Source organism: Heteronotia binoei, chromosome 9 (genome assembly GCF_032191835.1).
Source record: "Heteronotia binoei isolate CCM8104 ecotype False Entrance Well chromosome 9, APGP_CSIRO_Hbin_v1, whole genome shotgun sequence".
NCBI classification, from domain to species: Eukaryota; Metazoa; Chordata; class Lepidosauria; order Squamata; family Gekkonidae; genus Heteronotia; species Heteronotia binoei.
This window is the reverse complement of record NC_083231.1, coordinates 79093147-79349872: the sequence shown is the minus strand read 5'-3', so window position 1 is coordinate 79349872 and position 256726 is coordinate 79093147. Positions and strand designations below refer to the sequence as shown.

Genomic DNA, 256726 nt, shown 5'->3' with positions numbered 1-256726 from the left:
ATGGGTGATCCTGTCATTCCTTTTAGTACATCCCTTTTTTCCTGTAGGAAATTATGTGATGAACTGGTGTTTGCATCTTTGTTACCACATTGCTACAAGACAAAACAAAATATGCAGTTATCCCTAGAGGCAGAATTTGTGTCATTTTGTGCATTTCTTTTTTTTGTAAGATGTGTGTGTTGCGTGAAAGGACTTTAATGATAGATGAGGAAATGAGAGATAAGCATTTTCCCACCCAAGTTTGAAGATAGGCACTTCCTGGTTTGAAATCTATATTGGTCAGAAATTCAGAATGCTTCCAAGTACCATTCCACAATGTGGCTCTTGCCCCATGTTTCTGGTCAGTGGGCAAGGCCCATGGCAACTGCAAATGCAAATGCAAGTTATAAGATTATAAAAATTCATAGAGGATAGGTCCATCGATAGAGAGCAGCTATGATAGCAAAATAGAGTTTTCCATATTCAGAATCAGTGTGCTTCAGTGTTAGTTGCTAAGAAGGTAAACAGCAAGAAAGTGCTCATGCTAAGCTAGTGGGCTCCCAGAAACATTTAGCTAGCCAATGATGGGAACAGAGTGTAGGACTAAATTTATCTTTGTTATGATCCAGCAGGACTTCGCAGAAATGGAAGCAAGATCCTAGAAAAAGACCCTGTTCTCCCTGGGGCTCATTGGTCCACAATTGGTGACTGTGCCCAGAGACCATCTTGTGAGCAGCCAATCCCCTTTGTTTTAATGCTTTCCAATGGTCCTGCGGAAAGTCAACAATTTGTGATCTGCTTCTAAATGAAAACTGTTCTTTGTGTAATTCTAGTTGCTGCTGTGAAGGCAGAGGCATTCACAGTAACTGGACAGCCCATGTGATGTATAAGTTAAGGGGGGTCAGGATCATGTTCCCTCTAAGCTGAGTTAGTGTGAACTAATTCTCAGTTTTTTAGTTCACACATTTTTGTCCTCCAGCTCACACATTTTTGTCTTAGCTCAGGAAGGATGACCCCAGAGCCCAGTAATTTATGCCGTAGCTCACGAGTCACAACTTTAATGCCAGTAGCTCACAAAGTAGAATCTCTGCTCACAAGACTCTGCAGCTTAGAGGGAACATTAATATCTAGAAGACCCAGATTCGAATCCCCACTTGTGTCATGGTAGCTCACTGGGCCACGTTGGGCCAATCACACGCTCTCAGCCTAATCTACTTCACATAGTTGTTGTGAGTATAAAATGGAGGAGAAGAACATGCTGTAAGCCACTCTAGGTCCCCCACTGGGGAGAAAGGCAGGGTACAAGTGAATTAAATAAAGACAAAACAGCCACACAGAACTTTTCAATGTACTTTTCTTGTATTAGCCCCTGTGGCCCCAATTTCTTCCCACTTCACTGGATGGCATTTTTTTAAAAAAATGTGGATTGCTAGATCACTATCATGTATTCTAATAGTGAAGTCAGGAGGACTCAAGATATTTTTGAATACTTAAATCTAATGACCAGAGCTGCAAACGGGCAAGACAGATCTTTCAACAAACCTGAAAAGGGCCTCAGGTTTGCAGAAAGATGTGAAAATACATTGGGGGCTTCAAAAAAGGTGAAAATGACAAAAGTAGCAGCCGTAGTTTTAAGCAACGTATTCCCTCAGTGGCTGTTGCTAGGCAACGACAGGTTCCAAAGCTTAGTTCTGTCCATAAAAGGCAGGGGGAGGGGGCAGGGCCCTTTCCAGCCCTTATTGCATATTATTTGATGTAATCCACCCTGAGCCCATTTGCAGGAAGGGCAGAATAAAAACTGAGACAAATAAATAAAATATTTTGGCTTTTGAGGGAGTGCACCTTGAGGCCAGGTTGGAGATCACCCAGAATTACAACTGCATTCCAGATGGCACAGATCAGTTCCTCTGGAGAAATGGCTGTGTGATGGACTGAAAGCAGTCTGCCTGAGTGAGAGTTGAGACGCTCACTCTGATTGGCTGAACCTCCTCCATGGTAACCAATGTATAAAGTGGAAGGAGGCAGCCAGGGGTAAGAAATCTCCTCATTCTTTCAGTTCAGTTTTGAGCTGAGAGCAGACAGAGTGGGAGTTCAGTTCAGTTCCTGAGACAGAGCTGGTTGCGATTTAGAGCTCTTGTCTGTGTGAGAGTTGATTTGTGTGAAAGGGCTAACCATAGCTTTTTCTGTGGAAAACTCTCAATGCTGTGGCACAGAGTGTCACAAGGCAGAGAGAGACAGTAAATCTCTGGTGTGGAGTTCTGTCAGACCAAAGGGCAGACTCCTGATTCTAAGATAGAACACCAACACACACTGTGAGAGGTACAAAAGGTTCTTGTGGCTGTGGGGAAATCCCAGAAGTCAGACAGAGATCCTAGCTGTGAGAGGACTTAACACAGGTGAATGAGGTGCTATTGTGAAGAGCCCTCAAGGGTGTTAGTGTCCAGGGGATAGCACCACATCTAAAGGATACCTATTTTGCTAGGGGAAAGGGTCTGTGAAGGTAAGATCTGTCACAAGTTCAGTCCAACCTCTGTGTGAATGAGAGGAAACTATTTTGAAAAGCCAAAAACCAATTTTAAAAGTCTTTCTAGAGTGAATGAGTGTTATCCAGTGTGAGGGAAACACTGTTTGTTTTTATATTACAATATCAGCCTGCCAAAATAAGTGTTCTTGAGTTTATTATTACTTGATTTTCTGTCTGCCAACTGATTTTATAAACAATCATATGATATTATTTCCTCCCTTCCTAGCCTTTCTGTACATAATAAATCTATTATTTGGTTTAAACTTTACAATGCTATCAGTGCCTTCATTATTTCTGAAAAGGTTAATTTGGGGTTCTTCTGGGGTACTGGGTAAAGGTGACAAAATTCAAGTGGTCCCCTTTTCCCCCTCTGACTGTTCCTCACAGGCTGCTTTGGAGGGTGGACTGTACCATGCTGAGGTTGCTTCCTTCATAACGTTCTAACCCAACCTGGAGCTGGCAATTCTAAGAGGAAACTGATCTCTAGCTGGGAGATCTGTTGTAATTCCAGGAGATTTCCAGGTCTACCTGGAAGTTGCAGCATTATGAGAAACACAACTCTATATAATGAAATGCACTATACCAACATCAATTATAAATCATAAGCAATTTAATTAAATACATCAATCCAATATATATCAATACTTTAGAAAAGTCTCACAGAAATACAAATAAGTCCATTTCCTTAAAACCAGAATGCTGAAAAAGGTGAGGAAAAATCCTCTTATGTTGAGACTATAGTTGAAAAAGTCCTTCAATTTGGCTGTTCCCTTCTCCAAGAATTCCTTAAGTCAAGAACTCATACAAATTTAGCATCCTATCTAGGGAAGGCTTGAGAGACTTAAAGCCCCATCTTTGCTTGTTTCACTTGAAACTTTATCAAAGTCAGGACCTAATATGAAAAAACATATCCAGTTTACTAGATTTATGGACTTTTCAAATAAAAGGGAATGGGAAGGCAAAGTAGAGGGAAAGGGGAATGGTAGGGTACATGAATCAAAAGCTTACAGTTTTCTACTTATACATTGTTCCTTTCATATCATAATCATTATCAATCATCATTTAATATTCTCTGCAAGTGCATCATAATTATATGGAAATTATCTCATAATTATATGGAAAAACATATCCATAGAACAATACTTCACACAGGGCTGGCTTGCCCACTAGGCAAACTAGGCAGTTGCCTAGGGCACCAGCAGGGTGGGAGTGCCGAATTCGGCCTTCCCCACTACCTCCTAGGCAAACGCCTAGTTTGCCCGCTTTCCAGCCTCCTCCTCCCTCACTTCCCCACCCCAGGTCTATTTCAATGCCCGGAACAGCGGTTGCACTGCCGGGCTATCTAAAGGCGCCCCCCACTGTCGATCAGCTGATCGTTGGGTAAAACCATGTGCTGCACTCAATTGTCAGTGCTGGGACAGGCCAGCGCAGGAGGAAGGACTAGCGTCCTGAAAGGGTGCCACCACTGCTGCCTTCTCCCCACCTCCTCCCAGAAAGTGGGGAGGAGGCAGCGGTGCCCCTCAGGACGCTGGTCCTTCCTCCTGCTGCCGGCCTGCCTGAGCACTGACAGTCAGTGAGGGCATTGCGTGGTTTTACCCCGCAGATCGCCTTTAGATAGCCCAGGGAGGGAGGGAGGAGGAGGCGGGGAGGGGGGAGGCGCAGGGGGCACTGTGGAGGGGGGCAGTGGGCCGCAAGTCTGCCTAGGGCACCATGCGCCCTCAGGCTGGTGCTGATTTCACAGCAATTTATTCAGGACAGACGTCATTTATTATGGTTAGCATGATTTGATTGCTCTGTCCTTGAAATATTTTGCCAACAACAATGCATCCAAACCCACAGGCAACACAAAATTAAGCACATTTAAGCCTAATTAGTTCAAAAGACTAGGGTATGCTTAACTCTGTTTTTGATTGTGGTCCATCAGTACTACACCCTCTCCCCTTACAGTTCTGATTTGGAAACATTTAGAATTGCTAATTCAGCTATGCACCTATCTGGATGGCCCAGCTAGCCTGATCTCAGAAGCTAAGCATGGCCAGCTCTGGAGAGACCACCAAGGAACTCCAGGGTCTCTATGCAGAGGCAGACAATGGCAAACCACCTCTGAATGTCTCTTGCTTTGAAACCCTACAGAGTCTATAAGTTGGCTGCAACTTGACAGCACTTTACATATACACACACACAATTCAGCTGTATGTCATAAGGATTTGATGTGAAAAGGAAACTTATACACCAATTTACTGTTTTTATTATTGTATCTTAATCACATACATTTTCATGGCAAAGCAGGAAATGCATTTTAAATAAACCAAACTAAATTATGCATTGTCAGAATTAGTCTGATTCTGTAAACTAACTTAATATAGATCATATTACAGCAATAGAGGTTTGTAATGTGTTAAGAATTCTGAACTATTTCCAAAAACATTCCAGAGAGTTCAAAGCTGACCTTTCAAAAGCCAGAATCAGCTTAGATATATCCCTAGATAACGCCATCAAATAACACCAAAGAAAAATGTTATTTGTAATGCTTTCCAAGATCACAGAACTTTATAACCAGGCTATGAGCCCCCTGATAAAAGAAAGTGGGGAAATTTACACTCAACAGAATCCAACCCTGCCAAGTTCAATATGTTCTAAATCTCCAAGGCAAAACTGAGTGTAAAACATCTGCAAAGCTGCATGTACAAAGGAACAGACACCAAACCTGCTGGGGTGGAGAAAAATAAAACTGAGTCAGACGGTATTCATTATTCACATCCATGCAGTGGAGTCCCCAGAGTCCCCAGAAATGGAGAAAAAAAGTTTAAAGCTATAAAACCCTTAAAAAATAGAAATACAATGTAAATATTCAGGAAATTTTCAGCACAGTTATGTTTGCATCCCTCCTTCCCTTCAAGGCACTCAGGATGGTGCACATGGATGGGGTGATCTATTGTGAGAAAGGTTTGGCGGACCTAAATCATTCATCAAGCTTCACAGCCAAGGCTTAGTCTGTCCAATCCAGTCCAAATAAAATAGTTTAACCACTCCATCACCCTGGCTCTCTGAGCATCATAACTGCAGTACCAAAGAGGAAACAAGTACTGACATTGCCAGCAAAACAAATTGCAAGGAAAATTTATAGGCATATTTGGGTGAGGCTTATGTACATATTCAGTTTCAGAGATTTCTGAAATGTGGCATGGTAAAATACATTGATATGTTTAGAAGGATGTTTGCAAAACATAGCTTTGTCTCACCTGTCAGCAAAAGAATATAGGAGTGTGTAGTAAATCTGTCGCTATCAAAGGCTCCATACTGGAGACATGAGTACCAGCACCAATGAAACATTGTCTCATAGTAACTATTGTATATGTTGATTTAACTGGATGGAATCAGAAGTAAAACCTCAAGAACCAAATACCTATTTCTCATTGAGAGTTCAGCAGCATCCTTAGCTGTATCATACTAGAATGACAGGCAGAGCGATTATATGCTTATTCTGGTACTGCATATACCAAAATGTAACTGATTATATTGTTAGGGGAAAAAATTGTTTCTACATCTTTTGTGCTTAATTAGAGATGACATTTTGAGTCCCAGTAAAAAAGCACTTCTTAGAAAAGCAGTATACTTTAAACTACAGTCCATTAGAAATGGGTTTTATGGGAAGATTGTTGGATTCTCCAGAGACTGTCAGCGCTGAAACAGAATGCTAATGGCACAGAGAGAAAGAGAGACTACCCTTGCATCACTTCAACTTGTATTCTCTTACTAGGAAAATGTTCATTTTCTCCAGTGGCTCTGTTATTTGATCCAACCTTCAGTGGGGGGAAATCACATTACAAGAAAAACAGTAGTAGAGTTCTGAAAATAGAAGGAGGCTTAGGGTTGCCAAGTCCAATTCAAGAAATATCTGGGGATTTTGGGGGTGGAGCCAGGAGACTTTGGGGGTGGAGCCAGGAGACATTGGGGGCGGAGCCAGGAACAAGGGTGTGACAAGCATAATTGAACTCCAAGGGAGTTCTGGTCATCACATTTAAAGGGACAGCACACCTTTTTAAATGTCTTTCTTCCATAGGAAATAATGAAGGATAGGGGCACCTTCTTTTGGGGCTCATAGAACTGGATCCCCTGGTCCAATCATTTTGAAACTTGGAGGGCATTTTGGGGAGAGGCACTAGATACTATACTGAAATTTGGTGCCTCTACCTCAAAAAATAACTCCCCCAGAGCCCCCGAAACCTCCAGATCAATTCCCCTATGAGAAATATTCCACATAGAGAATAATAAAGACGTTTCCCTCTCCTCCACACACACCCCTTCTCGCAAATCTGATGTAGGGGATTGGCGCTCTACTCACCAGCCAGCTTCTTCACAGTAACAAAGACACAGACACAGACACAGAAAGTTGAAGCCTTTTATCACCTCTGGAGGTGCAAAGGTACATGGTCCTTTGGGGCGGGGCAGGAAGCAGCCTGGGAAAGCTCCGGCTGCTGTGATGGAGCTGGGTGGGAAGGGGAGGGGCAAGGAGAAGCTGCTGCGATCTGAGGTGAGAAGGGAAAGGAAGGGAGGAGGAGAAGCATCAGGGATTGGTGGGAAGGGGAAAGGAGAAGCTGCTGGGATCTAGGCTGCGTGGGAAGGGCTGCCATTCCCCTCGCTTTCTGGATTTTTGCCGAGTGGGGGGAGGAGGCTCCAAATCGGGGGTCCCTTGCCCAGGCGGGGGATTTGGGAAGCCTAATGGAGGCTCAGGTTACAAAGGACCAATGTTCCCTCTAAGCCGTGGAGTCTTGTGAGCAAAAATTCCACTTTGTAAGCTATTGGCATTAAAGTCATGAGCTACTGCATAAGTTAGTTTGCTCTGGGGTCATTTGTCCTGAGCTAAGACAAAAATGTGTAAGCTGGAGACTAAAAAACTGTGAGCTAACTTACACTAACTCAGTTTAGAGGGAACACTGCAAGGGACCTCCAGAAGGAAAATGCTAACAAAAAATACTTTAGCAAGTGAAAGTCTAGCCCATAATGCAGTTTCCCACCGTCTTTTATTTCTGTATAGGGTTGCCAAATCCAACCCCAGAAATATCTGGGGACTTTGGGAGTGGAGCCAGGAGACTTTGGGGGTGGAGCCAGGAGACACTGGGGTGGAGCTAGGGGGAGGGGGGAAACGGCGCCGGGGAGCGTGGCGAGCCGCCCCGCAGCTGCCGCCTCTGCTCCGCTCGCTGTGGTTGCTCCTCTGAGATGGGCTCAGCCTGAGCAGAGTAGAGGCGAGCAGAGTAGAGGCGGCAGCGGCGCGGCAGCCTCGCCCGCTCCGCCTCTGGGATGGAAGCGGAGGGGGGGGTGGAGGCGGGCCGGGAGCGTGGCGAGCCGCAAGTCCGAGTCCTAGAAGGGCTCAGATTCGCGGCTCGCCATGCTCCTGGCCTGCCTCGCCCTCCCCTGCACTGCTGCCACCTCTTGGCTGCTCCTCCGAAATGGGCTCAGCCTGGGCCCATCTCGGAGGAGAAACTGCGGTGGGCGGGGAGGGGGCGGCAGCGGCGCGGCGGCCTCGCCGGCTCCAGGATCCGGCGGCGTGGCGCCGTTTCCCCCCTCTCCCCCCGCTTCCATTTTTTGGGGGAGCGGGGGAAGAGGGTGGAAATCCTGGGGTCCCCCGCCAGGGCGGGAGGGTTGGGAAGCCTATTTCTGTAATAGCAAACATTTTAAAATGAAAGTTTAACAATGCACTTAAGTTCCAAAATGATGTCACTTGGTCTTCCATGGCAATGTTTCACTTTAGAATGCTGCAATTGTTTTTTGTTTGGGCAGTGTGCAGCCATTTCCTTAAAATTCATTGTCAATTTCATTGCTTTCTGGAAAGAGCTTTTTCATTTTTACTTCCCCACTTTTGATAGCAGAACTAGAATTATCAGTGCCAAAAAACTATTTAGGGCAGGAAATGAAAGCTCTGGAACAAAATCAAGCCCTCTCTTGCTCTTTCTGTCTCTCTCTGTCTTCCCCACCCTCTCATTTTAATCCAAACCTTTGTCCAAATAACAGGGCTGCGTACATTGTCCTTCCCTCCCTCTCTATTTTTGCCCTTTATTCTGCAAAGGAACATTACATACTATTGATTTGATTTTGAAGCAGGTAGTGGGCCCTTAAGTAACACAGTTGCTCTAAACAATATGGAGAAAGGCTCTGGCTGTCAAACTGTTAAGAATCAACAATATTTGAATAACATTTGGATTACTTCACTGGCAACCTCTGCAGCCCAGTGAGTCATACTAACACATATTTCTAGTGGAAGTGACAATGAAACTAGTGAAGGAGCATGGTGTCCATGCTTTGACAGTGTTTATTATTCTTATCTAGGTATTCGGGTAAGTATTTAAGCAAGTCACAGCCAAATTGTTACCATGTTTACTTACTAGTGTTTCATTTATTTCAGTCCTTTATTTGAAATATGTTTATGACTGTGTAGCCGTAATCCAGGGATGGAATTCTAGTAGGAGCTGCTTTGCATTTTCGACCACACACCCCTGATGTAGCCAATCCTCCAAGAACTTACAAGGCTCTTTTTTGTAAACTCTTGAAGGACTGGCTACATCAGGGGTGTGTGGCCTAATATGCAAAAGAGCTCCTGCTAGAATTCTACCCCTGCCGTAATCTATGTCTAGGTCTGCAAATCTAAACAAAAATGGTTATGTGCCTTATTTCCAGGTAAACATTGAGCACTGGGATGTAAAATATGTAGAGAACTAACAAATGTAAATATTACTAATGTCCCCCAAATTACTATGATTTCTTCATAAGAGGAAAATAGAAAATTCATCACTGAGTTCCATAGACTTAGTTTTTATGTACAGATTTTGCATTTTAGAAGGCTACTGGTATGAGCTTTACTGAGTTAATCTGGAAATACTGAAACGGATCAGATGGTTACATATGAAACATGCTTGACACAGATAAGAAACATACCCTTGGGGTTTTGTTGCTGTTTTGTTTTGAGGTGTTTTTTTTAAATGCAGCCAATAAAATATATCTAGTAAGCATCACACTCAAGTAGACCCCTTGTAATCCTGAGGAATGCTCCTGCAGCACAAGAAACTGTATTTATTTAGGAAATGTGTATGCCCCCTCTCCATACTTTCTCAGTAGAGCTCACAAGTAAAACCACAAAACAAAAACAGCAAACAGCAATTAAAAACAATAAAAACGAACCACACCAGTAAGAATAAATCAATCCATCAATAAATAACTTAAGCAAAGCCTGTAGAATATGCTGATAAAAACAACCAGTAAAAGCCATAAAATGCACTGGAATTGCAATAGTTAAACCAGGATCAGACCATAAAACAGTTTTAAAAGATGGATCTCCATAGTTAAAATAAAATACTGATCCTCAGTTTCAGACTGATATTAGTGCTTACTTTGCATGTCAGTTGTTTTCTGCCTAAGTTCTCTACAATGTTAGAGTGACAAAGTGCTGCCATTTGATGTTTTAGATAAATTAAGAAGAAAGAAAGTTCATTAACCTCTCTTTAAGAACTGAAATCAATAAGTATTTTTTCCTATTGCTGTATGCAGCTAAAGTTTGGATGTTCCATCAGTGCCAGGCACATTATACTCACAGCAGAGGCTCCTCTGCATTTGGGATATACTTTGCACCAGTGCAATGAACCTTCCTCCATAAGGAAAAAACAATTATCCATGTGATCCAACATTCTTTCTCACACATAGACCAAGCAGCTAACCTGGAGGGCTGCCAACCAGGACATGCAAGACAAGGTCTGCTGCTTCCCAGCACTGTTATTCAGAAGTGTACTGCCTGTGGACATGGAGGTTCCCTTTAGACTTTGTGGCCATCATTGATGGATTTTTCTCTCTCTCTCTCAGCTTGGCTTCGCGAACGAAGATTTAAGAAGGGTGCAATAGTCCACGTCTGCTGCAGGCTCGCTGGTGGCTGACAAGACCAATGCGGGACAGGCAGGTCCGGCCACAGTGGCTGCAGGGAAAAGTCTGATTTAGGGTTGGTGCTGTAGCAGTGCGATTCTTCCTCAATCTCCTTTTGTCCTCAAGACCAGCTATGCGTGCGTTCTCAAAGGAAGAGACAGCCTGGTGGATGGTATGCCTCCATGCTTTGCGATCTGAGGCTAGGTCAGACCACTGGTGATGGTTGATGCGACAGGTGCCAAGGGATTTCTTCAAGGAGTCCTTGTACCTCTTCTTTGGTGCCCCTCTATTTCGATGGCCGGTGGAGAGTTCGCCATACAGGGCAATCTTGGGAAGGCGGTGGTTTTCCATCCTAGAAATATGAAATAGAATTGATGGATTATTCACAGATGAAATATACTACCTTTAAATGAGCAGGCCTTCTGTGATAGCTGTATAGTATAAGCAGCACTAGATAGAGAAATGATCAGGGTGGTAGGATATAAACCATAGCTGTTTCCAATATGACTCAGCCCTCCATTCTTTCGAGGTCGGTAAAATGAGTACCCAGCTTGCTGGGGGGGAAGTGTAGATGACTGGGGAAGGCATTGGCAAACCACCTCGTAAAAAGTCTGCCATGAAAATGTTGTGAAAGCAATGTCACCCCAGAGTTGGAAACGACTGGTGCTTGCACAGGGGACCTTTCCTTTCCTAGTAATTATTGGATGTGATGCAGCTGCTGGCATATTTAAACATTTCTATGTTGATGTGGGTTTTTTTCACTCAGGTAAACTGTGCAAATATTTTTCCTTTTATTAGCAGTTATTCCAAGTGGGGTCTCTGGTCATATAAAGTTAGTTATGGCTATTGAAAACCATCAGAAATTTAGACATGGTCTTAGACACCTTGTCAATGGAGGCCCAGATAACAAATGTTGCCAAGCTGTTTTTTCATCTGCACCAAGCACGGCAACTGATGGCTTTCCAGTCTCACCCCAACCTAGCCATAGTAATCTATGCAACAGACATCTCCAGATTGGATTACTGTAACTCACTTTATGTTGACCTGATCCAGAAACTCTAACTCAGGGGTGTCAAACATGCAGCCCGGGGGCCAAATCAGGCACCCAGAGCATTCTTATCAGGCCCCCGAGCAACTGGCTGTTATCTGCTTCCTTTTCCCTCTCTCTTGCTTCCTTCTGCATCTCAACTTGCTTTGCAAGCCTTGCTCAATTGCACAGGGGCTACAGAACAAAACCTCTATTTTCTCAATTTGTTGAGGCTCCTCCCTGTCCTGGTCCCATGGGGAGGGCGGGAAAGAGCCAGAGCTTCCTTTGCCCAGTTCCCTGGATCCCATGGGAGAAATACAAAGAAAGCACCTTTAAGACCAGCGAGTGCTAATGTTTTAAGCATGTTTTATTTTAAGGATTTTAAAAAAAAAATCTTTAGTCATGTTTATCTGTGTCCTTTAAAAAGTTTATATCTCTGCTATATAATATTAAATAGGTACACACATGGCCCAGCCTGATATAGCCCGGCCCAGCCCAACAAGATCTGGCCCTCATAACAAATGAGTTCGACACCCCTGCTCTAACTAGTCCAAAATGCAGCAACACAAGTTCTGTTAGGAACATCACAGACAGCACACATTCATCCTGTGCTGTGTCAGCTGTACTGGCTTTCAGTGGAGTACCGGATCAGGTTCAAGGTTTTGGTATTGACCTTCAAGGCCTTGAATGGTCTTGGACCTATGTACCTTTGGGACCACCTCCCCCAAAGATCTTTGCGCTCTGCAGAGAACAATTTACTGTTGATCCCCAGCCCAAAAGACATCCAGCTGTTCTTGACCAGCAGTGCCTGGTGAAACTCTCTGCTGGGTGGGTAACATCTGCATCCAGTGGGACCTGATGTAGTTCCACAGCGCTTGCAAGGCAGAGATGTTCCACTAGGATTTTGGTTGAAGATAGCAATGGGTACCACCCTGGCTAGCATAATCCCTTCCCTCTTCTTTCTTTTCCATTTATGCTTCCTCCCTACTCCTCCATGAGATGGTGGCAAAGTCTGAAATTCAATTTATTAATGCCATCTGTTAATTGTGTTTAATTAATTATCATTATATGGTATGTATTTTACTGTTGTTCATCGTTCAGAATGATTTATAAATCTAAATTATAAATAAATAAATAAAACTTACATGCCACTGAAAACAATAGGCTTTAAGTGAGTTGTTGTTGCTATTTAGACTTGTATTAGAGTTGTGACTTATTCTGTTGATTTCAATGGAATTCTGCCATGACAAACTTTAAGGGGATTGGGGCATAGATGCCTTTAAGATCCTAATCAGCTAGGACTGTTGTCTACATTACTGTAATGAAACATTTCACGTTACCAGTAAAAATTCTGAAGGTGCACCTGCACCATTGTTTCCTCTTTCCATGCTTAATTGAATTGGACACCCAAGACAGTGTAGTTCATAGAGCTATAAGACATTGTGCTGATATATACCGTACCTGCTGAACAGATCCTTTTAAATGATCTGATAGCACTGGGCACCATGCCAGGCAGATAATCAACCATTTCTGATACTTAACATGCAAGAGTAGCAGATGTTCAATAAGACAGATTTTAAAAAACAAACAGATCAGCAGATGTCCAGCACTGGCCATTTTGAGCTTGTGCATACAGCAGGAGCAGAAGAGAATATAGAAGATGATGAAGAAGATGATATTGGATTTATATCCCGCCCTCCACTCCAAAGAGTCTCAGAGAAGCTCACAATCTCCTTTACCTTCCTCCCCCACAACAGACACCCTGTGAGGTGGGTGGGGCTGGAGAGGGCTCTCACAGCAGCTGCCCTTTAAAGGACAACTTCTGCCAGAGCTATGGCTGACCCAAGGCCATTCCAGCAGGTGCAAGTGGAGGAGTGGAGAATCAACCTCGGTTCTCCCAGATAAGAGTCTGCACACTTAACCGCTACACCAAACTGGCTCTCCATGCATATACTGATGCATTGTGAAGATCCACATTTAATAGAACTAGTCCCAATGTAAATGTTGTCTTATGTATCCTTTTATATTTGTATCAGATGCGAAGGAATTAGCATTACATTTCTGTTTGCGGGACTGCAAATAGGCCAGATCTAGTGCTTTCCTTGCACTCTACACTTTTACAATCAATCACTGATTGGTTTTGTTTGGGGTAGTGTGGAAACTATGAGTTAGAAGAGATAAACTTGTGCACTCATTGTCTCACTGTCATTTCAGAGCTCTATACAGAAGAATTCACTACACACATGCCTTGGCATTCTGTCAGTTTTTCCGTAGCTTGAAGGGTATAATGAGGCACTCCTCCTTGATCTGGCCTGATCCAGGCAAAGAGAAAGATGCTTAGTGGCTTCTGAAATTAATTGAATTAGTCATAATTCACTTATCCCACACTGAATATAAATGAAGCTGTGATTTATTTTCTCTAGACTAGGATACCCCCCAAATGGTGAAAGCTCTAGAGTGGGTATCCACTCTAACCCAAACAATATTCTTTCTTTAATCAGTCACCAAATATAAGATATCTTTCAAAATCAATATACAACTTTTTAAAATAGCAAATTTTTAATGGCCAACGATAAGTATTTTAGACAGCTTCATATACAGGTAGCTGTCCAAACACACTCTGTCTCTCCCCCTCTCTCTGTGGGCATTGTGCTCTCTCTCATGGAATATGTAAATACCGCCTGTCTGTAAATGAATTAACTGTATTAACTCCATAAAGTGGAAAAATTAAAAAGTTATTACTATGAGCCATTAGAACAGTCTATGAGGAGAACCTACAAGGACTTGCAGTGGTATCTTCATTTACTCTTGTATCCACACAATGTCTTCTATCAGTCCCCCTGGAGGCCCCTGAATCCTTTCTCCTTTCCCTTCTTTCCTTTCTCCTTCTCATTAACCAAGCAGTCTTCCCCTTTTTTATTTACTTCATATATACCCACTTTTCTCCCTAATGGGGATTCAAAGCAGGGTATATCATTCTCCTTTCCTCCATCTTATCTTCACAACAACCCTTGTGATAGATTAGGCTAAAAGTGAGTGACTGGCCAAAGAACACCCAGTAAGATTCCATGGGACGGTGGGCATCTGGACATGTGTCTCCCATATACTAACTAGTCTGAAACTCTAACCACTGCACCACATCAGTTCTCAGCTTTCCCTAATTCCCTTCCTCAGGCAACTTTTCCTTGGGAATAGTCTAGCCAAGTTGCAACTGCTTGTGTGGTATCTACGTGTGTGGTAGCAAATTGCTCAAGTGAGTTTAGTGGTGGCTGCCAAGCCTCTTTCCCTCTGCTTGGCAGGCTCTGCCTGAGAAACATATGGCCCAGGTGTGTGATGCTGGCCATCACTAGGTAACCCATAAGAATTGGGGGGGGGGGGCTCAATTTCCCTTGTATCCTCCTTTCCACTGTATCCTCTTTTCCTCCTCCTGACAATACCCACACATTTATTTGTTTCCTTCCCACATACAAGTCAACCAACCTCCTTTTAATCTACCTTTCCCCATCTTCAGCTATATTGTTTAGTTACTTAATTTATACCCCATGTTTTTCCACGTTGGGGACCCCACGCAACATACATCAATCTTTTCTCCTTCATTTTGTCCTCACAAAAACACAGTGAGCTTAGTAACTGGCCCTTGGTTACCCTTCGAGCTTCCATTGCAGAGTGGTGACTGACTGATTGATTGATCAATTGATTTAATTGAATTTAGGCCACAAAGCCCTGATGTAGCCAATCCTCCAAGAGTTTACCGGAGTCTTAGTTCAGGTCCTACTGTAAGCTTCAGGAGGATTGGCTACCTCAGGGGTGTGGCCTAACATGCAAAGGAGTTCCTGCTACAAAAAAGCCCTGAAACACCCACTAAATGTTTAGCAAGCCTTTCATTCATGTTGGAAGGTCTGAACTAAGTGGGCTAAGCATAAATCCTGACCCTAAAGGAATAATCAAGCTGCTGCTGAAAAGGCTTGCACAGCAATCTCCAATAAACATGCCTCAGAGAATGTAGATTTCTGCTGTAGGATTCCTTAAGACAAGCATGTGCACCTAGTGTTGCCAATCCCCAGGTGGGGGCAGGAGATCCCCCAGTTTGGAGGCCCTCCCCCCACTTCAGGGTCATCAGAAAGTGTGGGGGGCACTCCATTATTCCCTATGGAGACCAATTCCCATAGGGTATAATGGAGAATTGATCCATGAGTGTCTGGGGCTCTGGGGGGGGGCTGTCTTTTGAGGTAGATGCACCAGATTTTCAGCATAGCATCCAGTGCCTCTTCTCAAAACACCTTCCATGTTTCAAAAATATTGGAGTAGGGGGTCCAATTCTATGGGCCCCCCAAAAAGGTGCCCCTATCCTTCATTATTTCCAATGGAGGAAAGGCATTTAAAAGGTACACAGTCCCTTTAAATGTGATGACCAGAACTCCCTTTGGAATTCAATCATGCTTGTCACAACCTTGCTCCTGGTTCCATCCCCAGTGTCTCCTGGCTCCATCCCCATAGTCCCCAGATATTTCTTGAATTGGACCTGGCAACCCTATGTGAATCTGACATACAAATACAAACTGCATGAGAAGAGTGGATCAGGATGTTAAATTAGCCCATTTTTGAAAGACTGGAAAATCCTTCTCCAAGTTTTTTTTTTTTTTTTTTAAGGCTAGCTATTTCAATATGGCTGGGCTTCTCTGGTATTATTGAATTGTCTTCCACAAACTGAAAGTACAGTCCTATGCAGATTTACTCCAGTCCAAACCCACTGAAATCGGTGCATGTAAACTGGAGTAACTCTGCAGGATTACGCTATGAAACCTGCATGTAGTGCGGGAAAAGTACAGGAAAGATCATGGGATGCTTCAAAAACAGAAGAAGCGTGATAGATTCTCCTTCATGTTGGCAATGCAAATAGTAAAAGAATACATTCATTCATATGACTTAGAATTGCCCCACAGTGGTATGTTTCTATAAGGATCAGTTTATTTGTTAAAACACAGAAAATAAGGATCAGTTAATTCATATGCTTATCTATTTGAAGTGCCACAAGTCCTTCAACTTAGTTGCATTAGTCCTACAAATTGGTTTTCAGAATCAAGTATCAACAATGGTAGCAAATAATGACATCATTGTTCTTATACACGGTGTAAGCACATAAAGCCAAGCATGGCAAATAGCTATTTGAAATTTGGGAACAGAAAAAAAATATAATACATTGTTAACCCTTGTTAAATGCAGGATCATACTGGATTTTTTTAATCCATGTAATGAATGGATGTTATACCATTTTTATTTCCTCCTCCTCCTCCCAATGTTGGCACTCAATCATAAAGGTAAGAAAACAAGCAACAGTAACTCAGCAGAGATAATGCTGGAAAAAAGAGAGTCATGATTTGTCAGGCTGTAGAGAGGAAATGTCAGTGATTCCTTGAGCATATTATACTGTTTACCACTAACAAGGGTAGCAGTCTTAGCAGGGTCGGCTCGCCCACTAGGCAAACTAAGTGATTGCCTAGGGCTCCAAGAGACAGAGGCACCGAATTGGGCACCCCCCCCTGCGGTGCCTAGTTTGCCCCCCACTCCCCCCCCCCCGCAGCCACCACCAGCCTCCTCTGGCCCGCTGCCACACTCCGCTTGCCCTACCACACTCCGCTCACTCACCCCCCCACTTACCGTGACTACAGTTCTACTGGCTTCTAGAAGCCTGCGCTTGTGCATTTGGTTAAACGTGCAGGCACAGTCTGCGAAAATCCTGTAGGGCTGTTTCAGTCGCAGCGAGCTGAGCACAGTGGTGGCAGAGGGTGAGTGGAGAGGAGCGCACTGGGGGGGGCGAGCGGAGTGCAGGGGTGGGCTGGAGGAGGCTGGCGGCAGCAGGGAGGCGAGCGGAGCACGCCTGGGGGGTGCCAGTGGGGGTGCCTGCCTAGGGCGCTATTTGCCCACAAGCTGGTGCTGAGTCTTAGGCACAGGGATACCTAAACTAAATAACTTCCACCAACAGGAAAAGAAGCATATTTCCACATCTCCTGTTACCTACTCCTAAGAAAGCAGGAAACTAAGAATGAGGTTTGTTCCTACTGTAGCTGCTATGGCTCCTGCTACTGATAGTATATTTGACGTGGGGGGGAGTAGCAAGGACTTGCAGGAGGGAAGATCTCATTTTCTCCAGGATCCCTTCCCCCACTATTTCCTCTTTTTCTTCTCCTGGCATCCCCCATGTCCTCTCCCCTTTCCATAATTGTTATCTGTCCCCATATTCAGCTGTATTTATTACGTCTTTCTTCCCCCTGGGGATCAGGGCTGGATCTACCCATTCTTTGAGCAGGGGCAAAACTAAAAAATGGCACCCTCCACTCAAAAATGGTGGGGGGTGTGCCTGCCACCACAGGCATGGCACCCCCATGCCCACAAAGCAGCCCCAGTCTTCCACCCCCCTCCCAGGTGTCCACCCCTTTTTTCTTTTCCAAGTCTGTGCACAGATTCAAAGGAAAAAAGGGGGTGCAGCACAAATGCCTCCAGGATGCTGTCACATTCTCCTCCCTGGGTCTGTGCACACGGACCCAGGGAGGAAAAGGGGAGGCAGTGTTTGCACCATCCTCAACTTCAAGGAAGGCGCATACACCAGCAGGACACCCTCGCTTTCTCCTTCCTAGGTCTATGCACACAGACCTAAGGAGGAGAAAGGGGGGAAGTGGTGTTTGCGCCATCCTCCGTGCCAAGAATGGTGCAAACGCCAAAGGAATGCCCTCATTTTCTCCTCTCTGGGTCTGTGCACACAGACCCAAGGAGGAGAAAGTAGGGGGAGTGGTGTTTGTGCCAGTCTCAGCTTCGAGGTTGGCATAAACACCACTGGGCATGCACACAGACCTGGGGAGGAGAAAAGCGTGGGTGGGGTGGCCAATTTGGCACCCCCCGCGATGGTGCCAGGGCAAGCACCCCCTCTTGCCCCTCCTAGATCCAGCCCTGCTGGGGACTCAGAGCAGCTTACATCATTCTGCTCTTTACCAACAACCCTGTGAGGTCATTTAGGTATGGAGTGTATGATTGGCCCAAGGTCACACAGTGAACTTACATGACAGCATAGGGATTTGAACTTGATCTCCCAGATCCTTGTCTGAAGCTCTAACCACTATATCACACAGGGTTTTGTGTGGTGACTACTGCTGAATAATAGCAAGCAGCCTGGTTTGCCAGTGGTTGCTCCTGGACCTGACCCCATGACTCCTCCATCAAAGACCAAAACAACCCTTGTAAAAGCCCTGCCAATTCCCTGCCTTTTACCAATAGAAACCAAGACTTGAGGCCTGGCAATATTGTTGTTGTTGCCTAGCAACCCCTGCAATGCCGAATGCAGGGGGTATTCCTCTCTTATAGGTTAAAGTGCTATTTCTATTATGTTGGAGAGTTTTCTCTCCACTGTATTGTTTTTCCCACCCGTGTGTTGTGTATTGTCAAGTTGCTTTTGACTCATGATGACCCTATGAATTAATGACCTCCAAAACAACCTATCATTAATAGACTTGCTCAGGTCTTGCAAACCAGCCTATCATTAATAGACTTGCTCAGGTCTTGGCCTCCTTTACTGAGTCAGTTCTTTCTAAAAGATTTCAAGTTTTTCTGCAAACCTGGGGCTTTTATCAGGTTTGGTTTTGTCTGCTCATGGTTCAAGGTTTTGGATTTAAATATCCACAAATACGGTCCATCTCCATACTAAAGGCCAGTTAATTGATCCTATCTGCACTGGCAATCTCCCAGGTACAAATAATTTTTGTCAAGGCTAGAGTATCCAATTTTTGTTGCATGCAAACTTGAGATGCATTTAAAAGCACATCAAACAACATGGAAGAACTGTATTCCTTCTATACATATTGTTCAAATGATCTGTCTGTCATAATCTTCTTTCACTTTCTCTGTGGCTGCTTGCCATTTTTAAAAAAAGGAGAATACAAACATTATTACAATCAGCCAACATGATGAAACCAATTCAGTAAAAGTCAGAGCTGTGTTGACACATTTTTAAATGACATGTTCAGTACTGAAGTCTGGAAAACCTTAATCCCACTTCGGGATGAAGGGTGGGGAACAAATTAGATTGTGCATGATGATGGTTGGATGAATCATTTACTGCATTTTCCAGCTAACCACAATGAAACTTTCCCATATTCTATTTGTAGATGAGAAGAAAAATCTGGAGAAAGAAAGCTACCTCAAAATCTAATTGAAAGCACTGGATTTAGCCATCAAAGACTACACATCACCAATTTCAGTAGAATCAAGCTAGGCACATGCAAGTTTCTTTGAAATATTTCTGATAAACAAAAGCAATTCATCTCCTGATTCTGAGGAAATATTGTCAAATGCTATAAATCGAACACAAAGTTATGAGGGGGGGGGTGCCTGTATTTAATTGTTTTGTAATGGAATATCTTTTTAGAATTTTTTTTTTAAATTGTAGAGGCTACCTTTTCTTGTTTAGCAGCTCTGAACCCTCAGAAGGATGGGAAAGAACTATTTAAAATACAGAAGCATGTTTGGCCATTGTGGGAAGCAGGGTACTGGACTAGAAGGTCTATTTGTCTGATCCAGCTCTTCTTATGTTATATATGCTGTTGATTTTTATTGACTAGAGGAAAGCAAGATTTCCCTATTGTGTTCAAGTTGGAACAAGTATCTGATAAAAAGATAATAATAATAAAACTTTTTATTTATATCCTGCCCTCCCCGCTGAAGCAGGCTCAGGGCGGCTCACAACATATACACAAAAAAAATATGGAGCAGAGGTCCATCAGTGGCTATTAGCCACAGTGTGTATGTGTGTGTGTGTATATATATATATATATATATATATATTTGGCCGCTGTGTGACACAGAATGTTGGACTGGATGGGCCATTGGCCTGATCTAACATGGCTTCTCTTATGTTCTTATATTAGTTCAATAAAATACAATAAAATCATATAATTCAATAAATACTACATTATAAAACCATCATTTAAATCAACATTCCAATTAAAATTAACAGTTATGGTGCTAAAGTAGAGGTTTTTAATACATTGATGGCGGAATACAACAGCAGCAAATCTATCATTAGCTCAGCATTCAGTGAAGGCCATCTTAAAAAGAGTAGTCTTGCAGGCCTTGTGGAATTGCTCAAGACTCCACAGGGCCCGCACTTCATCCAGAAGTTGATTCCACAGGTGTGGAGCTGTGATAGAGATGGCCTGTTCCCTTGTGTTCTTCAATTTGGCCTCCCTTGGCCCATACCTCTAGGCAATCTGGGCAAAAGGGCGCATGTAGATGTTAAATAACATCGGAGAGAGAACTGCTCCCTGTGGCACCCCACAATCTAGTGAGTGCCTCTGGGACAGCTCTCCCCCAATTGCCACCCTTTGTCCCCATCCATCAAGGAAGGAGGAAAGCCACTGTAAGGCCAACCCCCTAATCCCTGCGTCAGTGAGCCGACGGGCCAGTAACTGATGGTCGACCATGTCGAACGCAGCCGACAGGTCTAACAACATCAGCACCGCCACACCGCCTCGATCCAAATGCCGCTGGAGATCATCCACCAAGGCGACCAGCACTGTCTCCGTCCCATGGCCTGGGCGGAAGCCGGACTGGTAAGGATCTAAGATGGAAGCGTCATCCAGAAAACCCTGCAACTGTAGTGCTACTGCCCTCTCAATAATTTTACCTAAAAATGGTAAATTTGAGACCGGTCGGTAATTTGGCCGGGTCTGCTGTACTCTTTTTCAAGAGAGGGCAGACCATAGCCTCTTTCAGAGGTGTTGGAAATCGCCCCTCTGAGAGGGATCTATTTACAATAACCCGTAAAGGCACCAAATCAAACACATATAAAACCTTTAACATCAAAGGAGACATTTAGTGGAAAGTTTCTTTTTCTTTTCAATTTTAAAACAAATTTTATTTAATGCTTACAATTACAACCATGACATGTCCGTACAGTTCACATAGACAAGATCAATCTAATGTTGAAAACAAAGTACAAGGTCTAAAAGTCAGTTGTGCAGAATATACAAAATAACTCCAAATCAAAAATAAATCAGTTTTCTGTAAAATGAATTCTGAGGTACAATATCATGTTCCTTTAAATATGATATTTAAGGAAACCAAACAGAAACAACACATCATACTGCTCTAAATTCAATTCGAATGAGTTGCAAGCTACCTTATTGATTACAAACAGTTCCCATAATTTCTGAAACCAATATTCTAATGATGGCAGAGAGGAGTTTATCCAGTTAGCCGCTATTGTAAGTCTAGCAGCTGCAATAAGAATGTTGATTAAATCAGAAGTGCATTTCCTAAGCGAGAGGTCTTTCCAGTTGTGCAATAAAAAAAATGTCTGGTTCTAAAGCCAAGAGGTACCCTGGAATTAGTCTTATCTGGGTTTGAATTTGATGCCAAAATTTATAAATATACTTACAGTTCCACCAACCATGTATATAAGTAGCTAGTTCTCAACAATTTTTTATACTAGGTACAATAGTAGGGACAAATTTGTGAAGTCTAACGGGAGACCAGTACCACCTCATAAGTGTTTTGACAAATTGGCATTTAATATTAAAAATGCTAGATTTGTTACCATATGATTTCCAAATTATATTCCATTGAGTAATATTGATTTGTTTATGACAGTCTACATTCCAGCTTTTTTGATATCCCAAAAGTTTAGTTTCAAAAGTCTGAAGCAAAACTTTATATATTTTATAGGCCTTTATAATCATCTTTCAGTCTTCAGCAAATGTTCAAAACAAGTAAGAGGGCGGGAACGCATTGTCTGGATGACAGACGAATGAAACATATGTTTAGGGTTTGTAGAATCTTTTGGGATCAAGTGCCGTGTTCTACTGAAGAAAGTTTTCCTTCCAGTAGAACACGGCACTTGATCCCGAAAGTTTCTACAAACCCTAATGATGTTACCAGCCATGAAAACCTGAAATCTTTGATAAAACATATGTTTAATCTGCAGATATTGAAACCAGTGGATTTTTAAGCCTGTATTTGTTTCCAATTTTTGTTTGTCCAAGAAAAAATTTTTGTCAATTAGATCTATCAGTTGATAACACCGTTTTGTGCCAAGAGCTAACAAAATTGCATTCTTGGCCTAGCGGGAACCTGGTTGATTAAGAAAGGAAGTAAATAATGACAAGTCGGTAACCAACTTGTATTTCTTTCTCTGCCAGATAGTAAAGAATGCTTTCAAGAAAATATTATCTGCTATTTTCGTTTGAGTGAAGAGTTTAGAGTTCCATAAAATATCCACTTTATGGAATGGAGTAAGATATACTGACTCTATTAGTTCCCAATCAGCACTGCTTTTGTTTTGAATAATAAATACAGCTTGAGTGAGAATTATGGTTTCATAATACAACTGCAGATCTGGATAATCCAAGCCTCCAGAGGCAGCAGGGCGAATCAAAATTCTATGCATTATTCTAGTATATTTATTGGACCACAAAAATTTGTTAAGCAAACTTTGCCATTTATTTAGAGTAGAATTTGGAATGAGTATAGGTAAGGCTCTGAAGATGAATACAAATTTTGGAAGAATGAAATTTTTTATCAAGAAGTATCTAGCAGCCTAAGAAAACCTAAGTTTGTCCCATTTTTTCAGTTAGTGATGTACTGAGTCTAACAAATTATCAAAGTTAACCTGAAGCAGATTTGAAAGATTAGGTGGAATATAAACTCCTAAGAGCCTCCAAGTGGTCGTCATCCATTTGTTAAAACTCATAGTTTTAAAATCTTGAGAGGTTTGTGAGGAGATTTGGATAGAATATAATTCTTATTTGTCTCTGTTAAAAGAGATTCCAGATATTAAGGAGAAAGAGGAGGATAAATCTTGTAAAGCTTTTAAAGACTGTTTGGGTCTTGTTAGAAAGACTGTTACATCATCTGCATAGATGGCAGCTTTTGTGTCATTTATCTCCTATGGTAATTCCTGAAATTTCTGGATGCTGTCTAATAGCTTCAGCCAGAGGTTCTAATGCCATTATGAATAAAAGAGGGGACAATGGACAGCCCTACCTGGTCCCTTTTTGAATTTGAATTAGGAGAGAAGAATGGCCATTAATTTTTAAAGAAGCAATAGGATTTTTATGTAAAGCTTCTATTGCATTCTTAAAGTATGAGCCAAAATCCATCAGATCTAAGACGGTCAAGAGATATGGAATCTCCACATTGTCGAAAGCCTTTTCTGCACCAAGTGAGAGAATCAACTATTCATATTTTTGAGATTTGCCATATTGGATTATATTAATTGTTTTGCGGATAGTGTCAGTTAGATTACAGTTAGGAAGAAAACCTGACTGATCTATATTAATATAAGAAGGAAGAATTTGTTTTAACCTATTTGCTAATATTTTAGTAAAGATTTTATTGTCTGAGTTTAACAAGGAAATTGGACGATAAGGGTATAAAGGATCTTTATTAGGTTTGCGTATCACTATAATATTAGCCTAAGTCCATGTTGAAGGCATTTTTCCTGTTTTTAGAATGTCACTGCATAATTCTCTTAGTGGTTCTTTAAGCTCCTTTTTAAATAACTTAAAAAACTCAGGAGGAAAACCATCATTACCTGGGGTAGTCTGGTTCTTTAGCTGTATGAGCACTTTTTCCAGTTCTTTTGTAGAGACATCGGATTCCATAAATTTTTTATGATCTTGGGATAATGGTTTAGTAACTAAGTTCTGGAAAAAACTCCCTAGTTTTACTTTTCCCAGGACAAGAGGAGGAGTAAAGTTTCTAAAAGTAGTCACTAAAATTTTGGATAATAGATTTTGAATGAGTGTGAACCACTCCTTTAGAGTCTTTAATAAAATAAACATGTCTAACATTCCTTTGTTCTTTGGCTTTCCACGCTAGATATTTTAAAGATTTCTGGGATCTAATCCAGTATTTTTGTTTAGTATAAATTAGCTTTTTTTTTTAATACTATCCTTTTCTAAGGTTTCTAATAGATTTCTTTCAGCTGTTAGTTTTTTGAAAATCAATTTGCTACCTGTTCTTTTATGTAGAGCCTCTAAGGATTTTATGTTGACCATTAGATGTTTGATAGCCTCTTCTCTACCTTTTTTTAGGTGAGATGTAACTGAAATTAATTTCCCTTTGAGGCAACCCATCGAACTGAAAATGCAGTGTCATGTGGGGAATTTTCCTTAAAGAAGTTAGCTATACTTTTAAAAATTTGCTTTCTAATGCTCTCATGTAAAAGAATTGCTAAATTCATAACCCAGCGCCTTTCTCTGTCTTGCTGCTCAAAAGATTCAATAGAACAGGTCACAGGAGAATGATCAGACCAGGCTCTAAGTTCTATATCTGCCTGTGAGATTTTACCAATCAAGGACTGAGGGGTTAGAATGAAGTCTATGCGTGAGTATGATTGAAAACAATGAGAAAAGAATGTGTAGTCTCTCATTAAAGGATTTTTTAACCTCCATATGTCACAAAGTTCATATTTTTGCAGTAAAGTATACAGTAAGGTTTGAGACGACTGAGAGTGATTTTTAATTTTTTTAGAACCTGATCTATCCAAGATCCTGTCTGCAATATAGTTTAAATCTCCTTCCAAGATTACCTCTCCTTCTCGGAAATCTTGTAAAATTTTCAGAGCTCGTTTTAGGAACTGAATTTGTAAAACATTAGGGGCGTATATGGAAAGTTTCAAGTACTGCATGTACATGGTAACAATGGCTGAATCACATTTAATGACACCTAGGAAAATATCTGAACACAACTGTGTAAGACTACAGAGCAGGGCTTTTTTTGAGCAGGAATGCACAGGAATGCAGTTCTGGCTGGCTTGATGTAAGCGGTGTGGCCTAAGATGCAAATGAGTTCCTACCAGGCTTTTTTTTTTTTTTACAAAAATCCCTGTGTAAACACTGGTGATGTCAGGAATGTGTGACCTAATATGCAAATGAGTTCCTGCTGGGCTTTTTCTACAAAAAAGCCCTGCTACAGAGTATATAAAGGTATAGTGAATGTAAAATGCAGAGCAGCTGTAGCTCAGTGGAAGAGCATTTCCTTTACATGCAGAAGGCCGTAGGTTCAATAACCACCTAAAAGGATCAAACAGCAGAGAGTCCAGAAGACCTCTGCCTGAGACCCTGAAAAGCCACAACTATTCAAAATAAACAACACTAACTTTGATAGGCTAATATTATGACTATTCTATCCTAAGGCAGTCACATGTGTTTTCAAACATCACTTTAAATTTTAGTATTTGACAGTATTTCAGTGTGTTGTGACATAAAATACTTTAAAGTAGCTATGATGATTTTGCCTTCCCTTACAGGTTTTCCCTTTATCTTGTTCTTTGCTGAGTGTCCCTTTCCTTTTTTTCTCTAGCTAGGGTTGCCAAGTCCAATTCAAGAAATATCTGGGGACTTTGGGGGTGGAGCCAGGAGACTTTGGGGGTGGAGCCAGGAGACATTGGGGCGGAGCCAGGAACAAGAGTGTGACAAGCATAATTGAACTCCAAGAGAGTTCTGGCCATCACATTTAAAGGGACAGCACACCTTTTTAAATGTCTTCCTTCCATAGGAAATAATGAAGGATAAGGGCACCTTCTTTTGGGGCTCATAGAATTGGACCCCCTGGTCCAATCGTTTTGAAATTTGGGGGATACTTTGGGGAGAGGCACTAGATACTATATTGAAAATTTGGTGCCTCTACCTCAAAAAACAGCTCCCCCAGAGCCCCCGAAACCTCCAGATCAATTCCCCATTATACCCTATGAGAAGACGTTTCCCTCTCCCCCCCTCCCCCCCGCCCCCTCCCCTTTCTGGGAAATCTGATGCAGGAGACAGAACTCACTCACCTCCGGAGGTGCAAAGGCACATGGTCCTTTGGGGGCATGGCTGGGCTCCCCTCCCTTCACCGGCCAGCTGACTGGGGGCGGGAAGCAGCCTGAGAAAACGGAAGAGCTCTGGCTGCTGCAATCGGGGCTGGGTGGGAAGGGCTGCCGTTCTCCCCCTCCCCCCCCGCTTTCCCTTTTATGGCCAGCGGGAGGAGGAGGCTCCAAATCGGGGGTCTCCAGGCCTAGCGGGGGATTTGGGACCCCTATCTCTAGCTATCCCACTCAGTCATTTCAATGTACATTGTTAGATGTTGACCCAGCCTAGTGAACTGAGGGGAGAGACTAAAATTCTTCTTTTTGTCCTGGTTTGGTAATGGCATATGAGAGGCTGATGATGGTTACAAACTGTTAAATGCTTTGAGGGGAAATGGTCAGGTATGAATCAAATTTAGGATTTATGAGATGAACAGACAAGAGAAATGAGATAACTTTGTATAAACACCCGATAATTTGTCACAAACAAGTAATTGTTTCTGTTATTCAGACCTTTAAAACTCTGCTTTCATTTTCCTGTTAGTCTGAAGTTGTTTTAAATACAGCAGATGGATGCAATACAGCAGGTACATTCAGCAACCCTGTGGATTAAGTTTGATTTTTTTTTTAAAAAAAGAAACAGGATAAAATAAAATGTTGTGTATATTGAGTTTGTATTATTTAAAAAGATCTCTCTTATTTTATTTTTCAATTAGAGGATGAAGTAAGATATTTTTAAAAGAAAAAAGATAAAATGAAAAGTTGCATATTTTAAATTTATATTGTTCCAGATTTATAACCCACAATAACGTGTCAATTTAAAAAAAAATTCCATTCTATTTAAAATAATTTAATTCCCATTGTGTAAAATAATGCTTAAAGCACAAGCAATACTTAGGACAATTCTTCCATAAACTCTGATTAAGAGTTCATAGAATATTCTCCCATTCCTATGAAATCGATGGAGAATGCACACATTTTTAAATAGTTGTGCCAAAATCTGAAACAGAAAATACATTGATAACGGCACATTTTTCATTTTGTCATGGGGGAAAAAACACAGTAGCAATGGTTTTTTGCTTCTCAAACACTATTTCCCAGCAGCAAATTGCTTTTAGTGTTTGCCCAGACAGAGATCAATAAGGTAAATCTTTTCTGAAATTGTCAATCCTAATATCTAATCAGAAAGCAGCTATGGCAGGATATAACTTCTGCTGCTGCCAAATGAAAACTGGAAATGAAATAAATGTAATCCATAATTTAATAAGAATATGAAGAATACACATGGCTATTGCTGAAAGTTTTTAAATAGTCAAATCACAAATATTTGCAAATATTAAGGTTCTCCCTGCCCTTGCTCAGTTGCTATGCTGAATTGCCAGCTCTTAGTTAATCACTGGATGTGTCAGATCTGTGAGTGTATTATTTTTATTGTATCATTCATATTTGGAATAATTCAACCCTTTATGTACATATTACAATTTCAATCTCATTTATCCAAAGAAACTGGTGTTTTCTGCATGAACAGACAGAGATCTGGGCAGAAGCTTTGTAGTATCCTATAAACTATTACTAGATAGAAGATGGGCTGCATACGGTACAGTATTGCCAAGTACAGGGCAAGCTTCTTTGACTTCTCATGTGCTAGATTCTTTATATATTATATTTGATGGGAGTTCTGAGAAGGTCTGTTAGGTGAATTGCAGCCAAATCACACAAACCTTTGTACACATTTTAAAAAATGTATTGTTATTTATAGATGATTGTTTGCAAACAAGGCAGTACACAAAACACAACAGATAAAATAATTAAATTTAATCAAGATAATACGTATTAAATAATCACAGCAACATCATCATTGACAAATATTTAGGGGCCTCAAATGTTCCCCTAAACAGAGCTGTATTCTATCCCATCCCCAAAACCGACAGTGAGGGGGCAGCCCTTATTTCCTTCCAGAATGTTTGAGAAACCACAAAATATGCTCTAGAATGCACCAATGCCATTTGCACATTTATTTTAATCAGGGCTTTTTTTTGTAGAAAAAGGCCACATCCCCTGACATCACCATTGTTTCACACAGGAACTTATTTGCATATTAGGCCACACCCTGACACCAAGCCAGCCAGAACTGTGTTCCTGCTAAAAAAAAACGTTTTTAAAATCCGCCCCCTCACCAACACTTGTGGGCATAGAAAGTGTCTATTTTTGTCCCTGTGTGTGATAAGGGCTGGTCATTTTTGCTGGAACAATCTCCAATCAACACAAAGTGTTGAGGTCAGTTTTGCTTCAGTTAAGAAAGGAAAACCAAAGGGAAGAAGAAACTGGCCTGCTAATTCCTTACTTTTCAAATGTCCTGGAAACGAAATTGTATATGGGGCAGAATTTCCGTTCTCTTTCGCCTGTGATTCCATATGAGCCTTCAACAACTGTATTTCTAACATTTAAAATTCTAAAAAGTGGAGTCTCTAGGCACAAGGAAAAGAAGCAAGCATACTGTTAATTTACCAAAATAACAAGAGGAAACTGGAATATGAAATTGAAATGTCAAACAGAAGGGATGCAGTAAGCCAACCTGAACAACTCTAATGACCTAAATCCGCACCTCAATTACAAGGATCATTTAGATGTACCGAATATGCAACATTCACTATTTTTAGATAATTACTCTAAAAAGCAAATAGACCTCTGAAGACTAATATTTCTCTTTCCAGTTAGGTTATAACAGTGCCTTCTTAATTGGCTCAAGTTAAATGGAAACAGACATGTCCAATGAATAATCACCCAATTAGGGAAGCTTTGAGACATATATAGTACTGGCAGGTTTTCATTTTTTATTTAACAAGCCATTTTAAGAAATATAATATAGTGGGTTCCATGGATTGATGAGTTGAGATGGTAGTGAACATCAGCTCTTTACTGATTACATAGTAAGACTAAGCATAAGACTGTGGGTTCCCGCACAAACACTCAATTGGTCCATTCAAACCAGCAGAGGGCCCATGATTGGAGTGGGGTAGCAGGAATTAGGATCCTGCTGCCCATTGTTCCCAAGTCCCCAAGCTCTGGTCATTTGGCTTCAATTCAGTTCTCACATGAGTCCACATACATAACAAGAAACAAACAGGGTTGGCATGATCATATGTTTAAAAGAACTAGTGAGATAACACTGGCCAATTTAGTGGCCATAATGGATCAAGAAAAGGAAGTAGAATATACAGTGGACACCATAAAAGATGGCATTTGTGACAGCTAATACCAACTCAGTTTGTAAACACTCTCAGGATTCAGAAACATAAACTGAAGTTATAATATTGGAGGATTGCATCAGGAGAAATTGTGAGCTCATGACCCAAATTCCCTGTAATGGTATGTGGTACACAGCATAGCACTCTTCTCCAGTCATAGCTGTCACTGCTGGAATACAGCAAATGCCTGAAATTATTATGGGTGATGTATGAGTGGAAGGAGAATCTGTATACTGCAAAGACTTTCAGGATGAAACATTACCACTAGACGAAGACAAAGAAACTTGAAAACATTTCTTAATATCAGTTAGGATTTTTATTCACTTCTGTATACAAGAGGCACCTTTTATTATTATTCACAGGCCTTGAATTAAATCTGTATCATCAGCACAGAAATTGATCTCAAACATCACAGAGAGAATATACTTTCCTGTTGAATTTAAAGAGAGGAAAATTGCATCCTTCAACCGTTTTGACAGACCTAAACCTTGACTATATATTAATTTACAATTCCTTTCCTTTATAGGAACACAAAAGTCATCATTGTAGGAATAACTTACATATTAATTTTTATTTCTTTTCTGTTTCTTACAGATTAATAACCCCATCATTTAATTTATGGTGTCCTGCAATGTATTCCTAAGTAGAGCTACACCCTTCTACGTCCAAAGACTTCAATTGACTTAGAATTGTGTGATACTGCTTAGGATTGCATGTCACATTATCCAGAATGTGCAGGATCCCTAGGAAGTGGCTTTTTAACAATATTCAATTACATTCAGAGTTGTGTATAAAGGACATGACAGGTCTGCAGTTTAAACATTTCTGGAAAACATAAGTTCCACATCAATTGATGCTCCAGTAAAATGGATCTTTCTGAATAAAGTTTTTAAAAATAATTTCTTTTCTTTTCATCATCAGTAGTGAAGGTCAGAGCTCTTTAATCTTGTTACAAGTGCTGTTTTCGTTCCAAGTCATTCTTTCCCCCAGAAAGACATATACATAAATCACAAGAGAGCACAAATTTCATTTGCAAAACAAAGAAACAAATTGGAAGCAGGAAGGATGAATGAATATCAAGTGAAACAGGTTACTGCTGTATGAATCTCCATTCCTGCTTATGTTGCATCCTAAAGAGAAGCCAGCCATTCTACCATTGTCATGGACACATTCCCAAGGAGAAAAGCTATTTATGGGTGGCCCAGGCTTGCTAGGAGCAACTGGGAGAAAAAACAGACTTTGAAAAAGGACACAACCAGCATTTTCAAACATATTATAGATCTTCATGAAAACACAATCAGCTTCGATGTGAAGCATGCACCATTATAGGCTACTTGTCTAATCTCCCAGCACAGCTGCCTTTTTGACCGGATTGCCTGTTTCCAAAGTACACAGTCTCATTTTTTCACAGGGACGGCGTTTTGTTCCATTACCAGTGGGACAGCAGGTCCATCTGGAAAGAAAAGATAATCTCACCTGAGCAAACAATTTTAACACCACGTCTTGTGCAAATTAGCACTTAGTTGAAAAGTAAACAGCATATTCGATTGGTAAATCTCTACATTTCATGATAGGTTGAGATTTCTCTTCACTATATACAAGGCTGAGGATTTCATAATTAAAATCAGCAGAAAAAAGTTTGAGTCCAGTGGCACCTTTAAGACCAACAAAGTTTTAGTCAAGGTATCAGCTTGCATGTGCTTACACATAAAAGCTTATACCATGATCAAAATTTTGTTGGTCTTAAAGGTGCCACTGGACTCAAATTTTGTTCTGCTGCTTCAGACCAACGTGGCTACCCACATGAATCTATAATAAGAATCAGTTTAATTCAGTGGTCCCATACTGTTTTCATACCTGTGGGCACTTTTGGAATTCTGACAGGGCATTGTGGGGGCAACAACAAAATGGCTGCCACAAGAGGCAGAGCTAGCCACAAAATGATTGCCACAGCTTAAGTTCAGAAACATAACGTAGATCCTTGTGCTGCTGCTGCCAAAGCAACATAAAAAAAAAAAAATCTAAAAACCAACTCAGAAGCCTTGCTGGGCAAAAGCCCTACCTGACCCCACCTACCTCCTAAAAAACATTTGGTAGGCACCACAAAAAGTGTTGGCAGGTGTTGTGGCATTCACAGGCAGCAGGTTGGGGGGCCCTGGTTTAGTTCTTTATTCGGAGATTAACTATACAATCCTAAACAGTTGGTGATGAAAAGTGCTATCAAATCACAGCTGACTTGTGGTAACCTTGATACGTTTTTCAAGTCAAGAGATGTTCAGAGATGGTTTGCCATTGCCTGCCTCTGCATACAAACGCTGGCCTTCCTTGGTGGTTTCCCATTCAAGTACATCCTATTCAAGTACATGACCCTGCTTAGCTTCCAAGATGTCAGAATATCAGGCTCAGGAGCCATTCAGGTTAGGGTTTACCTCCTTCTAAATACACTGAAGTCAATGGGCTTAGAAAGGTACAACTGTACTGTAAACATATCTAGAAGACCTGGATTCCTGCTTCCTCATAAATTCACTTATGGTTTCGCTTAAGCCTATATCCACTTATAGAAATCATCTCCCTTACAATTTCATGGTGAGAATGAATTTGGCAAAAATTTGGATAGTCAAAGTATTATTGTAGATTGTGAAATTTAGGAATAGTAGAGCTACAACCAAACCACATAAAAAACAACATTCCAGATCACTGTCTCCCAAAATGTAGCACCTTTCAGTGGACTCCTTGCTCCTAGTTGATTACAGTAGCAAAATTAAAATGGATCTGAACCTTTTCATTTGGCCCTGCTCAGGTCAGAAAGGCAGGTAAAAATCTTGTTAATAACAATACATTGTTAACAAATCAATAACTGATGTTCATCGATGTCTTCTATGCAGACACAGATTGAGACTGTGCCTGTGCAAGCTGCAGACACTTTGTTTCAGAGCCAGCACATGTGCATGTTTCCTGCTAATGTGTCACATGCTCTGTCAGTGAATTCCTGCCAAGCTGCTGTGAGCTCCCATTTTTTTTTCTTTTTTTTCCCCACAATAGGTCAAGAGAGAGCTCACAGCGAGGCAGAAGGGAGGGAATGTGTCTGCACAGATGACATCGATGAACAACAGTTACAGGTAAGTGCAACTCATTTTCCATCTCCTCACACAGCCCCACATTGGGACCATTAGTGAGCTACTCACCAGGGGAAGTAGGATAAGCCTCTCTCACTGGAACAGAACCTGCAGGACTACCTTGTCTACTTCTGCTTATTTCCTTGCTTGCAGGTCCAAAGCATAGTGACTCACAAATGTGTCCTTTGAAGACACAGTTGCTGCCTTGCATATGTCCAGAAGGGATGAAAAGCAGCTGATGATCCCTGTTCTGAGAGGTCCCTTTACATCAAATGGACATGGCTCTCCCAATGCCCTACAGCAGGCCTGGATGGTGGCTACCACCCATCTGGACAGAGACTGGGCTGACACTGCTCTACCTTTCTTGGGGCCCCAGTTACAAATAGTGTGAGCAAAAACCCCTTATAGAACATCGTAGTCACCAACTTGGTTGCCAGAGCAGCAGTGATGTCATGGGGAATGGGCCTAATATGCAAATGAGTTCCCGCTCATTCTTAAGAAAAGGTGGGTCGCCACTGGCTTGCTAATTCCCCTGGTTGAGGTAACAGCCATTAAAAATGCCACCTTTCTAGACAGTAATGCTAACAAACATGAGGCTAAAGGCTCAAAGGGAGGTTTCATTAGGCTGGCTATTACCATGGGTAGAGACCACTGTGGAATAATACATGGTGCATTAGACAGTCTCTTTAAGAAGCGCTGAGCTAATTTATGAGCAAAGACATGAGCTGCTTGACCTCATGAAAAGCAGCAATGTCTGCCAAATGGGTCTTTACTGAAGATACAGCTAGACTTGAATGCACTAGGGACTCCAGAATCAAAGACATAGGGCACCATTCTGTTCAAACATTAGGCACTTCTCCTAAATAGAGGAGGCAGTGTTCATACCCATCACTGCATCATTTTTGTTCCAAAATTGGAACACTTTTTTAACAGTGCCTTTGAACAGTGCCATAATAACAGACACAAGCACAAAGACTGGCATCCCCCAGGCTAAAGTGGGTTTGCTTTCTTCAAAGGAGGATCCTTGAAGCTTGGAAACAGCTCTTTGAAAGATTAAAAGAAGTCTAATCACCATCCACGAAAAACCAATGTGATGTGCTAGAAAAGCATCCTATCCTCATGGTGGCAAAAAATGAGACTGATCAACTGAGGGAAGGGGTTTGCCACTGTTGTCAAAGCACGTGACACACTGGCAGGAAGCCCACATATGTGCCGGCTCTTAAGAGGTGCCCCCATTTTGGAACTTTTTGTTGGAAACAAAATGCCATGGATGGCCTGCGCAGGTGCAGTCCCAATGTGTGCACAAGAAGACAGAAGATGAATAATAATGTAGGTCTTTAAAAATGAAGACAAGAGGCCTTGAGCAAAACAGGGGTTAACTAATTGTGGGTCTGTACTTTTAAAAAGGTTAGTATTGTCATACCAATGTTTTATGCAACACCTTGAAGATCTGGTTGGGGACTATAGGATAAACAAATAAATGAAACTTATCCTTGTTACATCTTCATTTATCAGAAGAAAAACTAGATAACCAGTGGAAACCCTGGCAACAGCATGCTTTTCCAATTTTATCAATTTCCCAATGTAGGCAATCACTAGTTGTCAATTAACCAAACATGAAACACTCATCTTTCTGTTGCTTTCCTTGTTCCCTTGCACTGTCAATATTGTTTTAGTAATTTGCTACTGATAACAGTGCACAGCAGTAAGGGTAGACCAGGACAACCAACTGACTAACTTCTCTTTCCTATTGCCCAGTATAGCCCAAACAATATAGCAGATTTTCTTTGGTGTCACTAATTCAATCTTTACTGTCCATGAGCCATCACAGGCCTGTTTCTCTTTCACTATTTATAGTCTGCCCCTTACCAGCTCTAAATATTTATTGGCACAGTAAGAATCCATTATTTTTGAACTACATTATTAATTTAATGTAATGGGCAGAACTGACTCCCTAAGAGTATATCAATCTGCAATTTCAACTCTGCTCTCAGAAATCTGACGGAGGCAAACAAAGCCTTTGATTATAATGAAGTATTCAGAAAAACATTTATCACCTAACCTGCAATAGATCATAAGGAATGGAAACTCCAGTTTTCCATGAACCAGCAGGCTGCAATCAAGGCAGCTGCATTATTAGGGATAGCAATTGTGTTTGCTGCCTATCTACTCTTGATGTTGAGGCAGCTATTCAAAGTAACAACTGTGTGGAGTTAAACACAAGAGCTCCTGAGCCTTTGACAGCTATGGACCAGGGAAATATTTAGTAGTGTATTTTTGCCATGTACTGTTGAGAAAATGGTCCCTCCAGGAAAATGTAGGCCTCTACCAAGGAAGGAGCCATGTACTGAGGGTTATGTGACCTATTATGAGGCACATGGTGTTTCTATTTAAATCCTTGACCGTGGTACAAAGGGAGGAAAGATTTAAATTTTTAAAAAAAGTCAAGGGATGACTGTAAAAAAACAAAAATAAACTAACAAACCAAGGGATCGTTATCATGTCCCATGCATCTGACTTTGGTCTGATCCAGCAATGTGGTTTTTATGCTGGACAGCTGTGAAATCCAACACAAACATGTGTTAGAAAGGCAAGAAAACCATATTACAGTATGATGTTTAAGCCTTCTTTTGTAACTGCCATCAAGTCACAGCTAACTTAAGGCAACTCCATGGGGTTTACTAGGCAAGAGATGGTTTAAGAACATAACATAAGAACATAAGAGAAGCCATGTTGGATCAGGCCAATGGCCCATCCATTCCAACACTCTGGGTGTTTTCGCACTTACCTTTTACTGGCGCGAGTACCCTCCTGACGCCGGCGAATCTGCAGGGATTTCGCACCAGAAGCGCCGGCAACTTCCGTCGCTAAGCCAGCGCAAACGTTTTCCTGCATCTTTGCGATTTCTGTTTGCGCTGGCTTAGCGACGGAAGTTGCCGGCGCTTCTGGGTGCGCCGGCGCTTCTGGTGCGAAATCCCTGCAGATTCGCCGGCGTCAGGAGGGTACTCGCGCCAGTAAAAGGTAAGTGCGAAAACACCCTCTGTGTCACACAGTGGCCAAATACACACACACACAGAGTGGCTAATAGCCACCAATGGACCTCTGCTCCATATTTTTATCCAATTCCCCCTTGAAGCTGGCTATGCTTGTAGCCACCTCCACCTCCTGTGGCAGTGAATTCCACATGTTAATCATCCTTTGAGTGAAGAAGTACTTCCTTTTATCCATTTTAACCTGACTGCTCAGCAATTTCATTGAATGCCTACGAGTTCTTGTATTGTGAGAAAGGGAGAAAAGTACTTCTTTCTCTACTTTCTCCATCCCATGCATAATCTTGTCAACCTCTATCACGTCACCCCGCAGTCAACATTTCTCCAAGCTAAAGAGCCCCAAGCGTTTTAACCTTTCTTGATAGGGAAAGTGTTCCAAACCTTTAATCATTCTAGTTGCCCTTTTCTGCAGTTTTTCCAATGCTATAATATCCTTTTTGAGGTGCGGTGACCAGAATTATACACAGTATTCCAAATGAGACTGCACCATCGATTTATACAGGGACATTATGACATTGGCTGATTTGTTTTCAATTCCCTTCCTAATAATTCCCAGCATGGCGTTGGCCTTTTTTATTGCAATCGCACACTGTCTTGACATTTTCAGTGAGTTATCTACCACGACCCCAAGATCTCTCTCTTGGTCAGTCTCTGCCAGTTCACACACCATCAACTTGTATTTGTAGGTGAGATTCTTGGCCCCAATGTGCATTACTTTGCACTTGGCCACATTGAACCTCATCTGCCACGATAACACCCACTCACCCAGTCTCAACAGATTCCTTTGGATTGCCTCACAATCCTCTCTGGTTCTCACCACCCTGAACAGTTTAGTGTCATCTGCAAACTTGGCCACTTCACTGCTTACTCCCAACTCCAGATCATTAATGAACAAGTTAAAGAGCATGGGACCCAGAACTGAGCCCTGCGGCACCCCACTGCTTACTGTCCCCCACTGTGAAGACTGCCCATTTATACTCACTCTCTGCTTCCTATTAATTAGCCAGTTTTTGATCCACAAGAGGACCTGTCCTTTTACTCCATGACTCTCGAGCTTACTAAAGAGCCTTTGATGAGGAACTTTATCAAAAGCTTTCTAGAAGTCAAGGTAAACAACATCTATTGGGTCCCCTTTGTCCACATGTTTGTTAACCCCCTCAAAGAACTGTAACAGGTTAGTGAGGCAAGATCTTCCCTTACAGAACCCATGCTGAGTCTTCCTCAATAACTTGTGTTCATCAATATGCCTACTCATTCTGTCCTTGATAATGGTTTCTACCAACTTTCCCGGTATTGAAGTCAGACTGACTGGCCTGTAATTTCCTGGATCTCCTCTGGAACCCTTTTTAAAGATAGGGGTGACATTTGCTACCTTCCAGTCCTCAGGAATGGAGGCAGATTTCAATGAAAGATTACATATTTTTGTCAGGAGATCCACAAGTTCAACTTTGAGTTCTTTCAGAACTCTTGGATGTATGCCATCCAGACCTGGTGACTTATTAGTTTATAATTTGTCTATCAGTTTAGGACCTCCTCTCTTGTCACCTCAATCTGACTCAGGTCTTTCAAAGGGGTCTTTTGGACCCCTTCCAAAAATAGTGGTTCTGGAGTGGGCAAACACTTCTCATCTTCCACAGTGAAGACGGAGACAAAAAATGCATTCAGCTTCTCAGTCATTTCCCTATCCTCGTTCAGTAATCCTTTTACCCCTTGGTCATCCAAGGGCCCCACTGCCTCCCTGGCTTGTTTCCTGCTTCTAATATATTTGAAGAAATTTTTATTGTTGGTCTTTATGTTTTTTGCAATAGGCTCCTCATAGTCCCTTTTTGCCTGCCTGATCACAATCTTGCATTTGATTTGCCACAGCCTGTGTTCCCTTTTATTAATCAGACTTGGACTTGCTTTCTACCGCTTAAAGGAGTCCTTCTTACCTTTTACAGCTTCCATTACTTTGTTAACCATCCAGGCCTTTTCTTATACCTGTTTGTGCCTTTCCTAACTTGTGGTATATATTTTATCTGAGCTTCTAGGATTGTAGTTTTAAATAGCCTCCAAGCTTCCCCAAAGGTTTTAACTGTATTTACCTTTCCTTTCAGTTTCCTCTTCACATGCCTCCTCATCTCAGAGAATTTACCCCTTTTAAAGTTAAACGTGGTTGTGCTGGTCTTTTGGGACAACTCCCTATTTATACAAATGGTGAAATCAATAACGTTATGGTCACTGCTCCCAAGTGATGTGATCACTTTTACATCTCTCACCAAGTCTTGGGCATTACTTAGGACCAAATCCAGGATCGCGCCCCCCCCCCCCCCCCGGGTAGGTTCTGTGACAATCTGCTCCATAGCACAGTCATTGAGAGCATCTAGAAACTCAATCTCTTTCTCTCGACCTGAACACATATTGACCCAATCAATCTGCGGGTAGTTAAAATCACCTATTACGACACAGTTTTTACATTTAGCCGCTATCTTTAATCCTTCTATCATATTATAATCATCCTCTATCTTTTGATTTGGTGGGCGATAACAAACTCCCATAGTTAAATTTTCTTTTGGACCCTCTATTTTGATCCAAAGCATTTATAGAAGGGAATCTAATGCTTTGACCTCAGTCTTACTGGACTATATACCCTCTCTGACATACAGAGCCACCCCACCTCCAACCCTTCCCTCCCTATCCTTCCGATATAACTTATATCCAGGAATCACCATGTCTCACTGATTCTCCTCATTCCACCAAGTTTCTGAAATTCCCACAGTGTCTATGTTTTCCCCCATCATGAAACATTCCAACTCACCAATTTTACTTTGAACACTTCTAGAATTTGTATACAAACATCTATAATTTCCCAGGCAAGTTAGGCCCGCAACCTTCCTTCTGCTGCCTCTAGACTTTGGCGGACAGTCCATACTGTTTGTCACCATCTCAGTTAGGCTTCCCAATCCCCAGGTCCCAGAGGGGGATCCCCCGGTTTTACAGGCTTCCCCCCTCCCTCCCAGAGCCATCATGCACCTCCATGAACGATTCCCATAGGTAATGATGGGGAATTGATCCGCGGGTATCGGGGGCTCTGGGGGGGCTGTTTTTTGAGATAGAGGCACCAAATTTTCAGTATAGCATCTAGTGCCTCTCCCCAAATTACTTCCCAAGTTTCAAAAAGATTGGACCAGGGGATCCAATTCTATGAGCCCCAAAAGAAGGTGCCCCTATCCTTCATTATTTCCTATGGAAGGAAGGCATTTAAAAATTTGTGCAGTCCCTTTAAATGTGATGGCTAGAACTCCCTTGAAGTTCAATTATGCTTGTCACACACTTGCTCTCGGCTCCACCCCCAAAGACTCCTGGCTCCATCCCCAAAGTCCCCAGATATTTCTTAAATTGGACTTGGCAACCCTAATCTCAGTGGACAACTCTGATCCATTACCCGGTAGAAAAGTAACAGCTAACCCTTCATCTCTTTGAGATGAGTCCTCCCGAACCAGAGACATTTCATCTCCTGTTGGCTTTCCCCCAAGATTTAGTTTAAAAACTGCTCTGCCACCTTTTTGATTTTAATCGCCAGCAGCCTGGTTCCATCTGGGGACAAATGGAGACCCTCTCTTTTGTACTGCTCCCACTTTTTCCAGAAAGCATCCCAGTGCCTAACAAACTTAAACCCTTCCTCCCTACACCATTGTCTCATCCACACAGTTTACAGTTGCTCACCTCTATATAGGAACTTCCTTGGTGGTCTCCCATCTAAGTACTGACCCAATGCTGACCCTATGTAGGATTTTGAGATCTGACTATCCTGGATCATCCAGGTCAGGGCAAGCTTTCTCAACACACACCTTTTCCCTTGCAGGGTCTGTGACCAAGAACACTGTACACTGGAGCATATTAACAAATGAACTTATGAAGATGTCTTATACTGAATCAGACCCTTGGTCCATCAAAGTCAGTATTGTCCACTCAGACTGGCAGCGGCTCTCCAGGGTCTCAAGCTGAGACTTTTCATACATATTTGCCTGGACCCTTTTTAGTTGGAGATGCCAGGGATTGAACCTGGGACTTTCTGCTTACCAAGCAGATGCTCTACCACTGAGCCACCATCCCTCTCCAAACTGTTTCACCATTATACACTTGTATTCTGTGTTAACATGTATTGCAGCCTTGCCAGTTTGAAAGGGCTGCTGTTCTCTCTGTCTTTGATTGGACTTTATTATTCATGCTGTTTTTCCTAGATTGTTCTTGGCAGTGCTGCTTTTGTGTGTACTGTTGATTATTTCATTGCTGATAATAATCAGTTACTCTTTCTAGTTAAGGTTTTATGTTTCAAGTTTGCTGCAATATTACTGATTAGATTTTATTGTAATTTCATTAGCTGTGTTTAGATCCATTCTCAACTTCAGAAATCCCACTAAAAGGCAGATTTTAAAGGTGTTTAAACATACACATATACTCTATCTGCACTGCCCTACAGCTGCCTTGTTCCATGTTATTATTTCTTTGTCCTTTCCTATTTGAAGAGGGCTTCACAAAGTTTGTAACTAGGGTTGCCAAAACAGGCTGTCATGACATCCTACGACCAGCACAGCGAACTCAACTCAGAGCCCTCAGGAGAAGATCCTGAGGAGCCAAGATTGGTGATTGAGGAAGACTCAAGGGACCAGGGACGGCACAGCAGAGGTGACTACCAGGAACACACCAGCACTGCCATGGACAAACCAGCAGCACCAGAAGCCACACTGCCAGACCCTGAAAGAGAAGTCTTGCCACTGGCCCAAGTCAGCTACTAGGCCTCTGCCAGGCTGATCTCAAACCTGGTGATATATGCCCTTATAAGGTCTTGAGTGCTTGTTCAGAGCTTCTGCTACAATCAATGCTGTGAGAGTTACAAAGGATCTCTGAGACCCCTCTTTGAGAAAGTTGGGAAACGGTGCAGCAAGAGGAACGCCAGCTTCTGGCTTCATCAGAGGTGGCCGCAAGGAGTCTAAGTGAGTTGAAATTAATACTACAGCACTTTATTGTACAAGTATTTTTTGGCATTTTTGAAATAGGAAAAATAATGTCACCCCAGAGTCGGAAACGACTGGTGCTTGCACAGGGGACTACCTTTACCTTTTTTTTATATGATCCAAGGTTTAAAGTATGAATGTGTTGTGTGAGAAATGTGTATTGCAAAGATTTCAGGTTTTCACGGCTGGTAACATCATTAGGGTTTGTAGAATCTTTCGGGATCAAGTGCCGTGTTCTACTGGAGAAAGTTTTCCTTCCAGACGTTTCGTTCTCAGCTGCAGAGAACATCCTCAGTGGCGTTGCAGCCGGAGCAGGCGCTCTGACCTTGGCTGCTGTGCATTGAGTGGGGCCAGCAGCCAAGAAGGTGCATTGAGTGGGCCCAGCAGCCAAGAAGGTCTTGGCTGCTGTGCATTGAGTGGGCACAGCAGCCAAGAAGGTCTGAGCGCCTGCTCCGGCTGCAACGCCACTGAGGATGTTCTCCGCAGCTGAGAACGAAACGTCTGGAAGGAAAACTTTCTCCAGTAGAACACGGCACTTGATCCCGAAAGATTCTACAAACCCTAATGTGTATTGCAGTTGGTATAGTGGTTGTGTGCAGATTCTTATCTGGGAGAACCGGGTTTGATTCCCCACTCCTCCACTTGCACTTGCTGGAATGGCCTTGGGTCAGCCATAGCTGTCGCAGGGGTTGTCCTTGAAAGGGCAGCTGCTGTGAGAGCCCTCTCAGCCCCACCCACCTCACAGGGTGTCTGTTGTGAGTGGAGAAGATATAGGAGATTGTAAGCCACTCTGAGTCTCTGATTCAGAGAGAAAGGCGGAGTATAAATCTGTAGTCTTCTTCTTCTTGGTGTATCACTCAATATTATGTTGTAAAATTTGTAATATTTATTATAATTGCTAACTGGTTATTCATATAAAGAATGTAAAGAAAACTATTCATAATAATAATCAATTTGTATTTGTTGTTATATCATGGTTTATTTCTCTGTCCTCAACTTTCCATGATTCTCCTTGTATGTATTGTTGTGGGCTCAAGCCCAGACATGCAGCCCCTCAGGACACTTCTCGCTTTGTAGGAATGGCAATGATGGAAGGCCCAGATTGCACAAAACCTCCCTGTAGATCAGGGTGGGCTTCAGGGGGCCTGGCACCTGAGGCAAGGCTCTGCCACCCTCATCCTTCCTTCCTCGCCCCAACAAGGGTGAGCACCATGGCGGCAGCGTGGCAGTGCCTCAGACTACACTCGCCCATTTCCTTCACCGATGAGGTTAGGGGAAGCCTAACTCAGTATCCCCCCAGGGCTCTGCCCTAGGGCTGCCTTATGGACAGGCTGGCCCTGCTGTAGATCTAGAGCAGAGAGCTGAGGATAACACGTACTCACAAGATCCTGGCCAAAGCACAGTGCAGCTGCAGGAGCTTAACACCTGCCAGAAGGGCAGCTCAATCTAATTACTTCCCAGACCATTTAGACTGAGGCTTGGGGAAATGACCTTGTTGGGTCAACCAGTCTACTAGATGTGAGCCAGCTTATGCTCTCAAGCTTTACTACCTGCACCAAAGGGCACTGCTCCTGAGGAGATATTCTTAGATAAGTAAGATTGCCTGGTAAATAACATCTTGTTAAAAGAAAACGGCATTTTACTCTAGGCTTGTTGGCCATGCTATTTGTAATAGCTACCCTATGTAATATTGGTTCCAAGTTTTATAAACTTGACAAGACAGTGACTTATTAAAAGCCTTGAAGTGAATCCACTGCTAAATATCAAGCATTGAAAATGAGGTTTCTCCCACAATAATTCTCTCTTTATCAACCTGTGAAATATTGTTAGACTCCAACAAATAGGTCTGGAACACACTACAGGAGTCATATTTTAGAACAACAGCATACTTCCTACAATGCTGCCAGGCTGTAATTTGCACGTCAGGACCTTGCAGATGTCTATAATAGCAGCTGTCACCAGGAGTTATCTGATCCAATAACCTGTTGCCCAGAAGCATTCCCTTCCTTAATGCATCACACCTGAGAACAGTGATTTCCAGAACTTCACCACTGAGCTCATTGCCAGGACTTAATCACAGGCTTCCTCTCAGAAGAAGATTAACAGTCTAGTCATCATCAGTCTCAAAGATTAAAAATGGCCAGGAGCCTTCAGCAGCATACAGATGCAACTACTTAACCATGCATGTAATTTTTCTTTCAAACAACTGTTAGCCTCCGACCTATTCCGTATGCTGCTTTCCAAACTGCAAAGTACACCCTCTGAAAATTATCTTCATTCAAATACACAGACTTTGCAGTTTCCAAACTCCTTTGCAAGATCATCCAATCAAAAGAATAAGGTCCAGAAAAATAAAGATCTTCTGAAATACTAAAAATAAATCCCAATACTTTTGGGTCTCATCTACTGTTCCCGGATGTTCTTCTTTGATACGTTTGTATGAGTTTGAAAATTCAGCTCTAGACTAAAACCTGAAATCTAGACACTTGATAATTTTAGAAACCACCAGCCAAACCCCAGTAGCCAAAACTAAAAACACAAATAGAACAAAGCTGTAGACAAATTCACCTTTAAGACCAACTAAGTTTTATTCAGAATGTAAGCTTTCGTATGCTCTTAAGCAGACTTCATCATACAAGTGGGAATGGAAGCAGAAATTCTTAAATCTACCAACTTTCCTCTAAAATTTGGGAAAACTTTATGTATTTGTAAACATTCCTAAAAATCAAATGGAATTGCTTAATTTGAGCAAGGCCTCCTCAAGGTTTAGTAGCCAAAACAGGGGAATGGAAGACATGTTAAGTACCCTTAAGCATGTGCAGAATAATTTTCTTCACAAATGATTTAATTATTACTGACACAGTACACTGGACATTAAGTGAATTTTCCAGACAAGCCATCTTGCCACAAAACTTTTGTAGAGCTTCTTGTTGGGTTTGCGTTGTAAAAAAAATGTGTATGTATTTCCATTCATTCAAATTCCACTTTCTAAATAAAAATGTGGACTGACCATATGATGTTAAAACAGCTTAATGTTCAGAATTCTATGCTGAGAATTCAATGAAATGTAGGAATCAAAATATTTGGAGGTTAGAGTGCGCTAGCGAAGAGGATGCTTGTGGTTCTGAATTAAAGTAAGAGACAGGGAAACCAGCTGTATACATCTCCTGGACCACACAACTTCACATAGGCATTCTTAAATAATCAAAGTTTGTAAAACTTTCTGCGCAACTTTTTGCCTCCTCAGAAGTAGATCTGAATTTAGTGGCTCATTACCCCCAAACCCACTTTTTCTGTGATTGTTTCCCCTTATCTGAACTCAGTTTTTCAGTGAGGAATTCCCAGTTTCAAATTTTGCTTTCCACTGCTGCTCTTTTTTGTAATCAGTGATGTGTGTTCACCTCCAATCCTGCCCCTCCTCAGGTTGTTCCCTGAGCAATGGGCTAAGGAGTAATACTACTTTCATTAGGATTTTGTGGGAATCTTCACCCGCCATTTCCTTAGTTGGTGACTAAGGAGGAGTAGAGGATCTCTGAAATGGCAGTAACCATGCTGTTCCCCACAACAGATCCAATGCTATGTTATAACATTACTGCATATGCAAAACAGGGGGAGGTTTTTCATTGATTAAGTATGATGACATAATGGCCACACAACCCCTTTTCAAATGAAGTGTGGACCACATGGGGAGAGTCAGATCCAAATTCAAGAAAAAAATCCCCCAAAATAAATACCCCTTTGCAGAAGGGGTGCAGCAAAGTTGGAGCATCAGCTGGGGATTCAACTCACCGGGAAACAGTGGTGACACTGAGATGTGAGAAAGGTCCTGGTTTCAAAGGGGTAGGAAGGAGAAAAGATGAAGTGCAGAACAGTACTGAATTATACCCAAATCAACAATAGGTCTTCTGATGAGGTCATATGAAAGAAAGTTCAACAAATTATTAAAATGTAGAATTCACTGCCAAAGGATGTAGGGATAGAAGGCAAATAGCTAAATGAATGGAGTATAGTTCCATCAACAGCTACTAGCTATGGTGACTAAAGGGAACCCCCACAATCAATCAGTAAACTTCTTAATAACTGTGCTAGGACCAGGAATTTTTGTAGCAGGAATTCCTTTGCATATTAGGCCATACACCCCTGATGCAGCCAATCTTCCAAGAGCTTACAGGGCTCTTAGTACAGGGCCTACTGTAAGCTCCAGGAGGACTGGCTACATCAAGGGGGTGTGACCCAATATGCAAAGGAGTTCCTGGCTCAGACACAACTTAAAGGAAGGGCTCAGCCTCTATGCCATGCTTTTAGCCCTCCAAGGCAGTTGGTTGACCACTGCATGAGACGATATGTTTGACTAGATGCCCATTGATCTGATCTGGCAGGGTTCTTACATTCTTATAGCATAGTCTTAATCCTAAACCTTGCTTCAATTTACATTGTGCTGGGGGGGGGGGGTTCCTCTCCTGCAGAATGAGTTTCTCTTATGCTAGTAGTTTCTGCAAGACTACCATCTTTTAGCCCAGAAGCATCTAGCTCCAGAAGATACCAATGTGCAGCCAGGGACTGCCTCTATGATGGATAAAATTGAGGCCAACAAAAGCTAAACTTAGGATCCATGCTTTTAAAAAATTATTCTGATATAAACTTTTGTGGACTAGGGTAGTAGCCACATGAGTAGATCCTCATCCTGCAGTTATTTTTTATAGGAGGGGGTTTGAAAAGCAAACAACAAGGCCAAGGTGTCATGAAGCTTGTTTTGCATACTTAGCAAATGGTCTGGTTTATTTTTCCTTATTAGATCTGAATTTTACAGAATTCTGGCGTTTTATGGTTCCTTAATGCCGCCATTTGGTTTTTTCAAAATTCTTACATAAAACTGACTGCATAGTGAGGATCCATTCACTGAGTCAAAAGAAGTGTGCCTGTTCAATGAAAGCTTATGCTGACTTAAACTGTAGTTTTGTCAGTCTTTAAGGTGGCAAAAGGGTCTATTTTTTGCTGCAACAGACAAACATGGCTATTCCTCTAGAATTAAGTATACCAGTACTGTATACCAACATGGCTACCCGGCTGGGAATACCAGTACTATCATCCATAGCCTAGTAGAAGCAATAGCCAAAGTTTACATTACTTCACAATGGTTCTGGATTGCACCCATAGATATTTAGCCACAAATAAAACTGTGAAGTGTATTATATACTTAAATAGGAAAATGCACAGGATTGGAAAAAGCATGGGTATAAAATCACTTTTATACAGAAATTCACTACCAGACTCTTTAGAAGAACAAAGTTTGAGCCCAGTGGCACTTTTAAGACCATGCATGCACACAAAAACTCACACCTTGAATAAAACTTTTTTGGTCTCAAAGATGACATTAGACTCAAATTTTGTTCTACCGCTTCAGATAAACATGGCTACCCACCTGGATCCATCAGACTCTTTGTTAGGTTTTAGACAAAAATCAGAGACTCAGAACATAAGAACATAGGCCCTGCTGGATCCAACCAGTGAGTGGCCTATCTAGTTCAGCTACCTGCTTCACACAAAAGTCAACCATTTAGCCCAGAAGGCCAACAAACGAGGCACAGAGGCCAAGGCCTTCTGAAGTTTCATTCTAGCACTGGTGTTCAGAAGTTTTCAAACTCCTGGGGAGCTCTTTAGACTTAAGAAATGCAAGACAGCACAAACATGGTAACTAAAAGTAAAATATATCTGAGAGGCTAATGGAACTGTTAGAGAAAGTACCACTTATGCTGTCTAAGACTACCAGGTCAGCCTTAGCTGTTGACAGGGGATGGGGAGGGGAGGTTTTTACCAGCTTCAGATTGAAAAGCTCCTGGAGATTTCGAGGTGAAGCTGGGAAGGACAGGGACCTCAGTGGGGTACAATGACATGAAGACCAGCCTTCAAAGCATCCATTTTCTCCAGGGGAATTGATCTCTGCAGTCTGCCAATGAGATCCAGGTGATCCCCAGGCCTTACTTGGAGATTGGCATCCCTAGCCCCTGCTGTCACTAGTACAATTGTTTCAATTTTTTTTATTTATACAACATTAATTAAAAAAAAAAAAAGCACTGCACCCCTGTAAGAAAGAACACTGTTGATCCCATTTACAGGCAAGAAAGTGAGGCTTTGGGGAGTTACGGTGTGATAGCCTACAGTTATGAATAATACTGAGACCAAGCCGCCACGCTGTAACCGCTGGGCAGCACAGTCCTCGCCCCACTTAAACAGCCAAACCCACCTCTGTAGTCCTCCAAGCGGAGAATTAGGTGACCGCTCCGCGTTGTTGTTCAGCCCGAGAATTCCCGGGGCGCCCTCTAGAGGCGGCTTCCCCTTCTTACCCTGCCGGGCTCCTTCACAACGTTTGCTCGCGGCAAAAGCCCCAAGGCTCCCGCAGAGAGTGGCGGCCGGGCTGCAGAGCGCCAGTGCTGGCCACGGAGTTCTTCAGCTGCTTGATGACTCCGAAGAGCAGGAGGAAGAGCAGGAAGAGCAAGAAGAAGAACAGCGCCAGGTAGACCAGCAAGTTGAATTCCCACTCCATGCTGCTACTGCTGCAGACGGGGAAGCGCTCCCTACGTGTCCTATGCGCCAGGCATCTACTGGAGCCCACCACCGCTGAAACTTCAATCACTCGACTTCGTCTTCCCGGGGCCAACAGACTCCCGTTTCCTTTTACTGCCCTGGGGAAGTCCATGTGTCTGCCCCTTCTGAAGGTCGGCGCGCATAGCCGCCTTGCGGTGCTACTTGGAGCATTGTGCGCGACACGGCTGGGGCTATGCAAAGGACGGAGAGGATCCGCCTGCGAGGCTTCGCCTGGTTCAGAATCCAAAATCCTCCCACACAGCTGCCGCCTGGAAAGTAATTCTCCGGCACTTCTCCCAGAGCCCTTTCCCCCGGCTCCGATTTTCCTGAGAAAGTAAAGTGTGTGTGGAGGGGAGGGGGCGAGAAATCTTGATTTAGGATGATACCCAGAGGTGGTTTGAAAAAGAGGGAAGCGACGCCCCACTGCGACTCTAGAAACGGCAGCCGTTGCCTTCAGTCATTCTTAAAAATCCCACCGGGAGCGAGAGATAAATAGGCGGAAGTTTATGGAGCCCAAAGGGGGTTGTTTCCCGGGGATTAATAGCGCCCAGAGTGAGCTTTGATTTCTGCCTCAGAATGAGGCCGTTTCAATTACAGGGAGAAATGAAATCACTGGGCCATTGTTGTGCTTGAAGAAGAGAAACTAGGCTGCAGGTGGTGGTGAAGTTTTTGCCTGGCTCCGATAAACTCGTCTCAGACTCTCTAAACATATACAGCACAGTAGCCTGGAGTGGGATTTCATGCCACTGAGGCAACTAGCATTTGCCACAGCAAGGATTCATTAATGACTTGTTGCACTTTAACAGCTAATTGGTATTCACAAGCAGGGTGGCAAGAATCATTTCACACTTACTTTATTCCTCACTCTGGGATGCCTGATTGTGTGGAGAATGGGAAATAAAGATAATGGCATCACTCCAGAATTGTGCCAGTGGCCTATTGAAAGTAATGGGACAATGTCGTCTGCACAAATTTAAGACAGCTGTGAACAGTACCTAATTACTAGTTGTCTGTTAATGGTTTCATTTTCTCTTAACATTATTTTTAAAATTGATACTTCAATTATTATATCTTCTGTCCCATCATTTCGCTACCCTTGAAGCAGTTTACAATATATAAGTCACTATCCATTATACAATTGAAAGCAAAAGTAAAATCTACAGAATATTAAACCTGACAATCAGGAAAGCAGCAGACATTTTAGAATCTTTCGCCTCCAGAACAGAACCAATTTGAAATCAGATATTTAATAGAGCCATCCCAGATCATCCAAATGTTTTCTGGAGGAATGTTTTAATTGCTGTTCTTAAATCTGCAACAGAAGGTGCCAATCATGTTTTTGGTAGGAAAGTTTCAAAATCTTGGTGCCGCTGCTGAACCTCCAACAGTGGTGGCACACAAAGCAGGTTCTCAACAGGCGGATTTATATTGAAGAAGGTGGTCCTTAGATAACCCAATCAGAGGTGCAGGTGGGTAATTTTAGCTTCTTGACTTGGTTTTATCCCACCCACTCTATGTTCAGTAGCCAACCACTTACTGACTGAAGTATGTGCACACTTTCTTGACAGTGAGTCCAAATAAATTCACGGGACCTCACTTTTGAGAAAACAGGAACAGGATAATTCACTGGAAGATTCAAGAGGGAAATCCAAGCGACGTGATGAACAATACAGATCTTTGTTATTTATAAATGTAAACTAAAGTTGCTCTTTTGATGATAGGCAAAATATACATCTATGGTGCATATAATGCAGAATTCCATTTCAAAATGTTTCCTCCCACTGCTAATGTTATTTAGGAAAGTTTGGTGGTATTGTGTTTGCTTTGTTCACTTGTTTTCCCTTCCCCTCTTGTCCTCTTTCTCCCTACTAAAGTGCAAACCTACTCATGTCTACTTAGTTCAACAAGATTAGGGGCCCCTTGTTCAGAGACTGGAACATGTCCTCATGTATCTTTGTGTTCTGAACTTCAAGTAAAAATATTTTCATCTCAGCAGTATCATTGCTTCTACCAACAATTTTATGTGCCTTTAAGCTCAATTGTCCTGATTGTCAGTGACGTCACTGAAAAATGAGGCAATTGTTTTCTGTCCCTAGCACTTTGATTTAGTTAGAATATGTTGCATGTGTCAGCAAAATTACTTGGTCTAAAATTTGCAATGGCCCTGTATAATTTTCCTGTGATTTTCAACTTAAAACTGCTTGTATTTATATGGTTGCTAGATTCTATTCTATGCCATTTTAAATTTCATTCAGTCTTTGTTTCAAAGCAAAGCAGTGTAATAATTAGTTTGTGAGATACGGTTCTAGATGTCATTTTGAATTTGGGCCGAAATCTTGAAATCAGACCACATGATAAATTGACAGCATTGCTTTTCTAAAAGATCAAAAAGATCATAAACAAGGGGAAAAGTTACAGTATAAATTTTGCACCCAACTTGTCAGTGAGTCCTCAGTCTATGTGCTAATACTGCCTATGCAGACAACAGTAATGACCAACATATGAAAACCCTGCATTATTTTTTAACACACCCAGGCCAGATGTAATTGTAGGTTAATTTAATCTCACTGGGTGTGACATCATCTTCAAATATATTTTTTATTTCAGAAACCAGGTTTTACAAATAAAAGCTTGGGGTGGGAGCTGATTATTTTACCTGCTGTGTTCAGATAATACATTAGATTCAGACTGATGCTTCCATGGATGTAAGGATTTCTGCCTATGGAATGTGATTTTCCTGCCTCCCTTCCTCCCAAGAAAGCCCAAATTGCCCTCCTGAAACAGGTTTATGAGAGTGTTTCAGATTGTTGCAGTAGTGGAGAGAAGAGAGAATCTTGCTCCATGGGCAGAAATCCTTGCACCCACAGAAACATTAGTCTGGATCTAAGCAAACCCATTCCCCCTTTTGCTGATGAGATTCTAATTTTCTTTGAGCTAAATCTTGCTGGTATCACACTACATGCTTTTTAATTTAGATACTGGATTTTAAAGCAATTTTTCTCAAGTACAATTTTTATAGATCGGGAAGGTTGCTGTTTGTCACTCTGTGACCCTGAAGGGAAAGAAACACACAAGGCAGAGCATGACAAATCCAGGTTGCCAAGGCAGTGAAATATTTCATTGTGGTGTCTAGTATTTTCAGCAATGAGTTTATTCTCTGATCTTCAGTAGAAGTACGAAGAGTCAAAGATAATTTATCTTTTCACAACATAATAGATATTGTTATATGCTATAAAAAGGAATGTGCATTAAATTCTTCTCGTTAACTTTACACCTTTCAGTGGTAGTAAATGAATTCATTTCATAGCCAGTTGTTTTCTATAGTGGCTTCAATAATGAATTAAATTGAGCTTTTTGAGCAATAATTAAGTTATGAGAAATTGGGGACATGTCAAATTAGTTACTGTTTGCCTTTTTGTTGTGTTCAAAGTATCCAGGGCTACCCCTTATTTATTTATATACAACATTTTTGCCATAGCTTTAATACAACTACAAGAAACTTGAAAACTTTAGGACTGAGTTTTGTGGTAGCAGTAAACAGAAAATATGGTCATAGAATAATAGAGTTGGGAAAGGATCTCCAAAGTCATCTAGTCCAGCCCCCTGCACAATGCAGGACATTCTACAAATACCTCCCCCCTCACACACACATCCCCAGTGACTCCTGCTCTGTGCCCAGAAGATGGCAGAAACCTCCAGGATCCCTTGCCAATCTGGCCTAAAGAAAAAATTCTGACTGACCACAGTGTGTCACTCAGCATTTCCCTGTGTGTGTAAGAAGGGGTCACAAGAACTAAGCACTGATACATCCCTTCCCACCCTCCTTATCATGATCTGCCTAATTCACAGAATCAGCATTACTGTAAGATGACCTTCTAGCCTCTTTTAAAAACCTCCAAGGAAGGAGAGCCCACCACTTCCTGAAGAAGCCTGTTCCACTGAGGAACTGCTCTAAGTGCCAGGAAGTTCTTCCTAATGTTCAGCCGAAAACTCTTTTGATATAATTTCAACCCATTGGTTCTGGTCCGACCTTATGGGATGAAAACAATTCTGTATCATCCTCTATATGACAGCCCTTCAAGTACTTGAAGATGGTTATCATATCCAGGGCTGGCATGTGGAAGTCGGCCAAGTAGGTGGCAGCCTGGGGCATCACCTGGCCTAGGGGCACCAGAAAGCCCCCTCTCCTCACTCATTGCATCCACTGCCATTCAAACCTTGCCAAGGCTTCCCAAGCCTCGGCGAAGTCAGGGGGTGTGGCAGCAAGTGTGCTCAGAGCTGGGCTCTGAGTGCACCCGCTGCCTTCCCAACCTCACCAGGTGAAGTTGGAGGCGTGGCAGCGAGTGCACTCAGAGCCCCCTGGGAAGCCTCAGCGAAGTCCGGGGGCAAGGGACGGGCCAAGCTGTGTATACCTCCCCATGCCCAGTCTTCTCCTGCTTCAGAGGGAGCCGAAAAGAGGTCTTTCCAGCTCCTTGAAGCGGGAGAGGGCCGTGCACAGGGGTGGGCCAAGTGCTTATGCTTTATGCCCCCTGATGACATTACTTCCGGGGGGGGTGCAGGGTTCAGCCTGGGGCGCTAGAACCCCTAGCGCCGGGCCTGATCATATCACCTCTCAGACTTCTCCTCTTCAGGCTAAAACATACCCAGCTCCTTCAACCTTTCCTCATAAGACTTGTTCTCCAGACCCTTCACCATCTTCATTGCCCTCTCTGGACACATTCTAGCTTCCCTATATCCTTAAATTGTGGTGCCCAAAACTGAACACAATACTTCACGTGATCTGGACACTACTTCTGCATTTTTAGCTACTGCATTACACTGCTGACTCATGCTCAATGTATGGTCCACTAAGACCCCTAGAACCTTTCTGCACATACTACTGCAAAGGCAAGTCTTCCCCATCCTATAATCACGCATTTGATTTTTCCTACCTAAATGCAGAACTTTACATTTATCACAGTTATAATTGGTTTCAGCCCAGTTTTCCAGCCTACCTGTCTCTGTCTTCTACTGTATTTGCAACCCCTCCTAATTGTATTATCCGCAAATTTAATAAGTGTTCCCTCTATTCCTTCATCCAAATTGTTTATAAAGATTTTGAAGAAAACAGGTCCCAGGACAAATCCTTAAGGCACTCCTTGTCTCTCCTCTCCAAGAGGATGAGGAACCATTTACAAGCACTCTTTGGGTGCGATCTGTCAACCAGTTACAGATCCATCTAACAGTAACAGGATCCAAACCACACCTTACCAACTTGTCAACAAAAGTAGTATCTGGAACCTTTTTAAAAGCCTTACTGAAATCAAGATAAACTATGTCTACATCATTCAACTGATCCAGCAAGGTAGTCACCCCCTTCAAAAAGGAGTAAAGATTATTCTGACATGACTTGTTCTTGAGAAATCCATGCTGACTCTTACTAGTCACAGCCATATTTTCTAAATGCTCAAGGACTGACTCTTTGATTATTTGTTCTAAAACTTTTCCAGGTATAAACATCAAGCTGACAGGCTGGCAGTTTTTTATTTTATTTTATTTATTTTATTTATATCCTGTCCTCCACGCCAAAGCATAATAATAATAATAATAAATTTTATTTGTACCCCGCCCTCCCCCACCGAAGCAGGCTCAGGGCGGCTAACAATACGGTGACCAATGGTGCACCAACAATAAAACAGTTACACTAGAAACATTAAATTAACATTAAACTAACCTTAAAAGCCTGAATTAAAACAATTAACTAAAACATTTTATGACGCTATCCTTAACACTCTTCTAGTTGATGCTGATGGCGGATTTTCAGTTATTCATAAGCTAATTTAAAAAGGGTGGTCTTGCAGGCCCTGCGGAACTGATCAAAGCAGGCTCAGTTACCCGGATCCTTCCTTCTTGAAGACAGGGAAAACATTTGGTCATTAAACTACAAAACCCACAAAATCTCCAGAATCATCCACAAAACCCTGAAGGCTGAAAAAGGAATCTGGTTTCTAAATTTTGGGGCTGGCCCCTAAAACCAAAGAAAATTTGTCAAGGCCAGCCTTAAGGAGTTGTTTCCATGTTCTTTATCTCTCTTATTTAATCAAACCATTGAAGATTTTAATTCACTTTTCAGTTTTTATTCTGATAACCTCAGAACTAAAAACCCCCAATATGTTCCTTTCTACTGGTGAGTTAAGTGACCTTGGGTGGCTTGCCAACTTCCAGGTAGCACCTGGAAATCTCCTGCTATTTCAATTAATCTCCAGATGACCAAGATCAGTTCTCCTGGAAATGACTGCTTTGGAAGGTGGACTTTATGGCACTACACCCTGCTGAGGTCCCTCATCTCCCGGAACTCTTCTCTTCCCAGGCTCCACCCTCAAAATTTCCAGGTATTTCGCAGCCCAGAGTTGGTCCTCTTCAAACCATGACTAGAAGTAAATAATTCATTCTACTGCAGCCAACGCAGAGAGCCAGCATCCAAGCAGAAATTCTTAAGAGTGCTGCTTCAGTTGTCACAAAACATTGGAGATGAACAGTAACTAGAACTTAAGCAGATGGAACTTCTGGAGAAAATCTAAAACCTTCAGAGATAGACTGTCAGAACTGATATCTGATATCACAACATATCATATCACAAACACTGATATCACAAAGTATGACTCTGAAAACTATGGGTAGACTGCTACTTCTGCTCCTACTAGAATTGTATCTTAGACTGGAGGTGCTAGGATCTGGGAGACCCCATTCTGTTATGGAACCATGCTGGCTGACCTTGGGCTAGTCACACACTACTCAGTCAAGCTTATGTCACCAGATTGTTGTGAAGATAAAGGTTGAAAGAAAACTCAGCTGCTTTGATTTCCCATTGGGAGAAAGGCAATAAATAGATAGGTTTACAGATCGGCATATTTCTAAGAACTTTTTCTTTTCTTACACACACTCCATGCATAAGCAAGACTGTTCATCTGAATTTTTAAGCTTTTTTTATTCTTTGCTTCCCTGATAATCCACCTTGTATTAATACCTAAACTCACATTCCAGTTATCTTTTCCAGCATAAAGGTCCAGAAAAGGGAAGCTATGTGACAGGAGGACCTGGCGTGACTTGGTCCATGGGGTTGCAAGGAGTCAGAATCGACTGTGCGACTGAACAACAACCAAAAATGTGGAGGCATTCAGATAAACTAGTCAAAAGTCCTGCAGTATTTATATATTTTAAGAAAAGAAAGAAAAGGTAGAAATACACACTAGTTTCATAAGAGATTCTTAACTGCCAAGCTTGTTACAACATTGCACATAATTTCATGTCACAGTTAGAATGTTGTACATGCACTTATTCTCTGAATAATAAACTAGTCAGTTAAAAAATAAGCTGTGCTAACTGCCTTACTCTTCATGCAGATGAAGAGTATAGATCACCTTTTGTTATTAATTATAAAATTGTGTAAAAGTTTTTACCATTGGGCAAGAAAAAAATATTACCATCTTCTACAATTTTAAAAAATGATAGTTCCTGTAGCTCGCTTACAGTTCTGTGCGCAGAAATCAGCCTTGCTGAATCAGGTGATAAATTGTATCTAAAAACAATTTAGCACACTAAATAAATGGCAGCAATCTTAGATAGCTGATTATTTATCTGTTCTCATTCTGACTTTTAAATCAATATGTACAAATCAGATAAATGGAAGTATAGATTCGCATTTCAGCAGTAAAAGCCTGGAACTTGGGTATCTGCAACAGTTGACAGTCTTAATACAGTTCATTCTGTAACATAATATTTTCCCCACTTTCTCTTTATTATAGAAGGCTACCCAGAAATCCATGCTGTTGTTCAAGATGTTCACTGGCAGAGTTGACCTTCACCATAGTATCTTTCAGTTATTCTACAGGTGTAATATAACTGATAAAGAATAATGAACAACTCTGACAAATATTTTAATATATCTTGAAGACTGAAACTTTCAACATTGTCTGCAGTAAACTATTAAACTTCCAGTATAATTGCATGTGTCATTTTCAGGCATGTTGACATTTGAAGTTGTGTTGTAACTATTAAGATTTAGAATTTTATGTGTTACTGTCAACTTGCTGAGACAAACACCAATCAAAATCCAGATGAAGAAATTTGCTTCCTGGGATAGGAATGGTTTTTGTTTGTTTAGAATTATGCTTTCTTGACAGATCAAAATAGAATCATTCTGTGCTCATTTAAACCCTCTTAGACTGTTTCCAGTAGGCCACAGAAATGCTTCTTGATGCTGCTATTCCGAAACCATTTACTCTGGAGTAGTTCCAAGGTCAGATGCTGGAGCTCAAATACTTTGGCCACCAAATGAGAAGGGAGCACTCACTGGAGAAGACCCTGATTATGGGAAAGACAGAAAGCAGAAGAAGGGGTCGGCAAAAGATGAGATGGCTGGACATTGTTCCTGATGTAACTAACACAAATTTGAGCAGACTTCAGAGGATGGTGGAAGACGGGAGGGCCTGGCATGACTTGGTCCATGGGGTCGCAAAGAGTCAGATTCGACTGTGCAACTGAACAAATTCCAATGCTTTTAGATAATGCCACTATTTCACAAGGGGTGATTTGTTTTAATGATATGGCCCCTTATATCATGTTTGATGTGCTGACAGCCTCTAATCTGAATACAGAATAATTTGCATTTTAAAATAAATTCCAGAGCCATCAGTATCTTGGGTGGAAGCAGGAATACAGTAGGCGTGATATAGACAGAGGGAGAGGAACATGCAGAAATTATAACAGGAAAAATATAGGTAACACAGAACATGATCATCAGCAGAGTCAAGTGGTTTTTGCTATTTTACAAGTCAATACTAAAATGGGAAATCAGGAACAATCTTCCATCAATGCTGAGTTAGTGTGAGCTAGCTCAGAGTTTTTTTAGCCTTCAGCTCACACATTTTTGTCTTAGTTCAGGAAAAATGGCCCCAAAGCACAACTTTAATACCAGCAGCTCACAAAGTAGAATTCTTGCTCAATTTCACTCCACAATTTAGAGGGAGTGTTGATCAGGAAAATGCAAAGTGATGTTGATGTGAGTTAGTTTCCTAACTTTACTTTGCAATCCTGCATTCTGCTACCTACACTTAAGTCCCACTAAAGTTTATGGGATTCACAAATACTTAATGGAGTAAAGAACTGCACCTTTAATGAAAAAAAAATGTAATCCATCGATATTGGTAATAAGAATTTCCTGTGTCATGAACAAGTATAGGTATGTTTGTAACTCATAAATAATATTCATGACATTTCCTTTTATCTAAAAATATTGCGCAACATATATATTTTTCCATGTGTTTTTCTGTGACAATATACATGCTCTACGTTTCTGGGGAGCAAAGTTACAAGTAACAAACCAACAGGGAACATGTTGCAATCAGAAGGATTTCAGGAGCAGCATACAGCAAAATATTATGAGCCTAGGAAACTGAGACTTCAGTATCAGATTTTCATTTGCTGCTCAGTTTAGCCTATAAAACATCTGTACCATTGATGGGTCCATGGCTGATCATCACTTTTCTTTCATACCAGTCATTTAAATGACAGTAAATCATTCACAAATAATTTCCCATGAACTGTAATGTCCTCTTGTCAGTTTCAAAAATCTCTACAAACCCCCTACCTGTTCTGCTTTGACCTTGTTGAAAATAATGACTTATACTCTAACTGTAGCCATTTTTAATTTGGTGATAAGCTCTACTTGAGTTAAAACTTATGTTCAAGTTAGCATGCTTGGGAGAGCAGTCATTTCAGGTTTTGCAGTGATTTTCAACCATCAACCTGAATATATCAATAGCATGGGAAAATATTAGATGGAGAAGAATAGTGAAGTTCGACCAAGGTGGTTTCTACCCAACCTTCTACTGACAGACTGAACTCATGGCCTTCAAAATGCAGTTCTTACATATAAGACATCAGGGAAACAATATTTAAAAACGCAATTACTTTTTATTTACTACAAGAGATAGAAATAAGAGTTAGTACTGTAGTGTCAAACTGTTTATAAATAACACACAGCTTTTGCTGGCACATTAGCATTTCAGATGATAACTCTTGGGTTATGATAATTCTTGCACAGAATAGTTAACAGCCATTTATGAACAGTTAACTTTCAGGAGTCTCACAGCATCCAAGTTTAAGTCCCTTGGCACCTTTAAGACCAAAGTTTTATTCATTTATTCAGTATTATTTCAGGTGCACATGCACTTCATAAAATACAATAAAATGGAATTTACAAACCTCTATCTATGGACTGATAGATTCCATTTCATTGTATCTGAGGCCCCCACCAAAGGGTGACCGAGTGGGGGTTTGGTTTGTCTGGTTTCAACTGCTTTGATTTGTGAGGTGATATCTCTTCCTTTCCTATCTCTTCCAGGCTACGGCCTGCCTTTTGAAATGTAAGAAATGGACTGTTCTGGCAGTCAGTTTATATTCCACCTTACTCATCTCCCCATTATGATATGAATTGTTGGTCAGACCTGGAAGACTATATATGTGATCTTGAAGCTATTTACCCTGATGCACAATTAATTTTGCTTGGTGATTTTAATGCTCGTATTGGCACTGGGCTTAATAGCGAATTTTACTATGGTAAGAGGCAGTCAAAAGACCTTGTTGTGAACAGACATGGTTGGTTTTTTAATCGATTGGTTGATAAGCTGGGTCTTTCGATAGTAAATGGTAACTCTGAAGGTGATAAATTTGGTGAATTTACTTATTTTAGTTGTATGGGGGCCAGTGTGATTGACTATTTATTAATTTCTCCATCTCTTTGGAGTAAGTTGGTTCACTTCGAAGTTGGATCGCTCCCGGAGAGTGCCCACCAACCTCTCCTATTTTCCTTTTTGTCTCGAGACCCAATATGTCTCCCTGGGGTAGAGTCTCCTGAAATTGAGATTACGACCACTATACGCTTGAGATGGTCGGAGGTACTCCAAAATGAATTATAGCAAGTGCTTGATAGCGATCCGCTTCTGGAAATCAAAAGGAAAATTTTGGCTGAAGAAGATGGGGAGGCTATCCTGTCACTTTATGAAGAATTAACTGAGTTTTTAAAACCTTACCTGGTAAAGAAAGGCAAACCATTAATTGGAAGTCAACATATTAATAACAAATGGTTTGATAGAGAGTGTACTGATATGAAAAAACAGCTTAGGCGTGCCATCAGAACCTATAAACAAAAGGAGGTAATTTTTTTACCTAAATCTTTTTTCGAGCTTCGTAGTAGTTATAAGTCTCTAATTAGGAAGAAAAAAGCAAAGTCAATAAGAGAATCTTGGCAAGAACTTGCCCTGGCTCTAAACCAGAGAGATATGTCAAAGTTTTGGAGAATTCTAGCAGCCTTAGAAGGGAGGGCTCGGTGCGACTCAGATTCTTATATATCCAAGCAACAATGGGAGCATTATTTTGTAAATCTGTTTAATGACCAGCTCGAGGATAACACATCAACAAATTGTGTATCCCCCTCCCTGACAACTGGTTTGCCTGAGTGGCCACCTGTAACTCTGTGTGAAATTAGATCTCTTCTCTCCTCTATGAGGAGTAATAAAGCCCCAGGTGAAAATTTCATCCCGCCAGATATGTTTAAGGTTTTTCAATCTTGGTGGGCACCCGTACTAGCCACGCTCTTTACTACAATTGATAAGACTGGAAGATTTCCTAGAGAATGGTCCTCCTCTATTGTGGTCCCAATCTATAAGAAGGATGACCGTTCCAACCCTGCAAATTAAAGGCCAATAAGCTTGTTAGATGTTGCTGGAAAATTGTATGCTAGACATCTTTTATCCAAATTGGAATCATGGGTCTTTGATAACGAATTGTTAGCACCATATCAAGCAGGATTTAGACAGGGTCATTCCACCCTGGACTATTGTATATTGCTTCAACACCTGGTTAACAAATACACAACTCGACCCTTTAAAAAATTGTTTGTGTCATTTGTTGACCTTAAAGCGGCGTTTGATTCGATCTCAAGAACCTGCCTATGGGCAAAGCTAAGTAAATTGCGCATTGACCCAAGGCTTCTTGCATGGATAATAGGCCTGTATTCCAACACAAGCCTGAGGATCTGATTTGGCCCGTATGGCCAATTGTCCAGCCCAGTTAAAACAACAAAAGGTGTTCACCAAGGGTGTATTTTGGCTCCACTTCTTTTTAATTTATATTTGAATGACATAGTAGATTTTCTGGCAGGTCCCCACTTTTTTCCAATCAAAGTTGGTGAGAAATTCATTTCTACTCTGCTATATGCAGATGACACCCTCTTCATTTCTCATACCCAAATTGGTCTGAGAAGATTATTGGCTCACTTTAGCCAGTATTGCAAGGTTAACCTATTACACATAAATTATGATAAAACCAAGATTATGGTCTTTGCTCGAAGACCTAAATACTATAATGGGAAGATGGATGGGATACCACTTGAACAGGTTCCCTCTTTTAAATACCTAGATGTCCTGTTCCACCACTCAGGCTCTTTGGCCTCATATTGATTCTGCTAACCATAATATTGAAAAGGTGATGGTGAGGTTACTGAGATTTTATAGAAGAGGTGGATGCCTGGTTCGCCCAACTGTTGAGATATATCAAAGGAAATTATTACCGCAGCTGCTATATGGAGTGCCAATGTGGACCCCTGGTAATCTCCACCCTCTTGAAGTTTCCCAGAATAAATTTACGCGTAGGCTTCTTGCGGTTCCCCCTTCAACATCTTCGCCAATGACTAGACTAGAGCTATCTCTACCTCAGATAACTACTTTAGTTTATAAAATAACTATCAACTTTTGGTTGAAGATCATTTTTCATATGGCTCCGGAACTGTTAACCTTGGCGTATGGGGAAATGAAGGATAGGTCTTTTGTTTTGTTTTAAATATAGTGGCCAAGCTTGGGTTTTCAGTTGAATTTTGGGGTTCTCTTGGGTTTGACATGGCTAAAGCCTTGGTCAAGCAAAGATTGTTAGATCAATCTATTCAAGCTGACATGGGAACTATAGGTGAATTGAAAACAGCTGTGATTTATAATCACTTATCTTTATCGTATCCGATATTTTCTTCATATTTTGTTACTTTAGCGAATCCCAAGCTTCGGAAAGCATTTACGAGGGCTCGCTTTGATCTATTACCTTTATGGGCTAATGAAGGTCGCTTTAGGCAGATTCCTTACTGGAAAAGAGTTTGTATTTGTGACCAAACCTCTATTGAGGACCTTTCTCATGCCATGTTTTATTGCCCTGATTTTAACTCTGAACGGAATAGGGTTTTGGGTCTTATTCTGTTGTCTCTTCTTGGGAAGTCAAATCAGGAGAAATTAGTTTTTTTATTATCTGATAGAGATAAATACACTACTTTTCAAGTTGCAAGGTTTGCGGCTGTCGTCATGGAAAAGAAAATGAAGACCACCCCTCATTGATCGCTCCCTATTATCACTCTCAGTTCTTTTCTAGTGTAGGCCTGGTTAAATTTTGTTGATGTTTTAAATTTTAGATTGTTAAGGTTCTAAAAGTTTAGAGTGTATAGATTTCTAGGTTTTAACATTTTTATTGACATTTTATTCTAGATATTTTAGGATTGTATGATTTTTTATCGTAGTATGGAATGAGGTACTGGATGCTGCCTTGTGTTTTCTCTTCGTTCCCTTTCATCTTATTGCTGTATCTGGTTGGTTGCTATGGCAATACTTTTGCTAATGCAATAAAGATATTGATTGATTGTATCTGAGGAAGTGTGTGTGCACATGAAAGCTTATACAATGAATAAAACTTAGTTGGACTTAAAGGTGCCACTGGACTCAAACTTTATTCTACTGCTTCAGACCAACATAGCTACCCACCTGAAACTATCTCATAGCATCCAGCATGCTAGCACTAAAAGTCAGCTCAGAGACAGGATCACTCCCATTTAACACTGGAGTGTGGGCCCTATCTCCATGTTTAGCTCATGTACAACAAGGCCAAACTCTGAGACAAGATCCCTCCAGTTAGTTTCTTTCTCACTTTGGAGACTCACAGATCCTATCTAAGCTGACAGCCTTTTTTCTCTCTTGACACCCGAACCCCTCAGTCTGGCTTCCTCAGCCATCCATAAACCCTAATTGGTTATCAGCTACTCTATATGCGCACACACACTCAAATAGGCACACTGAGAACTAGTGACTGACAGAAAGAGGCAAGACCTTTGTCCATCTGTCAAAGACTGATTCTATAATTTCTTGTCACAGAGTGTGTTTCTCTGTTTTGCAGTTATTATCACATGTCTTATTATAATGTATCATGAAGAAGCAGTCTCACATCAACCTAACAAGGCAACCTGATGTGATGACACTACAGCAATAAATTCAGAGAGAAGACAGACCCTTATCTGGATGAATGCTTTGGTGCACTTGCTAAGTTTATTATTAAATCAACATCTGAAAATATGAACTTTAGGAGGGTGTTCAGATGAAAAAGTTTCAGTAGTAAACACATAGTGGGAAGGCAGATCCTGGTCCCTGGTAGGGTGTGGTACTGAAGTGCTCATAGCTTTGCTCCTTTCATGTTGTCCCCTATCTCCATTAAGACAGCTGAAGTGGTTAACAAATGGAAGGAAGGATCTTCTTCGTGGTCTCTGTGCATCACACCGATGGGAGAAGGCGCCTGCGCCGATCACGATCGGTAAACTTCAAAGCTGCGGATTTCCGCGCCTCCCGCCGAAGCGCGCATGCGCAGTCCCCCATCTGCGCATGCCCACCGAGGCGGGGAGCGGACATCCCGCCAGTTCTCTTCTGACCGCCGCGCTGATCGGTTGATCTCTCCTGCTTTGGTCGGTGAACTTTGTTTTTCCTTAGCTGTTAGTTAGTTGTAGTTAGATTACAGTTATAGTTAGTTTAGATATCGTTAGGTTGTCTCACGAGTGAGGTAAAAATTTTTCCCCTCCGGGGGCCTTCCTTCCCCTCCTCGCGATTGTTTCCCGCCTTGTCTTTCGTAGCGTATGGAAAGACGGTGGGGGTTTTTTTCGCCGGTGTGCGAAGTGCGGGAGTAAAATTGCACCCCCCGACGGACACTCTCTTTGCCTGTTGTGCCTGGGGGAAGGCCACACGCCGGCTTCCTGCTGCCACTGCTCCAAATTCTCGAAGCAGACCAGGAAAAACCGGGCGGCAAGGTTAGCAGCCGCGCTCATGGAGCAAGCCCTCTCTCCCCGCAAAATGGCCGCCGAGCAGACCACTTCCAAAGAGCCATCGACATCGAAGTCCGTCGACGCCGATCGCCAAATCGGTGAAGCCGATCACCCCCGTAAGCGTGCGGGCTCGGCATCTGACGTTGAGTCCCCGGTGCCGATTAAAAAGCACAAGGACGAAAAGGCAACGTCTGGCGATAAGGCAAAAAAGCCCAAGAAAGCCGAAAAGGCTAGGCCTGCTCAGTCGGCACCGCTGACCTCTCCTGAATCTCCTCCGGAACCGGTTGGCGATGTTCCCCCGTTGAAGCTGTTCGCTGTACGTCGGGACAGCCAGCTGCTCGCTTCGGCCTCGACGCAGCTCGTCATTACCGACTCGGACTCCGAGATCGAATCGGCTCAACGCTTGGCCAGAACGCTAGACCGTCGTTCCTCTTCGGGCCAAGAGACTCCTCGATCCCGAAGCCCGGTTCGCCACCGATCTGATCGAGACCGGTCCGAAACTCGCTCTCCGCAAGAGGTCGGGACTGATCGTGCTCTGCAGCGGCCAGCACAGCAAGTACCCTGGGATCAGCGCCAATGGCAATATCTATACGGCGCTTACCCACTGCAACCTCCGTTCCCCTGGCTTGCCCCGAAGCAACCAGACTGGGACCAGCGCTCTGCCACCTCGTATCACTCTCGCATGTCCCACCGCCCATCGAAACATTCGTCGGCGTCGGCGGCGATGGGGGCAGCGCCCAAGGTGGATCTGGTACCGAAACCCCCTTTGAGCATCACACTCGACGGGAACCGACCCCCAAGACTCCTCCACCAGAGCAAGGGTTGCCGGTCGGCCGAAATCCATCCGAGCGATCGGCGTCGGCGGAGGCATCCCCCAGATCATTGGACTCCTCCCCCGACGACCTGGAAGACCCCTCTCCTGGGGAACCTTCCCCCCCCCGAAAACGTCTGATGAACTTCCCATTTCCCCCTCAGAGGACCTCAAGTCCTACGGGGATTTGGTCCGCAGGATGGCCCAGACACTGTCTTTGTCGACGGAACAGCCACTACCCGTCATAACGGATAGTGTCTTCGATGTCGTCCAGAGGGACACCTCTACGGCAGTGGCGTTGCCACTTACCAACGTGATGCTCCAAACGGTGAAATCCTCGTGGGACAAGCCCGCTTCTACCCCGGTGTCTTCCCGGCGCTTGGATCATATGTATGGGATCCAGGAAAGCACCGCCGAGTTCCTCTACACGCATCCTAGACCGAACTCGGTGGTTGTGTCCTCTTCATCCCGGGCGAAGAAGACACACTCCACACCACCAGATAAGGAAGGCAGGAAACTGGACTCCATGGGTCGCCGGCTATATTCTGCGGGGTCATTGGGGGTGAAAATAGCCAACTACTCGGCGTGTATGGGAAGGTACCAATACGCCTTATGGGAGCAGATTTCTTCTGTCCTGGGTACCCTTCCTGAACAGACCAGGGGCACTCTCAAGCGGCTGCAGAAGGAAGGCATACTGCTGGCCAAGCAGCAGATAAATTCGGCCAAACATTCCGGAGATGCATGTGCTAAATCACTAACGACAGCCATCTCTCTTCGTCGTCATTCTTGGTTGAGGTCTACGGCGTTGCAACCAGACACTCAAATCTATGTAGAGGATCTCCCGTTCGACGGTTCGGGGTTGTTCAGCTCCACTATGGACTCTGTCCTCCAGGAGCTGGACAAAAGCATTAAAACCTCGCGTAACTTGGGTGTTTCGGCCCCCCGCCCTCAATCAAAGCGGCAGTGGACGAAACCGTGGCAGAAGAAGCCGTATGCGAAGTCACCAGAGCGTTCCTGGAAACCCAAGTCTTCAGCGCCCTTCCAGCGTCAGCAATATTCCTCCAAACAGAAGTACTCTCCCCCTGCTACCCAGCCTCGTCAGAAAGGGTCCAAGCAGGGCCTTTGACTTCCTTCCTCCATCAGTTGTAGTGGACTCTATCCGTCTTTCCCCCCACCTACCGGAGTGGTCCCTTGTTACATCGGACCTGTGGGTGTTATCCATCATTCGACGGGGGTACGCCATAGAGTTCCTACGCTACCCCACACTAAAGTTCGTCCGTACCCCTCCTTCCCCATCCCTCCAAGCGGAAGTGGACTCCCTCCTCCTCAAACGTGCGATCGAAGAGGTCCCTGCAGACCAACAGGGCCAGGGGTTCTACTCCCGTTACTTTACCGTCCCAAAGAAGGACGGTGGTCTCCGCCCAATCATGGACCTTCGGGACCTGAACTTGTTTGTTCGCTGCGACAAGTTCCGGATGGTCTCCCTGCAGCATATCCTTCCATTGCTGTCTCCGGGCGACTTCATGGCCACGTTGGATTTGAAGGATGCATACTTTCACATCTCCATCCTTCCTGCCCACCGCAGCTTCCTCCGTTTTGCTATTGGGGGAGCCCATTTTCAATACCGGGCCCTCCCTTTCGGACTATGTACGGCTCCGAGGGTCTTCACAAAGACAATGGTCGTCGTGGCCGCCCACCTGCGGCTGCAGGGGGTGACGATTTTTCCCTATATCGACGACTGGTTGATTGTGGCGAGCTTGGAGGAGCTTCTGCAACACCACATCGGACTGACCCTCGCTCTGCTCACAAAGCTGGGCCTGCAGGTCAACTGGGCGAAGTCCCACCTCCGCCCATCTCGCAAGGTGCAGTTCATTGGGGCGATCCTGGACACGGAGGCGTGCAGAGCGTTTCTCCCCCCCGGCAGAGCGGATGTGCTGGTACAGACGGTGCGCTCCTTTCAAGAGAAACCCGTGGTTCCAGCTCGACAGGTGCAAAGACTGTTGGGCCTTATGGCAGCTACGACGTCGGTCATCGGCATGGCGAGACGACGCATGCAGCCACTGCAGCTCTGGTTCCTCAGGGTCTTTCGATGCAACATCGATCCCCTTTCCCGCAAATTGACGATCCCGTCGGAGGTCCTCGCATCCCTCCGATGGTGGGAGAACAGGGACCACCTGATGGAGGGTCTACCCTTCCGACGCCCGGCCCCTACAGTGACGGTGACGACGGATGCATCCCTCTGGGGCTGGGGGGCGCATGCTGCGGGACTCTGTGTGGGCGCCCCGTGGCCCGACCGCTACTCCCAATGTCATATCAACTACCTGGAGCTCCTGGCGGTGTATCATGCACTGCAGTCCTTCCAGACCATTCTCCGGAACAGGGCGGTGCTGGTCATGACGGACAACACCACGGCGATGGCGTACATCAACCGGCAGGGGGGCACGGTGTCCCGCAGGCTCTGCCTCCTCGCCATGTCCGTGTGGGACCTATGCGAGTCACTGGGCGTGTCGCTGTCTGCAACCCATCTTCCGGTGGAGCAGAATGTCCGGGCAGACTTCCTAAGTCGTGGGGGGGCGTCCCTCCACGAGTGGGAGATAAATTGGGACTACCTGGAACCGGTCTTCCAAAGGTGGGGGACTCCCGACTTGGACGTTTCTGCGACACGGGAGAACAGGAAGTGCAGGCTGTTCTGCAGCAGAGGGGGCCAAGGTCGCGGGTCCTTGGGGGACGGACTCCTAGTTCCTTGGAGCCTTCACAAGGTTTACCTTTCCCCCCCGATCCCTCTCATGACAAAGGTGATACAGAAAATCCTTTGCGACCGGCCGGTGGGGATCCTTGTCACCCCCTGGTGGCCCCGGCAGCAGTGGTTCCCAGTGGTTTCTCGCCTAGCCAGCGGGAACTTCCACCCTTTCCCACGGCCCCGGATCTTCTTCTCTCCCATCGGGGCCGGGTTCTTCACCACGACGTTCCCCACTTGAAGCTCACTGCGTGGCGCCTGAGCGGCCTCGGCTGTCCGAGCGGGCGCGATTTGTGATGCTGAACTGTAGGAAGGCCTCAACCAGGAGGTCCTATTCCTATAAGTGGGCTAAGTTTGTCAAGTTCGCCCTAGACAGAGGGGTCACTCCCTGTGAAGCGGGCCTGCCAGTGGTCTTTGACTTTATCTTGTCTTTGCTGGACGAAGGCCTGACGGTGCCCTCCGTGCGCGTCTATCTGGCGGCTGTCTCGTCGGAACACTCTCGAGTGGACGGCCATTCAGTTTTCGCTCACCCGGACTCCAAGAAGTTCCTCAAAGGGATTGTCAGGCTATACCCGGCCCTCAAGGTGCCCGCTCCTGCTTGGGATCTAGCCTTGGTCCTGAGGGCCTTGACGGGGAAACCGTTCGAGCCCATGGCCACGTGCGCGCCGCACCTTCTGGCTTGGAAAACGGCGTTCTTGGTGGCCATCACGTCAGCTAGACGGGTGGGGGAGCTGGCCGCTCTCCGAAGTGACGCTCCCTACCTCCGGTTTACTCCGGAGGGCGTATCCCTTAGGCCGGACATTACCTTTCTCCCTAAGGTCGTCTCTTCGTTTCATCTCAACGCTGAGATTCACCTACCCTCCTACTTTCCGGCTCCGGCCAATGACGCTGAACGTCGGCTTCATGCGCTGGATGTGAAGAGGGCATTGTCCTTCTACCTGCATCGGACGAAGGCGTCCCGGAAGGACCCTCGCCTGTTCGTGTCCTACGCCACGGCATCACAGGGCAAGAGGATATCCTCCCAGCGCTTGTCGAAATGGATCATCGAGACCATTCGCCTGTGCTACCTCCTCCGCAAGACGCCGCTTCCTGGGCCGGTTCGGGCCCACTCTACCAGAGCGGTGGCGGCCTCGACAGCCTTTATGAAGGGTGTACCCATCCAGGACATCTGTAAGGCTGCGACATGGGCCTCGGCGCACACGTTCGTGTCCCACTATGCCTTGGACCTGGGACGGTGTCGAGATGCCTTGGTGGGCCGTGCGGTTTTGCAGTCGATGTCTTCATGATGGACCGTTTGCGCCCTCCTCCAGGTAAGACCTTGGCTTGCTACTCTCCCATCGGTGTGATGCACAGAGACCACGAATAAGATAAACAGGTTTCCTACCTGTAACTGATGATCTTCGAGTGGTCATCTGTGCAGTCACACTACCCGCCCTCCTTCCCCTCCGCTGCCGGTCCATCAGCTTGGGCTATTGCAGCGGTCAGAAGGAACTGGCGGGATGTCCGCTCCCCGCCTCGGTGGGCATGCACAGATGGGGGACTGCGCATGCGCGCTTCGGCGGGAGGCGCGGAAATCCGCAGCTTTGAAGTTTACCGATCGTGATCGGCGCAGGCGCCTTCTCCCATCGGTGTGACTGCACAGATGACCACTCGAAGATCATCAGTTACAGGTAGGAAACCTGTTTTTACCAATCATGAGAACAAAACCACAGCTGTAAGAGTAACAGCTTTTACTGAACTGCTTAAGTGGTGGAAGTTTTGACAATTACAGAACAATGTGGTTGCCAACCTTTCTGTTCTCACAGAGCACCTATTCCTGAGTGCTACCTGACTGAAGAGCCAACAGGTATAGCACACTCATCACTGCACCATGCAGGGTAGGTCTCTACCTGCTACAGTGTTCTCTGTCATGCATTTGGGCAAAGCACAAGAGTCCCATTCTAACATGAATCCCACTAGTACAAAAAATGTGGCAAATCCACAAGAAAACAGATGGGGTTTGTTTGTTTCTTTGTTTGATATTGGATTTATATCCCTCCCTCCACTGAATCTCAGAGCGACTCACAATCTCCTTTATCTTCCTCTCCCAACAGACACCCTATGAGGTGGGTGGGGCTGAGAGGACTCTCACAGCAGCTGCCCTTTCAAGGACAACCTCTGCAAGAGCTATGGCTGACCTAAGGCCATTCCAGCAGGTGCAAGTGGAGGAGTGGGGAATCAAACCCTTCTCCCAGATAACAGTCCACACACTTAACCACTACACCAAACTGGTTTGGTTTGCTTTGCAACTTGCTCTTCTGTGCTGGTGATGGGGAAAAGAACCAGCTTGGTGTAGTGGTTAAGTGCATGGAATCTTATCTGGAAGAACCGGGTTTGATTCCTCACTCCTCCACATGCACCTGCTGGAGTGACCTTGGGTCAGTCATACTCTCTCAGAGCTGTTCTACTCAAGAGCAGTTCTTGGAGAGCTCTCTCAGTCCCACCTACCTCATAGGGTGTCTGTCGTGGGGTGGGGAAGGGAAGGGAGACTGTAAACCACTCTGAGACTCCTTTAGGTAGTGAAAGACAGGATGTAGTAAATCCAATCTCTTCTTGTTCTTCCTTGCATGTGGATGATGAGCTGCTCATTTACCTTTGGATGGCAAGTGAATAGTAAGCTACAACTTTAGCAAAAGCCACAGCTGGTTTCTTTGAACAGATATTTAATCCGGGAGTGTGATTAAATGAGAAAGGGTGCCATCACTTAAACAAGGGTGTCAAACTTATTTGTTATGAGAGCCAGATCTGACATAAATGAGACCTTCTCAGGCCAGGACATATGTGTCATAAAATGTAATGCCAGGCAGCAGAGATATAAACTTTATAAAGGACACTGACAAATACACTTAAAGATTTTTAAAAACACTTAAAATAAACCATGCTTAAAACATTAGCACTCTTAAAGGTGCTTTATTTATACCTCTCCTGTGTGATCAAAGGAGCTGGGCCCCCTTATTGAAAGCTGCATGCTTCCCATATGTAGAGCAATCTTTTCTTCCTTCCTCAGGGGAACTAGGAGGGGGAGGAGCCTCAGCCAATAGACAGAAGGGAAGCTTGGCTCAGTAGCTCTGCTGTGCAATTGAGAGAGCCTGGCAAAACAAGCTATTCTTAAGAACATAAGAGAAGCCATGTTGGATCAGGCCAATGGCCCATCCAGTCCAACACTCTGTGTCACACAGTGGCAAAAAAATTTATATATACACACACACACTGTGGCTAATAGCCACTGGTGGACCTGTGCTCCATATTTTTCTCTAAACCCCTCTTGAAGGTGGCTATACTTGTGGCCGCCACCACCTCCTGTGGCAGTGAATTCCACATGTTAATCACCCTTTGGGTGAAGAAGTACTTCCTTTTATCCGTTTTAACCTGTCTGCTCAGCAATTTCATCGAATGCCCACGAGTTCTTGTATTGTGAGAAAGGGAGGAAAGTACTTCTTTCTCTACTTTCTCCATCCCATGCATTATCTTGTAATATTCCAAGCAGCAGCTATAGCTATATACACGAATCCCAGGATTGTCTTTTCCCCCTTTACACTATGTCAGCTGAAATTACATGGTTCCAGGGCTAACATATAGAAGAAGTCTGAATTGCAAGATAATCTTCTCCCATGCTAATAGCTATATACACACTCTTTTATTTAAAACCTGATAATCTACATAAACCATAAACCTTCAATGCATCAGTTTAATATACAGACTCTACTTAAGGGGGCCCTAGCTGATACTCCCCATGCAGATAAACAACAAACCCCTTACATTTATGAATATCACTCATTACCACTGTCAAACACTTGTGATTCCTTTTCCTTTTCATGATAAAAGTCATTTATGAAACCACATGGCAGCAGAACTAATGAAAAATAGAGAATATATTAGTTAACACTGGGGCTTTTTGGTAGAAAAAGCTGAGCTGGAACTCATTTGCATATTAAGCTACACCCCCCTGACACTAAGCCAGCCGGAGCTGTGTTCCTGTGCATTCCTGCTCAGAAAAAGCCCTGGTTAACATACCTTGGATCAGATTCAAGTGGATAGCCATATTGATCTGAAGCTATAAAACAAGTTTATACCCGGAATTAAACTTTGTTGGTCTTAAAGGTGCCACAGGACTCAAACTCTGTTCTACATCTTGGATCAGCATTCTATCTCAAACTGCTGATAGATTACCTGCTTTGTTACCCTATTGTTTTTAATCAGGGACACAAAATGACCACAGGGGTGGCGCATCCCAGACCAGGTAGGCAGCTACCTAGGGCACTACCTGGCCTCAGGGGCAGCCTTCATGCACCTCCTCCCCGTATGCATCCCACTGTCCCCAGTGCCCCTTCCCTGCCATCACAACGCCACCCGCCTCTCTGCTGCCCTCCTCCACCTTAGCGCCTACTTGTGGGCAGGCAGGCGGCAGTGGCGGGTAAGGGGTGGTGGGTGCACTCAGAGCCAGGCTCCAAGTGCCTCCAAGCACACACACCGCCCAGCCAACTCCACTCAGAAGCACAGACCCAGGAAGGCTTGGTGCGGGCAGCAAGGTGGCTGCTGCACTTGGAGGCGATCAGTGCCGCGCCACCTGCCCCTGCTGCTCTCACCCTCACTGCTGTAGGCGCGAGGCTGGGAAACTAGGGCAGCAGAAATCCTGGTGCCGGCCCTGACTGACCAATCCAAATCTGTCCTTTTCTTGTCCTGTACAAGTTAGCATTTTTCCAATGTGAAAAAAATATCATGAAAAGCAAGCAGGTGCTAATGCGACAGCATCTCTTCAATAAACTGAAGCAAAATATTAAAAACCACGAGACACAACTTAAGCACTACAGCCATAAGTCTATGCAGTCAGCTATTTTGCACGTTTGGATTTATCTGTTATATTTACATGCCTGGAAAAGTTGAAAGCAGTAGATAAAGTGGAAGGCCCAACATAAAATGTATAGGAAACCACAGCATTCGGTTTGTTAGGCTGTTAAGGCATTTTGGAGGTCATTAATTCATAGGGTTGCCATAACCAAAAAGTGACTTGACGGCACATAATACACACATTCCATTTACAACATGTCTGTACTACAAGTGATTACTGTGCAAACTGTAATCAGTAAGATTTAGAAGGCAGCCAGCTATTCATTAAAATGTAAATCAGAGTTGGAGCTAATCCTGTTTCTGATAAATACTGTGAGAGGTTTCTGCCTGTGACTGCAACAGGAGCAGGATAGGCCCACAAATGAGAAGTAAACCTGGTGATAAATTCAAGTTGGCACTCCAGGATTATCATATTAAAGATATGAACGAAATGTATTGAAATTAAGGCTTTGATGGGTTTAGCATGAGCTTTTTAAAATGTGGAAAAGTGCAACATCTTTTGAATGACTCTGAAGTGTTTGAAGCTTAAATAGTCGTTTCTGTGAGAGAACTCCATTACCAAGCAAGTTCTGTTTCTCAAAAAACATCTTTAAAGTCCTACACGCTTTGAACTGAAATAAGGATGTGAGTAGGTTAGTAATGCTTCAGGGAAAAATAGGCTATGTATGCTTCCTTGGTATTATCAGTTTTAAATCAAGTTATAAAGTATGCTTGTTTATGGGGCTTATTTTCTACCAATACATCAGGATTACACAGGAGTTGAGCACACAGCATAATTGTATGCTACTCAAGTTGAACTCACACAAATGCTATTAATTTCCATGTAATTTATATAGGATCAGCATAGCGAGCTTTTAAAAATATTACATCTGTTTTGCATAGGTAGCTATGTTAATTTGTTGCAGCAAACTTAAAAGAGTCTAGTAGCTTCTTTAAGATTTACAAAACTTATTCCAGTATGAGCTTTCCTGAGTCAAAACTGCACTGGAGTCTCCATCTGAAGCAACTAAATGAATATGGGTGGGGTGGGGGTGAGGAGACAATAGGAAGATTACGATGCCAGTATAAAAACAAGAACTACGTAATTAAAAAGGAATCAGACCATTCACAGTGGGTAAGAACTACTTCCAAGTGATTCTAAAAGGTATAGGATTAACATAAAATCTAATTAAGAGAACAGTGTGTGAGATTTGCAGTGCTCTATGTAGGACCTGAAACAATGCTAGAGCTAAATGGTTAAAAGATTAGAATTGTACTGTTCTTAAGACTGATAACACAAACTATATGAAGGAAAAGATCATTGAGTTTCATTTACGTAGTTGCTAAATCAAGAAAATATACCAATATATGTGTTGACATTGCATTGCATCTGCTACTAAGAGCCTTTTATTACAAATCCATGGCCTTCAGTCCTGTCAACCTGTGACAGAGTAAATGTATTTTTCTGCAAAATATTTGTTTCTACAATGTTTTCTGCATAACAGCATGAATTAAATATGAAAATTCTCACTAGGTACGTGTGTATTACAGTACTGCATTAGAATCAATAAGATATTCTCATGGGACAGCAGTAACTGAACAAAAGGGGAATAGGTATTTTCTGTACCTGAAAACCAATTAAGATTTACAAACTGGGGTGGAGGAGAGCACAGACTAGGGACATGTTGTAGAGAACAAATTTCACCAATGGTGGTTGAGGGAGCAGTGTGACCAAAATTCCTCTAAGGAAAGAAAAGCAGCACTACCTGCAAGAGTATATACCTGAGGCATTATTTTCTGGGTTGCAATTCCTTTTTGTAAGCACAGACCACTGCTCCTTTTCTGAAGATCTGGATGTTTTGTAAATAGCACTATGTTTTTTTATTAAAAACTGCAAGTTTTATAACCCAGAACGCTTAAAAAGTCCTACAGCCCTGTGATGCCAGCAACTATTATGAAAATTCATTAGAGGTAGAAAAGGTTCTTTACTGAACATTTATTTCTTTCCTAGGTAAGATTAGTTAGCATATATTTCACATATAGAGGAATATAGATAAATCATAAAAAGGTAAAATAAGATGCTGAAATATTTCTTTTATCTTTTGAGAATGTGACGACTGCTAATGGACAGGAGTGTAAGAAGCTGCCCCTGCTACGGCAACAACAGCAATCAGAGTGGAAATGGGAGGCAACAGCATTTACTTACCCTGTTTCTATGTCACTTGTTCTGCTGTAACTCTTTCAAAATGCCTACTGTGTGGGAGACTGCTGGATCTTGGTTCTGATCAGTCCCTGTTTATGATAAAGGTAGTATAAAATCCAGGGAAAGGGTTAAGAAAGAAGGATCCAAATGGTTTTCTGGAGGACTTTTACCTAGTATGACTGGTGATTAGGGTGCATACCCACTAGGCCTCTGGAACTTGTTGATAGAATGCTTCAAAGCATTCTCCCCCATGTTGTCAGGAATATACATTCTCATCCCCCCCTGGCAACTGGTGGGGGATGGGGGAGACTTACCAGGAGAAAGAAGAGGGCCCAGGCCACATCACTTCCATCGCACAGGAAGTGACAAAATCACCCCAGTGATGTCCGTGTGACAGTCTGGCACTTGTGCAAAAACTAGATGGTAAAAATTGCTTCTACCAGAGTTTTTGTTCAAATACAAGAGCAGCACCTGGATGTCACTGGTGTGATTATGTCAATTCCTGGTGACAGCGGCAGCATGGCCTGGTCCTTCCTTTTTTTCCTGGTAAGTGCCCCAGCCAGCCAGCTGATCAGCTGCTGGGGGGCAGGGGATGGGGGACTCTGACCTCCATTGGAGGAATTCTGGCAACCCTAGGTTCTCAGCACAGCTTAGTGCTATGAAGCAATTCAGACAACAGGTAATGCGGCTGTGGAGGAGGAGGAGACCACAGATTTATACTCCGCCCTTCTCTTTGACACACCTCACAGGTTATCTGTTGTGGGGGAAGGAGATAAAGGAGATTGCAAACTGCTCTGAGACTCTGATTCAGAGAGAAGGGCTACAAGAAAGAGGTTGCAAGAAAGACTCAAGCCCAATCTGCCTGAACACAAAGACCTCAATTTCAAACCTATTCTGTGGCAGTGAAGAAACATACTTCAACACCATTGTGTCCATGTAGTGCAAACTGATAATCATATTCCAAGTTGTAAAAAAAAAAAAATTCCAGCTATAATGCTTAGAGTTGGTAAGATGCTGGGGGGAAACGATGATTTTTAACAAGGGTTCCCGCTGGATCAGTTAAAAGCCTGCTGTTTTTGCAAGCCTTGCAAAACCTCAATAAGTCCCACAGTAATAATAATAATAATACTCAGGGCAGCTCACAGCATAAAAATATAATATACATCAACAATTATAATTATAAAATCATCATTAAAACAATTTACAAGTTATATTAAAATTAACATTAACATAGTGGTGCTATAACATTAGGTCTTCAGTAAGGTTCAGTAGCTAGAAAACATATCCGGCGGCACTTTCTTGGCTTGGCATTAGTTGAAGGCTATTTTGAAGAGGTAGGTCTTACAGGCCCTGCGGAATTGATCTAAACATCGTAGGGCCCGTACCTCTTCTGGGAGTTGATTCCACAGCAGTGGAGCTGCAATGGAGAAGGCCCGATCCCAGGTGGCCTTCAATCTGGCCTCCCTTGTGATTAAAGGGCTTGGATCTCTAGCAGGAGCTCATTCCATCAGGTAGGGGTCTGGATTGAAAAGGCCCTGGTCCTCATTGAGGCTAGTCGGATGTCCTTAGGACCAGGGACTGCAAGAAGATGTTGTGCAGCAGACCTCAGAGCCCGGGGGGGGGGGCGGTTCATATGGGGAGAGGCAGTCCCAAAGATATGCTGGCCCTTGGCCATAAAAGTAAAAGCTTGGAGCAAGGTGGTGGCTACTAAGCTCCAGGTGTTTCTGAATGAGGGAGAAGGGATGTAGTCAGTGGTAGAGATCTGCTTTATATGCAGAAAGCCCTGGCTCAGTTCCCAGCATCTGCAATTAAAAGGACTGGGTGGTGTGAAAGACCTGCTGCCAGTCAGAGCAGACAGTCTTGACCTTAATAGAGCAGTGGTTTGATTCAGTATCAGAGAACTCCATATGTTCATGATACTGAATTTTTTCATTCTGGGTTTCAACAGTTATGACACAAAAACATCTTTGTGTCATGGATTATCTGAGAAATAGGGAGGAGAATGCTGACCATGGTTGGTGACATTTTTGAGTGTGCTTCTGTTGGTCACAATCAAGGAATGGCCTTCTGAAGTAAATACCCAGAGGGGCTTTATAAAGAATGAAAGTGGCCTCAGGTCAGCATACCCTTCAAGTAACTCCAAAAATGTTTTATATCAACAGATATGACAAGTATGTTAAATGGAGTTACACCCTTCTAAACCCACTGTCTTCCATAGGTTCAGAAGGGTATAACTCTGCTTAGAATTGCATTGTGAACTTTGTATCCCAACTCTTGTATATCTTTATGGCTACTGATGTCACAAGCTCCTTTTATGCTGTTCTATTCTATTAAACATTGTTGAGATTTTAATGTTTCATTGGCTATTGATTATAGATTGGATGGTTGTGTTGCTTATGGGTAGATGTAGTGAAATACTTATGATTGTTTTAATTGTATTTTATTCTTGTTAGCTGCCTCTAGAGAAGCCTACACTTACAATAACCAATTGTAATAATAATAATAATAATAAATTTTATTTCTATCCCGCCCTCCCCACCTCAGCAGGCTCAGGGCGGCTAACAACATTTTATAAAAACATACAATAATAATAATAAAACTTTTAAGTTTAACAATATAAAACATCAGCAATAAACTTAATAACATTAAAACCAGTTCAATAAATACAATTATTCTGCGGTATAGTTCTTCAACCGCGTTGGCGGCTCCTTAATTTCTGATCTTCCTAACAGTCCGGGTGTGCAAATTTGAAAAGGACGGTCTTGCAGGCCCTGCGGAACTGCTCAAGGTTCCGCAGGGCCCGCACCTCCTCGGGGAGTCGGTTCCACAGAGTAGGAGCCGCAATCGAGAATGCCCGTGCTCTGGTGCTCTGATGTTTAATCTCCTTCGGCCCGGGGATGGTCATTAGATTTTTCCCGACTGACCTCAGTGCTCTCTGGGGTTCATATGGGGAAAGACGGTCCCTCAGGTAGGCTGGTCCTCGGCCATATAAGGCTTTAAAGGTAACGACCAACACTTTGTACTGGACTCGGTATACAATCGGCAGCCAGTGCAGTTCACGCAGCCCCGGCTGTATATGCTCCCATTTTGGGAGTCCCAACAACAGCCTGGCTGCCGCGTTCTGCACTAGCTGCAGTCTCCGAGTCCGGCACAGAGGTAGCCCCAAGTAGAGGGCATTACAGTAGTCTAGTCTTGAGGTGACCGTTGCGTGGATCACTGTTGCGAGGTCCCGGCGCTCGAGGAAAGGGGCCAGCTGCCTTGCCCGCTTCAGATGGAAGAATGCTGACTTGGCAGTGGCTGCTATCTGGGCCTCCATTGATAGTGAAGGCTCCAGTAAAACACCCAGGCTCTTTACCTGGTGCGCTGCTTTCAATAGCGCACCATCGAAGGCCGGGAGAGCTATTTCCCTTCCCAGAGCGCCGCGACCCACGCAAAGGACCTCTGTCTTCGCTGGGTTCAGTTTCAGCCCACTCAGCCTGAGCCATGTCGCGACAGCCTGTAAAGCCCGGTCGAGATTCCCTGGTGCGGAGTCGGGCCAGCCGTCCATTAGTAGATAGAGCTGGGTGTCATCTGCATATTGATGGCAACCCAGCCCAAACCGCCGGGCAATCTGGGCGAGGGGGCGCATATAGATGTTGAACAACATCGGGGAGAGAACTGCTCCCTGAGGCACCCCGCAATCCAGTGTGCGCCTCCGGGACCGTTCCCCCCCAATAGCCACCCTCTGTCCCCGACCTAGGAGAAAGGAGGAAAGCCATTGCAAGGCCGACCCCTCAACCCCAATGTCGGCGAGGCGGCGCGTCAGTAGCCGATGGTCGACTGTATCAAATGCAGCCGACAGATCTAACAACATCAGCACCGCAACGCCGCCTCGATCCAGTTGCCGTTGGAGGTCATCCACCAAGGCGACCAGCACCGTCTCCGTCCCATGGCCCGGCCGGAAGCCCGACTGACATGGGTCCAGGACAGAAGCGTCATCCAGAAACCTCTGAAGCTGCAACGCCACAGCCCTCTCAATAATTTTACCTAGAAACGGTAAATTAGATACCGGTCGATAGTTCGCCAATTCGGCCGGGTCTGCTGTAGCTTTTTTCAAGAGAGGGCGGACCAAGGCCTCTTTTAGGGGTGTTGGAAATTGCCCCTCTAAGAGGGACCTGTTTATGATGTCCCGTAAAGGACATCTAAGCTCCCCCTGGCAAGATTTAATCAGCCAGGAGGGGCAAGGGTCCAGATCACATGTTGTCGGGCGAGCAGCAGAGAGGATTCTGTCGACTTCCTCCAGGCTGAGCGGGTCGAAGTGGTCCAGCACTAAACCTGAAGACAGGCACGGAACCTCAATTTCACTCACTGTATCCAAGGTGGTAGGCAGGTCTTGGCGGAGCAACGAGATTTTATCTGCAAAATATCTCGCAAATGCCTCACAGCCTATTTCCAATTCTCTAACGTTTGGTTTGCCTTGAGGCAACGTTATAAGATCCCCGATTATTCTAAATAATTGTGCTGGGCGCGAGTTTGCAGATGCAATCCTGGTTGCAAAGTATTCTTTCTTTGCAGCCTTGACTGCCATCTCATAAGACTTCATAAACGTTCTATAGGATGTTCTCGTTGCTTCGTCCCGAGTATGCCTCCACTGCCTCTCTAGTCGTCTGAGCCCTTGCTTCTGCCGGCGCAACCCCAAGGTGTACCATGGGGCCAGCTTCGTACGAGGGCGTAGAGGACGCCGGGGTGCAATTTCGTCGATAGCCCTGGATAACTGGCCCTGCCAGATCTCCACCAGGTCATCGAGGGAATTGCCAGTGGGCCAAGGATCCCTCAGGACTGTTTGGAACCGTTCCGGGTCCATCAGGCCCCGAGGGCGAGCCAAAATAGGCTCTCCGCCCATACAGGGTTGGGGCAGCATCCCCATACGGGCCTTAAGGGCTAGGTGATCCGACCATGGTACCGCTTCTACGGCGATATCGTTCACCGAAATCCCGGACGCAAAGATCAGGTCTAATGTATGCCCGGCCTGATGCGTGGGAGTCGTGACAAATTGAGAGAGTCCTAGTGTCGCCATGGACGACACTAGGTCCATCGCCTGAGTGGAGGCCGTGTCGTCGGCATGGACGTTGAAGTCACCCAGGACCATAAGCCTCGGGTACTCCAACGCCCAGCCCGCCACTGCCTCCAATAGTGATGGTAAGGCGTTGGCTGGTGCGTTAGGCGGACGGTACACCAGCCAGACTGCCAACCCCTCTCCAACATCCCACGCCAGACCGGCGCATTCAATCCCATCAATCTTTGGGCCCGGGAGAGCCCGAAAGGAGTAATCCTCCCGTATGAGTAGTGCTACGCCTCCCCCCCGCCCGCTACTCCGTGATTGGTGAAAGACCGAGTATCCCGGGGGGGACATCTGGGAGAGAGCTACAATTGTGCAGCACAATAATACATTTTCATTAAACAATTACTATTCTGGGCATAGAGCAGTTATCACTGGGTATGGGGGGGGGGAGCTATTTGTGAGTTTCCTGAATTGTGTAGGGGGTTGGACTACATGATCCTGGATGTCCCTTCCAACGCTATGATTTATTTTCTTCAGTGTTGTTATCTATATAACCAATTCTGTGTTCATCTTCTAAACAATGCATACAGCAACATCAAACTTGCTAACAATACACATGGTGCATCCATACAGTAATATTTAAAGGTACCCACACTCATAAATAACAACACTGAAGAAAATAGTAATTGTTTAATGAACATTTATTATTGTGCTGCACAGCTGATTATTTTAAGTCTAGTGTTGTATACAACTGTGGATTCTGCTTTATCATCTCTAGGGAAGCAGCATATAATTATCCTATGTTAAGATTATTCTGCCTAATTCTAAGAATACAATCTTCTAAAACAGTACATTTTAGATCTGAAGAGAAAGGACTACATTTACCTCTCATTTTATTTTTCCTTTCCTCAACAGCTCTTAAGCAGTTCATATAAGTGTGTTCCTTCATACTAATAGCTGTAGTTACAAGTAAAGATATATTAAAAACAAAATCGTGGACATTTTGTACTCACATTTTTAAAAAGTTAAACTTGGTCTACGCAGCCCAAGGTACCAGGAAAAGTCAGGAACTCTTAATATGGACAGTTTTTAGAGCGAGAGATGGTTTAGAAGAGTTAAACTAGCGTACTTCTATAAGTGTTTAGTGGTGGCAAGTCATAAATGGTTCTTATCCCTGAGATCTAGTGACTTGGAAACTAGGTACATTTCTACATTCCGTGATAAATACCATCTTTGTTGGCTTGTTATTGACAGAAGGCAACAACATATACTTGGGCCAGTCACTTTTAGCTTAAAGTTGTTGGGAAATTGGAGGAAAGATTTCTGTAAGCCATTCTTGGTCTCCATTAGGGAGAAAAGACGGGGTATAATCAGTCAGTGGCAGTGGTCGCTGCAGCCTACTTACCACAGTAATGCCTCAAAACCATACTAATCTATTTAGCTAATATTTTACCAAAAACTTTACATTTATGTGACGGCGACCGACCCCTTTCCGACCTCTGCAGCCCACCCTCTTGCCTACGCGCTAAATGCGCGCGCATTTTAGCTCCGTCGCTTGCCTATGACGTCCAAGAAAGCACACGGGAAGGAAGGGCTTTTCCTTTGGAACAGACAGGCGGGCTCGTGAAGATACAGTAGAAGCGCCGCTATGAAGGAGACGCCGTTGTCTAACTGCGAGAAGCGCTTCTTGCTGCGCGCCATTGAGGAGAGGAAGGTGGAGGCGCCTGTTGATATCACGTGGGGCACGCTGGCTCAACGGGGGAGGGAGGTGGTGGGATGTTACGTCGCCCGCCTGAGCCTCGCTTTTGTCGGCTGTTGGATTGGCTGCCTTCCCCACCCCCCACCCCCACCCCGTTTTTACATGGTGCGGGACTCGAGAGAAAATAACTTGATAGTCGCTCTTTGAATTTCTGTGGTAAAAGTATCGTTCGTTAGCAGTATCACACCTTTTGCTCCAGGCTCGTTCACTTAGAGTAATAGCCAATGCAGATTTTATATTAACTAGTGTTAGAATTCCACTCGCTCTCGTCTCAAACGCTCATTGAAGGGCTGTAGGAAATCCTATCCAACGTCCCGTCCGATATTGGTGCTTTTAAACCGTACGCAGCTGCAATACCTGATCTCCTCGTCTGATGAAGTGTGCTTAGAGAGCACGCGAAAGCTTACGTTCTGAATAAAACTTGGTTGGTCTTAAAGGTGCAACTTGACTCCTGCTTTGTTCAGCTGGCCAAAGTCAGTATAGAGATGGGAAAACCTGAAGCCTGTTATGTACTTGTTCAGTGACCAGAAACCCTTTCTGTAAAATGGTGGCAACCCTAATACCAAAGATGGAGATAGTAATCTATGTGAAAGAGCTGTGCTTTTAATCATGTGACTAATTATTTGGAATCTTTTCTTTATATTCTTCACAATTCCAGCTACATATCTGTAATATTGCTGTGTTCTGACTTTCTAGCGTCTGGATGGGCGCCAATGCTATGACTACAGAAACATCCGCATTTCCTTTGGCACAGACTATGGTTGCTGCATTGTGGAGCTTGGGAAGACTAGGTTTGTTACATTGCTGATTGTTCCCATCTGTCTCCTTACCATCATTTCCATTTTAATGTTCTTTCCTCAGATTAAATCATGCTAAGTAGCACTTTGGGAGTCCTGCTCATTGTAGCAAGTGGAGGGGTGGATATGGGACTCTGGGAGAAAAGCAAATTGCAGGATCTAGTTTTTTCTGTTCCAGAGAAACTGGAATGTGTAGTGTCATTTTCCATGTTGTAGCCTGACAGCTCTACCTTGAAGCCCTAAGGCTACTATTGTCTTCAACTAAATTGCAAGAATGGAACTTCAAAAAAGCTCCTTATTAGACTTGCACTTTCTAGTGTAAAAAAGAGAAAGAAATACTAGTGTCTTACTACGGGTTCATATTTTTGGTCTTTTGTTCTCTTCTGCAGAGTTCTTGGACAAGTTTCATGTGAACTTGTCTCTCCCAAACCAAATCGTGCAACAGAAGGTATACTGTTCTTTAATCTCGAGCTCTCCCCTATGGCATCACCTGCTTTTGAACCTGGCAGGTATGTGAGTTTTTATTCCCTATAGTAGCAAAAATAGCAGAAGTAAATTATGGTTCCTGCTTTTGCATTTGCTAGTGACTTTTTTTTAAATTTCTAGGCAGTCAGAGCTTCTTGTGAAACTGAATCGACTATTAGAAAGATGCTTAAGAAATTCCAAGTGTATAGATACGGAATCTCTGTGTGTTGTCGCTGGTGAAAAGGTATGCAGTTACATGATTTCTAAAGACCAAATACTGGAGAATATAACAATCTTTAATAAAAAATTTTGGGCTTCAAGGCCATGTTTGTTGATAAAAAATTTTTTTAGACATTTTGCCAATCTTTGCTATTCTAAAGAGATAAGTTTCTATCAACGAACATGGCCTTCAAGCCCAAAAATTTTAATTAAAGATTGTTATGACATCATCCATGAAAGTTTCAAGTTAAAGACTGGAGAATATGTTTATAGTTCATACTGCCATCAAAATCCACTTTGTTTTAATCTCTACATTTTCAAGTAGACTAGCTTGTACACAAGAATACTTTCATCACAGAACAGAACACAGTTGGACAGACAGCCTCCTCACAGCTTCAACAGTACTGCTGAACTGCTTCTTCACCTTTCCACCAATGCAGTATAAGGGTGACCAGTTAGCTCCCACTTGACAGTATGCAAAGCAGAACTCCGTGTAGACTTCCCCTGAAGGCTGCAACATCACACTGGACCTATATATCGAATGTTTCCACTGCCAAGCCCAAGCTGAAATAATCAACAAAAAACACTGCTCAAGATCCAGTCTCAGCCGCATAGAGAATAATGCCATAAGCAGCTGGAAAAAATAATCCAGATATTATAATAAACTGATGAGGGAATAACCATTGTCATACTGGACAAGACAAAAACTATAAATGAGAAGTGGAGTGAAAATTTATACCTCCAAATCAGTGGCACATCCAGAGGCACCCGCATGGCTCCACAGTATGTTAACGTTTTTAAGCTGGATCTAGGACAACATTTTCTGAACTCCCTATTGGCACCACTCCTTTACTTGAGATTAATTGATAACATTTTTGTTGTCTGGACTCAAGGCAAAGAAGCCATGAGAGATTTTACCAGACTTTCCACAGCTTCCACCCCACCATCAATCTAGCTATGAATTACTCTACACAAGAAATAAACTTCCTAGACAGTAGGGTACAGATACATGAGGGGCACATTACCACATTATACCAGAAACCAACAGATCAACAAACATATCTACGTATTTCCAGCTTCCAATGCAGTCACATCAAACAATCCATTGTCTATAGCCAAGCCCTACACTATAGTTGCATCTGCTCCAACTCCCTCAGAGATAGTCACTTGAAGGATCTACAGGCATTTTTGCAACCACAATACTCTCCTGATGTGAGAAAGATGATAGGAAAGGCCAGAATGATACCCTGGGACTGCTTGCTACACACAAGCCCAAAGAAAATGACAACAGAACACCTCTGGTGGTCACCTACAGCTCACAACTCAAGCCAGTTCAATGCATTAATAACAATATACAACCCATGCTGGATGGACTCTGGTACCAAGGCCTGCAAGAAACCAATGTGCCAGCTTCACTGTCATACAAATCCTAGCAGCACCATCCGTGGATGCAGCAACATTAACCATCTCAAGTTCATTCTCATCCTCATCCTCTAAGGTGATTTATGTCATCATGTATCAGCAGTGCGCTTCCACCCTCTATGTTGGACAAACAGGCCCGTCTTTTCAACAAAGAATTAATGGACATAAGTCTGACATTAGAAACCGCAGTATTCAAAAACGAGTGGGGGAACATTTTTACTTCCCGGACATTTAGTTGCTGACCTAAGAACAGCAGTTTTCTTAACAAAGGAATTTCAAAGGGAGAGAGACTGCTGAATTGCAACTGATAAGTTCTAGACCAGGAGTGTCAAACATGCAGCCTGGGGGCCAAATCAGGCCCCCGGAGGGCTCCTATCAGGCCCCCAAGCAATTGGCTCTTGTCTGCTTCCTTCTTCATCTCAGCTTGCTTTGCAAGGCTTGCTCAATCGCACAGGAGCTACAGAGCAACCTTTAAGACCAACAAGTGCTAATGCTTTAAGCATGTTTTATTTTAAGTTTTTTTAAAAAATCTTTAGTCATGTTTGTGTTCTTTAAAAAGTTTATATCTTTGTTACCTAATCTTAAATAGGTACACACACAGCACGACCCAATAAGGTCTCATTTATATCCGATCCAGCCCTCATAACAGATCATTTCGATGCCCCTGTTCTAGACAATGCATCCAGCTAGACTTGATCCAGGCATAGGTTTTCTGTCTCATTACCAGTGCTGATTTCTCCATGCCTCTGCATATCACGCCTAATCCAATCACACCTGCTATTGTAATTTGCCTGCTAATGTCATTCCGCATCTGAAATCACTCCACTTTCCAATAATTAGGGCAGATAGACTCACATTCTGGCTGTGTCTGAAAAAAAGAGCAGCGACTCACATTAAACAGAACAGAAAGTTCATACCCTGTCACAAATTTTCTTAGTCTTTAAGGTGCTGCTGGACTCTTGCTCTTTTTTACTTGTACACGTTTGTTACCATACTTTTGAAATGTGGTAGTGTGCTTAATATTTTCTGTAGTCTTATATGTTTCATTTGGGAATAGCTTTAAGTGTTGAATGACAGTTTAGACATGAAGACTAACCTTAATTCTGTCAGTATACATTTATGCAGTTAATAGCTCAGTCTTGGGTGATGAGTTAGATGAGATTTACAGTACAATAGTATGCATAACTCCTTTTTGCTCACTTTGTTCACTAGGGTGTAAGTGTGCATAAGACTACAGCCTTAAATTTATACACACACACAATATTTGGAAAAGAGTGTTTCAGATTTCTGTTGAGAGCTAGAGGAAACTCTAGTAAATGTTTTCAGTAGTGTGGGACTATCTGGATCCCAGTGAACAGGAGGAACATGTGATGGACACTAGTTATCGAAGTGATGAGGTACTACTACTGTATCCCATGCCTATAGCTGGATATGATTTCAGGCATTTTTCTATATAAACACTGGTGAGAAGACAGGGTGGAATATTACTGCTGTGACCATTTTTTATGTTCTTTAACCACATCTTTGGAATCATCAGACACTAGTAATGTGTCCTTCTGATTATGATCCTATTGTCCCTTTGCTTGATTTGTTTTCTCTAACTGAAACAAGGTGCTACTAGGTAAATGCATAGCCAGTACATGACTGAACAGACACTCCAGGCTTATCATTTTTGAGTAGTAAAAAAACCTAATCTGTTTAAATTGAAATGGCTTGCTTGTTTCATCTAAGGTGTGGCAAATTCGCGTGGACTTGCATTTGTTGAATCACAGTGGAAATATTATTGATGCTGCAAGCATAGCAGCAATAGTGTCATTGTGCCATTTTCGGCGGCCTGATGTGTCTGTGCAAGGAGAAGAAGTAACACTGGTAAGTTTCTTTTGAGCTAAATAATTATGCACAGGCAGACTAGTTTTAGTGTTTGCATATTTTGAGGAGGGGCTGTGGCTCAGTGGTAGAGCATCTGCTTGGTATGAAGAATGTTCCAGAGTCAATCCCTAGCATCCTAATAGGATCAGGTAGCCAGTGGTGCGAAAGTCCTCTACCTAACTTCCCAGAGAGCTGCTGTTTGTCTGAATAGGCAGTACTGAACTTGATTGATTGCAGGGTCTGAATCAATAAAAGGTGACTTCGTGTGTTCATGTGGTTGATTACTTTGGACACCAAAAGCACATATCATTAGTTTTAATAACAATAACAGCTAAAGGATAACTAGTCTAAGAAATGTATTTTAGATAAGATAAAAAGTTTTTCTAAACAAATAATTTGTGAGAATCCAAGCATGCATTACTAAGTGATTACCAGATAGTGACTAAAAGTCCCAATCTGATAAGATAACTTTAAGAATCAGTTTTCTTTCCAAATGCAATTGAACTTTAGTCTAACGGTGATGAAAGGAGTTTGGGCATTCTGCTTGGTATAACCTACAAATGTGGTGTCTGTTTTTCAAAATATTAGATGCTGAGAATTTTGTCGATATGTGTATATATATTTAACTTCCTTGTTATTTATACAGTTGACTTATCTCTGTATATTGGATTCTTTAGTACACTCCTGAGGAAAGAGATCCTGTCCCACTGAGTATCCACCACATGCCTATCTGTGTAAGCTTTGCTTTCTTCCAGCAAGGGTAAGTTAGCATGCTGTTTGCCAGCATCTCAAGAATTCAGAAATTTAAATTCTAAGCAATAATAACATAATAGTTTGCCGGCTTGATTTGAAAAATCCACTAGCACTGCATAGCATAATATTACAGATTTTTCTTTAATGGTTCACATCACCTTGGGTTTGTGAAATGTACAGAACTAAAGCCCATCATGCACATGCCTGCTGAGGAATATTGATGTTATATTGCCTAGGCTGTATGGCTCTTCATCTTTCATGAGTTTCAGACAAATTGTTTATTTCAAATACAATTTCAGGACCTACTTATTAGTGGATCCTAGTGAACAGGAGGAACGTGTGATGGATGGCCTCCTTGTGATTGCCATGAATAAGCATCGTGAGATTTGTACAATTCAGTCCAGTGGCGGAATTATGCTGTTAAAAGATCAGGTAAAATAAAAGTTCCTGAAGTTTGAACATTAAATGGTGCGTCATGCGTGTGGTCTTTGTAAGAGTTGTCAGTGTCTCACAGACAGTTAATTTTTCCCTTTTGTTTATAGAGATTTATAATTCTTACTTAGCATCCAATTTTTAATTTGATGGATGCTTTAAAATATTGTTCAAAAAAGCATGTGCAAGTTTGTATTTAAGATAATGTATGGGCAAAGAAAATCATAGGAAGCTGCACTTGTCCACTTCACACATTTAATCCCTTTTGTATAGTTGGATTTCCTGTATTGCAGATATATGCAAGAATACAAATCAGATTTGAATTGAATTTACCCACCTATTGCATTGGATTGCTAAAGAATAAAAGCCACTTGTTACCTAAACATGAAAGTCTTCAACTAGGACACTCATATTTCATAGTAAAAATATTTATTTGTTGAGGATATTTATATACAGTGCCTTTCTTCTCACAGAATCAGGATCCTGGGTCATAACAGTAAATACAATCTTCTATAGTAATAATTCTCTTGTGAACATTCCATGCACTCCAGAAACCATTGGCCCATCACAGCTCAGTCAGAGTCTCTGGCCTCCCATTGGCTGACTCCCCTGCTCCCACCTACTCAGGCTCTGGAATGCTGAACAAACTGCCAGAAGCAGTTTTACCTCAGAGACAGCCACATCCCTTAGCTCTTCTATGTCAACTGGCTTCAGAAAGGGCTGCAGAACTCCTGCGGCCTCACAAAAGGCCCTATCAACAGCCGGCCTCTCAGACGGCCTCCAGCACACACAGCCTCCGAAGGTCACTGCAATGGCCAGTAAGCCTGGCTCCGCCTCAGAGGCTTGCCTGTCCCACCTTTACTGTCTTTCATTCCCTCTCTCCTCCCCTCAGCCTCGCCCCAAGATGGTTGCCTGAGAAAGAGATAGGGAAGCCTCACAGGGTGGGTGGTTCCGATCAAAGGGGGGAGAGAAATGAGGAGAACGATGTCAGCTGCTTGGTCCCCCCCCCCCCACACACACACTGTGAAGAAAGACTCCTTTTCCTTAGAGGCTGCAGGATTGCCAGCTCCAGGTCAGAAAATTCTTGATAGCAGAGATCAGCTCCCCTTGAAGAGTGTGTGTGTGTATGTGGGGGGGAAATTAATGCCTTCAGTTGGGTGGGTGGGAAGATAGCAAATCTGGGGGAGGGACACTCGCCCAGAGGCCCTTAGTGGTACCTTTAAAAGTTGGTGGGAAGTTCCTAAAGGATCACTTCAGGCCTCTGAGGGAAAAACCTTTCCACATGGGAATCAGTGTTGCCAATCTCCAGGTGAGGGCTGGAGAGCTCTCAGAATTACAACTGCTATCCAAATAGATGGCAGAGATTAGCTCCCCTTGAGGTCTCTGTGTGTGTGGGATTAATGCCTTCACTTGGGTGGGTAGGAAGATAGCATATCTGGAGGAGGGGCCATGCCCAGAGGCCTTTAGTGGTACCTTTCCAAGTTAGTGGGAAATTCCTATAGCATCTGAGAGAAAGGCCTTTCCTTCTGGGGAACCACTGTTGCCAGTCTCCAGGTGAGGAATGGAGATCACTCAGAATTACAGCTGCTCTCCAGATAGATGGCAGAGATCAGCTCCCCTTGAGGTGGGGAGGGGAATTAATGCCTTCATTTAGGTGGGTGGGAAGACAGCAAGGCTGGGGGGGGCACTTGCCCAAAGGCTGTTAGTGGTATCTTTCCAGGTTGGTGGGAGATTCCTAAGGGATCACTACAGGCCTCTGAGGGAAAGGCCTTTCCTCCAGGGGAACCACTGTTGCCAGTCTCCAGGTGAGGGCTGGAGATCACTCAGAATTACAACTCCTCTCCAGATACATGGCAGAGATCAGCTCCCCTTGAGGTCGGGGGTGGGGGAGTGAGTGCCTTCACTTGGGTGGGTGGGAAGACAGCCAGGATGGGGGGGGGCGCACTCAACCAGAGGCCTTTAGTGGTACCTTTCCAGATTGCTGGGAAATTCCTAAGGGATCACTATAGGCTTCTGAGAGAAAGGCCTTTCCTCCTGGGGAACCACTGTTGCCAATCTCAAGGTGAGGGCTGGAGATCACTCAAACTGCTATCCAAATAGATGGCAGAAATCAGCTCCCCTTGAGGTGGGGGGGGAGTAAATGCATACCTTCACTGGGGTGGCTGGGAAGACAGCAAGGTTGCAGGGGGGCACTCACCCAGAGGCCTTTAGTGGTACCTTTTGAAGTTAGTGGGAAATTCCTGGAGATTCTATAGCAGAATTTGAGGAGAACATACAAGCTAGGGCTTCAGAATGGAATCTGCCACACCCAGGTTCTTCCTGTGGAAGCTGACTGGGTGATTTTGGACCAGGCATAGACTTCCAGCCTATCCTGCCTCTCAGGGTTGTTGTTCAGATCACATGGGGGGGGGGAGAAGAGAATCATTCAAACTGCTTTGCCCCCCCCCCCCACTGTAGAAGCTGCAGAGAAGGGGAAGACAATGGAAAGCTGAAGTCAGAGGGGCAAATAAAGGAAAGGAGATAGGCTTGCCAACTCCAGGTTAGGAGTGGGGCTTGAGAAGGATAGGACCTCAGACAGGTGCAATGCCATTTCCTTCTGGGGAGGCACTGGAGATCACTCAGATTTACAACTCTTGATGGCAGACATTAGCTCCCCTTGAGGTGGTGGTGATGGGAATCAATGCCTTCATTTGGGTGGGTGGGAAGACAGCAAGGGTGGCAGGCACTCGCCCAGAGCCTCCTTCTGGAGCCCATTGTATTTTTCTTCACAACGGGCCTTACTCCTAATACAAATACAATCACCTAGTAAAATCATTAAATTTAGTGACACTTGTGTTTCTAAAATAAGTACTGTTCACTTCTTTTGAATGTTGCTAAAATCTTAATTTGTACTCAAGGTATAATCAAAACAGTCCCATGCTACTATCTCCCAAAATTAATTTTTTGGCAGTAATGAAGTTCATTAGCTGAAAGATGTCAGTCATTTTTAAAATGTGAATTGAAAATATTGGACTCCAATGATGGCTGCTTCTTTCAGTCCTTTAGATAATGTTGGGTTCAGTTAGTTTATCGTAATGAAATACAGACCTTTAATGCAGATTGAGAGTTGTGTAAAAATCCATTTTGAATTTGCTTTTTGATGTCTTTATTTTTTCATGTTGCACCAGTGATTCCAACTAGGCAGACATTTCCCCTTCTGCAGAAAACGAGATCATTCCTCTGTAGGCTTCAAATATGGTTTGAGCTTCTGATCCTGTAATTCCTGTTCTGAGCTTTAAAGAAATCATTTTAAACTTGTGTTTGTCTACATCATAATATTGATTTGTTTACCACAGGTTCTGTTGTGCAGTAAGATAACAGGAGTTAAAGTTGCAGAAATCACAGAGCTAATTCAGAAAGCCTTGATTAATGATCAGAAAGTTAGGTAAGTTTTGGGAATGCTACATATTACTGGAACTTGTGTACATCACCAATTTTTCTGTTTTTAAGTCAATTGGAGGCTGTCAAATCATGTGATGTAAAACTTACCTAGTAAATTCCTTGTGAAATAAGAGTTCAAATAGACCATTGGTGTTATGGAGGACTGCCCTAGGACCATTATTATGTGTATGAAAAATACATTTCTTTTAAGTGAACATGTTAGCCTCTGCATGTTAGCGTTCTAGCATGCACACAAGTTTCTGGATAGGGGAGAAAAGCTTCATTTTTTTTCTAGACATTTTCTACATTCTTCATTTGTGCAACCACCCTTACAATGTAGGTAGATTATTCTTTCAATGTTTGTTTTGGTATCTACTGAGACATGCCCTAAGTATAGAATCATGGAATTGGAAGAGGGCCTACAGGGTCATCTAGTCCAACCCCTTGCACAATGTAGGAAATTCACAAGTACCCCCACACACACACCCACTGACCCCTACTCTACGTCCAGAAAATGGCAAAAACACCTTCCAGGAGCCCTGGCCAGACTGGCCTGGAGACAAATTGCTGTGTGACCCCATACTGACAAGCAGCATTTCCCTGTAAAAAAGAACCATGAGAACTAAGCATTGATGTAAACCTTCATGCCCTCGTGATCTGAGGAACTGCTCTGTCAGAAAGTGCTTCCTAATGTTTCGTCAAAGATGGTTTTGATTTCATTTCAACCTGTTGCTTCTGGTCCCGTTCATTTCAACCAATTGCTTTTGAGGCAACAGAAAACTCTGCACCATCTTCTATTTCTTCAGGTATTTGGAAGATGGTTACCATGTCACCCCTCAGTTGTCTCCTCGCCAGGCTAAACATACCTAGCTCCTTCAACCTTTTCTCATAGGATTTGATCTTCAGACCCCTCACCATCTTTGTTGCCTTTTTCAGTAGACTGAGAAAATTTTAATATGTTATTCTTATTTAAACCATTTCCTGTTACTGTGATGCAGTTACAGGTTGGATGTAAGTAATACTAACCCAACTATATTCAGCATGGGTTTGAGTAAAATTTTCAAAATTAAGATCAAGCCCATTTCCAGGTTTTTGACACTTGCAGTGATGAATGCACTCCCAAGGATGTAATCAGAAACACTGTAGGCTTCTGGTAAAGCCCTTCGCCCACCCACATTGCCTCCCACCTGTGGAGATTTATGGTAGGAACCCATCTTGAAGCTTTCCCAACACATCTGCCAGGAATGTATAGGCGGCAAAGGTGGTGGCATCTATGTTTGCACAAAATATAGTAAATGCCATTATACTGGGCTCCAAACTATGTGTTCAGGATGTTATTTGTAATGGATTTAGAAGGAGCTTGAACTTAATAGTTGTGACCCATACTTGTTGATTAAAGCTGTTGCAAGCTTCTGGGATTCATACTCAAACCTGTGGATTGTACATTATGAAGATAATTTACTAGGAGGGAAATTATCCATTTTAGGGGCAGATGAGGGTGCAAATGTATAGAAAAACTGCAATTTGACAGCCTAACCTCAAACTATAGGTATAATATCTTGATATGCCTTAACAAGAAACAACAGCGCTTGTATTTTGAGAACTATGTCAGTTGTCCAAGTCTTTGATGCAGCAGCAGATTAGCACTGCTAAAACAATTCTTTCTCATCTTATAGGAAAGAAGGAGGGAAATTTGGATTTGCTGAATCTATTCCAAACCAAAGGATAACTGCCTTTAAGATAGAGCAAGCTCCAATTGACACTGATGATGTACAAGAGCAAGCTGAAGAAATTATTGCCAAAGCATCTCCTCCTTCAGAAGTGTATCTTTTTATTACATTGTATATCTGAGTTCTGAGGGACAGGATCCCATATGGGGAAGAATCCAACATAGAACACACACTGAATTCCTCCATCCCCCACCCCGCTTACTTCCAAGTCTCTGAATCATTCATACCACTATAGTGCCTCTCCCTACAAATTCATAAGAGAGTGTGATCAAGAACAAAATGAAGTAATCTGTTTGTTCCGTAGAACAGAAATCCAAAAGACTTTATTTAGGATTAAGAAGCAAAACCATCACGTTTGCATTTTACAAATACAGTGCTTTATAAATCCAGTTCAAGTGTCAACAGCTCACTGTTCTGTCCTCATGTAATGAATTAGGGATTGGCTTAGCCAGCAGCCTTGCTGTTGCAGATAAATAATGTGGATCTTTCAAATTATACATTAGGGTTTTGAGCTCTAGAACTGGCATTCAACATCAGGGAAGCAAGGAAACCGAGATCATATATCTCATTCTGAGCTGAGCAGGAAAATCTGAAATACACTGGGGGTTTAAAATTACCTCAGGTAATAGAAACAATTTATGTGGCTTTAGGAAAAGAATGTCCTTTGAGCAAATGGAATGAAGGGGGAAGGAGGAAGTATAGTGCATCCATTAGATGGGAAACCCTTAGTCATTCAATAGCAACACAGGCTTTAGGGAAGATACTGTGCAAAATTTTGGTATGTACTGATTTATTAAAAGTTGGTGACACTAAAAAGCTTGGAGACTATACAAGTTAGTTTCTGTCAGAAAAAGGTGGTGGATGTTTCCATCCCATGTTGCTGGCTTTGTAGAGCACTGGTTGCTATTTTATTACTCCAAACTGTTGGGTGAAAAATGTTGATTCTGGGCTGTGTCTCAACCAGGTAACCCATTTATCTTATAATTTATGTCAGGGGTGGCCAACGGTAGCTCTCCAGATGTTTTTTTGCCTACAACTTCCATCAGCCCCAGCATGGCCAATGGCTGGGGCTGATGGGACTTGTAGGCAAAAAAACATCTGGACAGCTACCATTGGCCACCCCTGATTTGTTATGTTTTTTTGATAACTTCTGGATTTTTCTTAATGAACTTAGTTTGGCCAACCCAGTATTATGGGCTCCTGGCACTGCTCAGATTGGTGAAGGGGCTGAAAATTCTTGGGGAGATTTTGAGGAATCTGAAAAAGAAGAGGAAATTGCTGAGGAAAAATCTCCAACAACAGAAGACCAAACTATGGAAATGGGAGATACTAACGTTGGAATCAAAAACAATAAAGGTTAGTAGGTTCATGAATAATATGTCTTTTTAAAATGTCTTGAAATGGAAAATGAAGAGGTGGTAGAGATTGGTTTCTATAGGTCTGCTAAGTAAGCAGTATTCCTGTATACATAACCAGGGGAGAAATAGATGTAGCTGCAGTATTTGGTAGGTTTTATGTAGCTGACCTTACAGCAGAATGGGTAATCTGCTTTTCCATTTAAACCAATATGTCTAATCTACCAGATGATCAGCTGTGGTAAAAATTACCAAAACAGTTCTAGCTGTACACATTTATCCCTGTTTTTCTTGAACTGGCTTTCTTAGATTGCAGCCCATGAACAGTATGAAATTAAAGCTGAGTAGAATGCAGAATCCTATAGCGCAGTGTGGTAAGCTGCAGTACTGCAGTCTGTTCACGACCTGAGTTCGATCCCAGTGGAAGCTGCGTTCAGGTAGCCGGCTCAAGGTTGATTCAGGCTTCCGTCCTTCCGTGGTTGGTAAAATGAGTACCCAGCTTGCTGTGGGTGAAGTGCAGATGACTTGGAAAGGCTATAGCAAACCACTCCATAAAAAGTCTGCCAAGAAAACGTCATGATGTGGCATCACCCATGGGTTGGTAATGACTCGGTGCTTGCACAGGGGACTCACCTTTACCTTTTAGAATGCAGATGAATAGTGTCTTGCATGATCTCTAGCTGTTCTTTTGCAGTAGCATGTCATGTTTTCTTTGGCATTGCACTAATTTATTATTAATAATAATTTGCTGTTGAAGGATAGAAAATAAGAATTGGCATCAAATAGCTGAAAAAAATACTAGTTAATTCTAAGTGATATTCCTGTGAGAGTGTTCTTTAGGATAGCAGTGCATGTGTCATCGAATATTTGACCTGGTAATGTATTTGGGACAAGAGTGTATATCACATTTGCAGTGAAACAGCATGCCCGTGGATGGTATCCACCAGTTTGGTGTAGTGGTTAAGTGTACGGACCCTTATCTGGGAGAACAGGGTTTGATTCCCTACTTCTCCACTTGCAGCTGCTGGAATGGCCTTGGGTCAGCCATAGCTCTCGTAGTTGTCCTTGAAAAGGCAGCTGCTATAAGAGCTCTCTCAGCCTCACCCACTCACAGGGTGTCTGTTGTGGGGCGAGGGGAGGTAAAGGAGTTTGTGACCGCTCTGAGATTCAGAGTATAGGGCGGGGTATAAATCCAGTATCATCTTCTAAAAGAACATTTCATCAGACAATGAAATAGGATGCAGTGAGCAGGCCTTGAATTCAGTAGAAGCTCACAGAAGCACAGCTCCTGAACCTTAATGAGGGTTCTCCCTCCTCCTCCCCACCTACTTTGTCCATTGAATAGTAGGTGAAGCTACATAAATAAATAATCCCTGGATTAGGAGAGCAGGCAGCCAGCCAGCTACCAGGAGCTTTGCCACACCCTCAGCAGGGCAGGATATAAATCCAATATCATCTTCATGTGGTTGTTCCAGATCAGATGGAAAATTTATGTGTCTACATTAGTCACTGCCCAGAAGGCAAGGGGGCTGGGATGGAAAATTTCATACAATGTAGAAAAATGTAATCATTGGTTTGGAGAAGATACAGGGTTCTCTTTCAAGCCAGTTTCTGTGGCAAAAATATAGGTAAATCAGTCCTTGGAAATGATGTACCAAACAAGTCTTCTTGTATCTTCAAGATGAGACAATTGTGTTATCTGACAGTGAAGAGGAAGATGTTATCATTCTAGAGCCAGAAGGGACACAAAAGAACAGGTAATTTCAACTATACTTTCCTTAACTGGCAGTTTTGGACAAGAATTTGTTAATATTGGGTGAAAGATGAGCCACACAAACATTGAGGTGGAAAAGCAAGAAATAGCACAGAGGGACTGGTTGAGATTCAGAGAGTAGGGATGGGCATGAACTGGGAAAATAGAGGTTCATATTGGTTTGTTTGATTGCGTGAACCAAATGAACCACCATTTCCCCTGAAGCAGTTTGTGGTTTGACATGGTTGGGGAAGGGAGGGGAATCCCACCCCCTCCATTCTCCAGCCCATGATCTCTCCGTTGTACCTTATAGGGTACGATCGAGAGACTTCTCTGCCCTTTCCCAACCAGGCCATCTGGTGAAAGGAAGAAAGATTGGGGAAAGGTCTTTGCATGGGCTTAGCTAGACTGCCCAGTTGAAGCTGGACAGCCCAGCAGAGCACGTAAAACAGCTGATCTTTTGGGGAGAAGTCTCCCTGTGGGTTTAGCTGGGGCTTCCAAAGGTGCTCTACAGCTGCGGAAGACAATCCCAGGAGGGGAGGCAGCTTAAGCCAGGGAGGGGCAGTTTAAACTCTCTTTTTGGCTTCCTCAGGAAGCCCTGCAGCTGTGTGGTACCTGGGGAAGCCAAGGGTTGGAGGGTAGGCATGAACCTTCCCTGAATCTCCATGGGATGTTCAGGGAGGGTTCATGGGATGTATGTTCCCCAAACTCCTGGTTCATGAACCTTGAACTGCAGTTTGTGCCCATCCCTATCAGAGACATCCATCAAGATGAGCCTGAAGGGAAGGTGAAGGGGTTTGATGATAGATACTGTATATGGGTGAGAGAAGCTGTTTACATGCCTGAGTAGCCCCAACAACCCCATTCAGTTGCCCCTAATTGTTACTAAACTGTTTTTAATTGTTACCTGCTCTAATCCCTTGTGGGAATAAACAAGCCAAAAATCCACATCAGATTAATAAAAGTACCACAAATCTGACTCATGGGTCTGGGATGGGGAGAGTTCTCATTTAAGGACATTTTTAAAAAGTGAGAAATTTTCATCAGTAGATAGAATATCAGAGGTGGGAAGGAAATGAATGATTTCTGTTGCTGATGCGCTGTCAGGATTTTGACATGAAAGGTCATGCTGAAGGAAGAAGATATAAATTAATACAGTTTAGGTGTTCCTCCGCATTTAAGAGTCATCACTATTTTAGAAACTATTAGAACTGCATTAACAATATGCATAAAGCAGTCTCTTCCCCCCCACCCGTGTGAATTCCAAAGAGGATCAGCATGTCTAAATTAAATATGAATTCTGATGCCAGGAAGCTAGCTGCTGGTACAGTGATTCCATAATTGAATAAGACTCATATCCAATTCTAGACCATACTTTTCAAGAGCAGGAGTGAATTGGTTGTAAAGGATTCAACATTTGTTTGGTAGCTAATTTGTATTCCTTATGAAAATCTCAGAAGGGGGAGAGAGAAAAATATATACACAGGGCTTCAACTGTATGTTTTGCAATTATAAGTATATTTCTGTGAAACAGTCCAACAGTATTCGTGATGGCTTATTGCCAGGTAAGGGGACATAAGACTGGAGTGTTGGTCCTATACACAGTTTTGTTCAGGTAAATAGACATGGCTAGTCTGCTTAATGAACAAATAAGATACTGTATTCTGTTCCTATAATTGCAAAGGATGCTAGGCTGGGTTTTTATACATACTCAAATACTTGTTTTCCCCATACAGAGCAGAAACCTCTTACAAACAGGACATCGCAAGTAAAAAAACAGGTAGCAAAAAGAAGCGAAAGAGTTATTCGCACAAAAAACATTAATGCCCACATTTTTGTACATTAAACCTTTCTGTGTACAAACCCGGGGGGGGGAGGGGATTGTGTGTGTATTTGTATCTTAATGTATCTTAAGTTATAATAAAACACTGCCATTTCCTAAACGATGTGTATAGAATGAAGTGACTTTTTCCCTAATAAACCCTGTTTGTGATAGATCAGATTCAAGCGTAGGAATATATATTTCAGCTGACTTATTACTTTTCATACAACTTCATATTTTAAAACTTACATGCAGCACAACTCTTGCTGTTTTCTTTTAAAATAAACTTAGGGGCCAGCCTGGGCTCATTCTGTTTGCCATATATGAACATATGAAGCTGCCTTCTACTGAATCAGACCCTTGGTCCATCTAAGTATTGTCTACTTAGACAGGCAGTGGCTTTCCAGGGTCTCAAGCTAAGGTTTTTCATGCCTATATATGAAGAGCTGTGTGTGCATTCTGGGGTAACATTGAAAGCAGTGTTCAGCCCCATTTTTTATTATAACAACTTTTCAGTACATTGTATGTGACAATATATTTAAAAGAAATCAGTTGGAATACCTGCGTACAAAACATACATTTGGTTTTTAGTTTTATTAACTAATTAAGTTATACCAGCACATTTTCCCTCAAACACCATTTTTGGACATTACTTCAAATGTAATGATTTCAAGTGGGCCTGCAACTTATTAGCTTTAGTTCCTTGTGGAATATCAGGAAGTTTTTGTCAAAAGTCCATAGCTAACACAGCAGTGACTCCTCCCCTTGTTCTTTCACAGCAAATCCTGCAGGCAGTGTGAAGTTTCTAGCACAGCCTTGTGAGACATGGTGTATGCCTATTATACACTCCAGTAAATGTCAGCAAGCTGGTGGATTAGCAGTTGACTATCATGGTAGTTGTACCTGTATGAAAATATGAATGCCTTAGGACTTTGTTTCCTTTATAAACACACTCCACCTTGTTCTTTATATGAGTTCCCAATGGTTTGCCTTAGCTTGCAGGAAGACTTTCATCTATAAAAGCAGATAGCTAGAACAGGTTATGAGTGCCAGGACATTCCTTGAATATGGAGTTTACATCCATGGAGACAGGAGTAAATCACCTTTCTTTTGTAAAGGAAAGAATATTGTTCACCTTCCCTCTTTGTGCTGTCTGCACCTTGTGCTGTGAGTAAACTATTCCTTTCAGTGTAAATATGTTCTTCCCTTAGCTACTTTTGAGATAGTTAACTTTATTTCATCCTTTATTGTTATAGGCATGTAGCCTACCTTAGACTAAAGGAAGCCTTCAGACTTTGCTCAGCAGAGTGATGTTTCCTGTATGTGTGTGTGAGAGAGATACTGTTAGGCAGTCTGGCCTTTTTTCTTCTTCCCATGTGTAAAATATTTGAGGGATTTACATCCTAGTGGTGATGAAGCCCATCCAAGAGCTGGGGGAGGGTAGAAAAATGGTTAAGGAAAACATTTACTCACGAAATATGTCAGCCTTCTAGCTGACTCCACATTAGATTCATACATGCTATAGCACCTCTGCATCTCAGTTAAGACTGGAAACTCTGTCTTCAAGCAGGATGTAGCCTTTTTTCATTTGTGCAGTTCAGAATGTATTATCCTTGACTGACAAGAGATATACTGTCTTTGGTTTGCCAAAAATAACATGGAATGATTATTTGCCTCTTAAATCCCATTGTTGAAATGAGAGTAATGTTGCTTCTGGCTCATGCACCCTGCATCTCCTTTAATGCCTTCAATTTGTTAGTAGTTACAAGCTCCCTTCCAGATCCCTATTTCTGCCCTTATTAGAACAATTGCTCCAGGCAGATCACCAGATTGTGAAGAACAAAGCATGAAACTGCTTCCCCTTGTAGCAACAAAGAAATTGAAGATTCCAAAAGGATAGAAGTAACTGATGGGAGAAGATGGGAGTAGAGAAAGGCCTGTTCTCCACAGGGCTTGTTTCTGCACAAAATAAAGACAGGTATATTTTGAACAGAGGTGATTGCCCCCCTCAATTTCAATGTGAGATGTATTAGGCAGACTTAAAGTACTGCAGAAGGTTGGAGAGATTTCCCAGTACAATTCACCTGTGTGGTCACCAGCATTAAGAACAGTGGTGCATATTTGGTTAGTAGGACAGTACACCTAATACACCAACATGTTTTTGCTATCATTTTTATGGGCAAAGCAAATGTTAGAAGGGTGTGTATGCTAAATTGCAGACCCAATGTCATACCATCACTATTTGGTAGATTAATGTAAAGGTACAGAATGGTCTGTAAGAGCTGAAGAAAAAGGCTGGGTTTGTTGTTTTTGTTGTGAGTGCTGCTCTCCATGGATAAAATTTGTTTAGCTTAAAAGCAGTAAATCGGGTGTATTAATATTAGCTGAATCCCTCTTCTGCCCATTATCCAATTTTCCTCCTAATAAAAGAAAATATGGTTCCTCTCCCTCCATTTGTCTTCAGAACACATGAGGTAAACTACACTAGAGAGAAGTCCATAATTCCCCTTCATAACTATGGCTGAGTATGCAGCATATAAGTTAACAGAAGGAGGATCAGTCACTACCAGTACTCCCTCTGTGGAGTCTCGTGAGCAAAAATTCTACTTCATGTGCTGCTGGAATTAAAGTTGTGAGCTACTGCATAAATTAGTTTGCTCTGGGGCCATTTTTCCTGAGCTAGCTCCCACTTAGAAGGTACACTGGTGATCACTCCCATAAATGTTTTACTGCAATAGCAGCTATAACTTCTTTAGGATAAAGCTGCCAGTATTATACCAGATGTGAATCCTAGTACCCACCCACCCCTTTATATTCTTCATAAGAACCATGATGCAGTCAAGGAGTCTTGTCATTGGTTGGATTGGCAGTCAATTGATATAATTTTCCTCACCTGGTTCTCTAGATGTCTTTTGCTCTAGTGGCGTTATGGCAAGTAGTAGATTCCACCAGATGTTCATTGACTGCAATGGTAGAAAAACCTCAACCTATTATACAGCTATTTAAAAAGATTCCTCTTAAGGTGAACTGTAGGTACTGGCATACTAGTGAAAATGAGGGCCCTATTAGATCCCTTCTCCAAAGCCATATGACACAGGGGCTGAAATGATGAGATAAACTGGGCAGGTTAAGCATAAAAGCTCTGGATAAGATCTGCCATGTCTAGTTAGTTTTCCTGATGTTGACTCAATCATTCTTAGATATGAAGACCTGCCTGACATCTGCAGCTCCTCTCTGCCCCCCCCCCCCCATTAGACTCTAGACTCCATCTCAGACCCGGAGTTCTATAAAGATACTTGAGACATAATCCTTTTTATAGGATTTTATTGGCCAGCTTCAAGATAGTTTACATTTGCTCTTCCCATGGTTTAGTTCACTGTAAGCACAGCAAGCGGCATAAGTCTGGTTTACAAGAATTTAGTTCTGTTGATACAATTATAAAATATCCATTCCTACAAACATAGAAAACCTTTTGAACTAGGGTTTATTTCAGTGATGTCCACTACTTCTTCCCTGTGTCAGTACTCCTAATTGTAGTAAAAGTAGAACAAATGGCCTTCACTTAATGATATGTTCCCCCTGTAGAGGTTTTCTGAGCTTGCCCTTTTTGCAGGAGTTAAGGAGAGCATTCTTCAGCACTACATTATCCTTCTAACTCTTGTCTTAAATATACAGCCATTGCACCCATAGGTGAGAAAGCCAAGCCTAGTCTGACAAACAGCAAACAAGGATTAACTGTTGCTCCAATGAGTACTGGAAATACCATTCCAGAATCCAGTTTCCAAACTCCAGTAATACCTGTTATTTCACAGCACTTGTTCCCTTGACTCCAAGCTACAGTCACAGTTCATGCAGTGTTTGTATGCATCTTTACTGCCTTGTAGTTATGCAGCCCTATGTAAGCTGTTACAGGCTTCCGGTAGCTGGCCTGAAATCTTAAGTTGTTGAAAGAGGCATAATAGCATCATTTTACTAATGTTAAACATTAAATTGCTAGCTGACATGTAATACCCTGTAGTAACTTTGAGTCTGGAGAAGAACCAACTCAAGCATGTTGCTGACTCCAAGATGTCTTGATTTGCCATTTAGAGTCAAAATCCCTAATTAGATATGCTGCTCTTATTAAAACTATAAGGAATGACATCAGCAATTGACCTCCATGGTTTATTTCCCCAGAACTTTAAAGAGCACCACCCTAAGTACTTAGAATAAGATTGCATTTACAAAAGTTTACATTAAAACCTTATAAAAGTAGAAAACTTCATAATTTTCTATGGTAATATACCAGAGTGATTGAAGTATAAGTAAAAGTTTAAAACTGTACATTGCTGTTGTAGGTAATATACACCTAAGAGCCTCAGTCTCTCGGTTGTTATAAGTTTAGTCTCTCTGGTGGTTCAATGAGCGATACTGCATTGTACCTGGAAAAGAGGCAAGTCACATGAACACTTGAAATATAAGTACAGTCTATTAAATACTTAAAGTTTTGTTTTTTTCCCAGTGATAAAGCAGATTACAACCTTTCCCCTCCTCTATTTTCTCCCCACAACCACCCTGCAAGGCCTGCTTGGCTGAGAAAGTAACTGGCACAGTTACTCAGCAAGCTGGAGACTAGGAGCACTCAATCAAGTGAGCTACACTTGTGCAGAAGGCATTCCATGATAGTCTTAATTCTCATTTATTTGCTGCCACTTACTTTAAAGCCTTGTATTTTTCCCTTACGGACTGTTGTGTGTGCTGTGCTGCTCTGTGGTAGGTCTTGTGGAGGTCCATGAGACAAGGCTGAAGACTTTCTATTGTATATCCTGTTGCTTGGACAAGATATTCAGGCTGCAAGGGAAAACAATGTTAGTTACTCCATGACTGATTTTGTGGTACAGTGGATAAAACACAGGGCTGTTCTTATCACTGCGGAAGTACTGAAGCATTTTATACCAAGACTGTTTACTATAAGGTTTTGCTTGTCTTTTATGTGTAAACAGAGGAAGAGAAGTGTTTAGATGGCCTTAGTGATTCTATGTTTGTATGCTAGTTTAGGCATGCCATGCTCTTCCACAGCATCATTTTGCTTGTGTGTTACAGGAAACTTAAAATATCATCCTAATCACATTACACCCTTCTAATCCCAGTGACTTCAGTGCAAATAGAAGGGTGTAACACTGCTTAAAAGTCTTTCCACTGCCTTAGGTGGGGAGTTTGTAGCATATGTTTATCTTGAGTCCAGTCATATGTTTATGACTGGACTCAAGATTTATAGAACTGCAGAGGTTAAGTTATTAAGGTAGATGTAAAAGAATTATACACTGTGGGATCTATGCACTTCATAGGGAGAGCCAGTTTGGTGTAGTGGTTAAGTGTGCGGACTCTTATCTGGGAGAACTGGGTTTGATTCCCCACTCCTCCACTTGCACCTGCTAGCATGGCCTTGGGTCAGCCATAGCTCTGGCAGAGATTGTCCTTGAAAGGGCAGCTGCTGTGAGCCCTCTCCAGCCCCACCCACCTCACAGGGTGTCTTGTGGGGGAGGAAGGTAAAGATTGTGAGCCGCTCTGAGACTCTTTGGAGTGGAAGGTGGAATATAAATTCAGTATCTTCTTCTTCAACTTTTATCGAAGAAAAGATGTATACGATTTGGCTATTAACTGATTAGTTACCTATGACCCTCTATGTAAATTAAGAATTTACCTACTTGAAATAAGCATAAAGTTTCTCCTACAAAAAACCCTGTTGATCTACTGAACAGTTTCAAGTTTCACTGCATATATTTAAGGGCAATGTGTTTGTATACCTACCCAAGTTCTTCCAGTAATTGTGTAGTTTGCTATATGAAATGCTGCAGCAGCAGTGACAGATGGCAAGTATTTCAGAAATGGGTCAGCATCAATCAGGCTTAGCTCTCCCAAATACTGTAGAGGAGGGAAACAAAGATGTTTGCTTTCTTTATAATACCTGGTCTGTAAAGCAACATAGAATTATGCTTTTTTATCATGCCTATTTTAGGCATATGTCTTTATGGTGCAGAACTACACAAGTCTTCAAGAGCTCACCCAAGAGTCTCTTTTGAACTATGCATTAGAATTTATTTATAGCCTGCTTGTCACCCCCGAGTCGGAAACAACTGGTGCTTGCACAGGGACCTTTCCTTTCTCCCCAGTTAGAACTCAAAGTAGCTTAAATCATCATTATCTCCTCCCATTTTATCACAAAAACAACCCTGTTAGATAGGTCAGGATGAGAGTTTGTGATGCACCCAAGGTCACCCAGTGAGCTTCCATGGCAGTGAGGATTCAAGCCCAGGTCTCCCAGGATCTTGATCCAATACTCCACCATGTCTTGTGGCAGCCACATCCAGTTCATGCTCCCTGCAGAAGAGCCAAAAGTTCTACTCCCTTTCCCCTTCCCTCACTTGCTCACTACCTGGAACAAGCACAGAACTTTATACCCACAGGCTCTCTCTGTTTAGGTACCTTGATGCTCATGCAGCTACTTTTGACAGTGCTAAGAGCTCCCACACCTCTTCTTGCCAGCTCACTTTTTACTAGGAAGTATGTAGTTGTAAAATGATATATTCTATAAGAGCTGCTGCTTATTGTGGTTCCTACAGAAGGGCCATATTGTATGAAGTGCTTTTTATAAAGGTCACAGTGTCAGAAATTTAACATACCTATTCATGTTACAAACCAGACAGGAAAACATTGTGCCTTTCAAACCTTATATCTTTCTAGCATTGCATTAATTCTTCCTCAAATTTAAGATCTTTTCCAAACAATGGAGACACTCACTGTTGCCAGGTTTTCCACTTGGGAATTAGCTGGCTGGTGTAAGAAGTACTGAGAAAGGAACTGGTTTATAGTTGGCGCTGCCAAGTCAAATGACAAAACTTTTAGAACTAAGTGCTCCATCCTTAGGACTTGTTTCTTTGTGTAAGTGTCATCTGTGATGTAAACAAATTCTGTCACTTCTGGCGGGTAGATTTCTTCAAACTTCCTACAATAGAAAGAAAGCAGCATTGTTTACAACTCATTTTACAGACACCTCTCACCCTCATTCTTGTACTTTGTATTAATGCATTTCTGTCATGAATCACAGAGGACAATTAATATTGTGCTTGCTTGGAACTAACAATAATTTACAAAGTCAAATAAAAGTTTTCAACTGCAAGTACCAGGGCAATATGGCAAGGTACAATACTTAGTACTAGATGCTCCCATTTATGCAGTAACATCAAAAAAAGTTTCATCCAAAGTTGCAACATGGACGTTATAGACATAGCTATCTCTTAGCTCAGTTATGCTTTTTATATCCCTGCATTTGCATAATTGTAGAATACACTTTCATTTTAATACTGGTAGACCAGGTGCTACAACAATCTTTGATTAAATTTAAAAATGCTAGAATATGAGTTTTGTTTCACAAGGCAGAAAACAGCATTCACTCTGTTCGGCGTTTTAAAATAAGCTTGTTTTACTTACGATGCTAACAGCATGGCTGCAGTCCCTACAAGTTGAAGCTTCCCTCTTAGCACTGACATAGAAGAAAGAAACCTGTCAATGTAGTTTACAGCCAGGTGCAGAGTCTCATTTTGCAATTTGTATTCTTCACCAACTTCCACTAGCCAGTCCACAAGAATAGCTCGCATGTTGTTTGTAATATCTGGCTGCTTCTTCATGTAACCCACTTTGGGCTTGCATTTCACCTGAAGAGGAGAAAACACTTCATATTTTCTATTTCTGTTTCATTTGCCCATCCCTACACAGTAGTCAATTGGCAGCTAAATGTATTTTGCATTGCAAGATTGCTAGCAGATGTTAACAGCTGGCATCACAAAGGTCGTCAAGCCTTCACTATTCTGGCTTCAGTTCTAGATTTTTTACAGAAAAGACTTTGTCACAAGTGATGGGCAGCCATTTCTTTGAATATTAAACATTATTTGACCTTGTTAAGATAGAAGTTCTGAACCAATTTTGTAATGTAGTCAGAGACAGCAATGAGTATCCACATGCTCCTCAGAAGCTATTTGTGAACACAAGTATAAAGACTGTTAGACCGCCAAGATGTAACATCCGTCAATGCAAACCCAGCCCTAGCTTTTCCTAATGCAGTCCCATGGCAACTATATGGGAAGGTGCCCTCTGCATACTAGAAAAGTGGAAGCTTGAGCACCCTTCCTTGTACTCAGTGGACCAGTGTGTTTGTCTATCTTTACCTTCAACCCATCTTCTTTTACACTGGGAAAAGCAGCCAGAAGAGGCTTAATGTTAACTATTGTCACTTGCATGTCTGCTGTTTACCTGCCCTTCTCACTGGTTCCACTTAACCAACCATAAATTCTATTTTCAGCTAGAACAGTATTTCTCATTAAATTCTAGAGGTTATGGGTGCAGGCTGTAACAGCCAGTACCAAAACAGCTACTAATGACACGTATTTGGTAATTATTTCCCACCCCTATCTCAGCAACTTTTGCTTTCTACCTACTAGGGTGGAAGGAATTCCCCCCTCCCAGATTTCAGGCAGATTGGATAATGTTCTTCTTCCAGAAAGCATGTAAAAATTAAGTGTAGCTTTGCATGCTAGTACTCTGTGATGCCCATCATGTAGACAAAGTTTGCTGAACCCAGAACAGCTATAGACTATATGACTCCTCATGCTGAGACTCAGATTTCAGGCAGATTGGATAATGTTCTTCTTCCAGAAAGCATGTAAAAATTAAGTGTAGCTTTGCATGCTAGTACTCTGTGATGCCCATCATGTAGACAAAGTTTGCTGAATCCAGAACAGCTATAGACTATATGACTCCTCATGCTGAGACTCAGATTTCAGGCAGATTGGATAATGTTCTTCTTCCAGAAAGCATGTAAAAATTAAGTGTAGCTTTGCATGCTAGTACTCTGTGATGCCCATCATGTAGACAAAGTTTGCTGAACCCAGAACAGCTATAGACTATATGACTCCTCATGCTGAGACTCACCAGCAGCATATCTATTAGACATGGACCTAGTCTATACATGTAACAGAATGAAGCAGTAGAGTGACAGGACGGTTAAAGAGATTACACCATTTCAAACTGCAGCTGAAGGATCACATTTTGGGAGTATTCAATATTAAAATTTCTTGCAATACAGAAAGGCTGCACAGCAGGCAAAGAAGGAGAATAGAATCCTTCTCCATGCTATGCTCATTTTCTGTCTGCAGGGGACTTATGTGAAGGAACAGTTAAAGTGGTGTAGTCTACTCTGAAGGTATAGACCAGCCTTTCTTTTGTGAAAGGTCCTCAACAGTATTCTTGGACAAGACCAAAAGAGGATAAGAAAAGGGAGCGGGCCTAATATTCTAGCAACAGTAACATCAAACAACATTTACAAGTACAAGATTTGAAATGGTTAATTAGGCAATATATCTCCCCAGTGCCCACCCAAGATTTTTTTTACCTCCATTTCCCTGAGATACTTAAAGATGTCATCAATGTAGTCAGGTACATGATTAACATTTACTCTTTCTTCTACTTCTTGGACTATTGACATGTCCATTATACTTGGGGACCCTAAAATGCAAGATACAAACAGATAGTGCAAGTTCAAACTCATGAAGTCATAAGTGGAAGACAGAACAAATGTAACAAGAGATGTCCTTGTGACATATCAGGATCTCAGTGCATATTGTTCTGCTAGCATCTTCTCCCCAGCTACCAGAGCCTCTAGTGTGGGCTCCAGTCCTCACAACAGTGTGACTCAGCCAGTTTCATTAAACTATATGCCAACTATATGGGAAAGTGCCCACCTCCTACTACAAAAGTTACTCATGGTGATCCAAAGCAAAAACTCGTCACACAGACTGTGCAATACCCAAATACTTCAAGCTGAAAAGTGTTAATTTAGGCTGAGTGTTAAACACACACAAAATATCAAGAAGAAAGAAGACATGTTTCATGGCCTGGCCCTAAGACTCTCTGCATTCCATGTACAGTACCAAGAAAATCAGAGTAAATAAAATCTTATTCCAATGAGTAGAACTAATCAGATTGCACCCTCCAGGTAAATGGATTAAAAGTCATTTACATACTTTCAAAAGACAAAGATATACTAAAGCCCTTTCCTTCCTCATGGAAATCGTTTAATGGATAGTTTTAATTACCCTCCTGCCTGAAAGTGAATTCCTATGACCAGAACTGGTAGTTTGCCAATTTAAGCAATCCAGAGGATATAATGAGCAAGGAAATGAAATTAGAGCATGACAAGATAGAGTTAAGGAACAGCACTTCTGATCTGGATTGCATACTACAGGTTTGCACACTTGCAGCCAGGTGTATATACAAGATATGCAGCACAGGTAGGCATCCCAGAACATATTTGCCAAACCAGATTTTGATTAGAATACATGGCTGATTCACCAGGTGCCTCCAAGACACTGGCTGCACTGCTTGTTTCAAGCATGTTTCTCATCGAGCACAATTCTAATTTACACCCATGCTAACACCTTCACAAGTAGATGTTGCACTTTTTTCCTACTCTGGTCAAGGTTACCCACTCCACTACTGCAAACAAATTATTGCTAATATGAAAGGAGTAAGAAGCAGAATAATTTTGAAGGTTCCAGCTGACCATTCAAGGTATTTGAGGAATACAGCTATTTTCCCAGAAAGCTTTTATCAGGATAAGTAACTTCTCCAAAAAGCAGTTACAGTCTTCATCTAAAAAAAGCTAAAGAAAACAATTGCTCAGAAGGAAGCAGCCACTTAGTCCTCTAACAGTTTCAAAACTAGTTGCTGTTGTGACCAAATATACTCCTGTAAGTAGCTGCTCCATTAAGCATATTGGGTTAGAATAGAAGCCCAGTGCATTGATGTATTTTTTGTTCATTGAAACGCAACATCCTTGCTGTCTCCTCACAGGGAAGTTGAAAATGCCTCCTTAAAGGGCTGCTCCTGGAGAGATATGGGATCCTCCAAAAAAACCAAGAAGGGAGAATTCATAAAAAAAATAATCCCCTCCCCACAAATCTTCTCTACAGGGTGCAGCTTATTTCATAGGACATGAACTATAGGCACTTTTGTGTCTCAGATACTGAAGGGTATTCTGTTGGAGCTAGAATATGAATCCATCCTATGCTACAATTGAAATCTGAACATATTACACTACCAATTCATTACATGGATTTTTCTTCCTAAACAAGATCTAAGAAGCAGATGACTATATAACACAATATTAAACTAAGTATCCATAATTCCTCCCCGCTTCCCTGCAACCCCCCCCCCCCCATCATGTTAAGATCATTGTCAGAAATATCAGGGAGGACCAGCAACACCACCATAATCCAAGGCCACTGCTTGGAAACAACCAGGTGTTACTAGGCAAAGACAAAGTGATCCTCACCAGAGCCAAGATCCATTGGATTCTCTATAGGCGTAAGAGGTTTCCTACTGCCTATTGAAACTACAGCTGCTTCCAAGGCCAGATACTCATTAGGCAAAATCTTTTTGGATGCACCATTTTTCTTTGGTCTCGTGCTCTCAGGCTCATCCATATGGATGGTAAAAGGCTGTTTGGTCCCCATTTTGCCCACTGCAATGTCGACGTGGTTCTCATCATTAGTACTCCACGGTATTTGACAGAGAGGAACCTACACGAAAAAGAGCTGCCATTAGCGACTACAAACCTGGCATTGCATACTGCTCCTTCCCCCATGGCTATTCTCCATACCTTATCGCGCGATTTAGTAACTCGAGAACCGTTCTCCTTATCACAAGCTCTTTTGCCACTTCTCCAATTACTCTAATGGGGGTTGGAGAAGAGGCAAGAGGCCATAAGGGTAGAGATTGGAGGAGCACAACCCTCCCAGCGCCCACACTATTCAAAGCACCAACACCTCGTCCTCCCCCAAGCATCCGGCGCTCTTTTCCCTCCAGACTTTCAAAAGGCGCGACGCCAAGCAACCCTCATTTTAAACCCAGAGATAGAAGATGGAGAAGAAAAAAGGAACACGCCCGCTTCTAAGATGGCGGGTGCAGGGGCAGGCCAAGACCCCCGTCCCAGGGGAAGGAAGGCAAGCAAGCAGCCTTCTTTCCACCCTTCCTGGTCTTCCGTACCTGCGGCTGGGCCAAGCGATGCTGATTGTCCCGCAGAAGTCCCAACACCGTCCGGGTGCCCGGAGCGGCGACCAAGTGGGGCGCGCCCTTGGTCCCCGGGGGAACATTCTCTTGGTTCTCCTGATCCGAGCTGGCGGCGGAGCTCGTCAACATGGTGAGAGCGGTGCTGGATTCCGAACTTGGGAAGGGGAAAGCGCCAAGCCGCGCAACCGCCGGGATCCTGCGACGCTCCGCGGCTGTTCGCTCTGTAGGCCCGCTCCACTTTTCGCCTTTCAAGTAGCCCGCGACGATTGAATCAGCCAATGGGAGCACGGGACTGTATACGTCACCTCTACCACGGCAAGCCACGAAGATCTAAACAGCTCAAGCGCGAAGGGTGGAACAGGGTGGGAGAATGCCGCAGAATGGGAGGTTATGTGGGGAGAGAGCGCGGCTATGGGCGTGTCTCAGCGGGGGCTGGCTTTGTTTTTAAATTAGCGCTGCAGGGCATGGAAGGTCGGGATAAGGCCCTTGGAGGGCTTTATGTTAAGGAAATAAGCAGGTGAGTGAATTAATTAAAATGTCCTACCCTAATCCTAAACAGCCTTGTAAAGGTCTTGCAAACGAAGGCTTCCTTGACTGAGTTCTAGCGTTCTTGTCCTCGCATGTGACCAAAGTACACTAGCCTCGGTTTGGTCTTTTAAGCTAGCCTAGAGCTCACGCTTGATTTGATCAGTACTTGCTTGCCTTTTTGGCAGTTCACAGTACTCGTAAAACTCTCTTCCAGCACATTTCAAATGAATCAACTTTGTTCTTGTCAGCTTTCTTAACTGTACTACGTTAAATCACGCCCCATACACAGTAATGGTGAATACTATAATATGCACTACCTTGACCTTGTCCCCAGCGACACATTCTTAAGATTAAGGATCTTTTCTAGCTTCATGACTGCCCTTCTCAGACTGATTTCTTGGTTGCAGTCTCCATTTTTGTTGATGATGGAGCCAAGGAATAATTTAAAAAAAAAACAATTTCAGTTTCTTCATTGTCAGTCCTATATAGTTGTGTAATTTCCTCAGTATTCCTTGATTAGACTATGGGTATTTTATTCCAGCATAAGCTTTCATGTATTACACCCGATAGTGGTTGAAAGAAGACTAAAAGGCTGGGCTGCAGTTTTTCAGTGCAATGACAGGGTTTTCTCTAAACTCCTAGGAGCACCCTTTATCATTTATTCACATATTCTCTAAGGGAGATGACGATCAGTCTGCTAATTCCTGCCTCAGATGTGTGGTCCTCATCCCCACTTTATTCAAGTAGACTTATTACTCCTAGGAAAGTGCAAATATCTCAGCCAATTGAACACAGATTTCCCTTTGACCCTTTTTGTTTCACTTCATTTGGCAATTACCCCAGAGCTTCACCCTGAAATTGCTAGGGCTGGTTTAGTGTTTCCTGTCTAAATTAAGGCCACAGAAGCATTTCAAAAAGCAAAATGGGGAATATTCCTAGTATACAATTCCTTTTAGACTCATCTGCATGACAAAACTTACAGTGCAGTCCTAAGTAGATTTAACTCTTTTAAGATCCTTGATATCATTGGGTAACTCTTCTATTAAAGACTAACAAAATTTATTCTAACAAACTTTCATATAGTCCATTTAATCAGATGCCTAGAATAGGACCTTGTTAGTGATTAAGGGGGGGAAATGGGAATCATCTTAAAAGGCAATGAAATACAGGAACTATGGAGTGGGGGTGTAATAAAAGGCCATGAAATAAAAGAACTATGGAGTGGGGTGAAATTATGTAAACTAAAAAGTAACCAAGAGATTCACAATAATAGTGAAAATGGAATTTTCCTAGTTTTGCTGCACTGATTAAACACTGACTGTGAAATCCCAGGGTTTTGTTATGTTGTTAGAGGATTGTATCAAACGTCTTTATGTATTTAAATGTAACATTTTATGCAATTTTTAAATTTTGTTTTTATTCTATAGACACTTACCTTTCTCCTTAAAGGGGACCCAAAGCAACATACATTTTATCTTCACAACAGCCCCAGAAGGTAGGTTAGGTTGAGAGTATATGATTAGCCCAAAGTCACTCAGCAAGCTTCCCTGGCAGAGTTGGGATTTGAACCTTGGTCTCTGAACCTTGGTCTCCTGGTTTAGCACACCTAACTGCTATAGTCACAGTGGCTGATATTTACTGTCCATCTTATTCCTCAGTAATTAGATAGCTGCCCTGGACCAAATCAGAGTGTGGTTAGGTTTGAAATGATTGTCCAGAACCCTTTTGGTTTTGACTAATTTTAAAATTTGTCATGGCAAAGATTGAGAACCTTCGCCACTCATAGTAGGCTAACTAGAACAGGAGTCTGATGAAATCTGAAGCATCATCATATTCTGTAAGAACAAGAAAAGAGACTGAATCCTCCCAAAGGGTCCCTCTCCTTAGATAAATTAAAAGCCATTCAGGCTGGACAGATTGCTGCCTTTAATTACTGGTAATTGCTTTAGGCTTTTTTCCTCCTAGGCTTTTAATCTCAAAAATAAAATGTGCTTCCTTTAATTAGGTTAAGAAACTCAGCAATGAAGAAAAAGAACTGAGTACAAGGCCTAATTCCATAGCAACTGGGTAGACAACCAGCGATGTTGAACAGAACTTTTTCATCAAGAACTAGGGCTATCAAAACTCCATTTGGGTTAGATCACACAACCAGAACAACCAGTTTAACAAAACCAGGGCAGTTTAACAAAACCAGTTTAACAACCAGTTTAACAAAACCACCTAAGATTCTTTCGAATTATTTCTCTTGAAACTGAGTCAGCCATGGTTTCTACTAGCTTGGACATTCCCCTTCCATGGACAGGCAGAAGCAATTTCCACCTCCTGCTGTATGTTTTTAAATGTGTTTTTAAATGCTAATAATTATATGTTTTGGAGACCGACACACTGTTTTATTTAGCAGAGTCAATTGGAACAACTAACCCAGTTATATTAAACAGTTTATTATTAAATTTCTATGTACATTATTGTCTATAATACACAGAAAATAAAGTACTATAACATTCAGTATACATATGGCTATAGATTTACAATCTTCAAACATTGTTTTTCTCATTACATGATTGGAAAAACAGATTCCAAGGGTAGTTTCTTCAAAAAGCAAGAACAATGTAGAACATTCTGCAGCATTTTCTAAAAAAAACACACCTTTGAATATAACGTATTTAGAGTAAGTGTACCTGATCCATCTGCACATCATGCTAATTTTTTTCAACTGCCATTCAAGTTTTTAAAAGTGTATCTTTTCATATATGGTCTATTCTTGCCTATTTCATCAACCAATTTCCTAAACAATGTCTAATACAGAACCATGACACCCTCTTTTGCTAAGTTTATTTTTAGAAAAGTGACAGCAATGCATATATGAATGAAGATCTAACTGTCCAGTTTTGCTGTTTAAATTCTTGTAGCTTAGGCAGCACTATCAAAAAAAGCAAGCAGAGTGTTCTGATCATAGGTTCCCAAAATTTCCAGGAGGAGAGGAACTTTGGTTTTCACATTAGTGCCTTTGAATTTAAATTTATCTATAAACAGATCTGTAATCATACCTGAAAATTAAAAGACAAAAAAATTATTAAAATAAGGAAAACAAATGTTATAGGATCTTAGTTACAGCTATTTAACAGATCTTTTGGTAAGTGATAACAATACAAATATAATAACCTTGTATTTAATGGTTATAATCTTTACACTGTGGTCCGTTTAGTAATTGAATTTTCTCCAGGGGAGCTGATCTCTGCCAACTGGAGATCAGTTGTAAAAGGAAATCTCCAGGCCCCACCTGGAGACTAGCAGCCCTATGCCTCAGTCACCTTGATTGGGTAGAAAGTCTTAATATATTGTAAATAAATATTCTGCTATGTCTGGGTGAGCATTTTGGTATCTATCTACCTGGGCGTCTATACTCATTTCAACAAAAGGTATGTGTTTATGCATCAGCAGTGATCTGTTTCCTCCATTGAAGTGGAAGGCAAAAAACTACTGGTTTTGAGAAAGACTGTGTATGTATCAGAACTCTTGTACGTATACTACAGAGTGTTCATGAACGCGGCCCTGGAAGTTGATGTCTTTCCCCTTAAAAGTAAACAGAAGATAAAGGCCACAGGTGTTTCACATTTGACTGGAGAAGCCACCAAAAACAAAGAATACCACCAATAAAAGTAGCAAAGATGTGTTAATGAACCAACCATAAAGTCGCTCAAGGGATGCAGGTTGTTTTTCATGTTCTTTGAGCAGCTGCTCTGCCTCTTCCACAATATTACGGTATTCTGGAATCAGGAAATCTGTATTTCCTTCATGAGTTTGTAATTCCTTAAAAGAATAAATAATTTAGAACAAGATTAACTCTCTAACCTGAAGACAAACAACTTGAATTTTTGGAGATTAAAGTATGGCTCCAGTAGGAGATGGGAAGTAGACAGATGCGGAAGATCTCAGCCTTTTAAACAAGTGATGTTTATACTCCTTTGCCAAGAGTCTATTTTTTACAACAGTCTGGAGACAATGCTTCACTGAGATTTCAACATACTTGTAAAAATCCATAAGGGCAAAAGAGCATCTCACCAGAAGTATATTCAAGATGCTATCCGGGCAATTAAGTATAATTGATATCTTCACGTTATATAGTACAATTTGCAGCAACTATGTACAGAATTTCTTTTTAAAAAAAATTAAGCTACATCCAGACAATAGCTTTCTAGTGCACACACATCTATATTTACACCAAATCTCCTCTTATAGATATCAAGGCAGTTTAGTTGTTTTAATATTAACAATAATTATTACAAAGTAAAAGGATACGAAGCCTGAGACAATGTCATAGTCTTTTCCATACCAGCCTTAAAGCATTTCTAAAAGCACAGATACAGTTCTGAAACAATACAAATCCATAACAATGTAAATTATCCTACAGTCTCTCCAATGCACCTATAATTTTGCAATGCAGCAGAGACTTACTTTTAAAGCATCTATGAGCTCAACTTTCTTAGCCAACATCAATTGATACTCTAATTTTGGATGGATTAGCTTTAAGGTATGGTTCACGGATGCTTCATTGATATCTAAAAAGAAAGCAATTCAACAATATGAATATGTATTTTAGACAATACAAAGATAGCACAAAAATCAAGGATAAAAGCAAATCCTTACCACATGATATACTGAGGTTAATCTTCCTTTTGGTGGCTTCTTTAGAAAGAACATCTTTTAGAATAGATATCGTAGATATATTATCAGATTTGAAGTTTCCCTCCCCTTTCCTATTAAGGAATATTAAAAAATTAAAAGAGCAGTGTGCATACATTTTACTCTCATAAGACATGCAACTACATGTGCCTCACTCATAACTCACACAGAAATATTCTGCCAGAGAAATATTTGGTGGATTACACATAACAAAGCAGCATGAACAGCCCAGACTAGCCTGAGCTCATCAGAGCTTGGAAGCTAAATAGGGTTGGCCATGATTAGTATTTGATGAGAGACCACCAAGGAAGACCACAGCTGCTGTTCAGAAGGAGGTAATGGCAAACCATCCCCGCTCATCTCTTGCCTTGAAAACCCCATGAGGCACTGGCACATGTCAGCTGTGCCATGATGGCAATTAACTGACTGACATGTAACAAAAATAGAGCATTTATTAAATCATCTCTATGATACATATTTTCAAAGTTAACAGGAAGTCTGTCTTTTACACAAGACTTTAATTCCCATTCTACTTGGAGAAGTCGCCAGACATTCTAATCTGAATACACTTTTAAAAACCTGAAGTTCTATTAAAATCAACAGCACTTTCCCCAAATAAACATGTTTAAGGTATACATCAGCAGCAATGCTTCAGAGAAACAATACCAATTTAAGTAAAAGGAAGAAACATGTATGTTGTTACTGTGAACTTTTTCCTATCTTTAACAGGGATCTACATTTCAGCATTTTATTTACTTCCCTGTAAACAAAAACAGAATGCTTCAGCAACTGTGATTCATTTTACCGGTAAGTACATTCAAGCTGTGTGTCCAAAAAGGTGTTTTGAAAGTAGAAGCTGATGCTCTCTCCCACTGGTGTCTTTTCAGGAACTTCAGGCAAGCAAAACACAACCCAGGAGTGAACTTCAGCAAAGCTAAACTGCCCTTTGAGAGTTAAGGTATTCATGGGTCTGAAAAGGATCACAGTAATGGTTACTAGGAAGTAAATGTCCTATTAGACTAGGTAATGTGGGAAATAAAAAGGATTTGGATTGTATCCAACTGCTGTTCTGCTGGTGAAAATTTATCTTCAAATATAACAGGATCTTTAGACAGGGCTAGAGATCAAAGTGGTGCTTTCTTTTTTTCTCCATACCAATGATAACTGTACTTATGTGCAATGAGTTCTACTGGAATCAACAACAGTGTTGAGCCCACAATCAAAAAGCCACAAAGACCAGTTCAGAACACATGTAGCAACCTGTCATGGGTGATGACGATGAGCAGATGGTACCTTTGCCTGAGCTGGCAACTTAGCCCGTAGCTGGTCGCTCTAGTGCTTCTGAGCCTGTAGCTGGGCCCTCTAGCTGTTCGGAGATTGACAGCTTGCTGTCAGCATTCACTGCACCTGACCTGGCAGCAGACCTGCAAGCAGGGAGCCCACCTGATTCACCCCCACAGGTAGTACGGTTGAGGGACCAACTCCACTGAGACAGCAGCCCAGTGAAGGGATGCATGCCTACAAGGAAGGTGGTCGCTAAGTCCTGAGTTTTAACCAGAGCTTCCCCACTGCTAATTGGGAGATCAGAGGCCCATTTAGCCCCTACCTGGGGCTGGGCTCTTCATGAAAGCAACAAGTCACTTTCAGCATGACCAGTGTCCACCCCAGCTCTTGCATCCTTGCTTGTACTCTCAGCTTTCTGACTCCCAATGATCTCGCTCTCTGCTCTCTGACTCCGCTTCAGTTAAACTCTCTGGCTTAACCCCAGATTGAACTTGGACTTTGCTCTGACCTGTACCAAGCCCATGACACAGCCATCCTCTCGAAATATTATTCAGCTTAAGATTTCTATCCTTAACTCTGTTGTATCTTCTAAAAATTTAACAGATATAAAAAACTGTCACATGAACCAAACAAATACATTATCCAGCAACACATACACAAATTGCCATGCATTTTCACTACACGTACCACAGGTGAGCTGCTGGCAACATTGCCATCAATTCAGCTCTGAAGTGTAGTACACTTGTGTAAGTAACTCTTCAGCTTAAACTAAAATGTGCTAACTGAAAATACCTGTCCTGGTCAATACAATGTGTCCGCTGATGAAGTGAAAGTGGCTTAATCTGGTACTGCTGAACTTGACAGGTTTTTGGTTGAACTCTTGGAATTACATATGCTTGCAGTGTCCCATAACGACCTTCAATTGACAGAATCTGGATCAGGATTGAGGAGAAAGAAGGTGAATACTGCAGGTCTGTATCAATACGCAAATCAGCTCTAAATTAGATAGAAAAGATATCAAGAAAAATGTACAAGAAATATTTTCAAAACAGGTGGTGTTATATCTTCACTGAAAGTCTGTAATTAACAAAAACTGAAGAGCTCTGATAACATCTGCTGGAAAGTCACAGATTTTTTATATAACTAATTGTTATTCAGATATATTACAGAACTTGGAAGGAGAAGATGAGGAATTCCTTTGAAAAGCTGGATTTAACACTGCCTTGTGAAATTCAGCATGTACCTCAGGCTCTTGACTTAAACTAAAAATTAGAAAATGGGTACAAACAGTGCCATGGTATCTACATTTTAGCAAGCATGCCTGTTGTATTTCTGCCTAATATGATCTGATCAATAGATCCATAACTGCTATTCCTCCTCATCAAAGTGAAAAATCAAAATACGGTAATTTATATTCATTACCATCTTCTCTTCTAGCTATAAAAATAGTTATGCCAATCTAACTGCACAGGGTTTCCTTCAATGGACCTTTAATGGCATTGCTGTTCTTCTCCAAATTAGCTGAAGTTCACAAGACAGGAACAGATGCAACCAGCACACAAACGTTCTAACCAATGCATCTTAAAGGCTTACAAGTAGCTCAAAATTTACCTTAAGTTCCAACCTTGTTGTGTTTGCTTGACACCGATAAGTGGCAAGGAGGAAGTTGCCATTTGTCTGTGGAACAGTGAGAGTTAGAAACAGTTTGTTTAGAAACAGGAATCTAGACTCAAAATTTATTTGGTCAACTAACAAAGTAGTCTATAGCACATTAGGGTTTGTAGAATCTTTCGAGCTCAAGTGCGGTGTTCTACTGGAAAAAGTTTTCCTTCCAGACGTTTCGTTCTCAGCTGCTGAGAACATCCTCAGTGGCATTGCAGCTGGAGCAGGCACTCTGACCTTCTTGGTGGATGAATCCACCAATCTTGGTACCCAGCTCTGCAAAACACCCTCAGACTATAAATTGCAGAAAGTCACAGAACAACCAGAACATTCCACAGAACAATCAGCAGTCAACAACCGTGTTCCTTATCTTCACACCCCTTCCAACCCTCCCAGCAATTAACACAGAACAATGGTCACATTCAACAGCCAGTTTCCTTATCACTACCCTTCCAGAAAGCCCCACCAAACAATGGGCACATCCACAAACCAATTGCCCTTTCACCACACCCCCTCCAGCCTAGAAATAGCAGCTCTCCAGCAGCCCTGGCCCCACTCAATGCACAGCAGCCAAGAAGGTCAGAGCGCCTGCTTCGGCTGCAACGCCACTGAGGATGTTCTCTACAGCTGAGAATGAAACTTTCTCCAGTAGAACACAGCACTTGAGCCCGAAAGATTCTACAAAACCTAATGATGTTACCAGCCGTGAAAACCTGAAATCTTAGTCTAAAGCACAGTTCAGAAGTAATGATAAACCATGGTTTGCCACTACATATATAAGCCCCAAGGAGTTTCATGCTTGCTCATGTGAACTTTTTCCCTCCTCCATTTTTACATAGTGAAATATTATTTCCACTGCCACAGCAAACCACAGTATGCTTCAACACTGAACCACAAGCAACATGCTGGATCCCAAGAAAAAGGCAGGAGGCCAATTTTTACAAATTTCCTCCTTATATTGTTAATGAGGCTCTCCTGTCTCCCAGGATCAGCATTTCAGGGGAGGTAAGCAAGTCCTCCTCTACTGGAAAATATCTTCTGACAGCAGAGATTCACTCTGAGATGGTTTGTGTTTTCCCTGCAAACCAGGATTCCAAACGGGTGTGGTCCTATTCGAGAATCCTTTCTTTCAACACAAATGTAAGCCAGTTTTCTAGTTTGAATGTAACAATAAATGATGGTTTGCCAGGAAAGCAGAAGTAACAATCTTGTCATGTGAGGAGGGGCAGAGTTTTATATAAGTGGGGTTGAAGCTCCCACAAGGCTCAATCACGCAGCAGCAAACCAGAGTTTGCCATTATTTCTAATTAATACTGCTTTTCTGTAAAAGGTTGTCTCTGGAGCTCTTAATTAAAATCTTATAAGAAAACATGGAAATTTGTTCTGGGAATTTTACACAAGAGAAATTACCTGTCCAATATGGTTTTGGTGCAAAAAAGAAAACCTATAGTTCTAGTAATTATGTGAAAAAGTTAAATATCACACTTCAACAATTCTGATGGTAGCTAATCTTGGAGAGTAACGTGGAGTGCCTCAGGGATCTGTCCTGGGACCTGTTTTGTTCAACATCTTTATCAATGATTTGGATGAAGGAATAGAGGGAATGCTTATTAAATTTGCAGATGATACTAAATTGGGAGAGGTTGCAAACACAGAAGAAGACAGAAACAGGATACAGGATGACCCTGACAGGCTGGAAAACTGGGCTAAAATCAATAAAATGAATTTTAACAGGGATAAATGTAAAGTTCTGCATTTAGGTAGGAAAAATCCAATGCATGGTTATAGGATGGGGAAGACTTGTCTTAGCAGTAGTATGTGCAAAAAGGATCTAGGGGTCTTAGTGGATCATATGCTGAACATGAGTCAACAGTGTGATGCGGTGGCTAAAAAGGTAAATGCAATTTTGGACTGCATCAACAGAAGATCACATGATGTGATTATATCGCTTTACTCTGCTCTGGTAAGACCTCATCTGGAGTATTGTGTTCAGTTTTGGGCACCACATTTTAAGAAGGATATAGACAAGCTGGAACAGGTCCAGAGGAGGGTGATGATGATGGTAAGGGGTCTGGAGACCAAATCCTATGAGGAAAGGTTGAAGGAGCTGGGGATGTTTAGCCTGGAGAGGAGGCAGCTGAGAGGTGATATGATCACCATCTTCAGGTACTTGAAGGCCTGTCATATAGAGGATGGTATGGAATTGTTTTCCGTAGCCACAGAAGGTAGGACCAGAACCAATGGGTTGAAATTAAATCAAAAGAGTTTCCGGCTCAACATTAGGAAGAACTTCCTGACCGTTAGAGCGATTCCTCAGTGGAACAGGCTTCCTCAGGAGGTGGTGGGCTCTCCTTCCTTGGAGGTTTTTAAACAGAGGCTAGATGGCCATCTGACAGCAATGAAGATCCTGTGAATTTAGGGGGAGGTGTTTGTGAGTTTCCTGCATTGTGCAGGGGGTTGGACTAGATGACCCTAGAGATCCCTTCCAACTCTGATTCTATAATTGATGAAAAGGGCCAAGACTATGGCCCAGTGGTGGAAGGTCCAAGGATCAATCCTCAGAATCTCCCATTAAAAGAATCAGATTATGGAAAGACCCAGAAGAGCCACTGCCAGTCAGAGAAGACAACAGCAACACTGACAGATCAGTGGTCTAGCTCAGCATAAGGGAGCTTCATGTTATGCATTTGTAACAACTTAAGAAGTAACTTCAAAATTAAATTATGAAGCCCTGATAAAATAAGATAACAAAAATCTAAAATACATAACATCCAACGCTGGAATGTTTTAGAACGGCAACTCCTAAGCATGTGGTGGTGCAGGAGGTAAAGTGTTGAACTATAACTTGAGAGTCCCAGGCCCTAATGAATACCCCTGAATCACTGAGTGACCTTGAGACAGTCAAACTCAGCCTACTCTCTCTTTTCAGCCTAGTATGCATTTTGCTTTCTTTACTAGAATCAGCGGATGACTCCAAGTATCCCATTGACTTGAATGCTCTGCAAAGCAAGGTGTCAGTTCTAGTCCTTTTATTTTGCTGCTGATATAACATTTTCTGGCAAAAAAGGTGAACTCCATCTTATTCCTATGTTTTCCTCAGTGGGACTCAAGCTCCAATCTGCTTTTTCCCATTCAATTTCTGCCCCCCCCTTCCCCGCTCCCAATGAGCTTGTAACTCATAATACCGTCTCCCTTCTCCTCCCTGAAAACAGTTCACTGGAATATAATCCATAGTCAAAGTATATTAAACTGATCTATGAACTGGAGGTTGACAGCGATGTGGGTCTCGGTTTTTACATACCTCAGATTCACAGTCAACAACACTCACAACAGCTGAATTTTTATCCACATCCTTTAGGTCTATTGGAACATCACACTATGGAGACAAACAGTTCCAGATTAGGAGGAGGGGAAAAAAGATAGCTGAAGGCTTTTTCTGAAAATACATCCTCTCTTTAGGAAAATTACCTGAGACACATTAAGGTAAAGTAGATATTATATCTCTACCTGTGCATCACCAGAAACAGTTCACTTATTCCACATAAATGCATAAAAGGAAAAGGCAAACATGAGATAGGAGTATGAAAAGGAACAAAAGGAGTCTCTGTGGTGCAGTGGTTAGAGTGTTGGATTACGATCTGAGAGACCCAGGCATTGAACCCACCTCTCGGCCATGGAAGCCTGCTGGGCAACCATGGACCAGTCACACACTCACAACCTAACCTAACTGACAGGGAATGATGGAAACTGCTTTGGTTCCCACTAAGGAGAAAGGTGGGGTGTAAAAATAAGCAAATAAATGTCAAGATGATGATGAGTTGTTATCAGAAAGAAACAGTATAAATGGGTAATTTTTGCAGTGGAAGATTGTAAGCAGTGAGGTGCCGCAGGGCTCAGTACTGGGTCCCATGCTCTTTAACTTGTTCATTAATGATCTGGAGTTGGGAGTAAGCAGTGAAGTGGCTAAATTTCCAGATGACACTAAATTGTTCGGGGTGGTGAGAACCAGAGAGGATTGTGAGGCACTCCAAAGGGATCTGTTGCGGCTGGGTGAGTGGGCGTCAACGTGGCAGATGAGGTTCAGTGTGGCCAAGTGCAAAGTAATGCACATTGGGGCCAAAAGTCCTAGCTATAAATACAAGTTGATGGGGTGTGAACTGGCAGAGACTGACCAAGAGAGAGATCTTGAGTCGTGGTTGATAACTCACTGAAAATGCCACGACTGTGTGCGATTGCAATAAATAAGGCCAGTGCCATGCTGGGAATTATTAGGAAGGGAAATGAAAACAAATCAGCCCAGTATCATAATGCCCCTGTACAAATAGATGGTGCGGTCTCATTTGAAATACTGTGTACAATAAAGCGTTGGAACACTTTCCCTATGAAGAAAGGTTAAAATGCTTGGGGCTGTTTAGCTTGAAGAAACGTCAACTGTAGGGTGACATGATAAGAGGTTTACAAGATTATGCATGGGATGGAGAAAGTAAAGAAAGAAGTACTTTTCTCCCTTTCTCACAGTACAAGAACTCGTGGTAAGTCAATGAAATTGTTGAGCAGTCAGGTTAGAACTGATAAAAGGAAGTACTTCTTCACCCAAAGGGTGATTAACGTGGAATTCACTGCCATAGGAGGTGGTGGCGGCTACAAGCATAGACAGCTTCAAGAGGGGAATGGATAAGCATATGGAGCAGAGGTCCATCAGTGGCTATTAGCCACAGCTTATCGTTGGAACTCTGTCTGGGGCAGTGACGCTCTGTATTCTGGTGCTTGGGGGTGGGGCACAGTGGAAGGTCTTCTAGCTCCACTGGTGGACCTCTTGATGGCACTTTTTTGGGCCACTGTGTGACAAAGAGTGTTGGACTGGATGGGCCATTGGCCTGATCCAACATGGCTTCTCTTATATTCTTAATATCAGCCCAACCCACAAACATCATTCCCTTTGATGCCAAACAAAATGGGGCCATCCATGAGGGAGAATTCTGTATAGGCAGAGAAACCTGAATTATGCAGAAAAATTAAGCTTCAACCAAGGAGAGGAAAATTCAGAGAAAGTTTAAATAATTTTTACTTGGTGAAATTTTACAGTTCAGACATAAATTCTACAAGGCAAAGCAAGTCAACCAAGTCATTGGATTAAATAAAAGATTCCAAATGCAGAGATCTAGCACATTACTGTGACTACTCACTTGTAGCAAAACTGTGTCAATAGCTGTCTGGACTTCCAAGACAAGACTGTAGCTGGCATCATCTCTATTTAAGGTAAATTTATCATTTATACTAAAAGTCGGTACTGTTGAAACGGCAGTGCTGGATTGAGAGTTCAGCTGGTATTTCTCACGCTCCTCCAGTACTTTGACCTGCAGGTGTTCCAAATCATTTCTACAGCAAAACAAAATGGCACGTGAACTATTAGAATTTATCCTGGCTTGTTTTTTTCTTCTTTCTATGCAAAAACAGATGAATTTTTATTTCCATCTATTTTCAGTAAAGGAATAATTCACTAACAGAAATAATTCTGTTAATGTAGGACATAACTATCTTATTTGAAAAATTCCAGTTCTAAAGGACATACATGAAAAGCGTACTACAGATTTAAAACAGTGGGATTATATTTTCTATTTTTGATATGGTCTTTGTCAAGATTTCCTAATATCACACTAAACTTTTATCATTTACTCATTTGTAAAACCTATGTACAGCTTTTCCAAAAAGTATTCGAAGCAGGAACATGTTTTGGTTATGTCACATTCAGTGCAACAGCTTCTTGAAACAAACAAAATTTTCAGTTTGAGGGTTGTTTTTCCCCCTTTGTTGTATCACAGACCTGGATCATTAGTCACCTTCTTGCATATTACAAAACAGAAATGTGATAGTGTTGGTGTTATTTTGATTAAATTTTGAAGAGAAAAAATAAATTTATTTCAACAAAATAGCTATTTAACATCTGAAAGACAACAATTCTAGGGGAGTTTAAACAAAACCAAATGGTGCAATTAAATCTATACTTTGAACTCTGGCACAGTGAATGAAGTATGGGAACTCAATTAACATAACAAAGATTTTGATGCACTTCCCACCCCACCCCTTTATCCAACAACAGGATACAATGATGGCTGATGAATTTAAATCCAATTTGATGAATTTGATGAATTTAAATCCAATTTACGAAACAGTGAACCTATTAAGTGAAACAGTGAACCTATTAAGTTATTTATAATTTTCTTCTTTTAAGAAAACTATTACATTACCTTAAGGATAAAATCTTGTTCTGTATTTCATGACTCATTTTTACTTCATCTCCTGACCCACATTCTCTATGGACAGGTTCTGTAGTCAGTCCTGACATCCATCCTAAAAAAGCATATATATAAAATTATGAAAATGTTCAAAAGTATTTACTGTTAAAAGAGTACCACCATAAGGGACTACCAGGCTTAGATCAGGGATCTGAGAATGGGACCTATAGTAGTGAGCGACTCTGCAGGGTATGTGCTTAAGAGTCCTTTCAGATGCAGGACAGGATGTGCAAAATTAGCCCTTGTAACTAGGGATGCCAGTTCTAGGCTGGGAAACACCTGGGGATTTTGGGAATGAAGCCTAGGGATTTAGGGAGGAGAGGGACCTCAGTATTCTAAAATGCCATACAGTCCACCCTCCAAAGCAGCCATTTTCTCCAGAGGAACTGATCTTGTCATGAGGAAATCAGCTGTAATAGCAGGAGCTCTCCAGGTGCTACCTGGAGGCTGGCAACCCTACCAGTAACTGAAAAGCATATGAAGTTCTTCGGACTGGCCAGGCCTCTGGATTTCTGCTCCAGCCTTAACAACCTCAGAAGGTATCAAAATAGAAAACGTGGAAACTGGCTTCATTTGATCAGCACAAGCCACAGCATTTTCAACTCTGACAATGAGATTGTATCGCAAATGGGGGATGAGCAGTGCAGTCAGCATCTCCTTTTCACCAGGCAGTGCTTTGTGGTATCCAACATTGCTATGAAGCTAGCCCAGAAAACAGTTTCAAGGGCCATTTAAACATGCCAGTGCCCCAGAGCATTAGAGTTCATAACTGACCTAAATTGCTTCTAGGTCAGCAATAAATGTGGAATTTAGGGCTGTTATCCAATTAATTTTTTCAAAAAACAATTAACTAGCTTTTAAACTTTCAGAGTGAAATTATGTCATTAACTACGCACTGGTGAATCCTATTAAATTCAGTGAAATTTGTGTGTAATATTTAAATCTTAGGCTCCAGACAGTACAGTTTAAGCAAAAAGTTTAAATATTTGATTTTTAATGTACATGTTCAACAAAGAATCTTTAAGAAAATAAATAAAATAGGAAAGTAGATTATGCTTGCAAGTGAAAATCTTTTCTTATAAATATTCTTTGTTAGGGCTAAGTGCTTGTTATCGTTTTCTAGAGGTTTATGCATGAAAGGGTGATTGGTTCATGCATAAGAAAACCAAGCTCATATTAGGCTGCAGGTTCATAGGATGGCCTTGAATAAATTGTTGGGTTGGATTCAGCCAGCTTTTCTGCTGATGAAAAAGGATGGATGTTCTCTTTGGCCACCCAAAAGCACACACTGGGGATCGCAGGACCTGACCTGAATGTACAAGAGTCGCATGGGGGTTGTAGTAATAATGCAACTGAACCAAGAGGGAAGGCAGGATATACATTTTAAATAAATAAATAAAGGAAGGAAGGAAGGAAGGAAGGAAGGAAGGAAGGAAGGAAGGAAGGAAGGAAGGAAGCAGAGTCTAGTGGATGCTTGCCTTAACCTAATGGATCCTGGCCAGTAAGGAGTGCCATATACCTTACCTCAGGACTCAGACTTAGAAGGGAGAGTAGCTCTAACATCACTAATTTTCTTGCTGAATTTGCAGGCTAACCAAGATTTTGACTGTCAATGAACTCTGCTTGCTTCGTTACCTTCATCTTGGACAGTTAGTTGAAACAATTACAGAAAAGTTGGATTAGTTGCTTTTTAATAGAGTAAGAGTTGACACAGCAAGAGGGACGGTGGCTCAGTGGTAGAGCATCTGCTTGGTAAGCAGAAGGTCCCAGGTTCATTCCCTGGCATCTCCAACTAAAAAGGGTCCAGGCAAAAAGGCGTGAAAAACCTCAGCTTGAGACCTTGGAGAGCTGCTGCCAATCTGAGTAGATAATACTGACTTTGATAGACTGAGGGTCTGATTCAGTAGAAGGCAGCTTCATATGTTCAAGAGACATGCACCTACTGATTGGCATATTTGCACTTATTTTATCTCATATTTAGTTATCTAGATAACTATCTATTATCTAGTTATCTAGATAATAATCACATGATTTAAGACAGAACAGATTTAGAGAAAGATTAAGATTGATATTTTTCTATAAACGTGCACTCTTGTGACAGGAAAATCAGATTTATCTGGATGGAAGCCTCATAACAGGTGAGATTTCTTGGAGCGTAACTTGGGTTTTTTGATAATCCCTCTCTGCTCATGACCTGAGTTCGATCCCGGCAGAAGCTGGGTTCAGATAGCCGGCTCCAGGTTCACTCAGCCTTCCATCCTTCAGAGGTTGGTAAAATGAGTACCCAGCTTGCTGGGAGGAAAGTGTAAATGACTGGGGAAGGCAATGGCAAACCACCCCGTAAAAAGTCTGTCGTGAAAACGTCGTGATGCGACGTCACCCCAGAGTCGGAAACGACTGGTGCTTGCACAAGGGACTACCTTTACCTTTAAAAGCAGTGAGACAGAAATTAAAAGCCGATTTGTTTTTAAAACTATTACTTGCTATACTATGATTAAGCAATAGGTACATTGATAATTATAGCATTTATCTTCACAGCAATTGTAGAGTTAACTTTTTAATGTCTGCATTTTTGTGTCTTGTGCAATAAAAGAAACTTCTTATCTCAATAAAAAATATAAGTATCTACGGGTGTTCTGTCTGGTTTGTGGTTACATCTCAAAGAACCAAAATCATTCCCTTACTCTTGTGTATTACCAGAATTAAAAGTTATTAATCACCCTTTGACAGGTAAATCCTGGAGAACTCTGCTAAACATTTCTGCAGAGGCAAAGCCTTTAAAAGTGTTTCATTCTGGTGCTCTTCACTGGATGCAAGAGGGAATTTTTATTACTGCCTGTTTCAATCACCTTCGTCATCCATCTGCAGTCAGAAGTAAGAGCTGGGCATTTCCTCCTCAGCAGATTTCCCTTTGTATTATGAAGGGCCTGGCCAGCCCCGCTGGTAGCTCCACTCCTCTGAAAACTCCATGAGTTATGAGCAGTTACTGTGGGAAACTGACGTTACCACCACCAAAACTACGCTGTGACTCATCCAACTGCCCCGGTCTGCCTTCCAGCTGATTGTCAGATAGTGGGGCCAGGAGGTATTGACTTAAAGGCACAACCTGTGTTGCTGACGTGATGAATGGACACTAAGGGTAGCCCCTGACAGAGAGGCTGAGTGCAAAAACTGGTTAGATGCAACCCATCATCTTTCAGCCTAACAACCTCATCTCAAAAGGTTGCTAGAAAGATTAGATAAAAACTGTACCACATAATGTCGTATATTGAAAATATCTGACTCAATTTCCTCATCCTAAGTATCATAATAATGTTTATCTATATATACACATATAATAAATTTGTTTTGAAGCATTTATAAAACAACCTGAGTATGTTGATGTTATGATCTCATCATAGCCTTCCTTCCCAACACAGCCACCTTGGACAGATGTGACACTCTCTGAAAAGGCCTGAAAAGAACACAAAACCCACTAAAGGCACAAATGCATTTCTCCATTTAAGAGATAAAAATCCTATAACTTCCCAATTCATGTGGGCCTGACAGGTGCAGGGTTCAGAATTCAAGAGGTTAGTTTTCTAATTCAGACTTACCATAATATTCATAAAACTTGGGGCCACTCTATGAAACTAGTTGGCAGTAGAGTCAAGCAAGACAAAAGGAAGTAGTAAATCATACAATGGACAATTGATTTCTATAATCTATTGCTATGACAGTGATGGCTACTCTTTTTTTTTAATTTAAAGGATGTGTGCGTGACGGATTTATGGGGGTTAGATCTATTGTCGGCTAGTAGCACGATAGCTGAATGGGACCTCCAGGCTGGTTGTCAGATGCTGGAGATTAGTCATTAAGTGAGGACTGTTGTTTGTGGTCTTCCACTGTTGGAATCAGCATGCTGGACTATTTATCTGTTCCAACATGACCTCTGATGTTCTTAGCTGTCCAATACCAACTAGACCCCCACCCAGGTATTTAAGCTATGCTAAAGCATAGGCTGAATCTTTTACATTTAAGTGACTTGGTTTTATTAGTTTCAAAAATTAACAGTGAACAAAATGTGAAGATCAAATTCACATATACAGCTGTGCTCTAGCTTCTATACCAGTACTGACATAGGGCCCTCTTGCTTAAGTGGCTATGGACTTGCTAGGCCATATCCTGAGACCAGAGGAGGAAAAGCAGGCAGGGACTGTCTACTAGCATGCAGTGGTCAACTTGTGACTGTGCTGTTATTGAATGGGGCCTGCAGTTTACTTACTAGGTTATTTCCTGCTTTCTTCCAGCAGTCTGGTACCTCAGTAAGGACTGGGGTACATGTTCATTTCCAATTTATGATAACTAAACAAGACACCCATCCTTCACAGGTAAGAATTTTATTCCCAAACTCACCCATCTAGCAGACCCTAGCCAAACTACAGTCTCATCATAAGCACATCTAGGTTTGGAGGCTTTTAAAAAAATTTCATGCGCACACACACATGCTTGGAAGTCATGGCAATTTCTGACAACTCTACTGGGGCATGGAGGATGTTCCGAGAAGTGGCTTGATAAAGTTTGCCTCTGCCTTCCAGTCCTGTTATTCCAAGGAGGTGTCCCATCCAAGTACTTGCCAGGGTTGGTCCTGCTTAACTTCCAAGATCAGGCTTGCCTGGACAATTCAGGTCAGGGGGCACAGGGACATCATTTTTATGGTCTGAGTAGGAACAACATGTACATGGGGGTCGGACTAGATCAGCAGTCCCCAACCTTTTTGGCACCAGGGACCAATTTTGTGGAAGACAATTTTTCCACGGATCAGGGTGGGGGTAGGGGGGGGCGATGGTTTTGGGATGATACAATTGTACACTTTAGTTCTATTAATTTGGTGTAGTGGTTAAGTATGCAGACTCTTATCTGGGAGAACTGGGTTTGATTCTCCACTCCTTCACATGCAGCTGCTGGAATGGCCTTGGGTCAGCCATAGCTCTCACAGGGCTGTCCTTGAAAGGGCAGCTTCTGGGGAGAGCTCAATCAGCCCCACCCACCTCATAGGGTGTCTGTTGTGGGGGGGGCGGTAAAAGAGATTGTGACTGCTCTGAGATTCGGAGTATAGGGTAGAATATAAATCTAGTGTCTTACTACTACTACTACAACATTGTAATATATAATGAAATAATTATACAACTCACGGCCCAGTTGCTAACAGGCCACGGACCGGTACTGGTCCACAGCCCAGGGGTTGGGGACCCCTGGACTAGATGACCCTGGAGGTCCCTTCCAACTCTATGATTCTATGTGCCTGGGCTGTCTGATGTTAATTAGATGTCTTGCCATGCCAAGCCAGGTACAGCATGACATGGCCATAGCACTGTAGAGGCAGAGCTGCATGTGCATAAGAACATAAAGAAGCCATGTTGGATCAGGCCAATGGCCCATCCAGTCCAACACTCTGTGTCCCACAGTGGCAAAAAATTTTATATATACACACACATTGTGGCTAATAGCCACTGACAGACCTCTGCTCCATATTTTTATCTAAACCCCTCTTGAAGGTGGCTATGCTTGTGGCCGCTACCACCTCCTGTGGCAGTGAATTCCACATGTTAATCACCCTTTGGGTGAAGAAGTACTTCCTTTTATCCATTTTAACCTGTCTGCTCAGCAATTTCATCGAATGCCCACGAGTTCTTGTATTGTGAGAAAGGGAGAAAAGTACTTCTTTCTCTACTTTCTCCATACCATGCATTATCTTGTAAACCTCTATTTTCCACCCAGCGGTTCAACAGGAATAAATGAATGCTTACGTGGCAATGGGTAAGCTGAAGTACATGCAAAATTACTATACCATGCACTCACTTTGTAAATGTTGAATTTTACCACAAATGACAACAATATAAACTCCTACAGCTGATAGCACTGAGACGGTATGTGAACATATAATGAAAGGGCACAAGGCATGAATATATGACATATATATATATACGAGACACTATATATGACAAATACAATGAGAGATAAATTATTGCCTTTTGAATCAAGAAACCGACAGAATGAGCAGGACTCACCTAGCTTTTCCACTGCTCTAAAAGACTTGATCCAAACTAGTGTCTCTCCCCTCCCATGACAGCATAAAATACCTCCGAAATTCTTTTCTTGGGGGTACCCTGTCCTCCAAGAACAGAATGGGGGAGCATTTGAGGTTACCACAGAAAGGGGAGCATAAAAGTCCTCATAGTCACGTTAGTTTGGATCCAAGCCAAATGGATGAGGGGCTCTCTTGAGAACCAAAAAAATCATGAGACCTACAGGATGAGAACTGCAGCAAGGAAGGGAAACGAAATTATATAGTTCATTTTATTTGTGAGAGTGCACGCATGTCCCCTCTCACACAAACACCTGCTTCTGAGGTCAATACACTACTTCATGCATATGATGAAGTGAGTGCTGGCTCACAAAAGGTTGTTACATAAAACTTTATTAGCATTTACGCAGTGCAATATGCTTCTTTGGTATTTAGTGTGTGATAAACTTACGTATTCATATCTGAGCGCAGGGCTGTTCCCGTTTTCAAAGTTATAGATTTCTAAAATTCCATCATCTCTACCAATAAGCAATTCCTTTACTCCATCTCCTACAATGTCAAAGCTATCCATACATAAGATACCTGGAAAATAGAAACTAAACATCAAACTAAATAATTGTTTCAGTTTTAAACCCCAATAACAATTTGTAAAGTATTGTATCAAAAATAAACTATCATCTGATTTAGAATGAAATGGATAAAAATCATTTTAAAGTCTCTACTGCTAAGAAAAAGAGGTATTCACAGGGTAGAATTAATGTCCCGAAGTTATAATTTCATTCCAATAATTATAATATATACACATGTATACACACATATACATGTATACACACATTATACAAATAATTTCAAACTGAATATTATTACAAGGCATGGTTGGTTATAGCATAAAAGCCAATATGTACCACTTGCCATGTGTGAACTATTTCCTCCTTCATCGCAAACATCAACATATAGATTGCAAGATCTATCTGTCGTACAAAATGTCAGAACTCCACTCTTATACATTGTCTATGTGAATCTGACAGGTTAAATCTGCAACTGATACTTAGTTTTAATCTAACGATATTTAGAGTCTACAAAAACCCAGAGTATTTTATAGGATACAATATTAATGATCTGAAGAAAGGGGGGGGGAGAGCAGTGATCCCATATAAATCACATCTGTTTCTCAAACCAGACTTCTAGAGCAGGGCTGGACTACCATTTTTCTTATTTCAAACTGTCTCCTTTTCCTCAGTCTCACATGCAATTGCATACAGGAAATGTCTGCATTAAAAATTAACCTTTCTTTAGTGGTTAGTTCTCCAAGTTCACTTAAATGCTGAAAGAACATAAACCTGGGAGATCAAGTTCTTTAATCAGAACTCATATACATGCAGTTAAACTACTCTGCAACAGTTAGTTGTGTGATTCAATGGAATTCCTAGATTTTTGATGGGCTTTTGGATTCTTGTCCTTATTTGTTTCTTGTTTACCCTTTCATGAGAGTTGCACAACTGCACAATCAAGGAAAATCTGATTGCATGATAAGAACTGCAATCAGACTTGCTTCATTTGTATTTTCTCATCAAATCTGAATCAACATGAAAAAAATAGACAAAAATAGACTTGCTGCAAATCTGAGTTTTTGAACTATGGAGATCAGAGAAGGGCAAAAGGTAGGGTGAGTCACAGAGGGTTTTCCCCTCAGCCTGGAAACTGAAATCAGCTACTTTTCTACATCTCAGTGTCAGAACTCCACTTATACACAAATTCATATATGTTGTCTGCATGGGTTTGAGAGATTACATTTACAATTGATGCCTTAAACCAGCTTTTATTATTGATTAAGTGAGGTCTTTTGGAGCACTGGTATGACACGCATGTCAAAAGCCCAGGCCTCTTCCAAAGTTTCTTGTTCAAAACTGAAACAATGGTTCAGGTTGAGACCTTAAAAACTTGGGAGTTTTCTGTTTCCTGAGAACCTTTGTTGAGCTGACTGTAGCTCAGAGGGAGAGATGAGAATTTTTCACAGGTGCTGAGTACATCATGTGCCTTAGTAGTTTTAAGGTCACAAAGTGGGCCTATACATTCCATCTCACTAATGCAAAGATTCATGGGTGCTTGCTTAATAGGATCTGATACAGTTGCAGAGTAACTGGCAGCCCTACCTGATTGGTTGCATCACCTGCTTACACCACTGGGCTTACATTTGACTGGCTAGCCAGAATCAGGCCAATGCAGGTTGTTGAGCATAAAGAAAAGATTCTTCATTCTAGTTTTGCCCTTTGCTTGAAAAACAACTAGCTTGGGGACACTTTTGACTTGAAGTCAGCCATCACAGCTGGGCACCTGTTTTGACTTGGACTTTTCAACTATCTTGGACTCCATCTTGTTAAGACAATCTCTGGATTAGATAATCATTGTTTGTAAAGTGTCTAAGTTAGTTACCTAGCTTTATATTTTATCCTCACTGTTCACTGCTCTTTTATTATATCTTCCTGCGCATTATTTTAATAAATCATTTTAATTATATTTGCCATTTGGTTATGATGGTTATAAGCTAAAACTTTATGCACAGGTTTTTTTCAATGCTATAGCTACTCTCTATAGCTCAGAATGCAGAGGTGTTTCCAGTGGCAATACAGCATCCACACAGTTCTTCCCTGCACTTCCCTTGCCTCAACTTCAAGTAGCCACCATTTCCTCTCCCTACTACTGAAGACTGAGGGGAGGAGTCTTTAAAGTAATAGGTAATTGTTGAGCATAAATTATATTATAGGGATGATGTAAGGGAGGAAGCTTAGGTATAAAGATCTAAGCAATTAATATTATAACATTCTGCTGCCACAATCTACCACCTCCTCGGATTTCCCTGCCTTCATTTTTTAAAAGTTGCCTACAGCCCTTTTAGTTGTATAGATACAAGGGGTGCAACTTTCCCTTATATCGCTGCAACTGAAATTGCTGGAGACTTACAGCACTTTGGGGTTGCCAGTTATAAAGAAAATAACACATTTTTATTGTTCCCCTATAATGGCATAATAATGACTTATTATTTATTTTATTCAATTTGTAGCCCACTCTCCCTGAAACCAGCTCAGAGCAGGTGACAACATCTTATAAATATACAATTAAAAGCTTTCTAAATATAACATATAATTTCTCAAAAACCATTTTAAAAGTAAAATCAATCTGGGAAGTAACACTGAGAAACACTAATCTGAAAAGAAGCACATGAGACACCTACCTCCTCTTTTTTTCTCATTTTCAATTTTCCACTTTTCAACTGGAGAAGCTGCGGAAATTTGTATCAGACCTATTTTACCATCAGATGTCCCAAAAAGAACTTCTTCACCAGAGTCACCTACGAATACAAAATAAATTGACATTGTGGGAAACAGATGTAGCAGGATTCTGCATCATGTGTTTCAGAACTTACTGGTAATTTTTGTAATAGCTTCTTATGGGAAAATCTTCAATGTATTATGGGACAAGAAGCTGTTAGTTGGCTCCCCTGTAGAATGAATAGTCCTGCCAATCTTAGAAAACCATATGCCAACATATGCCATAGAAAATCACTATTACCCTCAACATCCTTCTTCAAAAAAGAAAGGATAACAGAGCACTGGAAATTTCCAGAGAGAACCATGATAAAATAGGCACCTGATCCTGTCCTATCAGCTGCAGCAGAGACTGTTTATCTGTAGGTTTTCCTAGAAGGGGCAAATAGGGCTTCCAGAAACAAATTTACATTAAAAAAGGGTTGGGGGGGGTGAAGCACTCCTTGTTCAGTGCTAAGATCCCAATAAATCTCCTCCTCTCCAGTGACTGGTATCCTATGAAGTTTAAAGAGACAAGAGAGCCAGTCAAGGATCTCCAATGTCTAATTGGGCCCAGAGTAAAATGAACACACTTAAATCATTCCAAAAAGTCAACCCATGACTTGGGTTTAATTAATTTTAAAATGCTTTGAAAATAAGTCAGAGGAGATATGTGTACCCTTTTACAGAAAACAAGCAGAATCTCCTGGTGTTTTCTTTTGCACACGGGAACAGGCATTTTGATGAGACACACGTCTGGCCAGAAATACCTATAGTGATGTCAGCCCCCATTGTTTCTAGAAGCACAGATGAGCAAGAAATTCCTTTCCACTATAGGAATGAATCTACACTGGAGCTATTCCACTCACAGATGACCTCCAGAGCTGATCTAACCGCTCCTCACAATAGTTATAATAAGATAAAGGTAGCAGGACAACAGATATCATACTAGTACGTCTTGTTGCCATGACCCTATATGGATCTGTTTTTAATAGCACAATATAGTCTATAATTGTTATTGTAGTATATGCACAGTGAATTACTAGATGAATTCTTAATACAGAGCTCTAACCCCATTTAGTTTTATATAGTTCAAAAACCTGGATAACATTATTAACATTTTTCAATCGAAATTTATTTCTTTATTTAAAGAATACCTTCACATTGCATCAGTAAGTTATATTTACCTCCATTTCCTTCATTCAAAGCCAGAACAGAAGGTGGACCAGGCACTTCCATTTCATACAGCAGATCTGAACCCTCAAGAAAAGGAAGTAAGGAACACTGTTAACAGAAATATACTGCTTCCCTTCTTTCAAGTGGGAAAGAAATGAAGGGTGTTTATTGTGCTCCTGTCTTGGTCCCAGGGTAAAACTGAGGTCAAATCCATCCAATTTAAACTAGAGTCATGATTCTTATAGAGTCTTATTCAAGCCTATTTACAACAATGAAATGGATAGTGGTAAGGGCAAAGGAAAGCTGAGTGCAAGAAGAATGGAATAGTTAAGGTACTGGTACCAATATGGATCAGGAAAAAAATGGAGAAGTCTCCGCAAAAAATGGAGAGGCCTCAGCAAACCATGTTGGTGCTCAGCATAGGATGACCAAAGCTGTCAAGGGAACTAATTATAGGGATGATGTAAGGGAGGAAGCTATAGGTATAAAGATCTAAGCAATTAATCATGGTCAGTCTGGGAGAAATAAGTAACTGGTACAATTTCCAGGACTGTCAGAAAAAGGCTAACAGACTTCCCCCAGAGCATCAAAAGTAATGGTCTGAAACCCAGACAAGTAACTTTGAACTTACTAGTTATCAGGTATTCCCACCCTTAAGGTGTTCAAATCAAAGAGGAAACCTTTGAGACACACTTCTCTTATTAAAATCTTTGTGTATTAACAGATTTACTCTATTAAATTTGTTTATCATAATTCTCCCTCTTTTTGTAGTATGCGACCCTCAAAATTTCAATAAGTATTAGTCCTATAGTTCTGAAAGCCTGAACTAATGTTAACTAAAACAGCATCAAGAATTACAGAGGAAATCAGTGAAAGAATACTGGCGAACACCATAAATTTTGTTGTAATCTCAGTTATAACTATTGTGATGCTTATTCTCTCTCTCTTTCTCTATATAGGGGAGGGACGGTGGCTCAGTGGTAGAGCATCTGCTTGGTAAGCAGAAGGTCCCAGGTTCAATCCCTGGCATCTCCAAAAAAGGGTCCAGGCAAATAGGTGTGAAAAACCTCAGCTTGAGACCCTGGAGAGCCGCTGCCAGTCTGAGTAGACAATACTGACTTTGATGGACCGAGGGTCTGATTCAGTATAAGGCAGCTTCATATGTCCATATGCAGGCAAATACACTAGAACAGATTATAACTTTCTTGATTCAAACTCTAATAATCTTCATAATATAGCCGCTTCAACTTACTTTGCAAAGATTTACTTGCCAAAAAGTATAGAAACCTCTCAAGCTATGCAGCATATTAATTTATAACATATGGATGGCATCATACACACTGTTATTTATATATTTTACAAAATAAAGTAGTTGAATGGCATGCATATGTGTTAGCTATAAATGAAAATAGATTAAAGATACATAACCCTGGAATGCTTTGTAATTTTTGTTGCATACGATCAGGGCTTTTTTTCTGGGGGAATGTGGTGGAACTGACTTATGGAACCTCATTGTAAAAATAAAATTCTCAAAAAATGTTTAAAAGTTGTGTGTTTCTCCTTCATTCCCTTCTTGAGAGTTCTGGCACCTCTTTTTCCAGAAAAAAAGCCCTGCATACAATATTTGTTAAAACTTCAAATGTAACATTCTTGCAGATAAAAGGAAAACTTTACTCGCAATAGAATTGTCACATGGGTATATGCACAACGATGCAGGGATTGGCTGCAGTTCCTTCCAAAGGAATGTGCATTGATGGCCCTCTGTAATCATTTTGGAGCCAGGAATGGGTAAGAATCCCAAAATAAAATACATTCTCCATCTCATAACAGTGCATTGGTGTTATCGCTGCTATCAATATAAAACAATGGCAACACGCAAATAACATTTACCTGCAAAACCCTAAGGACTCTATCTTGACAGGCCAATACTGGGGTAATGCAAGACAGTTTCTCTACTGGAAGACAGAGAACATCATTGATTTTATCTCCTGATAAGTAGTAGTGCTGGTCCTTGCAATCACAGTAGTGATTATAGATATAACTTGCACATAGAAAGAGATCTGCTCCAGATATATACCTAGAAGTAACAATCAAAATCAATGCTGTCACAACATAATTGTCACCAAAATTGATAATTCTTTGCACATTGTGAACAGAAGACGTTTCAGCATTATAACGTGGGAAGTCTGTTCAGGACACTTAAGAAACAATCCTGAGCAGGTCTACCCAGAAGTTAGCTCTGTATTATTCAATGAGACTTATTCCCAGAAAAGTGTCCTTGTGATCACAGCCTTAGACACAACCTGTGCACGATAGGAAAAAATATGCAGAGCAGTAGCCCAATTAAGAAAGCCTTTGGGCCACTTCCATCGGATATGAGAATAGAGGAAGATACATACATGAATCCTGAGCTGACTAATAATAATAGTTTTGCTCCTGGTTGCTGTCAAGGAACTGAGACCCTTGACTAGTTCCTAGGGTTCGACTAGGCTGCAGTTAGCTTCCTCCCATTTCATCCTTAGGTCACATGCTTAGTAACCTGTCACATCATCATTGACATCATGAGCCAAGGTTCTGATTGACCTCACGGGCCTTGCTGACTAATGCTAACACTAGAGAGAACTGGAGTTTGTTGATGAATAACTTTGGAATGGTAACATCCTGTAACTTTGAATTCGGTCTCTTGAACCAATGACTAATTAGCTTTCTTATTTTTGTTTCCTCACTGCTTGTTCCTTTTGAATATATTCTTGCACACTTTTAAATAAATTCCTTTTAATTATATTTGTGGTCTTTTGTGCTGAAGTGGCTTTAATTCTAATTCCTGTTCCTAGACCAAGTGAACATATAAACATATGAAGCTGCCTTATACTGAATCAGACCTTTGGTCCATCAAAGTCAGTATTGTCTTCTCAGACTGGCAGCGGCTCTCCAGGGTCTCAAGCTGAGGTTTTTCACACCTATTTGCCTGGACCTTTTTTTGGAGATGCCAGGGATTGAACCTGGGACCTTCTGCTTCCCAAGCAGATGCTCTACCACTGAGCCACCAGTGCTCGCCTACCAGGTTAATTGTTTGTGGAAACTAATTTCTGCAAGAATCCAACCTTGGAGGGCTGACTTTCTTGTTTAGTTCTGGGAAAGTTAGAAGTTTGCATCTTGGCTTGACTGTTGGGATAGTTCAAGGGTGGCCAACCTGTGGCTCGGAAGCCACATGAGGCTCTTTAACACACATTGTGTGGTTCTCGAAGCCCCCCTTGCATGTTGCCCAGCTTGAAGGCATTCTTCTCTTTAAATCGCTTCTCCAAGCCAAGCCAGCACTTTGAAGAATGCATTTAAAGTTGCTTCCTTTCCCCCACCCCCTCCCCTATTTTCCTTCCTTCCTTCCTCTCTCAAACATCTGACATTCATGTTTTGTAGCTCTGAAACATCTGATGTTTACTCTATGTGGATCTTACATTAAGCAGGTCTGGCCACTCCTGGGATAGTTAAAGGGGCTGATGGCAGCTTACCAGACTGGTGTGTGAGAAGTCACATTATCAGGGTTTTGTAATTTTGAATTCTGCAGCCCCATAACACTGACACCCTTGGACTAGGGGTTTGTGACAGCTGCATTACCACATACAACCAGTGACACAAAAAAAAAAAATTCCAAAGGAGTAGTTGTGACATGATAGTACAGCAAAGTTAAGCAGGAATCAAGTGGCACATTGAAGATTAAGAAAATGCGCTGCAGCATAAATGTTCATCTGAGGTCACTTTGTCAGATGCACATAGTATATCCACTCTTATCCATACCCATAAGCCTCAGACAGGCAAGCAAGAAGGATTTGTTATCAAGAGAGACCAGAAGGCACAGGTTCTGATTGCACAGATATCTGCCACTACACTGGAGGGACAGATACCGCATGACATGATCAAGAAAGTAATAAATCTACTCGTAGTAGGTGAGGACAATTCTCAACTGTAGATGAATTGTCAAGGTCCATGCTAATAAAGGAAAGTACAAGGTGAAATGTAATGCAGAACATTCAAACCCAGTCACAACAATAACACAGACGTACACTGGGCATGCTAAACTAGTTAACACACCTACAAACGGGGGGGGGGGGGGGGTGCCCTCAAATTATTCAACACTTACAGTGAAAAAGAAAATATATCTAAAAAAATACAGACCATATAAAATGCTTTAATAAAGCCAGTACATTAATTATTACTGCTATTTTTCTATCCATAGGAAGCAAATAAATAAGCACATCTGGGTGCATGAAAACAGATTTTTAGGATGCATCAATATTTAATAAATTAGCATGATGTCAAACAACCCTTTGGTTTGCTTCTGCGTCAATTACAATAGATTAAAGTAATATGCACACAAGGTACAGATGGTTCTGTGGAAAACTCAATTAGAAGACTGATTTAATTTAATTATGGCACAGCTGAAGCACTGTTTCAACCTTATCTTCCAATTCAACTGATTATATTTGAATGACTCAGCTAATTTCTACATTTATTATTTTAACAATTCCATTAAATCAGAGTTCATGCACATATACTCCTTGAAGGCCTTTATATGCATGTATGATTTTTAAAAAACCTAGTTCTTTATAGTGGGTTGGATCCAGATGAAACTGGCAATTTTCACCAACAAAACCAACATTCTGTGGAGATCAGTAAGCTATATTGGCAGGATGGAGGCAAGAAAGTTCCATTCTGCTGATGGGAAATTTAGTCTAGATCCAATCCAATACTAAACATAAATAAAGCTAAGACTCAGTGCAAGAAATAGAACTGGAATACACTATATTCATTTTTAAAAGCGGACTAAATTATCTGATTTACTCACTAGAGGAATACCTAATGTCAGTGACACATCTAAGTACTATTCATGTGATTTTTCATACATACTTACATAGCTTTAATGCTCTCAGTGAGATTGGTATCAAACGAAAGAAACTGTTTCCCTCTCTTTGTAAAACCTCGAACTTCAGATCCTGAAGCCACAAAAATTTTCTCTTGGAGTGTATTCAGAGCACCTCCAAGTTCTAGCCTTGCAATCTTTTCACCTGGCAAAGTCTTGAATACTGGCTTAAAGAAGAAGAAGAAATATTCTGTCCCATTAGAAACACAGCACAATATAATTCTAAATTGGAGGGGGGTGGAAAGATGTATTCCTTTTGGGTGAGCTTTTAATGATTTCACAGTGGATAAATTTCAGAAAGTGGACCACACTTTATCTTAAATAGTAAGCAGCTTACAATTAAAATCAGTTAATGACTACAACATTAATTTACCATCAAATATACACACAACTGCAACATGTCCCACAACATGTTGGTAGAAACATAATCAAAACTGAAGAAGCAACCCAGCCCCCAAAAGCCTGATAAAACAGTAAGCTTTGCAGGTTTTCCTGAGTAGACAGTTCATCAGATATTCCATAATATCATGAGTTACAACTAACAATGTCCTTGGTTCAGTACCCCAAAATGAAAGGGACAATTCAAACATGCATGTGACAATGATAATGGCATCTTCAGTTTCATGCCGTTTAATTCCCTACTACCTCTTTTAAGTGCACGTGAGCTTTCCTGTGGTTTCTTATCAATCAAGCTTAGAATAATCAGTACTTGCCCTGACCTGAATGGTGCAGGCTAGCCTGATCTCATCAGATCTCAGAAGCTAAGCAGGGTTGGCCATGGTTTAGGGTTGCCAATCCCCAGGTGGGTCAATACATACAAGAAACCACAGCATGTAGATAATTATCAAAACAGAAACCACTGTGCTAAAGCGTTGCAAACACTCATGCTATATCAATAAATCCAAATTTATCAGCACACATTCATTATTTAAATACAATTCAGCTTCTTGTTACATTTAAAGTTCAAAGTTCATAAACATAAATGAATATCCACTCCGCATTAGCTTGTCAGATTCGAATAGCACAAAGAGGTTCTCTGAATACGGACTTCCCAATAGGCATTACATAGACTAACAACAGGTGATCTTCATTAACATCAACAGGCTACTGTTGTTACATTGAAATAAACCTTAAATGAATACAGATAAATCTAAGGCAGGATTAAGACCCCACGGTTGCATAGTACGGAATTTATGTATAAAAAACCCTCTTGGTGCTAATTGAAATTGACAAGCTAATGCGAATGAGAGCAGTTGCCTTAGCCCTGGATAAGACTCAATGAAACTTTTGTATTATGTTTAGTTGTTATATTATGATTTATGGGTATTTATGATATGATTATATTAGTTCCTAGTTTAATGATGTGGCCAGTGGAAGTCTGAAGGAAACACGACTATAGCCGGTTTCGTGTCGCTGCAACGGTTGGATTAGAGGATTTCTGCCTTGAAGAAGAAAAACGTTGCTTCATGGTACCACCTGCGTCTGAGAGAAAAAATATACAGAGCACAGCAGGGACTGGTACCTCATTGTTTATTTTCAAGCATCTGGAGTGGATATTCGTTTATGTTTATGAATTTTGGACTTCAAATGTAACAAGAAGCTGAATTGTATTTAAATAATGAATGCGTGCTGATAAATTTGGATTTATTGATATAGCATGAGTGTTTGCAATGCTTTAGCACAGCGGTTTCTGTTTTGATAATCCCCAGGTGGGGATAGAGGATTACCCGGTTTGGAGGCCCTCCCCCCACATCAGGGTCATCAGAAAGCAGGCGGGAGGAGGGAAACGTCTGCTGGACACTCCATTATTTCCTATGGAGAACCATAGGGTATACTGAAGAATTGATCTGTGGGTATCTGGGGCTCTGGGGGGGGCTGTTTTTGAAGGTAGAGGCACCAATTTGCAGCATAACATCCAGTGCCTCTTCCAAAAATACCCTCCAAGTTTCAAAAGGATTGGGCAAGGGGGTCCAATACTATGAGCCCCAAAAGAAGGTGCCCCTATCCTTCATTATGTCCAATGGAGGGAAGGCATTTAAAAGCTGTGCTGTCCCTTTAAATGTGATGGACAGAACTCCCTTTGGAGTTCAATTATGCTTGTCACAACCTTACTCCTGGCTCCACCCCCAAACTCCCCAGATATTTCTTCAATTGAACTTGGCAACCCTACCCTGGCTAGTATTTGGATGGAAGACCTCCAAGAAATACCAGGATAGTGACACAGAGGCAAGTTCTGAATATCTCTTGCCTTGAAACCCTGCAGGTCACTTTAAGTCAGCTGCGACTTGATGGCACTTTACACACCCACAATCAGAATGTGATTGCCATTATGTACACTTGCGATATTGCCCTTCTAGAGGAGAAAATTCACAATTCAATAATATATTTGTTTAGAAAACTCTTACGCCACCTCTCCAAGAACGTGCCCAAGGCAGCTTATACAAAGCTAAAGGTTTGATAGTTACTTACTAGTTCCCATTCTCTCTATTCTAGAGGTCTGGAATAAAACTACAAAGTTCTAAATTTCTCTCACACCAGTATGTGCCCTAAAAAAACTTAATAATCTTTTACATTAGTGAAGTTATTGATGAGGAATATGTGAGGAATTACACAAGAACTATGCTAACAATTACAGGAAACTACTTACCACAGGTTCTCCTTTTTTCATCCCAAAACAGGTAACAACACCGTCCTGATCTCCAATGACAACCTTAAAATAATGTAATATGAAGCCATGTTGACAGTGCTCTTCAAAGATTCTAAAGAAAAGTCATTTCAATACTCCAGGAAGAGGATGTCCAGGAACACCTCTTTGCTCCCACCCCATTCTACCAGTGAAGACCTGCCAGCTCCCAGGGCTGAAATCAGATGCAACCTCTATGCAGCATGAGGACCACAGACCTCAGCATTCCCTAAGGGAGAACACAGGACAGCTGTCTTGAAAAGATGCCCAGCATTATATCCTGCAGATTACAGGGACTCTGTGACAATCTAGTCAGGCAATGCCCAAGGAGGCCAAAGGAGAAAATAGAGGAAAAATCCTGCCCAAGGGAGGAGTGGCGAAGGACTGAGGGATTCCCCAAGGAACCAATAGGATAGGGCCCATAGCCCAGGTGTGGCTGGGTTCTAGTAAAATGAGCTGCACTTGGAGGGCCTTCAAAGCTGTAATGGGAGGAGAAGGGATTCACCTAGGACTGTGACATGAATGAAGGGAAAGGCAGAATTTGAAATGAGGGGACGGGTCCAGTCTATGGGCCACTCCTTGAGAGCCACTACTCTGAGAAGCCTGAAGTGGGCAGCCAAGAGGGAAGCCAAAGGAATGGAGCCCAGCCCACGAAAGGGAGGGAGCTTCCTCAGGAGATGAGTCTGTTCCTGGGAGCTGTACAAGAGAAGATGTCAAATAAAGTAAAGATGAACTTTCCTTTATTATTAGCTCATTTGACTAAAGGTCTTAAACATAAAACTGTTACATCTCAGCAATATAAAACAAACACACAACATGGCATAGCAAGGCAGATAAAAGAAACATTCAGAAAAGTGAAATATATGTCATCACAAAAACTGAAAACAGAGTCAATAGATTTACAGTTTAGATAGATCTATAGTGTTCCACAAATATCTGAAGATAATATGACAAAGAAGAATAAAATACAAAGCAATAAAATACATACATCTCCCAAAAGTCTTAAACACATTAGGTAAAATCTATAGCCCCTTAGACAGGAATAATGGATGAACCCATCATTTCTCTTATAGTTAGCAAAGTAAGGCTCATTTTATACCTCTAGGTCCAAGTTTCACTGCAGCCAGAAGGATCCGTCCTGGAGAAATGACCACCACCCAACCTGCTGTGCCCTCCTACACATGACCTACTCTCCTTGAAAGAAACCATGCTTTCTACTATCATTTGTGTGTGTACACCTACCCACGCACCCTATAAATATGATACCATATGACACTATACAAATACACAGGCTTTCTGTAAAGACAAACTGTCTTTTTATAAGGACTGAAATAAACAATAGTTCCACTGGACTTTTCTAAAAAAATGTGCAGTGTACTTCACTGTAGTCAATATTTACTCTGCTCCCTTGTATTATTTTTTCCTAATTGATTCTACTGTGATCTGTTGTTGGACAGGAAAGTAGGCACACAAAATGATGCTGCCTGTACACTTCCCATGGCTTGGTGTTCATATCAGGCATAGAAGGTATATAGCTATTATCACACAAAACATCAAGATGATCGTTGCTGTCAGCTCTGAATGACAGACTCTGAGGTTAGTGCCTAAGGCTACAACCCTTTCAACGACTACAAAGGACTAGGGCTATAGTATAACAGAATGGTTCAGGAAGGTGCTTCTATAAAGGGAAGAGGATTGTAGTCTATGCCACTGTTTACAGTATAGACCACTGTTTATAGTATATATACACTATCTCTTCATTACTACACTGCTTTCTACTTCTGTAAGTCCATTTTTTACATTTTTTACATATATTTGATTTTTTACACTGTTTCTTATTTGTAATCCTAGTCTTATTGTATTGTCCATTGATGTCTCATGCTGTTGGATTGCCTTGCTTTACACCATGTAATCAGCCTTGAGTCTCAGCAAGAAAGGGAAACAAAAGTAAAGATTCTGACAAAGCTGATCATCACTGGATCGATGCACCAATCTCCCACTTGAAGAAGGGGCCCATATTACACTCAGGTGGGTTTCTTGTGCTAAGTGAAAATGGGTACTGGGTAATATCTGGACTGATACCAATATTTAAATTTTGGCACTTCACACAAAATAAAAACTGACCAAATCTACACATATAAAACAGAATAACAAACTATACTTCTGTCTCTGGTAATACTGTCCCACCCCGGATGGCTCAGGCTAATCCAACCTTGTCAGATCTCAGAAGTTAAGCACAGTTGGCTCTGGTTAGTACTTAGGTGGGAGAGCATGAAGGAAATCTCAAGATTGCTCTCTGTGCAGAGCAAGGCAATGAAAAACCATCTCTGTGTCTCCTGCCTAGTAAACCCTGTGGCACTGCCATCAGCTGGCTACACTTGACAGCACTTTCCATTATTGATACATTCTTAAATGATTCTTTGAATAAACTCGATAGGAAAGCTCCTAAAATCCAAGTAACTTGCCCCTATTATATATCAGCTATTTGTTCTCAGAATACAATCTTTATTTCTAATATCCATATCTGACAGAAATATCACATTTGGTAAAAGAATAAACTACTCTACCTTCTGTGTTGCCTTGCGTCCTGATGTAGGGAGCAGCTTCATAGTTTTCTGAGATGTTACTCCCACCTAATTGGGGGAAATAACCCAACCTTTATTATTAAAAATTTTCAAGTCTTTTGACATTGGTTGCCATGATCGTAATACAAATAATATTAAACTATTTAAAAATCTCTTTTACATAATAAGATAACTAAGGCAGAGTTAAGATTCTGTCACAAGAAAATTCTTGGAATACTCTTTGCCTTTGGCATTGATTTAGACAGGAAAACATCAGCAAGAATACCATTTCCAGCTGATGCTGGCAGCATGTTTGCAGCAGATTGAAATATCCCATGCAACCATTTCCAGCATGCTGGCAGCAGATTGAAATATCCCATGCAACCAAACTATGGAATGACAGGAACCCTATCCCTTATGATGAAGGCTGTCAACAGTAACAGGACTTTCAAAAAATATGAAAAAGGAGCATGGATAATAAATACTGGTAGAGAGAAAAATAATAGCGCAGAGAACAGGTGAGTACTCAAGAAGTGAAACTAACTATAGCTCACACAGCTGTGGCAATCACAAACCTCTTATATAAGGGAGTCAATTTTAAGAGGATTTTGATGCTTAAACACTACACTTAAAGAGTCTCACAACAACTGCACTATATTAAAAGTATCTAAGAACTGAGTATTTTGAATGTCATCAAAGCAAAATTAAGTGAAACAAAATCAGTGTCTTGCTATGTTTGTTGCATGTGTTTGTTATTCTCTGTAATTCAGTGAGCTCATGCTTCATTTCAAGGAGCAGTCAGGCTGCTATGAAAGGCAAAGTATGTGTACTGATAAGCCTTGAGCTGCAGCTCTACATGCACACTTAACTTGAGAGAAAGACGGAATGATCTCAATGTAATTTACCAAAATTATGAAAAGGATTGCACTGAAAATCCAAATGCATGAAAGAAATTCATTTTCAAAAGTCCCTTATACAGAATACAGAGCTGGTAAGTAAAAACCAAGTCTCTGTTATATCACAAACATTACACTGGCATTGCAGGGAGGATTCTATCCAATCATGACTATGTTAAGGACACATTTGCTGATGTTTTCGTTAAAAATCAGTGAGTAAGCGAACTGCTAAATGCAGCTTTAAGTTCTTCATTTTAAAAAAGATTCCTTAACAACCAAGTGGAATAATGTATTTCTTTTTGTTTCAACACTGAGATTATGCTAGAAGTAGGATTGCCAATGGGCCTGGAAAACAGCACCTTGTCGCTTAAATAGAGGCTTACCATGCAGAAATCCAGAGCTGAAGTTTTTCATGACATGGAAATAAATAGGATCACCTGCCTAAGTGAACAAGGTATGATTCCAAAATATGCATTCTACAAGGAATTATTATTCTTTTCAGCTTATGTTTGATTAACAAAGTGAGTGGATATGCTGTATGTGACATTATCACTAATTATCCATGTGCAAGTATACATTGTTGTATTTCTGACTGTGTAATATATTGTATATCTTATTAATGCTACTTATGTACTCCCCTAAATTTGAAGTTTAAATAAAGAACATTTGTGTGGGGGGGGGCAGGGAACAGGATCACCTGGAAATAACATCCTACTAAGTCTCTATTTAAGGGATAGGCCATTTGTTTTCTCCAGGCAGTTGACAACAGTAGCTAGAAGCTAAAGATCTGTCTTAAAACAAAACAAAAAAACCCACAAACACTTATGCCTGTAAATAATGACCACGGAGACACATAAGCAATTCCCTCAAGTTTAGAATCGAAGGGTGGCAGCAGCGGCCAATTTAAGGCAACCGAATTGCAGCTGCCAGCTTTTGGCTTCTCTAGCAAGTTTCTGTGCTTTATAAATGAATGCTGCTCAGGCAAAAATTCAATAACTGCCTCTTTCCTCAAATCAAGTACCCATCCTGTTTTTGTTTTTAAATAGAAGCAGCATGTTTGCCTGTGTCCGGCTGCCCGGGAGGGGGGGGGGAGAGTACCAGCTATCCCCTCCACCTTCCCACCCTTGTCTGGGGCAGCAAAAACAGGCGGTCGCCGGGTGGTCCTCTCTAGTCCAGCCAGACATGGTCGTACAGATGGACTCACTGTCGGACACATGCATCCGCCTCCAGGGTTCCCAGGACCCCCTAGGCCACCGGCAGGGGATGAGGGTAGGGTTGCCAGAGATTTAGCGGTGTAACCTGGGGAGAGCAGGGACTTCAGCTGGGCACAACGCCGTAGAATCTACTTTCCAAAGCATCCGTTGTTCCAGGGGAACTGATCTCTGTAGGCTGCAGATGAGCTGTAATCTCGGGGGATCCCCAGGTCCCATCTGGAGGCTGGCATCCGAATTACCTGCAAATAATCCACCCGGCTCAGGTTCAGCTCCATGGCGCCCAATTAAATGTCGTGTACGGCTCCTCTTTTCCAGGCAACCGGACCACCCGTACTCTTAGAGCAGCTTTTCGCCCGACGCCTAAAACACGGCCTAAAATGCCGCCGGCCCTGCCGTAACTATGGTGACGCGATTGCTTTACACACACTCAATCAAGCCCGGCTACCATTGGGCACGATCTGGAAGAGGGAGGAGGGCTTCGCGTATGATTGACCAAGGAGCTGTCACTCTAGTAAAGCACATCCTCTGCTCGCCTTTCGAGATCTTCCTAGGCGCTAATCAAACCAGAATCGCTCAGAGAGAGGAGGGATAGGTTGGATAGATCTGGGATCCAGGGTGTGAAGCGCTCGGATGTGGGCGGGGGGAGTGAAGCCCCCCTTAGGATTTCTTGCCCTTTTCAGGCGTATGATGAAGTGAACTCAAGGATAGTTAAAGGACTGTTCACTCAGGGAGGGAGGCGTGAATACACAGGCGCATTTAAAGCACACTCAAACATGCCTATAGCCGGTATTTTATGGCGAGAGAGTAATCACGTACACGAGGGGTATAAATACAGCTACCTCATGGCAAACTTTATTTCGGTGAATGCAGAGATGTGTAAGGGCCCGGTGGACCTTAGCAGTATGAATTGTAATGCTTATACACAACACTGGGTATTTACTATATACTAGTAGGATTGCCAAGTCCACACTAGATATTTACCTCCTAGGATTGCCAACTCCAGGTTAGGGAATTCCCGGAGATTTAGGGATGGAGGAAAGGGACTTCGGTAGGACATAATTTTGCAGAAGCCAGCCTCCTGAGGAACTGATTACTGCAGTTGTAACGCAGTACAGCAGCCCAAGCTCTACTCACGAACTGAGTTGGATCCCGGCAGAAGCTGGGTTCAGGCAGCCGGCTCAAGGTTGACTCAGCCTTCCATCCTTCCAAGGTCAGTAAAATGAGTACCCAGCTTGCTGGGGGTAAAGTGTAGATGACTGGGGAAGGCAATGGCAAACCACCCTGTAAAAAGTCTGCTGTGAAAACCACAATGTCTGCTGCGATGTCACTGCAGAGTTGGAAACACAGGGAACTACCTTTAACTCTGGGAGTTGGTCAGGGCCCACCTGCAGCTTGGCAACCATAGCTGTACCATTGCAATGTAGAGAATGGCTATTTATCACACTTAAAAATAACATGAAAATTACCTACATGCTTCAAGTAAAATGTAGTTGAGTGTCAGACTATTGTCTCCCATTCCGATTTTATATGTGCTGTAGTTTCCACAAGCAGGCCCCTTCACAGAAGTTTCTGAAGAAGCCATTATGTTTGGACTAGTTTGCCACCCTGAGAATGATCCCGCAAACCACAAGATTTCAACATGCAAAGCTTCCCACCCTAGCACTCCATTTTATTTGATAGAAATGTGAAGTTCTGTAGGCACATACAAAATATATACCTCTCTCTTAAATAAGATATATGGTCTTAACTATTGTCACACAAAAACCACTGCAGAATAAAACAGTCACTAAAGTATGAATATTTTATTGACCAAGTAAGCATCCAAGGCATTATTTAGAATGATATAACAAAATATCAGCCCTGCATAGTATTTTTATTTTTAAAAAATCATCTCTACTACATGAAAATGCACTTTTTGACAGTTCACTTAGTTTGCAGTGAAAAAACTCAAGAACTACTTCTAAAAGCAGATTTAAAGCAAACTATGTATAGGTCTTTTATATGTGATATTGTGTAACTAAGATTATAGACACATTTTTCTCTCCACAGTTGAACATTCAGTTGGCCATACCATGGCTTATTCTTTCATTAAGAAAGCAAATTGCACAGGATGCACAGTCCAGCTAAAGACAAGGGTTCATTCCTATGCACACCTGCTATGGAGAAAGTCCCAATGAGCACAGTAGGTTTCCAAGTAAATGCATAGAACTGGACAGTGGCTCCTATTGATTTGACTATTTTTTTTTTTTTTTGCAGTTCTGTAGTCTTGCTTCAGTAGCTGAAGAGCTTAAACATAGCAATTAAGTCTTTACTCCAGCGTATTTTAAAAATAAGGTGACTTCAGTGAGTCTGTACTGTCATACTACTGTAGAGTTGTGGCGTTTTTTGAACACAGTCTTTTGCATTTTTGTTTTTATACTACCAGAGTGTGCACAACAGCAACGCACAACTCTGCCCAAGTACAGGCCAGAAACAGTGGGCATTGGGGTGTCGCAAAAAAGGAATCAGGATTTAATTGAAATTCTGCGCTGTTTCAGCCCATAGTCCTACTCCCAGTATTGGCATAAATATTTCACTTTACCACTTCTTTTGGCCAGAGTACAGGCGTATTTGTTGGCGAGCTCAAGTCACACTGTTCTAATTGTTGTTACTGCTTCTTAAACACTCATGAACCCTTTTGCCTTGCTTGATCACCACTCAAACAGCACAAAGAAAAAGTGCAACGCAAACAAAAAGTGCAGAGTTCTACTGCAACTCTGCAGAGGATTGGTGAATATTGTCTCAGTGATCATACACTCTACCCCAATAGGAGAACATCAAAGTGTATAACACAAAGGAGCAGAATGTGATGAGACAAAAAAAAACCTGGCATCATAAACATATTACCAACAGTAGGGGTACCCAAACTTGATGACCCTGTGGATGTTTTGGAATTTTGAGAAAGGCAACACCACAGAACAGTTGCCTTGGGAGATGCAACCATTTACAAAATGGCTGCCATAGGGCAGTTACAAAAGGTTAGGAAGCCATAAAATCAGAGTTGGAAGAGGCTATAAAACCCCCTGTTCAATGCAGGATCAGCTTAAAGCCAGGATCCTCAATCCTTTTGAACATCTGGGCATATTTGGAATTCAGACAATGGCTGCCACAAAACACCCGCTGTAAGAGGTGCAGCCGGCCACAAAACAATTGCTACAGCTTAACTTCAGTCATATATTGCAGATCCTTCTGCAGTGGTGGCAACTGCTGCCAAAACAGCATTTTTAAAAATCTGCACAGCCAATCAAATTTTCAATAGTCAGAAGCCTTGCTGGGCAGTAGCCTGGCTCCACCCACTACCTGAAAACACTTGGCAGAGACTAGAAAAGGTGTTGGTGGGTGTCATGGTTTGGGTACCCCTACTGTTGGTAATATGTTTATGATGCCAGGTTTTTTTTTTTTGTCTCATCACATTCTGCTCCTTTGTGTTATACACATGTCATGGTGCCCAGACCTAAAACATTCAAAGGTGATGTCTTCCAGGGTCTCCTGCTGCAATTAAATGGGGAACACCAGGCTTTTTGCTTTGGGAGAGAGATACTTTGGGAAGAAACAAGTGGGCATCAAGTGACGCATCAGTGCCTGGGTCCACATATTCTGATGTTGTTGCTGCGTATCACTCTGTACCAGGGGTGGCCAAACTGCAGCTCAGGAGCCACATGGGGCTCTTTCACACATATTGTGTGGCTCTCCAAGCTGCCGCTATCCTATCAGCCACCTAGAAGAAGGCATTTATCTTTTTCAATCACTTCTCCAAGCCAAGCCATCCAACAGCTTGGAGAATGCATTTGAAGTTAAAGTTCCTTTTTTTCCACCCCTTTCTCCCTCTTCCTTCCCCCATCTATTTGCTTTCCTCCCTCCCTTCCTGTCTTGCAGCTCCCAAACATCTGATGTTCATGTCTTGCAGCTCCCAAACATCTGACATTTATTCAATGTAGCTCTTACGTTAAGCAAGTTTGGCCACCCCTGCTACTGTCTCTGTATCTCTTGAGTTTTTGGGCAACCTCCAACTAATTATAAGGCATGTGGGGTTGCAAACTTTTTCAGCTTGACTCCTGCATCTTTACAAGCTACTTATCAGACAGTTCTTTGACCTATCAAAGGCATGCAGTGAGAAGAAAAGCACAACCCCTTAATCTTGCTTTGATGCAGCTTCCAAAGGAACTCAAAAGTTACAATAACAGAGATTCCAGTATGGTATAGTGGTTAATGTGCTATTCAAATCCTGACTCTGCTGTGGAAGCTTGCTAGGAGACTTTGAGCCATTTACACTCTTTCAGCCTCACTTGCTGTGAGGATAAAATTGAGGAGAGAATGATGCAAGCCATGTTGGTCTCTGTTGAGGAAAAAGGTGGAGTATAATTTGAGTAAATAAACAAGCTCATCAGTCTTACACTCAGAATCTCATTAGAGCTGTTCTATAAATGTTCAGATTTTTTCCACAGCTGAATCTCTGTGTACATGGGATCTTTCCCTACCCTCTGTTCATTACTTTCAGGAAGGTTCTCTTACTTGGAATGAGCTGAAGGATTCTCCACTCTCTAGCTCATTTTGCTGTGAGAAGCACAGGTTTCTCAGTCTTCATAATCCCCCAATCACTCCTGGTGTGCTAAACCATGCAATTAGACTGCTTGAGAGGATATGAAATATGGTGGCACAGGATGATAAACAGCAGACAGTGACAAGAGTCTTATGAACAAAACACATACCTAGTTGGATGGGGAAATATTTAGCAAAAAGAATGCCAGGCAGACAGTCAATAATAATAATACTCTTGCAGATGTGCCTTTGTGCAAGAACTTCTCCCAGCCTTCTCTGATGGGTGACCGCTTGCAGGTTTTGAGATTCTTTATCTGTGCTGTTCCAGAGAACTAGGGCTTTCTCTGCAGGCTTTAGAGCCCTGGTGTATATGTTGTTACCATGGCCCATGGAGGACTACAAACACTTCATAATGTGTATTTTTCCAGTTTGCCTCTTTGGCTATTCCATTACAGGATGCCCTACATTGTGTGAGGTGCAGCTTCTAGTCCTACTTCCTTTTGTTTTGCTATTGATACGGTTGTGGTTCAACAAAAGGAAACTGTCATCTTAAACTTATCTTTTTCCCTTGGCAAGACCCAACCTCCAAGTTTCTGTTTCCCGCTTCAGTACCACTTCCCAGTCAATTATTTGGGAGATGATAGTATTGCTTTTTGACCATGTTGTCTCCACTTGCTGCTCTACTGCATCCATTCCCCTTGCCTTGCAACTCCTCCCATCCCCCAAAAAAACCTTCCTTGTTCCAGGGATATTGCTCTCCCAGTGGGATTTGATCCTTTTTCCAGGGAGGCTACAGGTTATTGTGTGATTCCTCTCAAGTGATCTGTAGGAATGCTCTTTCTTTCCTGAGTGTCCCTGGGTCTTTTCTTGTCAGGGATCATTAGCCATAACTGGTGGTTGTGTCACCATTGGATCTGTTGACTAAACTGATTCTATTGTCTTTTCCCATTTCTCTACTGGAAGATAAGCATATACCAACAAAAGCTATACAGCTATACAGATGTTACACCGGCTGTAACAGGCTGCCAGTGCACTGAGACAAGAGGAGTGCTCTGTAAATCTTTCCTGTTGAGATCAATGGGACTCAGAAGAGCTTGACTTTGGCTGAATCATGCTAAAAGTAATTTCAAGTAATCTTTCACTGAGCTGTATGAACACAAGTTACTACATTCCACAGAATCCTGTTCACTAGCGTGGTAGAGAACAGGCTTATGTTGTTTTTTCTTTGTTCAGTGCAAAGAATATTCCAATTTTGTTAAAAAAAAAATAGCAATGCAAAAAAGTTGATATACAATTGCATCTTAATAAATGCAAAGTATGCTTTATAATACACATTAAATAAAACAAAAATGCATTTAAATTCAGAAAAGTTTCTAAGACTGTATTTCAAACAAAGCTGTACATAAAGTTGTTGAGTGCTAAAAATCTACAATATTTTTTTCAAGTATAAGTTACTTAGAAATATTATTGCCAATGCTTGTGCTGTAGTCAAAGTCCAAGACATAATTCTGGGTCATTCACATCTCAATATATTTGGGTTGAGCTTCTCACTCAGTTTATGTATAAGAATTGCTAATTCCTCTGTTGCTTGAGACTTATCTTCTAGAAGTTCATATCGAAGACTGGAAATATCTTGTTTAATTTCTTTTAATTCACCTATGGAAATAAGGAAAAGAAAGATTTTAAAGATAGCTTGTTAAGAATAATTAAAGTACTTACATTCTGTTATGGTGCTTTCACTTAAAAACAGCAAATATTTGGGATTATCATTTTATGATTATGAATCAATAATCACATACAATTAATTATTGTATACATATAATTAACTGGTTAATTAGCATGTTTACATAAATGTCTTATTGCACATCACGGGGCCAGCAGCAAGCAATGCCAGACTACCAGAATGCTGAAGGTGTTGCTTCCTTGGACACTACACTACACAGACATACTTTCCTTTTCCTGGAGACAAATTTGATTGGGGAGGTGGGGGGGGGGCGGGGATGACACACATATTCCTTTTACTTTTTATCTCAAGATAGCAGGTAGTTTCCATTCAAGTGACTATAGCTTTCTCTTACACACACATACACAAATAAAATAAAACCATGAACAACTGAAAAAGGCACTACTCCTTTGTAACCACACCTGGTATTATACCCAGCTAATTTTGTGCTGTATTACAGGGGCCCCAATGTGGTACCCATGGCTGTTATAGCACCCACTGACAACTTTCCATGAGCTTGCCTTCCTGCTAAAAACCCTGGATGTCACCCCATGGGTCAGTAATGACTCGGTGCTTGAACAAAGCACTACCATTACCTTTTAAAAAACCCATTAAGCTCAATGGATTTAGAATGGTATAACTTTGTTTAGGACTGCACTCTTAATTGTGCTTCACTTTTAGTGGATTTACTGCAACCCCATAGGGTTTTCAAGGCAAAAGATGTTCAGAGGTGATTTGTCATTGCCTGCCTTCATGTCACAACCCTGGAATTCCTTGGAGGTCTCCCATTCCTTGGAGGTCTTCCATCCAAATACTAGCCAGGGCTTATCCTGCTTAGCTTTCAAGATCTGACAAGATCAGGCAGCCTGGGCTGTCCAGGTTAGGGCTTACCCAAAGTAAGAATAATCAATTGAAAAAACAGGTTGCTTACCTGTAACTGATGATCTTCGAGTGGTCATCTGTGCAGTCCCACACATGGGTCTTGCCGCAGGCAACGGATCCGTACCTCGGAGCTCAAATAGCTCGCCTATAGCGTCTTTTGGCGCGCTTTCCTCCCGCCCTGGGGAGCAGGCAGCGACTGCGCATGCCTGGAGCGGGGGGAGAGCGCCCATTCCACTCAGTTTCTTCCAGCCGCCGCTGGCACTGACACTATACCAAGTTAAGCAACGATTACAAGAGGCCAGCAGCGGGGAAGGCTGGGTGGGCGTGTGTGACTGCACAGATGACCACTCGAAGATCATCAGTTACAGGTAAGCAACCTGTTTATCTTCTTCGTGGTCTCTGTGCAGTACCACACATGGGTGACTAGCCAGCTAAATGTCCTGGAGGAGGGTGCTGGTAAAAGAAAAAAGTTAGTCACGTAACCCAATCACATCATATTATGCAACATAGAGATGGAAGCGGATGCACTCACCCCTGACTTCAGTGGAAGATGGATCTGAGGACCGCTTGACTGAAGGAGGCGTCACGTCTCGCACGAACGTCTAAGGCATAATGGGAGACGAACGTGGATGGTGAGGACCACGATGCAGCCGCACAAATGTCCTCTAGGGAGACGCCTTGCAGGAAGGCCGAAGACGTCGAGACCGCTCTAGTAGAGTGGGCCTTAAGACCTTCGGGCAGAGGCTGTTTAGCCAGTTTGTAACACAACCTGATGGCACTAACTACCCATTTAGATAGTCTTTGGGTAGAGATTTTGTGTCCTCTGTGAGGATTTCCGTAGGCCACAAACAGATTAGGGTCCTTACGGAAAGGTTGTGTACGATCAAGGTAGAAAGATAAAGCCCTTCTAACGTCCAGAGAATGCAGGGCTCGTTGTCCCTGGTCGGATGGGTTGGAGAAAAACGTTGGTAGAGAAGTTGAAGTCGATAAGTGGAACTGGGATACAACCTTCGGAAGGAACGCAGGGTCCGGTCGCAGAACAACTTTGTCCTTGTGGAAAATAGTGTAGGGAGGATCGTGGCGGAAGGCGCATAAGTCACTTGCCCGTTTACCTGAGGTAAGGGCTACCAGCAATGCTGTCTTCCAGGAAAGAAGGTTAAGGTCTATGGTAGCCATAGGTTCAAAGGGAACTTTCATCAAGCAGGAAAGGACTAGCGATAAACTCCAAGTCGGGACGAAGGGCTTAACAGGTGGATTGAGGTGCAACATGCCCTTAAGAAAGGACTTAGACAAGGGATGGGAGAACACTGTTTTGCCATCAACCGGGTTATGGAACGCAGAAACTGCAGAAAGGTGAACCTTTAAGGAGGAATAACAGAGTCCTGATTTCTGTAGAGAAAGTAGATAATCAAGGATCAGGTTAAGGGGTGCTGACTCTGGCTGCAGGTGATTAGACGTCGCGAAAGAGCAGAAACGCTTCCATTTGCGTTGGTACGAAAGTCTAGTGGAAGGCTTCCTTGCGTTGAGGATGATGTTGGCTACCTCTGTGGAGAGGCAGGCGGATGTATTCTCCAGGCTGCCAAGGCCAGAACCCGAGGGTTGTGATGTAGCACCTGACCACTGGCCTGGGATAAGAGGTCGCCCACAGGAGGAAGGCGGCGGTAAGTGTGGCGGGACATTTGTAGAAGCCTCGTGAACCACGGTTGCCGAGGCCACCATGGAGCAATGAGGATGCAGTCCGTGCCATCTCGTGCTATCTTTACCAACACCCGTGTCAGAAGGGGGGTTGGTGGGAAGAAGTAGTGAAGAGGGCCTGTCCAGCTGTGAAGGAAGGCGTCGTTGCCCCTCCTGGAATAAAATCGAGGACATTTGGCATTCTCCCTGGAAGCAAAGACGTCCACCTTGGGCGTTCCGAAGCATCGGAAGATACGACGAAGGTAGGTCGGATTGATGGACCATTCGTGGTCGTCTATGCGAACCCTGCTGAGGGAGTCGGCCAGAACATTCTCCACACCCGGGAGGTGAATGGCAGTCATGTAGATGTTGTGCTTGACACACCATTCCCAGAGCAGTACGGCTATACGGCACAGGCGGAGGGATCTGGTGCCTCCCTGCTTGTTTATGTAGTAAACTGTTGCCATATTGTCCGTGGAAATCTGAACGTGTCGGTCCCTTATCAGTGGGAGGAACGATTGGAGGGCCCTGTGCACAGCAATCAGTTCTAGGCAGTTTATGTGCATGGCCCTCTCGGGGGGAGTCCAAAGCCCCCTGACGGTCTTGTCCTCTAAGTGGGCTCCCCATCCCCACTTGGAGGTGTCTGTTGTCATGACAGCCATCGGAGGAGTCGGTAGAAACGGCATGCCTGCGAGCAGATTGTCGGGTATAGTCCACCATGTGAGAGATAGAAGTGCTCTCTGTGGAACAGTGAGTAAAACGCTCTGCGGTTGCGCCCGAGGATGGTAGGCTCGTACAAACCAGAGCTGTAGTTGTCGCATCCGTAGCCTGGCAAAGTAAAGGACAGACGTTGTGGCGGCCATGAGGCCCAGCAGGCGTTGGATTGTGAATGCAGACTGACGAGGCTGTTGTTGAACTGACTTGGCTAAGGCAATGATAATTAGTGCCCGATCCTCGGGGAGGAAGGCACGATGGAGAGAAGTGCGCAGAAGGGCCCCTATGAACTTGAGGTCCTGGGTAGGTGTGAGGTGAGATTTTGAAGCATTCACACGAAGGCCCAGGGATTTCAGAAGGGTGAGAGCTGTGTTGAGGTTGCTCTGCAGTTGATGTTGAGTCGGAGCTATGAAAACCCAGTCGTCGATATATGGGAAGACTGGGATGTTCCGAATGCGAAGAGCAGCTGCCACCACTGCCATGCACTTGGTGAACACGCGGGGTGCAGTGGAGAGGCCGAATGGCAGGGACACATATTGGAAGTGGTCCTGGCCCATTGCGAATCGCAGATACCTCCGATGTTGAGGTCGAATGGTCACATGGAAGTAAGCGTCCTGAAGATCTAGAGAAGCCATCCAGGAATTTCTGGGAATAAGGGGCAAGATGGACTGCAGGGAGATCATTCTGAACTTCCTGTATTCGATGTGCCGGTTGAGGTTTCGCAGATCTAGAATGGGACGCTTGCCTCCATCCCTCTTGGGGACCAGAAAGTATCTCGAATAGAAGCCTGTCCCTCGATGTTGAGGAGGGACGGGTTCTATGGCATTTTTCTGGAGCAAGTCCAGGATTTCCTGATGGAGGAGTGTAGACGGGGGGGTAGCAATGAAGGAGTGGTGGCGAGGTGGAGAAATGAACTCGATTGCGTAACCTAGGCGCACGATGGTCAGCACCCAGGAGTCGGTTGTGATCGAGTTCCAAGTGGGAAGGAACGGAAGGAGACGTGTGCTGTAAGTCGGTGGGGTTTGGAGAGCAAGTGAGGTTTGGAAAGAGTCAAAGAGACTGCTTGGTCTGGAGGGAGGCCTTCTTGGTTTGTTGGGGCTTAGGTCTCTGCTGGAAATGAGGTTTTTGTTGTGGACCCTTTCGCCTCCAGTAGTCACTTTGTTTTGGTGACCGTTGTCGTTTCTGAAATGATGGTCTCCAAGTTTTCGATCGATTGAACTGTTGGGAGTTTGGTTGGGAAACTCCCAGGCGCTTGGCACGTTTGTGGCCATCGTCAACAGAGGTTAGCACTTCGTCCGTGGACGCATGGAAGAGGCCTAGGCCGTCGAAGGGGAGATCCTCTATCTTCTGCTTGATGTCGGGCTGCAAGTTAGTTGAACGCAGCCAGGCATGACGCCGCAAGGCGACGGAGGAAGCGAAGACCCTCGAAGAACAGGAAACAGCATGTCGTACAGTGTTTATCTGCTGTTTGGAGACTCTGGACAATTCTGACACCAAATTTGAGGCCGTTCTCTGAGAGGTTTCAGGGAGAGAGGGGATCAGGGGCGTAAATTGATTGGCTAGATTAAAGACATATGCAGAAAAATAAGCTAAGTAATTGTTGAGTTTAGAATTGGTAGAGGCCAGAGTAAATAACTTCCGTGCCAAGGTATCCAGTTTTCTCCCTTCGCGATCTGGTGGTGTAGGGTGCCGTGAGGGCTTGGCCTTAGTGGCAGAATGAACTATAATAGAGTTGGGCGCTGGGTGTGTCGCCAAGAATTTAGCATCCGGGGCATGTACCCTGTAGAACGAGTCAAATCGTTTGGAAGTAGGTGGGACAGAGGCCGGCTTGTCCCACGCCTCTCGCAAACCCTCGAGATGTACAGGAAGCATCGGGAGAAGCGACCCTGGTGGGAAGTCAGCTTGTACTAAGTCATGTACAATGTCTGAAACTTTAGGAGAGTCAGACGGCAAGGCAATTTGGAGAGCGTCAGCCATCGTGGTGATGAGATTTAAATATGCTTTGGAAGCATCTGATGGCGAAAGGCGCAGCTGTGGTGCAGACTCCAAGGCAACAGAGGCAGGGTGGTCCTCCGAATCCGATGAAAGGGAGGATTCCCGATCGGAATGGGAGTCATCTGCATTGGAAGAGTGGCGCGGTGCGATCGATTCCGAGGCCGAAGCCCGAAGCTTAGGAGTGTGAGCGTCCTGGGCTGGTTGAGGTGGAGAAATCCGGATGGGAGCCGTCGGGGCTTTGGGGGGGGTGGTACCGGGGTTGTTTAGGTCCCGAAATCGATCTGGGACTGGAGACGGTACCGAGTGCCGAAGGGGCAGGTGATCGGATTCTCGAAGCTCGGAGAAGTCTCGGAGTCGATCGTCGTCACGGGGTCGAGGAGAGTCTCGGATTGGAGGAGGGTCTCGGAGCCGACCGTATGCCCGGGTTCGGTGAGAGTCATGTGCTCGGGTTCGAGGAGAGTCGTTATAGCGGATCCGAGGGGTAATAACATCACGACCCAGGTCTTGATCTCTGGAGCGGTGAGTACCCTCGTAGGAAGGGGAACGGGATAGGCGATGGCGAGGCCTAACCCTTGGTGAAGGCGATCGTGACTGAGAAGAGTAGTCGTAGCACGGACGAGATGTATAGTCGAGGTGTGGACGCACATACAGGTCATAACGATCATAGTAGGCGGAGGAGCCGGAATCACGGTGTCTCTGCGGGGAACGAGAGCGAAACCGAGGAGGCATAGGCATCGGGGAACGTGATCGAATCCGACGCGGTATGGGCTGGGTCTCTGGAGAACGCGAACGAAGTCGGTGAGTAGAGCTTTGGGTCGCTGAATCCCTATACAGGGGGGAAAGTGCGACATCCTGGAAGGATCCGAGTCGAAGTGAAGACTTCGCGTAGTGTTGAGTAGGATCGGATGGGTCGGGTTCCAAAAAGTCAGACGGAACCACGCTGCGGACCGACGGTGAGCGAGACTGAATAGGAATCACTTCTACGGCCGTAGAAGAGTGAGGAGTGAGCTGCAGCATATCAGTAATTACATCTGACGGAGCTGAGAGCTCTGACGGAAGCAGGAGTTGAGCGGTCGAGGTTGCGGCATCCATAGCGTCAGAAACCGAAGTCAAGGCCCGATGCGGGTGCGAGGTCGGGTGCGACTCGTAAGACTTCCTCGGAGTCAAATCAGTCGCTTTCGAGTGATGCGGTGCTTTTGGCGCCAAATCCTCGGAGCCGGAGTGGTGCGATTTTTTAGAAGACTTATGGCCGGTCCCGGCGTGCTTCGAAATTTTCTTTCCGGACTTGTGCGTTTGCTTTTGGGAGAGAGGCACGTCCGAAGTGGCCGAATCTCCCGCTCTAGGTGGGGGAGGCGGCGAGGCAGACGCAGGCATCGCCCGCAAAGACAGTTCAAGCAGGAAGCTCCGGAGCTTTGCTGCACGATTTTTACGAGCCTGCTTCCCGAAATTAGCACAATGTGCGCAGGAGTCGACCCGGTGGGCTTCTCCAAGGCAGAAGAGGCAATAGCTGTGGCCGTCAGTGGTGGGGATCTTAGCCCCACAGCGCCTGCACTTTTTGAACGTAACCTTCCCTTCCATGCGCTCCGGACAAGGGAGGGGAGGGAGGGAAAGAAAAGGGGAAAGGAAGCGCAGAAACGGACCTTTTTTTTTCCCCCCTATATTTTTAGGGACGAAAAATAGCAAGGAAGTAAGGAATATAAAAAGACGAGGTGAATACGATACCAGATGAAGAGAAGAATGAGAAGAAAACGAGCTAAGGAGGAAACGCAGCGAGGTAGGTGATGTCCGGGCAGCGGTAGGGAAGAAACTGAGTGGAATGGGTGCTCTCCCCCCGCTCCAGGCATGCGCAGTCGCTGCCTGCTCCCCAGGGCGGGAGGAAAGCGCGCCAAAAGACGCTATAGGCGAGCTATTGGAGCTCCGAGGTACGGATCCGTTGCCTGCGGCAAGACCCATGTGTGGGACTGCACAGAGACCACGAAGAAGATCATTCTCAGTTATCTCATTGATGTCAATGGGCCTAGAAGGATGTAACTCTATTTAATATAACAAAATTTGAGTCCAGTGGCATCTTTAAGACCAACAAAATTTTATTCAAGGTATAAGCTTCCATGTACATGCACACTTCTTCCGATACATTGAAATGAAATTAAGAAGGGTACAGTTATAAGTAGGAAGGGTACATATACACATCAGTCTTCAATTCTGATATATTTATTTGCTTCACCATTTCTCCCCCCCTCCAAACTTAAATCCAAACAAATAGTGACCATAAAAACCAAGCTTGTTATTCCTGTTTGATCTATACATTTGTTAAACATCTTCAACATCTTTGAGCTCTCAGCTTTGGACAGTGCCACATTGGTGCCAGTCCAACATGTGAAGAACTTAGGAGTGACCTTGGATGCCTCCCTTTCCATGGAGGCCCAGATCACAATGGTTGCTAGGTCTGCCTTTTGTTATCTTCGGTAGATCAGGCAGCTAGCACCATATCTATTCCCTCGAGACCTGGATACAGTGATCCATGCAATGGTCACTTCCAGACTAGACTACTGTAACTCGCTCTACGCCAGCTTACCCTTGAGACTGATCCGGAAACTGCAGCGGGTGCAGAGTGCGGTGGCTCGCCAGCTGACTGCACCACCTTTACAGGTGGGCATTCGGCCGGCGCTCTGCAGTCAGCACTGTCTGCCCATTGAGTACCGGATCCGCTTTAAGGTTTTAGTTCTAATGTTTAAAGCCTTACGTGGCTTGGGACCAACATACCTGTGGGACCGTCTCCTTCCATATATGCCCAGGAGGTTGTTACATTCGGCCTCCCAACATCTGTTGGCTGTCTCTGGCACAAGAGATGCCCACCTTGCCTCAATTAGGGCCAGGGCTTTTTCAGTCCTGGCTCCGACCTGGTGGAATCAGCTCCCTATTGAGATCCAGGCCCTACCTGGCTTATTAGCCTTCTGTAGGGCCTGTAAAACGGAGCTGTTCCACCAGGCTTTTAGCTGAGGCTGCGGGCATCCGTTCTTGATTTGGTTGGCCTCCCCAGCCAGCAGTGTCAGCTGTGCTAGGAATTGGAATAAAAACTGCCATGATGTGAGACAGCTAGGCTGGGCAATATGTGATGACATGGTAATCTGAGTGCTTTTGAGTTGTCTGTTTATAGAATGTTTTTGTTGTATTTTATTGTTTTATCATATGTTGTACTCCGCCCTGAGCCCTATGGGGAATGGACGGAATAGAAATGTACTAAAATAAATTATGTTGAATGCTAATTTGCTGCTCACCCTCTCTCTATATGTATGGATTGGTAACTTCCATTTCAATGTATCTGAAGAAATGTGTATGCGCACAAAAGCTTATACCGTGAATAAAACATTGCTGGTCTTAAAGATGCCACTGGACTCAAATTTTGTTCTGTTGCTTCAGACCAACACAGCTACCCACTTGAATCTGTTTAATATGGCAGTGTGTAAGCACTGTAAGGTAGTACTGAGCTATTTTATTAAAGTTTAATCAAGGCAATCAAATTTGAACTCTGACTTTATTGAAATCAATCAATCACATAGAATTTTTTAAAGTTAGAGGTCATGCAAATAATCAGTAGAAAAATCCTATTAAAATGTGTGAATGGGGAAAAATTAATTCTATTGTGTTTGATTGATTTGAGCCCTGGTATTAATATTTTTTAAACCTTGAGTACTGAGATAGCAACATTTCAAATGCCCCAATTAATCCTGACATTAACACTTAGAAGTGTGACATGTATGAGAAAAAGATGAAGAATCTTACGAGCTGACAAAGTAAATAATTAGAATCACCATTCAAGTCTCATTATTGTGGTTTTCAGTGCAGAGTACATAGCAATTAACTAATAATATAATTTGAAACTGATTTAAAACAAATATAATTAGGTGATTTTTTAAAAAGCTTACAATCTATCTGGAATGTCTATAGTATTCACAATCTGATGACAAGAAAAGAAGCTTCAGCAAAATCTAAATGTAATGTTTATTCTGGGTTCAGCTATAGCATATTTGCTTCTCTAAGGCAAAAATACTAAATACTTGTTCACCGTATTTCTTGCACGAACTGCTAATATCTTACAGCAAATCAACATCCCTGGGATATTTTGTGTATTTTCTATGCCTGTTTTCTTTCCTTAGCTATTTTGGGAGGTGCATTCAATTCATGTGGGTGTTTCTAAATATTAATACTACTATAATTTGGGGGTTTAATATATTTTTATTCTGGGTCCAAATTTATAATTATAATTTATAATATTACTGTTGATACACAACTGGTATCCTTTATATTCATTGACATATTTTAAGGGGGGGATAAGAGTATTCTGTGGCATAAAACAAGAGAACTGAGGATAACTCCAGGAATTGCTCCCTTCTAGACACATTTTCATTAATTTTGAGCCCACATATTTTCCTTGAGGCTTCAAGCATTTGCTTGACAGATCCCAGGTATCTCTATTTAAAAGATCTAGCATTAGTTGATGTGAAAGATCTTCCTGAGACCTTGGAGAATTGCTGTCAGTCTGAATACTGACTTTGATGGCATATGGAGCTATTAGCCACAGCTTATTGTTGGAACTCTCTGTCTGGGACAGTGATCCTCTGTATTCTTGTGCCTGGGGGGGGCACAGTGGAAGGGCTTCTAGCCCCACTGGTGGACCTCTTGATGGCACTTGGGTTTTTTGGCCACTGTGTGATACAGAGTGTTGGACTGGATGGGCTATTGGCCTGATCCAACATGGCTTCTCGTATGTTCCTATGACCAAGGGTCTAATTCAGTATAAGGCAGTTTCATGTGTTAATGTGTATTTTTATGTGTATAAAATAGGGTTATCAACTCCTAGTTGGGAAATACGTGGAGATTTTGGGGTGGGGGGTTTGGATCCTGGGGAAGGTATGGTTTGGTGAAGGGCTGGATATAATGCCATACAGAGTCCATCCTCTAAAGTAGCCATTTACTCCAGGGGAACAAATCTCTACAGTCTGGAGACCAGTTGTAATTCTAGGAGGGCTCCAGGTCACATCTGGAAGTTGGCAACTCTATGCTAAAAGGACTTCTTTTCTCCAGCCCCCTTCCCTTGAAATGTGAAAGGCCAGTCAGGTTTCACCAATGCATCCTTCTTCCACTATCTCCACTCTCTGGCAGAATGATAGGCTGACAATTGCATCTGCCAAGAAGATAATTGCAACATCTTGGATGAAGTAAGAAATAGAGAACAGCTAGCTGCTTCATTAAAAAAAAAAACCACTCATGTTGTGTATAGCAGTTTCTGCTAGATCTCAAGCCTATGATATATGCATATTATATACTGAATACATTACTTTCTTAACCACATAGCTACAAATTAGCCATGGAGTCTTGTGAACAAAAATTCTACTTTGTGAGCTACTGGCATTAAAGGTATTAGCTACTGCATAAATTAGTTTGCTCTGGGGTCATTTTTCCAGAGCCAAGACAAAAATGTGTGAGCCGGAGGCTAAAAAAAACTGTGAGCTAGTTCACACTAACTCAGCTTAGCAGGAACACTGCCTACAAGCATAGTCATAAATATCTGTCAGTGAAATTAATGGCTAGTCCATTCAGGTCAATGCAAATTAACACATGGGGTGAAATCTCTGTGCTGTTATGCCAGACACTCAAAACCCTCTTTGTTCTATTTCCTGAAGAAGCGCACCAGAAATATTATTTGAATGAGGGCCAAAGGAGATCATTGATTATTTCTCCCAAAGTTTTTTGGAAGACAAGGTACGTGCATAAGTACATGAAAACGGATTGAGGTGCAGTTTGGGATTGAGGGGCGATGATTCACTTCACTCCTTCCTAAAGCTATTAATCACAATGAGGAATAAACAAGATCTCCCCCCTCTCAACATGTAAAAAGCACAGTTTCAGGGAAACAATTTCGATGAAGGAAAGAGCAAGCTCTTAATTCCAGAACCTATTTGCTTTGAATTTAAAAACAAAACAAAAAAACCATTGAGTGATCCAGTCATGAATCTCTTACATAATGCACATCTTGCCTTCAAAAGCTTTCCATGGTTAGATGAAAGGTCTATGCTGCAGTTAAGCTATTCTGTTCTAGGCAATTACTATTTCTAGGGAAAACCATGTAACAGTTCTTGTCTTGTTCCTCAGCACCTGTAATAGCCAGCAGAGCCAATTGCCTCTCTTTTTAAATTGTAGAATGTGAGTAATCATAGTTTCCTTTCTATGAAGTTTATTTCATTTATTTAAACATACTGACATAGCACTACCCAAAGCATTTTCCAGTGAGCTAAAAGGACAGGTCTTCTGCAAAGAATATTTGATAAAACACTGATATTAATTTATCAGAAACTGTAAATAAACAACAAATGAAATTTTGCTTGCAATTGTTTTGTGGGTTGCCAATCTCCAGGTAGTGGCTGGAGGTAACCTACTATTACAACTGATCTCCAGGTGACGGAGATCAGTTTATCTGGAGAAAATGCCTGCTTTGGAAAATGGGCTCCATGGCATACCCCACTAAAGTCCCTCCCCTTCCCCACCCATATGTCTTCAGACTCCACTCCCCAAATCTCCAGGTATTTTTCTGTCTGGAGCTGGCAACCCTAAACCTGCACCAGACATCCAGCTGCAGTGCAATCCTAAACAGAGCTACATCCCACTGATGTTACCACATTATAGTCTGACTTCACTATGCGCAATTTAATATATCCTGCTATTGTAAGTCTGCAGCATCTCTTACCCTCATTGACTTCATCGTTTTCTTTATCCACTTGTGCTTTCAAAACATAACGTTTTATAAGCCTCTTCATGATTTGCTGTGTTGGGGGGAAAAAGAACATTGCTCATCAAGTTTGTAATCTTATCAGCCTAGTGTTGCAGTCTAATGGCACTTTTCTATTTTTATCCTATCCTTCCTCCAAAGAGCTGAGGGTGGCACATATTTCTTCTTTTCCACAGAAGTAATTCCCATTAATATCAGTGGAATGGGATTTACTTCTGAGTTAAAATTCCAGAAGAACAGTCATGTTAGCCTATTACCCAGAAGAGCAGTCATGTTAATCTGTCGCCCCAACGTAAAGAGGAGTGCAGTGGTGTCTTAAAAATTAAAACAAACAAATAAAATCTTACCCCACCATAAACTGTCAACTGTCACCATAAACTTGCAAGTTTTTAGTTCATCATTACAACATGGCTGTAAATCCAAAAGCATGTCCCTTATCGGTTAATCAAAGTATAACATTACAACTCAATATTGTTACATTTCTTTTATAATGCTACCTTTACTACCCTTATTTTTAAGCCTTAAAACAAAACAATACCTGCACAAATCACATTGAATGAAAATATGGTCCATCCTAATTTTATTGACATATGCCAAAAATGTCACATTTTATGGATTTTAAAAATTATTCAGCTGGTATTAAAGAAGGTACCTATGGCGTAGCTCTTCTTCAGTAAAAGGATTTCTTTTGTTTCTAAACTCCTGCCAGAGTGCAGTCAACCACAGCTTCCTTTTTCTTTGACCATTCTGTAGACCAGGATGCCTAATTAGATAGACCACTGGTCTGACAAACATGGCTGGTCTCTAAATGGCAGCTTGAGCTTACAAGGTTTTCCAATTGTATCTGCATAGTACATACAGCATATGAAGCCACATGATACTAAGTTGGATCATCAGTATATGTAAACGAGTACTGTTTACTTGTCTATGTCATTAAATACATCTCTTTTTAAGCATATACAGAATTTTCATTGAAAAGTCAACCCTACCAGCCAGTTACATCTATTGGGCTAGCTCACTTCTTTAAACTGGCCAATAACAAGATAGGATTAGATCTATCCTTTGCAAATATCCATCTAATAACTCTGACAGGGAATCCCAATAGTACTCAGTGGTATCTTTTAGCTTTCCTTTCATCTCCTCCATTGGGCTCACAGATGGAAAGCCACTGAGCCCCTTCCATACATAGATCTCATAGACCTGCCTTTCTTGAGATCTTGTACCTTGCAAGAGGCGCTAGATGATGTCAATACAGGGAGCAAAAATTGTGTGCAGGTCAGGCCCTTGTGCCCTATCTGTCCCGCCAGAATTTAGCTACAGTGACCCAAGCAACGGTCACTTCCAGGCTGGATTACTGTAACTCGCTGTACGCAGGCTTGCCCTTGGGACAAACTCCAGCTAGTGCAAAATACGGCAGCATGGCTGTTAACTGCATTGCCTTTATGGGCAAGCAATGCTGCCCCAATTGCACTGGCTACCAATCAAGTACCAGATCCACTTCAAGGTTTTGGTACTGACGTTTAAAGCCTTTTGGTACTGATGTTTAGTGCCTGGGACCGACATACTTGAGGGACCACCTTTCCCCATACATGCCCTGGAGGTCGTTGCGGTCTGCTACACAACACCCTCTGACCACCCCTGGTCCAAATGATGTCAGTTTTGCCTCAACCAGGGCCAGGGCCTCTGACCCCTGCCTGGCGGAATCAGCTCTCTATGGAGATCCAGGCCCTACCTGAATTACTGTAATTTCATAGGGCCTGTAAGACAGAGCTGTTCTGCTGAGCCTTTGATTGAGGCAGCAATTGTCCTATTCCAGAAACTATTCCATCAGTTGGCCTCCTTAGTTGGGACATCAAGCTTTACAAACTATGGTGCTATCCTATTTACTATCACCATCATTTCATCTTGGGCCAAAAACTACTGTATCCTGTGAAATGAGCCCTTCCCACCTGATGATGCACCTTATTTTATTGTTCTATTGTTTGATTTGCTAATTTTTATTGTATCGTTTTAAAATTTAAATTGTAGGGTTTTTATTGTTGTTCAGGTCATGTTGTGATCCGCCCTGAGCTCATTATGGGAAAGGGCAGAATATAGGCCTACCAAATAAATAAATAAAATAAATACCTATGGAGTGATTTCTAAATATAGCATAACCCTTTCTCCTAATAACATTCCATGCCTAAAGACCAAAACTGATTTGACATTTAAATAATCATACCAATCTTGCAGAAGTCTGGACCACTCAGATTGCTGCAAGCTCTTTTCACCACAAGGTGTCAGCAGAAAAATCCATTACACAGTTTCTGAGAAGTAAGGCTTTTTCCTCCCCTACCCTGGAATATTTTAACATTATCCAGATCAAAGGGGACAACTGGCTAGGGTGACAATATGACAGTTTACATTATCTACCTTTATTATGGTGTGTGATCAGGAAATCTGGGATGTATTTGCCATATGGAATCCATGGCTTGGCAAACAAATTTAAGGTGCAAAAAACTGCAAAATTAATATACAATCTGAGAAAGAGCTTTCTTGGTTGTGGCACCAAAACTCTGGAATTCTCTACACAGGAAGATTCCTTCTGTTGCTGTCTTCTGCCAGAAGGCTTTTCTGTTACCTCTGATGTTCTTTCAGTGATCCCTCCTTCCTGCCCTAGACATCATTTCTTCAGCTGCATTAACTGGCTTCTCCAGCAGTAATGCTAAATCCAGTATAACTGGATTTAAATCAAATTAGCAAAGGACAGCTGAACTCCATCAAAGGTGAGATGTACAATGTCCTTCAAGGCCTTGGTCTTCCCAGAATTTCTTCTGTTTTATCAGGATTCAGTTTCAGTTTGTTTTCTCTTAGGCATTTAACCAAAGTAGTCAGACAATGGTTCACAGCCAGGAGATTTACATACTAAGATGTAGGGCTGGATGCCATCAGCCTACTAATGACACCTGATTTCAAGGTTACAAATGATTTCTCCTGAGAGCTTTTCATAGAATTTGAATAATAACAGCAATAAGACTGCACCCTGTAGAACCCCACAGGACAAGTCCCTCATTAATAACTACACTCTGATAGCAACTCTTTGGCCGTTTTCCCACTCACGTTTTACTGGCGCCACGACCATCCTGACGCCGGCGAATCTGCCTGGATTTCGCAACAGAAGCGCCGGCGCTCCCAGAAGCGCCGGCGCTTTCCGTCGCTAAGCCAGCGCAAACGTTTTCCTGCATCTTTGCGATTTCCGTTTGCGCTGGCTTAGCGACGGAAGTAGCCGGCGCTTCTGGGAGCGCCGGAGCTTCTGATGCGAAATCCAGGCAGATTCGCCGGCGTCAGGATGGTCGTGGCGCCAGTAAAAGGTGAGTGGGAAAACGGCCATTGGGTGTTAACAGATGGGTATTTAGGGGCATATCAGAGGCGTCCCAAATTGGGCTGGGCTCAAAAAGAGCTGTCCCGAACCCTGCACAGGCTCCCCAGCGAGGAGGCCCCATCCTGTCTACAAGGCAGCTTGGCGCAATCAGACAGAGGGGTGCCTTAGAGACCGGACTGCTCTTTTTCTCCCCCAATGAGTCAAGCGCTCTGGGTAGTTTTTTATGAACAAAAAAAAGCCAGAAACGGCTTGGGGTGGCTTTCATACCACCAAGGCACCTCACTTGTGCACTTCCCCATCCAGTTACCAAAGAGGCAACTGCCATGCAGCTTGAAAATTTGCTACCATTTCAACAGTGCTAGCTTTTTGAACCACTCTGCGGCCGCCGGAGGATGAGGTGAATACAGGATGGGGCCAGGTGGCAGATGTTCACATTTGCAAGGATTTTTTGAGACGCTTTCTGAGACATCTCTGAATTGCCCCTAACTGCCTTTCTGTTATCACCCTTTGAGACCAATCTGTAGGGAACAATTTAAATTCCAAGCACATTCCCTAACACCTACTTCTGCCTTCAAATATTTCATTAAGATGGAATGATCCACTGTACCAAAGAGTGCAGATAAATCTAGAACAAGCATGGCCTTTGTCTACATTCATTAACTAAGGTTACCATTGCTATATTATGTGTGTTTTTAATCTTGTTAGCTGCCTTGGGGGCCCATTTGGATAGAATGAGGGTAGAAAGGCAGGATATAAATTTTGTAAATACATAAAATTGGTGAAAGAACTTTTCCATATGTCAGCTTCTAAGGTCCATGGAGCTAAAGAGGAACCAGAAGCAGAAAAACCTTGGAGCCTGTGATATTTAACTACTTGTAGGCTTGGGAGGTGATGATTGGATTATTTTCTTCTCAGTGGTTTCTAAAGTGGTTGATTGTTCCATTGGGATATGTGTTATTTCTGATCATTCCCTATTTCATTGATAATAAGTCTGTGATAAAGCTAATCTAAAATCTCCTCTTTGAAAGCTAAACACATATCTGCTCTGAGGAAATCTTTCAAAAGAAAATGGATTTCCCATTTACTAATATCACACAGGAAATTACCTGGTCCATTTTACGGGATACTCTCAAAGCACATCTGAAAGGTTTTATTATTGTTTACGCTTCCTACAGAAAACACCAATGCAATGAAGTACTACATATACTAGAAAACAAATTAAAAGATGCCACAACTACTTATAATACTCACCCCACATCTGAAAATTATAACACTATGATGAAATTCAGATATGAAATAAATTGCTCTCATCACAAGCTGAGTTTACCCTGGCTTGTATTAGGCAAAATTATTAGAATCAGGAGAAAAAGCTGGCAAATTGCTTGCATTTATATTAAAACAAATTCATTCTTGCAAGTATATCGTGACATTTAGAGATAAACAAAGAAAAATTCATATGAACCCCCGCCCCCCAAAGCAATTAAGAAATTTTACTCAGCTCTTTACTCTATGGACCATGTCCCCTCTACAGAAGCTATTTCAAAGTTTTCAGGTAAATTACAACTACCAGCTTTTAGTAAGCAACAAGAATTTTTGGCAGCCCCCTTTACACACTCAGAGATTGAATAATCAGCACTCAAGAATATGAAAAAAGTAAGGCCACAGGATCTGATGAGTACCCTGTGGAATGTTATAAAGCCTTTAGTAATGAACTGATACTGTTTCTGATTTGTGTTTTAGAAGATGCTCAAAACTGTGGCATCTTGCCAAAATCAGTATATGAATCAGCTCTAGCTATAGACCAATAACCTTAATAAACATCAAGAAATCCTTATAACAGCTCTTGCAATTCACTTCAAATCTGTACATTGCTCCACCCCAATCAAGTAGGATTTATACCAAGAAAACAGTGTGCTCACCACATTGATGTAATTGCTGCCATGGAAAATAGGTGTGATCCCTTGTTGGCCTTCTCACTAGATGAAGAGAAGGCCTTTGATAGATTGTCTTGGGAATTCTTGTACTCCACCTTGCAGTCTTACACTATACACCCAGAATTTATTATCTAGGTGAAGATCCTCTATAATGAGCCTTGCTCTAGAGAATTTACTAATGGACTATACTCAAGACAGTTTCATTGTTGCCTGTGGCACACAGCAAGGTTGCCCACTTTCACCTTTGTTATTTGATTTAGCTCTTGAATCTATGGTATATGCAATTTGACAATCAGAAGACATCAAATTCTGAGATAAAGAATTTAAACTTCTCTTGTATGGAGACAATGCAATGGTTTTTCTGTCGAATCTTGAACATTCCTTACTAGCACCAATGGACCTGCATTTTGGGAGTCATCAAGATATCGTATTAATTGGAATAAATCCCATGCCCTATCTCAGAGTGGACCAGTTTTCCCCCAAACTTTGTAAACAATGGCCATTTGATTTTGAATTTATTAAATAGTTTGGTATTTATATCCAAGAGATCGTTGCTCCTTTCTTCAAATGAACATGGATCAGTTTCTGGAACAGACTTCTTTTATGACCACATCTACATTCTTCCAAAAGCACTCCAGATTTTTTGCTTTTTGAACCCCAAGACTGAACACAGAAAGAGAACAAGAGCAAAAGCACCTTGCAGCTCTTGTAATTTTATCTCCAAGAATGATCTGAATCATAAAATCTTCTAGCTGAATTAGTTTCATATTCAATCTTTAAATCATTGTAGAAGTTGTATAATGTAGATTGTAAACATTTCCTCAGAAGCAAGTTTTACCTATTTTAATTGCATGTTCATGAACGAGTACATTTTGGGCTGGGATCTGGAGGTCTGCATATGCTCCTGTATTTGTGGGTGTATTTTTAAAAAACTTTCCATAAAAACATGTTTCCACACAACATCCAAACTCACCATTTAAAACGTAGAGGGGGTGACCTTGGTCTATGAATTACGTCCTTCTTACATTATCAGTGCTACATGATTAAAAATCTGTCAGGAAATCTACTTTATTCATACCGTGACAGCCCAATATAGCAGAAGCATGGAAACAGGTAGTTTATTCATATAAACATGTTTTGAAAGAGTTGCAGATTAACTACTTACCTGATAGCGTGTTGGCTGATTGAGAATGCTATTAAAGCTGTGCGATTCGAAAACCCTCGAGTTGGATTGAGCAAATACGTTAAGCTAGGAGAAATTAAACTGAAATTAGAGTATGTTCAATGGAATTTACAACTGTAACCTGGCATCATTTGACATGTATGGAAATAATACAGAAAATGTTCAGCATAAAACCAACTGAGCTTTGATTCTGCAAATTTCCTATAATGGTTGTTTACATTCAGCTTCAAGAATGTGTTCAAGAAGAGTTGGTTTTTATACCTCACTTATCTCTACCCTAAAGAGTCTCAGTGCAGCTTTCAATCACTTTCCCTTCCTCTTCCCAGAACACTCACCTTGTGAGGTAGGTGGGGCTCAGAGTTCTGAGAGAACTGTGGCTACCTTTACCACCTCCCCCCTCCTCCATGATGACATTGGACAGATATATATTGGTTACTTTTCAAAGGGTTTTTTTCCTGTTATATTTTCATATTGTTTAAATTACAGAACTGTACAAGAAGGCATCCCCTCATGAGTACAAAGAATTACTTAGGAGTCAAGAAACAATAAAGGCCTAAAAAAGAAGACAGTTCAATTAACCACAATTTACATCTTTTTTGCACCTACCCTAGATTTTGAGTTGCCCATTCCCATTTCCATATCCTTCTGCAGACTTCTCCTCCTGCATGTAAATAATTTAATGATCCTCAAGAAGAAATAAATAAAGGACTTTGGACTTGGTACAAGACTGAATGGAGGTGGCAGTGTTTTTCCATCATCAAAGTATGATAACCAGAGCTTGGAGCGAGCAAATTTCCACTCTACATCACTGTCATCCTGTATCAGAAACAAAGAGATGCCTGTTTTTCTGTTTTAATATCCTGGCATATACAGTTTTGGGTTTCATGGTGAAATCAAAGAAAATGCTGCAATCAAGGAAAACACACTGCCCTTTGTTTCATCAAGTAGCCAGTTTTTACACAAGACTATATAATTCTGTCAGCCCAATCCTTGAAAGAGTCTTCTTTATGTACTAGAAAAGAACGCAGATTATGGATGCAAAGGGATATTTTGGGGATACACAGAGTTTAGTCATACATTGTGTATGGACAGCCCCACTGTGCAGCTTTTGTGACTGGCACTTGACCACAAAGTTTCATATTAGGTACAGTGATTGTTCTTTTTAATTACACATTCTCTATTAGCATCTGAATTCCACAACATGTTTTGCTGTCCCATTGAATCCAAAATAAAAAAGCTTTCTGATAGATTAAATATGGCTAGCAATAACTGAAGTAATGCTAAGAAAAAGCTGTCTGCATGAATTCTTTTTGAAATTATGCCACTCTGCTGATGTAACTGCAGCCATGCATGTTTTCAGACAAATGCCAGCAAGTTTCTAATGTGTCTCTAAGATTAGAATCAATCTTATGAAAGTGGTAAGCAGAAAAAGATGCTTACATGGCATGCTGAATAATTAATCTTGGAAATGCAGCTTAATCATAATAAGATTTTCATACTATGCATTTTGTTCCCATACAAGGTACAAAGAAAATCATTCTTGTTTGAAAACTCACAGGGGTAAGCAAGTAAGTCATCTCTATTTGATAGAACTCATAAAGACCCTTAGGGCAGTGATTCTCAAACTTTTAAGCAGGACCCCCACTATAAACTTATGATGCTTTCACGGACTCACTTCTGAACCTACAGAAGTACATGCAGAGGTACACCATTCTAAGTCCATTGATTTCAGTGGGCTTAGAAAAGTGTAACTGTGCTTAGGACTGCAGTCCTATTGTACTTTTTGCACAGTAAAGTGATTCTACATTACTTGTGTCCAGGGCTTTTTTCTGAGCAGGAACACACAGGAATGCAGTTCCGGCTGGCTTGGTGTCAGGGGGTGTGGTCTAATATGCAAATGAGTCCCTGCTGGCTTTTTCTACAAAAAAGCCCTGCTTATGTCCAAGTTCAGAGGCACTCCACCTTCCCAAAGCCCCAACAGGGTCCCCTTGGGTCTAAGCTCCAGCCACAACAGCAGCAGAGCTCCGCTTCCCTCCCCTGCCACTCACTGACCAGGGCCTCAGAGCAGCAAGGAGCGCAATGGAGCTGGCACCCTGCACAGAAGCCACTGGTGGCAGCACCAAATTGAGAAGGGGCTGAACTTATGAATTAACTTGAGTTCAGTAAGTGTAATAAAGTTCAGATCAATGACCACAAGTTTGGAACAATGAATCCTCCAGGGCTGAATTTCTGTGCCTTTTTTATCAAACCACAGATGATAATTTTCTAACCCCCAAGCATTTCCCCTCTGCTTTAATCAAGCTGGGTTACTACAATATACATTGTACCTCTATATACTTTACAAACATGAGTACAGTAATAAGCTGTGTTTGTGCCTGCCATTGTGCCTGCTAAGCACAAATGAATGTTTGGATCCTGCCTAGATTTCCATGGAGGGAGGCTGATTTTCACTGCAGCTCAAAACAGTCTAAAATGCCATTCCATAAGAGACCCAAGGAACAGCTTAGGGGGGAATCCCTCCTAAGGGGTTTCCTGTGGGTGGGAGGGGTCTCCTGTGGGAGGGAGGATTGGTGAAAATCAACCCCTCCCCTTGTTCCTGAAGAAGTTTAGGCAGAAACCAAGCCAAAGTAGTGTCATGATATTAATGGATTAGAACCAAACCCCATAAAAAGAAGGGCTTTGTAGAAATGGACTTTACCCCTCCAGCTGTCTATCAGCAGCCCTCTATGCCCCTACAAAGATGCTGTTAAAGGTTAGGAAAGCTACTTGAACCAAGTGAAATGAAATGAAGCTGAGTTAAGATTTTAAAACAAGAGGGGGGGCCTGCTTTCCCAGATCCCTTTCCTTGATGCAGCTTGCCATGTTACACAAAATATTGTTCAGAAGGATTTCCTGATCCTCAGCTATGGCTTGGCGGGGGGGGAGAGGTACAGGAACTGCTCAGGGAAAAGGAAAGCAGAGAAATCTGCTGTTGTAAACTTCTATTTGCAGGTCCACTCATTTGACTCTACCCATTTGAAAACTATTTCTCATTGTAGTAAACTGTACAGCAAGAATGGATATGCTTTTGAATTAAGTTTTCACCCCAAAATAAATAGAAAAGTTGAAATCTACCTCAATTTCTTGATATGAGCTGTTAATCATGGCAATCAGCATGTTGAGTAAAACCACAACCATTGTTACATTATATATCCCATATAACACATAGCCAATATTCTCGATGAATTTATGATCATACTTGAGGACAACTGATGTGACTTCTGATAAGCCAAATATAGACCAAAATAAGGTCTTAAAACTTTCTTCAACTCTGCAGGGAAGAAGAGAACATTATTGAATTCTAAGACCAATACTTCCTATTTGTAAATTAGATTTAAAACAGCATTTATATAGCAATCAAAGAACCCAGTGCAGACATTTAATCAAAACAAGATTTAACTAAGAGCATGATTTCCCTGTTTTTGTCTGTACTTCTAATGGAACAGTCTTAACGTCATTTTTTCAATCTATGTAAACTAGGATGCTGCCTTAAAGTCATATTATCTATAGATGAAATGGCAACATGTCAAAAAATACCAAGAAAAGGGAAGCAAGCGATTGGCAGGTTCTGATGTAACAGCCAAACCATGGTTAAATAGCCTGGAATCCTGGGATGCAGTTAAGAATGTAAAATGTCAACTGGAATTTGGATATGACAACCAATTATGGTTTATCACAAATCCAGAAGTTTTTCATTAATTGGCTGCAGTTTGAAAAGCAAGAGGAAGAAAGGAAGTTCAAAAATTCCCCAACTATGGTTTGGCCATTATATCTCAACTGCACATTTTATTTCCCTCTGTAGGTTAATTAGTGTTTTTAAAATCAAATTATTTTATGCAAAATGAGCATGCATACCTCCAAATTAATGGTCGCATCTAAATTTACATATCAAATTTCTATCCTACCCTTCCCCCATAGATCTCAGGGGGAATAAATGATTCTCTCCTCCTCCATTTTATCTTTAAAACAAAAGGTAGGTTTATTTATTTATTTTATTGGATTTCTATCCTGCCCTCCCCACAAGCAAGGTCAGGGCGGCTAACAATCGTTATCAGGGCAGCTAACAACCATTAGGTTAGGTATATAAAGGTTTGCTGGCCCAAGGCATCCAGTGAATTGAATGGCTTGAGAATGGTTGCTAAACCCAGACCTCCTGTTGAATAAATTGGTGGCCAAGGGTGCCTTTTACCAGCTTTGACTGGTAAGCCAGCTGCAGCCTTCCTGGGCAGGAAAGATCTTGACACTCTGGTTTAGATTACAGCAATTAACTTTAAGTGAGCTACCCTTGAAGACTGTCCTACTGTTGTACAGAATTCTGCAGCCAGAAAGTTGCATATATGGGTGGGTTGTAGGGACTTACCTTGTCCTATCTATATTGTTCTATCTATATTGCTCCCAGTTTGCTTCTGACCCTAATTCAAGGTGGTAGCATTGGCCTGGGGTAGGCTTGCCAACCCCTCAGGTTCTGATAGGGAATCCCCCAGTTTTGTAGGCTCTTCCCTACCACCGGTCAGCTAGCCGGTGGGGGGAAGCCCTGCCCCCAACAGCTACAATGTGCCTTTAAACTTCAGCAGGCTTTAAAGAACCTTGCAGACAGCTTGTGTTTTGGACTATGTATGTGCCTTTGAATCTCAGCTGGAGGAAAGCTGCATGGGGTGAGCAAGCAGAGCCACATGGCTTTTTCTGGTGAATATGTGAAGCATTTGAGAAAGGAAGAGAAGCCAGTACAGTCCCTCTGTTTGTTTTGCATTGGTTTCATAAGTTATGTGGCTATTGAAATGGAGTTAACTAGAACCTGGTTACAGAATGGAGGAAAACTCTACCCCCTAGGCTGCTTTCCATTCATTTTCCTGTTAATCTGAATAAGTTGGTTGAACTACAGCAGATGGTTACATTCAGCAACTCCTGTAAGTAAATTGCCCCAGTGAGATCACAAAAGTGTGTGCTTGCAAACTGTAGTTGTTTTTTCTTGCTGCTTTGTATATGTATGTGTTCACTTTCATTTAGTGGAAGTGCAACTGCTGGGGAATGAGGAAATTACTGTATTCAGGGGAACTGCATTGCATTATTTATTTATTTGTTTGTTTGTTAGGGGATGGGAAAGTCTCCTGGCTCCACCTCCAAAGTCCCAAGATATTTTCTGAGTTGGACCTGGCACCCTAGCCTGGGGCCAGCACACCTTAAGGACTGCCTACTTCCATATGAACCCTCCTGACCATTCTGGTCATCTTCAGAGGTCCTACTTCAAGTGCCTTTACCATTTGAGGCTTGTCAAGTGGCAAACTAAGAAAGGGCCTTCTTGGTTGAGATGCTGAAACTTTGAAACTCCCGCCCCAGGGAGATTTGTCTGTCTTTATCTATTGCTATCTTCTGTCAGCAGGTGAAAATGTTTTGGTTTTGTTTGGCATTCCCTAACTCTTATTAGCCCCTACCCTGTTTGTGTATTTATATGTTTTACTTAATAGATTCAATTAGACATTTAAAACTATTAAATGCAAATGATGTTTGTAATGTTCTAATGTTTGCTTCTTGGGGACCCTGAGTTGGGTGCAAAGGTGCATTAAAATGTTTTAAAATACGTTAAGAATCTTTTTCGCTGAGGAAGGATTTTAATGAGTCTCCATACCCTTAGTTCTCCATTTTAAGTATTACACCAAATTGGATGTAGAGTAAAACATACTTCAGTGCTTACATTTCAGTTGATAGGTAATTATTTTGAATTAGCGAATTATTTTGATTTTTTTGATTTAGTGGCAGCACAAGATGCTGCCATCCCTTGCCTCACTGCTGTGGCTCCTGCTCTAGAACCAGAGGAAACAACCATCTTTACTTTTTACTTCCCCAGTTTTCTTTAAAAATAGCAAGCCACTACTTTGTTCCCCCGGCAGGAAGCAATATGGTTGCCAGCTCTGGGCTGGGGAATACATGGAAACTTGTGAGGGGGAAGTGGAACGTGAAGGCAGTGGGGTTCAGGGAGGGGAAGGGAGAGCCAGTTTGGTGTAGTGGTTAAGTGTGCGGACTCCTAACTGGGAGAACCGGGTTTGATTCCCCACTCCTCCACTTGCACCTGCTAGTATGGCCTTGGGTCAGCCACAGCTCTGGCAGAGGTTGTCCTTGAAAGGGCAGCTGCTGTGAGAGCCCTCTCCAGCCCCGCCCCACCTCACAGGGTGTCTGTTGTGGGGGAGGAAGGTAAAGGAGATTGTGAGCCGCTCTGAGACTCTTCGGAGTGGAGGGCGGGATATAAATCCAGTATCTTCTTCTTCATGAGATATAATGCTATAGAGTCCACCTTCCAAAGCAGTCATTTTCTCCAGGTGAACGGATTTCTGTCACCTGGAGATCAATTGTAATAGTGGGAAATCTCCAGCCACTATTTGAAGGTTGGCAACCTGAATCCTAAGAAGCAACCAGAAATGGTGGCTGAACTCTCATGAGAAGAAGAAACCTTCTGAGACTTTGGGAACTAGCAAGTGCAGCTTTTCTGTGCTGTTTTTAAGGGAGATTATCTTCTCTGGCTGCTGGTTGACTGGCACTACAAATGAATGGGAGGTTTTCTCCAAAACCTGCTACCTGAGGCAATGCCTCAATTTGTGCATAACAGAGCCACGCCCAATATTTGAACTGTGTGCAAAAATTAAAAATGGGGAGATTAATACATAAAATACAACCATCATCTATGCAAGAAGCAAATCATACCATCACCAATATTTTTGTGTTTATTTCATAATCACTGTACCAAAGAATAAGACAGGCATGTAGAATGGCTTGTGATCTAAAATAATATTGCAACATAAATGAAAGAAGGGTGGGAGGGGGGGGGAAACAATGCACAAAGCTCACACCTTTCACATTACAGAAAAATAAAATAAAGGAGACACACTTTTTATGCCCCTACTCAGTCAATAGGATAATGAACCTCTGCAGGAGGGAAGAAGGCAAGACAAGCCTGAGGTGGAAAGCTGAATGGTGACTGTGAAACATCTCTGTGAAACTTGGCTAACTTTTCTTTCTGGGCCAACTGTTACCACAGCAGGCTAGATGTCTGGCACAGGTGTGATCTCCCGTAGTTTAACAGGTGACAGCTGAGATTATTAATTGTGGAGCAGTAGAAATTTCCAGAATACAACAGCGTTATCATCACAATGAGGAAATATTATATAGAAACCGAATCAGATTCTTATCAGCAAGCAAATATTAAAACAATTTTGGGAGCACAGAATTGTTGTTTTTTAAAAGAAGGATTATAAGTGCCAGGGACCTGAGGCAATGGTGGAAACTAAGCCATGTGAACTCAGCCCTAAGGGCAGAACAGGTGCTGAACATGATCTGATTCAGGCACACAATATATGTCTAATGGAGGAGTTTTAGAGCAAGCAGGCAATGACCAGTACAGGACAAGAGCAAGTTCATAAAGAATCTGCAGATAAAAAAATGCTGGACTCAAGTGTAAGACTCCTGTTCAAACATACATAGTCATCTCTCAAACACTGAAGCATCAACTAATGAACTGCAACATGCATGCAAACAGTCAAGGCAGATTAAGTAATACAGACTGAACATTTATACCAAACCACCTACAGCACAAAACTTTTTAGTGGAGCCAGTTCACCATTTCAACAGATTCAGATAGCCAGCAGCCACACAGATGCCATAGCATATTTCACACAGGAAGACAGTGTGGTAGTTCCTGAGTGTGTGACTGAATCCAGCACTACTAATCCTTTGCTTTCTTGGATTTTTCAGTTGCTGTGGAGGCATTAATAAAACTTAACCATATGACCAGAAACTACTAGCAACCATCTCTCCATACAATGAAAGAGCCATACTGTCAATTAAATAGCTGCTCATTGGTTATTATGTAATGGGTGCTATATGGTTTCTATATTAGTGATCAAGTGGTAATTATAAATCAGTTCTTGCTGCAAATTTCAAACTGACTGTACCAGAAAAGAGCAAAATAACATTGTCATTTTACATAAATCTAATTTTTTACTTACGTTGTAAAAGCTGAGTTTACTTTGGCTCCAAGATAGTAGGAGTACAGTATGAACATCCCAATCATAAAAGCAAGGAAAACCATAATAAAAAGGACCATAAACTTAAAAATGTCTTTTACAGTCCTTCCAAGTGAAATCTGCAATGGTCCAAAACTCTCATTTGCAGGCAAGATGTAAGCTATTCGAGAGAAGCTAAGCACAACAGCTATTGCATAAAGGCCTTCTGATATGATCTGTGGATCAGATGGAAGCCATTTATCTCGAGCTGGAAGTAATAACATAAATGAAAAACTCAGTTACTTCATCCATCTTTCATTTGTTTTAAAAATAATCTAATATTTGGCAGTCATTTTACATATGTATTGTTATAAAGATAAATGTTTTATGGAGCTATTTTTTAAATTCGAATTCACCTACATTCTCGGCAATATTTTCTTAGTCAAGCAACAGTTTATTAATCACCTTCTTTATATGCTGAGGCACACTCATAAAATTGTTTTTTTTTAAACTTAACTGTCCCTTTTAAAAATAATTTTCCACATGCTTTTTAAGATGGCACTGCCTTCTGTAAGTTAGAGTGGTAAAATGATGAAGAAAAGCGCATCGAAAATCTAACAAACACTAAGACAAAATAAATAAAAAGCTGCATATTTGGAATTCTTATTTTTAGTAGCATTACAAATTTATAGTGCAAGATTGGTAGTCATAATGCTGTTTCTTTAAAATAATATCTTCACTTTTGCAGATCTGAAAAGAGCAGTTTCTTTGAGCTCACCATAAGTAAAATATTCTATGTTTGGAGGAAGAGTCACCACAGAGAGGTCTGGTGCATCAATGTTCTTGTCCACATATTGCTGGGCTTTTGTGGCCTGCAGAAATGCTAACAGCCTGGCTGTGAAAGCAGCAATGAAAATAGATAACATCCCAAAATCCAGAACATTCCACAGCTGCAAAATATATTCCCTGGGTCCTTCTAACCACAGTTCCTTGCACTCAGACCACATCATACCTGAAACAAAATGCAAAAGTAACATACTAAAAGGTTACTAAAATCAATTTTGGCATCCTTACATTACAGGACTAGAGGAAACATAACTGCATCTATCACATAATTATCAACCTTTTCAAACTAATGCTTGGATCAAAGGAGGAGGAGGAGGAGGAGGAGGAGGAGGAGTTACCTTGCCCTTCACTACTGAAAGGAATCTCCAAGTGGCTTACAATCACCTTCCCCTCCTCTCCCAAAAACCGACTAAGGTAGGTGGGGTTGAGAGAGCTCTGAGAAAACTGTGACTGGCCCAAGGTAACCCAGCTGGCTGAATGTGGAGGAGTGGGGAATCAAACCTAGTTCTCTAGATTAGAGTCCATCACTCTTAATCACTACACCACATCTGGAGAAAATGGATGCTTTGGAGGATGGAGTCTATGGCATTGTACCCCAGAATCACTAACTTGAAAACTTTGCAAGATATGTGACAATAGGCAAGAAAGCAAGTTGATATATTCATTCATTTGTTAAAATACTTACAACTCAACAGGTAACAAGCAGAGAGGAAGACATGTGAATCTAATAGGCAATTAGCATCTTTTCTACATTCCTGACAGAAAGAAACTAACTCACTAGCCAACCAAAAATACTGATAAGTAAACCACCCAAACACTTTATCAAACACATCAATTAAAGCACAGGATTGGCTCTGAGCCAGGTTGTTCTTCCAGGTCAGGTCTGTGCTGGAATGAAAACAAATATAATTATAATTTAGATCTTACTACACCCTAACAGGAATACCTACAGGCTTTTTCCATTTTGTTTTAGAAATTGTTATATCCATAATAACGTAACAACAACCTGTATATCATGTTCTCTGAATTCCCATCTTTCATTTTGTAAAAAAGCACATTTCTAGCACCTTTTACTGCAGAGATAACAATATTCAGTTGCCAATTAAACCAAAAAAGCACCCCTGTGACACTGGGCTGTGGGAGGAAATGGCCACGTCATGGGCAGGGAAAATGGCTGCTATGTGGACAGGACCAAAAAAATCCAAACTTTTCCATTCACATGGCAGACATATAGGCTCTGTTGTGATCCTACCCAAAACCTTGCAGTGAAACAGGTTTCGGAAAGATAGGAGAAAAAACCAGGGAAACCCTGAGAAGTACATGTCCACTGATACACAGTGAACCTACTATAGCAGCATAGTAATGGACACAGCAATGAGATTGTAAGAGTATGCTGTGTATGAGTGTTATGGGGAAACAGTATATGGTAGAAACTCTACTACAGGTCTCTTGTACACATTCAATAAAATCCCAGAACCAGCCCTGGATGGAACTGCTATATAATGTCAGATACAAAGTTCTTTGACTGGGATCCAGTGATGCACAAGCAGGAACAGAGTGCTGTTCTTCTTGTGCAAGATCTTGTGAAACACAGCACTTCCCTCCCTGTATATAGTACCCTGAAACTGATTGCACAAGATCTTGCACAAGCAGAAACACAAGTGAGGATACGGTTACTTTGATTTAGTGCAAGCAGCCACCATGGTTGTTTTCTTGTGTTTCCACTGGTGATGGGCGTGAACCGGGGAAATGGTGATTTGTGTCAGTTCATGGTTTATATGGTTGCCTGAACCAGTTTATGGTTTGTTGGTTCATTTGATTTGGGAGGTGTAAAACTCACCAGTAGTCTTCATCAGGCTCTCCTCCACCTGCCCTTCAAGTTTGGTGAACACTGGATTAGGAATATCTAAATTATATCCCCCAAAAGCAGGTGCCGCCTGGAAAACTCAGCTTCAGTTTTCATGACAACTAACTCTTCTCTCTTTGTGCTGCAGAATGGGAGCTCCATGATTGGCTCCTGGCACTAGAGGCAACTGCTATGGGTGTTTCTAGGGCTCCCGGAAGTCCAACCCCAACACTGCCTAGGAATTGATTGAATCAGCACCAGGCTGTCTGGAAAAATGAACAGCAAAAATGAACCAAATGAATCACCAAGGGCCAAACTGGTTCAGAACAAACCACAAATGGTGCAATTTGTGAATGAATCACGATTCATAGATTGATTTGTGCCTATCTCTAATTTTTATTTATTTATTTACTTCTGATTTATATGCCGCCCAATCTGCAAGCGGATTTATATGCCGCAAGTTTTGACATATGCAAGAGCTGCAGCACAAACAGAATTTTTTTGTATAGACGCTATCGCTTTAGTTCACAAATGGATGACAAGTCAGTGTCAAATAATCATAGGCACGTATTCTATATGCATGTGTTACTCAGCCCTTAGTCTCTAAAAAGTTGGGCGGTGCATGTTATACTATGAACCATAATAGTATTTATTACTTGTATATGTATGAGAGCCGCCTTTCTGGCGTTGGCTTCATGGTCAGGAACTCCATTGCCTCCAAACTCGAAAACCTGCCAACAGGTCACTCAGATCGCATCATGTCCATGCGCCTCCCACTTCAAAACAAGCAGCATGCAACACTCTTCAGTGTGTATGCCCCAACCCTTCAAGCAGATCCTGCAGAAAAGAACAAGTTCTATGCTGATCTATGCAACCTCGTACGGAAGACCCCTACAGAGGACAAGGTGATCATCCTTGGCGACTTCAATGCCAGAGTAGGTAAAGACTCGGAAGCCTGGAAAGGACTACTTGGCAAACACGGCATTGGCAACTGCAATGACAACGGGCGCCTCCTGCTAGAATTCTGCATGGAGCACCAGCTCACCATCACCAACACTATCTTCCAGCAGAAGAACAGTCTGAAGACAACCTGGATGCACCCACGGTCCAAGCACTGGCACCTTATCGACTACATTCTGGTGCGCCAGAGAGACCTTCGAGATGTCTTACACACCCGAGTAATGCCCAGTGCAGAATGTCATACGGATCATCGTCTTGTATGCTGCAATCTCCGTCTTCACTTTAAACCCACACCCAGGAGAGGAGGTATCCCTCGGAGGAAGTTTCAGGTTGGCAGTCTCCAGTCAGCCGAAGTTAAAGCTGCCTTCCAGGCAAAACTCCAGTCAAGAATTGAGGACCCCAGTTGCCCCACAGACCCTTCTCCTGAAGCACTCTGGGAACACCTTAAAACTACCGTCCTGCAGATCTCTGAAGAAGTCCTCGGGTTCTCCACAAGGAAGAACAAGGACTGGTTTGATGAGAACAATCAAGAGATCCAAGGTTTACTGGCGAAAAAGAGATCTGCCTACCAAGCACATCTTGCTCAGCCCTCCTGTCCTGGGAAAAAAGCAACCTTTCGCGCTGCATGTAGCAATCTCCAGCGCAAGCTTCGAGACATTCAGAACGATTGGTGGACCAAGCTTGCAGAGAGAACCCAGCTGTGTGCAGACACCGGTGATTTAAGAGGGTTCTACGAAGCCCTGAAGGCAGTATATGGTCCATCATATCAGGTTCAGAGTCCCTTGCGTAGTGCAGACGGCCAAGTGCTCCTCACAGACAAGGCATCCATACTGAACCGGTGGTCGGAGTATTTTCAGGTTCTCTTCAGTGCCAACCGCGTAGTTCAAGATTCAGCAATCCACCTCACCCCACTTCAACCAGTGAAAACAGAGTTGGATGAGATCCCCACCCTAGAAGAGACTGTTAAAGCCATCAAGCAACTGAAAAGTGGCAAGGCAGCAGGAGTTGATGGAATTCCACCAGAGATCTGGAAGCATGGGGGCACAGTACTACATAGCACACTTCACAAAGTACTTGTCACCTGCTGGGAACAAGGCAAATTACCACAGGACTTTCGCGATGCAATCATCATCACCCTATACAAGAACAAAGGGGAAAAGTCAGACTGCTCCAACTACCGGGGGATAACCCTGCTCTCCATTGCAGGCAAAATCCTTGCCAGAATACTCCTGAACAGACTGGTGCCCACCATTGCAGAAGAACTCCTCCCAGAGAGCCAGTGCGGCTTCAGAGCTAACAGGAGCACCACCGACATGGTATTTGTTCTCAGGCAGCTCCAAGAGAAATGCAGGGAACAGAACAAGGCTCTGTATGTGACTTTTGTCGACAATACCAAAGCTTTCGATACCGTTAGCAGGAAAGGCCTGTGGCAAATCTTGGAACGTTTAGGATGTCCCCCAAGGTTCCTCAGCATGATCATCCAGCTACACGAAGACCAGCGAGGCCAAGTCAGACACTGCAACGACCTCTCGGAGCCCTTCCCAATAGGCACAGGTATAAAGCAAGGCTGCGTTCTCGCGCCAACTCTCTTTACAATCTTCTTTAGCATGATGCTTCAAAGAGCCGCAGTAGATCTAGATGATGACGATGGTGTCTACATCCGTTATCGCACCGATGGCAGCCTGTTCAACCTGAGGCGACTAAAGGCCCACTCCAAGACAATGGAAAAACTCATCCGAGAGCTACTGTTTGCTGATGATGCTGCACTCGTCTCCCACTCAGTATCAGCTCTGCAGCATATGACGTCCTGCTTTGCAGAGGCTGCCAAACTATTCGGCCTAGAAGTTAGTCTGAAGAAGACAGAAGTTCTCCACCAGCCTGCGCCCCAGGAAGATTATCACCCTCCCTGCATCACTGTGGGTGAATCAGTTCTGAAGACAGTCCAGCAGTTCAGCTACCTGGGGTGCATCATCTCCTCAGATGCCAAGATCGACAAGGAGATTGACAACAGGCTGGCAAAGGCAAACCATGCATTTGGCCGACTGCACAAAAGAGTGTGGAGCAACAAGCATCTGAAAAAAGGCACAAAGATCAATGTTTACAAAGCGGTTGTGATGACAACCCTCATCTACGGCTCCGAATCGTGGGTTTTATACCGCCATCACCTGCGACTCCTCGAGCGCTTTCATCAGCGCTGCCTTCGCACCATCCTCAACATCCACTGGAGTGACTTTGTGACCAACACTGAAGTCCTCAAGCGGGCGGAGGTTACCAGCATCGAGTCACTGCTGCTGAAGACGCAGCTGCGCTGGGCAGGGCATATTTCTAGGATGGAAAACCACTGCCTTCCCAAGATTGCCCTGTATGGCGAACTCTCCACCGGCCATCGAAATAGAGGGGCACCAAAGAAGAGGTACAAGGACTCCTTTAAGAAATCCCTTGGCACCTGTCGCATCAACCATCACCAGTGGTCTGACCTAGCCTCAGATCGCAAAGCATGGAGGCACACCATCCACCAGGCTGTCTCTTCCTTTGAGAAAAACAGGTTGCTTACCTGTAACTGATGATCTTCGAGTGGTCATCTGTGCAGTCACACACATGGGTCTTGCCGCAGGCAACGGATCCATACCTCGGAGCTCCAATAGCTCGTATATAACGTCTTTTGGCGCGCTTTCCTCCCGCCCTGGGGAGCGGGCAGCGACCGCGCATGCCTGGAGCGGGGGGAGAGCGCCCATTCCACTCAGTTTCTTCCAGCCGCCGCTGGCAGAGACACTATGAAGAGTAAGAGGTTAATGAACAATCACCAGGAGCCAGCAGCGGGGAAGGCTGGGTGGGCGTGTGTGACTGCACAGATGACCACTCGAAGATCATCAGTTACAGGTAAGCAACCTGTTTATCTTCTTCGTGGTCTCTGTGCAGTCCCACACATGGGTGACTAGCCAGCTAGGTGTCCTGGAGGAGGGTGCTGGTAAAGAAGAAGTTAGTCACGTAAAACAAGCAGTCAAATGCAATTACATTGTAATCAGTCAAATGCAATCACATTGCAACCTGAAATATGCAACAACATATGCAACATGGTATGCAAGTTAAAGATGGAAGCGGATGCACTCACCCGAAGCTTCAGTGGAAGATGGATTTGAGGACCGCCTGACCGAAGGAGGCGTCACGTCTCGCACGAACGTCTAGCGCATAATGGGAGACGAACGTGGATGGAGAGGACCAGGATGCAGCCGCACAAATGTCCTCCAGAGAAACGCCTTGCAGGAAAGCCGAAGACGTCGAGACCGCTCTAGTAGAGTGGGCCTTAAGGCCTTCGGGTAAGGGCTGCTTAGCCAGTTCGTAGCACAACCTGATGGCACTAACTACCCATTTAGACAGCCTTTGGGTAGAAATTTTGTGACCCTTGTGAGGGTTGCCGTAGGCCACAAACAGATTAGGGTCCTTACGGAAAGGTTGTGTACGATCAAGGTAGAAGGACAAAGCCCTTCTGACGTCCAAAGAGTGTAGGGCTCGTTGTCCCTGGTCGGATGGGTTGGAGAAAAACGTTGGTAAGGAAGTTGAGGTCGATAAGTGGAACTGGGAGACAACCTTAGGCAGGAACGCAGGGTCCGGTCGTAAAACAACTTTGTCCCTATGGAACATGGTGTAGGGAGGATCGTAACGGAAGGCGCATAAGTCACTTGCCCGTTTGCCTGAGGTGAGGGCTACGAGCAATGCCGTCTTCCAGGAAAGAAGGTTGAGGTCTGCGGTGGCCATAGGTTCAAAGGGGGCCCTTATCAGGCAGGAAAGAACTAACGATAAACTCCAGGTCGGGGCAAAGGGTTTAACAGGTGGGTTGAGGTGCAACATGCCCTTAAGAAAGGACTTGGATAAGGGATGGGAGAACACAGTCTTGCCGTCAACCAAATTGTGGAAAGCAGAGACAGCAGAAAGATGCACCTTTAAGGAAGAATAACAGAGTCCTGCTTTTTGCAGAGAGAGCAGATAGTCCAGGATCAGGTTCAAGGGTGCCGACTCCGGCTGTAGATGCTTAGATGTCGTAAAGGAACAGAAGCGCTTCCATTTACGCTGATAGGAAAGTCTCGTGGAAGGCTTCCTTGCGTTAAGGATGACATTGGCTACCTCTGCAGAGAGGTAGGAGGGTGTATTCTCCAGGCTGTCAGGGCCAGGACTCGAGGGTTGTGATGCAGAACCTGACCGTTGGCCTGGGAGAGAAGGTCGCCCGCAGGAGGAAGTCGGCGGTAAGTGTGGCATGAGAGTTGAAGAAGCCCCGTGAACCACGGTTGTCGAGGCCACCATGGCGCAATGAGGATGCAGTCTGTTCCATCCCGAGCTATCTTCACCAACACCCGCGTCAGAAGAGGAGTTGGTGGGAAGAAGTAATGAAGGGGGCCCGTCCAATTGTGTAGGAAGGCGTCGTTGCCCCTCCTGGAGTAAAACCGAGGGCATTTGGCATTGTCCCGGGATGCAAAGACGTCCACCTTGGGTATTCCGAAGCATCGGAAGATGCGTCGAAGGTAGGTTGGATTGATGGACCATTCGTGATCGTCTATGCGAAACCTGCTGAGGGAGTCGGCCAGAGCATTCTCCACACCTGGGAGGTGAATGGCAGTCATGTAGATGTTGTGCTTGACACACCATTCCCAGAGCAGTACGGCTATACGGCAGAGACGGAGGGATCTGGTGCCGCCTTGTTTGTTTATGTAATAAACTGTTGCCATATTGTCCGTGGAGATCTGAACGTGCCGGTCCCTTATCAGGGGAAGAAAGGACTGTAGAGCTCTGTGTACCGCGATCAGTTCCAAGCAATTTATATGCATGGTTCTCTCGGAGGTTGTCCAGAGACCTCTCACAGTCTTGTCCTTTAGGTGGGCTCCCCAACCCCACCAGGAGGCATCTGTTGTAACTATGGCCGTTGGAGAGGTTGACAGAAACGGCCTGCCCTCGAGGAGATTGTTGGGAACAGTCCACCACGTGAGGGAGAGAAGCGCCTTGTGTGGAACAGTCAGCAAAGAACTTTGAGATTGTGTCTGAGGGTGGTAAGCTCTTACAAACCAGATTTGCAGTTGTCGCATCCTTAACCTGGCAAAGCGGAGGACGGACGTAGTGGCGGCCATGAGGCCCAGCAGGCGTTGGATTGTAAGCGCGGACTGACAGGGTTGTTGTTGTACTGACTTGGCTAGGGTGATAATTGTCTGTGCCCGATCTTCGGGAAGAAAGACTCGATGTAGGGAGGTGTGGAGAAGAGCTCCTATAAATTTGAGCTCCTGGGTAGGTGTGAGGTGTGATTTTGAGGCATTCACACGAAGGCCCAGGGAAGTCAGGAGAGTGAGAGCTGTGTCGAGGTTGTGCTCTAGTTGTTGTTGAGTTGGGGCCACCAGAAGCCAGTCGTCTATATATGGGAAGACTGGGATGTTCCGGATGCGAAGCGCAGCCGCCACCACTGCCATGCACTTTGTAAAAACGCGGGGCGCAGTGGAAAGGCCGAATGGTAGGGAAACATATTGGTAGTGGTCCTCGCCCATGGCAAAACGCAGATACCTCCGATGTTGAGGTCGGATGGTCACATGGAAGTAGGCGTCCTGAAGATCGAGAGAGGCCATCCAGGAATTCCTGGGTATGAGGGGCAAGATGGACTGCAGGGAGATCATTCTGAACCTCCTGTATTGGATGTATTTGTTGAGCCTCCTCAGATCCAGAATGGGGCGCCTGCCTCCATCCCTCTTGGGGACTAGGAAGTATTTTGAATAAAAGCCTGTCCCTCGGTGGAGAGGAGGGACGGGTTCTATGGCGTTCTTGTGCAGTAAGTCCAGAATCTCCTGATGCAGGGGAGAAGACGGGGGTGTAGCGATGAAGGAATGGTGATGAGGTGGAGAAATGAACTCGATTGCGTAACCTAGGCGCACGATGGTCAGCACCCAGGAGTCTGTTGTTATCGAATTCCAAGTTCGGAGGAAGGGTGAGAGACGGGTGCGGGGCGTTGGCAGAGTGTGAGGGGAGTCAAAGAGACTGCTTTGAAGGAAGGGAGGACTTTTTGGGCTGCTGTGAGCGAGGCCTCTGTTGAAACGCAGGTTTCTGTTGTCCACTCTTCCGTTTCCAGAAATCATTGCGCCTAGGAGATCGTTGGCGCCTCTGGAATGATGGTCTCCAGGATCTTGTACGGTTAGGCTGCTGGGAGAACGGTTGAGAAACTCCCAGACGCTTTGCGCGCTTGCGCCCGTCGTCCACTGAGGTGAGAACCTCATCAGTAGAGGCATGGAAGAGACCCAGGCCATCAAAGGGGAGGTCTTCGATCTTTTGCTTAATGTCCGGCTGTAGGTTGGTGGACCTTAGCCAGGCATGACGGCGAAGGGCGACAGATGACGCAAAAACCCTTGAAGAGCAGGAGACAGCGTGGCGAATGGAATTTATTTGTTGCTTCGATACCCTAGATAGTTCTGATACTAGCCCAGAGGCCACCTTTTGAGAGGGTTCCGGAAGGGAAGGGATGAGAGGTGTAAATTGGTTGGCCAGATGGAAGATGTAGGCCGAGAAGTAGGCAAGATAATTGTTCAGTTTCGAATTTGTTGAGGCAAGGTTGAACATTTTTCTGGCCAGGGTGTCCAGCTTCCTGCCCTCTCGGTCTGGAGGTGTTGGATGTCTGGAGGGCTTAGCCTTAGTGGCTGAGTGCACGATAATGGAATTGGGTGCTGGATGGGAAGCAAGAAATTTAGCCTCGGGAGCATGAACCCTATAAAGCGAGTCCAAGCGTTTGGAAGTAGGGGGAATGGAGGCTGGTTTTTCCCAGGTCTCACGGAGTCCTTCGAGGTGCACCGGTAGCATAGGGAGTAGTGAACCAGGTGGAAAGTCCGTTTGTACAAGGTCGTGTACGATATCAGAGACCTTAGGTGAGTCCGACGGAAGGGTAATGTTTAAAGCCTCGGCCATAGCAGTAATCAGATGGAGGTAGGCCTTGGAGGCATCAGATGGAGAGAGTCGGGGCTGTGGTGCCGAATCCGAGACTACCGAGTCTGGGTGGTCCTCGGAGTCAGATGAAGCTACGGAGTCGGCGTCGGAACGGGAGTCGTCACCGGAAGGAGGGGGCGGTGGCGGAATCGGGTCCGAAGGGGCGGTCTGAGGCTTCAGCACCTGGTCGCGTTGGTCCGTGTGGGTATGGACCGGAGGAGCAGTCGAGGTAGAAGCTAACGGAGTGCGCGGTCTAGCACCTTCTGCCTGGTAAGAGTCCCGAGATTGCTGTATACATTCCCGTAGTCGCTCACGGAGTCGGGGGGAGTAACGAGAATAATCAGGTTCTCGGATCGGATAAGGTTCTCGGGCCCGATCTTGATCACGGGGTCGCGGATAGTAGCGATCACGGATCCTAGGCGAATCGGGAAAAAGCTCGACATCGCGGAAGCGCGGGGAGTCCCGGTGTCGTGGGGAATCCCGGAGTCGTCGTAGGGAATCACGGGGTCGATCACGGGGTCTAGGAGAATCCGCGTATCGAATAGCAGAGTACGTTGAGAAATCGGAACCCTCCACGGATGGGGACCGAGAAGGATGGCGATGGAACCGACGTTTAGGAGAAGGGGACCGAGAGAAATGGCGGTCGTACCTCGAAAGGGCGTAGTATTGTCGATACTGGCCCGAAGAGTCGGAGTCTCGGCGCCTGCGTGGCGATCTGGAGCGGCCTCTACGAGGCGGCGACCGAGATAGGGCTCGATGAAGAGGTGAGCGAGCGCGGCCTTCATTTGAAGCTTGAGTGGCCGAATCCCTATACAGGGGAGAAATCCCGATGTCTCGGAAGGATCCGATCCGAAGCGGAGGCTTAAGATAGGCCTGAGTCGAATCTGTAGTCAGGTCGGGTTGCATGAAGTCGGCAGGGACCACGCTGTGCACTGAAGGCGAACGAGAGTGGACCGGTATGACCTCTACTGCTGTAGATGAGTGAGGAGTCAGTTGCGGCATGTCGGTGATGACGTCAGAAGGAGCCGACAGTTCAAGCGGAAGTGCGGGCTGCGTCGAGGCCGTGGTATCCATAGGCGTCGAAACTGGAGCCCGAGGCTCTTTAGGAGCCGAGTGCGAGTGGTGTAGTTTCCTCGGCGCCGAATCAGCCGATTCGGAAAGGCGAGACTTTTTGGGCGCCGAATCGGAAGATTCGAGATGGCGCGATTTTTTCGAAGCCTTATGGCCTGGATCGGCGTGCTTCGAAGATTTTTTAACGGACTTGTGCTTCTGCTTAGGAAGAGACACGTCCGCAGAGGCCGAAGCTCCCGATTGTTGTTGGGGAGGCGGCGGGTCCGAGGCGGGCATAGCCCTCAGGGACAGTTCAATAAGGAAACTCCGGAGCCTGGCTGCACGGTTTTTCCGGGCTTGCTTGCCGAAGTTCGCACAGTGAGGGCAGGAGTCAACTCGATGAGCTTCGCCCAAACAAAACAGGCAGTGGCTGTGGCCGTCTGACGAAGGGATTTTGGTCCCACAGCGCGTGCACTTTTTAAAGGTAACTTTCCCTTCCATGCGCCCCGGACAAGGGAGGGGAGGGAAGGGAAAAAGGAGAGAATAGCGCAGGGAGCGGTTTTTTTTTTTTTTTTTTTTTTTGTTTTTCTGGGACGAAAAGGGTAGCGAGAAGAGGAAAATACTAAGTAGTGAAAGAAGGAATAAGAGATGAGGTAACGGACGAGCTAAGGAGGAACGCAGCGAGGAGGGTGTTGTCCGGGCGGCGGTAGGAAAGAAACTGAGTGGAATGGGCGCTCTCCCCCCGCTCCAGGCATGCGCGGTCGCTGCCCGCTCCCCAGGGCGGGAGGAAAGCGCGCCAAAAGACGTTATATACGAGCTATTGGAGCTCCGAGGTATGGATCCGTTGCCTGCGGCAAGACCCATGTGTGGGACTGCACAGAGACCACGAAGAAGATCGCACGCATAGCTGGTCTTGAGGACAAAAGGAGATTGAGGAAGAATCGCACTGCTACAGCACCAACCCTAAATCAGACTTTTCCCTGCAGCCAGTGGCCGGACCTGCCTGTCCCGCATTGGTCTTGTCAGCCACCAGCGAGCCTGCAGCAGACGTGGACTATTGCACCCTTCTTAAATCTTCGTTCGCGAAGCCAAGCCGAGAGAGAGAGAGAGAGAGAGATGTATGAGAGCAATCCGAAGCAGATCTATTCAGAAGTCCCATATTATTCAATGGAGCTTACTCACAGGAAAATATTCTTAGCCAGAGATTTATCTCTAGAAATCATATTGGTTTCTGAACATTGCTAGCAAAGTATATAGACAAAAATTCTGTGAAAGGAAACTAGGTGAGATAAAGCAATATACATACCAAGTACCCATACCATGATCAACATCTCAGTCCAGGTGAACTGAGTAGTCTTAACCCTAAAGATCTGTTTAGGGTAATCAGTAACAGTCATATTTGGTAATGTTGAGATGCCTTCAAATCTGTCGGAAGCATTAAATACCAGCAGGCACAGAAAAATAATGAAGGAAGCTGCATGTGCCACGAATTTCATAAATGGACTTCGGAGAATTTTTCCAAGCTGGGAAGGCAAAACAAAATAAGTGGCTTTTTTAAAAACAAACAATGCGTAATTTTATTTTGAACAAATATATCCGAGGAAGAAAATATAGGCATATATTGCTAAAATTGTGTCTAGGAAGTTATAATAATTCCTTTATACAGGTTCTGGAAACCACCTTTTCAGGCAATGTTATGCTCAGGGTTTCAAGTGCACCAAACCTGGATTCTATACCAATTATCTTGAAAATGGTCTCCAATTCACTGCACTATTTACTTCTATTCCCAAAGAAAAAACTTAATAAAAGCTATATGTTGTCAAGACCATTTCCAAGATAATTAATAAAAGCTGCATAATAAACATCAAACCTATTTGTGTCACTAGGTTATTAATAGGCCTATTATGCATGGGAGATTTGTCTCACTTTCACTGTGCATGTTCATTGGGTTTTCTTTTTCATTCTGCATAGATTTGCCTTTCTTAAGTGCTCAGTTCACATTCCGTTTGCTGTTCCCCCAGGTTTTCTGAGAGAGCTTTTTGCTGGTTTTTCCCTTGCTTCACATCCAAGCCAAAGGTAATTCAAAAGCATACAGATTCCCTCAATCCCCCCTCCTTTTCCCGCCCCTCAAAGACCACTCCACCACCCACATTGAGGTTGTTTAACCCACTCTGCACCTTCTGCCATCCTCCCCCCTTCATTGGCGTACAAGCTCCATTTCCCCCTCATTTTTACATTTGTAATTTTTTTTATAAATGGCATGAAACTATTACTTGTCTTGGATTGGTGAATTAAAACATTAAAATGAGGGGGGAAAGTTTAAAAGGAGCTGCTCGAGGTTTAGTTCCCTGCTGGTATTGACTTGAAGGGGAGATCAGAGAGGAGGAAAACAGCAGCGTTCCCAGTGGGGGGAAACAGAATTTCAGTGCTGCATGCAAACAAAATAAGGGGGAAACCTCAGCATGGAATGAAACTGGCATGAAATGTAAAGAGAGAGAAAAATTGGGATGGAAAGCCTAAGGCTCTGAAAACATTTGGAAACATTTTTTTCCTTTAATGTTTTAGTACACAGTTGTTTTCTGCCAGAAGAATCCTCTCCCATACAGATTGCAGCCCTGTGCAAAGCATGGTAGAGTTATAGCCAAGTTTGCAAGGTGTGTGCACACACACATTGCCAACTATCATAGTTTGAAATGCCAATGTCAGTGGGTTCTACCGTGCATCCTTTACACTCAACATGTTTCCCCAAATTATGAGACTCTCCCATATTTCACAGTGGCTCATAATACAGCAGACAATCCCCTAGTGCTCAGCAATGTGGAAAACGGGACTTCACAGCTGCTTGTTAGTTTCAGAAAAAGGCAGGTCAGTTTCAACTGTGGGTTTTTCCTCTTTTGCCTGTGTTCCTTTCTGCTCCTTTTCATTCAGTGAACTAACACAAAAATAATAATACACAAAACCTGAACCATGAGGATTTAAATGGAAGGTGCTTGACGGACACTTCTGAGCAGCTGCAACAGGGCAATTGCATAACTGGGGGAGGGACTCTGGGGAGGGACTCTGGACCCCTCAGATGTCACAAGTGATGCCCCACCCTGATTTAGAAAAGTGTCTTTTTAAAATTGTAGATGCAGAATAAATACACTAGAGGAAAAGGAATGGTGCATCAGAGGGACACAGAATCTGAAGTCAAAATTAAAGGCTCACTGCTCTGAAAAATCTACACTAAGATGTGTTTGCATAATAGGCCAATATGATGAGAAGTTGAGTTTTTTTTCAAATTAGAAAGCTCATAACCAGATAGTTTTCAAGATTTACTAAACTATTCAAGACTATTCATTAACTTTATTAATTTTTTCCTCTTGATGCCAACCAGGAAAAAAACAGCCTGGCTGTTTTTGTTTGAGTGACAGGCAGTTATCTGAAAAGCAAATAGCAAAGCTGCTTTTTAAAAAACTTTTAAATTTTTAAACATTTTATACCTTAGGTACACAGCTTCTGTGCCAGGCTCCACTCCTGGACACAAGTGAAGAAACTGAGCTGCAAATAATATATTTACTATTTTAATCGTTCAACTACATTTACTTTTTATCAACAGCACCCAAGAGTTTATTGTTAGAATAACAAGAAACAATTAGAACTTTTACTGAAAGTGCCACTAGCAGCTTTCCTTGGGGGGATTACTCCATTAACATATACATCTTTGCTGTCCTTACCCAAGCTGTTTAAAAATCTGTACTCCAATGATTCCGTCTCATACACGTTTATAAAACAAGACTGCTTCGCTGCGCAAACAGCCCAGTCAACTTGAAGCATGAAAAGGTGGAGGCAATGGCCATGGCTTGTGGCTATCACTGCTGCTTTGAACAGGTCCAAGGGGGCTTCAGAGTTCCTCTGCAGGCCACCCTGGAGAGGTCGGAAGGTACAGTTGCCAATTCTGGTTTGATAAAATTCCTGGAGATTTAGGAGCAATGCCTGGGGATGACAGAGTTTGGGATACAGAAGGGAGCTCAGTGGGTATATGATTCCATATACTGATCTCTGTAGTCTGAACTGTAGTCTAAACTGTAGTCTGAACTGATCTGTAGTCTGAACTGTAGAGATCAGTTTTAATTCTGGGAGATCTCCAGGCCACACCTGTGATTGCAAGCCTAATGGAGGAAGCATATGCTTCCTCTCCACTTGTGTCACTGCTGGTACAGCATGCATGTGAGCAGCTTGCTCCTCACATTTATGCTGTTGACACCCAGCTCCAAGACAGGCCACCTTAGAGCCAGGTGCTGGCAGCATATGGAGTAGAAAACATCTCTTCCCATACTTGGGCAGGAAAATGTGATGTCATGAGGGATCCATTGCCTGCCTTGAGCACTGCTGGAGCAGGGTTTGAGTCTAGCCCTGTATCAGCAAATAAATACTCTATATGTGCAGACCCATCTGTCTGTTCACAGCTTATGAGCTACCAAGCCAAATGCAGCCCACCTGCCATGGGCTGTGCTTGTCTGATGCCTGACAACTTCTTCCCTGGCAATTAATAACTACAAAAGATTTATCAACACAATAGTGGGGTTGATGAAATGGGTAACATTCAGCTTAACAGATCATAAAGGTGTAAAGGCCTGTCATGAGAGGAAAGAATACAAGCTGAAGGTATATTCCCCATATCATCCAAGCAAAATAACAATAGTATACTCTCTTTTGGGAAATTTATTTTAAATTGTTGATCTTTAGAACATAAGGATTGTAAAATACTTTGTACCCAGAAACATGCTAGAGAAATTAAAAGTGATCACAAAGATGACAGCAATAATAATTTGTTTTGGGCTCAGAAATATGGACATCAATATTGTTTCTTGCTCACTTCAGACCCATTCAATACAAGACTTTAAAAACTGATTTGCAAAACAAAAAACCTTGTACCCTGCTACATGGTGCAATCCAATAGCCAACAGCAAGAAATGGAAGGCCCAGGGCAACCACCAGCACAACCAGACACTTGATAGCTATGGCCTGTTCCCGTAATCCTGAGAGATTTTCATACCAGATAGTCAACAGCTGTTGCTGACAATTTGGATGGGCCACAAACTGGATAAAAAAGAAAGAAAACCAAGTTATATTGATAGCAAAGTACATGTAATTATTCTATCATCTCTTGAGACATACCATCTTCCTCATTATCTACAAATATGGTTAACAAGATAAAGCTTTGACCTAAATAAAATAAATTATTAAATTGCGAATACAAATTCTCAGTTTGGAACTTTTATTAGCATCTGCATAGATCTGTGAATAAATTTTGTCACAACTATTAGAAAAGCAAAATTTTACTATTAGCCCATTGCAAATCTTGCTGTTCTCTAACAAAAAGTTACTGTTGCAGGCACAAAAACAACAAATATGGAATTTGTATATTAGACAAGGTGCTTATTCCCCTTAATATGTGATCATGCAAGCCTCTCTTGCATGTCCTCCTGGGGTTTCCAGGTTGCAGTTGGCAACCCCAAGAGCATTTAGGGAGTGGAGACTGGTGCACTGGCACCAAACCAGTGTACTGGTGTCACTTTCTGTGAAAATCAGAAGTGACATCATGGGATACAGGAAGATTTTGCAAATCCTAGGGTGTGGTCACACGTCACATTAAAAGCAGGTGTGTAGCGCTCAAATCTGAACCGTTGAATATTGATTTGATGCAGGGCCATTCAGACAAGCATCCAAGAATGCGACTCATTCTGTTGTTGAGCGATCAGACATCTAATACTATCACGCTCTTTTCTTGGAGCATGCGTGATCAGATGGTGATTTCTGGGAGGGGGGGGTCCATTGAACATGCGCCCAACTGTTTGGAGTTGGAAAATCAAACGTTACTTCAGAGGTGGTGGGGAAGGGGGGAAAGTTTCTGGAATTAACGTTGCTGATTCAAACCAAGGAACTGCCAGGAATTACTTTCCTAGAAATTGGCAGTGACAATGATATCTGGAAATCCTCCACATTGAAAAAAAAGATTCTTTTCTCTGTTCTGAATAGTGGGATAATGTTCCACTCCCTCCGATCCTGTGTTGATTGGAGAAGCAGAAGCGTCACCTCAGATTCCAGGATGATCTGGCAATGCGCATGTCTGCTGGGAGGGGTGGGAGGGGCGGTAAACATTCCAAGGGGCAGTATCCCATGTGAGCTGTCCAAACAGGAAAAAGCCAACCTTGTGCCGCTTTTTTGAAAAAGGGCCGGACTTTCTGCACTGTCAAATTAATGCGGCATTGAGGCGCAAGCTGGGATAACCCTGGATGACACTCGATTGCCAGATGTGGATGTCTGAACGAACACATTTAATCCGTCAGCAAGACGGAGCTGTGTCGCCACTAATGGTACGTCTGACTGCACTCCTAGAGTATCCCATGGTGTCACTTCCAGTTTTCACCAGAAGTTACTTCCATGCAAAATGCTAATGTACACCCACCACCATTTCCTCCTGACTGCACTTTAGGCACCAGCAGGTAACAAATCAGTTTGCTGTGAAGTTTCCCACCATAGCCATAGCAGGAGATGTGGCAACTCTGCATCCTCACACATATATTATTTAACAAAAGTCAGTATTTCTTTTAGATGGAATAAAGGGACAGAGAGTAAAACAGGACAGAATTGTTTGTTTCTTCTGACATGATATACTGCTGGACTAGGAACTGGGAAACCCAGATTCAAATCCCCACACTGCCATGGTAGCCTGGGCCATATATACAATGTTAGCTTAACCTACCTCACACTGGTTTGTTGCAAAAATAAAATGGAGGAGAGAAATAAAGTTGTGAACTGCTTTGTGTTTCCATCGAGGAGGAAAACATGATATACATATCTAACATAAATAAAATATCCCATGTACCTGCTAAGATCATGCTGTTACATATATGTTCATGCTTGAAACTGAGTAATTTCTAAGGCTGCTGTAGACACTTCAGAAAAATAAGCTTTAGCTGAACAATTTTAGAAAAAATAAAAGTAAGAAACAAACACAGAGATAGACATAAAAAGTCCAATGCATAAATAGGATTCCAGAAGAGTGGCCACCTCAAGCACTTTATTGTACAGTCTGCAGTTACAGACTGAAAGATGCAGAAAATGCCACTAGGGCCGCAGTACAACAAAATTATCTCCCAAATCCTACTGAACATGGTGGGAAGTATTCTGCATAATAAGCATAAGGTCAGGTTGAAAAAGATCTCAGCCATATTAAAGATATATTAGCTTTTGTGATCCTGGGTTCACACTGGCAGATCATGTTATCTATGATTAAGGCCAAAGCACCAAAGAAAAATCTAGCCAAAGCAATACAGCTTTTCCAGACAATGGCAGCAATGTGGACAGCAGCTCCTTTTTATTTCCCTTTCTGTTTATACCTGTGACCTAGAAACATCTATACAGTATGAAAACTCTGAAGAGGGATCAGGCCATGGGGAAAATCACACTGGAGATTTATTTATGGTAGCAAAGAACTCCCTTCTGATTCTGATGCTGCCAACACAGCTCCACTAACGGTTTTATAAGATTCATTATCAGCTACTGAAGTTACACATTAACAGTTGCCACGGTTCTTAAATCTAATACCCTTAGCTAGAAAGTAATATGAAATGACAAGCTTCCCAAAATGGCTTTTCCTCTTGGGCTATTTTAAGCTTCTAACGGTTCCTGAATGTACAGATTGTTATCACCATATAATTTTATGCTATTATTAGGCTTGTTTATTTGGTGTGTCACAGAGTTGCTAGCATCACAGTAACACTTCTATGCTCAAATGAGACCCAAGATGTATTTTCAGAAAACAAAAATACTAACAGTTTCTCTTTTTGTTACGATTTTCAACCTATTCCATATGTGATTTACTCTTTTATTCTTAAAAATGCAGTAGGACACAAAAGCATCAAACAAAGAGGGCAGTCCCTTGTGCAAAAAAGAAATATGGCCAACAGTTTTAAAAGTGTTTGCCTAGTGGGAAGCTGAAATGCAGCTATTGAGAGCTTAGGTGATTAATCAAACAAGTCAGCCTATAATTAATGGAGGAATTCATAGTTAAGAATCATGTTCTTGCCCCGTGCATTGGGAACGATTTTCTTACACATGATTGAAAAGTGTATGACTCAAAGTGAAATGCTATGCAGGGTTACTCCAGCCTGAGACCACAAACTTCACTGAGGAATAGTAAATTGTGAATCCATAATATACATATATCGTATGTACAATTCTATGTAGTTACTCCAATCTTAGCCTATTGATTTAACGGGTATTACGGGTTCAAGACTTACTAATCCTCAACTCTGCTGCACCACATAATACTACAGAATGCTGTTTAGATCTCCCACTTAATTCAGCCCTCAACAGGGCCGGCCCTAGACTGTCTGGCATCTTGGGCAAGACTAACTTCTGGTTCCCTCCCCCCTGCACTGATAATGTCACTGAGTCACATCTGGTGCCCCCAGAAGGCTGGTGTCCTAGGCAATTGCCTAGTTTGCCTAGTGGCAGGGCCAGCCCTGGCCCTCAAAAATCTAAGGCTTGCTTGGGGTGCACAGCCTGCAACTGCTTTGCTTCTTTCAGCAGTATTGTTGGGGACTGGGATACAGAAGACTAGTCCAAAGACAGAAGTGTTAATTTTATTACATTTACTCACTTGCTGGAGGTTGTTATAGCAATAACAAGTTGCAACAACACCAGCGCTTTCTCAGCATCATTAATTTCTCAACTCCACATCTGCAAGGCACTCATTGGTGCTCAGATGCAGGGTAGGTAGGAGAGAGTTATAGAAGCATAGAAAGCAACTCTAGTGGATCATGATCGTAACAACAAATGCACCCAAACTATGTGAAACATTTAGGAGATATTTATAGAACTCAGTGGCCACAATCCAATGGCAATACATTAGAGGTTATGAAAGATTACAGTTCTTGCTCTCATAGAATTCCAATTTATTTCAAAGAACTTTCTATGGGAAAAGAATTGGGCGAATTGTGCCTAATCCGATTATAAAGAACCCTAGATTTTGAAGGCACCTCATGGATCACCAGGCTCAAAACCACACCTATCTATGTCAAAGAAATCCTGGAATATAGCTGGACAGTATCTTAAGAAATTATCTAATCATCCTCATGTTTAAAAATTAAAGAAATTGTTAATCCATTAAACTATTCCTGTAATGCGCTTTCATAGATTTTAGGAATTCTAGGAAGATGTTTACTATAGTCCTCACAAAACTTGGTCATTAATGAATTCATATGAAAAAATCATATTTTATTACAATACTTATTGCATATTTTATTATCTACTTCAAAACTTTCCTATGTATGGAAAGTGTCTTGTTGAAATAGGAGAACATATAGTTCCCCAACACCACATTCTGAAATTTATCCTTCCAGTAGGACTAAAATTATCACAGAACAGTGCTTCCCAATCCCTGTCCAGTTAGTTTTTTCAGAAGGATAGGTATATCAATTGTATTCAAAGATAGTGTTCTGCAGTTCAAGTTCTACCCTCATGCTTGGGAACTGCAGATGTATCTTCACAGGATTCTTGCTATTCCAAACAACACTGTCTTTTGGAGCTGAGCTGGTGTTATTTCTTCAGTGTCCCAAATGTCTAGGTGTTTCTTGAGACTTCTAGGCACTGCTCCAAGGACTCCAATGACAACAGGCACAATGCTAACCTTCTGGTCTCAAAGATGCTCTAACTCTTCTGTAAACGCTAACTGTTTGTAAAGATAAAGGTAGTCCCCTGTGCAAGCACCAGTCGTTTCCGATTCTGGGGTGACGTCATGTCACGGCATTTTCACAGCAGACTTTTTAATGGGGTGGTTTGCCATTGCCTTCCCCAGTCATCTACACTTCCCGCCCCCCAAGCAAACTGGGTTTGTAGGTCATGGTATTTTGTGATCTTTTCCTGTTCTTTCTTTTGTATTCTGCTATCTCTTGGGATTACAATAAAAATGATCCAAACTCTATTTTTTCCTACAATTGTGATATCAGGGATGTTATGCTCCAGGTGTTTATCTGTTAGTAACTCGAAGTCCCAAAGAATCTTTGTTTCATCATTCTCCATGATTTTGGCTAGTTTGTGCTCCCATATATTTGTGTGATAAACCATACTTCTTGCAAAGGTTCCAATTAGGGATGGGCATGATCTGAAAAATGAACTGTAGTTTGATCACAAAGTGGCCAGTTCATGGTTAGTTTCGAACAGGTTCATTTGGTCATGTCATTCGTTAACCCAAAAATGAACCATCTTTTTTCCATGGAGGTTCGGGATGTTTGTTTTTGCAGTTCATTCTCCAGATATCATGGCGCTGATTCAATAAATTCTTAAGCAGCACTGGGGGAAGGACTTGTGGAGAGCCCTAGAGACACCCAAAACAGTTGTTCATAGTTTGATTGGCAGCTGTGGAACCCAACCAAAGAGCTCTATGGGACCAGATTATATACCTGTATAATACCGCACCCACTCAGCTACTTTCACTTTGCAGCACAGAGAGAGAAGAGTTCATTGTCATGAGAACTGAAGAAGAATTGTTTGCTGCAGCTGATTTAGGGGCTTTGAGGGACTCTTTTTTCCCCACACACAGTGGGACAATTGTTTAAACACATCTCATGACTGGAAGGTGTTCCTTGCTATGGTATCAAGGAGGAACCGAACCTGAAGCTAGAGCTGAGCTTTCCTGAGGGCACCTGTTTTGGGGAGCTATAACTCAAACATCCCAAATGCAATCTTTGCCAAACTTGGATAGCAGGTGGAGGAGAGCCTGCAGAATATTCTCTGTGACTCTGGTGTCTCTAACTGATGAGGAGACAAATCGAATAGACCAAAAGAACCACAAACTAGTTCAGGGAAATGGTGGTTTGTACAATCAAATGAACCACAAAACAACACAAACCACCATTTTCCCAGTTCATGCCCATTCGTAGTTCCAGTGCAACATAGCTGCAACTCTATTGTGATGTTCTTTATAGTCAGTTTGAGCAATTTTACTGTAAGAACTGACCATGTGATTGACTATTTCATTTTTTGTTTTGCAACATTTGCTATCATCACTGGTCTTCTGAATTTTGGCTTTTATGCTATTTGTTTCAAGTGCCTGCTGCTGTGCAGCTAAAATGAATCCTTCATTTCCTTTTTCATGTGTCTGTTTTGGAGCCACTTCCAGGTATTTTCATTATCAGCTTTGTTCTCTATGTCTTTAAAATAAAACCCATGCAAATACTTTTCCTTACAGTTCCTTACAGCTGTTGCTGCTAACTAGGGTGATTAACATGTGGAATTCACTGCCACAGGAGGTGGTGGCGGCCACAAGTATAGCCACCTTCAAGAGGGGTTTAGATAAAAATATGGAGCACAGGTCCATTAGTGGCTATTAGCCACAGTGTATGTGTGTATATAAAATTTTTTGCCACTGTGTGACACAGAGTGTTGGACTTGATGGGCCGTTGGCCTGATCCAACATGGCTTCTCTTATGTTCTTATGTTTAAGTAAGAAATATATTCTTCGGATGCTATGAAATCAATCTAAAAATTTTCCTTAATATTCCACTCCCTGGAAGCAAACTATGGCATAGTTCTAAAAAACAGATATGTATATATGTGTGATGTTACGGTCTTCAACACATACATATTTATATTTATTTAGAGTTTTAACAATGCTTCCCTTGGTAAATAAGTCTAAGTATATTCACTTCCTTCACCAATTTTGTAATCAATGAAGAGCTTAATGTATTTTGTCTTGCCACTAGCTGACTCATGTCTGCAAAATTCCACTTAGATTGTTAATGGAATAGATTTGACACTGTAAAAAAAAAAGTTACATCAAGCAGCAGGCAATGAAGGCAGGAAAAGTTTCCCAGCAAGAATTATTTTAATTGGTTGCCAGGATTTTAAACAGGAATGAATTCTTCATCACTTAATTGACTTTACAGAAAAATAATTTCTCTAAATATGCTGATGTTAATATCATGAGCTGATCAGATCACATTAATGCACACTAGACCTGCTTTAGATTGTAGATAGAAAGGCAAAAAGCTTAAATGTGCATCAAAAAAGTATCAGAAAGGACTAATTTTCACTCAGCATTCTTACTACAGAGTTTTCTCTTTCCTGTTGTGGTCAATAGTGCAGTCCTAAACCGTGCTACAGCCTTGTAAATTAGGGTTGCCAGCCTCCAGGTGTGGCCTGGAGATTTCCCGCTTTTACAACTGATCTTCGGTTGACATAGATCAGCTGCCCTGGAGAAAATGGCTGCTTTGATGATAGTCTCTATGGCATTGCACTATGCTGAGGGCCCTCCCCTCTCCAAACCTGCCCTCTCCCAGATCCACCCCCAAAGTCTCCAGGTATTTTCCATCACAGACCTGGCAACCCTACTGAAAAATCCACTATATTGGTACAGATGAGTGGGTGGCTTTGTGGAAGTCTTAATATTAAATTAACTAAAGCAGTTACTTTTAAAGAGAATGTTTATAAAATGTTTTATAGATGGTATGTAACTCATGAAAAAGTGTCTAAAATGTATGTTAATCTATCTAACAAATGTTGGAAATATACCTCGCATACTGGGACTTTTTATCATATGTGGTGGTCTTGCAATGTTGTTAAAAGCAATTAATCCAGAGTTATTTTTATTGAACATTTATCCTAGTGATTATCCAAAAGAGGCAAAGCACCTGATGGCACATATTAATTTTGATTGAGCAAAAGTGGAAACATCAGGAACTGCCTACTAAACAAGAACTGATTGGAAAAATATTAGAGACAGCTGAACTGGACTATCTATCTTCTCTACTGAGAGGCAAGACTATGGAAGATGCTAAAAAATATTGGGAACCGCTATATGTTTGGCTGGACAGTTCTGTGAATACCTGACTACTGCTACCTAATAAAAATTGCTATTTTTTCTTCTTGTATATGTATCATGGCTGACCCGGATGTATATAAGCTAGGTCTTTCAGTATTTACTTTGTATTTCAATGTACTTTGAATCTTTTTTGAACTATTCTTCCCCTTTTGGTATTATGATATGCTGAATGTAACGTCTTTATTTGTATTTTTATTCCTATTCCCTGTTTTCTCTTCCCCCCTTTTCTTTGTTATAATGCTAATAAAACTTTGAAACTATAAGGATTCAATTTTACTTGCAACTCAAAAATTAAGTAAAAATGAAGATTAAAAGATGAAATAAACAAAACAGGAATTTCAAGCAATACTATATCTAGAAAGACAAAGAAGAGCATTAAAAATCTGTTTTCAGACTTAAGACTGAAAGTGAAACACATGTTTACTATAGAGGCACCAATGCATAAGCAACCTAATAAATAGAAAAATTTAGTAGTGCTTTCCATTCATAATACCTAAAGTAGTTTATATGGTTACCATTTGGAGACTTTAAAAATGATATAACGGACTCAGATAACAACAACAAAACAACAATGTTGAGTCAATTTAGTGATTCATTTTCAAAGGCAACATGTCTATAAAACAAAAAAGAGCTGAGGTGTTTGTGCAAAATGAAAATAAACCTATCTTTCCAAGATCTCAAAGAGCTTCTGCATACCTCAATCTTAGGGTTATGGAATTACAGTACAATATCATTCTATATCTGAGAACAAAACTACTACTTATTATATTTTTTAAACAAGAAGAGCCCGGAGAAACATTGACAGTGCAAAAGTCCCTGCTCCCCCCATACCTGCTTTCCGTACATGGCAGCTGTGGGGAACTGCTTTTTAAAAGACCCCAGGGGCTCGGTTTGACTCAAGACCATTGTGTAAGGGGGAGGAAGGAATTCTGCATTTCTCCACTGTGCCATTTTCCCAAGCTTAAAAGACTGGGGTGGGAGGCATTCAATCCATTTTGGAGCTACAAGTGCAGTATTCCACATGGTGAAAAGATGACATGTAGTTTAGTCCTCAATGTGGCATCGTGCTGCACTATCAGGATGATCAAGATGTCCCTACATAAGGCAGGTGTCTTTTCTCTAGGCAATACTATGTTTGCTTTGGGAAGCCAGTCATGTTTACTGCAGAGCCTGTGCTAGTCCCATAAGTAGATTTCCACATCAACCAAGTAACAGATAACAGGAATAGAGAAAGATGGAGCTCCAAGAAAGTGACAATTCCAGGGATCAGATGCTTTCCACCAGTAAGCACTACTGAAGTGCACAATTACAACACTGTGATATCTCTTTTAATACGCCATAACATAATATGCATTAACTTAATATGTACAATATACATATTTCAAACTTTTAAAAATTAGGTAGTTATTTATTAGTGAGGGAAGAGTGTTAAAAAATCCTGTGACGCTATCCAGATTTTATAGTAGGATGATCACGATTTATGTACAGCAGTGTAATTCAGTAAATTGGTTTAACAGATGGCACTCTATAACAAAATGTGATTTATAACAAAAGCTATAAGAGATCTTGCTGACACTAAGAATATGAACATGACCATTCTGAGGTAAATAAATGTAGGTGTCAGTGTACTGAATTCATCTACTATTAGAGTGTCTTATAAACTCTCTGAGGTAAATAAAAGTTGATCTTCTTGAAGTAACATAAATGTAATAGAATATAGGATTTATAGCTCTTGTTTTCATAGACGATCTATGCAGGGTCAGTTCTGGTTAGGATTTGGATGATAGACCCCCAAGGAAGTCCAGGGCTGCTGTGCAGACAGGCAACTGCAAACCACCTCAGTTCATTTCTTGCCTTTATCTTATGAGGTCACCATAAGTTGACTTGTGACTTTACACTTTCCATCACCAATGACACACATTATATTTTCATTTTAAAAGGCCAGTTTCCAAGTTGCCTTACACTGATAACAATGTATTATTCTAGCAGAAGACAGCATCTATAAAAAAATTTCTATACAGTTTATTATTGTAAGGTCATTAACACCTGCAAGTTTTGATGCAATGAATCAAATATCATATTGTTTGGAAAGGCTAACTAGTTACCTTTTTCACTTCATATTTAATTGCGAGTTTGACACGAGTCAATGAAGCTCTGTGCCTTTGTGTTTCAGGTGGCTCAGCTTCCAAATCTCCATTCAGAATGGATTCTACCTCTTCAGAGTCTCGACAGAGATCAAGGACACCAACCACAAAGTCCTTGCATTGCATAGACAGCTTGCGATAGTCATTCTGAAAAGCAGAGATGTAAAGTTAATGGCCTCTGACTCATATCAAACAGATTTATTTAACAGAGAAAAATGCAGTTCAAGTGGATAATGAGCAATTTAGTAATACAACAACTTACATTTATGAAGGAGGTGTACATTCTCTCAAAGCATTTATTTAGACTGGATTGCATATTTATACATTGTCCTTTGCCCTCCTCCATTGTAATATTGAATGATCATAATGCATAAAAACACATAGTAATCCAACTTCTAAATTAAAATACTGAAATATCATTGACCTAAATTGGGATTAAAAACTCCAAAATCACGAAATTAATTTTTGTCATATTACATACTATCTCTATTATTGTTGCCTGGAGAACAAAATCAGTTGCAGTAAGAGTGAGGGGGAAAAAGAAATCAATTATCCTAATGGTCCTTGCTCCCTCCCTCACAACCTTCATCTTATTTCCTGTTTATCATTTACTTCCATTCCCCCTGCCCCAGATTTTGGAGTGATTCTAAAGTTGTGCTTCTATTGTCAATTTTCCATAAACATAACATCTGAAATACCACCTTAAAGACATACAGGAAAGGGAAAGGTCCCCTGTGCAACCACCAGTTGTTTCCGACTCTGGGGTGACGTTGCTTTCACAACATTTTTATGGCAGACTTTTTACGGGGTGGTTTGCCATTGCCTTCCCCAGTCATCTACACTTTCCCCCAGCAAGCTGGGTACTCATTTTACCGACCTCGGAAGGATGGAAGGCTGAGTCAACCTCAAGCCAGCTACCTGAAAACCCAGTTTCTGCATACAAGGAAGGACTAAAAGCCTTGTCCTCTTAGGCAGAAACTTCCGCCAATACCCAGAATGGCTAAATATAACTGTAAAAAATGGAATGATTATGAAAAAACACAACGGAGACTTGTCTAATATTGGAAGAACTGTGAGGAAACTGGCTAAATGTTTAACAAAAAGATTATGGACCTAGACTATGTAAACTCAGAAGGTATGCATTCAAGAACAGGATTCAAGTTACTTAGCTAGATAGAATGCCCTATCTATGAATCAGTTCACCAGGTTGAATACTTCTATTTTCTCCCATCATAGCTAGGTCATTCACAGATGGGATTTTAAAAAGCTGTACACCTCTGGATAATAACAATTCCACTTCCCATTCCCAAAAGGCTGCAGAAGAGGCAATGTTACTAAACGAATCATCCCCCCCCCAAAAAAAACTTTTGAGACCCAGTAAACTTAAATCTGAAAAAGCAATAACTATATAGTACTTGACCCAATAAAAAAGAGTAGCTAAGTAAACATTTTTACCAAAGAGAAAGACTCATTCAGAGCTCTTTGTTGTCTCAGAAACTTACAGTACCATCAGTGTCCTTCTAAGTCATTTTAAATTAACTGGGTTCAAAGGAAACTGTATAGGTTGACACTGCTAATATTGTCTACACAATTTCTAACTAGTTCTACATATGCATTTATTTATTTAAAACATTTCTATGCTGTCTTTCCACCTAAATATGGTCCCCAAAGTGGAAAACATCAAAACATTTAAACATTAATAGAACATTTAAAATAAAGTATCTATAAAATAAACCATTCAATACAAACATAAAAACACACAAACACAGATTACAACACAGCCAAGGAGGAGGGCCAATAAAAGTTATTGGTGGAATACCAGACAAAACAAAAGAAGTCTTCATTCACAAACAATGTTAGAGGGAGACAGATAAATCTCCCTGGCATGGGGGTTCCAAGATTTTGGTGCTATGACCCATTTAGTCCCAGGTGATGGGCTCACCCAAAGCAGAGTCTATGTTTATATGGGAGAAGGCAGACCTTAAGGTGTGCTGGCCCATATATAGATTCTATGATCTACAAAGATCCCCCCACACTGAGGGTTTTTTTGTAGCAGAAACTCCTTTGCATATTAGACCACACACCCCTGATGTAGCCAGTCCTCCAAGAGCTTACAGGGCTCTTATTACAGTGCTTACTGTAAGCGGCAGGAGGACCGGCTACATGAGGGGTGTGTGGCCTAATATGCAGAGGAGTTCCTGCTACAAATAGAGTTGTCAAGTCCAATTCAAGAAATATCTGGAGACTTTGGGGGTGGAGCCAGGAGATTTTGGGGGTGGAGCCAGGTTGTGACAAGCATAACTGAATTCCAAAGGGAGTTCTGGCCTTCACATTTAAAGGGACCGCACACCTTTTAAATGCTTTCCCTCCATTGGAAATAATGAAGGATAGGGGCACTCTCTTTCGGAGCTCATAGAACTTGGACAGTATTTTGGGGAGAGGCACTGGATGCTCTGCTGAAAATTTGGTGCCTTTACCTCAAAAAACAACTCCCTAGAGCCTCAGATACCCACAGATCAATTTTCCATTATACCCTATGGCAATCAGTCTCCATAGGGAATAATGGAGTGCCCAGCAGACCATTTCTCTCCCCTCCCCCACTTTCTGATGACCCTGAAGTGGGGGGAGGGCCTCCAAACCAGGGGATCCCCTGCCTTCAAATGGGTATTGGCAACCTTAGCTACAAAAAAAAGCCCTGCCCATATATATTTAGGATCATGCATTTCATATTCTATAGGAATAGTACTTCACAGCTTGTGGCAGTGGCAAAGAGGGTGATGAAAGTAATCCTGAATTTAGCTGATATTTGCTGATATGTCCTTTTACATGTGCAGTAAATATTAAAGAGAGACAAGTTTCTGTCCACTGCAGAAGGGAGATAGCTTTTTAAAAAAAGATGCAGGAAAGTTTCCCCATCCCTCATAAGTTACCTTTGGCACAGACTTTGCTGGTGTGGTCTATTACATGTTTGCTGAATAGTCACAGTATGGGTTTCTGCATAATCATAAGGTTCTGACTAGCCCTGCTCAGATTTAAAAGCCCTGTTCGGACATTAGTCTGAGACTGCTTTTTTTTTTAAGTAGAAAAAAATGCCATCCTGAAGGTTTTACCATATTTTTGAAATGGTTATTTCAAAACATTTTTATTTATGAAATGTAGGTGGTCCAAAAACTCAGGTAAAGTGCATTTTCTGTTTGTAGTGTTTGAATTATGTAGATATTCAAAAATATGCATAATCTTAAATCAGTGTATGGTTACATATTAAGTAAAACAGCATTAAATGTGTGGATGCTGTTTCCCCCCTAATGAATAATACTCTAATAAATCTGTAATACTCTGCCTTGCTCAAGGTAGACCAAAATATCTTGTTCCACTTTCACTAACCGCTTAGCAAACATTTCCCTGGAATGTTTAGAACTGCTATTATTAACCAAAAAGTTTTATCACAAGTTTAACACATAGCTGGGTCTGGCAACATACAGATCTTCTATAAAGTAATTTTGTTTATTTTTTTTATGTACCTGACTCTTTTAACAAAGACTCATTGGGGCTAGCAATCAAGTAAATCTCTTTAACATTGTTAAACCCCTTTGGAATCTCTGCTATGGAGCTCACTTCTTTTGCTAGCACTTCGATTTATGCAATGGCCAACTGAAAACCACTGATCTTGTGCAAAGTTTTTTAGTGGAAGAGGGTGCATTCCATGGCAGTAGGGTTGCAGCCTCCAGGTGGGGCCTGGAGATCTCCTGCTTTTACAACTGATCTCTAGCTGGCAGAGATCAGGTCCCCGGGAGAACATGGCTGCTTTGAAGGGTGGAGTCTATGGGATTGTACCATGCTAAGGCTCCTTCCCTCCCAAACCTCACCCCATCCTGGATCCCCCACCAAGTCTCCAGGTATTTTCCAACAGAGACCTGGCAGAAACAAGGGTTGCCAGCTCCGGGTTGGGAAATGCCTGGAGATTTCTAGGGTGGAACCTGAGGAGGGCAGAGTTTGGGGAGAGAAGGGACCTCAGCAGGGTCTAATGCCATAGAGTCCACTTTTCAAAGCAGCCATTTTCTTCAGGTGAACGACCTCTGTTGCCTGGAGACCAGTTGTAATACTGGGAGATCTCTAGCCACCATCTGGAAGTTGGCAACACTAACAGAGACTATCCAGTGCATATGGAACTCATTCATAGAATCCAAGCCAGTATATATTTTCATAAATAGAAAGGGTCATATAAAACTTCTAGTGAATGCTTAAACTTTGGGTTAAGGACACATTGAGGGTAAAGGAAGTTCTATATCTAGGAAACAGGCATGTTCTAAAGTTCTCTTAATGCCTTTGATGTTGAATGGGGAATCATAGAGTTGGAAGAGTCATCTAGTCCAACTCCCTACACAATGCAGGACATTCACAAATACCACCCCCTGCTAAATTCACAGGATTCGCATTGCTGTCAGATGGCCATCCAGCCTCTGTTTAAAAACCTCCAAGGAAGGAGAACCCACCTTCTCCCAAGGAAGCCTGTTCCACTGAAGAACCACTCTGTCAGGAAGTTCTTCCTAATGTTCAGCCGGAAACTCTTTTGATGTAATTTCAACCCACTGGTTCTGGTCCTACCTTCAGGGGCCACAGAAAACAATTCTGCACCATCCTCTATATGACAGCCCTTCAAGTACATGTGTAAGGAAAAGCCCCCTACTTTTCATACACATAGACATCATGATCACCAGTATGGTTACCAGGGTGCCTGGAGTTTTGACTCACACACATCTGCTCTAAGAAGTGAACTTTGCCCACGGTTGCTAAGGCTTATGTGGATACTATAAGCCTCAGCTTTGCAGCAGCATTCTACATCTCTGGATGGGCGTTAGCCAGAACTACAGACGAGCTTCCAGCTGTTCCTTGTGTGCCCAGCCTTGGCCGCTGCAGTGGAAGAAGCCATGCCACCATGAACTGTACAGGCAAACAGTTTCCAGCCTGTTTCCATGAACCAAAGGCTAACACCACGAGAATCCATCTTGTTTTCCTGACTCCATATCCAACAGCTGCTTCAACTTCTGCATAAGATAATCAAGCATATCTTAGGCGTGGATCCTGCCAGACCACTCAAGCCTTTGTCCAACAGAACTCAGGACAAAGACTGGTGCCAGGAAGAAGACTAAAGAAGAGGAAGACCATCTTCAGCCAGAGCCAAGTTCCTTTGTGTAAACCGAGTGTTACCTAGGCAATGATTTGGCTCTCTATTGTCACCCTTTTAGATAAGTTTAATAGTCTTAAGCATCTCCCCACCCAGTAATCTCTCCCATTCTTCTCCCCAACTGTCATTTTGGAGCCTCACCCTGGTCCATTTCTACCTGAAAGTTCACTCAGGTATCCAGGACCCAAGCCTGTTCATTGGTCAGTCATGGGCACCCAATTAGGTGCCACCAATTAACTTGCTATTGGCTACTGCAGAAGTCCAGCCCTTAGGGTCACTGCAGAGCCTCCCCTTTTCTGAGATCATGTACCAGCTGACCACCTGTCATCCACCCCTGAGCCTCCCATCCCCTAAGGGCTCAAGGTAGTCTATATAACCTGTGACACAGCTCCCCACAGGTGTGCTTCCAGCAGTATCCCAATTTCCACTGCAAAGATCCATCCCCGATTCTGAGGCCAAGTTTCGGGTCCCTTCTCCCACTCCCTCACTTGTCGCCATTGGAGCCTTCCTTGAAGACTACGATAGGTAAATATCACCCTGTTTGTCTACCCATGTGTTCCCCTATCTCTCTATGTTTCCTAGGACTGAATGTGTGTTTTGATGAGTATTGTATCTTGTATGGAAGCCTATATTTTTCTCAATAAATAAATAACTGTTTTACTTAGAGTCCCTAATATTTTAAGCATTACTTTTCTGGATGTGTTAATCCTGTATGCACAGGTAAAACGATCCTGAGTGAGCCAGGTGCCCACCTGACAATTCTCCAACCTCGTTTTGAGGGCATTTTGGCTTACACTTGAAGATGGTGATCATATCACCTCTCAGCTGCCTCCTCTGCAGGAGAGCCAGTTTTGTGTAGTGGTTAAGTGTGCGGACTCTTATCTGGGAGAACCGGGTTTGATTCCCCACTCCTCCACTTGCACCTGCTAGCATGGCCTTGGGTCAGCCATAGCTCTGGCAGAGGTTGTCCTTGAAAGGGCAGCTGCTGTGAGAGCCCTCTCCAGCCCCACCCACCTCACAGGGTGTCTGTTGTGGGGGAGGAAGGTAAAGGAGATTGTGAGCTGCTCTGAGACTCTTCGGAGTGGAGGGCGGGATATAAATCCAATATCTTCTTCTTCTTCTTAAAATGCCCAACTCCTTCAACCTTTCTTCGTAGGATTTGTTCTCCAGACCCCTCACCATCTTTGTTGCCCTCCTCTGGACCCTTTCCAGCTTGTCTGTATCCTTCTTAAAATGTGGTGCCCAAAAGTGAACACAATACTCCAGGTGAGATCTAACCAGAGCAGAGTAAAGTGATACCATCACTTCACATGATCTAGACACTATACTTCTGTTAATACAACCCAGTATTGCATTTGCCTTTTTAGCCACCACATCACACTGTTGACTCATGTCCAGCATATGGTCCACTAAGATCCTTTTCACACATACTACTGCCCAGACAAGTCTCCCTTATCCTATAACTATGCATGGGATTTTTCCTACCTAAATGCAGAACTTTACATTTATCCCTATTGAAATTCATTTTATTGATTTCAGCCCAGTTTTCTAGCATATCAGGATCATTCTGTATCCTGTTTCTGTCTTCTACTGGATTTGCAATCCCTCCCAATTTAGTATCACCTGCAAATTTAATAAGCATTCCCTCGATTCCTTCACCCAAATCAGGCCCCAGGACAGATCCTTGAGACACTCCACTTGTCACTCATCTCCAAGAGGATGAGGAACCATTTACAAGCACTCTTTGGGTGCAGTCTGTCAACCAGTTACAGATCCACCTAATGGTAACAGGATCCAAACCACATTTTACCAACTTGTCAACAAGGATAGTATATGGAACCCTATCAAAAGCCTTACTGAAATCAAGATAGTCTACAGCATTCCCATGATCCAACAAAGTAGTCACTTTCTCAAAAAAAGAGATCAAGTTAGTCTGACATGACTTGTTCTTGAGCAACTCATGCTGGCTCTTAGTAATCATAGCCATCCTTTCTAAGTGTTTCAGAACTGACTGTTTGATGATGTGTTCTAAAACTTTACCAGGTATAGATGTCAAGCTGACAGGTTGGTAGTTACCTGGCTCCTCCTTTTCCCCCTTCTTGAAGATGGGAACAACATTTGCCTGCCTCCAATCTTCTGGCATCTCACCTGTTCTCCATGAATACTCAAAAATAATGGCCAGAGGTTCTTTTAGTACTCCTGGATGCAGTTCATCTGGCCCTGAGGACTTGGTTTCATTTTAAGAAACTAGGTGTTTATGCACTACCCCTATGCTGATAATACCCTCATTATATTGTGAAGAAACCCCCCCCCCCTTACAGAACATTGTAATCTCCAGCTTGGTTGCCAGAGCACCTGGAGAAGCGACTTGCACACGTCTGGCCAGAGAGTGTGAGCACACCTATCCAGGGGCAAAAGGGACTTATGCAGTACTAGCAGCCATAACGCTACAAAGGCACTCTAGACCGGTACAAGAGTGCCCACCAGAAGAAAGGATGGTTTCCCGTCATTCCATATGACGTCCATCTCAACCATGGAGTGGAAGAGACTGCACCGCCAGGAGCTATCCAAGTGAATGGTTTTGAAGTTCTGATCATGGAATCCACCGTGGAGGGCTAACACCACACACAGCCATCTTCCTACTAGGCTTGACTCCATTCCAGCAAAGCAGACGGCTCACGTACACACCAGATGTCGCCTACGCCTGCAAGCAACCTACCCAACCCAGGAGTGGTTAATCGTCCAACCGCCACTTTCTTTGTTTGATGGAACTCAAGACAAAAACTATTGCCCCAGAGAAGACAGAAGAAGAGGAAGACCATCTTCAGCCAGAGCCAAGTTCCTTTGTACAAACTGGGTGTTACCTAGGCCATGACTTGACTCTCTATTGTCACCTTTTTAGATAAGTCCAATAGTCCTAAGCATCTCCCCACCCAAGTAATCTTTCTGTTCTTCTCCCCAACTGTCATTTTGGAGCCTCCCCCTGGTCCATTTCAACCTGAAAGTTCACTCAGGTATCCAGGATCCAGGCAAGTCCATTGGTCAAGAGCAAGCACCCAATTAGGTGACACCAATGAACTTCCTATTGGTTGTCGCAGTAGTCCAGCCCTTGTGGTCACTGCGAAACCTCCCCTTTTTGTGAGGTCATGCACCAGCTGACCACTTTCCTCCTCCCTTGTACCTCCCATCCCCTAAGGGCTCAAGAGAGTCCTTATAATCTGTGGACTAGCTACCCACAGGTGTGCTTCTATCAGTATCCCAACTTCCGCTACATAGATCCATCCCCGATTCCTGATCAGTTTCGGGTCCCTTCTCCCACATCCTCGCTTGTCGCCATTGGAGCCTTCCTTGAAGACTACGATAGGTAAATATCACCCTGTTTGTCTACCCATGTGTTCCCCTATCTCTCTATCTATGTTTCCTAGGACTGAATGTGTGTTTTGATGAGTATTGTATCTTGTATGGAAGCCTATATTTTTCTTAATAAATTTTAACTGTTTTACTTAGAGTCCCTAATATTTTAAACATTACTTTTCTGGACGTGGAATCCTGTATACACAGGTAAAAAGATCCTGAGTGAGCCAGGTGCATATCATTTGCATATTAGGCCACACCCTCTTGTGCCAGGTCAGCCAGAACTGCGTTCCTGTGCGTTCCTGCTCAAAAGAAACCCTGGATACAGGTCATAATTTTGCATAACTGCTTGCTGTATCACAATTTGTTTCCACAGTTTTTTATACATCTGTTGTTACAGTATGTCACTTTAAAAATCATTCAGATACTCTTAGAACACTGTCCTCACTGGAAATTAGTACTTCCTCAACAGGATTGCTTTTGCAAAAGCAATATTTAATACCACTCAAAAGTTATGTTTTTCCTGATATGTTTTAGAAGTGTGCTTTAAACGTTTCCCTGCTTGCCATCATTCTCTTACTCATTCTCTTACTCACAACACTGATAGCATCTCTGTCCTTTTCTGAAGTAAAGCTGACACAATCACCATTGTCAGGATTGATAAAGCTATTATTTCAAAAGTCTAGGCCCCCATTTTCAGGTCATAGATGGTAAGTAAAAGGGTTGTTTTTATTTGCTTTCTGTTTGCTTGTTTTCACTTTGAGGTTTTCAAAATTTCCTAGAATATTGTATTTGAGGTCACCTTAATGCTGTCTGTAACCACAGTTCAATTCCATATTGCTGCTCAAATGTACCAGCATCTTTCAAGAGTTTTCTCAATGTACCATGTCTGCTTATCTTGACAGAATAGTTTTGTTACTGCATCTCAATTTGTCAAACTGACTTCTTTCTACAATTGGTCTCAAGGCTTGGTCTCTTTCTCTCATACACAGACAGCTTTTATTTGCCAAGCACCACCTAAGAGACTGGCTGTGTACGTATCTGAGTCCTAGAAATTCTGAGGACATAAACACATCTTTTAACGTATCACATTGATTTCTGAACTTCATTCTTTTGTAGCACAATTCCATACTTTACTTTTACAGGCATATTCCTATCCAGTTTACCTATATTTAAATAGTGTGTGCCTCTGACACTTTAGCTCCTGGAGTGTGTTTACAATAATCCCTTTATTTTAGAAACACTGTTACCCAAGAGACTCTGTCTGATCATAAAAGCATTCCAATATCCAGTGAAGTTCCCCACATTGTACCTGAACCAGAGATTCCAAAACAGGCCAACTGATAACACTTTGCTTAGCCCAGGCTTACCTAAAGGGTCTCTACATAAACTTGCAAAACAGCATCCTCAAGGCTAATTCCAGTCTCCCCCCCACCCCCACAATGGAATGTCTGAAACAATGGGTTCTCCCAGGTTCTCTCCATGGATTCAGGCATTCCCACTCTTTCTGTGTCTGCCTCTTTTTCTCCACTCCATTCTTCCTCCCTAGCTGCCAGTGTTTTCCACCTTTTATTGCCTCACACCTTCGTCCCATGCCCTCCTCCCTCCACCAGCCCTGTGCTTCCCTGTCAATCATCCCTCCTCCCTTGTAATTGGTGCATCCACCCTGCGGTCACGGTGTTCCTTGCCCCCTGCTGTGAGGTCCCGGGTGATATTCATCCTCCAGCAAGGCTGCTGGGCGTGGCATAGCTTCTAAAAAGAAAGCTTATACTCAGAGCAAATGGGATCAATGATATCATTCGATAACATCTAATGATAACAAGGCCTTTTGGAGAATTATCTCAAGTAACTTAAAAACCGATTTCACTACTGAGCCAGCTATTGTTGCCCAGTCCTGGGCTAACCATTTTCCTAACATATTTGCTGCTCCACATGTATCTATTCCTAATAGGGATAATTCAAATATCACTGATTTTCCGGTCTGGCCCCCAATAACCTCAAACAAAATCAGTATTTTATTGAGAGATATAAAATTGGGCAAAGCACGAGGCCCAGATGGCCTTCCTGCAGAGGTCTTCAAAAAAATTTGCTGACTGGTGGCTTTTATTTATTTATTTTTATTTATTTATTTAAGATTTATATCCCGCCCTTCCCACAAGTGGCCCCTTGCGAAATTATTTACACTGATTGACTTTTATGGTACCATCCCTGATGCTTGGCTTGATTTTATAACCATTCCAATTTATAAAAAGGGGGGACCAGAACTCCCGGAAAATTTTCATCCCATCAGTCTACTGTCAATAGTAGGCAAATTGTATGCTAAACATCTGGAATCTTGTTTATTGGACTGGGTACACCAAAATAACATTATTGGGTGTGAACAAACTGGCTTTTCCAAAGGCAAAGCTACCTGCGGTCATTGTTACATCTTGGCCTTTTTAGCTGAAAAGTACATGAATACTGGGACAAACAAATTATACATTGCATTTACCGATCTGAAGAGTGCTTTCAATTCAATCAATAAGGCTCTGTTATGGACCAAACTAAGTAACTTGGGCAAGGACCCTTGCGTGTTGTTCCTTTTGAGGAAGCTTCACACTGACTCATTTTGTCAGGTGAAATACTCTGCAAGTGGTGACCTAACCAACAAAATTTCAGTGCTAAGGGGAGTTAAGCAAGGTTGCGTGCTGGCCCCACATCTTTTCAATTTATTTTTAACAGATTTGGCCCAGTATTTAAATATCATAAATGGCCATCCTCCCAAACTTGGAAATCGAGCTACCCCCTTACTCTTGTATGCTGACGATACCGCCATTCTTTCATGTTCAAGAGTGGGCCTGCAACGATATCTGAATGCCTTTCACAATTACTGTAAAAGCAACTCTTTCTATTAACTACTTCAAATCAAAAGTAATTGTCTTCTCAAAAAGTTGGAGCCCTCAGAAATGGTTTATTGGCAACCAATCTATTAAACAAATTCAAAACTATAAATATCCGGGGATTACCTTTAATTATAGACTCAGCTGGATACCACATCATAACAGGACTACTAATGTGCATATTTTAAATCCCGTAATCCATTCTGCATCGATTTCAGTAAAAGGTAATTCGAATCAAGCAGCTTCAGTCCCATTACCAGGTAAAGTTAAGTAGCTTCATATTTGTCACTGGAATAAACAGGCACAATTCAGTAGACTAATGTGGTGAAATTTCCATTTGGGTCAATGGGGCTTTACATGGGGTTCCTATGCAAATACACTGAAGTGAATAAAAGTTCAGCAGTGGATTGACATTATTCTATGCTTGATAGCAAAGAAATTACATTTTAAATGGTATATTTTTGGGGGGTCTTTTTTGTCATTACTCTATGTGGAGAAACGCCATCTTAGTTGGGAGGGAACATGAAACTGCTAAGCAGGCTTTGGCCTAGCCTCCCTCCAACCCCCCCCCTCCCTTCCAGAGCCAAACCAGCAACTCTAGGGGGAAAGCCTCCTAGAGAGGCAGGAAGTTCTTTTGTTCTTTGCATTTGAGTTAACCAGGAAGAAAGGCAGTTCTCAGGTGGCGCTCAAAGGAGGAGGTTGCCAGTGTGGGGGCTCCTGCCTGTGGAAGAGGTCTATTCAAGAGGAAAAGGTAGTCAGACCAAGTAAGTCATCCAGAAGGCAGGGCAAGTTTAGACCAGGGACAGTAGGATGCGTTTATAACCACCTTTTCTTTGTTGTGCTGTTTGCTGTGCGGGTGCTGTGCTGTGCTAACCTTCTACATGCAACTGTTTTTGTTTTGTTCTTCTTTTCTTTTCTTTTTCTCTTTTAATTAAATATTTTTACTGTTTTGAATGCTGGCAGTCAAACTCTGTACCACATAGATCCCCAACCGCCTTAGACCACGCTGCTTTAAGAAGGGGGCCCCGGGGAAGGGGGAAGGCATGCAGTTGGATAAGGTGCCAATCCTCCAGGGGTTCCCCGAAGAAGTGCTGTGGTCTCTGTGATACCCAAGTACTGGGTGGCAGAGGGCCTTGAGGCCTGGCCTCATAGCTGGAGAGGGGGATTGGGAGTCCTGTTCCTCTCAATCTGAACCCCTAGACTGAGCAGGTGGTGGCAGCGAGCCCAAGTGGCAGGAGGAGAAATAGCTCCCTCCAGGAGTTGGCGACTCAATAGGGAGTTGATGGGACCGGGTCTGAAGGCAGAATCGGGCCGGTTCCGTCACACTCTAGATTAAAAAAAACTTTAGAATGTTTAAATCATTTTGGGCTTGTGTCAGTAATATATATAGGTATGTGTGTATACACACACACTGCATTAACCCTCCAAAGGAAAAAAAAACCCAGCTAGACTACTTTGGCAAAGGGGTCAAAGTGACCCTACATTACAGCAAAAAGAATTGAAAACTTGATCGTACCTAATTCAATGACAGAGCTAAGAAAAAAATCAGGCCTCAAGAATAACTTCCTTCAGAAATGCAGGACAAAGGAGAGTCAAATTTGGAATTGGGGTCAAAAATACCCCTAACTGAAAACACCAAAAACCCACAAAAATGTAAATAGGGTCAAATTGACCTCACCATTTTTAAAGCAGATGCAGTTGGGAATCTATAAAACTGTTTTTTAAAGAAAGCAATCACTGTAACCTTCTACACACCCCAAATATGTAAAACTGATGAGGTGACTCAGAAATTTGGAAAATTTGAAGGTGAACAGTTCAGTGCACAAGTGGCTATAGGTAAACTGGAGATGATCAAATCAGAGGTTTGGAAAATCTGGACAAAGGGAACCAATCAGCTCAGTGGACAGGTGGCTGGGGTCATCTAGAGTACTTTCCCCACCACCACCCAGATATGCAAAGTTGAGAGGATCACTGAGGTTTGCAAAATTTTAAGGACAAAAGAAAGTAATTAGCTCAGAAAGTGGTGGCCAGGAATCACCTAGAATTCTAGGCTTCATGGCTCCTTCAGGTCTGGAAAATGTGAGGTTCAGAGGATGCTTTCAAACATGTCCAGGGGAAAGAATGACCCCATTTTCTAAAAGTTCAGTGCAGTTCAATTTGAGCTTTTCTATGAGGCTGTGGGTGTGAGGGAAGTTTTGACAGAGCGCAAACACAGAACTTTTACCTGCTCTTACTATATACTCAAAAATTCAGGCTGCAAAGACTGCTTTCCCTTGAGGTCATTGCAACCCCCAATTCCAAGTGTTCTAAAACCTCAAAGCCAAAAAAAAAGTCTATAGATATAAATTATGAGTAATTTTTTTGTTTTCACCGCTTCTCCACCTTTCAATAAACTGGAGATAATAGATGTACAATCATCTATATAAACATGGGAACAGTGCCAAAACCATTTCCCCCCCAGTATTTGCTGGGGTAAACAGAACTCTCAGTGACTATTATGCACATTTCATTTTCAAGCTAAGTCTATTGGGGGCCGGATTGACCCCATTTCCCTTTTGATTAAACTCAAAATTAAAAAAATAAAACCAGTGGGAAAAGGAGAGAGGGACTTCACTAAGGAGAAGGCATAACAGGAGGTTGGTACCCGTAGAAAGTTTTAAATGGGTAAACCATTTTCTCCCCATGACTCCAGGGGAAAAAACAACAGATTGCTTGGGTACACTTTACTTTGGTATGCAGAGGCTACCTCGACAATTTTGATACAAAAGAAATGTTTTTACATGCAAGCTAGTATTAAAACTGCTTTGTGTTGTATAATATTTTACCCTATTTTTCATCTTAAATTCACTGTAAATTGCTTTTTAATTGATTCCAGCAGAGTAGTCATGGTAGACATTTGCAACAGGAGTAAATTGGTTGGAGTCTTAAGAACTAAGAAAATTTTGTTCCAGCCAGGGATTTTTTTGAGCCGGAACACAGTTACCACTAGCTCAGTGTCAGGAGGTGTGGTAGGGTTGCCAAATCCAATTCAAGAAATATCTGGGGACTTTGGGGGTGGAGCCAGGAGACTTTGGGGGTGGAGCCAGGAGCAAGGGTGGGAAAGGCATCATTGAACTCCAAAGGGAGTTCTGCCCATCACATATCAAGGGACCGCACACCTTTTCAATGCCTTCCTTCCATAGGAAATAATGAAGAGGGTCACCTTCTTTGGAGGCTCATAGAATTAGACCCCCTGGTCCAATCTTTTTGAAACTTAGGGAGTATTTTGGGGAGAGCCACTGGATGCTATGCTGAAACTTTTGCGCCTCTACCTCAAAAAACAGGGCCTGCAGAGCCCCAGATACCCGTGGATCAATTCTCCATTATTTCCTATGGGAATAAGTCTCCATATGGAATCATGAGTTCCCAGCAGACATTTCCCTCCCCTCCCCCCGCTTTCTGATGATCCTGAAGCGGGGGAAGGGCCTCCAAACCGGGGGATCCCCTGCCCTCACCTGGGGATTAGCAACCCTAAGGTGTGGCCTAATTTGCAAATGAATTCCAGCTGTTTTTTCTACACACAGCCCTGGTTCCAGCATACATTTCTGTGAACTCAAGCCCACTTCTTCAGATTTTTAAATGCTAGATTCACAGTACAAACCACTGTGAATCCTGCTGAGGTCTACTTACTGGGACTTATTCCCAGGAAAGTGTTCTTAGGATCACACTGCTAATCTTTAAATTGAAAGAGACATTACAAACAGAATCTACTCCCATTTGGACACCTGGTTGTATCCTTTTTATTTTGCATAAAATATATTTTTTAAAACTTGAGTTCGATACTGCTCCAAAATTTGTCTGAAGATGCCAAACATTATCAGTTTGTATTATAATAGCAAAGTCGGCAAAATCTGGGGATACTTAAATCCAGTGAATGGAGCTGTAAAAGGGCAAGACAGATCTTTTTAACAAACCTGATAAAGCCCCAGGTTTGCAGAAGAATCTAAAATCTAACAAACATTAGGGTTTTTTAAAAACCCAAATGATAAAAGAAGCACCTGTAGCTTTAACAAATGATTTCCAGTGTCTATGGCCAGGCAATCACAGCATACTAGGCTGGGATTCAGAGAGCAAAAGGCAGGTGGAGGGGACAGTGTCCTTTCCAGAGCTGTTCACATTCTAGCAGGAGCAAAAGAACACAGAATGACAATGTGGTACTCTATCCACCACAGAGATGTCTGCTTTTGATTTTTTCAGCAAAGGCTTCAACTCCTGCTGGTAAATTTATTAGTACTTTAAAAAGTTATTGTACTTATAGATCCCCTCTTTGAGCAGGGTATAGTGCTTACAAAATGGTTTTCAAACATCTGGATTGGTAGAAGCCATGAGACATTCACATTCTATTGATGCTGCCTCTTAATCACCCAGGGTTTGTTCTGTATTGCTCTATTCAACTGAATCATGCTACACTTTTATAAAAGAAAGCCCTATTAATGCAAGCTATATTTCATTGACAAGAGATAGCCTAATGAACAGCAACTACTGTTCCATTAAAGTATTTAAAGATTTAAATTTAAGAGTAGCAATAGCTTTAATATTATTAGCATTTTCTCATTTTTGCCAACAGTTCAAATTCGAGTTCTGAAATTCATTAGTTCCAAATTTGCAGTTTTGAGGGCAAAAACTAGTTATGCTTGCTGTGCCTGAAATGGGAAGAAGTGGTTTCATGATTCAATATCCCAGTGCCATTCTAGAACAGAAAATTCTTCTCTATCCCACTTCAGCCACTTGGTTTCCAGTGGGGAAAACCTATCAAACAAGCCAACTCCATTCACCTGCTTCTCTACTTAAGCTAAACCTAGTTCATAACTTTCTCTGACTTGGCAAGTCCTATCAGTTCCCAGCATGCTGTAGACAGTTCTTCCCCCCTACCCACCCCCACCCCCCCGTACAAGAATTCAGATCCAGCCTAAGTCTCCCTTTCCTTGCTGAAACTGATGTGGCTCACTTGCAAGTCTATACTCCCCTTAGTTTCTGTGTCAGTAGGAACTGTGCATGAGTGCATGGCACAACCTCAAATGATAACTAAGAGCAAACTGCAACACTCTGCTACCATATTTTGCATGAAGTACAGGCCACAATGACACCTATCACTGTCAGTTTCACATTCAGTTGAGTCCACAATTTATGTCACTGTGCACCACATCACCAGTCCCATCTCTGGAACATAAAAGCACTACTGGTGCCATCTTAAGCAGAGTTATACCCTTCTAAGTGTATTGAAGTCAATGGTCTTAGGGCAGGGGTGGTCAAACTTGCTTAATGTAAGAGCAACATAGAATGAAAATAATATGTTTGAGAGCTGAAATACGTGAATGTCAGATGAAGGAAGGCAGGAAGGAAAATAGATGGGGAGAGAGAGGTGGAAAGAAAGCAACTTCAACTTTAAATGCATTTCCCAAGTCACCAGCTGGCTTGGCTTAGAGAAATGATTTAAAGAGACAAATGCCTTCTGCAAGTCAGCCAACAGGGTGGTGGGGATTTCAAGAGCTACACAATATGTGTAAAAGAGCTGCATGTGGCTCCTGAGCCAGTTTGGCCACCCCTGTCTTAGAGTACAACTCTGCTTAGGATGGGCACTACCAATTTACCAACAATCCAGAAGGGTGCTAAAAAGGTCAGAAGGTTTCTGATAAGAGCAACCCCTCCCCACAAAAACTGTAAGAATATGTACAGCATCACTAGATCGATGGGTCCACTGTAAATCAATACAGCTTCATATCTTCCAAAGGGACAATTATAAAGACGACTAAATTTTGTGAAGAGACTTCTTAATTACTCTTGTTTCTAATAATTACACTAATTTATAATGTTTGGTTGTAACTGCATATTAGTACACTAGCACATAATAGATCATGGTCCTCATTTGCATAGTTATTTGATTTTATGCCACAAAGTTGCTTTTTGTAGTTGCTTCCTGATAGACATCCAAATGCATCCTGAAGACTTCCTGAAAATGGGTTGTGTCCTGTGATTTGACTTGCAAGTGTCACTTGCAAGACAACTATCGCAAGATTTATGACATTCTTATTAGTCATATGAATCCTTAACAAAGGCTGTACCCAAAAAAGAAAGAAAAAATATGTCTATAAACCTATCATAAAATTCAGAGGCATTGTCCATTGGAACAAATGTCCAGGAATGGGATTTGACTATGAAGCATACTGGCAACATACTATAGAAATTCAAAGCGTCATCTTCTGCTGGGGGTTTTAATCCATCCTGTCTTTTCCCACTCAAGTTTTGGCAAGTTCTCATTTCAGCCACCTTCCCACATGGCGTTTGCTCCTGCAAATCCCACAATTCCCAACATAAGGTGGGAGTTTTTTGGTTGTCACTGGGGACCCTTCCTCCCTTTTTCACCAGCAGAAACACTCGTGGGAACCATCTCTCTGAATGATGTTGATCAATATGTTAAGGAATTCTGTTTGAAATTCTATTTCTTTATCTCAAACAGTGCGATGGATCACTGGATCAAATAATCATTGAGAGGCATTTAACATGAAAGCTAAAACATATTTATTACTACAGAGAAAGGGTACTGGGAGAAGAAAATAACAAACACTGTAGAACTACATGCTTACGCTAGAAGATCATGTGCTTAATGGAGACTACTTCCTCCTTCTTGACCTCTCTGCCTGAACAAAGGAAGTCACCTGACTAACCAGACAGACAAAACAGGTTTTTCTGCTTCTAGACCTTGATTGACAGCAGTCAGTATCTTCTTCATATTTAGTATGTACAGCTTTCTCTTCCTCTATTGTATTGGAATGGGGAAATATGCAACAGGATTTCCCTGCCTGCAATATAGCTTCTATAGGCATATGACTTAAATGAGTTGGCAGCTGGCAACCCTAGTTAATAGTGAAATGGGGTTTTATTAATAAAGTAACAATGATGACTTCAGAACATTTCTCTAGCAATTAGCACAATGGAGCAAAGAAATAAAACAGCAAAGTACAATAACATTAAAACAAGACATTATCTAAAAAGCAGCAAGAATCGTTCTTTCCCACAAATGCACTAGTGACTTAGAAAGTAGGTCTTGTACCAGGGGATCACGTAGTAATGCTTGCAGATCTCTATTCTTCCATAAATATACCAATTACTTAAGATTTCTTCTGTCAAAGATAACATATCTCCAACTCTGTTGTTGACTGAGTATTTACATTTTAAATTGAAGGAGCCCTGAATAATTAATGAATACCCCTATAATAATAATAATAAATGAAAATATGCTCTTGCTTTTAAAAGCAAAAAGAATGTCTGATGCAATACTTAAACTGTTAGAGGCCACAGCCCAAATGGGTGTCAATCCAAGGTTGTAAAAGTAGATAACAGAGGCCCCTCTGAGGAAGCTCCTTGTTAAAAACTGATAAGGCATGGAGACATTGGAGTGGAAAATACTAGAAATTACAGGAAGGTGGGACATGTTGGAGTAGATAAGGGAGAGGCTTGGCTGCTTGGTTTGGGGGTTGAATAAAAATGGTCTGCTGGAGAAGAACGTTAACTTAGTCATTTTGGGGCTTACGCCGACTAAGTTCTACTTTGAAGTCAAAGTAAAATACCTCGTTTCATACCAAGCAATGTGTGAGGCTCCGTTATTTACCTGCTACAAAATCAATAGCACAACTTCCAAAGAGGTTGTCCTATTAATGCAAAGTGCTTGCACTAGAAAATGATCTGTATTTATCAATATGTACTTTATTTTCCTCAATATCTTAATGTAACATTCCGTTATGATATTATTATATGAGTTCAGATCCAGAGAATTTAGAATGTATTTCCAATGCATTATTTATTATATCAATATTTTTCCAGACAAGCACAGGATATAAGAGCAAAAAAAATAGGATTTATGGTGTATCACAGGAGACAGTTTAAAAAGTTTTTTTAAATAATGACTAATTCTACAGCCATTCATTAAATTATGTTTCCATAAATACTAGATTTTCTGAGTGCCAAGTAAGACTGACATCAGTTATGAGTGAAGGCACTGCTTTCTTTGGACTACATCTCTTCCTGGCAATTATTGCCACAATTCATAGAATCATAGAGTTGGATCCAGGGTCATTTAATCCAACACCCTTTATTCTTATTCTTCAACATTAGAAAGAACTTCCTGACCATTAGAGTGATTCCTCAGTGGAACAGGCTTCCTCGGGAGGTGTTGGGCTCTCCTTTTTTGGCGGGTTTTAAACAGAGGCCAGATGGCCATCTGACAGCAATGAAGATCCTGTGAATTTAGGGGGCAGTGTTTGTGAGTTTCCTGCATTGTGCAGGGGGTTGGACTAGATGACCCTAGAGGTCCCTTCCAACTCTATGATTCCCTACACACTGCAGGAAATTCACAAATACCACTCCCAACTAAATTCACAGGATCTGCATCGCAGTCAGATGGCCACCAGCCTCTGTTTAAAAACTGCCAAAAAAGGAGAGCCCACCACCTCCTGAGGAAGTCTTTTCCACTGTGGAAGTTCTTCCTAATGTTCAGCCGGAAACTCTTTTGATGTAATTTCAACCCGTTGGTTCTGGTCCTACCTTCTGAGGCCACAGAAAACAATTCTGCACCATCCTCTATATGACAGCCCTTCAAGTACTTGAAGATGGTGATCATATCACCTCTCAGCCACCTCCTCTGTAGGCTAAACATGCCCAACTCCTTCAACCTTTCTTCGAAGGACTTGGTCTCCAGACCCCTCATCATCTTTGTTGCCCTCCTCTGGACTTTTTCCAGCTTGTCTATATCCTTCTTAAAATGTGGTGCCCAAAACTGAACACAATACTCCAGGTGAGGTCTTACCAGAGCAGGGTAAAGTGATACCATCACTTCACGTGATCTGGACACTATACTTCTGTTAATACAGCCCAGTAATGCATTTGCCTTTTTAGCCACTGCATCACTGTTGACTCATGTCCAGCATATGGTCCACTAAGACCCCTAGATCCTTTTCGCACATATTACTGCCCAGATAAGTCTCCCCTATCCTATAACTATGCATGAGATTTTTCCTACCTAAATGCAGAACTTTACATTTATTCCTGTTACAATTCATTTTATTGGTTTCAGCCCAGTTTTCCAGCCTGTCAGGATCATTCTATATCCTGTTTCTGTCTTCTGCTGGATTTGCAACTGAATTTGCAACTGGATTTGCAATATTTCATTTGCCTTTTAAGCCACCGCATCTTAGTTCTGTTAACAGTATGTGTTCAATTATGTTCAGCACATTGTTATGTTTCTATCAATCAGAAAAGGAATATCTGCAGCATTACAAGGAAAGATACCAGAGTCTAGTCTCAAAGAGGACTATACCTGTAAAAATGGAGTGTTAGTTTTCCTAACATATTCCTAACTTTGATTAATCTAATCAGGATAATGAAATATAAACACACAAGGTGGAATAACCACCAAAGAAGAAAGGTAATTCCCAAGACTGAACACAACAAAACAGCAAGGAATCACCACAATACTATGTATAAAACATTAAACAAAACAAAAACAAAGCTACTCAAGAAATTAAATCTAAAATCGCTGAGCTTGAGAAAAAACACATGAGATTTGGAGGTAAAAAAACTTTGAAAAAACTTATAATGGAAAGAAACAAATTGGAACTAATTGAGACCTCAGATGTTCAAAAGAAATTGTTATACCTAAAACAACAATACACTACTAGAACTACAAAATCCCTTAAATTACTAAAATTTAGAATACAACAAAACAGAGCTAAAGCAATGATTCACTCAGTCAGATCAGCCCAAGGTGAGCTGCATATCCTGCCTCAAGAAATTGTCAAAGTCTTGCAGGACTTTTATTCGTCTCTATACAAAACATCTATAGATAGAAATTTAGACTTTAAAAAATATCTAAAGGATATGAAATTTGATAAAAAACTCTCACAATGCGATGCTAAGTTCTTAGACAGACCTATTACTGAGCAGGAAATCTTGGAAGCGCTAAGCTCAATTAAAAGCAATAAAGCGGTTGGCAATGACAGTTTCCCAATCGAATTTTATAAAAAATTTAGCTCTAGTTTATTAACCCCTTTAATTATTATTTGTAATCTGGCAATGCATGAAGGGATTATCCCTGAAACTTGGAAGGACTCCAAAATAATAGTAGTTCATAAGGAAGGTAAAGATAAGTAAGATCCCAGAGCTTATAGGCCAATATCGCTCCTGAATCATAACTTTAAGTTTTTTTCCACTGTTTTGGCCCGAAGGCTAAACAAAATTGTTGATACATATGTCCACCCAGACCAGTCAGGCTTCATCCCTGGTCGAACCATTTCAGGAAACATAAGAACGTTAAACCTAATTCGTTTTGGTAAAATGTCTCAAATTTCATCCCTTATCCTGTCACTTGCGCGGAAAAGGCGTTCGATAGATTAGAAAAACCCTATCTAAAGGCGGTGTTGGAGCAGATGGCTTTCGGCCAAAACTTTATGAAATCGATATCTGCCATCTATAACTCGCCCAAAACACAATTAACTATTAATAATTTGAGATCTGAGGTTATCACCTTATCTAGGGGCACGAGACAAGGTTGTCCTCTTTCCCCAATTCTATTTGCTTTGTCACTTGAGCCCCTGGCTCACATGGTGCGAACAGACCCTGAAATTGAAGGGATAATAGTAGATGGTCACCCCCACAAGATTAGTTTATTCGCTGACGATACAGTTGTTTACCTAAGTAACCCACTTACTTCATTAACCAAATTAATGGAAGTGATAACTACTTTTGGGAGGTTCTCTGGTTTCGCTATCAATGTGGCCAAGTCAGAAATCTACCCGATAAATGTATTTTCAGGCTTGCAGCAAGAAATTATGCTCAGGTTTCCTTTTAAATGGGTCAAAACAGCGTGGCGCCATTTAGGAATTCAAATCCCCTTAGATCTCTCTAACCTGTTTAATGTTAATTTCAAGCAGTTATTTAAAACAACTAAAATAAACCTGAACACATGGATGAAGCTTCAATTCAACTTGCTGGGAAAGGTTGACCTCCTGAAAACCTTTATTTTGCCCAAGTTTCTCTTTTTATTTCGGAACCTCCCAATTTCCATCCCGAGAGCTGAAAGCATGGCAAAAAAGTATATCATCTTTTCTCTGGATGAACAAGAAACCAAGAATTTTGTACCACTTGCTTTCCAAACCCAGCGCCAAAGGGGGTATAGGTGCACCGATCCTGGAAAAATACTACTTAGCGGCCCAACTACGAAATATTTTATTATATGCTAGTAAGGATTGCTCCCTACCCTGGCTGCAAGTTGAGGCAGCAAGTATTTCACCCATCAGTCTTAATGAATTTGTTTGGGTTAGCGCAACAGACAGAAGAAAGACCAAAATAAATAATCCCTTCTTACAGTGTACTCTAGAGATCTGGGACAAGTATAGATCTTCGGTGGTCCAGCCTTCAACACCAATTATGGCCTTTCTGGGACAACCCTGGTTCCCCCCAGGTGCATCTAAAGCGAACTTTAATATTTGGAGGCGTGAGAAAATTCTTAGAATTTCGGATATTAGCTCAAAAGGGAAAATACTTACACGTAGCCAACTGGAGACTAAATTCAATGTGGTAGTTCCCTGGTATGAATACCACCAATTGCATGATGCTTTACATAGTGTAATTCCTGTAATGCAAACTATTAATCAATTGAATGCCTTTGAGAAATTAATTTATGAGGAAAGTTTGAGTATGAGAGGGTTAATATCTAAATTGTATTGTTTGTTGAATCAAAAAGCTGGTCGCAAACTACATCCCAACAAAATGCATGGGTCAAAGATTGTAAGGTGCAATGATCGGAGCAGCAATGGAATGTAATTTAGTCATTGCCTATTTGTAAATCTAGATGTACGAACTTTAAGTTGTTACAATATAAGTTAATTTCAAGATGGTACCTAACGCCACAAACTTTAAGTTATGCACACAAAAATATTAGTCCGTTATGCTGGAAAGGCTTCGGGGATTCAGGTTCCTTTATTCACTGTTGGTGGTCCTGCCAAAAAATACAAGCATATTGGAACACCTTGATAACCACTATTGAAGCAATTGTAAGGGAGACCATTTTTCGCACATCAGAAACAGTCCTGCTTAATCTAGGACTAAAAAACAATTTCCCCAAATTAAAGTCGGAACTTATCGCTTTATTGTTATTGGCAGGTAAAATGCTTCTAGCAAGGTACTGGAAAACAACAAAAATACCATCACTAACTTCATGGTTTCATAAGGTATGGGACATCATGATCCAAGACAAGATTGCCTCCCAACTTAACATTGCGGACAACCCTAAGGCGGGAGAACACTTTGTGGAGAAATGGTTTCCTTTTTTGAACTTTGTTAATAATAGTGATACAAAGAAATGTAAAATGCCAAAGAAATATTTGAACTTTATTTTATATTGACAGGCCTTAATATGGACTGCGAATGAGTGCAATTGGCGGTCCATCTAGGTACAAGAAAAGAGCTAGGCCCCCCCTTTCCCCTCCCCCCTTTTTGTGTGTGTGTGTGTGTTGTTGTTTTGTCAGTGTGTATATGTACTTTGGTTATTATCGTTCATTGATTGTTCAGGCAGTATATACATGTTATCAGATTTATGCCTATGATACATAACTATAATGTATATACTAATTGTTGATATTATAACATAATAAACTTTAAGTTTTAAAACATTAAACAACAGCTGTAAGGAATTAAATCACTGTGTAGAAGGGCAAATTACATCAAAAAGGTTAGGCACATAGTTTCCTGTGCATAGATACATGTACAGATAATGAAGTGAAGCCACTGAATTCAGCACAAGAGACACAAAAGGTATCAACAGAGGTGTCTTACCTTGAATTCTTTCTCAATATTGGCAAGTTTAGCAAGTTCATTGCTGAGTTCTAAAGCAGTAAGAACTGGATCTTCACTGGATAGGGAAAGGTAAGCAGGACTTGCCAGTCCCTTGTACGCATTTATCCTTGACCTGGAATGGCTAAAAGAATCATGCTTTTGTTTCTCTGTACAATCATTACATTTGCAAAAATAATCATGAGGTCTCTCTATCCTTGCCCCTTTCATTAACAACATGTGCACCACCTCATACTTCTGACAATGGGCAGCCAAAATTATGGGGGTGATGTCTGGGGAGAAGCGGGTGCCATCTTCATCATAAGAATAAAAATCATCATCTTGGAGTTCCTGTTCACAGGGGCTGAGAGTCAGTCGCTTGCTAGCTGCAAACCCAGGATGATTCAAGATTGCTTCCACTATCCGGACATACCCTTTGCTGATTGCAAGCAGCAGGGCATCTCCAATGCGTGCCAGATTCTCTTTCTTTAACAGAAGTTCTGTCACTTCCAAATGTTCATTTCCCACAGCAAGCTGCAAGGCATTTTGGCCCATATAGTCAACGCAGTTGACATTTAATGTTTTTGACTCTTCCAACATTTTGCGCACCACAGGGATGTTTCCATACTCTGCTGCATCCAGAAAGCGCTCTTCCTCAGCAGTTAGGCTTGTGCCCCTTTCATTGAACATGAAGGCTGGACCTCTAATGGCTTGCCGCCTTCCTTTCTCTCTCATCACAGTCATACGCCTCATGGAAGGACTTCCATCAATGGTCCTAATTAACAGAAACAATTATTGTGGGATAGTTTACAGAAGTCAAATCCATAGCAGGTGTACTCAGAATTTACGGACTCTTCTAGTACTGTGCCTGTATAGAGCTATTCTTCCATCTACCTGCCTATATTAGCTTCTCACCTTTTTAATCTATATGATAAAGAAGATACTGGATTTATACCCTGCCCTTCACTCTGAATCTCAGAGCGCCTTACAATCTCCTTTACTTTCCTCCCCCACAACAGATATCCCCTGAGGTAGGTGGGGCTGAGAGAGCTCTTACAGAAGCTGCCTTTTAAGGACAACTCTGAGAGCTATGGGTGACTCAAAGCCATTCCAACAGATGCAAGTGGAAGAGCGGGGAATCAAACCTGGTTTTCCCAGATAAGAGTCTGCACACTTAACCACTTCACCAAACTGATTCTCCAGGTCAGGGGTGGGATGCGCATGGAGATAATTTGAGTTATCAAGGGTTCAGATCCTATTCTGCCAAATGCTGTCACTTTCTTTTCTTTTTAAAACCTGTGTCAAATTATTATTGTCAAAAGCCTTCATCCAACAGGATCACACCATCATGATTCACTTACAACAGCATGCAGACTCTATAGTTATAGAAGTATCTCCATGAAGCCTTTAATAGGGTGGCTTATGACACGTCACCTCCACCTTCTAGGTACATACAGAAGCCCAAGGACTATGATAACAAAGTATGTTCACCACTGCCCTATCTAGAAGCATACCAAAAATCTCTTTCCAGACCCTAAAACCTCATGGGACAAAGGTGGGAGAGATTTTTGTAATTACTGCTGGCCATCACAGTAGCCTGTAAAGAACTAGTGGTCTTAGTATAAGGCACTACCTCATAACTTTATACTTTTTTCCTACCCAAGCTATCCAAATTCCTAGTCCACTCAGCCATGTTCTCTATCCATGTTCTTAGATAATGACCAATCTATGCCTAATACATTCATAAGAGCCCCTAGTTCCACTCTTCCCACCACCAACCACCACATGTTATAAATGCCTAACAACAGTGGTGAGGGTGTCCCTGAAGCAGAATATTCCTTTGGGTGTAGTTATACTGTGAACAGATACAAGTTGTGCACAAACTACAGTCCTTCCCATCATTTCAAGGTATAATTACTGTGAAACATGACATGATGGACATTATCAAGGCTGAAAATAACTACACGGGTACCAAAGTATATTTTCTACCATCCTTCCATGCTTATTTAGGAAGATGCACATGTATTTTGAAATTGCTGCCTATTGCATAAAGTATCTATTTGTAATGCTCTAAAAGTTTATTTCTGAGAAGAATTTTAACTTGCAGCAGCATTATATACCAGAAACATTGTAAATATATAATCATCCCATCTGAAGTTGGAAAAAATGTGGGATTAAAATAAAATACTGAAACTAGATTTATAGCCACAGGAAAACAGACACACAACTTTTTAGGACCATAACAACAGACTGGAAGTATTAGGAAACACCACATTTAAGCAAGAGAATGAACAACACAAATTACACAGTAAAACAGAACACCAGAAACAAGATGGTAAAGAAGAGAGTCTAGTCTTAAAATATGTATTACCAAACTTGTTAAAGACTTATTTTTAAGTATGTTAGACAGACAGGGCTTTTTCTTTGAGCAAGAATACACAGGAACGCAGTTCCAACTGGCTTGGTGTCAGGGTGTGTGGCCTAATATGCAAATGAGTTCAAGCTGGCCTTTTCCTACAAAAAAGCCCTATGTGAAACAATGGTGATGTTGGGGGGTATGGCCAAATACGCAAATCAGTTCCTGTAGAAAAAGCCCCTGTAGACAGATAATGAAGATCTTGACATTCTGGAAACAGGAACTAACAGCATAACTCAGGGACAGTCTGTAAACAACTTATGGCAACTGTACTGGACAGTAAATGGTTAATGCTTTAACCTAGCCTGAGAACCTTGAGTGACAGGAGATTCAAATAGAATTCTACAGTTGAGAGTGTCTGTTAGGAGCTACAGTTAAGAATGACAGTTGAGAGTAGAATGAGAACAGTGAAGGAGAGTAGAGTATTAAGTAGAGTAAGAGGATCAAGGAGGATCCTGAATGAGGGAAGTGGGCCAAGAAGTTCTTTTCTGAGGGAAATAGGTCTAGTAAAGGGGGATGGAACCCTATCGAGTGGTTAAGAAGGAAATCTGGAATTTGAATGCTTTCTTGCCTTCACAAACTTAAGTAATTTTGAGACAAAGAAACTTATAATAGTTTATTTATAATTGTTGAGCCGCCCTGAGCCCGCTTTGGCGGGGGAGGGCGGGATATAAGAATAAATTATTATTATTATTATTATTATTATTATTATTATTATTATTATTATTATTATTATTATTATTATTATTATTATTTAAGCAGTAACTGCCAAGTGACCTCTCTCCACAGTGTTAAAGACCTGTCTGTATAACTAAAACAGCTACCTGATTGTATAAACAATAGTTGTCACAAAGTTACCTCATACTTGTTGCCTGTTCACCTTCTAAGACCTAAACTGGATTTTAGTCAGTCCTTCAGTGCTCCCTAGGAGTCCCATGGCGGGAAGTGGTAAGCTGCAGTACTGCAGTCCAAGCTCCGCTCACAACCTAAGTTCGATCCCAGCAGGAGCTGGGTTCAGCTAGCCAGCTCAAGGTTGATTTAGCCATCCATCCTTTCAAGGTTGGTAAAATGAGTACCCAGCTTCCTGGGGGTAAAGTGTAGATGACTGGGGAAGGCAATGGCAAACCACCCCATAAAAAGTCTGCCATGAAAATGTGATGCGACATCACCCCAGAGTCAGAAATGACTGGTGCTTGCACAGGGGACTACTTTTACTCCAGTGTTCCCTAAGCTGGATCAACCTATATCAGTATGCATTTAAACAACTGAACAGGATAGACAGTATAACAAGGAATGGGGCTACTCAGCCAGAGAGATCGAAAAAGGGCAACTGGGAAATAGGAAGCCCCATACCAGCATAATGTGAAGATACTGTTGGCTACATTTCAGTCTTCTTGTGGGCCAGACCCCTGCCTGAGCCTTCCTCACCAAAGTTTGTCAGTCTTGAAGAACCAGCTCATTGCTTTCCCAGAAGCTCTTTAACAGCATATATGGGCAATTTGACTCAATACAGTAATGCATAGGTTATTGCCAGGGGTCATTTTGTAGAAAAAGAGGTGCCAAAGCTCATTAGCATAACTCATTTGCGTATGCTACACACCCCCAAGATCACTGGAAGGTATACTAAATTATATCAGCTCAGCATCTACCTTAAAATGCTTCTTGAATTATAATGGTCATAATAAAACCTTACTCCCATACTTTTTAAATGACTTTTTCCTATGTGGCCACTGTGCCATGAGAAAAATTTCAATCTATCTGCTTTATATGTTTTGGTTATTTCCTATTTTTGTGGGGAGAAATATTAGAAAGTTTGTCAAATCTTAAAGTTCAGCAAAATTCTCACAGGGGGGTTGAACAACAGAGCCCAGAAGCAAATATTGGGGAAGGCGGTAGTTAAGAAAGAGCACAATAAAATTTAGAGTTCCAGAGCTCCGCTCCTGTGAGCTCCTGCCCAAAATGAGGCCTGATTATTGCAGTTTTTGTTGGTGGTACATTTATTATTATTATTATGGCCCATGGCTAGCATAGATCAAAACAAAGTAATTTACATAAAATACAGAAAGTGCACAGCCAAGGAGAGTATAGTATAATATACAAGGACTTAAGGAGGAGGCATTTAAGGGGAGAGGGGACCTTATAGCATTCTTGATGGGGAAGGGGAGAAAATAAAGGAAGAATGCGAAGCCTAAGGGACATTTTTATCACTCCTTTGTGTAGTCTTCCCGAATTCTAAAGGCTGCAGCCAAAAATCTGGAGCAAGCAAGTGTAACTTGGGAGTTAGTTGTTGTTGGTACTTTCTATTAGTGAAGATACTGAATTCTTGCAATCACAGCAGGGCAGCAAGTGGTCAGCATTATGCTGCTGTAAATACTTCTCTGGCTTGCTTACACTGGTGAAGAGTCCAAAGGCTTACAGACTTCCGCTATATTATTTTTCACTTCAAAAACTCAAAAACATTCTACCAACTATTTTTATATCTGAGTTGCTACACTGGCCAGTACAAGCCCCTTAGCACTTACAATGTACAGTTGCTTGTTTTCTTCTTGGTAATGGTTTTGACTTGACAGATATATGATTGAGTTTTCTGTTACTTATTCTTAGGACAGCTGTTCAGTGACAGCTTTCTTTGCTCTCGGTTCAACATATCTTCTCTAATTTGGGTGGAGAGGGAAGCCATCCATGTGCTACATGGTGGTGTAAGCTATGTGTCCCATGCTTCACTGCAGGTACAATGGGACAGATGAGAAAGTAGCATCAATGGAGATCTTGGTAATGAAAGCATAGTTATTGGAAACCAAGTGACAGTCACAAAATCATGATATTCTACTCTAGATTAATTAAACTGATTCAGAAATAGAAAATATAACCCTTTGGGATTTTTTTTTTTAATAAGGTGTGAGAAAAAGTCCCCTAGTTCCAGAACATCATAGTCACCCATTTGTTTGCCAGGGTGCCTAGAGACTCAACTCACACACATCTGCCAGGAGAATGTGGGTTTTGTCTACCAGAATGTAGGGACTTGTATGAGTACTAACAGCCACAACGTTGCAGCAACAACCCGTGTCTCTGGAGGAGTGCTAACCAGGAGAACAGATGGGTTTCCAGTTGCTCCGTGTGATCACCATCTCGGCCGTTGCAGCGAAGAAGGTGCGCTGCCAGGAACTATCCGGGCAAGCGGTTTCCAGCCTTGACCATAGAATCCATATGGGAAGGCTAACATCACCAGCAACTATCTTCCTGCAGTGCCAGACTCCATTACAGCGAAGCAAGAGGCTCATGTACTCAACAGATGTCACCTATGTATAAGGCAATCAAGCTTATCTTAGGCGTGGATGCTGCCAGACTGCCTAAGCTTTTGTCCAATGGAACCCAAGACAAAGACTGGTGCTAGGAGAGGGATGAAGAAGAGGAAGAACATCTTCACCTAGAGCCAAGTGTCTTTGTATCGATCGGGTGTTACCTTAGGTAGCAATTTGGCCATCTATTGTCATCTTTTTAGATAAGTTTGATAGTTTTAATCACCCCCACCCAAATAATTTATCCCATTCTTTCCCTTAATGGTCATCCTGGAGCCTCCCCCTTTGGCCCATTGTTACCTGGAAGTCCAATCAGGTAACTAAGGCCAAGTCTGCTCATTGGCCAGGTATGGGCATCCAATCAGGTGCCCCCAATAAACTGGTTATTGGCTACTGCATAAATCCAGCCCTTATGGTCATTGCGGAGCCTCCTCTTTTTCTGAGGTCATATACCAGCTGACCACCTATCATCCGCCCCTGTACCTCCCATACTCTAAGGGCTCAAGGTAGTCCTTATAACCTGTGACCCAGCTCCCCACAGGTGTGCATCTAGCAGTACCCCAGTTCCGCTGTCTAGATACATCCCTGATTCCTGATCAGTTGAGGGTCCCTTCCCCTTAGTCCTCGCTCGTCGCCATTGGAGCCTTCCTTGAAGACTATGATCAGTAATTATCACCCTGTTTGTCCTTCCTTATGTTACCTTTATGCATTTCTTTCCATTTTTATTAGGACTGTGTGTTATATGTATTCATTACCTTGTATGTGTGTTCTATTTTTTTTACAATAATTTTAATTGTTTTTATTTAATTAGTGTTGGTGAATTTAAGCAATAATTTCTGGAAGTAGAATCCTGTATACATAAATTCTAGATTCTTTTTAAGCCATAGGTGCCCACCTGTCAATTCCCCAACCTCATTTTGAGGGCATTTTGGCTTACAAAGGCATTAATCCTCAGGAAGGGTTTCCCTCATCAAAACACCACTGCATTCCCCCCACCAAATACTTCTAGCACTGGAAGAACTGGGATTGAGATGTAGCATTCTTTTTTGTATTAATGAGCAGATGTTTTCAGACATCTACAATGGAAATGTTTCCAACATGGCAGTAATTCATTTAATGACCCAGTATTACCATTATCATTTTTCTGCATTTGCATGGATACCTGCACACAGAACAATCAGAAGAGCCTTAATCTCAAACAAATTAGTACAGGATTTAGTATTGCCTTTTTGTCCCACTTACTTCATGCACACTGCTCAGAATATGAACTACAAATTATAATGTAATTCAAGGACAAGCACTTGCTTTGTAACATGGTATAATAATTTACAGCCGTGCATACAAGAATGAAGTCTATACCACGTACTAAAGCACACCCACAGTCCCATGGTCTTTGATGACTTACTGCTTCAGTATATCCAATTAAACTGATCAACTGAAAAGAAGAAACAGCCTAGAAGACACACATCTGCACCTGCTGTTGTGGTAAATCTTCTCACAAAAATGGGACAAACTGCAGAAGATGCATTCCTAGAGGCAACCTCCAACAGATGGTCCTTTTAGAAAAATCAGGGTGGGGTATAGAGGATCCCAGCATTGTTCCATGGGCAGGGAGAGGAGGAGAGAGATTTACTGGAGGCCAGAAGAAGGTGCAGAAGTATACAGCCATACTGTGCACGATTCATATCACATTCTAGTCTCAATTTGAGAGTTAATATAAACAGCTATGATTTTTAATACTTTATACTCAGGCCATTCCTTGAATTATTTCAATAAGCCCTTTACAACTTTTGTAATGATCAATATTATTACCCTTCTATTGTACTGAGGGGACTAAGACTGAGAGAATTAAGGTTTGCCTAAAACTTCCTCATATTAAACAGCAAATGTGACATTTTAATCAAGGCCTTTTTAGTGGATGGACCATACTATGAGCTCCTATATTGGTCTAGTTCTGTATTTTCCAAACTATATGTAGAACTGGATTCCACTACCAGGATATCTTGATGTTCTGAACTTTATATTAAAAACATTAACAGAAAGCCATGAATTGGACAGGAGCCATGGTATGAAGGAGAAGGCCTTAATCCTTTTTCTCCCACACTGTTTTGCTGATCTTTCCCAGAGAGGGCCAATAGCAGTTCTAGGAAGAGTATAATGTGCATGTGTAGCATTTTCAAGGGCCTACTGATAGAAAGTAGATTCTTTGAAATGTTGAAGGATAGTTTTGGAGGACAGTTTTATGGATACTATGGACTGCCAAAAAGACAATTAAGTCAGTTGTAGACCAAAACATGCCTGAACTCTCCCTAGAAGCTAAAATGAGTAAACTGAGTTCTTTGGTCACATTATTAAAGACAAGAATCACTGGAAAAGACAACAACACTAGGAAAAGTTGAAGGCAGCAGGAAAAGAGGAAGACCCAACATGTGATGGATTGACTTAATCAAGGAAGCCATGGCCCCCAGTTTGCAAAACCTGAGAATGGATGTTTACAATAGGACATTTTGAAGAACAGTAATGGATAGGGTCATCATAAGTGACTAGGTGTCACTTAATACACACACACACACACACTGGAAGGGCAATATTTTTTATGGAAGGGCCATATTTTTATGAAAACAATCTCTATAGTTGATTTAATGCATTCCAATGGTCATTTGAAAATATTGGATATACACAAAACTTCACCTGCTGGCGGAATACAATGAGAGAAGGGGACAGACCTAGCTTCCTGGCTTGCCATAGCCAAGAAGACCTCTTGGGTTGCCTCCTATTTAGCTGCAGATGGCAGCAGCACCCAAAGCAAGACCTCCAAAGATGACTGGAATAGATGGATAGGTTTATATGGGAGAAACTGGTTGTTAAGATATGGTCTCTCCAAGATGTACAGGGCTTTAAGGGTCAACACCAGCCCCCTGAATTGGGCCCAAGTGAATTGGAACAAGGAATGAGATGGTCCCTGCAACTGATTCCAATCAACATTCTGTACCAAGTATAGTTTCCCAATAGTTTCCCCATAAAGTACATTGCAGTTGTTACCAGGACATACACCACAGTAGCAATATCTTTCTGTCCCAGGAAAGATCAGAGCTAGTGGAAGGCACACCTGGCCACCACTGCTAATTATCAAACATGAGGACTTGGTCTAAAAATACCCCCAAACTATGAACCTGTCCTTTAGGGAGAGTGCAACCCCATCCATTCCTTCATCAAGATGCCCTACCACCACTAGCACCTCTTTTTTGTCAGGATTAAGTTTCAGCTTGTTAGGTCTCATCCATTCCAAAACTGGTTCCAGTCACCTCTTCAGTTTCCACAGCCTACCTGAGATATGCTGGAAGTGTAAGATGGAGATGAGTGTCACCCACATATTGGTGGCAACTCAGCCCAAATCTCCCAATTATCTCTTGCTATTGACCATTTTGTTTAACATTTACCATTTACCTGCTCTTTCCCAGCCCAGTTTACCCTCCACTTGATTCACTCATGAACAAAAAAATCAACAGTTCAGAGCACTATCTTCACATCTCACACTGATTGACTGTTCATGTAATATGGAAATCATTCCTGCCCATTTGTACTCACACTTATTTTCTCGGGATTTTTTATTTCTATTTAATTTTATCAGATTTATATCCCACCCTCCCCTGATGGGCTCAGGACAGCTAACAGCAGTTAAAAACAAACATAAAATATTAAAGAATAAAATATGTAATAAAAACATTTCCATGCATATTACATGGAATATTGTTGTTCTTCACAAGTCAATACTTTTATTTTGCAGGCATCTAGCAATCATGACATAGGAATCCAGACTTGTAAAAGAGAAACTGACTGTGTATCTATTATAGTCAATGAGGTTTGCTGAAAAATCAGTTTGTGAGGCTTGCTGAAAAATCAGTTATCAATGGTACCTGTTTTTGCATTGGATGATCATGTGAGTCAGTCTGCAATTCTGAGCATATTATTCTGAGCATATGTATTTAAGAAGCACCTAAACTTACTAGGCAATGCAGAATATATAGCAGGATACGCTTCCACATAAATATGGTTACGCTTGAGGTGTCAGTTTCAAGTGTATTCCCCTAAAAACAACTGCAAGATATTATATGAGTACTTAATTAAACCCAAATGGTAGGCTTTTTCTTGCCTTAAGGCGGTTTACAACAAAAAACCTCAGATCCAGTTGAAAATGGTTCAGTCTCTGAGCTAGTTTCACACTTAGGATCTGACTGTATAAATCTGAGTTTAATTAATTGCCTTTTTGGAACACTTTATTTTATAACAAGGGGTTCATAACAGAAGACATTTATTAGAAAGTAAGCATTAAACTGCAAAGTGTAGCATACTTTGGTAAATGTTAACATATTGAAATGTGAAAGCAGGCTTTAGTGCACCATAAAGAGACAGAATAATTTCAGATCATCTATTTTCTTTTATTCTCATTCTCTGTAGGAAAATTTTCCTCAATCTCAATCATTTTATTGCTGTTAGAAACTAATGGTAAGGAATTTATTATCTCCATCCACAAACAGATAAAAATGAGCGTATTTCTTACACAGACATCCACATAATCAAAACTTTTATGTCCTCTAGATGAGGGATGGAAGGGCATAGGAAACAGAATGGGTATTAAAAAGTTGTGAAAAGAAATAAGTCTAGCAAAGATTGGAATGTGTAATATCAAAGGGGAGTGTGTAACTAGAAAGCATTATACTGATTTTATACTACACAGAATTAACAACTTATTCCTTTCTATCTTTCCTATGTCTTTTCTCTTTGTTCTCCCATGTCTTGTTTTTAAGAGATTCAATTATAATTAATAGGAAAAAGGAAAGGAAAGGTCCCCTGTGCAAGCACGAGTTGTTTCCGACTTGGGGGTGACGCTGCTTTCACAATGTTTTCATGGCAGACCTTTTATGGGATGGTTTGCCATTGCCTTCCCTGGTCATTACACTTTCTCCCCAGCAAGCTGGGTACTCATTTTCCCGACCTTGGAAGGATGGAAGCTCGAGTCAACCTCGAGCCGGCTACCTGAACCAGCTTCTGCTGGAATCGAACTCAGGTTGTGAGCAAGAGAGCTCCAACTACAGTACTGCAGCTTTACCACTCTGCGCCACGGGGCTGTTTATAACTACCTGTGTGTCTGTATTGGTTAAACCATACTAGGCATAAATAAACATAAGCTTTTTTGGACTTGAAAGTGCTATTGTTTTCTGGATTTAACAGGCATGCCATGTGTACTTTTCTCTGTGACACTACTGAGACTGATTTTCCAGCCTCTCATAGCACTACAACTTGTATTTGCAAAAATACATTTTAAAAAACTTCACCACTTATTATGGTGTGTGTTCTATTAGCACTAGATTGAACATTGACCATAAAAGATCTCCCTCCTAAGCTATTACTGGTTTTTAAGAGCATGGTTTTGCACAACAAATGAATCCCAAATCTACATTTGATACTACAGTATACAAGCGGAATGCACAGTGACATGCAGCAGTTTGTATATGCCCACATAGATGGGTAGATATAGCTATAGACATAAATGTCAGTTACAAGCTTCTGTTTCTTGTTTACGCTCTAAGAAAAGAGGGAAGCAATGTTTCTGTGTATGAAAAGCACACCCTGAAGTCCTGGCCATGTCTCTTGCTGGGGTACACAACCCAAGTCATAAGAGGGAAAATATCATTCTTTAAAGAGATCATATGCAAAGGCTTTAGATTCTGAGCCCTCTGGGAATACCATGACCCTTCTGTTAGGATATGTTATAATTTTATTTTATTTACTTTGGATTTATATCCTGCCCTCTCTGCAAACAGACTCAGGGCAGCTAACAATCAGAAATAACAGTATTCAATTACAGTATTAAAAGCAATAAACATTAACAATATTACAATAACATTGTGGTGCTACTCAGAAAAAATTAAGTAGGTGGGATCGCAACTTTCTTCAGCAGACAATTTAGTTCACATTGATTTCATAATTACTTTTATCTGACAGTGGTCCGTATGATGGTCTCAGTTCCTCCTAAATGATGTTGCTCAGCCTATATTAGTCCTCTCCCACTTAGCTATTAGTCCTCTTCCCACTTAGTCAGAATAGTTCTGTTTTGCAGACCCTGTGGAATTGGGAGAGATCCCATAGGGCCCTTATGGCCTCTGGGAGAGTGTTCCACATCATTGGCACTGCCATTGAGAAGGCCCTTGCAGAATTCAATCTGGCCTCCCTTGGTCCGGGGATAGAGAACAGATTTTGAGCTCCTGAATGCAGTGCTCTCTGGAGCACATATGGGGAAAGGCAGTCCCAAAGACAGACAGGCCCTCAACCATATAGGGCTTTAAAAGTAAATACCAGCACCTTGAAATGGATTCTGAATGCAACATGCAACTAGTGCAGCTCTTTCAGCACTGGTTGAATGTGCTCCCGACGAGGGAGCCCCATTAGCAACTGTGCCATAGCATTCTGCACTAGCTGTAATTTCAAATCAGAGTCAAGGGCAGTGCCATGTAGAGGGCATTACAGTAGTCAATTCTTGAGGTGATCGCAGCATGGATCACCACTGCTAAGTCACCGTGCTCCAAAAGGAGGAACCAACTGCCATAACCACCTCAGGTGGAAAAACACCGATTTGGTGGTAGCTGCTATCTGGGCCTCCATAGTCAGAGAGGGCTCCAGGATCACTCCCAGACTCTTGACCATCAAAAGCCAGTAAAGTGTTCTCTCTTCCCGGACCACCGCAACTCAGATAGAGAACCTCCATCTTCGTCAGATTCAACTTATACAGATACATGGAGGGCTTTTTTTCTGGAAAAAGAGGTGCCAGAACTCTCACGAGGAAAATAATGGAGAAACACATGGGTGCCCTACATTAACTTTTAAACATTTTTTGAGAATTTTGTTTCCACAAACAGGTTACAGAACTCCATTTCACCGTGTCCCCCTAGGAAAAAAGCCCCTGATAAGATGGATATTTAGCAACTCTGGTTTACTATGTTTGGTTAAATTGATAATAATGGCAGTTAGAATAGCACTAGAGACAGATGAATTCCACAAATAAGAATTCTTTTCCAGGTATATTCTCTCCCTCTTTTTTTTACAATTTGACAATCTTTCCTTTGATCAGAAGAAAGTTTGGAGATTTTTTTAAAAAAAAACTGGTAGCAAAACAAAACTATTTTGCCAGTTCTCGACATCAACAGACACAGGAACTGGAGCTTCTCAGCTATTCTAGAGGTCTGACAAAAAAAAAAACACCCCTGACTCATCCGTTTCTATTAAATAAATGCTCTCAATGACAGCTAAGTGTATTCAACAGGATATTAAAACATGCTAGACTGAGGTACTGTTTAACATCTTTTAAAAAAACAACACTGAATGAGAGGAAGGAAAATCTTCTTGCACATATTTTAAAGGTGGTTTTAATGATAATTTTATCATATTTGTTTAGGCAAGCATGAGCAAAACAGGATGAATAAAATCAGAGGATAAAAGATGCTCCTATTAGGTTGTATAAATTAGTCATTCAGTCTAGGCTCTTGGTTAATAACAGAAACTGCCTGAAATGCTCTGAATTCTAAGACGTAGCTTTAGGGGTATTACAAAAATACGCCGGAAAATGAATCTATGGCTTAATTACAAGGAGTTGCACTGAGAGATCATAAAGGACAGACACCAGGGGGTGCTACAGAATTATTCTGCCTACGTTCCTAGGTTCAGAACAGTTTTAATTTTTTGTCCTGTGCTTGGGATATCACAACCAAGGAACTAAGAGAAAGGAACTATTACAAACCTAATTTACCACCTTAAATATACAATCCTAAACGGATCCTAATCACTGGGGTCAATTACACTGTTTAGTATTGTCCTGTGAAAAAAGGAAGCATACATAAAAGGCTAAGTTCTGAAGCCTCTTTTGCAGAAGTCACTTCCTCCAGCTTGAGATCAAAGATGAGAGGAGCTTGGCTGTGGTGAGAATACATTGTCAGGGTTTGTTTGTTTTTAAGTGTGTGTTTGTGTGTTCCTGGAAATGTCAACTTCTGGTGATCCCTACTGACACATGGAGAACGTTCAAAGAAGTAGCTTGATACAGCCTGCTTCTGCCTCTTGGTCCTAATATTCCAAGGAGATCTCCCATCCAAGTACTTGCAGAGTTGTCCCTGTTTAGCTTCTGAGATTGGGCTTGCCTAGGCTATCCAGGTCAGAGCCATTGTCAGTTATCAAGGGGCTGTCAGTAATGTTACACATTCTTTGGATGATTGAACTGACTCAAATTAAACCTGACATCTGTGTTTACTAGACAGCCATCTTTGACCTTGCGTTTTTTCCAGTTCCATATTACCTGTCATAAAACAAAAACACATTTTGCATGCCAGACAGATATCCACAAATCTCACATTTCAACTTTCAGGAAATATATTTTTGTTCCTGTTACAATTATTCTGCTACCCATTCTGTCTATAGTTCTCAGCTCTCCCTAATCCCAGTACCTACACTCCATGAGGTTATGACCAGACCAGCATTTGTTTTTGGTTTTTAATATGCGCTGTCAAGTACTCTTTTTGTTGCTTACAGCTCATTAACAAGGTATATAACTGTGCTCTGGCTGGTCCAGAAGTATTTTATACACACCATTTGTGAACAATTCATTTCCCAAATCAGTCAGACAGGGACATGCAGGTAGTATGCTGATTTCTCTACAAAACACTCCTAGTCCAGACCAGACTGAAGAACCCCTTTGGAGGGGGAATGAGGGCGTCACTGACCATGGTGCTTAATCAGCTACCACATTTACAGCTACTTAGACACACAAGTAACCCTTTAAAAAGGCTCCTTCCATTAATTTCTAGTTTGGTGCTCTGCCAGTCAGTCACTTTGGAAAAGCCATCTGGAAACACCCTAGGTCTTGCACTGTGCTTATTTCTGGCAGTTGTCTCACATCTTTTCCTGCATTACTGGAATCTTAATGCAACCATCCATATTTGCTAATTTCACCTACCGCCATCTGTTAGCAGAAGCTAAACCCAATTACTTCAGGACTAGTCTCAAGATTTATACACAAATACAAATACACCACTTTCAGCAAACTGCAGCAAATTTAATGCAGTACATATATAAGTCAATACACTGAATCACGCAACTCCACTGTTTGTGAAGAAATATCCAAAGATGGAGCCAGCAATTCTGTAAAGAAGCAGCATGTGTCTCATAGGAAATGCAAAAACCTTAGTTTTAGAACAGCAAGAAATCAAAGCCAGATGGAAAAAGAGAAGCTATGCAGACACACCCAATCAAACTGATACCATTCACACCAATGGCCAAGCTCCCAAAAGCAACAGTGGACAAGGATTGTTCAACAATTAAAAAATCCCAATAAGCATGAACATCCAATTATAAAAACAGTCTCACACATGCTTAAAAAAATCACCCCTCTTTTCCTAAACATTTCATTTCATCTTCTCTCAATTACTCTCTTCTGGAACTTGCTCTAAAACAACTCTCGATCGCGTAAATCTCAGCTTGGGTTGCTTTTCTAACTGGAGCCTCGCCAACCGCGGCCCCTCCCCAAGTCACATTCTGTGGATGGTAATCAACAGTTCTTGGTAGTGCCGTTTTCCCTCTCAGGCAAGGCTTTTCAGGTCGGCTGGCTCGCCCGAAAGGGGAAAGGCCAAACTTGGAGCCACGACGCACGGCTCCCCGCGCCACCTGTCGAGGAGCAAGTACCGAGCCCTTCCCGCCCGAATGGGGGCGCCTCGCATTTCCCGCCCAACCCGTAGCAGGCCCGCAAGACTCACATGCTGCCCAGCATTGGCGAGGGCGGGTAGCAGCCGTAGGTTTCCCGCTGCGTTTTCACCGCCCTCTGCTGCTGAGGGGGCTCCAGCCCGCCATTGACTCCCCTCCAGCCCCGTCGCGCGCGCTGCTCTTCTTCAGCGGCTTCCTCGTCCTCGTCGTGCTTCTGCTGGGGGAAGGTCACTCTCGCCGGCTCCTTGCTCTTCTTGCCCTTGCCGGACATGTTCTGGCGCCTCAAAGCCGTCCTGGCTTCTGTCCGTGGCCGCGGCTGGGGAAAGAAGGGAAGCGCTGGCTGGCCGGCGAAGGGAGCCAGCGGCGTGAGGGACCACAACCCTCCTCGGCGGTCAGAGAAGAAAGCGCTGGTCTCCACCAGGCACTTGCTGGGGCTAGTCCGCCCGGGAGCCCGGCCAAAGGAGCTGGGGATGGATTCGGAGGAGAGTGGTGCTGAGGTGGAGGAGGAGGAGGAGGAGAAAGGCACCGCCGCTCTGCCTTCGTCGCCCCGCTCTCCTTTTCATCATCTCGTGCTAGGACAGCCTCATTACTCAGAGCGAGAGCGAGAGGGAGAGAGGAAAGGGCGAGTCAGCAGCCATCAGAGAATATCAATCCGTTGGCAATCGGAGGGAGGAGGGCAGAGGAGGAGGACTAGCCCCTCTTTGCAGGCACATGAGCAAAGGAAACGGGAGACTCTCTCGCACCTCTCTAGGGGACGCAGCCGGGCAATTTGGGATATAGCAGCTGCTCGCTCCTACAGAAGAGAACTCCAGGGTGCAACTTGACTACAGAAAATGTCCTTCACACCTCACTCTGTGCCAGGAGCATTTAAAGCGCATTTGTGCTCGGAAAGAGTTCACGAGCGTCACTTTTTAAAAAGAATGTGCTATTACTGCTTAAGTATATTATAGAATGACAAAGGTTTCGGGGGTGTAATGGCTAATTCGAGGGCGGGTCATTAGGAAAAGATGACGAATTGGTTCTCAGGTTGAGGGATTTAAGGGTGTTTTTACATCATTAAAAGCACATGCTTTTTGATGGCTGCGTGAGTACATGTGAAGATCTAGCATCCAAAAAGCTATGTGGCAGCGAACAGTAGAAGAGAGTTTGTTTTAAACCAGGCTACCGAACATAAGTTTAAAATCAAATTAAAGATATCAACCAGAACACATTTATTTAGGCATCACAAATCTGTTCTGCAAGAACAAAATGCACTGAATTTTAAGAGGGCAATTAGCTTATTACCTAATGTTGCAATAAGTAATCTCGTGTTCAGCTATACATATACTGACTTGGCTTTGACAAAATCACAGCCAAAATTTGGACTTCCAGACTTAGGAAAATATGAGTGGTAAAAAACTGAAAACAGTAATAACGCTGTTTTTATTTGTGCCTCATTTGAAAATAAAACTCATTATGCTGCATTGTACGAGGACTGAAAACAAAAATTCTTGCAGTTGCAAGCACAGAATGTTTATATATATATGTATGTATGTTTGTATGTATTCACAGTGCCATTATACTTTTAGTTAAAATGTATTTGAATTCTCACTACTGCAGTCCTGTTAAAGGCACTGGAGATTTGATTAAGGATGAAACAAGAGCTAATTATTCCCAATTTACATAAAATTAGTTGTATATGCTCCTATATTGTATGTGATCCCAGAAGATATTGGATTTAAGAAGATATTGGATTTATATCCCGCCCTCCACTCCAAAGAGTCTCAGAGCAGCTCACAATCTCCTTTACCTTCCTCCCCCACAACAGACACCCTGTGAGGTGGGTGGGGCTGGAGAGGGCTCTCACAGCAGCTGCCCTTTCAAGGACAACTTCTGCCAGAGCTATGGCTGACCCAAGGCCATGCTAGCAGGTGCAAGTGGAGGAGTGGGGAATCAAACCCGGTTCTCCCAGATAAGAGTCCACACACTTAACCACTACACCAAAGTGGCTCATCCTAGGGCATGTTATAAATGCATTCACAGAATATTGGTTGCAAATAACTGCAGTCATACTGTTGTTCCCCAGCATGCTATTTCAATTGCAGGATAATTACATTTGCTTAGCCTTCAAAATGCTAAAACTTGTGAGTGTGGTGGATGAGGCCTGCAGGCCCTATTCTGTCCTACCCGCCAAGGTTTTTCTCACCACCTAGAGAGCAGACCTGTAGCTACAGTGGGGCCCGGGAGGGGCCAGGCCCATCCTTTCAAACCGCACTACAACTGTATGGTCCCTCTATTGCTGCTGGTCTCCTCTCTGCTGCTCAGGCCTGCTGACCACGTGGCCTCATCTCGGCTGGAGACAAACAGGTTGCAGCATCAGAACCATTAAGGAGGATGGGGAGTGGGCACCGCCATGCTCCACTTTGGCTCACTGCCACCAGGGTTCCTCTTCTAGGAGGAGGCAAAAGGCTTCTGTGCAAAACAAGCCAGAAACAAACAAGGATGCAGCTGCTGTGCTCCAAACCGGAAAGTCAAGCCAGCCACAGACAGCCATCTGTGGCGCGAAGCAGCAAGGCTGGGACAGGGATGGGCCAAGCTGGGCCCACCAGGGCTGCTGGCAGCAGAGGTGAGTGGGTGGATTGGGGTCTTCTCTGGGAAGCGCCTCTCAGCAGCAGCACAGAAGAGAGCTGTAAAAGGGAGCCCCTCCAAGCACTTGGGTGCCAAGGGAGGAAGCCTTCCTTGGAACAGAAACAAGCCCCTGCCCCCTCTTCTTGTTCCACAATCAGGAGGTAGGCGAGCTAGCTGGCGCTCAAGACAAATGAAGTTTAATTCTGGGTAAGACCAACAAAGACTAATTCTGGGTAAAAATATGTGCAGCCAACCCTGGCCCCCCTAAAAAGAAAATCTTGCCTGTGGCCCCACCAAATTTGAAATCCTGGCTATGGCCCTGCTAGAGAAGGTTTTTCATTCTTGGATAGCCTGCCACAACCACTTGGCCTCTGTAGGAATTGCCAGCTGGGAGGGTCAGAACTCTCAGCTTCCCTTCCCAGTTCTGAGGCCTTGCTTCTGTGTCTCCTGCTGCACAGTGCCTGATCACCGCAGGGACAGTTTACTGCCTTGTGCACCCCTGAAGGAATAGCCACTTGCCAACTGACTGCCTTCCCCTTGTGGTGGAGTTCTATGGAGAACCATTACCAGCATCAAAAGCTATGAAGTATTTATTAAAAAGAAAATATTCACAAGCATACTTCTAGCACAGCACCAGAATGAGCAAGGGATTAAAAAGAAATAGATTAAACATGAATCCTCTGTCTCTCTATACATGCCTTATCAGATGTCAAAATATAGGACAGACTCTAGTTTAGGAACTTACAGATCTCTACAGAGTTATCATTACCTTGAAGATCTCTCCAGCTCTAGTATTTAACAATCTCTGTTCTCTGCTGTCTAGACTTTTTAACATTTGTATGAAACTGAACTGAGGTAAACCTGGAAAGTAAATGAACTGACTTCCCCCCTTTCTGTCTATCCTTTGTCTGGAAAAACTTTAAGAGAAACTTAAAAATCAGAGTGGTTTTGCTCATTTCAAACCTCCAAAAAAAAAATGCATTCACAGTGGGAAAAGCTATAATGGAAGCTATAAGGAAGCATGGTGGAATTTAACGCAGTGCTAAGTAAGGCATTTTTATTATTGCATAGGATATTTTTACTATTTAAAATAACTAAAGATCATTCATACTGCAATCCTAAACCTTCTTTGATTCACATTTCATTATTATAATAATTTACTGCCTGAATTTTCCTGCCCAGGCAAGTACAGCATCCAATTATGTGTGGATCTGACCTGAATTAAGTGCTCTTTATTGTGCCGTATTTTTTGCAAACGGTTTGCTGTCATAAACATATATTTTCTTGTGTATTTTGTGTTAATGCAATTAACTCCAGAAATATGTTCCTGTAATGTTGTTGGTATATTAGTGAAGTATATATCTTCACTAATACACCAAGTTCCTTTATATTGTTAAGACTGTGAACAGTTGAGTATAGTTTGTCACATTGCACCCCAGTTTTAATCTGGTCTCCAAACCTAGGCCTGAACTCTAAACTAGACAGCTGGCTATCTTGAAGAATCCTAGGGCAATTCACATAATAGTCACCACTAAGTGGCAGTGACAGTCACCACGATGTGGCTAAGAGAACCCTAATTTCAGTTATATACGGACATCGTGATCATCCATTTGGTTGCCAGGGTGCCTGGAGATTGGCCTTACACACATCTGCTGCAAGACATGGGTTTTTTCTGCCAGTTTATAAGAGACTTATGTGAGTACTAACAGCCTCAGCGTTACAACAGCACTCTACGGAAGAATGCTAGCCAGAAGTACAGATAGGTTTCCAGCCGTTCCTGCGTACGCTATCTTGGCCGTTGCAGTGGAAGAAGTTGCGCCACCAGGAATTGTCCGGGCAAGCGGTTTTGAGTCTCAATCACGAAAGCCATGTGGGTAGGCTAACACCATCAACAACAATCTTCCTTCAGTGCCAGACTCCATGACGGCGAAGCGAGAGGCTCACGTACTCATCAGCTATTACTTTTGCATAAAACAATCAAGCTTGTTTTAAGTATAAACCCCACCAGACTGCCTAAGCTTTTGTCCAACAGAACCCAAGACAATAGATGGTGCCAGTATAGAAGTAAAGAAGAGGAAGAACATCTTCACCTAGAGCCAGACTTCTTTGTATAGATCGGGTGTCACCTTAGGTAGCAATTTGGCCCTCTATTGTCACCTTTAGTTAAGTTTGATAGCTTGTTAATCACTTCCACCCCAATACCCTCACCCATTCTTTGCCCTAATGGTCACCCTGGAGCCTCTCCCTTTTGCGCATTATTACCTGGAAGCCCAATCAGGTAACCAGGGCCAGGTCCGCTCATTGGCCAGGTATGGGTATCCAATCAGGTGCCCCTAATAAACTGACCATTGGCCACCGCTCAAGTCCAGCCCTTATGGTCATTGTAGAGCCTCCCCTTTCTCTGAGGTCATATACCAGCTGACCACCTGCCATCCACCCCTGCACCTCCTACTCCCTAAGGGTTCAAGGTAGTCCTTATAACCTCTGACCCAACTGCCCACACGTGTTCATCTGACAGTACCATATACCCTACTGTTAGAGACGCCCCCGATACCTGATCAGTTGAGGGTCCATCCCCCATCTCCTTTTTGTCGCCATTGGAGCCTTCCTTAAAGACTACGATAGGTAATTATTACCCTGTTTGTCAATCCTTGTATGTACTCCTGTCTATTTCTATCTTACTAGGACTGTATGTGCATTGTGTGACTTTATACTCTTGTATGTTTGTCTTTATTTCATAATAAACCTTATATTATTATATTACATTGTCTCGTTCTTGGATAAGTTCCAAAGCAGGCACCTTCTGTATAAACAGGTTTTTGATCTTGCTAAAAGGCAGATTGCCCTCCACTCTAAATTCCCCAAAATCCTATTTTTAGGGCAGTTTGCTTAACAACGAAGACTGCATCAGACATGCGCCTGGGGTTCTGTGCTGGGAATTAAATTTGCAAGCACAGTAGCCCGATTCAGATCAGGACTGCAGTTATGTAAGAAGGATCTTAAGTCTTCTCCTTACCCCAGCACTGTTTCTTGACCCAAAACAGTCCCAGGGAATTGCTAGTTTCCCCATTCAACAGATTTATGTGTAGCCCTCAGTACATGTACATTTTCCCAATAGGCCAATACCAGCTCTATGAGGCCATTTCAGGTCAGGAAAATAGCACAATGGGGAGGATGAAACCACTTCTGCTTATGTCCCATGTTTCTAATCCAAACTGGGCCTAAAGATGCCTGAAAATTAAGTTCACAGCTGGGAGTTCCCAGAACACATCTTGCCAAAAGTCCATATGGGGACACATGGACTTTATATCATGAATCGGCCCTAAGCAGGGCTTTTTTTGTAGAAAAAGCCAGCAGGGACTCATTTGCATATTAGGTCACACCCCCTGATGTCATTGTTTCACAGGGTTTTTGTAGAAAAAGCCCCGCAGAGCCTTATTTGCATATTAGGCCACACCTCCTGGCACCAAGCCAGCCGGAACTGAGTTCCTGCTCAAAAAAAGCCCTGGCCCTAAGTTTGAGCTATTATAAGAAGAATCTTGCTTAAGTAGAAGCAACTTCATCATGTGATCTCAAGAACCCAGAAAGGCAGGGAAGGCTATTAGAAGACTTTATCAATCTGGCTGATGAAAAGATACAGCTTTGCTGTATAATTAATGACATGAGTTTAATAAAATTGAAGAACAGTACAAAAGGGTAAAGTGTGTTTTATAATAACCAACATTTATTACTATGCCAGCAGTTCTTACTGTAGTTCATAGCCAGGAAGTGGAACTCATACAGGTAAGCTGAAAGACCAGGAGGGAAGAGGAGGATGAACTGGGCGAGGAGGCTCTGAGAGGCTGAGCAGCAAATTTGAATTTGCCTTTTCAAATGTGCCATGGAATACATCCTGTTACTCAGAAGTGCTATAAACTTTAAACATAAAATATAATCTTGTTTAGAATGAAATTATATTAAATTCCTCCACTTTGTGTTAGGAAGGAGAAAGCATAAAGTTACTGTGAAAATGTGATCTGGGAAGTATAATGGGTTTGGGTCTCACTTCAAAACGTTTAACCATTGAAGTAGTATGGATAAAGTCCCTCCCTCAATTACTGTTGTTACTAGATAGAAAATCAGTTCCCTAAGAAATTAACATTTGCCTTAAATGAAGTATCTCATCCACATTTTGTATAATACACAATAGACGACATTTTGGTCTTAATGCAAGATTCAAAATAGGCAAGGTTTAATTTTTAATTGTTCCATGATCATCCCGCTAACAGAAGTACATCAATTCTAATAATAATATTATAGCACTTTATAGAATGCAAAGCACTTCACAGATATTGTTGTGTAACCTCTTAGAACAACTTTAGAGCATTATGTGCAAAATGGACACATTATGCAAGCCATAGTTCACCTGGAATACTGTAAACCAGAACTATAAACCACAGTTGCAAAACAATCCACCAGAGTTTGAAGGATCATGGACATCTGAACCAATCCAGTAAACAGCTTGTTTATTGCTAAGTTATGTTCATGGCAAAGGCAATGTTCAAACCAGAGATCTCCTAATTTATGGCTCAGACTCTTGCAATGCAGTCCTAAACAGACTTAAACCCTTCTAAATCTATTGAAGTCAGTGTAGATCCATTGGTCTCTTGGAACTGAACTGTTAGCCACTACAGTCCACCAGCTCTCAGCACTGATATTGTGTTGCTGGATCTGAAGCTTGGAACCTAGCTACATTTTCCACTGGCAGTTTCATTAGCAAATAAGAGAAAGACCAATTTTCCCACTGTACACCCCACCTTGCCTCCATGCTGTCTCCAGCAGCCTTCAGATCCCTGGGTACAGGATTTTAGTGTACATAATAACTTGTGCTGGGAAGCTGAGGTCAGAAAATTCCTTTCTTAGAGCACTGCTGCACATGTATAACATAGAAGCAACTATTAAACTATAACATTATAAAACAGAAAGTTTACTGGATTTTCACAGTTAGGAACAACTTCCCAAAGTACACTGTGAAGTGAGGAAGTAGGGTGCAAATACAAAATCAAGAGCAATTTGTCAGTGATGCTATCATATATGCCACAAAACGCTAGGCTTTTTATACTGAGATCTGTTTCTCGATCCTAACATTTGTTCACACATCATTTCAGTTTATTGAAGCATGGTGGAAGTGTAGAGATACTTTACTGTACTCAGCAGTTTCAGGCTTAAGTCTTCCTAGTTGTCACACATGATAGGCTGCTTTATGGCCCATTTTATCAGACTTAGGTACCTAATCCCTTGGTTTCTAGAAGTCAAGTATTCATGTCCTAACAAAGGACACATCAATCTTTCACACCCCATCAGACAAAGAAATCATGTCAATCAGAGCAGAGCAGCCTCACCTACTAATACAGTCAAATTGACTTGTCGCTTCACTTTCTCTTAAGCTTCTTTTATAATTTAAAGATCAATTAGAAATAGATATTTTACAAGTGGGAACCCACAAGGACTTGCATTTTCCTTTCCCCACTATTTACTCTTTCGCTTTCCTGAAGGCCTCCATAGCCTCTTCCCTTTTCCTGCTTCCTTTCTCCTAGGATTGCCAACCACCAGGTGGGCCCTAGACATCTCCTGGAATCACAATGGATCCCCCAGCTACTAAGGTCAGTTCCCCACAGGACCAGATCTACATGTTTTTTGAGGGGGGGGTCAAAATTTAAAAATGGCGCCCCCTTATGGGCCATTCTGTCTTATGGTCCCATAGAATACAATGGACTCCATACCCAATTTGGTGCTCCTCCATCAGCGCCCGGGGCAAGCACACCACTCTGCACCCCCCCTAGATCCAGCCCTGGTTCCCCCTTAGGAATTCCAGCTCCAGATTGGGAAATTTCTGGAGGTCTGGTGGTGGAGCCATCAGAAGATAAAGTTTGGGGAGGGAAGTGACTCAGCAGGGAATTATGCCATGGAATCCACCCTCCAAACCATCCATTTTCTGCAGGGGAACTGTTCTCTGGAGACCAGTTGTTATTCTGGGTGATATCCAGCCCCCCTGCTATGTGGAATTTTTGTCAGGAGATACAGGGAGAACAATGTATGGTCTGAGGTTGGTCCATAATTGTGTATACTGAAGGATGTTATTACTGGCAAGCAGTGATCCATAGGAGATCAAGGAGATTACTGTTGATTTGGAAATCAGTTCTACTTTTGAAGAAGTCATGGGAAAACATGGCTAATAATAGCTGGCTTGCCCATTAAGGTTGAGACTGCAGAATGCACATATAAAATTATTTACAAATAGCGTGTGCTACAGAGATTACCATTGCTTTGGACTGAAGAGATGTTCCTAAGAATTGAGTCTACTTGATAATGCCTCGATAAGGACTTTTAGATAAATTATAATTTATTTTGACTCGGGGACAACGTATAAGAATTTTTTATTTGGATTTTAAGTCATCATGGACTATTTGGGAATCAGCATCTGGTTTGGTCTTTTGCAGTGACTTTTGCTCGTAACATTTTGATAACAATAATTAAATATGCAAATACCAAATTTGTCTTTTATTTGGTATTAAGTAATTTTCTATGCAGTTTTGTTTCTGGTTATACTTTGCCATGTACTCACTTGTGGCCCCCAGAGAAAATGGCTGCTTAGAGGGTGGACTCTATAGCATTAAATCCAGCTGAGGCCTCTTCCCTTCCCAAATCCTGCCTTTCTCAGACTCTACTACAAAATCCCCAGTTATTTCCCAACCCTGGAGCTGGCAATGCAAGTCAGGCTGGCCCAAATGAATGTTTCCTCGAAGGCCCAAATAGGTCTGGAAAGAGCCCTGCCACAGTCTGCCTTTTTCTGACAGTACCCAGCCTGGAATATTGTGGTTGTCTGAAGGTAAGTGAAGGTAGACCCCTGTGTAAGCACCAGTCGTTTCTAACTCTGGGTGACATTGCTTTCATGTTTTCACAGCAGACTTTTTAACGGGGTGGTTTGCCATTGCCTTCCCCAGTCATCTACACTCCCCCCCCCCCAGCAAGCTGGGTACTCATTTTACCTCGGAAGGATGGAAGGCTGAGTCAACCTTGAGCCAGCTACCTGAACTCAGATCTTGAACAGAGAGCTCGACTGCAGTACTGCAGCTTTAGCACTCTGCGCCACGGGACTCTATGGTTGTCTAGCAACAGCCAATTTGGGAACCTGTTGCTTAAAGGTACCTATGCCCTTTTTATCATTTTGAGGTTTTTAAAACTCCTGAATTTTTTTTTTTTTGTAGATTTCAGATTTTTCTGCAAACCTGGGACATTTGTTCAGTTTAGTAGAAAGATCTGTTTTGCCTGTTCACAACTCCAGTCACCTGATTTAAGTATCCAAAGAGGTGGCTGCCTTGGCTATAAGAATATAACAGCCTATTATAAAATGTTAAATAATTCAAAAGGTCTATTATCAACACACCCGTGTGTTGCCTATATAACTTACTTATTTTCTTACTAGTTACACTTTTCCTCAAAGCAATTTACAATAATACATGTAAATTAAAGCTGATCAGAAACCTGACATATTCAAAAAGTAACACAATTAAACACTGAGTCAGATAGTGAAAGGGTGGCCTAAAGAACACACTTACATTGCCACCTGAACTAGGTAACAGCCTATTCCATAAAGATGGGGCCACCACAGAAAATGCTGCTACCTTGGCAGTCACAGATCTCACCTACTTTGAGGAGGAAAGAAGACAACCCTGTTGAGAGGACTTAACATCCATGCTGGCTCAGGTGAAGAGAGGTGATCCTTGAAGCATGTGAGCACTGTAAAGGCAATAATTATCACCCTAACCTGGATCTGTGGGAGCAAACAGGTGGCCAGTTCAACTGCTGTAATATTACCACCATATAGGTAATTTGATTTACACCCTAATAGGTAGACTGCTTAATTCCAGTCCAGTTGTAGATTTTGTCATCTTCAGGTGCTGACCCATGTACAGCCTGCTGCAGTAATCCAGTCTCAAGATTGTTGCAGCATGGGTCAGTGTAACCAAATCAGCCGTGTCCAAAAATGGGCAAATTTTCCAGCCCAAATGTAGCTTACATATCAGTATAAAACTTTTGTGACTTCTACCATAGTGTTCTTATCCTTTATAAGGCACAATGTAAACAACACAATTATTTAGGCCAAATGTTGTTTTATTTTCCACACAGGATATGTAACTTGAGAGTTATGGAAAACCAGATCTCCTTCATTCAAAACTCTTGAAAAAAAGAAAAAGAAAACATTGGTCTGTATCCTACCATCTTTTTCAGCAGAGAATAAAGTCTTTTGTCAGCCTAAGGATCCTTCCTCCAAGGTAAGTGGCTCTTCTAATGGAGGAGGGGTCCACTTAAATTGGAGGAAAACTCTTCAGGTTGGAGGAAGTCTTCATACCTTGCTACAAGGAGCGGTAGAATGCAGGCCAATGCTTTCCATAGAAATGAGAAGGAAATAGAAGCAATAGCATTTGAAGTGTATTCCAGCCAAGGTATACATATCATGGTATGCTAATGATCTTCTTAATCTAACAGTCCCCTTAAGTCAGAAACACTGGAAAAGCATAATGAATTTTGAGTTCATCCATTATTTGCATCCAAATATCCTGCCATTTGCTTGATTCATGCACTTAAGAAAAATAAAGCTTGGACTACTGCAGATTTCCCTTTTCCTACTGAACAGACTAACTGCACATATAGGATCTGCCATCTAATCAGTAGTCAATACAGCTTTAATCAGACCCACATGCAGAAGGTGGCAGATAGTCCATTGTGCATGTGACTCAAGAGTGAAGGCAATGGGGTTTAGCTCTGTTCAGAGAACATTACTATGTTGAATAAATACATGTGGGGAGAATGTGATCACAAGGATACAAAAGACTAAAAAAACAAGGTGCAAGGTAGAGAGTTGATTTAGCTGTTATGGATCCCTACATGTTTTGCTATGAGTTTTGTCAGGGGATCTTCTACATTGATTTCTCAGCTTCCATCTTGAACAGTGACGATCTATAGAAGATCCCCTGATGAAGATCCCTATGAAGTTCACAGTGAAATGCGTAGAGATCCATAAGAGTTATATAAACCCTAAACCTTGCACCTTTTCAAAAAAAATCTTTCTTGCCCACTGGGGTGGCCTGACCATCATTTTCTTGATCACAAGGATCCATCATGCCCACCATATTTGCATTGTCATTGGACCAATATACATATACTGGTATGCTTTCAGGCTGTTACCATACCGTCTAGAAAAGTAGACTTCCCATTGCACTCAACACACATATATAGCTGTTTATACATAGGCTCTGTGCAGATGTTCATCTGAACATACATAGTTCTCCCATTCTCTCCTTTCAGTTTTGTTGTCTGAACATGGTTATCCATGCTTAGTTGTGCTGTGTCTTTCAAATGCCACATGACTACAGATTATCACTAGTCACTCACATGAGAAGGTGATCAAGGAGGACCATGCTGTTTCCTCTCAGGGACAGTGGATCTCAGGTTCTCAAACTGACAAAGAGCTTTTTCCAAAATCTGCTATTTGAGATCCTTTAACTGGAGATACCTGGGACATTCTGCATGTGAGACATGTCTTC

The 256726-nt window shown here is 42.2% G+C and overlaps 5 protein-coding genes across 6 annotated transcripts; 1 reads left to right on the top strand and 4 right to left on the bottom strand.

Annotated features, from left to right (window-relative positions):
• Positions 1 to 29815: 29815 nt before the first annotated feature.
• Positions 29816 to 47729, bottom strand: SMIM43 (small integral membrane protein 43). 2 transcript variants are annotated; one of them, XR_009555811.1, is made up of 2 exons: positions 46930 to 47729; positions 29816 to 30975 (listed from the first exon to the last, which is right to left on the bottom strand). XR_009555811.1 is itself a non-coding variant. In XM_060246839.1 (2 exons), the coding sequence occupies exon 1, from the start codon at positions 47380 to 47382 to the stop codon at positions 47044 to 47046; it is 339 nt and encodes a 112-aa protein (XP_060102822.1). In that variant the 5' UTR covers positions 47383 to 47729; the 3' UTR covers positions 29816 to 30975; positions 47030 to 47043. The 2 variants fall into 2 exon arrangements, 1 of the variants encoding a protein (XP_060102822.1); XM_060246839.1 differs by having other exon boundaries at positions 47030 to 47729.
• A 31917-nt stretch (positions 47730 to 79646) lies between these two features.
• EXOSC9 (exosome component 9) lies at positions 79647 to 96005 on the top strand. The gene is made up of 12 exons (XM_060246838.1): positions 79647 to 79802; positions 80544 to 80638; positions 81034 to 81153; positions 81251 to 81353; positions 84482 to 84619; positions 85297 to 85379; positions 85672 to 85804; positions 89140 to 89228; positions 90901 to 91047; positions 92129 to 92310; positions 93991 to 94066; positions 95799 to 96005. The coding sequence occupies exons 1-12, from the start codon at positions 79737 to 79739 to the stop codon at positions 95884 to 95886; spliced, it is 1320 nt and encodes a 439-aa protein (XP_060102821.1). The 5' UTR covers positions 79647 to 79736; the 3' UTR covers positions 95887 to 96005.
• Positions 96006 to 99191: 3186 nt separating this feature from the next.
• CCNA2 (cyclin A2) lies at positions 99192 to 108606 on the bottom strand. Its single transcript, XM_060246837.1, has 8 exons — positions 107966 to 108606; positions 107253 to 107499; positions 105312 to 105424; positions 103355 to 103578; positions 102665 to 102869; positions 101675 to 101788; positions 100581 to 100714; positions 99192 to 100305 (listed from the first exon to the last, which is right to left on the bottom strand). Exons 1-8 carry the CDS (start codon positions 108116 to 108118, stop codon positions 100257 to 100259), a joined length of 1239 nt encoding a protein of 412 aa, XP_060102820.1. The 5' UTR covers positions 108119 to 108606; the 3' UTR covers positions 99192 to 100256.
• Positions 108607 to 110942: 2336 nt separating this feature from the next.
• BBS7 (Bardet-Biedl syndrome 7) lies at positions 110943 to 145698 on the bottom strand. The gene is made up of 19 exons (XM_060246836.1): positions 145505 to 145698; positions 143159 to 143224; positions 140556 to 140618; positions 137900 to 138075; positions 134881 to 135067; positions 133002 to 133074; positions 131742 to 131858; positions 128961 to 129091; positions 125812 to 125896; positions 122395 to 122497; positions 121333 to 121525; positions 119448 to 119522; positions 116096 to 116161; positions 115277 to 115416; positions 114006 to 114170; positions 113165 to 113274; positions 112973 to 113076; positions 112204 to 112327; positions 110943 to 111564 (listed from the first exon to the last, which is right to left on the bottom strand). The coding sequence occupies exons 1-19, from the start codon at positions 145538 to 145540 to the stop codon at positions 111428 to 111430; spliced, it is 2151 nt and encodes a 716-aa protein (XP_060102819.1). The 5' UTR covers positions 145541 to 145698; the 3' UTR covers positions 110943 to 111427.
• Positions 145699 to 151126: 5428 nt separating this feature from the next.
• On the bottom strand, positions 151127 to 244905 carry TRPC3 (transient receptor potential cation channel subfamily C member 3). The gene is made up of 12 exons (XM_060246835.1): positions 244586 to 244905; positions 229077 to 229848; positions 204753 to 204938; positions 194694 to 194858; positions 191083 to 191299; positions 178908 to 179141; positions 178133 to 178397; positions 173211 to 173406; positions 170703 to 170912; positions 170079 to 170162; positions 163577 to 163652; positions 151127 to 151499 (listed from the first exon to the last, which is right to left on the bottom strand). The coding sequence occupies exons 1-12, from the start codon at positions 244801 to 244803 to the stop codon at positions 151357 to 151359; spliced, it is 2766 nt and encodes a 921-aa protein (XP_060102818.1). The 5' UTR covers positions 244804 to 244905; the 3' UTR covers positions 151127 to 151356.
• Positions 244906 to 256726: the final 11821 nt, after the last annotated feature.

What these genes read in the sequence shown, in the direction of transcription:
- BBS7 (XM_060246836.1), bottom strand. Translation starts at nt 145,540, where the DNA reads ATGGAGCTGAACCTGAGCCGGGTGGATTATTTGCAG. An exon ending in TTGACACAGTTTTGCTACAA is followed by an intron (nt 119,523 to 121,332) that starts GTGAGTAGTCAC and finishes TTGTCTCCATAG; the next exon opens with TGTGATGTTCCAATAGACCT. An exon ending in CAACAAGGTTGGAACTTAAG is followed by an intron (nt 115,417 to 116,095) that starts GTAAATTTTGAG and finishes ATCCTGATCCAG; the next exon opens with ATTCTGTCAATTGAAGGTCG.
- TRPC3 (XM_060246835.1), bottom strand. Translation starts at nt 244,803, where the DNA reads ATGTCCGGCAAGGGCAAGAAGAGCAAGGAGCCGGCGAGAGTGACCTTC. An exon ending in GGATTGCACCATGTAGCAGG is followed by an intron (nt 191,300 to 194,693) that starts GTACAAGGTTTT and finishes TTGCCTTCCCAG; the next exon opens with CTTGGAAAAATTCTCCGAAG. An exon ending in GTAAACTCAGCTTTTACAAC is followed by an intron (nt 173,407 to 178,132) that starts GTAAGTAAAAAA and finishes TCTTCCCTGCAG; the next exon opens with AGTTGAAGAAAGTTTTAAGA.
- SMIM43 (XM_060246839.1), bottom strand. Translation starts at nt 47,382, where the DNA reads ATGGACTTCCCCAGGGCAGTAAAAGGAAACGGGAGTCTGTTGGCCCCG.
- CCNA2 (XM_060246837.1), bottom strand. Translation starts at nt 108,118, where the DNA reads ATGTTGACGAGCTCCGCCGCCAGCTCGGATCAGGAGAACCAAGAGAAT. An exon ending in ATCGCTTGGCCCAGCCGCAG is followed by an intron (nt 107,500 to 107,965) that starts GTACGGAAGACC and finishes TTTTTCGTGTAG; the next exon opens with GTTCCTCTCTGTCAAATACC. An exon ending in CAATTACTGGAAGAACTTGG is followed by an intron (nt 100,715 to 101,674) that starts GTAGGTATACAA and finishes TTTCCCTTGCAG; the next exon opens with CCTGAATATCTTGTCCAAGC.
- EXOSC9 (XM_060246838.1), top strand. Translation starts at nt 79,737, where the DNA reads ATGAAGGAGACGCCGTTGTCTAACTGCGAGAAGCGCTTCTTGCTGCGC. An exon ending in TTATGCTGTTAAAAGATCAG is followed by an intron (nt 85,805 to 89,139) that starts GTAAAATAAAAG and finishes TGTTTACCACAG; the next exon opens with GTTCTGTTGTGCAGTAAGAT. An exon ending in GCATCTCCTCCTTCAGAAGT is followed by an intron (nt 91,048 to 92,128) that starts GTATCTTTTTAT and finishes TAATGAACTTAG; the next exon opens with TTTGGCCAACCCAGTATTAT.